The 237906-nt window shown below is 40.0% G+C and overlaps 5 protein-coding genes across 26 annotated transcripts; 2 read left to right on the plus strand and 3 right to left on the minus strand.

Annotated features, from left to right (window-relative positions):
• Positions 1-12246: 12246 nt before the first annotated feature.
• On the minus strand, positions 12247-77331 carry LOC131129242 (ephrin type-B receptor 1-like). Its single transcript, XM_058072551.2, has 20 exons — positions 77095-77331; positions 54728-54792; positions 53920-54210; positions 53150-53368; positions 52882-53062; positions 46547-46702; positions 44346-44608; positions 40025-40100; positions 38242-38366; positions 33175-33340; positions 32830-32935; positions 31823-31884; positions 31339-31536; positions 27894-28141; positions 22483-22550; positions 21909-22056; positions 20727-20876; positions 16846-17042; positions 16598-16756; positions 12247-13734 (listed from the first exon to the last, which is right to left on the minus strand). Exons 1-20 carry the CDS (start codon positions 77186-77188, stop codon positions 13623-13625), a joined length of 3084 nt encoding a protein of 1027 aa, XP_057928534.1. The 5' UTR covers positions 77189-77331; the 3' UTR covers positions 12247-13622.
• A 1320-nt stretch (positions 77332-78651) lies between these two features.
• On the minus strand, positions 78652-105339 carry LOC131129506 (glypican-1-like). The gene is made up of 10 exons (XM_058073142.2): positions 104762-105339; positions 88399-88557; positions 86691-86908; positions 85104-85277; positions 84571-84736; positions 84374-84504; positions 82863-83003; positions 82489-82619; positions 80965-81140; positions 78652-79807 (listed from the first exon to the last, which is right to left on the minus strand). Exons 1-10 carry the CDS (start codon positions 104901-104903, stop codon positions 79626-79628), a joined length of 1620 nt encoding a protein of 539 aa, XP_057929125.2. The 5' UTR covers positions 104904-105339; the 3' UTR covers positions 78652-79625.
• A 5687-nt stretch (positions 105340-111026) lies between these two features.
• Positions 111027-142850, minus strand: LOC131129835 (glypican-5-like). Of its 2 annotated transcripts, XM_058073730.2 has the most exons (11): positions 141681-142850; positions 138043-138204; positions 133953-134503; positions 132427-132609; positions 130329-130507; positions 130207-130266; positions 130003-130125; positions 125866-125986; positions 121823-121952; positions 113010-113110; positions 111028-112277 (listed from the first exon to the last, which is right to left on the minus strand). In XM_058073730.2, the coding sequence occupies exons 1-11, from the start codon at positions 141856-141858 to the stop codon at positions 112191-112193; spliced, it is 1875 nt and encodes a 624-aa protein (XP_057929713.2). In that variant the 5' UTR covers positions 141859-142850; the 3' UTR covers positions 111028-112190. The 2 variants fall into 2 exon arrangements, 1 of the variants encoding a protein (XP_057929713.2); XR_009129900.2 differs by lacking the exon at positions 125866-125986 and having other exon boundaries at positions 111027-112277.
• Positions 142851-143408: 558 nt separating this feature from the next.
• Positions 143409-149019, plus strand: nasp (nuclear autoantigenic sperm protein (histone-binding)). 3 transcript variants are annotated; one of them, XM_058073733.2, is made up of 14 exons: positions 143409-143576; positions 143954-143998; positions 144068-144184; positions 145195-145275; positions 145509-145618; positions 146320-146378; positions 146445-146515; positions 147206-147279; positions 147380-147568; positions 147678-147850; positions 147921-147989; positions 148058-148126; positions 148497-148622; positions 148864-149019. In XM_058073733.2, exons 1-14 carry the CDS (start codon positions 143539-143541, stop codon positions 148885-148887), a joined length of 1245 nt encoding a protein of 414 aa, XP_057929716.2. In that variant the 5' UTR covers positions 143409-143538; the 3' UTR covers positions 148888-149019. The 3 variants fall into 3 exon arrangements, with proteins under 3 accessions (XP_057929716.2, XP_057929717.2, XP_057929718.2); XM_058073734.2 differs by having other exon boundaries at positions 144071-144184; XM_058073735.2 differs by lacking the exon at positions 148497-148622.
• A 1336-nt stretch (positions 149020-150355) lies between these two features.
• lrrc7 (leucine rich repeat containing 7) lies at positions 150356-234671 on the plus strand. Of its 19 annotated transcripts, none has more exons than XM_058072556.2 (34): positions 150356-150745; positions 158066-158344; positions 196727-196929; positions 199353-199470; positions 200710-200788; positions 201157-201246; positions 202467-202523; positions 203863-203926; positions 204289-204363; positions 204441-204585; positions 206485-206557; positions 206732-206749; positions 209684-209813; positions 209914-210029; positions 210212-210281; positions 211618-211717; positions 212802-212926; positions 214015-214233; positions 214370-214492; positions 214813-214924; positions 216048-216261; positions 217676-218182; positions 218607-218831; positions 218909-219137; positions 219241-219591; positions 220620-220883; positions 222007-222219; positions 222841-223008; positions 224709-224828; positions 224905-225112; positions 225231-225499; positions 225627-225719; positions 229373-229447; positions 231935-234671. In XM_058072556.2, exons 3-34 carry the CDS (start codon positions 196741-196743, stop codon positions 232043-232045), a joined length of 4950 nt encoding a protein of 1649 aa, XP_057928539.2. In that variant the 5' UTR covers positions 150356-150745; positions 158066-158344; positions 196727-196740; the 3' UTR covers positions 232046-234671. The 19 variants fall into 19 exon arrangements, 16 of the variants coding, with proteins under 16 accessions (XP_057928539.2, XP_078646118.1, XP_078646116.1 ...); XR_013627253.1 differs by lacking the exons at positions 150356-150745; positions 158066-158344 and adding exons at positions 167462-168093; positions 226730-226778 and having other exon boundaries at positions 231777-234671; XR_013627254.1 differs by lacking the exons at positions 150356-150745; positions 158066-158344 and adding exons at positions 167462-168093; positions 226730-226778 and having other exon boundaries at positions 231935-232033.
• Positions 234672-237906: the final 3235 nt, after the last annotated feature.

Here is a 237906-nt window from a genome sequence, read left to right on the forward strand (position 1 = left end):
TCATTCTCCTTCAGGATTTTTTGGTAAACAGCAAAACTTATGGGTCCATTCACACTACCACCACCATATTTTACTGTTGGTATGCTGTGCTTTTTCTGAAATGTGGCGTTACTTTTACGGCAGGTGTAATGGGACACACATCTTCCAAGAGTTTGATCTTTTGTCTCATCAGACCACAGATCATGGATCACTTTTTCCATATCGGGTCATGTAGGTTACGAGTTTTGTCTCGCTTAATAAAAGGTTAAAAATGTTGATGTTGTGTTTCGGTATTTATTCATTCATTATCTACCGCTTATCCTCACAAGGGTCGTGGGGATGCTGGAGCCTATCCCAGCTGTCTTCAGGCGAGAGGCTGGGTACACCCTGGACTGGTCGCCAGACAATCACAGGGCACATATAGACAAACAACCATTCACACTCACATTCATACCTATGGACAATTTGGAGTCACCAATTAACCTAGCATGTTTTTGGAATGTGGGAGGAAACCGGAGTACCCGGAGAAAACCCACGCATGCACGGGGAGAACATGCAAACTCCGCACAGAGAAGGCCGTGGGTGGAATTGAACTCGGGTCTCCTGCGTGCTAACCACTCAACCTCTGTGCAGCCGTGTTTCAGTATTCAATTTTGACATTTGTTTGATGATTTTGAACACTAAAGTGTGACAAAAAAACAACTTCCACTATATGAGGCAACAATCCCCCCCCCCCCCCCCCCACACACACACACCCTCAGGAAGGCACCCTATACTGCTGAGACACATTGTCCCATATGATGCCAGTAAAATAGGCATTGGCAGCACAGTGGAATAGTGGTTAGCACATGTGCCTCAGAATCTCAGTTGGAACCTTTTTGTGTGGACTTGGCATGTTCTCCCCATGCTCGGTTTCCTCCCACATCCCCAAAATATGCATGTTAGGATAAGTGGAGACTCCAAGTAGCCCATAGGTGTGAAATGAAGACAATCAGTAGGGAAAATGGATGGATAGATGGATGGACAATAAGGAGTAGGTAGAAGGTAAACAGCAGATCCACTTATCTGCATATACATTATATGATGCTTTTAAAGCAAAGACCACTTCACTGTGGAGTCTAATTTCTCAGTCGTGCAACTTCAGTCAGGACAATGCCTATATGAATATAACTGATCCATTACTCAGCTCCACCTTGATCCGTAAAGCTTATAGCAGCTCATTTAGAATGATACTATATAGCTCTAATGCAGTACTTTAGTAACTTCTGCTCTCCTCAGGTGCAGTCATTGGACATAGCCTAGCAACATACTTGGAAGTTCATTTGAATATGAAATAAGTGGTACCTGTACTACATTTCCCACTGCTACACTGCACAGAATTAAGAGCTTATCCCCTCTTGTAAAAGTTAATCCTTATCTCAGTGTTGCAGTGTGGATTATTTTGCCAGTGATTTGGAGGCCCTAGTGGGAGAGAAGCCTAAGTGCTGTAATGAAAGCCGTCAAATGGAAAACGAACAGACACCTTCTATATCATCATATCCTCCTTGGGTAGATGCAGTTATGGTGGGAAACCAGTCGTTTTGTGTGGAAGTCAATTCATTGCTGTGGTATCATAGTACAGCCCACAGTGTTCTACAAATTGGCAAACCATGGAAAACTGATAAATATATTTTTTAACCTTTCCCATGTGCTTGTCTGTTGTTTGTGTGTCTCTGTGTTTCTGGAGTAATATTTGAATCCCAAATGATGCCATTATTTCCCACTTCCAAGCTCTCATCTTAGAATGAGTGCAGGGGCATTTGTATAATTCAGTGTGTGTGTGTGTGTGTGTGTGTTTCAGCATGTAAGCAGGAGTGTGTAGTGCACTGAGGTAGGGAAGCTAACACAAAGTTGAGCTGAGAGGTCAATAATCCGTTCTAGGGCACTGCTTTTTTTTTTTTCTTGCATAGCATAATAGAAATGGAAATATTGAAAATAAGATGTGATTAATTATATATACAATACTTTACACATTGTAAAGTGACGTTAACTACTTTGAAAACACATGACACAGCCCTGGATGCATTTCCTCAACTTTGATTGTGAGTTACAATGCGCATTAAATGAAACTTACTGCTGCTTACATCATGTATCATGTAATCTACTATTAAATCTCTGCAACATCAAAGATGCATCACTATTTAGAGTATCATTTTCCCTCTTTTCTAAGAGAAAGGTGTGAATTCAGCATGTGACATAGCTATCTTTGTTATGTGGCATGTTATCAGCTGAGGGCTCATATGATGGAGAGTGGGATGGAAGAAAGAAGATAATGTGATCAATTACCGCAGCAAAAAAAAAAAAAACCTTACAGAAGTTGTAAAAGACCTATTTCCAAGTACATTACTTGGATAAAAGCAGCCAAACGCGAGGGGAGTACTCCATGCAGTGCCTCAGACCACCCTTGTGTTCAGAACCATGGACAGCAACCTGCTCATTGCACTGTAGTCTGAACTCTGATTTCAAATATAAACTTTTCCCCAGCCATTTCATATCATTCCAACATCAGAATGTTCAGCTCACGCAAGACATGTAGACCAGTTATCAGGACTTTTCTAAAAAGATCGAGCAATTTACATATTTCAGTATTTTCAGTGATATTCTCTAAAATTTGAGCAGTCCTGTTTGAAAAAGAAGGCCAACATTAAGCAAAATGTGCCGGACTTAGCAGCGCATCACCAATAAGTAGAGATTTTGGCTTTTTTGCCAAATACTGACATAACAATATTGTACAACTCTCAATTTCCAATACCAATATCAGCTGATACCGATACCAATATGTTTTAACATGACATATCCCCTGTGATGGAATGAACACATATGTGTTGAATACCGCATTTTTCATTTTTTGCATTTTCAGTACCCGGAGAAAACCCACGCATGCACGGGGAGAACATGCAAACTCCACACAGAGATGGCGGAATTGAGGGTGGAATTGAACTCGGGTTCAAATTATTGGAACTCACACAGAATAAGAACATGTAGCAGAAGGGATCAGTATTCAAACCCATCTATGTTGTCTTTTTTTTTAATTATGTAAAGCAACAAATCGAGCAACATCTGATATGATATTTTCATATAACTGTCTGAGCAAATTGAGGGTGGAATTGAACTCGGGTTCAAATTATTGGAACTCACGCAGAATAAGAACATGTAGCAGAAGGGATCAGTATTCAAACCCATCTATGTTGTCTTTTTTGAAAAAAATTATGTAACGCAACAAATTGAGCAGGGGCGGCACGGCGGTCTAGTGGTTAGCGCACAGATCTCACAGCTAGGAGGACCAGGGTTCAATTCCCACCCTCGGCCATCTCTGTGTGGAGTTTGCATGTTCTCCCGTGCATGCGTGGGTTTTCTCCGGGTACTCCGGTTTCCTCCCACATTCCAAAAACATGCTAGGTTAATTGGCCGCTCCAAATTGTCAAATTGTATGAATGTGAGTGTGAATGGTTGTTTGTCTATATGTGCGATGTGATTGGCTGGCGACCAGTCCAGGGTGTACCCCGCCTCTCGCCCAAAGACAGCTGGGATAGGCTCCAGCACCCCCTGCGACCCTTGTGAGGAAAAGCGGTAGAAAATGAATGAATGAATGAACAAATCCAGCAACGTCTGATATAATATTTTCATATAGCTAATATGAAAAAAAAGAAACGGCCACTCGCAGCCCGATAGACGCATAATTATGAATGTGTATTCAATAATTTAACCAAAAGACATTGTAATAACTTATAAAAGCAATCATTAAGAGGTTAAGATGGAGATCCTCATATCCATCTAAATAATACATTTTAAGTTAGTATGAAAAATTAGCGTACATTCTGGAATATGTACTCGAACTGAGGTAACATTTTGGTGTAAATTTTCTGAAAAACTGAAGAAAAAAACCCCAAAGCCCTATGCTAACCAAGTTTATTATTGTAACATTATGTTGCATACATTGAGATGTAAATAAACATGTTGTTAGAAAGAACCACATTTGTATAAGTCCCCTTCTCAGGGAATTCTAATAACAATGATATATGAATCTGTCATTTTTTAATGCATATCTCATATTATGTGTAGGACCTTTGAACCTTACTTTAGCATTGAGGTCAAACATCCCTGGAGTCCTCATTATACTGCATTGAAAGATGAGAATTAGGAATAATTCACTGAATAATTTGGGCGCCAGTGGATTTTTGTAGTTAAACTGTGCAGACTCACTTCACAATAGACTCGCATATGGTTTTGATAAAACTACACCATACAACTAAGCTAAGCTAAAGGCATCATAACTCATGGTAAATAGCAGCGGGTTTGCTTTGGTTATTACCTAACCAGAATGTGTGCTATTTATTCAATCACTCACATTCACAGCTATGGACATTTTTTTCTCTCCCGTGAACTTAACATGCATGTTTTTGGTCTGTGGCAGCAAGCCAGCGTACTTATGTAATGCAGTTCAATCTCGAACTGGCGTCCACAAATCCCCCTGAATGAGAATTAGATTGCAAAGCACAACGGAAAAAGCTAAAAAGCCTGAGCCGTCGACTCATTGTCCAGAGCAGCTCTTAAGGCATCGGAGAGTCCTTATCGCATAGCCACACTAGCTGGCATCTGTCATACTGTGGATGGAAAAGAACCCACCCAAGCCCCTGGGTCCAACCAAGATTCAAACCTTCATGCTGTGAGACTACAACGCCAACCGCCGTCTATCTACTCTCTATGTAAGTAGATTGTGCATTTGTCACAGCAAGCAGCCAAACCATTTTGGTAGACCCAGATCTGTAGTCTTGTGGCATCCAGCACATCAGGAAATATATATACATGTACTTCACGTACTATATATTCACGTATAAGGATATTTGGAGCTGGAGGTTAAATGAGGTGAAGACTTTCTTTTCAGGCGTACGCTCTGCCTTGTGACCATGTGAAATATGAACAATATCTTGGACTGAAAAACACCAACTAATATTTATACTGGCTCTTTATTCCAAAACAAGCTCTGACTGTATCATTGCTTCACATTGATGTTGATAGTTGGAGTAAAAATTCACTATATATAACAGTATAACAGTCTGACTTACTGTGTCATCAACATTAAACTCACCACACAGCAACTTAAGACTGAAAAGTTATATCTGAGAAATATACAAACATGTATCAATATGAGTTTTAAAACAAAAACTCTTTTCATGTTTTTCCATAATGTATTGTGTCTGAACATCACATTCATGGGGGTGCTGCAATGATGTCAGCCTCCCTCTGGCTCTAATGGACAGAGTCAGCATTGCATCTTGTCCTCCAATTAAATGCTTTCCTCAGCCATAATACATTATAGGAAAACTCGTATTGGTACGTACATGTTTGTATATATATCGAGTATGTCTTTTGGAGGTTAAGTTACTGTGTGATGATTTTAGTGTTCTTTGTAACATGGCACTGTGAATCTAACTGTTATGCTGAGTATATTTCATCCTGCAATTTCCAATAGGTTGACAGGGTTGTTGTGAGTTTTTTTTTTTCATAGCTCATGATTGATTCCTGTCAAATAAAGAGCCGCCTGGTCTTCAAGAATTTGTGCACGCCACAATATACCATTTTATGAAGTCGACATGTCCAGTTGCCTTATATTTGCATAAAAAAAGACCTGAATTAGTGACAAACCTGCTGTCAGGAAAGCGATATGTAACTATCGTATATTTGTAGATGAGAAGCAAAGACTATTTACATATAATCTTTTATGTAAATAGCAATGTTGTGTAAATAAGTCATTGGTGACATCATTGACCAACACACTAAGTACACATGCAGGCAATGTTGTACTGAGTTGTATCATCATGTATCTGAAGATTCTCGCGTACGGAAAAAACATACGAAACTACATCCTGCCAACTCTGAGGGCACCAAAGGACGACAACACAAGCACAAGTCCCTCCAGAAAAAAACACCTGCTAAATATAGACTTCAGAGACTTCTATAGAGAAAGAACAATAGTAGGAAGGAAAGTGAGGGGGGGTGGCAGTTTATAGTGTGAAGAGTCAATGAGGTGGGAGGAAGGGCTTGCCGGAGGTGTGAAAATGCAGATGAGGGAAAGATCGCAGAGGAATACTTTGACCTCTGACACCTCAAAGATTGGGTTAGCCATACGATTAAAGATACATCACTTGTGTCTAACCTATTAACATTTTTTAAAGCAGGCTACTCGTATCTCACTGATTGGAAGGGCTGGTTCAATCATAACGACTTTCTGCTTATCATGCAACTTTAATTATTCAGCCGTGTGATCTCAGTTGGATTTACGCTGCCGCATATCTCTCAGCAGTGAAAATTCTTGGCCTTTGTAGATTCACTTGGTGCCCAAATAATTTTTTTAAAGTGTTTATAGTAAATAAGTGATGTATATATACATATATACTAAGGTAGCATTCCATTTATCAGTTGTAGTCGTTAACTGTAAATTTGCAGAGTGCAAGGTTCTGTTAAGATGCGTTCAAGTCTCTCCAGTACCGTGTCATATTTATTTTACCAGCGGTTGCTGACTGCCGCTCAATAATTGATAACAGCTCGTTGCCTCAGCGTTCAAGCTCGCCTGCAGAGAGTTGTGTGGGGACAAGAGAGGTAAAGGCAGTGACACACAAAAGAGAAAGTAAGACCGAGAGAATCCTCCTCTTCACCAGTAACGATGCCCAGAAAGACAAATGCTTTACACCAGTAGACACGACCGTCAGAAGAAGCAAGATCGTTAATTATTTATCTGGGGATTTGGTGGGGGGGAAGAGTGGATGGACAAACGTGTGGATAGAAAAGGTTGCGTTGTAATGACTCACTCGGTGTGACAAACACACAAGTATGACCGTATTCCCCTTTCTTCTTTCACGGACTATTTCTGCTTGTGATGAGGTCATGCACCATGTTGTTCTCCGCACAAACACGCCTGTCTGACTTTTTACCACGCTGGCCAATTAAACCTTGAGCAAAGTGCAGACATGACACACACATTCATCTATTAGAAATGAGGGCAATTTACCTCATCTGACCTGTTGTTCCAGTAAAAAAAAGTACGGTAAACAATCTGGATGTCTGAGGAAAAATCAACAAAAAAAGATCGGTTCATATAGGTTTCATATTTTTCTGCCATTAATGATATTGTAGTCTGAGTGATGACAACAGTAACAAGCTCGGTACTTCAGTAGAGTCATCACTCGCTATTTTGCAGCATCCTTTGACCAATATATTTACTATCTCTCCTCTGGACATGTCCGAATCGTCTCAGTCTGGCCTCTCTCTTCTGCTGATGTACTCGTTCCTGATCCTATCCATCCTGGTCACTCCCAATGAGAACCTCAGCATCCTCATCTCTGCTACTTGCAGTTCTGCTTCCTGTTAAAGTATTTTAATAATGATAAAAGGCTGAGAAAAAGGTTATGCTCCAACACAAAGAGAGGCTACGAGCTGACCTAAATAAAGCAAATGCAAATTAGCAGAAGATGAAGTTATGACGGCTTTATATCACACCTGATATGTACTTATGGCATTCGTTAGCAATTTACAATAGTTCCTTAACTATTAATGTGATCTACTTAACGTGAATTAATGAGAGTTGCCTTCGTTTGACACTTTTAAGTTTTTAAATTTGACTCCATTCGTCTTGCATTTTTGATTTTGGGGCTTCTGACATTTTCTTCAGTCCTCCGTTGCTCGCAGGACAGCAACTACAACGATTTGTTGAATCATCGCCACATTTCTGCAAACTTTGCCATTAATCCAGTAAGTGAGTGAAAACCCCATCGAAGCACTGCCATCATGAATAATTCAGTCTGCAGGCATAGAAACAGAACTCATTATAGAGCTTTATTGCATCTTTCATTACTTTTCACAATGAATTTGTCTTTTGGAATTTTACAGAGGAACTTAGCGTCCAATCGAATAACACCTCACAGGCTTTAGCCAATATTAGGCTGACTGGATGTATTTGAATTCCCTGTTGTCGTTAGGGACAATACGGCCGACTTAGAGTTGCTTTCAGACATTTCATCATGGGCAGGAATACCCTTAATAATTCATCTAAACTGTACTTTTTTCCAGGATGGAATGATTATAAATGATGTATGATGATATAATGATATATGTATATTATAATGATAATTCCTCAATGATTTCTGGAATGTATTTTAAGTCAAACGCTATGAACTTCGTGTTAGTTACCATGACGGAACCTTTAGAAAAAGAATAACTCTTGTTTCGGTGTCTTTCTTGCAAACATGACTTCAACAAGGATTTTCCCAGCTTATTAGCTCGAGTGACTTTATTGACCAACAGTGCATTGGAAATGTACAATTCAAAAAGTTAACAACTACAAACCTGCACACTCACCATATACAAACATTTTTTTTTTCAAGTACACTGGACAGCACACATACGATATAATACACACCCACATGTCAATAATTTACAGGCATACACACATTATTATAGTACAGTGGTATTATACATTACAGTGGATGCTTTAACCGATCGATCAGTACTTAAAACAGTATTGCAGGTAAACTTAAGACAGACCACAGCGCTTGTGAAGCTGTTTTTTTTTTCTTTTGAACTACAAACCAAAAGTGCATCCTTAAAAAGATTGACGGCTAACAACTAGAATTAAGACATACCATAGGGGAGTGCATCTTTTAAAAAGGCAAAAACCTTCTTTGCACATCCAGAAAGCATTTGAATTATACTGTTAGTTTATTTTTTTTAACACTGAAATAAAAGACTTGGCCAGTCTACTGTATATACTGGGATGGATATTACTGTTAAAACAGATACTGAACACATGACACTTGCTGAAATATGTATTAAGTGATGCAAAACCGTAATTATTTGGGCAGGAGCCAAGAGCTCCGGCCAGATTTGGAACAGGAAGTTCTCAGATTGAGTCCCACCGTGAAAAAGACACGGCAACTACAGATTCCTGCACATGCTAAAATATTTTCATAATACAGCTAATTTGGTGTGTAACACTGACTCTATGAACCCAATCAACTCTGCCTGGCAACACAGAAAAAAAAAAAAACCTTTGACTGGCTTCTCATTAAGAGGTAGCTTTTCACTTGAATTATTATTAATAATTTGTCCTCAAGCACCAGAAATCCCAGCATTTTTTCCAGAAAATTCTGAAAATCGTACATTTTTTGCAGAACATGACAAGAGCATCTGTTGACCAAAACACTGCATAGGCTGTTTTCATAAAAATGCAGTAGGATGCCATACAAAAGTGTACAGTGTACTGTATTTTCATAGAATCATTATAACATATATCATAACTATGTGAGAAAGCATATTATAATGTATTACAATGTTATACACTAAGTCTTTGAAAGGATGCCCAAATGTTTTCCTGTCCAAATGTGTTGACAATACTATTGTTTATGTATGATGACAATAATATTACAACATAATGAAGAATATGGGGGATACTCGAAGGCTCTAAGATCTAAGCAATGTCCACAAGCAACAAATATGGCCCTCTAATGGAGGTTATATTCCATATAAGACAGATACTGTATGTCCATCAGAAGTCCTTATCCTATACCTCCCTTCGCCGAGGGCGGTGATTTTATGCTATGTGCTGGGTAATTGCTGAGGCGGTAATTCCAGAATAGTGTGCTGCGGCAGCTGATTGTACACTCACCGCTTAGAACAATATCTGTTTTCCCTTTAATGTAAAATCTCCCTACTACATCAGGAAAAGCCTTTACATTTGCCGCTAGTCACCAAAATGATTTGGAAAGTGTCCAAATTTAGTGAGAAAATTGCATTTAGTACATGTGATGGGAAGCCATCACAGATAGAGAATATATGTAAGAAACTTAAAGAAATTAAAAAATAAACAGGAACTTATTCAGAATATTAAATAGAATAGAAACCAATAGAATGACAACTGATGAGAATTCTGCCCAGTGCTCACAGCTAGGAGACCCCAGTTCAATTCCACCCTCGGGCATCTCTGTGTGGAGTTTGCATGTTCTCCCCGTGCATGCGTGGGTTTTCTCCGGGTACTCCGGTTTCCTCCCACATTCCAAAAACATGCTAGGTTAATTAGCGACTCCAAATTGTCCATAGGTATGAATGTGAGTGTGAATGGTTGTTTGTCTATATGTGCCCTGTGATTGGCTGGCGACCAGTCCAAGGGTGTACCCCGCCTGCCTCTCGCCCGAAGACAGCTGGGATAGGCTCCAGCACCCCCGTGACCCTCGTGAGGATAAGCGGTAATGAATGAATGAATATAAACAGTGTAATGGTTCTTTCAATGGTAAAGGTTGCCGACCCCAGCGGTCGAAGTCTTCAAGGTACTGAAAGTTTCATCAAGAAATAATGTTGAAATTTTTGTACGATTTCCAACCAAATGTTTGTGAAACAGAAAAGAGATAAACCATCTATAAACAGGCTGGTAATAACTTGCAAAACATAAAAAAATATACATTCAGCAATTGTGTTTGGTGTTAATTCAAGACTGAAAATAAGGTAAAAACCTAAATTCCCATTTTGTAGTGAAGAGTTTAGGTGGTTTTACATTCCACATAAAACAATGGTTATAAAAACATGTTCTCAAAGACAATCGGACTAATAAATATCTGAGTTATATATTAATGACATGAGTTAGTAAATGAAGATGACATTTATCCAGCCTTGTCAACATAAATCCCATCCATCATATTCCTGAGATATTCTTCCACTTCCTTGTTTTGGTGTCTTACGTGAGTTTATTGATGCTGTTCTTACTAAACCTTTGAACCAGCAAAGAAACGCTTCCTCCAGAGGTGCAACTCACACTCTCTCCCACTTCTTCTCAACAAATTCCAGACTCAAATTTTGAACATTCTCAGGTTGCCAGGCAACGCATGCAGATCTGTTAACACCCGTGGAGCTTTTGTGAGGAGTGGAAAATGGTGTGTTTAAAATATTTGCGAGGTCATGAAGAAATAACAAAAAAGCTGTGAAGCTCTTGATGAACGACGGTGTTAGACCAAACACGGATTTTCAGAACCTACTTACAGTATGTCTGTAAATTCTCATTTACTCATTGTATTGAATCAATCACACAATGATGTGTTCAGGTTGTCTTGGATAGGACGGCTGTAGCTGAGAAAAACCTATGAAATGTAAGTCATTAAGAACTTTGATGCAGATTATCTGGGTCAAAAATGATAATTTTGGGCTATATTCATCTGTGAAGTGTTATTTTCTAAACATGACATCTAATTGGAGAACTAAAACACAAGAATTTAGTCTACAAGCTTCTTCTTTGTCCATTCATCCATTAGAGGGATCTAAAGATCTTCCACCCCAAACTCATTAAAGCGTGCCTTGCTTTGAAGGTAATTTAGTGCAAGTTTATGGACATAGTATTTGTCCATAAACCTTAGGGTTCGAGTGTCTCCTGATTGATTGACTAACAGTGTCCTATTGGGTTAGTGAGTAGGAAGAACTGATTGATGCAAAGACCTCCTCCTGCTTGGTGCAAAATGATCATCGCCCTTTGGATGACGGCCGCACAAATGGGATTCGACAGCTGATACGCATGTTCAAGTGAGGTATTAGTGACTGACTTGCTGTGGCCCCCGTGGGAAAAAGTGATTGCCCCCTGAATCGAATAACTAGTTGGGCCACGCTTAGACGTAACAACTGCAATCAACGGCAACTTGCAATGAGTCTCTTACGGCACTGTAGAGGAATTTTGGTTCACTCATCTTTGCAGAATTGTTGTAATTCAGTCACACTGGAGGGTTTTTTCAGCATGAACCACCTTTTTAAGGTCATGCCACAGCATCTCAATTGGGTTCAGGTCAGGACTTTGACTAGACCACTCCAAAGTCTTCATTTTGTTTTTCTTCAGCCATTCAGAGGTGGACTTGCTGGTGTGTTTTGGATCATTGTCCTGCTGCAGAACCCAAGTGGGTTTCAGTTTGAGGTCACCAGACATTCTCCGTCAGGTTTTTTTTTTTTGGGTCAGAATTCATGGTTCCATTTATCACAGAAAGTCTTCAAGGTCATGAAGCAGCAAAACAGCCCCAGACCATCACACTACCACCACCATATTTTACTGTTGGTGTGATGTCACTTTCTTAAAATGACATGTAATGGGAGACACACCTTCCAAAAAGAGTATTTTCTCAAAGGTCATGTGGTTCATCAAGATGTTTTTTGGCAAAATTGAGATGAGCGTTAATGTTGTTTTTTTGCCTCAGAACTCTGCTATGAAGGCCGGTTTTGCTCAGTGTCTTTCTTATGGTGGAATCATGAACACAGACCTTAACTGAGGTTAATTCATGCCTGCAGATTTTTGGATGTTGTTGTGGGGTCTTTTGTGACTCTTGAGGTAATTTTGGTTGGCCAGCCACTCCTGGGAAGATTCACCATGTTTTTGCCATTTGTGGATAATGGCTCTCGCTGTGGTTTGCTGGAGTCCCAAATCTTTAGAAATGGCTTTATAACCTTTTCCAGACTGATCGATCCACTGACATGTACGTTTGGATTTTTTTTCCCCCAATAATAAAACATTTCATTTTAAAAGGTGAGTTTGTCATTGAGTAATATTTAAATGTGTTAGATGATCTGAAACATTGAAGTATGACAGGCAGAAAAAAAAAAATCAGGAAGGAGTCAAACACTTTTTACTCAATTCCATCACATCCTTGATTTTCTTTTCCTTCCTTCCAACCTGCTGTGACCTTCCAGTTGCAGTGTTTTTTTCTTTTAACATGCCTCAGGGTTTTTATAGTTTCCTTCCTCTTTCTGTTCAATAATCACCTCCACTTCAATACAAATTGTGCTAATTTAAAAAGTCACTTATTTTAAGTCCTGTGAATTAGTCATCTGAGTAGGCTAAGCATTGCAAGCTCTTTGCATGGAAGAGGTGATTGTAAGCGTACCGAGAAAAATAATCCTTTTTGACTTTGTTTCATCAAAAGCGAAGAATCAACATTAGGAAGATACCAAGTGCAATACCGATAAACACAATACATGAAATATTGTAGGAAATAAACATCCCATATGATATGTACAGACTCTTCAATATGAAGATAGATTGACACAGTCCCTTTTAACTGTGGGTTCTTCTGTATTTCAATTGTGGCAGTTGTCACACAGACAACAGAGTAGTCTTTTTTATCGACACAGGAAACACCTAACAGGCTTTTTGACCTGTTTTTGTTGTTCACACAATTGTTCATTCAGGACACTCTCCCCTTCCTGGTATGTTGGTACAATTGCTGCATAAGGAGGAGAAGCAGGCCACGATGCCCTTGAATCAAAACTGTCAAGTTGTAAAAATTGCTTTGTGGATGGAAATGGGCTTTTATGATTGTAGTTTTTTTCAGGTCAGATCACATCAGGTTTTGTAAAGAGCACATACTTGTCCTTATTCCTTGACTTAAAGAGCATGCTGACCTTACATTGGCTCTTGTAAATGTGCATTTAATCACTTCCAAAGTTGAAAAGTATCTCTGCTTCTGAAAAGATGAGCAGCGAATAGAAGTCCGACCGGGGATTGTAAAAGGAAATTGAACATGTGCGCAAAGGTGAAGCACTCCTCTTGCATGAAGACGTTAAACCAACCGGTTTGAAGATGCTGATTACACAGATTCAGTAGGAGACTGGTCATCGATGTGGTGTCTCATTGACTGAACGCTTGAGAGAATTTTCTTCTGGTGTCCAGCAAGAGACACTCCGATCCTCTGGAGGTCTCTGAGAATAAATAGAATAAAAGACAGATATGAGGTTACATTCATTCTGGAGAAAAAGCTGATTGCAGCTAATTTCCTTTTTCTAGGTTTGTGTTGGAAAATAAAATTGAATCAAATAAAGTCATAGCAAAGCATGGGTTGGCAGCTCCTAACAGAACTTCTAGTAGTACAGTTATCCCTCGTTTATTGAGGTTAATTGGTTCCAGATCCGACCGTGATAAGTACATTTCTGTGAAGTAGGAGTTTTTATTTATAAATGCAATATTTTGGTAGCTAGACCATATAAAACAACCTTCTAAATCCAGGTTTAAACATTATTAGAGCCCTATAGACATGAAATAACACCACAGTAGACACATTTATGCTGATAAAACCACATACAGCAGACAGAATGAGGGTATACATAAGCCAATTAAGACATAAATACGAGTTGAGTTTTAGCTTTGCATGGATGACGGCTGCAAAATTAACATTTTGTTTTATTCAAAATTATTGGGTCTGTGCGATAATTCAAACCTTCGATAAAAGCCTGTCCTGTGTTACAGTAACACTACTGACACCTAGTGACCAGTATTGAATACTACATTCAGCATCTTTGAGATTTGTATTTTAGTTCATTTAGTCATTGTTATGCTTGAAAATGCAGGCAATATATATGTAATATTTTCTGAAATATACATGTTTGTAATAATAATTGGTCATATTCATCCACAAAACAGCATGATTTAATAAGTAATATATTTTTGAAATCCAGAGACAGACTATTACCGTGTATTTTCTCCTTCTTGTACATAAGGCAACCATTGTCCTGGGCCCCGTTTCACGAAGCAGGTTTAGTGAAAACTCTGAGTATGTTAACCCTGAAATGAGGGAAACTCTGAGTTTTCCGTTTCACAAAGGGAGGTAAGTCAAACCAGAGACAGAGGAGTAACTCCAGCCTGTTTCACAGAGAGAGGTAACTTAACCTCGGTGTCAGTTACTATGGCAACAGACTCTGTGAACATAACCTGGTCGGGACCGGGTTTTCTTCAATGAACCTCGAGTTTCATAATAAGAGATTGGACACGCTATCATTTCCAGATAATTTTCTTTTCGAACGGTACCGCTTCACTTCACCATCCATCACCTTAGTACATCCATAATCTCATCCGTCAGGACATTCAAAACATCACCAACCGTGGACGTCCACTGTCATCCACCCAGATTCTGTGTGTTGCTCTTCGGTTTTCGGAAGTTTTTTATATAACATAGGTGATGCAGAAAACATTAGCAAGGCCACCGTCTGCAGAGCTGTGAGAAAAGTGTCCCTAGCACTAAAAAGACAAATCAACTCCTCCGTTGTGTTCCCGGGACATAAACCCGTGGGGGTCATCAAGGAGGAATTCCACAGAATTGCAGGTGAATGTAGAAATCAGTTAAAATGTATGATTATAAATCATATTCAGTTCATGACATGGTGCTGCAACCTCACACTGGGATTTGTCATTTTAATTTCTTTTAGGATTCCCTGGTGTGATAGGGTGCATCGATGGGACGCACATTCCCATCGTTGCTCCTTCAGAAAATGAAGGAGACTATGTGAACAGAAAATCCATTCACAGCATCAATGTGCAGGTAGATTGAATGTCAGACTGCATCAAACTGCAAAAAGTCAAAATCATACCAACTATATTTCTTATTTCTCGTCAAAATGTCTAATTTCTGATCAAAACGAATCACACCTAAAAGTAAATTGTTTTTAGACAAAAAATAATTTGAAAAATCTGTCAGTGGAGCAAGTTTGTTATTTCAATTGAAAATGTGCGTGAAACAAGTGAAAATTGCCTGAAAACCAGTTACTTTTTATGTGGTGTCTTAAGTGTAAGGACATTTGATGAGAAATGTAGACCAACTACATGGTCACCCATGGTGAATCGAGGGAACGGGGCTCCATTGATGAGGGCTTTTTAAAGTCGTGGTGCACGCGCTTAACTCAGAGTGAACAAACTTGAACCAAATGAAATCACCTGTTCTGAAACCCGTAACTCAGAGTTTCCTGTCTCAGAGTAGATCAACTCAGAGTTCAGGGTTAGACTCAGAGTTGGTTGAACCTGCTTCGTGAAACGGGGCCCTGGTCTCCTATTGAGAGGGTGTTTATATAAAATGTCCTATTGTGAAATGAAAATCTGCCGTTAGCTTTAAAATAGATACAAAATTAAATAAGCTCTTTGTGAATAACAAGAGGCATAATTTAATAAAACGTGGTGACAGAGACGTCGAAGGGCATAGTTACATAACTACACACCCAAGGCTATTTGAATCAGGTGATAAGCATGTGGAGGACTTGTTTCGGAGACAAAACGCCTGTAGCCTCGAGCAGAGTGATTATAGCAAGTCAGTACGACAATGTGTATCTTATATGCATACATATGTATATGTATGCATATATAATTGTCATATGGAATAAAAGAGACAAAACGTTTCAGTGCAATAACAAACCATATTTTCCTGACCTACTAAGAGGTGACAATTAGTAACAGAAGAAGCAGCAGCATGAAAGCACATAAAAGATGGAACCTATATTACAGACAATAGCACTGCTGGCAGCACAATGAATAATCATTATTTTGAAATTAGAGCAATTCATCGCGAGCGATGGCGGTTACACGATGATAACGGAAGGGAGCGGGAATGGACGCTCGTAGACAGCCAGGGGGGGATGGCTCAGAATGGCAGACAGATGCACACATGGACCAGCCAACCAGCCGTCCAGCCAGATCTCCTACTAACAAGATGCACACTTGGCAGGGGAACAGTGTGAAAGGCACGCAGTGAGAGGCAGGCAGAGTGGGGGGAAAAAAAGAGACGCTTAAAAGAGGACCTACTCTGCTGTGATTTGAGTGACGAGCGGCAAGGAGGTGAAGCCCGATCCCAGAAAGGAGTCTCTATACTGGGTCATCTTCAGTGCAGCCAGCCAGTCCTCTACAGAGCTCACCCTGCTCAAATCTGGAGCGCCACGATCTAACAAAGGATGATGGGATGGACTGGCAGAGGAGAGATGGAGGAGGTCGAAAAAAAGAAATATTTAACATTCAGTGGATGTTTTTCAGTCTTCTTTTCCATCTCCTCTCACCCTGGAGCAACATTGTTGGTGCCTGCTTTCAGGGATGCTGGGTTGCGTATCATTTTGTCCAGCATGTTGACAACATCCGGGAACTTTGGCCGTGCGTTCCTGTCTTTTTGCCAGCAGTCCAGCATCAGCTGGTGAAGCACTGTTGGACAGTCCATGGGAGCTGGCAGCCGGAAGTCCTGCTCAATGGCGTTGATTACCTGGAACATGAATTAAGAGTATGTTCAAGTACAAATTTATATGCATTGTTTTTCATACATTCATTATTTATTTGGGCCCCCATAATTCAATTTGGACCGCAACAGATAGATTTGCCTCTACCTGTTTGGGTCAAGGCGGCCGAATGGTTAGCGTGCAGGCCTCACAGCTAGGAGACCAGAGCTCAATTCCCACCTCGGTCATCTCTGTATGGAGTTTGCATGTTATCCCCGTGCATGCGTGGGTTTTCTCCGGGCATTCCGGTTTCCTCCCACATTCCAAAAACATGCTAGGTTAATTGGCGACTCCAAATTGTATTAGTAATAGGTATGAATGTGAATGTGAATGGTTGTTTGTAGATATGTGCCCTGTCGACTCTCGCCCGAAGACAGCTGGGATAGGCTCCAGCACCCCCCGTGACCCTCGTGAGGATAAGCGGTAGAAAATGAATGAATGAATGTTTGGGTCAAAGCAAAAATGCTATCCATTTTTAACGTTATTCAACACAAGATGGCAAAAATCTAATATTTCCGCACACAGTCCTGTACTTTTTTAGTAAACAAAAAGTAGGCAAGTTAGCCATAGGTCAAATCAGTAAATCAATCAATCTATTCTTCTGTGTAACTTGTGTTTATTTCCTTGTGATAGTGTGACTATATTTGCTTATCTATAAAGGTTATACTACTATCACTATCCCCTGATTTCATTTATATTCAAGGATTTTTCCTGCAATCAATTTGTGTTCATTTAATAAAACCTCCAAAATGTCATCTGTGGCAATGTTTCATCCATTTGAATAGCACAAGTGTTAATACAGGGTCAAATTATAAACTTGGAGAGAATTTTCTGGCAGAGTAGCAATTTTGGGGATAAAAAAAAATCATCTTACTTGGACATTAATAAGGGATTGTAAATTTAATCCAGTAGATTCGTCACTCGCAGACTTGTGGTTTGAATTTAGTAAATCATGTGATTTTTAGACTCGATCTCCAGAACAACAGGCTTTTATTGCAGGTTTGAATTCTCTCACAACAGGCACAATAATCCCTAATATGGCAATAGTGAAATATCACTTCCTGTCTGCTTCTTTTCAGATCGTGTAGGGAAAATATTTATAGTAACGTCCACACATGTTTGACTCTGACTGATGTCTTACTAAATGGCTTATTTGCTATTATATCGACACTATTGGGTGTAAAGGTGATTATAGGGCTGTTATTTCATGTCTAGAGGGATCCCACTTTGAGTGGAGCTCAACTGGGGTTCTTCAAGAGGGTATGTTCTCCTTTTGTTTTATTTTTATAAGGAAAAAAAAATTAGAAACCACAAACCGAAGTATTTCTTTTACATTTCACAGCTGGCACTGCTTGCAATCACGCAGGAAATCAAACTATTCATCTGCAAGTGGCTGTGGTGCCTGCTGCTGGCTGTGGTGAAGAGGAAGTAGTTTTGGACTACAAGCTTTGCATTTCATGAGTATTTACAGTAGTAAAGGTCATATAAGGTTTTGTGTGAACACATAGCTAACAAGTTTTCCTGTTTTATAGTTTGACCTCTGTGTGTTTGTTGACTGTCGTTTTCTTGTTAGATTATTGACCTGGAAAACCTTGATTTATCTCCGCCTACTCCGCCTCTCAGTCGAGCAGCCAAACCTTCGCAGTCTTTCCTTTTTAAGCTTTGAGCCGCTGTTCACAAAGTAGAAGTGAAAGTCCTTGAAATCCCACTTCATGTTTTTTTTTTTTTTTTACTAGTCAAATGTAAACTTGCAAGCCCCCCATCCGTATACTTGTAAGCCCATTGTGTGGGACATTAAGGGACAACCACACTGCTCAGGCTGTAAATGCTGCAGCGGGGATTTGTCTGTGCACTCAATGAACTCTTCTCGACCCTGACACATTTCTCTGACTTTCTGCTGCAAAGCGATGCCTTCTAAGCGTCACTGCCAATCAAAATAGCAGCAAGTGTAGTGAAACATCACAGGTATCTGTCATGATTAATTCATGTCCAACACAGCACCGGCGGTAGCCCCACTGACAATTTCATCGTTCCCCTCGTCTTTGAAATATTTTGGGTGTTAGAACTGGATATGTGTGCGAGTGGTGCAGCTATGTGTGAGGTTCATGCATACTTAATACACCACCAGACCCTTGTTAGCTGCAGTGCTGCCGCATACTTTCCTCATTATTATACACTCTTTGCCATTATAAAAATGTCTCTATCACTATACTGACTCCGTCAGGGCTCTGCTGCATCGGCTGCTTCTCTTGCTCCAGGGCAGCCGTTGGGGAATAAGAGGTGAGGCTGCAAGAGAGCTCGAGTGCAAGAGTGTGCAAAAGAGGTGACTGGTGAAACATGGGGGAAGTGTATCTTTATGTAGTTAAACAAGCAAAGATTGTGATGCAGTGTTTGGCTTAGTTGAATTAGCAGTAACCAGGGAAAGCAATTATTGCCTTCCTTTTTTGAAAAAACATCAAATATCAGTGTATAATACAACCTTTATAAACCTGCCTCGGGGGGTTTGTCTTATGTTCTCACCTTGCGTGAGATTGGTGGAAAATGACAAAGTGTTGTGTAGGTGTGGCGAGAAGGCAGAGAAATGTGCAGGTTGCTGATGTTGGAAATGAGCACTGCTGTCAAGTGTTAAGGTCAGAATAAAGTTTAAAAAACGTCAGATTCTGTCGGGACACTGATGATGTGATGTTCATGAATGCACCTTGTGTGAGATTGGTAGAGAATGGAGAAGTGTTGTGTGGAGAGAATGCAGAGAAATGTGCAGGTTGGGGATGTTGGAAATGAGCAGTACTGTCAAGTGTTAAGGTCAGAATAAAGTTTAAAAAGAACGTCAGATTCTGTCGGGACACTGATGATGTGATGTTCATGAATGCACCTTGTGTGAGATTGGTAGAGAATGGAGAAGTGTTGTGTGGGGAGAATGCAGAGAAATGTGCAGGTTGGGGATGTTGGAAATGAGCACTGCTGTCAAGTGTTAAGGTCGTTAAGGTCAGAATAAAGTTTAAAAAGAGCGCCAGACTCTGTCGGGACACTAATGGTAAAGCCTTTATATATTGAGATATAAGCTGCACCGGACTGTGAGCCACACATGTCTGAATCCTAAAAATACATATTGTGGCATACACAAGTCTGTGAGGACCAGGCAGCTTTTTATTTGACAGGAGCCAATCATGAGCAGACGAGTTCATTGGCCAACGGTAGCCATAGTGGAACCAGAGGGAGCTCATGAGCTCAGGGGGTACTTTTCTTGTATACTTCTTGGGTATACCTTCGGAGTGTTAAGTTACTGTGTGATGAACATCTCAACTCTGCATGATGAAACTACAAAAAATGAATTAGATTTTTCTAACAAATTTCAAATGGATTCAGATTGACAGATTGTGTTTGACTATGGAAGAGTCAACTGTTATAAGTTTGAAAATGTACTCTTTACATTTTCTGCTGTATGACACTTCAATTTATGTCCTTATTTTCTGTGTTGAGCAGACAGGCGGATCCCCTGTTGGAGCAAATCCAAAGGAAAAAACAAGCACACTCACAATTCAAACACATGGATTTGCAAAACAACCATGAAAGGATGGCAGGGGTGATATAAATGTCACCAGTAGGAGTGAGAACATGCACCACAGAAGTCAGAGGTTCTTTGTTTCTACTGAATCATGCATGTGACTTACATCTTGGTTACTCATGTCCCAGTAAGGCCTTTCGCCGTATGACATCACCTCCCAGGTGACGATCCCATAGCTCCAAACATCTGAGGCCGATGTGAACTTCCTATAAGCGATTGCCTCTGGGGCCGTCCACCGCACTGGGATTTTCCCACCCTGACGAGAGGGAAGAGGAGTATCGATCGATGAGGCCAGGGTCTACTTCATAAAACCCACTTCCACGTCAAAACCAAAGGCTAAGCAGAACTGCAGTGTTGGATGCAGAGATTGTCACACATAATAACATTGCCTCCCAGCCACAGAGGACATCACAGCAGAGGATTCATTTCATATTTGAGCTTTCAAACCAAGGATGAAGTCTATAATGTTTTGACTTCAGGGCTAATCCCGGATTCTTCGCTCCATCCGATGTAGAAATATGATGTGTCTACGTGTGCTAAACATGCTTTTACTCCTCATATGGCTTCTCAGTTGCTACCTTACAGGGCCTGTCATGTCAAGACTGCTATTACATATTTATCATGAAACAGAACAGCATCCCTGGCAACACCGGCTGCACTGGGGGGGATTTTGACTGAAGCATAGACATGTTATTTATACACCCAGGAATGGTTTTGATAGGTAAAAAAACTGCATAATATTTCCCCTTTAAATGTCACCAGGTGACCTTATGGGATACTTAGCATACCGTATGTGCGAAAAGTGTGATTTGCTGTCACTCCCTACATTTGTCCGCACTCTGTGCTTGTGTGTAATGAATTTTGTAGGCCAAATTCCCAATTAAGCTGTTCATGTTTTTTTTGTTGATGTCAGAAACGACATGAAATACTGTAGTGACCAGAAATGTACTTCATTGACTATATGGAATTACCTCCAAGTCATTTGCAAGTGCTATCGGTTTAATACGTAATTGGTAATGTTTTGTAGCAAGTAACTATAATCCTTCTGAAAACACTGAAAAGAACAAACATTATTGGGTTTCACTTTATAATAAAGGTATACAAAAATACAGTAGATACTGCGGAACTAATAAGTAATGTTAAGGGTTACGTAGGTTCATTCCTCATTCACTACTGTTATTTCATGTAGCTCATTGTAAAGTGTTAACAAAATATGATATGAGATAATATTTCTAGCATAGAATCAAGCAATCACTCATGAGTGCAGATTGTGTGTGTCTGTGCTCACCAGTGAGCTGGTGTAAGTAGGGTCAGACGTATCCTCCTCCAAATAACGAGACAAGCCAAAGTCAGACACCTTACACACCAAGTTACTGTTAACCAGGATGTTGCGAGCAGCCAGGTCTCTGTGAACGTAACTCATCTCTGCCAGGTACCTGGAACGTCAACATGATTTATTGTGTGAACGTTTGTGTTATCTACTGCCAGCTACCTGGGCCAGTGGAAGATGGTAATGGGATTTGGTGTGTCTGTGAGTTATCGTTGCTTGAAACAGTAATGGGATTTAAGGCTTGTGAACCTGTACATAGTTACATGTATGTGTTGAGTGTGTGACAACAAGTAAATAAAGATAGAGAATGTTTTTGAACATCCACAGCAGGCTGGAGCTGCATATCTGAGGCTGTTGTTCTTCGTTTGATGTGGCTGAGCGAATTACTTTGGAAATCTAATTTCACATAATGACCATAATATTCATAGAAATGAAAAAGTTTTTTTCTTCATCTTGATGATGAATAGATTTCTTCAGCAGAAATGAGCTCATGTATTTGTGTGTGTGTGTGTGTGTGTGTGTGTGTATGTACCTCATTCCAGACGCAATGCCTCTCAGCATACCAACCAGCTGGATCACGGGGAACTGCCCGTCATTTTGCTGCAAAAGCAGAAGCAAGACATGAATATTTGTATTTTCTATTATCAGACGTTTTCATCTAGCAGAAAGGGGTGAAACGATGACAGTGAGACATTTATCATACCTAACAAGCATTTAGAGAAAAAGTAAGCAGGGTGCAGAACAGCTGGCTGGTACAGAAAACATTAATCATTTCATCACTTTCAGTAATCTGCAGACTGATGCAAAATGCACTTTGCATGTTCGAGTGGCCCATTTTATTGCACAATGAACAATTAGCACTACTTTACCATCAAGCATAACTGTCAATTATACAAAACCTGCGTTGGAAAGTGTCATCTGCCACAGGAAGTGCAGGGTTTTGTGTAAGACGGCAACTATACTTCTGGTACATATTTCATTTCTGTCATGTATTGTAAAATTGTAAATACAGCTTAGTGTGATGTCTGAGCCATAGGGAGACGTCATGTTACAACCCCCCCAAAACAATTTTGCTTTGAAATGTCAGAAAGCAAGGGTGCAATGTGATTTATTTATAAATAGTCATAAATATATTGGTGATTGGAATAAGTAAAAAAAAAAAGCATCTTAAAATGCACAAAACTTCAGTCAACTTCACTGAAAATGTCAGCAGACCTCACAGAACTCTATTCAGTGAGCATGAAATTGCAAATTTGTACAATTTTTACTCATTATCAACATTAAGGTACTGACTGTTTTAGTTTTATTTGCTATGAATAACTTGACATTTAAGAAATTGCACGTCATAATAATTAAAGTACTTTTGTTTTTATGTTTTATGAACTTGTGTTGCAAAAGAAACTATGTTCAAGATCAACGATTCCAATGGATAGAACTCTCAATCACAACTAAGAGAAGTGCGTTGAGTGACAGCATGATATGACACATTGGTGTGACATCATGTCGTGTGGAGTGTGGAGACAGCAGAGGAAAACAATTAGCATCTCGCCAGAGACCGTGATGAGACCATGTGATGCTCGGAGGAAGTGATGACAGCAGTGTCATTTCATGTATAGTCAATTACACAAACACAAAAATTAAAGCAAGGAGGTGAGAATTATTTTTTAAATAATGAGGAAATCCTCATTATTTAAAAAATAATTCTTGACGAAAACTGTCAATTTTTACGATCTTAAAATTTTATGCAGAAAACACATCACATTTATTGTAAGTGTGTAATACATATGTGATAATATTTTTTCGGTGGTCCTTGAACACATCTGTTCTCTACGAAATGCAAAGGTTTGACGGGAAAATTGGCTGCAAAAGCTTGCAGAGAAATGAATTATCATTCATTGGGCGTGAGTACTGATACATATTATACTTTATATATTGAAAACATATTACGGACTTAAAGGGAACTGCAATTTTTATGGGGAATTTTGCCCATCATTTACAATTGTTACATGAAACATGAACACATATGTCTTTCACTTTTCTGTGCATTATAACTCCAGAAAACAAGTTAATATGAGCTATCTAACAAGGCACATGTTCTTGACAACATATTACATACTTATTTTGATGATTTAAAACATGACCAGAATGTCTTAATTGTTAAAGGGGTGGGTCTGATGCGGAACCTAATCTAATAACTACATTAGTCATTTTTAATGCAAATACAGGTGGTCCTCATGTTACGTAGAAGTTTTGTTCCGAGTCGAGTTTTGGTGCAAATTCAATCTAACAACTACACTGATTTCCAGTGTATAAGGTACTACCTTTTTCTCACATTTTAGGCTGGACTACTGCGTGATGGAGAGAATAGCTCAACCAAAAGGGGTAATTTGACAATGACAGAGAGAGAGTGGCAGACAAAGTGTGTGATGAAGGAATTATGTGGCTGCTCAAATGTGATGCTGAAGAAGACAACGTTTCCACAGGAGGAGGAGGAGGACAGGGATGAATAATGTTTCTAGCCATTTTACATGCACTGTAAAATCTTTTTGTGTATTTAATATCTCATGCTAAGATGTGGACACTTGCTGCTTATAGACAGGTATGTGTGTGCAGAAAGGACAATTTTTGCTGTTGCTGGGATCTATTTATCTATCTACTAGTTAAACAGATATTGTAGTTCCAAGTTTAACTATTATATTTGTAGGATGCAAGTAAATGATGAGCCAAACAAAACAAATATTAAAAAATAATATTGATAATACAACTTGTATGATACAGTCAACATGTAATAATGTTAACCTAGCACTGTTTTTCGTTTCGTATGTATTTGTTGCAACATGCCTCTCGTTGTGGCACGGCAGTGTGGCACTACAGGGGTTCTCCAAATCCAGGATGTTCTCCAAAACAGGGCGCTTAACCTTTTGTTGGACACTCTACAAAGTGCTCATGAAAATATGTTGCCTATTTTCAGTTGAGGTGTGTGCATGTGTGTGCCTTCCAATTCACTTTGTGCATCATGTTGCGTCTTGGATGCTCCTTTGGCTTAATGCTCTGTCGGCACAACCTGCTGCCACATGGTTTGGTTCTCTCCAGGATGGTCATACTATGAGCACAGCATCGCTAATCTTGATCATTGTGTGTATTTCAGCATATATGTATGTGTGTGTGTGTGTGTGTGTGTGTGTGTGAATGGATGATTACTCAGTCAAAGGAGGTCACACTCTGAGAAGTGAACATCAAACAGTTTCTCTTTCTGTTTTTAGCGGTGCCTAGAAAGGAAGCCAGGATCAAACGGATGGACTGACGGACAGACGGAGCATCTAGCAGGGCGAGGAAGAAAGAGCACAGGAAGAGACAAGGTAAGGGGGAAAAAAAAAGAGCAGGACGTTGTTCCTTTCTTTGTGTCTCTTTCAGGAAAAGCTGCTGAGCCCTACACTGTCCATCTGTTTCTCAGTGGGAGTATATTTCCTTGCGCCCATTTTTCTAAAATAAAATTAATAAAACAACTAATTGTTTTCCGAACCCATCTTATCACACAGGATTATGTGATAATATGTGGCGTGAAACTAAAATTAAACAAAAATTCAAAAGTGAGAACAGACACTAACAGGATCACACCTAACTCAATCTGCTAATGATGTTACATAAAAATAAAATTGCAGTTTTTTTTCACCTTTGAAAGATACAAGATACTAGGAGCAGAGAAGCCCCTAACTTAAAATGTTAAACCTGGATACACTATGTTCATTCATTCATTTTCTACCACTTATCCTCGCGAGGGTCACGTGGGGCGCTGGAGCCTATCCCAGCTGTCTTTGCGCGAGGAGCGGGGTACACCCCGGAATGGTCGCCAGCCAATCACAGGGCACATATAGACAAACAACCATTCACACTCACATTCATACCTATGGACAATTTGGAGTCGCCAATTAACCTAGCATGTTTTTGGAATGTGGGAGGAAACCGGAGTACCTTGAAAAAACCATGCATGCACAGGGAGAACATGCAAACTCCACATAGAGATGGCAGAGCATGGAATTGAACTCGGGTCTCCTAGCTGTGAGGCATGCGCGCTAACCGAGAAATTGTTTACATTAAACAATTTACACACACAACTAGTGTTTTGAAGACAAGACATAATTTTTATAATAAGACAGCAAGACAATAATAACAACCCCAAAAGGGGTTGGTCATCATTTCTATTATAGCTTATGACTTCTTGTCGTTCCATGTGAGTTCCCCGTGTTAACGCTGCTTCAATTGCGTGATGAGTTTGGTGTTATTACTTCCCCGGTTATATGCCATCACAGGAAACTTGTGCATGACAAGTTTTGCACTACTGCAATGTATTTAAGAGAAAATACGCACAGCCGACATCACTCCTAGTCCATTCTCAACACGTTGTTGTTGACAACGCTGTTGTTGTGACCACTTGGGCTCTATCCAGCTGTGGGTGGATACACGTGCTGGAGTGTCTGGGAGTCTTGAATCAATACTTCTTGTGTGCCGTGTAAACGCACAATAGGCATAAGAAATGCAAAAATTCAAACCGCTGACCCGCCTATCTGGTATTTCCTTTTACACAGACTCTTCCACCTCTGTTTTGACTCTGATAGTGGCTCTGAATATTGCTGGGACAACTTTGTCCTTTTATTCGGTGTCGGTGTTTGTATAAAACAGCGACCCAAGAAAAAAAGCCCCCCAAATCCTGGCTTAATCTGGCTGTTTAAAAGGGCCAGCTGTCTCATAGTCAGGCATGCAGGGTCTATTTTGGAGACTCGTTTAAATGCCCAAATAAGATTTGGGAGCCTGCGCAGCATGCACCTAATGAATTACATATTGGAATGTTTATGGCTTCACGCTGAGGTGGTGATTTGCACGACTGCCTCACTCTCTGGAGATTTGGGTTAAAATCTCCATTGTAGCATCTCTGCATGGAGATGGCATGTTCTTCCTGTGTGTGCGTGGGTTTTTCTTGGGTACTCCAGCTTCCTCTCACATCTCAAAAACATGTATTTTACGTTTGTTAGAGACTTGTCCATGGTTGTTTGTGTATATGTGCCCCGCGATTGAATAGTGACCAATCCAAAGTCAGCTGGGATAGGCTCCACTAATGATATCAACTGGTACAGAAAATGGCTTGGAATGGGGACTTTGATACAAATACACAATTTATACAATTCCTGATGAAAATGTCAAGAAAGTCCAAGTCTAAGTCTAAAAAATAAACTGAAACCCTCCTAAAAGTAATAGAGTAGCTGCACCATTTTGGTGCATCCAGGAGCCTGGTGGGAATATGGCTGAGGATGGTACGTGTCCACTGTCTGGAATTGAGGTCCATTTTTGTAAAATTCCCTTGTCATCCATCCTCAAATATTCTCAATTGGAAAGTCCAAAAAACTCTGAGGGCATTGTGTACTGCAGCATTGTCCTGTTGAACCCCCCTCCAGACTTCAGTCATGCCCCCTGCAACATCTCCACATAGCCAGTTGCTATTTGACGCTCCTGCACAACCTGAAGCTCCATTGTTCCATTGAAAGAAAAGCAGCCCAGCTCATGATGAAACCCCGCCCCTGTGCTGTATGGATCCCAGGTGAGATCTCCTTGTCATGCCACTAATGCAAGTACCATTAGCAAGTACCTTAACAATCCAAATGCATTCAAAGAGAGAAAGCTATTTGCCTTTGTCATCATACCTGACAGAAAATTACACAGAATCCACATTTTTGTGAAGGTTTTTAAAATGGTCTTGATGGACTGATGAACAGACTACTAATTTAATTTTCAGTTTGTTTTTTGTCTCAGTCCCATTTCTTCTTTTTGCATTTTGAAGCTCTACTTCAACAGTGTAAATTCTTGCAGTGTTTCACCTCTTGCACAGATGACTGGACAGCAACATTACTCTTGCAAAAAGTGTGAGTGATAAAAGAATGTGTAACTTACCCTTAAAAACGAGTCAAGAGCTCCATTTTCCATGAATTCCGTGATGATCATTGTGGGCCTGCTCTTTGTCACCACACCCTCCAGCCTGATGATGTTTGGTTGGTCAAACTGTCCCATGATTGACGCCTCAGCCAGGAAGTCCCGACGCTGCCTCTCAGAATAGCCTACCTTCAGAGTCTTGATGGCGATGGGAATTTCTCTTTTCCCCACAGGCTTCAGGCGGCCTTTGTACACCTCTCCAAACTCACCTGGAAAAGAAAATCCAAAACTGATTCCACTGAAGGTAACCAACATGCTTTGAGCTAGCTGAATTGTTCAGAGCTGTACTATAGAGGGATGCTATGGTATAAAACACCCAAAAAAAACAACGGTATGTGGTTTGACTTCCAATGATAAAATGATCATGTACACAGTTTCTTTTCAGAAAGATAACATGAAGTTGTACGACATCCCCCATCAGCAGTGTAGTACATCAACTGTGACTTACCCCCTAACCCTACCCTGCACTTGGTCCTGTGAATCCAGTTCTGGTCGAATGTAGTTCTGCTTAGTTGCGGAAAGAACAATATGCTTTCAAAAGAGTAATACATTTGCATCACAACGTTTTTTGCCTGTTCATTATTGGGTATATGATGAAGACACTTGCATCTGGTTCCACGATGAAGCGCCACAACCATCTTGTTTGTTTATGTGTGTGTTCCACAGTGGAAAAATGTGCTCTTATGCAAATGTGCTCTCCTGTTTTGAAAAGCCAAACTCTTTACTTAAGTGGCCCCAGCAACTAAGCGGAACTATATTCCTCTTCAAGGAAATCCGACCAGAACTGGACTGGAGGTAAGTCACCATTGATGTACTACACTGCTAATGGGGATGTCCTACAACTTCTTGTCAAGAAATCCAAACTCTCCCTTTAAAATTGGATCTCAGAAGGTGCAGGTGTGCGATAATCTGGTTTTGTAGTGCACATAAAAAAAAACATTATTTTTTTTGTTTGTTCTTTGCTAGTTATGACAACATGCATCACTGCCAGGGTGACAGAACATCAAACATCCACAATAAGCTAACTTATAGTGGACACTCATGTCTTCTGTCAAAATAAATGCAGCCTCCCCCTTTTTTTTTTATTGGTAGATGAAAAAGTGAATATCACTTCAAAACTAAAGCCCAGAGGCCAGAGATATGTGTGTGTGTGAATAATGGATGAATGATGGGAATTAGATGACAGGTTCTCTCACTGTGATCTCTGTGTCCCATCTCAATGCTCGTTAAGTGCTACTGTTACTGCTGGAAATGTAAAAAGGACAGACTAGGAACGACAGAAAGAATGGTGTGGTCAGTTGATAAAATCGTCAAGGTCTATCTGATGAAATGGCTTTTTGACTTTGCCGAAAAATTTCAGAAATGGCCTTTAAACTAAGCAGTACTTTCAGACAGATTTATTTTTATACAGGTGGTGGTGGTTATAAGGTAAAAGCAAAATACTGTACTTTGAAAGACATTGTGAAGAGGGAATGAGGAGAGATATTTTTATGATGTCCTCAGGGTGTTTCTTCTTTTATCTTCTCTCCACAATCAGTTGTTCTGCCTTCCCTCCCTTTGTTCTGTTTTAGCATTTCTCAAAAGGCAAACAATCTCTAATACTTCAGTGGGGCTGAACCACCAGGATAGATGGAGAGAGGGAGAAGAATTAAATAAAGTAGAAAAGCAATTTCTGTTGTCAGATCATCAAAGCTCATATTTCTTGCCACTCTCCAAGGGTTTCATGCTGCTGTCACCTTTGGCTGAGGTGAGAAACCTGGCCCCAGGAGAAATAAAGCTTGAAACATAGATTATGGGCTGATGTTGAGAGTAGCTCAACAGACCACAGCACATCCTTTTGAGTGTGGAGGTTCTGAATCTGGTTCATGACGTCTCAGTCAGAAATCCATTTCAATGTTGGTGAGACTGAGTGAAAAATCCCCAAATGCTGAAACTCAACCTGGAGTTCATCTCCGGGTTGGCCACACAGCAAGGGGTTTCAAATACCCGCTCGGGCATCTGTGTGTGGAGTTTGCATGTTCTCCCTGTTTGTGGGGTTTTCTCCGGGTACTTCGGTTTCCTCCCACATTCCAAAAACTAATTAGGCTAATTGGCAACTCCATCGGTATGAATGTGAATATGGTATTAGGGTGAGGGTTGTTTGTCTATATGTGCCCTGTGATTGGCTGGCGACCAGTCCAGGGTGTACCCTGCCTCTTTCCCGAAGATCCTGCTGGGATAGGCTCCGCCATGCCCGCGACCCTCGTGACGTTAAGCGGTACAGAAAATGGATGGATGGATGATCCAGCCTGGTGTTTGTGTCTTACCTAACATTACAGTAAGATTACTGACACCTAATGACCAGTGTACAATAATACATAGCATTCACAGCATCTTTGAATGCATTTTCAGAATGCCTTAAATTTGTATTTTGGTTAATTTAGCCATTTTTATGCTTGGAAATGCACTTACTTTAGGCAAAAATATGCTTTCATGGAATCGAACTCGGGTCTCCTAGCTGTGAGGCCTGTGCACTAAACACTTTTTCTCCCTGTGCAGCCCCAAATGTAACATGACAGAAGTAATCATTCTTGCCCAAATTATTTTGATATATTTTGATGTTAGAATACAAAACTCCAATTGTAACAAACAACACTGTACATTGCAATAGCTGGATCGACACAACTATTATATTTCCTGTGGATGTTTACACATAAATAAAAGCAAATTTTTCTCAACTTCAAAGCATCCAATAATACTTGCAATGGCTTGTTCCCAGCTATGCTCACCGACACATAAAATTGGTTTATTAAGTTTACCGTTATCGTCTGTTTCAAGTGACAAGCTGCCTCCTGGAAGAAGCCAACAAGGCTTTTGAAAACATTGTGAAGAAAATACAGTGGAACAGTCTTTAAACCCCCTTATCTTTCATGACAAATATGGAAGGTAAAATAAAACTTCCATCACTGTTGCACCTCATGCAGGTCATTTCATCGCGTCACCCCCATCTTGCGGCAGCTCCACTGGCTACCCATCAATTTCAGAAGAGCATTCAAAATCCTGCTGAACACAAAGAAGGCCATCCACCATCTTGCCCCCTATATCTCTTATCTCTCTGATCTCCTCAACATTGCTACCTCCTCCATACACCTCATCATCCCATCCATTTTCCATGCCGCTTATCCTCACGAGAGTAACAGGGGTATGCTGGAGTCTATCCCAGCTGAGTTCAGGTTGAGAGGTGGGGTACACCCTGGACTGGTTGCCAGCCAATTGCAGGGCATAAATAAAATGCATTATTAATATTAGTATCAAAAGGATCAATCACAAAAACAACAAAAAATCATTGATAACTATTGATAGTGAGTCAGTAAGTGGCAAAAAGGTAAAAGATGAAGTACAGAATATATTTAAAAAAAATGTTTACCTGAGCCAATGACTTCCTCTATTTTGACACATGAGGGGTCAATTTCCTTGGCAAACTCCCGGACAGCCTCATTGGGGTCTTCGTAGGTGAAAGGGTCGATGTATATCTTGACCCCTGGTGAACTGTGACCATCCGACATGGTGGGGAAGGTCACCGTGGGGGTGGGACCACTAAACATGTCAGGTCTTAATGTTACCTCTGAGGGAAAATAGCAATAATTAGTTTAAAAATATGTTATGATTGTATTGATATACATTGTGTGGACAAAACTATTGACAAACATCTCTTAATCAATGAATCAGTAAATCATTTTTAAGGTCATTTCTTAGCTTATTTCAATATGTTACACATATACGTATAATACACATGCTTTTAGGGAGCACAAGCAAAGTATGGTTGATGAGCTTGGTGTGGAAGAACTTGAGAACCCTGACCTCAACCTGATCCCGTAGTGTGTGGATGTGAATCTAGCAATGAATCATACCTCCTCCTGCATTGTACTGCTGCAGCTTGTCTCCATACACACTCTCTTTCAACTGTCTTCTCCTGCATAAAAGAAACCCACAAATCCAAAGATTTTAGAAAAAAATGTAAGTAGATAGACAGCTAGAGACACACAGATAGAAGGAAAGCTAATTGGTTCCCTTCCTGTCAGCTGAAGTCTTTTGGAATGTCAAAAATATCAACAGAAAGAAAAAAAAGGAATTCAGGATTTTATTAATAGTTGCTGGCTGTTATTTTTTTGTCAACTCTTGCTTACATCTGAAAGAAGAGCGTGCCTGGGCTAGACTGTGACTCAGAATCCATCTGTTCTCCTCATGATCATCTTTCAATATCATGCATTACTGTGTACATTTTAATAATAATGGATTGGATGTTACATATGTAAACGGGAAATCGACTATCACTTATATACTGTAGCGCTTTTCTACCTTTAATGTACTGAAAGTGCTTTGGCACTGTTAGCACATTTACCTACTGATGACGCAGCATCAGGACCAACTGGGGGTTCAATATGCTTGCCCAAGGATACTTCAACATGGCCATGGGAGGACTTTTTGGGGGTTTAAAAATACATATTTTCATGTTATAAGTGACATTATATTAATCATAATTTGTTTTTAATAATAATTATTATTATATTGTTTTATTTTGTTTATTTATATGTATTCATATAACATTTTATTATATAATTTTATTTTTGCAATATTTAAATAATATTTACTATAATATTTAATAATAATAACAGATATGTTTTAATAATAATAATAATAATAATAATAATAATAATAATAATAATAATAATAATAATAATAATAATAATAATAATAATAATAATAAAGAAAAACCTACCTAATATTATAATTGCAGAAATTCAAACTCCTACACAATTACATTTTTTTTAGAAAAAAAAAATTTTAATAGGAAATGCTGCTATAAAATATTAACTACTACTATTAACTACCAACATGTGTGTTTTGGGTGCATTACCTGGTACAAATGATGGCAATGGCAACCAACGAGACAACACACACCCCGCCTACTAATGAGCCTGCGATCATGGAGAGTTGCTGCCCCAACTCTGACTTAAACTCATCTGCAGAAACACACCAAAAGTGAACAGTATAGATTATTTCAGTCGAATCGACATGAATTGTTAAAAACCCACACATAAATTTTCATTTCTGAAACCCACATGCACGTTAATTTACTCTGCAGTCAGATTTCCAATTGAGTTTAACCTCTTATATAACCTCCGTTGATTGTGGATGCAGCTCCCACACACATACAGTACACACACCTCCACACACTCCAGCTGCACACCCACATACTTACCATCAGTGAGTGTTTGGAAGAGCATCTCCTTGCTGTAGGCTCCATAGCCAGCCACTGTGCGGGCCCTCACCTGAACCACATAGCCAGTCCCGGGTCTCAGTCCCTCCAGAATCACACCAGGGGTCTCGCTCTGAACCACTGAGCTGTTCAAAACTGATGACTGAGACTGCGGGGAAGGTACAGAGAGATAAACATGTCTGAGAGTGAGACTACTGACCCAAAGCTGAACTTTTCACATAAAAAAAAAACAATAACCTTCATCTCTTTCATGGGTGTCATGATATGGAACATACTGTATCTCCCAAGAGCAGAGACTCTGTGTGACAAATTGGTAAATGGTAGTCTGGTTGGTGAGTCAAACACATGAACCCATGGAGCTGATAACTTATGACAACACTGCCCGTTGCACACTTTGTACTTCATCATTCTGCTTTATAAAATAATGAATACAAATGGCCTGATCATTATTTAATGCTCATTTTCTTGTACTGTTTTACTTCCCAACATGATAAGTATATTTTGTCATTCTCATTTTACACAAATAAAACATGTCATGTCTCAATTAGTTGTTGGTGTGATGCGCCCTTGAGCAAATAAATTCCTCTCTCCAGATAGATGCATCCTCTTTGTCCCCCCCCCCCCTCTTTGGGGTAAAAAAAATAAATAACAGGTGGTGCCACGGTGTAGCTGTCATTACCTTTGCTGTAGTCACGTAAAACATGGTATTAAATCGGCGAAACACTGTCTGATTCAGCTACCTGTTATGATTAGCTACTATTCTGCCCAAGGTTACCTCAGGATTCCAGCATTTGGTGCTTTATAGCAAATTTTAGAGTTATTTTTGCAAAATAACAAAGAAGGGCTAGGAGGTACAACTCGGGCTAACATAAAACCATGGAAAACGGAAACAAGGATGTGCCTGAGCCAAAGAATAACACCAGGGAATAAGAAAAATGCAACAGAATGCATCCATCACACAGGTGACAGGAGTACAAAGAAAGAAGAACCACAAGTTTTGAAAACAACAGCAACAAATAGAAGCCCCCAGCTGAGTTAGACAGGAAACTAACTAATGAAATACATCTACAGAATAGGAAATAATGTCAGAACACAGAAAATGCAGTTACAGCAATTACACACACAAAAAAAAACAAAGTTCTGAGAAATTTCTAAAAAACCGTCTTCTTCCCTCATTTTAATAATGGATCCAAACTACCAGCCGTATCTTTTCAACCCAAGGCTGCTTCATTTTAACCCAATTATTCCACACCCTTCCTTTCACCAGCTTCTTTTTTGGATAAAAAAGGTTGTACTGTTGCTAAATAAAAAATGGAGGGGGAGAAAGATGATAGCGATGGTGTCAAGATGGCATGAAAGACGGGGGAGGGAATCTTGCTGGGAGGGTGGAACACAGAGGAGATAAAGCCATGGAGACGATGACATTGAGGCAGAGACCACAAGGGAAAAGAGAGCCTGAACAATAATGATGGCTAGAGTTAATTATTATTAATATGATTACAGGATTCTTATTTTCAGCTTTAAATATTCAGTTAACATCCTGCATCGGGGTACATGCATTCTTCATTACTGTCAATTTACTATTTAACCGAGACCAAGTAATCTCATGGTTGTAGTAGAAGAAGAAAACAGAAAATGTAGAAAATTACAGCATATGCTTCAATCGGAGAGGGAATACCAATTAAAAGCAGAAGTGACCACAGAAAGGTTTAAAGTGAGAGTGGTGGAGGGGCTTGTTGCTTGCCACAATGGGAGGTTCAGGGGCCAGACCATCTGGGAAGGCCTGGTTGCTAGAGATAAGCAGGAAGGAAAAAATCCTACCACCCTGTACCATATTAAATTTACTAAATTCAAACCTCATTATCTGCAAGAGTGAGGGCAATGGATGAAGAAGTCAGGAGGGTTTCAGTAGATGGAAATGAAGAAGAGATGACAGCAGGGTTGTCACGAGACATCCAGCTGCAAAACGAGACTATGTACGAGATTGGGTCCACAAGAAGGAGACAAGATGAGATTTCATCCCATAGAGACAAAGCGACTGTATGACTGACAAGAGGTCTAACTCTGTTTGCCATTGTTCTATGAAACGCCTCTTAGTGAACTCGCTTCCTACCTGTTTGGAGGCGAGAGACGAGAAAAACAGACACTGATGACTTGCTGATCCAAAGTCTTTAGTCTTGATGAAAGTCGAATGAGTGCAATTCTAAACTTTTACATTGTTTACAAAAACAAAAGCACTACACGCCCACAAGCTACAACCACAATAAAAAGCAAAATGACAAAAAAATATCACTAGTAGTGTCAATCAAGACTGAGCATGTGTTGTATTGAGCTCACTGGTCCTCATTAGCTACACTAACATGCCTGATTGCTGTGTTGAAAGGGTGTAGTTGCAATTAAATACATTTTTGGAGACATTTTGGCAATATGCAAATGTTTGGTTGCCCACACAGAGCAGTCAAGCAATTTTTGCTCGTCACACAAAAATGTGCTAAATAATGAGCCGATTACAGGCGAATAAACTGTTGGTGACTCACCCGACCACTCACGTCTCCACATCGGGACCCAAACAACAGGGGTTGTTATACATGTATTAAATATTAAAAGAAAAGCATATCTTTGCCTAAACTTGATACAATGCATTTTGTATCAACCCTAGCAAACACCACTGGAGACAAATAGTTCTCAGTGAATAGATCAATGGAGTAAGAATCCATCATCAGTCATCATCATCATTTCAAAGCATGACATTTTGCCTACCAAGAATGTCCAGTCTTCACATTATCAAACATTTTACTAAGAAATAATGCTTTTCTCCTCAGTGTAAGCAGAGGCTTACCTGCTTTGTATTACATTTCTGGCTTTCTGGCAGCACATTGTGATAATGACATGCATGCACTTTGGACGAGTGATGGGGTTTAGAGTACATTCAATGGGCTTTTCAACAAAATTATCATGAAAAGCAAAATCTAGAATGCACAGCAGCTATATCTCAGACTCACTGTTTCTTAGTCTGGCTTCTTCTTTCTCTTTCGGCTTTTCCTTTCAGGGGTCGCCACAGCAAATCAATCTCCTCTGCATCCGTCTCTCTCACACCAACTACCCTCATGTCCTCCGTCACTACATCCATAAACCTCCTCTTTGGTCTTCCTCTACGCCTCCTACCCGGCAGCTTTAAACGCAGCATCCTTCTACCAATATATTCACTATCTCTCCTATGGACATGTCCGAACCATCTCAGTCTGGTCTCTCTGACTTGATCTACAAGGCCTATAACATGTAATGTCCCCCTGATGTATTCGTTCCTGATCCTATCCATCCGGGTCACTCCCAATGAGAACCTCTAGACCAAACAACATTAGACTTGGCTGACTCTGTGAGGAATTGAATTTTTGTTCATATTTCTGGGTGTCCTGTTTATCATCTTTTGGACAGGATTACTGGTGAAAACCTTGGTTCCTCTGTATAAATCAATGTTTGAGCACTTGGGCAATGAAGAATAGCCTGACAGAAAGTTTATGACAAAATAATCAATATTACAGCAACAACAATAAAGGACACAAGTGCATGTTTGTTGTCATTCTACTGCATAACAAAATGATGGAAAATTGTAGTCTCTAAGGAAGTATGGAGTGTCGGACAAGGGTCGAAAAGTATGTAGCTTGGTTTATATTTCAGAGTGAGAGTTACTGAAACACCAACTCACTGACAGTTTGTATTAAAAATGTGCACAGCGACTGGCATCTCTTCCCCCGTCTGCTTAAAAAAATGCAAAACAATATTTTCTTCAGTTTGTTGGGAAGATAAAAAGATGTCAGGAAGAAAAAAGGGGGCTGGGTAGGTGGTGTGGTGTCTATGGTGTCACCTACAGTCCCTTGTGACGCTCTGCTCGTTCCTATGCATTGGCAACAAAAATCTATATTAAGCCTGTTTGTGTAGCATGTTTTTGAACGTACAGACAAAAATGGCCATACTGTTCACCATATCTACCTTTCCTTGTGGGTCTGCACTGATATTAACTTTGCTACTGTCATTGAAATACATAATAATAAGCATAATAATAAAATAATATCAAATAATGAACTTTATCAACTCTAATGATATTTTCAGTATATTGTATATATTCTTAGGATCGTGTTGCATTGATACTCGAAACAAAAAAGGAGACCAAATCAAATAAAAGTGCTCCATCACATGCATGCTTTTATATGCAATACATCAACAAGCCTTCCGTGACCCCACCCTCTTTGATGGGATTATATTGACGCTTGAAAATGGAGACTTGACACATCGTTATCTCTAGAGCCTTCATGAAAAATGCAGAGGCGATCTACAATCAATCCTGCTTATTAGTAACTGATAATGTACTAAATATGATGTAGTGACATCTACAGAAATAAGAGCCACATAATTGCCAGGGACGATCAATCTAACAGATGTGTTAGCAGGTCTCTGCCCTCAATGAATGAATCATCGTGGGCTTTCTCTGAGTATCAGCTTTCAATAACAAAACTGATTAACATTTTTTTCAATTATGGATTTGTGCCAACACTAATAGTCATGTCTAAAAAAAAAACAGCAAACACCACATCTATGCTTGTGTGGGCTCTCTTTTGGTAGAAAACTGAATACTCTAAACTCTTTAATTTCCCATCAGAATGAATGTGAGTGTGAATTGTAATGCACCATGCGTATGGTTTCAAGTCCACAATTAAAGATGGTGACTTTATGCTCTCTGACCGGAACCCCTGACTGGTCAGTAATTCCATGCACCAGTTAATAGTCACCACAACCTGTTAGCCCTCCTCATAAACACATTATAATGGCACTCAATGTTTGTAATGTATGATGACTGTTATTTATTTCAGCAGTAAACACTGATTTAATATAAGCTAACAGTGACAACACTGCTGCTTCAGCTGTCTTGATAATAGATGTTGCTGTCATTGATTTGCTTATTTTATTGACTTTAATAAATTACCGGCAGTGAAATCTACAAAAAAAAAGCACACAGGAACACACAAACACACATGAATCATCCAACTGTACCTGATCGTAGTATCGTATCTCATAGTCAAGGATTATTCCATTAGGATGTTCAGGGGGCGGCCATGACAATGAGAAACTGCGTCTTGTTGAGCTCACTTGGTGCATTATGGGAACCACTGAAGGAGCTGTTAAAATGCACATAAAAATACAGGTTCTCACAGTTAGCATAATATTGCAATAATTATGTAAATATGGAAAGACAATGATTTACACCCAATGAAGAAAAATGTTCCCCCCTCATGAAAACGAATTAAGTGTGCTTGTCATTAATGGAGCAGCAAAAGTTATGTCTCGAATGCATTTTACACAGAGATCTCAGGGGAAACTAAACTTGAAACTACTATTATGTTGATCATGTTAGGATGCTGCCGACTCCAAATTGTCCATAGGTATGAATGTGAGTGTGAATGGTTGTTTGTCTATATATGTGCTCTGTGATTGTCTGGCGACCAGTCCAGGGTGTACCCCGCCTCTCGCCTGAAGACAGCTGGGATAGGCTCCAGCACCCACTGCGACCCCCGTGAGGATAAGCGGTAGAAAATGAATGAATGAATGAATGTTAGGATGCAGCACCTATAACATAATAGATGTATCAGTGCATGCAGTAGGTTGATCATGCATTATCAAGGGTACCCAAAGAGGGGGCCAGGGGAAACGTTCACTGCCTGAAGCTTGTTTTTTTTAATTGGCCCGCGGCATATTCTAGAAATAACACTAAATATACCCCAAATTCCTCAAAAATGGCTGACTACCTGTGCATCTTACAACGTACGTCTTTTCATGAGTTTTGTGAATTTCATGAGTTTCAGGTCAATGTGTGTATTGAATTTCATATCAATGGGATATTTTCCTACTCTCCTGGGATGTTTTTAGGCACTTTCTATACATATATTATATACATATAATGATACACATACTCTCAAGATTTGGCTCGCACTACCTTCAATTTTTCTGTATGTGGCCCTTGAGGACTTTGCAGAACTGCATTAATGCTCAGATTAAACTGAATCAATGAAACTGCAGCATGATTAAACTGAAACAGAAAAAGCCCAGACCCTTTAGTAAGACGTTTGCATCTGGTATTTTGCTTCAGTTAGAAATACCTCCCCAAGGGGGATGCTTTAGAATGAGTACATGATTTTATAAATCCTACTCCAACCAGCTAAAATGGAACTTGCTTTTTTATTGAATAATAAAAGATTTTAGGGATGGGGAGGTTTGCATCTGGCAGCAGTTTTTGGATCTGCGCAGAAGGGTTTTTTTATGTGGGGGGGGGGATATGGCATGAATGTGCCTTGGTTGGCATAGATTGTGCAAATTACGTATTTTCCATCAGCAAAGGAACATTTGGGTTTAGATTTGTGTAGAAATTTCACTTGAGTCTGTCCCTATAAAGTATTGATGGAGCAGTAATTTGTCTGACTTTATAGTCTATGAAAATTATACTGTCAAAGACTGGAGGAAGGACAGGGACAGTTGAAGGCAAGAAAAGGAGACCTTAGAGAAAGGCAGGGGAAAGAATGACGGCGTGATGAAAGCTGCAGGAACAATATAAGGGTGACGGGGGTGTAGAGAAAGGAGACAGAGGGAAAGAGATGACAAGCTGAGAACATGTTTTATGAATTAAAAGGCCGCAGCTCAATTTCCTTTATCCCCCCCAGCCATGCCTCACTCACATAATCCACCGTGCCCCAGGGTACGATTACAGAACCACCACCCCCCCCCCTCCCCAATATGGTCGAACTCACATGCAGTCACTCACACATAATGTGTTTGTACTCACCAGCTTGGTTGGTTGTAATGTTGATTGACAATTGCTGGGCAGGATAAGGACTCTTGTTGGAGACGCCGTTGACTGCCTTTAGACAAAAAACAAACAAAAATACGATAAATACCATTTTATATACATAAACTATTATCTGGTTTTCTAACATTAATGTGTGTAGATATGACGAAAAAAACTATAAAACCTTCACTTGTATTATACCACATTGTTATACTGCCTTATCATTTTCCCATGAATTTTAAAAATGGCAAGAGCAAATGTATTTCAATTGATGTGACAGAGAGGAGTAAAATAAAATAAGATTTGTTTCTTGTTTGTTTATATGTGCCCTGCGATTGGCTTGCAACCAGTCCAGGGGGTACACCGCCTCTCGTCTGAAAACAGCTGGGATAGGCTCCAGCATAACCGTGGCATAGAAAATAGATGGATGGAATTGTTTCTTCCTACTGCCTTTGGTCATCGGAACTGTGAATTGTATGGGATGTATTCCAATTTAACTTGCATGCATGTTCAAAATAAATTAAACCATTACCATTACAATAATATGTAGTATTCTTCACTGGTCACTAGTTGTCAATAATGGTACACTGATGAGACAGTCTGTTAGGGCTTACTTATTTGTAATATTTACTCTTATGTATACTATATATGAGTAATATGTGTGTAAAGGTGACTATAGGGGTGTTATTTCATGTTTCAAGGGCTCTAATGATGTTCAAAAAATGTATTGAGAAGGTTGTAAACAGTTTATTTATGCTCAAACTACAAAAATATTCAATTTATAAACAAGAATTATGACGATTGGGTCTGGAAGCAACTAACTGTGATAAACGAGGGATTACTGTAATACAATAATTATAATAGTATATAATTATTATTAGGAAGATTTTTTGATACGACTCTTGTATTGGCTTTCTTTAGATTGTGGGTGCGTTACTAACAAAGGGACCAACAATAAGCTTCAGAAAACAAGCTTTCTATTCATAGCAGGCAAGCTTCAACCCTCAATTTACTGGCTGACATTGTAGCAGATTTCATCATCTGTAGCTTGTGAGCTAATTAAGTGGAAAGTTACTTCCATGAGTTGCTGGGAATGCACTCTTCAGCTGACTCATTTGAAAATGAACACAGTGTAAATATGTGCTTCATACCAGCAGGAGGTTTTTTTTTATAGGCTCTGTGCAGAATCTTCAGTGTAGGTTCCAAGAAAAAAAATATAGATTTGTTTCAGGCCTCATCAACTCCATTTTTTATTACCACATCTCAATGTGAGTAAGTGCATTATTACAATGATTAGCTCTGTCTTATAGTTGTATAGTATAGCAGAGCATAGTAGGTGGACAAAAAAAAAAAATCAAATTTTCTTCAGTGAGCATATCAGATCAAAATCAATACCGCTATATTCCTCAATTTAATAATGAGGTAATTTATCTTTACTCATTATGGATCCACCCACTAAACACATGAACAGATTCTCACAAAAGTGAGTACCCCCATTTCATTTCAGCAACTATTGCAGTGCATCTTGTCGAGGGACAATACTATAGAAAATTGTCTTTTCAGTAGTCAGTTTACAGCTTGTAAAGCAGTATCTTCTTCTGTTGACCCAATAGAGGCAAACCGGTTAGATAGATGGGCATTTATCTGTCAGGCAGTTGTACAAGTTCTGGTCCACAAATGGGGCAAGATCACTATCACAATCAGTATTGATTTACCAGAAAATGGCTCAACACACAGGCGATATTGTCAAAATAACTGTGCAACACAAGTAAATCAAGCGTGTCTTGGTTTGGAGGAAGCGGCATGACAATGACCCCTACCACCCTTCCAAGATGGGAGGAAGGTGAGAGTGCACCATTGTGCACCTTTTGGGCATTCTTAGGAGGAAAGTGGCGGAGTAAAAGGGATCTAACATCCACTAGCTACGTGACTTCATCATGGAGCAGAAGATTCCAGTAACAACCATGCCAAAGATTAGACAGTACTCATTTGTGTTGCAAACAATAATGGCTGCATATAAACTCTAATTTACATCCATGTTTCTAGTATCACTCCATGTGCAGTTATAATAATGATAATAATAATGTAATAAAATGGCTTCCAAAATGTGAGGAGCATATTCACTTTTATGAAATACTCAAAGTGTATATTCAAATATAGAGGATTATTGAAGACGAAATTAAAAAAATATATACTGCATGTCTTAAAACCTGATCAAGATATAGCGGTAGCATTGAAGACGCCGCTTCAAAACCTCACACTGCAACATCAATGACAGCGAAGTGACAGTTAGAAGGCAGGTAACCTTGAATAACGTACTCAGGCCTGATGGTGGTTGGCTCATGATCAAAGATACGGGGTTAAACTCTGTCAGGTCTGTACCGTGGTAATGATTCCTCCATCAGATACACAGTAATGTGCAGAAAAATAGCATCTAGTACTTGAAGTATATTGCATAAGTACCTGGGTGTCCCTCTGAACCATAAACTGGACTGAGAGTAGAATCTATCAGAAAGAAGCTGGACAGATTGATAAAGAAGGCTCTGTATTGGGATGTCCTCTGGACCAAGTGGAGGATGACAGCCAAGCTGTCCTCCATGATGAACAAAGTCTCCCACCCACTCCCACACAATTAACCATGCAATAAGCCGTGCAATAAACCTGCGACTTGGTTAACATGTGTATATAACCTCTGATTTGTATTACCCTGATTTTTCACTTTATTTGCTCTTGTGTGCTTTGTACTACACTCTTTGTGTGTTATCCAATATAGTACATACAGCTTTCTTGACAGCGTACTTCCTATGGTTGTCTCATCAGTGTAATGTAATGGAGACCTTAAATGGCTTTATACTCATTCATTTTCTACCGCTTATCCTCACGAGAGTCGCAGGGGTGCTGGAGCCTATCCCAGCTGTCTTTGGGCGGGAGGTGGGGTACACCCTGGACTGGTGCCCAGCCAATATACATATAGACCAGGGGTCAGCAACCTGCGGCTCCAGAGCCGCATGTGGCTCTTCAGACTCTTTATTGTGGCTCCCTTTGCGATGCTTGAATATTTTTAACACCCGAGTGGGGAAAATGCACGTCTTTTGTAATGAGTTTTAAAAAATCCAACTTTGTCTGAGACCATGAATGCATCCTGAGTGAGTTCTGACTGCTATCCAGTTCAGTACATGAAGAAAAACAGGTAATACTTACCTACAAATCTAAAAAATAAATTCGAGATAATTTAAAAACAGCGGCATGGGAACTTGTTTTTACGTTTACAGTAGTTTACACATACATTTATGTAAGTTTATCTCCAAAACTAGCAAGAGTACTCCAACTCGTCTTTTCTTATCTGAACTACTTTGATACCCCCAAATTCCCTCCAATGTTGTTTTAAACATACTATATGTTTTGCGGCTCCAGGCTATTTTTCTTCAGTGGGCATTGGGTAAAATGGCTCTTTTCATAGTAAAGGTTGCCGACCCCTGATATAGACAAACAACCATTCACACTCACATTCATACCTATGGACAATTTGGAGTCGCCAATCAACCTAGCATGTTTTTGGAAACCGGAGTACCCGAAGAAAACCCACACATGCACGGGGAGAACATGCAAACTCCACACACGAATGGCCGAGGGTGGAATCAAACTCGATTCTCCTAGCTGTGTGGCCTGCGTGCTAACCACTCATTCACCATGCAGCCCTATTACCTATTAAAAGTAAGCCCTTTAAGACGTAATTAAACTCCTGCTCATGTGTGTCACAATAAATGTGTTCCCCAGTGGAGGGGGGCGTGGTGAGTGGAGGACAGGAAGTGACATTGGAGGTTCAAAGCTGACTTTTAGCTTTGGTTTGGCCTGTGTTATTATTATTAGGATTATTATGTTATTATTAGTGCCTGTTATTATTAGATTACAATTACAATGCATCATGCAGAATATTTAAAAGAGAAGATCTTTAAAAAAAATGATGCACCTGCTATTTTGTAGAGATTAAACATGCAAATCAGCAATTTAAAAAGCGGATTATGTTGTCGGATGGTTTCTTGCTGATTTTATATATACACTTCACAGGTTGGCTCCGCCTACACAGGATATGCATTGCAACTTACCGTGAGCTATAACTCAACATTTTAGATCTGTTGTGAGCTGATAAAATACAGGTCAACATGACCGGAAATAAATGAGAAATAAGTGATCTTGATTTAAGATTTCCTCAAGAAGGTTAAAAAAATACATTACTGACAAAGTCGTAGTAATATAGTGGAACAATGTATTCATGAAATGACACTTGAAAGAGATGCTTACATGTCATGGAACAAACCTGTATATCGAAGGTATATGATGTGTGGGCACGCAACTTGCTGATTTCCACCCTGGTTTGCTTTAACCCCCTTCTGCCTGGAACATAGGCCACATTGTCGTCACATGGCTGACATGCCCGTCGCTCACTGCTGTGACACCGGTGACACAACACGTTATAGGAAAGGTCTCCACGGTGCCCGATGTCACGTGGCGGGTGCCACTCCAGCAGCAATGATGTTTGGTTGACAATTGAGACCAAATTACGAGGAGCTGAAGGGACATCTGGAGAAGGAAAATAAAGAAGCATAAAATCGAATAAATGTTAGTTAACTTCTTGCAGTGTTGACAAATTCATTGTGTCATGTGCCATTAGAAGATACTTTAACTGTAAATATGGCCTGAGTATGAATCATTTTGGCTTTAACAGCTAGGCAATTCTCGACACTGCACTCACCCATCTATTTCCCACCTTGTGTGTATTTTTCTCCAAATAAAAACATTAAATCATTTATGATATGTCCTGCAGTATTAAGACACTGTAATATAATTTTTTTTAAAGCAAGCAGAGTTGTTCCTTATTTTTCTTTTCTTAATTTTTTCAAAAAGTCAGACAAAAACTGAAACAAACAAAAACCTATGCAATTTTTCCCTTAGGAAATAAGTAGCATACACCAAAAAATATTAACAAAAATACACATGCGAAAAACATTGCAACGTATTTATAAATAACAAATGGATAGAACGCCTTGTTGCAGATTTATCAGCTTATTTATCAAATTGCTAGCACTCGTACCTTTCTTTGGCCCCATGGAAGATTATTTAGCAATTACACTCAATAAGAAATCCAATAACAGTGAGTCAGGAACACGGTTTTGATGTACAATACAGTATAAAGGCGATTGGACTAGTTTACTAGTTGCAATAGTTTACTAAAACCAAGGCAACATTTTGGCAAAAAAAAACAGAAACTGACGTTTGACTGTATCATTTTTTCCATTATTCCTTGTATTGTGATGTAGTATGCATTAAGCAGCTTGACACCTGAGACCTTTTCACAATGAAAAGTTGATTTTTCCTCCCTCAGCATCAATTTGAGAGTGCGCTGCCACTGTTGTGGTGAGATGCGTTAAATGTGCTTTCACTGTTGTCGGAATGAGTTAGCGCAGAAGTGTTTTGCTCAACACTCGGGCCAATAATCATTTGTAATATTCCTACCAAGAGATGATTGGGGTGACACAAAAGCAGCACGTGGTCCCAATTATTTAGAGTTTTCAAGTGAAAGATGAAAATGCATGAGCTGCATTCTTTATAGTAATAACATGCCGCCCTGTGAGAACACTCAAATGCCACTGGTGGGAAGATGTAAATAAAAGTCTGTGATAAAGGTCATCTCAAGTCGGATGTCAAGGCGGTGTATGAGTTTGTCATTTACATGCTGATATAAATAATTAGCATATCTGTAAGTCACACTTGGGCAAGCTCACAGCACAGTCGAGGATAATTTCTTACTTACTGTCAAAGTGAGGTAAATGTTGTTGTTTTTTTAACATGGGTATTGATTTATGCAGTGAAATTAAACATATGAACTGTGCATGAACCAGCTTTTCATTTCCCCCAAAAAATATTAATTCAAGTTCTATCTAGGTCAGCATGGACATGTCATTATACTTTTTATGCCAAACGCTACAATTTGCATGTATGCAGAATCCTATGATGCACATTAGTTACAACCTTCCACTATTCCAGCCCGCAGGAGGGAATGTTAATTCCTTAGATCAGAGGACACATACATGTACACACACACAAACTGACTCTACCTCCAGACAGTCTAAAATGATTCATGTCTCATCCTACTTCTGCCGTCTCAGTGGAGCTGAGAGTGAGGGTGTTTCCAAGCCCGCTCCTGGTCTTGCATAGCAATGCAGCCCCTTCATCACTCTGAACACATATTCACTTCAATAAAAAGCAAGTGGAACGTGGCGGAGGCAAAGCTGGGAACTTTGCTGCAGCGCAGTCACTTGAATTTGTTTCCAGTTGAAATGACCAATTTTGCAAAACATTTGACTGACAGTGTTATTCAAATTTTTTTAACATCCCTTGCAACCTGCTCAACTACAGTATGTGATCATTTTGGATTATGGGATTGCTGTGTTTGTTGGTAGATGCTAAAAGTTCGTTTTTGAATGATTGAATGTGCTTTTGAGAAAGAGAGCCACTCACTTGTGCACAGGTCCTCCGGTTTATCCATGTCACCACGATAGTAACCATTGCGGCATCCACAAAGGGTGGCAGCCTCAATAGTAGACCGACTGTTAAGTGGACATTGCTGACATAATCCGGGCCCCTGGGTTGATTTAAAGGTGCCCTGTGGACATGCTGTGAAGAAACAAAGAAATTATTCAAGTATTTTAACTGTTTTGTATCATTTTAATCTGTTTTCTGTTTCCTGATTTTCTTTGCAATAGATTATGGTCTTGTTATCTGGGTCAGAGTGTTTCGTATCTACGAAATCACACAATTTACCCTTTTGAAACACATATGAATATTTAAACAGAGTGCACCCCCGTTTTCAGTTTTTTCATCATTCAGGAGCACCTATTCTGAGCAGGAAGTACTTTCTTTTATTCAGCTTGCAGACATGTTTCGTTATTTGCTATCCGCCAGAGATAAGACCGGCTTTGTATTGAAAGACAGCGTCACTGTGGATTGGATTCTTACACAGGGTACTTTTGGGTTCTGGTTTAAATTCAAGGGGATCTAAAACTGGTATTTACAGTTTCTGAAAGACTGGTGAAGGTCCTTCTTACACCTTCAACCTTCCAGTCTTATTTTGTTAAAAACATGAAACAATGCAAACTTGTACAACAACACACAAGGTAGTTACACTGCCAAATTATATCAGGTCCTCTAGTCTTTTGTTTTTCACATTTTAAAACTACTAACAAACTAATACAATGCTCTTATAAATTAAGGAAAATTACAAGGTCTGAAAAAGAAATACTGCAAACTTAAAACTTTAAAATTATTATAAATTATTAGATACTATTTAAGTCTGTCAAATGATTATTTTTTTCAGTTTCAAATTAACGAATCATGATTAACCACCACTTGCCTGCATAAAACAAACACACATTTAGGCTGCATGGTGGAAGAGTGGTTAGTGTGCATGTTCAATTCACCGCTCGGGCATTTCTGTGTGGCGTTTGCATGTTCTCCCCGCCGTGCATGCGTAGGTTTGCTCCGGGTACTCCGGTTTCCTCCCACATTCCAAAAACATAGGTAATTGGCGACTCCAAATTGTCCATAGGTATGAATGGTAATGGTTTTATTTCATTTGAACATGCATCAGATTACAATTGAATGCATCCCATAATCAGTTCACAGTTCCACATGTCCAAAAGGAGTAGGAAGAAGCAAAGCTTATTAAATCCTACCCCTCCATCTGGTACTTTTACAATCAGTAACTGTTACATTTGTTCACTTCCTGCTTTCCATAATACATCTTAAGTTTTTTTTTTGGTTTTGTTTTTTTTTTTAATAATGCACCTCGTACCGAAGTACGAGGTGATATGACCATATAATGACATAATGGGTATCATAGTAACTGTGAATGTGAGTGTGAATGGTTGTTTGTCTATATGTGCCCTGTGATTGGCTGGCGACCAGTCCAGGGTGTACCCCGCCTCTCGTCTGAAGATAACTGGGATAGGCTCCAGCATGCCCGCGACACTCCGGAGGATAAGCGGTACAGAAAATGGATGGATGGATGGACAAAGAATTACAATTACCCATGAGTCCCATTAATGTGTTTTTTAATTTCTTGTCTGCCGACACATAGTAAGTGTCGGCAGTCGGGTTACAATAAAGCACTACAGCTTTTTCAATTACATGTTTCCAAACTCTTTGAACAGTTCAACCCATCAAAAGAACCACTTTGTGAAGAAAGCTATCAGCCTGGCACCAAAACGTCTAGTTGCGTGACTGACTTCATACTGGTACTTTAGTGCAATTTCTCAGTTCATGCTCTGTCCCCACTCCAACAATTTGTTAAAGCTCCTCTGTCTTCTTCACACGCCCCTCCCTAAATGCCCACTTTTGTCTGAAGGAGCCTGCAGAGAAGCAGAGCATTATCATGTCTGTTGTTGTGCTTTGCCTGGAGCATGTCGTCCTATGAAGACATCAGTGTCGAACGACAATCACTGATGAGAATCACTGCACTGTAATTTGCATGTTTCCCGATCAAATACAGGGCAGAAACCCAAGATGAGGCTACCGCAAGCTTTGTGAGTTTGAGTTGGATCATGGCGTCTGCCGGTTTTTGTCAGCATGTCACCAATAATATCATGTTACAGAAAGATTTATTAAACACCGTCATTTTCTACAGCCTTTAAATTCAAAAGGGCTCAGTGACAATTGTTTATATGGATGACCGAATAGACATTTACAGTGTGAGACAGTCAGTAACTGGAAAATATTGACCTTAACAATATCTACATGGACCAAAGTCATTGAACTGGTGACTGAGTACGGGAGCAGTCAGGTCACAAGCACGGCTCCTGTGTTTTTTCACGCTAAATCTGTCACAAAGTGGCCAATTATTTCCTGTTTCCCCCAAAACATCATTCACCACGGCATGTTACTTCCTCCTACCTTTCCAACACACATACGCACACGCACACACAAACTGTCACCCTCCTTGTGTCGTCATAATTGCGAGTCTGACTTCCTTTGAAGCTCAGGACTGTGTGTTGTGTGTGTTGTGTGTGTGTGTTTATGTTTGTCTTTTGAATGGGCTGACAGACATCTGGCTTGCCAAGGTCATTTATTCAACAACCTGCTGGTACACATGGGGTGTGTCACCATGGCAACATGTCCCGCTAGTTCTCTATACATCTATACACATCTTTGTGAACTTATCTGTCTTTCCGAGCTCAGCCTGTCAAAGACTTCTAATAACATTGCGTAGTATGGCAAACGTTGTTTCTGATTGTCACCCCTTTTTTCATACAGTCGCCGCCTGGTTCTGTGACTTATAGTGTGGTGCGACTTCGATATGAAAATATACGGGTATATAATTTAACTTGCGCTGCCTTCAAATGGGACCTCCTATGATTCTTCTATTTTCTGACCAGTAAATGTTGTATTCTCCTGTTAATCGATGCTAATGTGTCAGATAATGAGGTTTGCACATTTGGAAGTGAGCCCTAGAAGCGGTTTTGGATGGCTCTGCATGCTGTGTTTTACAGAGTCATTTTTTAAACACAGCGTTCTACTATGGGATGCAGATTGCCAGCATTCAGTAAACACGGACCTAGGTTTCCAGAAGTTCTCCGGAGAGCTTCGGAGTGTGAACAATTACAGTGGAGTGGGCTCAGCAGGAGCAGGATGGAGTGAATTACAGAGACTGTTTAGGCAGGAGATTCAAGAAAACACTGGAAGGGGCGCAGAGTCTGGAAGATCTAGATAGCTTTGTGTATGGGTTATCGTGTGTAACTGCTCTATAGGAGTCCAGAACACAGTACAAATCCCGAAAATGAGTATAATTGGTCCCCTTTAAATTGTCCCCTAGTGACCAAAATAATTAATTGAGTTGAACCTATGATACAATTAGGGACAGAGCATACAAAATGTTTTTTTTTTGTGACAAAATACTTTTTAATACATTTCTGTCTTGCTGACTGTGTCTGTAATTAATGTGCCACTATAATTACAGTGCTGTCCTGACCTGAATCCTATTGCGATTTTGTGGCATGACCTTGATAAGGTGGTTTATGCTCAAAAACCCGCCAACGTGCGGCTGAATTCCAATAATTCTGCAAAGATGAGTGGGCCCAAATTCCTCCACAGTGCTGTAAGAGACTCATTGCAAGTTATCACAAACACTTGATTGCAGTTGTTGCTGCTTAGGGTGGCCCAACCAGCAGGAAGTGAACCAAATGTAACAGTTACTGATTGTAAAAGTACCATATGGAGGGGTAGGATTTAATAAGCTTTGCTTCTTCCTACTCCTTTTGGACATGTGGAACTGTGAACTGATTATGTGATGCACTCAATTGTAATCTGATGCATGTTCAAATGAAATAAAACCATTACCATTACCAGTTATTAAGTTAAAAGAGTGATAACTTTTTCCTCCCTATATAATAAAAACTTTCGTTCAGGTTGTGTTGTCACTGACTAATACATCAATTTGATGATTTGAAACATTTAAATTTGACAAACATATAAAAAAAGCAAGAAATCAGGAAGGGTGCACACACTTTTTCACACCACTGTATCCAGATATATACTACAAATATATACTAAATACACACAGACAGTCGAGCACACACATACACACACAATGGATGGGAGTCTCCAGAGAAAATAAGAAATGAGAGGAACTACTTCAGAGAGGAAATGGGGAAAGAGGGCAGATAAAAAGGGAAGGTAAATGAGCAACATTGAAAGATGAGGACTATTTCTGTGCTATCTTCACCCAAGTCTGCTTCTGCTGCAGGCTGCTCCCTTGAGCAGAAATACATCTGAGAACGTTTCTGTGCTTGTGATTATTCATTCATAATAAGTTCTGCTGAATTTACACCATTCAGATTGAAATGACTCAGCCCACAGAGGAACATCATTGAGGATGTTAAATGTACCAAGCCATGACTTGAAAAGGCAGATAAATACCGTTGTGTTATTAAGTTTACATATACAGTCGTCCCTGGCAACATCGCTGTTCGATTCATCGCTCAATTCTCCCCATCCAAACCCTCTTGCGTAACATGACCTATAGCTAAAAAAAAAACAACCTCAAACTTAAGGTCGGTTGTGATTGGTTGGCTTTTAATATATTATTTCCTGTGTGTATTTGATTCATTCAGAGGGCGTACAACCCCGCTTCGGAGAAACCTTCTCTTTCGGAACATAATTTGCATTACAAGCGATCGACGTTACACATCAATTAGTTCCAGCTGGAATAACACTCCGTCTTTTTTTTAACTGCTGTTATTCACTACTGTGGAAGCAAGCTAACAAGCTAAATATATGACAAGTGTCATGCTTTTGGTAAAGGTGTGCAAATGCAAATTAATTACTTAATTAATGGATTTAATACGGCGCCCGAGTATATAATTGTGTCCAATATGATTTTTCTTGGGCGGCACGGCGTTCTAGTGGTTAGCACGGAGGCCTCACAGCTAGGAGACCCGAGTTCAATTCCACACTCGGCCATCTCTGTGTGGAGTTTGCATGTTCTCCTGGTGCATGCGTGGGTTTTCTCCATGTACTCCGGTTTCCTCCCACATTCCAAAAAGATGCTAGGTTAATTGCCGACTCCAAATTGTCCATAGGTATGAATGTGAGTGTGAATGGTTGTTTGTCTATATGTGCCTTGTGATTGGCTGGCCACCCTGTACCCTGCCTCTCGCCTGAAGACAGCTGGGATAGGCTCCAATACCCCCCGCGACCCTTGTGAGAATAAGCGCTACAAAATGAATGAATGAATTTAATCCACACATGAAGTGAAATTATTAGAATTTCTGTTTTTCAACTTTCTGTACATGGGCCAGTCAAAGACAAGTAAAGAGTACTTTACCCACGTCTGGGCTTCTGTAGATGGTAGAAAATGGATACATTGTTATTATTGTGTTATGTAATCGAAAAAGGCTGACATGGCTCCTTGTACTGTCAATTACTTTTTACTGCTCATTACCATCACCACTGGGAAGGGAGTGAAATAATATCAAGAAGGCTTGGTCAGTGCATTCAATTTTTTTTCACTCCTACTCAAATGAAGCTTTAAAGGGACTTATTACACTCCTTTTCGGCCCTTTGTATCGAGCTGTGGACTCCTATAGAGCAGTTATACGCAGTAACTGACTCAGAAAGCTTTGTAGATCTTCCAGATTCTGTATCCCTTTCTGCTGCGTTTCCATGAATGCCGTGCTTCCAGCTCAAACGGTCTGTTGAATTGACCTACTGGCCTACTGCTTGGACCCGGGCATGCCCATATAAGGAAATATAGCTCAAAGCGACATCACTAAACGGCAATGCCACCCAAACCTTCTTTCAGGGCTAATTTCCGTCATTATCTGATGCTTTGGCATCGTTTAACATGACAATACAACACTGTAACAACACTTATAGGTCAGGAAAGTGGAAAAGCATAATAGGTCCCCTTTAAATCTAAAATGTAACTATTTGTGAGCTGTGTTTGGCTGGAATAAATAACAAATGGGTATGCTCAGTAGTGTGTGTCTGGATATAAGTGAACATACAATACAAGAGACTTTCTGGTGTGTCATTTTATGAAGGCGGTCCCATGATGAAGGTGTCATGCATTCTCTCATTCTGTTTATTGTACAGCCTTTACTCATCCATGTCTTTGTGGGGCACAAGGGGACTAATTATAAATTTACATAAACATTTATAAATATATAAATGAAAATATATGATATTTTACAGTTAAATTAACATATTCACACACAGTCCTGCCTGCTAACGACTGATTTTAATTGAATATTGATTTGCTGTTTTTTATTTTGGTAAGCCTCATTACTAAAAAGATTTACCTCTGCACAAGTTGCCATTGTCTGGTTCGTAACCAGGCTTACAGCTGCAGCTGCCAATGGGTACCATCCACTCTCCATCGCCGTTACAGTAAAGTTTTATGGGCACATCCACTTCCTCTGCATTGGGGATGCAACTTCCTCTAGAAATTACCAGTGATGTGGACTCAGCTCCAGTGAGTGTCTGAAAAACAAAACCCAGACATTTAAAAAACAATTTCTATGCACAAAATTCAAACAAAACAGCAGATAAATTGTATACATTCCGTACCTCTGGGAAGTAAGCAAAGTTCTGAACAATGCTGGGGCATTTTTTGTAGAATACTCTAACAGCAAGAAGGGACATACAGGCTCCCAGGTCCTGGAAGGCCAGATGGAACCCTTTTCCTTTGGAGAGTGGGCCAAAACTACGCACTTCTGTGTTGACTTTCATCAGTCTTCCGCCAAAATCTACTTGGGAAAAACTCTCATCTGCTGCAATGGTGTCCACCTATTGCAAAGGAAAAAATAAAGTGTATGAGAAACAGTGTTCTTGGTTCAAAAAAGATAAAGTCACCCCTTGCTACATCACGTTACGAACAAGGCTCCCTCATTCTATTGAGCTTTTTCCTAAATAAATTCAATGTACTATTTTAGTAAAAAATTACCTTCACACTGTATGGAGTCAACCACGGCATGTCCAACATGATAGAGTGATTTTTTTTTCTCCCATTAAGTGTGGAAGTGGTAAGATCTTCTTACTTTGTCCAGCCTCCTCTCTCCCTTTGAAACACTTTAGTTTAGAGTAAGTACAATTTAGAGGCTAATAAGTTCGCTCAGTGGCGGTGGCAGTGCAGTGACAACAGGAATAATATAGGGGTGTTTATCCTATATAAACGGGGGCTACGGGGCTCTAATAATGGATGTGCTATCAAAAATTTACCACTAGAGTAACTCATCTGTATTTCCGGTAAACAAACCCAGTATTCTATGCTAACCCTGACAAGCAAACATTATGGCAACATAAGAGCAAAACTCATGGGTGTAGCATGGTGTAGTTACCTTAAGGAAGGGTGCATTTGCCCAATACTCCACCCCTCTGATGCCCTCTGACACAGCCCTATCTGTTTCCAGGTAGTAAAGATTGAATGTCTCTTTGCAGGAGCCAAGGACACTGGGGATGGAAGCGCAGTCTCGTACAGTGAAGCGTATTTCCACGTAGATACGCAGCGCCGCCCTTCTGTCAATGTACGTGGTGAGGAGCCAGTTGTTCTGGCTGGGCTCAAACACGTTGCACACTTGGTACGTCCTGATGGTGTTGAGGTTCTCATCATAGCCGCTCACCTCCTCCCACTGAGTAAAAATCATGTGAAACAAACAGGCAGGGAGTGGGGGGGGGGAGTGGGGAGAGAAGATATGAGAAGCTAAATGATTAATGGGTTTACCAAACCTTGACTCAGATTAAAGGTTTTTTTTTCCCCCTCACATTTTGTTTCCTCCCGACCTCAGGGAAAAAAATGGTAGGCAGTGCACCGAAAGCAGACAAGCATAATTCCTTGTTGCCAGGGTTCAATCATACTGTATGCACCCCGTAAGCCAATGAAAACAATGATAGTAGCAAACTGTGAATCACACTTCTGGAAAGAGGTAAAAGAAAAATAACTATAATGTGGATCTGAATGGGTCCTATCCTAATACTGTATTACTACTAATATACTTGATTTTCAATACAGTATACATATAGCAGTTTATCGGTGTTAAAATGCAGCTGTAATAACAAATTTGACACATGTTCATAAATCACCATGAAGCATATTATAACACGCACTCACTCATACACCAACCTCACATAGAATAGCATTGTTCTTACTCCATTTGCAGGGAATGATATCCAGCCTAGCTCAGCCGTTGCTGTCCTTGTATCCATCACTGTTTCTGTAACACAAAGGAAAGGAAAAAATGTCATGAGAGAGTAGTGTGCAGGCAACAGATATGTTTTTTTTTGTCGAAATATACAGTATATAACTTTTTTTGCATAGATACATGTGTTGGTTTACAAAATATCAAAGTGTTCCCTGCATCCTGTGTAGTATAGTAGTATGCATTGTTAATGTATCATACTAATGCGTCAACTGCATAGCTACGGAAATATACATTGTGCTCAGCAGTATACATTACAAATAGTAATGGACTTAAGTCAGCTGACAGCCCAGTTTATCCAGTTTAACACAAATCCATAGCTGGAATTTTCCATGAAAAATAGCAATGTCAAGAAATGTAACATCCCACTGAAGAACCTGAGGATTTTCTGTAGTTTCTGACTGCGTTCATTAGAATTTCAAAAGGGAACCTGAGCACAGATTAGGACTAATTCTTAAGCCTGGTAATTACCAATGTAACACATTTTATTATACAATCCTCATATTCCAGAAGCCTGACAATACAATTGTATTTTTTAGACAGATTAGTAGAGGATTACATGTGATGTTTAATCCTTGTAATTTACGATATGGTTGGGAAGGTTGACTATGATGACAGTTCCATTTATCCATTCATGTTTCATGAGTCGCAGGGGAAGGAATCTCAGTAGGAAAGTCCAGACTTCCAAGTCTCTGACAACCTCTTTCAGTTCCACCGGGGTAACACTGAAGCATTCCCAGGCTGGCTGCAACACATAACCCGTCTTCCGTGTCCAGGATCCAGGAGGCTTCTGGACTAGATGCTACAGGACTAGAAGGTACAGTGGCTATATACTGAGCTCACCCGAGATATGTGTGTTTTCAACCCACAGCCCACACTTTAGTCAGTTGAGGCTGCAGCTCAACAGTGACCCTTATGAGGACAAAATGTGTAGAAAATTAATGAAAATAATAAAATTCATGAAAACCGAAGGGCAAGGATTAGCGATCTTGTCAAATCTGTCTGCATGGCTTGTGTGTGAACTTAATACATGCACAATTAACACATCAATGATAAGGCTGACATAAGTTGCACAGCATGCTGACACACACCGTGACTCACAAAAACACAGTGTAGAAATGAAGCAACATCACACTGCGAGCCAAGCCCCTTGATTCTCTTCCTCTTGTATTCACCCGTGCTGTCACCCTGCTTCTTATTATCTCCATACCTCTTCACACCCTCCCTACCTTCAACCCCCCCTTCACTCTTCCTCTCGTTTTTATCCGCCCCTTCACTTTTTTTGTCAGCAAAGCTTCCCTAATTACAACAGAGCCCACTTTCTAAGCCCTCCCTTGAGAATGAAGGTCGTTTGGGGGAATAAAATGCTTGTCACGCGAAATGTATTCGACTACCAAAAATCACAGACCAAAGCTTATTCAAACGGTAAAAATTGTCCCTATCCAATTTGTAGCTTCAGTGCGTTCAGTGTCGTCTTGTCAACAAACATTCTGGGAAAAAAAAAAAATCCACAGTCAAAAATATAGTGCTAGTTCATCCTTCTTTGTATTCATTCTATTCTGCTATGCTCATTCAAAAGTCTTTGTATTCTGTGTACAAAAGTTCCACTTCTTCTTTTTCTTCTTCTTCTTCGGCTTCTCAGCAGCCATGATTCAGAAGAACACCGTGTAATGTGGGAAGGGCGTGGCAAGGGGTGGAGTTTTTTTTTTTTTTTTTAATATATTTTTGTCCGTATGCGTATTTTGAGTGTCTGGCACAGTTTTATAAATGAGGGCTCTGGGCTTTCTGACACAGGAACCCATGTCACGTAAACATGATTAGCAAGGGGGTTGTTCTGTTAACCAATCAGATTTCAGATTCACCTCACAGGACCAGCTCGCCGGCATATAATAATGTTATCATTTTCCGTCCTCTGATTGTTTGATCTGAGCAATGTTTTGCTCTATTCTGTTTATACCGTATTTTCTGGAATATGAGTCGCTGCAGAGTATAAGTCGCACAAGGTCAAAAATGCAAGGTAGAAAAAAAAACATAAAAGTCACACTGGAGTATGAGTCGCATTTTTTGCGGGTAATTTATTTTACAAACTACTTGACCAAAACAGACATTACGTCATCTTGTAAGGCAAGTTCTAACAATAAAAGAATAGAGAACCGGCTGAATAGGTGTAAGTTATGCTAACACAATATACACGAAAAACAAACATGAACAGAAAAGGTGTCCAGTGTTTATGTAAAATAACAGTTTTAAGTACAGTAACTGTTTTGTTTTCTTCATGGCAGTAAAAGTAGCCTCTGCTTAAACTTTCTCTCTGCTGCTCGATTACTGTTTTTAGCTGCTAATTTCACTACTTGCAGCTTGCAATTTATTTTCTTTTGTGGGGCATTTGTGTTCTGTCGTTCTCAGTTCTCAGTTGTCTATGCTAATGTCTATTTTTTTAATATTGAATTGTTAAGTCCAGAGTGCCCTCTTATGGCTGTCTGTGAAATTATATGTACTATATTTTCATTTATGAGTCGCAGGAACAGCCAACCTATGAAAAAAAGTGTGACGTATAGTCCGGAAAATACAGTATTTACATTTCCGAGCAAACACCCCGTGAGCCTTGGCTGTCAAGACAAAGGCTCTGCTGCATCCCCAGCAATATAACCCCCCCCCCCAGTTAGGAACACTGAAAAGGTTGTGTTTCAGGTGCGCGTACAAGTTGGTCATGTTCCCTTTTTTCCTCGTCACTACTTCCGAAGAAATGCAACATCGGTTTGTTTATGTCCTCACCTTCTTCATTCTGTTTAAAACTAAAATATTGATTGACAAAATTGAAAATTGATTACAATACATGTGAGAAGTTTTGAATAAAAACACATAGCACATCAAAGTTTCTACTGTAATTAGCTGTATTACAATTATTATTATTTAACCAAGCCATTTACAACTTCAGGCAACCATTATGTAGGGAATTCATGGTTAAAGGAAAGAAGGTCTAATGAGAATAAAATGTAGCCTTGATTGTCTGTGCTCGGCTTATTAGAGTGTAACTGCACATCATTCTAATTAACGGCACACACCTTTTTGTGCATAACAGGGAATACTCTGTGATCAGCCTAATTACTTTTGACGTATCGGAGACTGTGGTCGCACCCATCCCCACACCTCCTGAGTCAATGCTGGACTACAGAATAAAACCCAAAGCATTTAATAGCGTAAGGAACAGTAGGCAAATTTGTACGGCGCTATAGCACTTACACTGGCTGTTAAATGCTTTTTGAGGACCACAAGGGAGACATCAAGCTACTTCCATCACAGCTGTTTAATTTTATTATTATATTTCACTGCATGTGATCTGGAAGTGCTGCTGATCAAATGGCAAGTGAGGTCTGACCACTGTATGCTTATTAGACTAGCATCCCCCCCCCAGCAAATGACTCTTCTGTCCAAAGAGCTCCAATTAGCCATGATGTATATTTGAGTGAATGTGTGTGTGCGTTATACAGTATATTCTGTGTGTGTCGTGCCACTAACAGTCTTAAAGGATTTGTGGATGAAGAGTACCATCAAGGGCATGCACGTTCACAAGGTAAACATGCTGAAAGCCCTCCTGGAGTGCTAGACGTCATCGTGCCCACAGAGATGTTTGTTGACAAATCAGTCATTCAAGTGGAATGACACAGTATCACGAAAGCATTTACAAACAGATGTAGTTCAAGTGCAGAAGCCAATGGTGTGAAATGAGGCTGGAACTAATGACTACTTTGATAGTCACCTATTTGTCAACTATGGAAACGATGAATCGAACGGTCGTCATGGATTGCAAAAAAATGTTCCATATTTGTTCCATATTAATTTAATTTAATTATGTTTTTTGGCTTATAGTAATAAGGACACTTTCATTGATTCAAAAATAGACAATTTATTTAACAGGATAAGTTTGTTGGGCTTATTTGGCATAATCTGGCCATGACACATATTGCAAATATGAATAAAATAAGATAAAATAGTATGTTTTAGCATTTTCAGTTAATTTGGATCTATTGATATAAAGTATATAATTGTGTCCGATATGATTTTTCTTGGGCGGCACGGCAGTCTAGTGGTTAGCGCGCAGACCTCACAGCTAGGAGACCAGGGTTCAATTCCAAAATAGCTATTTTAAAAATTAAATAAAATGCAAAAATGATAATTGTAAAAATAAACATTAAAAGTACTAATCTAAAAAATCATATATTATGACAAAAGTAAATTAAATAAGAATTTAATGTCTTTTCTAACTTGTTAATATGTAGGTAATATGTTCAAATAAATAAATACAATAAATACACTGGGGTTCAATTCCACCCTAGGCCATCTCTGTGTGCATGTTCTCCCCGTGCATGCGTGGGTTTTCTCCGGGTACTCCGGTTTCCTCCCACATTCCAAAAACATGCTCGGTTAATTGACCACTCCAAATTGTCCATAGGTATGAATGTGAGTGTGAATGGTTGTTTGTCTATATGTGCCCTGTGACAGGCTGGCGACCAGTCCAGGGTGTACCCCGCCTCTCGCCCCAAGACAGCTGGGATAGGCTCCAGCACCCCCGCAACCCTTGTGAGGAAAAAGCGGTAGAAAATGAATGAATGAATGATTTTTCTTCATGTCAATAAAATACAGTGAAAATTTCTGGCAAAATATAAGTTAATTGGAATTTTCTTGACAGCCCTAATATAATTGTTTCTTAAACAGATACATTCTAACTATGTAGTATTTACTCTGGACTGTACACAGGCACCTCATCCAATCATTGTTGCATTCTACATAAAACTGAATAACTGGCTAAAATGTTCACCTCGATTCCTCTAAAGTGTCTGTTCAGCAGTTTCAAAAAATGTTGCATCAGCAACTTGAAAACACCAGTGTATATCAAAATACACAAGAGTACAACTGTGATACATAATTCATAAACAATTTTGAAAGTTGAATTGATGTGGGTTTTTTTTTGGTATACCAGATTGTGGATGTTGTAATACAATGTTTACTGTTTACTTTAAAGTTTGTGAAATAAATACATAGAAATAGATTGGATATATTCTCAATACCCTGTATACTGTATGAAAGTAAATACAGTTAGATTAAATTAATTAGCAATAATTGTGTTGACCAATAGATTAGACATACTGTAGATGCATTTCAGGGCTATGCCGCTACTCACAATCATAATAATAAATGTATACATTCAAAAAGCAGCATTATTAATGTTGTAAAAGCAGAATTGTTGATGCAGCTGTTTAATTGGATTTTATTCGATTTTGCACATTTTCTGTACCGAATGTGGTGTCTTGTCGGTGAACATGCCCAATTGGAAATGAACAGTGCTAATTGGTTTCATCCTACCTCAGTTCAACAAGGAGGACACTCTACAATGTTTTGTTCATTTTCAGGTTTAGTTGATATTCAGTTGTGGCTCTTTCACGTGTCCATGACAACAAAGCTATTCTTTCAATTCCACTTGTATGTGTGGAAAAAGCCAATTTCCATTTCATTATTTCCTGACCTTGCTTGTATTATGTTTCTCCAATGTACAGATTATAGTACAAAAAAATATTTGGAAATTAGATTTTTTGTGCTTTTCTGTGCTTTTAAATGATGAATGATGCATTCTTCACAAAAATGATTGGAGATGCACAGATCCACATTGTTTCCCTTCTGATCCAATCCCTGAATCTGCCGATACCAATACATGTCTGTTACCAGGGGTGTTTACTTGAATGTGCAACCAAGACAAAATAATATCAGCAAGAATATCAATGAATGTAGCCGTCTCCACACAGCTCTCCACAGCCAATTTCATCCTCAGCATATTGATCTCTGTGAGAAGCTGAAACTTGGTTTGTCCGTCAATAGTCTTCTTGGTCACTAGTCAACATTGCAAATTAAAGAAAGGAGGGACATTATTGCAGCTGAATCAAATCTGCACATCCATCCATTTTCTTCTTCTTATGTGAGTCTAGGCCACTGGGGCAGCAGTCTAAGTAGGGAAGTCCAGACTTCCCGGTCCCTGGCTAACTCTTCCAGTTCTACCGGGAGGACCCAAAGACGTTCCCAGGCCAGCTGTGAGACATAATCCCTCTAGCATGTCCTAGGTCTGCCCCCGGGACCTTCTCCCAGCTGGGCATGCCCAGAAAACCTGACCAGTGGGGTGTCAGGAAGGCATCCGGACTAGTAGATGAATGAGCTACCTCAACTAGCTTCTCTGAATGTGAAGGTGCAGCGGTTGTACTCTGAGTAGCTCCTGCATGACAGAGCCCCTCAATGGAGGAAACTCATTTTTGCCACTTGTATATGCAATCTCGTTCTTTCGGTCACAACCCAAAGCTCATGACCATAGATGAGGGTGGGAACATAGATCGATCGGTAAATTTAGGGTTTTACCTTCCAGAGTCAGGTCTCTGTTCACCACAACAGTCCGGTTGTTGACTGTTGTTTCTCCAGGCTCTGCCAATCTGGCTATCGACCCCACGATCTAACCTTCACTCACTCGTGAAGAAGACAATGAGATACTTGAACTCTTCCGCCTTAGGCAAGACCTCACTCCCAACCCGGAGGATGCAATCCACCTTTTTCCGACTGGGAAACATGGCCTCAGATTTAGAGGTGCTGAGTCTCATCCCAGCTGCTTCACACGAACCGTTCCAGTAAATGGTGCAGTGAAGCAAATATAATAACAGTCAATTTTATTGCAAATGTTCATCATAGATCACAAAAGAAGTCCTCAAACTAGCAAGAGGATTTGGAGGGTGAGGATTGAGATAGCGTACGATGGCACCTACATACACAGACAAAGTCCAGGCTTAATTAGAGTGTCAAAAACAGACATTTTATAGGCTTCAGCTCGCATTTATTTTCTATTTGCTGGTGGCCTCGGAAAATAGTAGGAATACTCCACTATATCATAGAATGTAAACTGATTAATTGAAAAAAGAAGCACACATGGTTTTACTTCAGTGGTCTTAGGATGTAAGGTTGAGGATCCGATGTGTCATGTTGCCACATGTTGGTTTTCTCCACGAGAATGACAGAATGTGATGACAATGTGGGCAGAGATGTAACACTTGTCTCTGTTTCAAAGAACAACTGAGCCGTCACACCTGAGCACCTTTCTCTGTCACATCCTTGTATTGTACAAGCATCCCACACCAGCAGTCAATCGCAGAGCTCTCTGGTTGTTTTAGCGCAGACTTGCTGATGGCACTATCTCACACTCTGATTTCACCTCAACTCTCAGTCTCCTATCTGCTTGAAAAAAAAGCCATGACCTAGAAAATGTGTGGTGTCAGGAGTTCATTTGAAAAAAAGAGGCCATGCCCCTGAAGTAGCAGCTTGAGTTTTGTCTTACTAAAACTGCATTTTTCTAATATAAAGTGCTAGTTCTCCTTGTCACAATGAAGGCTACCGGCTACTGGTGTTGATTGCAGTCCAATGGTATCATGGCTCAAGACCAAGTGAGAATAGGAACGTAGAATGATCAGTATATTGAGAGCTTTACCTTTCGGCTTAGCTCCCTCTTCATCACAACAGATCGGTGCAGAATCCACATCACTGCAGATGCCGAACAAATGGTCATGAGTGTTGGGTAGTGACCAAAACGACAAGATTGTGAGTAAAGGCAGCTGAAATGAGTTTTCGCTGGGCTCTCCCTTACAGATAAGGTGAGGAGCACTGTCATCGGGGAGAAAGTCAAAGTAGAACCGCTGATCCTTTGCATTGAGAGGAGCCAGATCAGGTGGCTCGGGCAACTGGTGAAGATGCCTTCCAGGCTCATCCTTGGAGAGGGAGGGAGACCAGGATATTTTGGAGAAACCATCCCTCTCAACATGACTGGGAAGAACTTGGGATGTGGCAAGTCTGGGCATCCCTACTTAGGCTGCTGCCCTCTGGACCCAACCTCGGATAAGAGGAAGAAGATGGATGGCTGGATGGTCCTGATGGCTTCCAACATTATGACACGACAGCGAGATCCCATCTGGGATATCGCTAAATTGGAGGGGTGTTGGCGATGTGGAGACGTTGCAATGGGCATGCCTTGTGTGTGTCTTTCAACAGGACAACACTATCCTTTACAATGCCGTATGTGAGACGTTCCCACATAGTACACATTTTGTCAAGCAGCAGTTTTTGGTTATTGGAGCTCCCAGTCAAAAACGGAACATAAGATGAGGGGATGGAAAAGCACGAGCCAGAACCGTGAGCCGTCTTGGAAGTAAATGACTCCTCACAAAAGTAATAATTGGACATAAATGTATTAGCTAGTTAGTTATTTCTGCATTTTTCATTGCACCTTTAAGAAATACATTTCAACAGAACTTACGCATGGTCCATATATACATTTAATATAAATCATTCAATTTATTTGATGACAGGACTCATCATTGCAGAGTGCGAAGGGCAATTTGCTGCTTCACTTGTCATTGCAAAGCAGCCACTAAAGAGCTGGCACTTAAAAATATTAGCAGATGCTAAAATTCCCTGAACCAGAAGTTATGGCAACTGCTGGGGGCAGTTTCTGAAGCTGGCCGGATGCAACAGTCTATAAAAGCTGCCCCACAGGGGAGTGATGTCACTTGCCCATAGATAAACGGGGATCCCAATATTGTCCCTTGACTCTAATATACTGAACAGCTTCCACAATTTTCACATCTGAGAGTCCCTTTGCAATCAACATACACACAATTGGTGTGCTGCAAAAGCGAGCTGCACAGTCAAGCATAAGATGTTTTTTGAAGCTAAGGTTACATTTTTTGTACGGAGATGCATGTGGTTTGGTATCTGTCATCAGTAATCACTGTACATTGTGAATGTGATGACTACAGCATCCTTACAAAGAAGACAAGGGCACCAGTGACCAAAGTGACCAAATGCCTCAAGTGAACAGCCACAGCTGGGAGTACAGTGCAGAAGAAACACAAAGAGACTAGGTCTTCTTTCATCGGTGACAAAGAAAATAAAATACAAAAAAAAAATCACATTGGAGAGGATAATCGGTTACTCATCGATTCACAGAATACGGAACCAGAAATTACGGCTGAGCGAGTGGTTAGCACGAAGGCCTCACAGCTAGGAGACCCTAGTTCAATTCCACCCTCGACCATCTCTGTGTGGAGTTTGCATGTTCTCCCTGTGCATGTGTGGGTTTTCTCCGGGGACTCCGGTTTCCTCCCACATTCCAAAAACATGCTAGGTTAAATGGCGACTCCAAATTGTCCGTAGGTATAAATTTGAGTGTGAATGGTTGTTTGTCTATATGTGCAGTCCAGTACAGGGTGTACCCCGCCTCTCGCCCGAAGACAGCTGGGATAGGCTCCAGCACCTCAGCGACCCTCGTTAGGATAAGCGGTAGAAAATGAATGAATAAAATTACGAGTGGTCTTTCTGAAGGATGTTCATCCATCCATTTTCTATACCACTTATCCTCATCAGGGTCCCTGGGGTATGCTGGAGCCTATTCCAGCCAACTTCGGGTGAGAAGGTAGGTACACCCTTGACACGACAAGATAGTCATTTACATGAAATACGGTAAGAAATACGTTCTTGAAACATTTCACTTTGAATATTAACAAATGTGCATATAAGTTCACAGCCATTGTGAGCGACTAACATAAGCCCTGCAGGGAAAATACAAATGATAAATACTTCAAAAATAGGTTTCTCATAATCCTCTTTGTATTCTATAAAGGCAGACATTAGTCATTGATCTGTTTATCACGTGTCAGCATGGGTCTCTGTTCGTCTCCCTAGAGACAGATAGAGGAGGACGGACATGAATAAACACCAAATGAGAGAGATAACAACTCCACACATGCCACCATGCATCTTCTGCATCGCCCCTGACAGCCTCTATCTATCAGAGGGTCAATCTGTTGACAGATGTTCCACCGACACCAGTCTTGGTGGCATCCGGCAGCTCAATGAGACACTATGCTCATCCCAGAGGGTGCAACACGGGACGCAGGGACACACATGCTTGCACAGTATGAAGCTTGGTCATGTCAATGCGGAGCCAGATACACTGCAGGGCGACATACTGTACTATTGCAGGAGCTGCAAGTATGGCTAAAAGGGAGGCCACGCACACTGTAAATGTACATTTAGCTTTTTGTTCATGTCAAAAGATAAGGTTTCATCAGAACAAAACATGGTCCAGAGTGTGCAATGCATCCTAACCTGAGAAAACAGTATTGAACGCATCACAGAAGCAAATTAGGGAGGAAAACTCAGACTAGTGAACAGAAACAGAAACACCCTGCATACGTATAAAAATAGAACATTTCTACAGCGCACTTGGCGAACACTGCTGGATAAGCCAACTTTCTTCTTAGTGTTGACCTAGTTTGGAAATAGGAGGGGTAATGATGGATTTTTAACAATGTGAACAAGCTATTCTAGATGGACTGCAAAGCTAGAAATGTGTGGTTTGTCCTTGTTTGAATTATCTTTCAAGAACCTAAAAACATATATTTATGCGTCCTCTTAAACTAGTCAGGTGAAACCAAAATGACTCAACACAATTTGAATGAAGCTCATGTTGTTGCTGTATAATAAGTCCTCTTCTACCTGTATTTTTTTTTTTTAGTTTAACAATGGACTATTTTGGTAACACATTTATTCAACGCTGACAGCCTTCTTATGATTTATCCAGCATTTTTTTTCTACCTACCATATTTCTGTCACTTTCTGTCACCGCTTTTGTTATGGATGCCACTCCTGTAAGTGTAGTGATGCTGTTCAAAAGCAACACCGTAGCCTGCATTACTCCTCCTTTGATATCATTTTTTGGCAACACTGTCATAGGGAAAATTTGCTTTTCATCTATAGTGTAAGGCTGAGCCTTCTTTCAGAAATATATTGTCATTATTCCAGACGTGATCCACCACTGGAAAGTATTTGTCCCCTTAGTAAAATAGTATTTGTATGAACTTCGGACAGGTACACTGGCAGCAAGTGAAAGGCATTGGCTCGTTGGTTTATGTGTATAGTACAAACCAGGGGTGTGGCCCTGTTAAAATATTGAAAACAAAAGTTGTAATCTATCAAAAAAAGTCAATTTTACAACAATAACATCATAATATTACAAGTCGTATATTAATAATCAAATCTTCTGTGCCACAAATCCAATCTTGTGGGAGTAGCACGTTAAGAAGCTTTAATATAATCCAGAACAAACACTTGATGGAGTATAGTGAGTTTTCGAGGCTCATGGTGCGTTTTCGGGAAAAAAGAGCATACTAATAATACGCTTTTTCACTTATATAACATAGCTGAGAAGCATTTTTTTTGGTTTAATATTTACAGTCGTCCCTCATTCATTGCTATATGTCACAATGCACAGACTGCAGTATCACTGCAGGGGCATGACAGATGGCGGCCATTAGTATAGCAGCTACCGAGCTAGCTAGTTAGCCTCTCCAATTGATGTATTCCAAAGCTAAGAAAAGTCAAGAAAGTGTCAAAGAAGGACAAAGAAGCAAAAAAAAAAAAATTACCACTTCCACACTGAATTAGAGGAGAACTTTTTTCCGGTAGCCAGTCTCCATGCAGTGTGACGGGTAACCATGCCTCATGACAATACTGATGACTAGTGACCAGAATACTAAATATAACCTGTCTTTCAATATTTTTTGACTAATAATAGGCTGTAGGCTGTAGTAGGCTGATGACCTTTTCTTAAGAAAGAAAAGCCGCCTTATATTTGAGGCAATATGATACATTAAATGTTGACTGTCACTTCCTCCCTAACCTATTTTCTTCTGCTGCTTATGATGAAAACTTGCCATTCTAACTTTTATGCTGAGAGGAACTGTCAAAATCAAATGTTCTAGTCTGACTCCCCTGACTGTGTTGCTCTGCTTTTGTTTTCCATTGTACGTTTTTTTTACTTTGTGCAAACAAGAAAAGGGGGACAGCGCAAATTAGTCGCACATCTGTCCTAAAATAACAATTCTAAAATAGGTTTACTGTTCCATTGGATTCTATTTACATAGCGCACACCATATGCATGCTTTTTGCATCACTTTTAAATATTTTATGTGTACTGTCTCACCCATTTAGTCCTCGATTCCATTTTTCTTTTGTTGACACTGGCATCATGATCCAGCATGGCTCTCTGTGAGACCATATGCCCAAAACAGAAGTTCTAAAGAGGTTGGCAATGGACCCACTCAGAAGCAAATAAATAACGGGCCATTATTGTGAATCCTTTATTGCGTTATAAAGATCTCATGTGCAACATAGTGTGTGACTATATATTTGTGATTTACCACCCATAGTATACCGAAGATATGGTTTCTATTAACTTATTCAATTAAGATTAAGAGATTAAGATTAAGATATGCCTTTATTCGTCCCTCAGTGGGGAAATTTGTATTGCACAGCAGCAAGAGTACAGAGTCAGTTAAGCAGTACAAAAATACACAATATAGAAAAATAAACAATATAAACAACCCAAGTATTAACAAAATCAACAGTTTTTCCCAGAGTTATATACAATACAGTATGTAGATAATATGAAACAAGATGAGATATATGACCAGTCTATACACTGAGATCCTGTTAGAGAGTTAATATGAGGCATTATGGAAATACTTCACATAGAACTTAGTATATTGCATTAGAGCCCATAATATTGCACATGGAGGTTTATCAGATATTGTACAGTGAATGGGGTCTGGAGTAACTATACTGACTAAAAGCAAGTATTACACAGATGTACATAGCAGTGTAGAAGTCTATTGTGAGCGGTGCTGGTTGTACAGCCTGACAGCTGCAGGAAGAAAAGACCTGCGATATCGCTCCTTCACACACTTGGGGTGAAGCAGTCTATCGCTGAAGGAGCTCTCAAGTGCTGTCAAAGTGTCCTGCAGGGGGTGGGAGTCGTTCTCCAACATGGATGATAGCTTAGCCAACATCCTCCTCTCTCCCACCACCTCCACTGGGTCAAGAGGGCAACCCAGTGCAGAGCTGGCCTTCCTGATGATCTTATCCAGTCTCTTCCTATCCGCAGCCGAAATGCTGCTGCCCCAGCAGACCACTCCCTGGAAAATGGCTGAAGCCACAACAGAGTCATAGAACGTCTTGAGGAGTGCCCCTTGCACTCCAAAAGACCTCAGTCTCCTGAGCAGATAGAGTCTGCTCATGCCCTTCCTGTAAAGTGCTTCCGTGTGATGAGTCCAGTCCAGTCTATTGTTGAGATGAACACCCAGGTACTTGTAAGATGTCACCATCTCAATGTCGATTCCCTGAATGTTCACTGGTGTTGGAGGAGAGTGGATGCGCCTGCGGAAATCCACCACCAGCTCTCTGGTTTTCCCCGTGTTGATCTGGAGGCAGTTTCGCTGGCACCAATCCACAAAGTCCTGTGTCAGTCCTCTGTACTCCAAGTCGTCCCCATCTGTGATTCCAGACATTTTTCAAATAACAACCCCTTTGGTTATTTTGATTTTAGACAATTTTGACTGATTATTCAGGGCACACGGAATATTATGTTCTATTGCGATATAAACATGATGTAACTGACCAAAAGAAAGTTTAGACTCTCATTTTCATTAGGAAAAAGGGTTGTTTTTACCTTTCTCCGTTCACCGTTCTAATAAATAGCAGTAGGACATACGTACGCTAGTTTCAGGAAAATATAAAAATATCAAAAGATCCATGCCGAGCTGCCATTTATATGGCCGAACATTGACCTCTGTTAGCATGCAGTTGCATCATCACCTCTTTCTGCCTCTCACAAAAGAAAAAACTCATTTTTTTGGCCCTTTGTATTGAGTTGTGGACTCCTATAAAGCAGCTTCACACAATAACCAGCACAGAAACCTTTGTAGATCTTCCAGATTTGCACTTATTCCAGTTGTATTTCTTGGATTCTGTGCTTCCTGCAAAAACGTCTGTTTTAATTTATTCCACCCACGATCCGCCTCCAGGTACGCCCACTCCACTGTGGTTGGTCACACTCGCTAGTGCTCAGGAGGACTTCCGGATAGCTGCTGAACCCAACTTTATAGGAGTTGATAAACGGTAAATGAATAGATAATAAACAGCGATTTTTCTTTTTAAAATGTCCGCTTTTAACATACAGCCATATGTGTTGGATTCTGAATACCAAGGAAGTAGAGACTGGATTTATGTCTAATATGTCTTATTTTCTATTTTATTTACATGTTTGGAGGGGTCAAATTATAGTATATTATGGGATAGGTTGTACAATGGACAGACAGTTAAAACTATCACACAAATACAATAATTACTGCACATCTGGCAACAATGATTCTGCTATTTTGACCAAAATTAGCATATGAAAGTGAAATGCATTTAGATTTTTTTTAACCAGTTAGTAGGATGCCAGAGAAAGGTTTGGAGTAAACACCAATTTGGGTTTGTTTTGTGGGTAAAGCATGGCAATTATTTTGCCTTTGCCAGGAACAAAGGGCAACTGATGCTATCGCTTACCTTGCATGTTGAAAAACGGAATCAATATGGAGTCCAGAAGAGGACAAGGAGTAAGCCATTGCTTTCTGTCTAACATAGTGAGGTATTGATGGGACTCTTTGAGCTGCAAATTAGTTGAAGTGACAGAATAATGGGCAAGAATTAAACAAAAGGGAGAATTTTCTGCAAAAAACAAAAGGTTTCTTTCATTCTTTTTCATGCCCAGCGGGGCTTTGTTCTGGTATCAATTTTAGTTTCATATCAGGAAAATATAATCTATTTGGACTGTTTTGTTATGCAAATAACTTGAGGAGTTAAAGTGGGGGAAGTGTTTTTATAATGTACAAGCCTCCTGTTTCTCTTTGCAGCTTAAATCAATGTCAGCTTCTTTAAACATGTCAGCAGTGTCCGCCGTGTGGGGGAAACACTGACTGTGGCAAAATGTCTCTAATGAAGGTAAAATGAATGTGTATTGAGGTTACAAAATCATAATGGCTTGCTAAAAAAAACTTTCAGGGGCCAGAGTTGCAGTTACACAGAAGCTAGTCGAAGTTGATGATGTTTAAAATTATCATTCATGACAATATGTCATGGTTGCACGGCGGATGAGTGGTTAGTGTGCAGGCTTCACAGCTAGAAAACCCGAGTTCAATTCCACCCTCGGCCATCTCTGTGTTTGGGAGTTTGCATGTTCTGCATGTGAGTGTGAATGGTTGTTTGTCTATATGTGCCCTGTGATTGGCTGGCAACCGAAGACAGCTGGGAAGGCTCCAGCACCCCTGCGACCCTCGTGAGGATAAGCGGTTGAAAATGAATGAATGAATGGCTGCACGGCGGAAAGTGGTTAGCACGCAGGCTTCACAGATAGGAGACCCGAGTTCAATTCCACCCTTGACAATTTCTGTGTGGAGTTTGCATGTTCGACCCGTGCATGCATGGGTTTTCCTCCCTCAGGTGCAGAGTGAGTCGATAACAGGGACCTTGGCGGGGACCTCAGCCGCGTGAGTGAAGTGAGCTCTTGGTACGTGGTGTGTTCATGTGCACTTGAAAAAAAAAATGTCCCGGTCGCAATCTCAGTTCTAAGCAAGAAAATCAAGATTCACGTTTTTTTTTTTGTGCACCCTGAACCACAGCCATGAATGGGTGCAATGATGGAAATGCACAGGATGGAGGGATGTTTTGCCATCCATCCTTTTTCTATGCCGCTTATCCTCATTAGAGTAGCGGGGGTGTGCTGGAGTCTATCCCAGCTGACTTCAGGCGAGAGGCGGGGTACAACCAGACCACTTTTTCCATGTTTGCTATTTTAGACCATAATATGACCATAATTCTGCTGTATCATACATCAACACATCAACTCGGGCTTATTCTGCTCACTTTGGCTGATTGATGTGCACAAACGAAGAAGAACAGTGATATTAGAGGGTCAAACTTTCTCTTCTCCTGAAAATTAGTTCCCATGAAGCTCAAATTAAAACCCTGACCCTCAAAATGTTTTAAGTGTGCTATATGGTCTCTAAAATCTCAGATATCAATGCACCAATACAAACAGACCATTCCAGACTCTACTCCTACACTGCAATAGCACCCAGTGTGATCACTCGGTGATCACACTTAAAAAGCACTTCAATCTGACTGCAATCACACATAAAGCATCACTATAAATATCAAGACCATCACCAAATGTCATATACTGTACATATAACTACAGGGGAATAAGTTGGTGATTTAATTTCTGAAAATGTGCAATAACCGACATGAATCATCAGTTGTACAGTGCCATAAAAAAGTTGTTGAGTTGTGTGAAAAATCACAGCTAAGATGTGAAGATTCATTGTTAAGAAAATATTTTCACACAACTAGAACTCCGAAATCCCTTCCGAGTTAACATTGGATATGTCTTATAGGAAACACGTCATAAAAGTAGCAAAAAGAAGTTTAGAGTTGACAAATGTTGATTCCCAGTTCGATGCCACACTAAAGCAAAGCACTTCAAGTACGTAAGCAAAAAGTAAACAGTCCCTCAGGGTCTTAAGTACCTGAAGGTAGAAGACAAACATATTTACTCAAAATGTTGAGAGTAAATACATATTTAATACAGGTTTGGCCTCAGAAAACACAGGACGGGGACTCGGAGGAATAAAAGCCTCGGGGCTCGTGTGAAGGATCTTTCAAGCTACCACTTTTCCCCGGTTCAACTATCTGTCTGTCACATTGATAACGTGTCGCCACATGAATATAGAAACGGCATCTTTAAAACATGAGCTGGCAAAGCGAGCTGCACAGTATGCAGTATGTAGGAGCAGCATGCATGTGTCGTGCGGCTACGTATCACAATATGGAGCTAAGTTCCCCTCAGGATATCATTGCTTTATTACAGTGTTTATTACCAATCACAAGTACACATTACAGCTTGATAGAAAAAGCATGTATGGATATGTACCTTCGGTAAAATGCCCAAAATACATTTTATTTGTTAAATAAACACAGGGAAATAGCAATTCCAACACCGTACATGTATATGTATCTCTAACCTGCTCCAATCCGTGAACAGGCCTCATCCTCGGATCAACATTCCCAATTGTCAATACAAGACTGCGAAGTGCATTCATGGAGACTCCGACAATCATAATGTTCATATCGTTTTTTTTTATGCAAGACAAATAAAAACAAGTGCATTTGGGGGAAATCCCCTCAAAAAACTTCCACAACATGAATTACATGGTGTCTTTGAATGCACCCCCTCATTTCTCATAATATAAGTGTGATTAACATTAACTATTCACACATGAATGGTATCTGTTAGCTTGATTTAGATTTTCAGTTTATTTGTTTTCATTTAATACACACAAATACAAATTATCCAAGTGTGTCGATTATGTTTGTGTTAAAAAATTACAGAAAAAATCGCTATTTATATGCCATAATACACCAAATATTATCATTGTATGACTGAAAAAAAATATTGTTGAAAATAATACTGTTTATCAGCAATCTGTACGACAATTATCATCCAGCAAATTATTTTTTTTCAGACTCATTTTTCGACCCTTTGTATTGAGTTGTGGCCTTCTATAGAGCAGCTACACACAATAACCCGCACAGAAATTTAGATTTTGCAGAATCTGCACCTATTCCAGCTATTCCGCCTCCGGGCATGCCCACTCTGATGTAAAGTGCTTCCTACCTATGAACCATATAAGGAAGTCCTCCCCAACACGCCTTTTGAAACAGAGCGTTTTGAGCCATCCCAAACTTATTTCAGGGCTCACTTCCGAACCGGCAAACCTAATTTTCTGAAACTTTGGCATCGGTTAACACGAGAATACAACATTTAAACTACATTTATAGGTCAGAAAAGTGGAAAAAGCATTTAAGGAAAGCAATTAAACACATGAGCACACTTATTCCACCATGAAATAAGTAAATACTATTCACCGGCAATGTGTCTTTCACACATTTTTTAATTATACATCAGTGATCCCTGAGGGGAAATGTATTTTATACTCAGAGGAAAGATGTCACAGTGAGGGGGCTGTGACGAGCGCAGAGCAGATGGGGGTTGTTCAGGAAGCAAACTGGCCTCTCTCCAGCAACTGACACATTAGTAATCAGGAGCAAGTCTTGAACCTACAACCCTCAAGTTCCCAAAGCAACAGCCTTTACAGACGCCCCCCATTTGTCACAAATAAAAAGCAACACATTTTTAAAACAGAGAAAATAACTTTGCTTAGGACCTTCCAGCAACACAGTCTCATCAAATCTGAGAGGACACCTGTTCTCATTTTTGGAACAGAACCAACAATCTGGTTTCTCTGTGAGGCTGCCAGTGTTACTTCCAACAGGACAAACACGAATCATAATGAATGAATCTCAAGAAAGAGGATAAATGTTCCAGTTTTATCCACAAAATTGCCAAATGTAGTGAAAGAAGGGACGGAATCCATTCAGGAGACCATTATCATGTGAAATGGCTTGGGGAAAAGACCAGATGTCAACATACATGAGTAGGACATTCAAGAAGAAAATCAATAGAGGAAATAAATGTGGTCCAGTCAAGTCAGGTCAAGTCAGCTCCAGTCAAGCCAACTCAAGTCAAATCAGCTCCAGTCAAGTCAATTCAAGACAAGTCAGGGCAGGTCAAGTCAAGTCAACTCGGGTCCAGTCAAGTCAGGTCAAGTCAGCTTTAGTCAAGTCAAGTCAAGACAAGTCAGGTCAGGCCAGGTCAGGTCAAGCCAAGTCAACTCAGGTCAAGTCAAGCCAAGTTACTGCAAGTCAACTCAGGTCAAGTCAAGTCAGCCGGTCAAGTCAACTGAGGTCAAGTCAGCTCCAGTCAACCCAAGTCAAGTCAAGTCAGCTCCAGTCAAGTCAATTCAAGACAAGTCAGGCCAGGTCAGGTCAGGTCAAGTCCAGTCAACTCAGGTCAAGTCAGGTCCAGTCAAGCCAAGTCACTGCAAGTTAAGCCAAGCCCAGTCAAGCCAAGCCAAGCCAAGCCAAGCCCAGCCCATTCAAGTCAAGTCAAGTCAAGCCAAGCCAAGCCATGCCCAGTCAAATTTATTTATATATCCCTTAATCACAAAAGAGCCTCAAAGGGCTACAAGCTGGCAACAATCGACGACAATGGATGAGATCCCCTGATCTAGTGAGGATATAAAGCATAGAAGACGGATAGATGGACGGCTATCATACAAGTAGATTGATTGGTATGGCACCATAATTCCCTCATATGGGCCCGATAATTATCGTATACCCCTAATGTTGAACTTTATTAAGGCTTTTACAAAGTTTTAAAAATACATATGCCCCTGCATCTATTGTGGATAAAGTTTGGACACCCATACACTGGACACTAACTAATCTGTGATCAGTCCCAAAAATCCTGACCGAAAGTCAGCTAAAAATTGTTCAGCTCCAAATAAATCATTTTTAACAAGGCCCTAGAGAAGATCCTCCAGTTCACAGTCTTGCCTTGTTAAAAGGCGAATGAAATAATTTACTGGGAGCTTAACAATGTGCAGACCTATTATTTCTGCCCTGCAGCTTGTAATGAATCATCTTTGGTAAAGTGACACATTTTGAGGCAGAGGTGCATATCCCGACATCTAAACCTGAGGCTCGGTGATATTGTTGCTCATTTATCGTTACTTATTTATCCTTACTATTATTCTATAGTAGCGTCTTGTTACAGGTACACATCAGTGGTCTATTTCATACTAACGTTCAGTTACAAAACCTGACTTTATTAGGCAGCTACTTAACATGAAACGGCCAGAAGAAGCCACCACCTACACGGCACCTATCCATCTGTAGCCGTCTCTCCCACACACATAAGCCCAATGCTCTGTTTAACAAAAATAAACCTGCCCTGCAACACATTTACATCTCTCCTAATGGGGTAGCCCTGCTGCGGAGTCTGTCATTACGCACGCTATTAGAACACCACTGCAATGAACAAATCCCACACTTCTATATAAGACAACAGCAATACCAGCAGGAGGAGAAACTGGGGGAGTCTGCACAGTCAGGTTTGATCATGATCGAAAAGTGCCAATAAAGTACAGTAGAAGAGATGTTTGAAGAGTGGTGCAGGCAACATTAAGACTTTGGAGGGGTGGAGAAGACGGAGTTGAAGGAAGCAAAGTTAAAGGGACAGGGTTCTACTGCAGATGGTGGCATTTGAGAAGGACAAATACTCTAAGTTATGTTGGAGGGTATGTACTGTATAATGCAGGGTCAGGCAAAATGATCTGACACATTTGTAGGTTAAATAAAAGGCAAATAAAGTAAAGACACAAAAACATGTTTGTTTTTTTTAAAGTACATATAATGCAATTTTTTTTCATATAATGCAATTTTGCTTTGTTTCTTTATAATGCCATTGTTTCTCATTTCTTTTTCAGTTGCTGCCATGAATTGGACTGGTGAGCATCACGCTTTCATTGTGGAAACGTTTATCAAAACAAACAAAACTGTAACTGCAACACAACAAACGTTCCGTTTACACTTCAATCTTGGTCAACATGATCCTGTACCAGCTCGAAAACACCATCTTGTTATGGGTTACCAACTTCAGAGCTACTAGATCTGCATTAAAACGAAAATCAACCGGTCGAACTCACACCGCCAGAACTGAATTAATTTTTAAAACATAATGAAACAGAATAGCATCATGTGTACTTTTTGAAAATAAAAACACTTTTTTGTTTCTTTACTTTATTTGCCTTTTATTTAACCTACAAATGTGTCAGATCATTTTGCCTGACGATGTATATACAGCAGGGGTCTCAAACTCAATTTACTTGGGGGCCACTGGAGCTCGAATCTGGGTGAGACTGGGCCACATCAGGTTTTCCACACAAAAAAAAAAACGCACTTATTAAAAACAATTTTTTTTTTAAAACTTCGCTTTGGTTCAAATTTTCTACAAGAAAAGCTCTGATAAAACATTCCACTGTTCTCATATATCTTACTTTTTATTTTTCTGCACAAAATAAGATGAAAAATAAATCAAGAACAAATCAAGAATAAAGAAAATCAATCAATCAATAATAAATAAATATAATAATAATAATAATATGGCAAATAATAAAAACTTAGGAAACCACATATAGTTGATGGGTAGACAAATTATTTTTTTTCAGATTAAAATTAACAAAGCATTATTAGAACCCTGTAGACATGACAAAACACGACTATAGTCACATTTATACTCTTTTTATTTACAACATATTGCGCAACTGCAGGGTCTTGAGACACATGCTAACTCGCAAACTAGAGAGCTAGCGACCTAAACGGTAGCCTTCAAGTTATTTCCTTTAAACTTAAATAGCCAAAAACTTACCACTTCCACACGGATAGGGAGGATAACTATTAATAGTTATTTAACCTTTAACATGAACATTATTAAAACATAATAATTTTTTTCTGGGTACATGATACAATACAGCATCCATAACAAACTTGCGCGGGCAAGTCAAGGCAGGGGCCTCAAACTAGTGTCCTGCGGGCCACATTTGGCCCGAGGGCCGCATGTTTGAGACCCCTGATATACAGTATATATAAAGGTTTATTCCCAGAAATCCATAAATCAGACTTATATACTGCAGATGTGTGGATTATTCACAAATTTGATGACGACTTGAAACTTGACTGGGACTTTGACATCAATGACTCCAAACCTGACTCGGACTTGACTCGAGAACAAGCGAGGGAGCAGTACAGAGACAATGAGACTATGTTCCAAATCACACTCTTCCATAAGTGAAGTGTATCTATCTGTGCATCCAACAACACTGCAGCTATACTTACATTTGGCTGGTAGTGGATCTGTGAAGCCAACACGGGAAAAGAAAACAGAGGCTCTTCCACACCATTGGCAGTGAAACTCATTGTGAGGGCGGTCTTATGTAAATTAGCCCTGTTATGCTCTGCATTAGGGCAAACAATCTCAAGTAGCAGATGGCTGGAAATACACCCCAGTGACCCAAATTGATATGTGTATACAAACAATTAAAAAGTCAGGTTTTCAATAATACGTGTTCAAATGTATCCACTACATAATCACACATTTTAAATAAATACACAACCTAACAACACCCACATGTACGTACATTGGACTTTCCGTTGGACTGAATGGAAAAATTCACAATGCAAAGAAAGGAAGTATTAGCATTCCCTCAGTAATTATGCTAAGTCCTCGCCAAAAGACAACTTATTGGAAATATTTTTTTGTGAAACAACTTCACTTTCATTTTGCACTGTTATACATAATGATGGAATCATGTTATGACTTAAGTATCTTATATGAAGAACATGTTATTGTCATTTAAGCAGTAATTGATTACAGAGATGTTCTTGTGATCTTACCTTCCACTGCACACACGGAAGTGGTCGCGTACAGAAGAACCGCAGTTAAAGTGGTCAGCATGGTCACAGTCAGCGTCCGTTTGTCCGCATCCATTATCCGGCTGACACAAAACCAAATCCCACTGAAACACAAGTCAGGATTCCGCTGTCAAACACTCACATCCCCCATTGTGATTGTGGGACCCAGCAGCAAGCAAGCAGACCGGCCTCAGAAACAAAACACAGTACTGGTTCACACTTCGCTTCTCCCTCTCCTCTCATTACCGCCTCTCGGCACCTTTCTGACCAATTAGAAGAGAGGGTGGAGGATCATTAACCAATCACCTGCTATTTGACGCCTGATGCACAGTCAATGCTCAACGGACAGGTCCTGCATGGGTTGTCTTTCGGGAAGGCGACATCTAGTGGCTAATCGTTAAAACAGCAACAAATGACAATGACGTCTGTGAACAGAAAAGCCAATAATGACCCACGACTGCCACCTAGTGTGTTGCTCTTATAAATACATATGGGGCTAAATATTAAGAGATTAAGATATTTATTCGCATTATTGTTATCCACAACTATATTTGACAAGTACATTAAACCCTTGGGAATTCAGATTAGGATTTGGCGGTTTTGTATATATATTTTTATTTTTTTATTCCTGATTTTTTTTTTCACTGTAAAAATGAAAATCATAAGTTAGATGCAAATGTTACATGTATAATTCAAAGACTGGTGGTGTCATGGTTCAGCTGCTACCTTTAAAGGCAGAAGGTGCAGCTCGATCCCCGCTCTGAGCTTCTTCTTTTTCACTCCAAATGCTCTGCCATCATTATATTTATAGAAACACTCATTAGTGACAAAATTGACTGATACAATCAGAGTTTAATGTGTGAGATATGTGATTTGTAACATAAAAAACACACACATGTCACTTTAACTCCATGTGTATGACAGGGGAATCACAGTATTGAGTCCTATGGACTGAAATAAAGCAAGGCCTATAGTACAGATTTTCTGTATTTTGTGCCATGAAAACAATCAACATTCTGCAGAAAAAAACATGTTTTTTTTCTGTGTACTGCGTCATATTTGAAACCAGGGCAGCACAGTGGAGCTTGTGGTTACCAAATCTGCATCACAGCAAGCTCAGACCTCTTCTATGTGGAGTCTGCATGTACTCGCTGTGTTCATGTGGAGTTTGCAGGCTTTTCCTCATGTTTGGGTGTGTGGTTTTCCACCCACAGTCCAAAACCATGCATGTTATGGTAATAGGAGACTTTCAATTATCGATAGATGTGATTGTGTGTGAATGGTTATTTGTCTCAATGTGCCTTTTGACTGACAGGGAGACTGGGATAGGCTCCAGCATACCCCTACAACCCTAGTAAGGACAAGCGGCATTGACAATGAATGACAGGTTTCATTATACTTTTGTTCCTTTGCTTTCACTTGGCCCTGTATAGTATGATCAACATTTTGCTGCATTACGGTACGATATTTTCAAATGATAGTTTTTAGATTGAATTTCTTATGATATTCTTTTATTTGCTGTTAAAAATATTCAAAATAATCAGGGTAGTATATTCAGTCTAGTGTTTAAAAAAGTAAGAAATGCTTTGGTTTGCCTTTATCCCCTGCTAATTCTCTTGTGTTGCTTCTGAAAACGTCATATGGATCAGTGGATAAATGTAGGCGTGAAGTCAATCCCTTAGAGTTTTTGTTGAGTGTGTTCAGACATGCTTTATCAGTAGTGTTTTTTTTCTTTTTTGTCCATCATAGCAAGATAAAATCATTGATTCCGTGAAATTGCTTGTCTGTGCTTTGCCTATAAGTGCTTTGATGACATCTTGAAATCTGTGGATGAACTGTAAAATTTGCAGTCATATCTCATACATTTAAAGAAGGTGATTATTTTTCTGCAGCAATGCAAATAAATCCTATACCACACACACACACACACACACGCACACACACAAACCACAACATCTTGACAGTTACATCACAGGTAATGGGGGGTTCATTCCCAATACAGTTTTCAACAATATGCACTGTACATCCATGGCTTATTATGGTGCCAGTCTGGTAGCCGATGTATGCAAAGATACTTAGAGTGAATGTAAGACACACATTTACACCTTACACAGTTTTGTTCACAGGTAGAAAAATAAAATGACATGGAAAAAAGCCTTGATGAACACATGACATAAAGGGCCGACACAGCATTTGTCACTGAGCTCAGTCCCTATTAACAGGACCTTGTAGGAAGTCCATAACTCATTACCCACATTCCATTCTTCATCATCAGTTGTCAGTCTTGTCATTGTCTTCATGATTCCCTTCCTGGAAATTCCTTGAAACCAGCTCAACAAAAGGACGGAATCAAACTATAATAGAATGGAGAAAAACAGGAGCCAGTGTTTGCCATTCCAATCATTTTTTTTTCTGTAAAGTTGCAATTCTATCTTCATTCCACTGAACTCAGTTGACCCATCCCGCGGTCCAGTCCTTTTTCTGGACTTCAGGGTCAGGCAGGCAGTAGCGCGTCATCGACAAAGTAACAGGACGGCCAGTAGGAGCAGTGGTAGGCGGTGACACAGTCGGCTTTGGCACGTGGCTGCACCAATGACTTGGTTGTTGTCTGCAGGATAGGCGTACAATCCCGGTCTACTTCGAGGACATTGGCCACTTAGGCACATACCGCTTCCTGAGCCGCTGATGTCATCACCTAGGCAAAAGCAACAAAAGAATATTTGGAGGATATATCGAGGAAATTCATTTATCGTGGTCAGGTCTGGAACCAAGTAATTGCTATAACCAAGGGACGACTGTAAATGAATGAGATTAAATTAGGTAGAATTGGATCATTTTAAAGATTTAAAGGGGACCTCCATCCATCCATCCATCCATTTTCTATAGACGGTCATGGGGGTATGCTGGAGCCTATCCCAGCTGTCTTTGAGCTACAGGCAGGGTACACCCTGGACTGGTGGCCAGCCAATCACAGGGCACATATAGACAAACAACCATTCACACTCACATTCATACCTATGGACAATTTTGAGTCGCCAATTAACCTAGCATGTTTTTGGAATGACATTCAAAATTAAAGGGGACCTATTATGCTCATTTTTCGACTGTTTGTATTGAGTTGTGGTCTCCTATAGAGCAGCTACACACAAAACTTTTTAGATTTTCCAGAATCTGCACCCATTCCTTTGATTTGTGCTTCCTGACAAAACGGTCTGTTTTATTTTATTCCACTCACGGCCCGCCTCTAGGCGCTGTGATTGGTCACATGCCCAAAGTGCTTCCAAACTATGAACCATATAAGTCCGCCCCTCTGTGACATCACAAAGGGGGAGTTTTACCACGCCTTTTGAAACCGAGCGTTTTGAGCCATCTCAAATTTCCTTAAGGGCTCACACAAACCTCATTATCTGAAACCTTGGCCTTGTTTAACACAACAATCCTACATTCTAACTACATTTATAGGCCAGAAAAGTGTAAAAAAAATTAATTATTTGTATCTTTAATTATTTGTATCTATCTATTTTGAGACAGACCGTTCCAAGCACATACCAGTACATTATTATATTATAACAGTGCTGTATCAGTGTCTATTTAACTGGGACAACTGTGATATTGGATCATCTCATTCCAACTGCTAGAAGATAAGAAGATAAGAACACCAGATCAGTAAAGGAATTAACATACTCTCTCATGTCAATTTCCAACTGTGAATAAGTTGTGTGTAAACAAGCAAAGCAGCTTTATGCCGGGCTGCACATTATGTAAATTTTGTGCAATCCCTCTGCAAAAAAACAGAAAGCTACAGTATGGATTCAGTAGCTTCTTACAAAAAAAAAACAAAAAACGACTCACTTGTATCCTGGAAATCCACATCATTGCCATCCAGAGCATTTTTTAATCTGTTGCTGGTAATTTTTAGTTGCATGATCTGTTGACGGATTGTCATATCTGGCTTAGTGATGTCAAGTTCCACCTCTGGATTGTTGATCTGGTTGGCTAAGCCGTCACCCATCACTTCAGGTAGGTACCTTCATTAGGAAGAACAAATAAACGGGAAATGAATGTGTGTGTTTGCGTGTGTGTCAAGACAAAACAATTTCTCACACTGCATAATTTGCCACACAGAGTCAACAAAGCATTGAACATTTCTTCTGGACTTGAGCTTTGCTTTTGTTTGGTTTGTCCTTTGTGTTCTGCAAGGATGCATTTAGGCATCTGTATAAGCGCTGCGTCTACTCCCAAAAAATGGGAGCAAAAGCAAGTGTGTGTATTTTTTTGTTGAGTATCCAACCCCGGTTGGCTTTTGTGTTAAATAACTTACATCCTCAATGTGCTGCCTTGTTGGTGAACCATCGTCAACATTATGTGAGTGAATTTTATTAGGATATATCGCAGGGACAGCACTGACATCAGCAGAATTGTGATTCGACGTGAATTAGTGTGCGATAATATAGGCTGAGGCGGCCAAAAAATGAAACACACACAGGGATTTGACAAGGAAACGCATATGGCCATGTAAAGTCAAAGAAACATCTACAGCAGGGGTCTCAAACTTGTGGCCCGCGAGCCAAATGCGGCCCGCGAGACGCTAGTTTGAGGCCCCCACCTTGATACCAAAGTTTAATGTTGAAATGACAGCTTAAAGCTGTGTGCACACCGGACACAATTAACATGATTTTGCCCCGCCCATACTGTTACCCCGCCCTGTTTTGCTTTGGATTAGCAATGAAGCTAAAGGCTTATACCGCTGGGTACAAATAAATGCAGGAAATGATTTGGAATAAAATGGAAAATACACATTAAGATAAAGCATCTCATCAAACATGTTGTTAAAGTTACTACGCTGCTCCCAGATGGAGCTAACTTGCGATGCTAACTTGCTAATTGGGTAAAATTATTAAGTTTCATTAATGTTCATGTTAAAGGTTAAGTAACTGTTAGTACTGTACATTTGAATCTGAAAAAAATAATTTCTCTACCGACTGTATGTGGTTTCTTACGTTTTTCTTTTATTATTATTTTACTTATTTATTACTGATTGATTGATTTATTGTCTTTATTCTTAATTTGTTTTTGTTTTTTATCTTATTTTGTGTATAGAAGAATAAAAATTAAGATATTTGAGAACAGTGGAATGTTTTATCAGATATTTTGGTGTGGAAAACCGGAACCAAAGTACTGAAAAAGTGTACGGTATAGCAGAAACAAAAGCATTGAAGATATTTTTTTATTTATTTTTTTCCAGTTTTTAATAAAAACCTGATGCGGCCCGGCTTCACCCAGAACCTAGCTCCGGTGGCCCCCGAGTAAATTGAGTTTGAGACCCCTGATCTACAGTATACACTCAGACTACAAAAAGGTAATTGTCTTTCTCACCTGGCTTTGGTCATGCCATTCCAACATTTATCCTGATTGTTGCCGCCTGCTGCCAACTTACTGCAAAGTGCTACAGGGAGTTGGAGCCAATACTGCCTCATCTCCCTTAATTTACTGGAGAGTTCGGACACCTGAGGATGACACCGTATTGCAACATTTGTAACATGAGCAATGCCAAAACATAACAAGCTCTATCTGTTCAAACATAAATCAAATGGAAGACATTGATGTGTTTGGAATGTGGGGGAAAAAGAAATGCTAATTAATATCACAGTGGTCTAAATTGGATTCTCAGAACTACCCATCTGCAAGGCACAACCACCAGCTCCAAGCTGCTGAGAGTGTTTGAGAATAAATTCATCATATTCACGCACCTGCATCTCGAGTCTGAGGCCTGCAGTGGGAGAGGGTTTGTATTCCGAGGCTGTCAGAGAGCCGCTCTTTTTTTTCTTTGGCTCGTGAAGTGGAGGACTTCCTGTGCCAGTTTCACCTGGACTTCCACATGTTTGGTACACCTAAACATTACAAACAACAGACATACAAATCACTTGTACAGAACACTTGTTCTTTCATCTATCTGGGATTAGCAGCCATTGACGTACCCGGGATGAGCCACTAGATGTCGCCATATATACATTTAAAATAGTCACTTTCTTGGGCTGCACGCTGCCCAGTGGTTAGTACACAGGCCTCACAAATCGCCCGAAGACAGCTGGGATAGGCTCCAGCACCCCCCACGACCCTCGTGAGGAAAAAGCGGTAGAAAATGAATGAATGAATGAATTACAATGTAGCCAAAATTTATCTCTCCCATTTCTGACAATTTCTGCTGCTTGGTTCCAATGCAATATATTCATCAACTGGCATGATTCTCCAAATACTACTGGACTTGATGTAGTGTATAAACAGACATGTGACACAAATAACTTGTCCAAAATCTCAAGTTAAGCCAAAGGTTGTTTCTTGGCCAAGAAAAGGCAAGTCCAATCTCTGAAATGAGGCGCGTCCAAGCCATGTCTGCCACGCCAAAATAAAGATTTTGTACTAAACTCGTGAGAGTCACGGTGATCCATGTCTTTGCATGAATACCCAGAGAATAGGAATTGCACATTTTCTTGTAATGACAAATTCTCACTACTATCTACACTGATTTCCATCTATCCATTTTCTATCCTGCTTATCCTCATGAGGGTCGTGGGCATGCTGGAGCCTATCCCAGCTGTCTACCTAATTTGGAGTCTAACCTAGTGACCTAATTTTTGGAATGTGAGATGAAACCGGAGTACCCGGAGAAAACACACGCACGTAGAGGGAGCACATGCAAACTCCACACAAAGATGCCCGAGCGAGGAATCGAACCCGGGTCTCCTAGCTGTGTGGCCTGCGTGTGCTAACTACAGTACACTGATTTAAAACATTAATTCATTTTCTACCGCTTATCCTTATGAGGGTCACGGGCATGCTGGAGCCTATCCCAGGCGGGGTACACCCTGGACTGGTGGCCAGCCAATCACAGGGCACATATAGCCAAACAACCATTCACACTCACATTCATACCTATGATACCTATACCTAATTTGGAGTCGCCAATTAACCTAGTAACCTAATTTTATGAATGTGGGAGGAAACCGGAGTACCCGGAGAAAACACACGCACGTGCAAACTCCACACAGAGATGTCCGAGCGGGGAATCAAACTCGGGTCTCCTAGCTGTGTGGCCTGCGTGCTAACCACAGTACACTGATTTAAAACATTTAAAGTTAAATAATTGAAGGAGAATTGAAGACGACACTAGGTTAAGATTGGAATCAAACTGAATCAAGTATCTAATCGGAGATGAAATATTCCAAGGGAAACATCTGACTGAGCAAAGCAAGCAACTGACTTTGGCTGTGAATGTGTCAATGTTGTCCTGTAGTAGGTGGACAGCCTCAAAGATCTGAGCAGGAATGGTGGATAGAACCACATCCAGGCTGGGCTCTGTGCTGAAACTGGATGCCACCTGGATCATGGTATCTGAGGAGAGGAGAACATCTAACAACTGCGTTTGTCCACCATACGGTGGATTCTGTTGACTTTTACCGATAAGATTCTGCCACTCAGGATTCAGATCAGCTTGGTTAGCCAGGCAGCCCTTCATGACGTTGGAGCAGTAGTTGGCACATGGTTTGACCGAGGCGAGGCCACGACAATGTGGACAGTAAACCAGCTTCATCAAGGCCTTCACGCATTCTGGACTCAGAGGAACCTGTGTGAAAATGTGGGGACAGTTAGCATCCAAGACCTCAGGGGCATCAATATCACTGAATTGCTTCACCAGTAGAGGGCAACGTTGCATCAGTACACAGTGAAAGGTCGAGCAATACAGCAGAAGTACTTTTTAATTTGTAGGTTATTTGTAGGTTTACTCCAAGCTAGTAGAGATGAATATATGCAAGTTATTTTGAAATACAGCCTCACGACCAACTGTAAATCTTAACCCGAATATTAAAGTCAACAAATAAATCTTGCACTTCATACTGTATTTACCACTACAAGGTAAAGTCTGTCAGCCGGTATCTTAAAAAAGTGATACAAAAACGCATGCACACACACACACACACACACACACTCACCTGTGAGACCTTTCGGACGACCTCCCCACTGACGATCAGCCCCTGGACAAATGACCTGGCTGTGACAAAAGCCCGTATGACCTTTGCTTTCATGTCCCGTGGGACATTTCCAAATGGTTGCAAAGTCTCCTGTTGCTTAGCAACACACTCAAGGTAGTCTTCTGACAGGGTGACCTGCAAAAGCAGTGATAGCGGCGCATACAATAATCATTTTTATTTTCTAAGGGAATATTACAAAAACATTTTACTGAAACAGTAAATTGGATTTAGATGACAAACAAAGTCAGTCAGTCTTCCAAAATTGTGTTTATACTGGCTAAATAGTTCAAATCCGCTTCAAGATGGACTGTACGTCAACATTTATATAGATGCAATACTTTTTTTGCTCCCATCTTTCATGAGCTATAGACCTTTTTCTATGTGCGCAAAACCATTCTCTCCCAAAAAGCAATCGCCCTTTCACTGACCCAACGTTGTACCCCATTGAGTTCATTCTTGGGGTAATTTTGGTTGGCCAGCCACTCCTGAGAAGGTTCACCATGCATTCCATGTTTTTCCATTTGTGGATAATGGTGGCTCTCACTGTGGTTAGCTGGAGTCCCAAAGCTTCAGAAATGGCTTCATAATCTTTTGCGGAATAATAGATCTCAATTAGTCTATGTTATGTTTTAACAGGAGGGGCAATCACTTTGGGATTGTAGGTTTGGATTTTTTTTTTTCTCCCTTAATAATAAAACGTTTCATGTAAAAACTGCATTTTGTGTTCATTTGTGTTGTCATTGACTAATATTTTTAAATTTTCTAAAAAAAAATTGTTAAATAAATGTGTTTGATTGAAGAGTAAGAAATACGCTAAATATGCAAAAAATAAATAAATCAGGAATTATTAATTAATTAATATAATGACTGTTATATAAATTATTTATAGCTTCAAAAGAGCTATAAAAAGGAGAGGGAGTAATTTTACCAGGAATAGTTTTTAATTTTTATTTGGTCCAGAATTTGGACTTTTTTTTCTGTGGGAGTGAGATGGCACAGGAGTGAAAATCCACTCCCGTGTCACCCTCCACTTTTCCCTGGACGGTGAAAATCAGGATTCATCCATGAAGAAAACACCTCTCCAAAAAGCCAGACACCATCACATATAAGCATTTATCCACTCCATTTTTTTTTTTAGCTCTGGTGAACATTCCTGCCGTCGACACATCGATTGCACACTCCCTCACAACTTGCAACATCTGTGGCAATTATCTGCACATTTTGGAGCGGCCTTTTATTATAGCCAGCCTCAGGTACACCTGTACAATGATAATGCTGTCTGATGAGTATATTTATATGCCACACCAGTATCTCGGTGTAGTAGATCTGTGTTGTGTTGCATTTATATTTTTGTTGAATATATACTTTATTTAGTTTATATCAACTTTAAGCATAACCGAGTTGAGCCTGATTGTTCTTTGCCTGGCTTTTTTTTTTCCACCAGTCTCAGTCATACAAAAATAACTCCACTGCTTAATTCTGTATGACTACACTATTGTGTTGTCTATCTTAAATAATGTATACACAGTAGCTCGAGTCCTTACTCACATCTCTGGGGGTTGAGCTCTTGAAGGTGCGCTCCAGAAGGTGTGACCAGAATTCTGTCAACGTCTCATCCAAGTTAAGAGCAGAACCACGGTAGTACTGTCTCAAGTCGGAGTACAAATCCCCGTAGAGTCTTGTATTCTGAGAGTATAGGGGGCCAAGGGGAGATAGAGCCTCCTGGAGGGAGCGTTCGGAACGACTGTGAAGTTCAGTAAAATACGCTGGTTGTGGGAGAAAAGAGAAAATAAATGAATTATTGCTAGGTATTATTTGAAATATTAACACAACTTATTTTCTATAATACATACAATGACTGTAACTCAGGGGTGTCCAAAGTGCGGCACAGAGTCTTTTTTATTGGCCAATTAGCAGTCTTTTACAATAATCATTTAGTCAATTTAGTAGAATTAAGTTGAAATTTTAAAGAAAAAAGACATTATTTTAATAAAGTCATAATATTATGAGAAACAAACAAAAGATTTTTTGGGAAAATTTGGGTTACAGTATGTAAAGTCAAAATATTATAGGAATAAAGTTATAATTATGAGAAGGAAATTTGCAAAAGGAAGGTTGAAATAGAAAAACAGAAATGAAAAAAAAATATTTTAAGAGTAAAGTCAATATATGAAAAGAAAAAGATTGCATTTGAACAAAAAAAGGATTTTGTAAAAGATGTACAAGAATAAATCTGTTAAATGTCATTTTAGTAGCATAAAGTTGAAATATTAGCAAAAAATGTTTTTTTGTTTTAATATTGAAAACAAAATGTTGTCATTTTTATATTAAAGTTGTAGAAAAGTCAAAATATTATGGAAATAATGCAACAAATAATTAATCATATTAAAAATTATATTTAGGGTGTATATTTAAGAATAAAGTTAAAATAGTTATTATTATTAAGTTGAAATAGTACATTTTAATTTACAAAAACTGCAAAAAAAATAATAAAAATATGCTTTTTCACAATCACAAAACTGAGATTTAGTTTTTTCTTGTGCTATATTATCATTCATACTAATTTATAGCATTTAAATTATGTGTTGGATTACAAAATATCAAAGTCCCCCTTGCATCCTTTCATTTTTCAGGATGCGGCCGTCTGTGGAAAGGTTTGGACATACCTGACTAACTCAATAAAACATTTTTCATGCAAAATGCTAAACAGATAAACAACATTTAAATTAAGGGGTCAACGTTGGGATGACTCCTGGGTTCTATAAAAAGTAGTGAGCAGGCTCCAGACTGATACACTCTGTTTTCTGTTATTTTTTTGGTTCATCTTGACTCTCACATTCCTAATGACACTTTTGACTATTATTTATTTTTGTTTGCAGTCATCTGTCTTCTTTTGCTCATCCTCCTCCTTTCCTGTCTTCATTCTTTTATTTCTCTGATCTACAGACTCGCCTCCTCAGTGGGTCAACTGCTCATTAGCTGAACCAGCAACTGCCCCTGGGGACACCCGTCTGTTGGTGTGTGTGTGTGTGTGTGTGTGTGCCTTTCCAGATCAGGGAATCGGCTTATCATGTTTCATTGTGTCTGCCTGACTCTGCCCTCATTATAGCACCCAGTCAGGGGTCCTCTTGACGCACTTGACATCGACATCCCCCCCCCCCACACATGCACCATTACTACTGAAGTTGCGGTTGGGAGCAAAGCACAGCCAGAGCTTGTAACAAACACCCGGTAATGAGAGTCAGATCGTACTTACTGTCAAAGCTTCTGTAGAGAGTATTGAAGGAGGCCTGCAGCGATCTGCCGGCCTCCCTGATCAAAGCTTCAGTCTCTCGTGCGCTCAGACCCTCAAGGTTTTCCTCCATGCTGTTGGTACAACAAGTCGGACCCTGTGGACACGTCCTCAGGTGTTCACCTGGTGCAGCAGAGAAAATAAGTAAAACATTTATCAAGATGCAGAAATGTTTTTTTTTTGTTTTGATTCACGTACATGTTTGTTGTTAACAATAGTGGTTAAAATCATCACCTAAGACCCGAATACTTTGGCTCTCGTATATATTTGTTATACTCTTTGGGGTATTGTATAGCTTGGAGGATGCAATAGATGTACAAACATAACACCAATTCCGGCAGACAGCCTACAACATCAGTCTGTTGGCGTGTGTTCATGTGTGCCAGTGCGCCCACGTCTGGGAAGGAAGCCTAAAGCTTTGTGCATCATCGGCGCTTCCAGCCTAAGATCTTGGGTCAGTATGTGCTACTTTCTTTTAAAGACGCCTCAAGCTTCGTGCATCACTCATTGTTTAGGTCAGAATGCGCTACATTCTTTGGGTTATGCATTTGAGTGGGTGGGGTTAAAAAAAATGTCCAACTGGATAAGTCGAGCAGAAGATGAGATGCCTTCATCATTGTTGCTGCATCAATCTTTCATGGAGGCTTTGACACACACTCCCTGGAACTCCTTTGGAACCTGAATCACTGTATAGCACCTACTTTTGTGATATGAGTACCAGTAGACATAAACCAGTGAACACATACTTGAACCAAAACAATAAAGATCCATCCAGAAACTCATGGAACCAGACCCCAGTTGTCATGTTACATTGAGCTAGACTGCAGCATTAAATATTCGTTATTTTATTTCAGAAAAACATTTGTAAACCGCAGTGTTTAGCAAGTATGGATACTGAACTTCTGTGTCGGTAGTCATTAACAGTCCACGTTATGACACATTCACAGTCCACATTGCAGTCCGTCCAACATCTATGCTGCTTACCCTCATCAGGGTTGTCGGGGTATGTTGGAGCCTATCCCAGCTGACTCTGGGTGAGACTGGTCGCCAACCAATCACAAGGCACATACGTATAGACAAACAACCATTCACACTCACATTCATACCTATGGACAATTTGGAGTCGCCAAGCATGTTTTTGGAATGTGGGAGGAAACCGGAGTACCCGGAGAAAACCCACGCATGCACGGGGAGAACATGCAAACTCCACACAGAGATGCGCAAAGGGGGATTCAAACCTGTATCTCCTCGCTCCAGGCGGCACGGCGGTCTAGTGGTTAGCGCGCAGACCTCACAGCTAGGAGACCAGGGTTCAATTCCCACCCTCGGCCATCTCTGTGGAGTTTGCACGTTCTCCCCGTGCATGCGTGGGTTTTCTCCGGGTACTCCGGTTTCCTCCCACATTCCAAAAACATGCTAGGTTAATTAGCGACCCCAAATTGTCCATAGTACCCTGCCTCTCACCCGAAGACAGCTGGGATAGGCTCCAGACAGCTGGGATAGGCTCCAGCACCCCCCGTGACCCTCGTGAGGAAAAGCGGTAGAAAATGAATGAATGAATGAATCTCCTTGCTCCTAACCGTGCAGCCCTCAAATCTAACCAGTTTGAAAAATGACAAAGCTTTGACAACAGACAAGGGTTGATCAATCTGACATCTGTAAAACCATCATCACATTAACTTTGACCAAGTCACTTAAATGGATGGCCAAAATGGCCCAAAATTCCCACATATGCATTGATGCTGTACTGCATTCTAGTTTTGCTGGATCATTGAAGAAGTGACTTTAATACCATCAAGCACAGAGGACAAAGCATAAAAAAATTAGACAATAAAAAAAACATTTGATGATGCTGGAGACAAGGACAAGGGGTGTTTGTTGTTACGTGGTTACAAATAAATCAAAATGTTTGAAATGTTGCCTGTCTTTTAATCACAGCTCTTCAGTGGAATCTGAGAACAGAGAAAAAAATAATAATGAAAGAGGACCCACTTTCTGACCTATAAATGTTGTTGCATTGTTGTATTCTCCTGTTAAATGATGCCAAAGCATCAGATAATGAGGTTTGTGCATTGGAAGTGAGCCCTGAGAGAAGTTTTGAAGTTTTTTTTCTAACTCTGAATTTTACTGACATCAATTTCAGATTGCCCGCACTCCATAAAGGCAGACCTACGTATCCAGAAGTCCTCGGGAACGCTTGGGAGTATGACCAATCACAGCGGACCAGGGGGTGTAATAATTCAAACAGACCTGCGGAAAGAGGTGCAGCATCTGGAAGATCTAGAAATCCTTCTGTGCGGGTCATTGTGTGTAGCCGCTCTATAGAAGCCTACAACTCAATACAAAGCAAACCTTTAAGGTGTGAAGGGAGAGGACTTAGGTCAAATTAAATCAGTTGTTCAGATTCTATTGCTCATATAGTTTTTGCCCTCAAGCATTCAATTCGGTCCACAACCAAAGGGGCACAAATACACTTGCAGGGACTCCCGTTCGCATAATCGATTCTCTTGTACCTCAGGCCTTGCTGAGACCTGAAGAAAAATCATTGTGCTCCTAAGAGGGGTAGCTAAAAATAAGCAGCTCGTCTAGTTAGGTAACAAAATGACTATACTATAATCTTAGCATCTGCAGTCAATTGAAGTGTATAGCTAATAACTGGTGGTATAAATCTACTTTTTCAATAGAATAGCTTTCATGCGGAAAGGTTTCTTGCGGAAAGGTTTCGTGCGGTGCTCTAATGACCTCACTTAATCCTTACCATCACTCCGATTCTGATTTATGTTTGTAAAAATAGAGCTAATGGGGATTAAAATATTTAAGTATGTCTGTATCCAGTAAAGGTCTCTTAAGAGTTCTTGCATCAACCCATTAAAATCATGCAACACATAATACAATCAGCATCCCAATTATTTTGAGTCCTCTACTATTTTTAGGCATAATGTTACTTTTTTTTTATGCCTGAACTGCTTGGGGGTTTAAAATAATAAGCTTCTGGCTTCAATCAGGTTTGGGAACCTTTTAATCAAAGGTCAAGGATGATGATATTGGTTATAATTATTAAAATTGCTTATTTACCTCTTATAATCAGAATGAATTGAATGAATTGTTCCATTGTCGCTATCAGTTTTAATTAAATGTTATTGGTAAGAAAAGCAGTGATCACAGCATGAGATGACAGCCTTCCTGAAGCTTTGTGCTGTACTTAATGTCTTACTTTGAAAGCACGTTGGTTTCTGTCAGATGTACCAAAATTACACTTGCCAGCCATGCAGACCACATCAACACACCAATGCTTAGTTTTTCATTCCCTTTTCCCATCAAAAGGATGTGGCTCTCATTGACTTTAATGTGTCCCACCCTGCCGCCATGTCTCACTTTTTCCACCTATATTGCGGCATGAGCATACCTTTGTTCGCCTCGACAAGTGAACCATACTCGTTTACGACTGCAACTCTACTCTGCTACTCATGAGACGAGACAATACGCACAATTGAGTACATGAGAATGAGACGAGACGAGATATTAACGCTCATTTTAAGAAAAGCACAATGAAAAATCATGATAGGACAAACCGAGTCACAAAACAATGTACCTAAACCTATACACCAGGGTTCTCAAACTCAATTTACCTGGGGGCCACTGGAGCTAGGGTCTGGGTGAGACTGGGCCGCATCAGGTTTTCAAAAAAAAAAAAAAAACGCATTTATTAAAAACAGAAAAATGAATAAACTTTGCTTTGAATAAAGAAAATTAATCAATCAGTCATAAATAAATATAATAATAATAATAAAACGGCAAATAATAAAAACTTAGGAAACCACATATAGTTGGTGGGTAGACAAATTATTTTTTTTCTGATTAAAATGAACAAAGTATTATTAAAGCCCTGTAGACATGACAAAACACAACTATAGTCACATTTATACTCTTTTTATTTACAACATATTGCACAACTGCAGGGTCTTGAGACACATGCTAACTTGCAAACTAGAGAGCTAGCGACCTAAACGGTAGCCTTCAAGTTATTTCCTTTAAACTTAAATAGCCAAAAACATACCACTTCCACACGGATTGGGAGGATAACTATTAACAGTTATTTAACCTTTAACATGAACATTAATCAAACGTAATAATTTTTCTAGGTACATGATACCATACAGCATCCATATCAAACTTGCGCGGGCCGCACTAACATTAAACTTTCATATCAAGGCGGGTGCCTCAAACTAGTGTCCTGCGGGCCATATTTGGCCTGTGGGCCGCGTGTTTGAGACCCCTGCTATACACAATATGTACGTAAGAATGTTTCTATCTATCTGTCTGTCTGGCACTGTCGGATGTCCAATTATATTTACAATTCCAACACATTAAACACATGTTTTTGAATAAAGTGAGTTCTCTCCGGCCCTCTAAGGTTTTAACAATAGGTTGCAAAAATACTAAGACTAATTGAGGCTGTTGGCATCTTGCTCATTAAAACATACAACAGCAAGCAGATCTTGTATTCACCTTCCCATGAACCTCTTTGTTCTTCTACAAAGTTAATTGGGCCGTACCCTCGGTAAGGAACTTGTTTATTTATTATCTTATTATGTAAAAGTAAAAAGTAAAAAATGGGGATCTTTTCTCAGACTTCCGTATATCGATTAAAAGCAGTTATTATCTTAAGCAGAGCATCCGTAATGTTCAAGCCTCTTCAGAGCAGTGCAAATATCCTTGTTTTAAGAGGACAAGGTAACAAGAGTTCTATCATTGATCAAAAGACAGTCACTCAGTCCTTAAGGACTTAACCGGATTTCAGGGACAATGGTTCAAACTCTGCACAAGGCTAAATACAGAAAAAATACTTAAAAACAAGCTCAAATCCAACTCAGTTCTCTACAAATAATTGTAAATTTAACTATACAATAGATTCAATACATTTGCAGAAGGAACACATTGATTTCTTATCAGATTAAATCCAAGATGCAGTAGATACTGTACATTGGATCACAGATTTACGAGTATTTTTTTTCTCACTGCTAATCAGTGATACTTTGTGAGACTTACTAACTGTGATGAGGCACACTACAATGAAACAGCTCTACAATTAATCCGAACCCACCCTTCCTTTTGTGGCCTTGATTAGGTGGATCAAGGTCACCAGACATATAATTCAAAAGATCAGGTCACTGCTGTTCATAACACACATGCACACGGTTTGGGTAAATTGTATGGAAACTTTAATCCCTCTATACACTCAGAACACCAGAAATCTCTAATACCCTAAAACGGCTGTAGGTTAAGCCAAATGGAATTGACATCATACATTATTGATGTATGATAAAACATTACAACAGCTGCAGAATATATTTGATGGAATATGTAATATTGATCATAATAAATTACTAGATTGGGTGAGCTTTGTTGAGCTACTTAAATATCTTAATGTTTATTTTGCTTTGATCAATACAGGAACCATTTCATTGAATTGTGCACAATATCTAACCAGTATGAGAGATTGTTGAGGCATCAAGTAAGTTCAGTGAAACGTGTAAATCCAATTACATTTCTTGCCACAGTGAAAGTTTATCGTCACGCATCTAAATCTTTCTTTACAGGTCAGACAGTTCACACAGCAGCTGAATCAGCAATTGATAAACCATCACCTAAATCTGTTATATCATCTTCTTCTCGCTACTGTGGCAAAAGAACTTCATGGTCAGGTTGAGTCCAGTAGGTTTTCATCCAAGATCGTATGGTAGATAGATTGTGTTGACCCATAATAATACCGTAATTTTTGTCTTGTGGCTTACACAAATGTATGACCATGTTCTAATCTTGTGACATCTCCTCTACTTCAGAACTACAACTAATCATTTAAATTCTGTGCTGCTCGGGAATCAGTCTTTCTTATATAATATAAGGGCGCTCACAACGAGCCTGTTGGAAATTGCACAACACCATTACTAAATCGTGGTGTCATCCTAGAAAGAAGGCTAAAATCATCACACAGTAACTTAACACTCAAAGGGTAACTAAGAAATATACAAGTACCAATACGATATAATATTATTCCCAACAGAGCAGTTCATTGGCCGGTGGCTCCCATGGTACCAAAGGGAGCTCCCTGCTGAGATGAAAGCGTTTCACATAGGAAGTAACCTACCGCTTTAAACAGTTTGCCTTATCGTAACTACACTGACCTCTGACTCCAGTAAGAAGTGACATAAACAGTTTCAGGTGTTAACTACAGTGCTCTCAGCCCATAGTTCATCTTTTATTGTCCTGTGGCATATTCTAAAAATTAAATAACTTCATTATTCATGATATTTGGGCTATCGTTGTCATTGTGTTTTCATTGTTGAATCTGATTCGTTCGATGTTATCCATAGTTGACTAATCTGTTTCAGTGAATGCAATCCCTTACATCTTTATTACTGGGGACCCTCTTTGTAAAATTGTATGCTCGGTATTCTTCGTGAAGTCATAATGGTACAATCTTGATCACATGATTTTTATACAATTCAGGATTGATGGCAAGATTGATTGTCCAGGGTGTACCCCACCTCTCGCCCTAAGTCAGCTGGGATAGACTCCAGCATACCCTAGTGTAGAGTGAGTATATGAGAAATGTGAAATCCAAAAGTATAAGTCACTTCCATACTAGCACTCATTCTGATTGCCTGGGTCTGGGCTGGCTCAGATCGCCACATCAAAGCAGCTTATTGCTGAGCAGTAAAAGTGGCACAGTGTTTTGAATTTAGTCCCTTCAGTCAGACGTTTATGCTTCCCTTTCTTAATGAGCGCTTTACAATAACCCTGTCACTTACAACGGCAAATTACTACTACCTAAATGAGAGACTGCTGGTAAGCCTCTGCCTGTCTTTCCATCCTGCGCTTTCTGCAGCGTTTATAGGCAACTGTATGTGATTTACCGTCCCATACGACCTTCATTCAAACCTTTACCATGCACCAAAAGAGGGAAATGAGTCAGAGAAAAGAGGGACAGCGTAGTAATGAAAAAGGAAGAGAGCGATGGAGGTATGACAAGGCAATAAAATGGAAATGAAGTAAGGTGACAAAGATCATCGCTGCTAGACAGAAGCAGAGGCACAAGCAGAAAAGGGTGAAACGGAGTACATTATAAAGCTGTTATCCGCTCCATAAGTGTCTCATAAATCTGTGGTGGTGTTGTCCTATGATTTATTTTTCTCTGTTTTATTTTTACAATTAAAAAATATTAAATGGCCCAATAAAAAAAATAATAATAATTTTCAAATAAAAGCAAATACATATCATTTGTCCCAAGTTTTTCTATATGAGACAGGTGTGTTGATCTGTTTTACTTCATCTCTTTAACAATTTATATACTGCAGTTTCCAGTGATAAGCCACTAACTTTTCTCTCATGGTTTGAAGGTTTATACTGTGTATACTACAGTGCATCCGGAAAGTATTCACAGCGCTTCACTTTTTCACAATTTTTTTGTTTTTTATTTTTAATAAATTCAAAACCAGTCAAAAAAACCTTTTTTCACATTGTCATAATGGAGTATTTTGTGTAGAATTTTGAGGTAAGAGATTAATTTAATTCAGTTTGGAATGAGGCTGTAACATGACAAAATGTAGAAAAAGTGAAGCGCTGTGAATACTTTCCGGATGCACTTTATGTGTACTGTGTCTTTCTACTGTGTCAAAAATCCACCATCACAAACAGGTTCTCGAGAGGCTGGAATAGTTTAGCTCAGCTCAAGTTTAAGGGCTAATTTGCCTTAAGACGAAAGTGACACAAGAGCAACAACAAAAGAGAGAGACAGACAAAGTGTGTGATGAAGGAATGATGACGCTGTTCAATTCTGGAGCTGAAGTTGCTTTAGTTCCTCGGAGGAGAATGAAGACGACAATGAATGAATGGTTTAACTAGTCGTATTACACACACTGTTTGGATCAGAAGTTTAAAAAAATATTTTTGTGTAATCTGTTTATGTACTAAATATCCCATGTTATGATGTGGACACCTGTGGCTTATAAACTGGTGCAGCCTATGTACATGCAAATGTTTTTTTTCTCTTTAAATTTAAATTTCTTACATACCGGTGCACTCTATTGTCGGAAATTTGGTAATACAGCATGACTTTCTGGCGCATGGTTACTGTATATACTGTACAGTGATGTACAATTGCAGGAAGCAGGTGAGACAAAGCCTCACACAAATAATAAAATGAATTTTCCATTGAGTTGTATTGGAAATGTATTTTCTGTATGATTCCAATTGGGTTTAGTTTTACATTATCTTCAGTGATATTGCTAAATTTGCACATTTCCAGATCAAATGCAAATCAGAAACTAAGATGACACTGCTCTGAGTGCCTCAATTCTGCCCAACGTCTGAGTGCCCTACCTCAGTGAATACACATGGTTGGATCATAGCGTCTGCAAGTTTCTGTTTGTAAGTGTCATTTCATTATTCTAGCTAATGAAGAGGGTCTTGCAGCACCTCCGGAATTGTCAGTAGAATTCCCGATGACAAAAATCTCCAACAGCTGCAGCCCTTCTTGTGCCCTCAGCTTGTTGCCACCAGATAGTGATATCCATACCCAACGACCAAGTCTATAATCAGATTATTCTGTTCCAATCCGACTGTTTCTCACACACTTGCTGTGTTAGACAGTCATGTATTAACCAGTATTAAAGTCCATTCTTTGTCTACAGTCTTGAATGGATTAGATGAATGGAGCGACCCTAAAGTAACCCTGATGGCAGCGCATTTCATCTTATTAATAGCCTCACGCGGAAGTATCAATCCATTCATTTTCTACTATTCGTCTTGTTCAGGGTCATGCAGAGCTGCAGCCTATGCCAACTGACTTTGGGCACCAGTCACATATACAGAGACAGACAACCAGTCACATTCACATGAAATCAAGTATAATTTATTAATTTGCTATAATGTCTAATTTGCAGGGTGCAAAACTTACAGTATATCACTCTCATAAAGACAGGAATCCCACACATGGCAGACATAGTTGTTTTGAATGATGCAGTGGAGGAGGTGCTGACCGACGTTTGAAAGCAAGTATTGGCCCTTATCGATACTTTTTCACTGATATCGGCCGATCATCAGACGATTATTATATATATATAGTCATACAAGTATAAACAAGTATAAATATAAACACATAGCAAGACAGACAGGAAGGTGCTTGTGGGTTTGTGTGAAACATTACCAGACTAAAAATACTTGATCATAGACCAGCCCTGTCTGCTGCCCACGTGTGTGTGTGTGTGTGTGTGTGTATGTGATGTGTGTGTGTGCTCACATTGCACCAACCTCACGTATAATGCTATAATTTGGGGTAATTTCTGGGAATAGTTAAATGCGCTATCTGTTATTTTGCTTCATTTCACTGTAAAACAGCACATGTGCCCGCTGCTGCTGCATGTCCCACACCGAGGAAGGCATCTGACTGTGCAATTATGTGTTGGTGGATACGTCAGAATGGGGCACAGGTCACGGCAGCTATCTGCTATTTTTGCCGTCTATATTTAGCATGTATTAACAGCAAACTATAACCAGCCTTTTGTATTTTTGTTGATAGACATCTTAAAACATACAGAATCACTGCTCATTTGCACTGCATCATTTTAGGACTGGGTATCAACAAAAAAGCCACAAACTAGTGAGCATGTATGTTGTGTTGCAAGGTCAGCATGTGTTAGATGCCAGGGCTGTGAGCTAAGAGCTGCTCACACATAGATTAACTGATCAGGCTTAGCAGAGATTAGACATCAGTCCTTAATCCAACAACACTGTAATGGTGCTGGGTGATGGGAAGGTGGCAAATAAAGGTGGGTATACGGGTGTTCATAAGCGTGTGTTTATATATGTGCACGTGAGTGTGTCACTGAACGAGAGGTTTAGTATTGGGTTGTGTATGTGAGGCCAGATTCCTCATTGCTGTTCGTTCACGGTAGGGGGGCTTCAAATCTTTTTGGATGGGTGGAACATTAGGTCACAGCCTGAGGTGAGTGGTTTCCCGGTCAGGTCTTCAATTTAGAACAGAGAAACTCAGTGAAAGTGAAATCCACGTTGACTGAAGGTTTGTGACTGATGTATAAGTAAATCAACCTCTAGTGCAAGAATACTCACAGAAAACCCACACATGCAGAGGGAAAACATGCAAACTGTGCACAGTGGGCTTTGGACGTTTGACTGTAGTATGAATGATGCACACTTACAGTGAACAATGAGAGCAGCTCCGCACTGGCTTGAGGGAGTGCAAAAGTTAGTGAAATGGAAATCAGGACAGAGTGAAGATTCCATGTACACTCTCTAATTCGAGGGCAACCACTGAGGAGATATTCCGTGTACCCTTGCGTTGAAACTACTAACCACAGTGCATGACATTTAATATGAAGTCGACCGAAATGAAGGATGAGCGTATTTCACGGAGAGTACCTGTCTTATCCCACTGTGATGGTGCAACGTAACTTGATCAGAATTAAAGGTAGCTCAACCGGCCAATACAGAGATTGAGAAGATGCAATTAGAAAATGTGATGTTTTGAAGTAAATCAATGGTCATTTAACTTCATTAGCTGTACAGGCACTACATTTACTGTCATACAAGTACTGTATAAGCAGCATGTGCAGTTAACCTGTAACTATACAGTGGTGTGACAAAGATCAGATCATCAAACAAATGTAAATATTAGTCAATGGCAACACAACTTAACACAAACTGCAGTTTTTAAATGAAACTTTTAATATTAAGGGAGAAAAAGCAAATCCAAACCTATCTTAAAACAAAACTTAACAAAAACATTTCTAAAGCTTTGAGACTCTAGTGAATTACTGTGACAAATGTGGTGAACGTTCCCAACCAAAATTACCCTAAGTGTGCAGCGATGATTCACCCAAGAGGTCACAAAAGACCCCGCAACAACATCCAAAGGAGTGCAGGCCTCACTTGCCTCATCAAGGTCAGTGTTCAGTCTTACATAGATGTAATGTTTTGTACTTGGTACAAATATTTGGCTATTAAGCCTAGGTTGTAGATGCAAAAAAACATAAGAAATGCATGGAAGGCGCATGTGACATGCTGATTTTCCAGCCGTAGACCGGCCGCAGAGGTTCTTTGTTATATCAAACTATATGGGTGCTTGTGGGTTTTTTTCCGGTTGCAAGACAAACTTGTGCATTTTGTACATCTTCATGCATCATCCATTCAGTCAAGGTTTGGGCAAAATGTCATTTTGTCAAATGTCGCACTTGTGTTGTGCACCAAACGTGAACTCCACATATGTAAGAAGTGTGGCCAAAGCCTTCATGTACATCGGGATCTTAGTCCTTCATGGTGATGTTCTGCACAAACAAAAAAAACGCAGCAATTTAGGTAATGGTAAGAATCGCAGGGCCAAAAAATGGACTGTCCATTGTCCAAATGGACTACCCTCTGTTCTATGGAAAGTATATAAGGGTGGTTGCAGGAATCTTCATCATACATTGCGTGTCTGCAGTTCATGCCGCAATGTTATGATCCAAACTGGTTGTCTAGTTGTCTCATCCATCAAGTCTGTCCATTCATTGCATCCAGTGCCATAACATCACTGCATGACTTGTGCAAGATTAGGGTGAAGCTCAGATGGGAGGATAACCATCAAGACTGAACCACTGCCTTTCTGCTCTTTCTTTTTGGCAAATCCACTGCATTTTCAGAGGCTGAATCAAGCATTTATGAATGAATTCAGAATCATTTACATGCAAGAAAGTGGTTTCTCTCGACCCTACTCTTGACACACATCACAAGCTCAAAATCAGCCAGATTATTTTATGTGTCACATGAATATAATGATGATAAATTAAATGTCAAACTCTATTAAATGAATTGACATTCGTCAATAAAACAAAATTCAATAAACACACCACAATTCTGTGGCAAAAGCCTCAGTAAGCCAAACAATATGGTCTGATCTTGTTTCTGAGAGTTATTTGATCACATGGGTGTGTGCTTCTATGCAAGATCGTGCATTTGTGAATGTAGCTGTCAACTTTGGAGGTGTTGGCTTTCACTTCCCCCTCCCTTTCCTGCCCCCCCCCCCCACCCACCCACCCACACACACACTAAGGATGAGCTTGACTCTAACATTGGACAGGTGAAGGCTACAATGTGTGTGAGTTAAAAACGCTTGCAGGCATAAAGACAAACTGGCAGACAGCAGGAAAGACGACTTCCATTCATATGGCATTAAACCTGGGGGATAATAGATATGTGAGCAGGGAGTGAGAAGAATAGAGCTCCTTTTAACTCTCAGGGTTGGAATTTAGAGCGTCTACTTGTCATGTTACACTCTTCTTACTTTCTTGTGGTGACTACAACCGAGGTTCCACACCTTGTTTGTCCCTGACAACCACCATGTGCATTACTTTTAGGGCTGCACCAGAAAAAAATATACAGTAAAGTCTCGTTATATCCATATTGTCGGGAATCGGAAAAAATACCGATATAACCGGACTATCCATATATCCGATCCTGCGCCAAACTGCATTAAAAGTGAGCAATAATGCACTCGACATTGTTCTATAGTATAGAACAATGTCGAGCAGCTTAAATCAATCTTTGCTTAAGGATTTCAATACCAAAAAAGAACACGGCGAACGGCTGCTTCCAGTCAACTTTATTTTTCACACTTCCACCACCAGAGCGCAGCACACACACCGATTCCCGCACTTCCTGGTTCACAGGTCATGCTCAACCCGCCCCACATAGCTGGCCAAACACATGCCTGCAACAGAAGAACCAACTGACAGAGCATACACACCTATTCCAACGAAGACACAAGCGTACAAATACATATATTTAGTTGTGTTGTATTCAGATATCTTTTTATCGCTTGCAATAATCACTGTTTTTCATATGTACATGCTGGTGTTCGTTGGTTCTTCTGTTGCAGGCATGTGTTTGGCCAGCTATGTGGGGCGGGTTGAGCATGACCTGTGAACCAGGAAGTGCGGGAATCGGTGTGTGTGCTGCGCTCTGGTGGTGGAAGTGTGAAAAGTAAACTTGACTGGAAGCAGCCGTTCGCCGTGTTCTTTTTTGTTATTGAAATCCTTAAGCAAAGATTGATTTAAGCTGCTTTTGTATCGATATAAGCAGACCAAATTGGCTGGCGGGAGATGAAAAGGGCATCGTAGTAACCGGATTATCATAATAACCGGGTATCGTACTAACGGAACTAATTATATCATAAAAGACTAGAAATTTGCCGGGAAATGAAAATAGTATCGTAATAAGTAGTAATTCGTTATAACCGATATCGATATAACGAGACTTTACTGTATATATGTTTTATTTTGCTTTACAAGCAGCATCACAAACAAACATACTCAAGAACTTAGGCTGCACTGTTGTTGCTGTGATGTCCATCCCCAACCAGCCTTGCCGGCCAGGGTGAGTTGGCTCTGCTGCCCTAGTCCTACGCAGGGTCCTATAATTTCAGAGTTAACAAAATTGCAGCCAATAAAAATACAAGGTTAAATGCAAACATTGAAAAAAATTGACATAATATGATGAAAAACTATCATCTTAAAGATCTTGTTGGGCTCACATAGTTTAGCAGAGCATGCTAGTGCTGCTGTGTATATGTGACTCGGGAGATGACTTTTTGAAATATATTTTCTACATCGCTTATCCTCACAAGGGTCACAGGGGTATGCTGGAGTTTATCCCAGCTATTCGACTCGACTTTAGGCGAGAGGCAGGGTACACCTGCTAGTTGACTGTAAATGACCTGTAAAAATAATTGAATTCTCAACAAAGAAATTGTTCCCAGCTGTTTTAATTGCACCTTTGTATTTACACGCGTCCGTTGGATTGAAATGTCAGGTTCACCCACTAGTGAAATTTATGTTTGAAAACCATACAAAGAAAGAGTTTCGGAGAACAGGAATGCCTGGCAACAGATGGAGCCTGTCCCAAACCATTAGGAGGCTGCTTATGCCTATAAACACATGAGATGCTATACCACACACAGGAAGGCCACAGGGCCGCAACATCTGTGCATGTGTTTACTGCTTTGACTGATTAGACATTTTAAAAGGAAGAATGGCACTTTGGGAAAACACAGACACCGAAACGGCCGCACGGTGGCCTTATGATTACTTTCTTCAGACTGGCCCTTGCATATAGGCATGCCTGTGGACACGTTACTGTCAGCCCCCTCCTATGACATTCAAACAGTCATGTGGGCGGGACTTCCCTTTGTGGCAGTTATGATTGAGCCTGATGAATTCTGCCTGGTAACAAGTGACCGGGAATTGATCTAGAAATAAATTCATTCATTCATTTTCTACTGCTTTTCCTCACGAGGGTCGCAGGGGGTGCTGGAGCCTATCCCAGCTGTATTCGGGCGAGAGGCAGGGTACACCCTGGACTGGTCGCCAGCCAATCACAGGGCACATGTAGACAAACAACCATTCACACTCACATTCATACCTATGGACAATTTGGAGTCGCCAATTAACCTAGCATGTTTTTGGAATGTGGGAGGAAACCGGAGTACCCGGAGAAAACCCACGCATGCACGGGGAGAACATGCAAACTCCACAAAGAGATGGCCGAGGGTGGAATTGAACCCTGGTCTCCTAGCTGTGAGGTCTGCGTGCTAATCACTCGACCGCCGTGCCGCCACAATGCCTCAATTAATGTAAAAAACTAAAAAAAATTCACATTTTATTCACTGACATAAAAAGCACACAGGCTGCACGGCGGACGAGTGATTAGTGCGCAGACCTCACAGCTAGGAGACCAGGGTTCAATTCCAATGGAGTTTGCATGTTCTCCCTGTGCATGCGTGGGTTTTCTCCAGGTACTCCGGTTTCCTCCCACATTCCAAAAACATGCTAGGTTAATTGCCCCCTCCTTTGACATTCAAACAGTCATGTGGGCGGGACTTCCCTTTGTGGCAGTTATGATTGAGCCTGATGAATTCTGCCTGGTAACAAGTGACCAGGAATTGATCTAGAAATAAATTAGATTTTTAAAAATGGTAGCAGTTGGTGCAAAGTACCCACTGGTTCTTACATACAATACTGAGTTAAATATTGATTTTCTGTACAGATTAATGATAAGATGTGCAGACACGTTATTCGTATTATATTATAACAAGAGTGCTGGTGTCCTTCCATAGTCAACAAATCCTGATAAGTGACACAGACACACTGAAGCAACTATTCCCTGAGCACAAAAGCTAAATTTACCAAAAATGAAAAAGGCCGTCTTCAGGGAAATTTTACTTCCTGCCCTATCTCGCTGTCAGTTTCAATTATTTCTGTGGAAGCAGAACTCTTGCTCAAAGAAGTAGAGCAGATCAAGGTCCAACAGACTGAGGCATTGTGTTCTTCATCTGTCAATAAAAGATGAGTTTTTAATGGACAGGCAGGGAGCCAGTCATGCTTGGGCTCCTCCTCGGCCATCCCCAAAACACCAGCAAAGACCTTGAATGACTCACTTTCTCTCTCCCTCTCTCTGTGTAACCTCTCTTTCATTCCTGCCTCCTCCTGCCTGGGATTTACTCCCACAGTCTGTATTTATTCACCTCCTTCTTGTCTATGTGTTGGCATCTTTCTTTATCAATCCCCCACTCATGTGGAATGACCTTCAGGATCGTGCACAGTGTACATAAAAGCACAACACAGTGTTTGTGTACTTCTTTCCTGGATGCTGCTGCTGTCTATTATAAATTGGTCAAATAGTGAAAAAACATGTTATTCTCACAGTTTAATCAGAATTATAGGGTCTTTCAATGTGTGCTGTCTGGTTGACTGACAGGTTCACGGACCGGTTCTCGGTGTGATTGATTATCCGACTTACAGGGTAATTGAATGGTTGATTAAATGTGCGATTATCGGACTGACAAGATAATAGAACAGAATGTTTGCATTGCCCTACCAATTCATTCAGCACAACTTTGTCGGGCAACAGCGTAAGCATTTTAGTTAACTAGTTTAAGCAATATTCACTTCAAAGCAAAACTGTTGCAATTCCATAAATGGAAGTAAAGCATGTTTTACATAATTTCTTAGTCTGTTTTATTTATTTACATTTGCTTGCAGCCACTGACAGAACATCTTGGTTATGGTTCCTAGCTAATAATGAAAATAATATAAAGTGGATGTGCAGCATCATGAGTAAACACCTCAGGGTGATCCCACACAAGACAATAACTAAATATAAATTATTTAAAAAATAATTATTTCTTATTTATAGGCGAAATGGCAAAGAAAACACAGTCAACATCTTGGAGTATACAAACATTAATAATGTTGGCAGAATTATCAGAACTCACCGGAGGTCTCCGTTTGAGGTACCCCGGCCAGGGTGAAGCCTTTCCCGGTGTAGAACTGGCGCAAGTCGGAGCAGCTCCTGTCCGCTGCCGGGGCCGCTGCTTCGGTCATGCCCCCCAGCAGGGTAAGCACCATAAGAAGCATCTTCTTAGTGTAGTCCAGTGAAATTCGTAAGAGGAAAAAAAAAAAAGATATATTTCTGTTCGAGTTCCTAAAAAGCACTTCTTCAGTTGCAGTTCTGCCGTTCAGTCATCAAGGTGCTCCGGTGTAACTACGGGGGTGTTTGTGTTTCTACCACACAGGAGCGAAGATGTGCGGCTGGAGGTCTCAGGTACACCCTTCTCCTCCTTCCTCTCCTCCCCCTCTTCTTCTTCTTCGACGCTGGAGATACCCGAGACAAAGGAAGAGGGCGAGGTAAGCAGGTGGAGCTCCTTTAAAACTATGAAGAAACCTGTCGATTTAGAGATGAAAAAACATTGTTTTGAATAACGTTCTATGGTTGAGAGAGACTGTTCTATTCAACGAATGCGTGTATGGGGCCGTGGAGATGTGAGGCGTTCATGCCGGTTTCTCCTCTCACTTTCTCCATCGCTCTCTCACGCTTCCGTTTAAACAGCGCCCTCTGCAGGTTGTATCGATTTGGAAGGCGAAATTAATGCGCATTTGAGTCTGCATTTTTTTGACAATATCTGGAAATACCTCGAGGAAGTCAAGTCAAGATTATTTATATTGCACTTAATCACAAAATAGTCTCAGTGGGCTTTATAAAATAAATAAATGCTCATATCTGTTCCAGTATAACATAAATATCCCATTCAGAAATATAATATATAAGACCTTCACTGAACATTCATTCATTCATTCATTTTCTGCAGGGGTGCTGGAGCCTATCCCAGCTGTCTTCCGGCGAGAGGCGGTTTACACCCTGGACTGGTCGCCAGCCAATCACAGGGCACATATAGACAAACAACCATTCACACTCACATTCATACCACAATTTGGACAATTAACCTAGCATGTTTTTGGAATGTGGGAGGAATACCCGGAGAAAACCCACGCATGCACAGGGAGAACATTCAAACTCCACACGGAGATGGCCGAGAGTGGAATTGAACCCTAGTCTAGCTGTGAGGTCTGCACGCTAACCACTCGACCGCTGTGCAGCCCCTCCTTTCACTAAACAACCAACAAAAAAATAATTATTGCCAATATTAAGTAACCTAGACGAGTCACTCTTATCCTTTTTAGTGATATATTTTATGTATTGTATTTTTGAATAATGTTTTTTTTTCACTTTTTTTCTATCGCCACAACAGTATGTGCTAATTATGCAAAAACATCAACAGAATTAGTGAAATATTTTAGCGACAGCCCTAAAAAAAATATATATATGCATATATTGCAATCTATTAATTTCATTTCTACTACCTTACCTTACATTGGTCTTCACTGTGTGTATGCTAGCGGCCCCGCCTCCACCACTGTTGTTCACGCACAGAGTGAACTCTATTAAGTTAATTTTCATTAATTGTTTAAATAATCAATTTATTTATTATCATGTCACACCTATAGTGCCCACAAGTTTTTTTCTGGATGAGAAAATATATTTTACAATACAATATATTTTTTTACCTTGTAGTTTACTTGAGCTTACAACATGCTAGCAGTTGTCTTTCATACTGTATTTTACCCCTCATGTAGCCAAATGATGCGGAGCAGTTCTATATATAGCAAATCACTGACAATTAAACATGTTTAAATTGAGTGTATAATGTATTATATAATGTATAACCAAATGAAGAACACTTGCATCTCAGCAAGGGGGTTCACTACCGGGGGGGGTTAATACCCGCTCCATCTCATTCTGGTAGCACTGGTGGACATGATGGATGAGCTGTCTGACACCCAGCAGTCGTTCTCCACATTCTACATCCTTCCAGCGGCACAGCCTGGAAAGGTCACTGGCAAACCTGAGGACTGACTGACACCTGAAAAATGAAACAGAAACCAAACACAATCTGCTGATATTAGTGAAGCAGCTTGAGGTTTAGATATGTTATGGTTTCACATCAGCGGCTCATGAGATGAAAAGTATTTGGAAGTCTTTAGCTGATTCGGTACAGAACTGAGGTGTCATTACAGCAGTGGTGTGCAGTCAGGGCCAGCAAAGTCTTCTTTGCTGGCCTAAGCACATCAGATGACGTACATTTATAGTTTCAATTGTCCATGGAATTGTATGAATTTATTCCAACAGTCAATTATCTTCATTTTGTAATGTGTTTCTTGACGCATTGCATCCAATAGTGTATGTTGGATTGTTGGATTGTCCAGTCATATCAATGAAATCTTCCAAGGGCCTTCAGAATCAGGAGTGCAGGCCTATGTCACATACACGCTATTAGCAATGAGGCTGTTTTTGTTATTTTTAACCGATCTCATTTCAGATTTGCCTCTCAGGGCCCACAGGAACGTCAACATTTTACTGTCCTCTGATTGGCTGATCAGAACAAAATTGTTAGACAAGCCAATGACTGACTAAGGAAAATAATTTGACATCTCTGGTGATCAGATGTAGTTTACATTTATATTTTTGTCATGCTATTAGATAAATATTGATTCTGAACTGGTCCAGATGATGATTTAGCATAGATGTTTGAGTCCTTAATCACCGAATCGTTACATTTGGCTGAGCACTAGCGCTGCCGATCACCAATGGAAATTAGTTACTTAGGGAATGTTAGGGACTATTATTACAGTATTAAGTCCACATTGAAAGCCCAGGTACCAAGTACACCTCCTACCACTTCTTTATAGCAAACTAATTACTGTCTTTTCTAACATATACCTCTCTTTGGTAAGAAGAATGCACTCTTCAAATCCACTGTGCAGTAACGGTATTGAGGACACATATTTTCTTTCTTTTTGGTCTGTGCTGCAAGGGATCACACATGCACTGAACCGGGATATATTCTGAAGCCGCAAATCAAAAAGCTGGAAAGCAGGCGAGAACAAGGTCATAATGATGGTGATCCAGGTGAGAGAAGAATATCCTGTTTCCTTTCACTGAGAAAGAGCGTGAACGTGTGAATGCCAAACAGACTGGAAAGACGGTTTTGAACCCGGAATGTTCTTTTTGTGAGATAGATGTGCTAACCACATGCACAACTCCTTTGATCAAGCTCTGAGTTACAGCATCTGTTTTGTTTTTATATTTTTTGTTTTGTTTGGAAACTTTGACGTAACAGCAAATAAGAGGGGTCAATTCATTGATCTTTAGCCCCAACTTTAAAAAATAATCTGTGAGTTTGGATTTTACTGTGAACTGTGAACCGGCTGCACGGCGACCAAGTGGTTTTCTCCGAGTACTCCAGTTTCCTCCCACATTCCAAATACATGCTAGGTTAATTAGCGACTCCAAATTGTCCATAGGTATGAATGTGAGTGTGAATGGTTGTTTGTCTATATGTGCCCTGTGATTGGCTGGCAACCAGTCCAAGGTGTACCCCGCTCTGAAGACAGCTGGGATAGGCTCCAGCAAGCCCACACCCTCGTGAGTATAAGTAGTAGAAAATGAATGAATGAATAACTGTGACCATTTCAGCAAATACAGTCAACCCGTACACTAAAGTCTGAGTAAACACGACTCAGTCATTCTCAGTGCCTCAGTATAAAAGTCAGTGTTTTCTGAATAACCCAATAAATGTCATTTTAGCGTTATCCAAAGGTCACCTTGTACATTTTAAAACAAAAATTACACAATGCTTCACAATGCCGGTAGTGTTCACATGAGTTGCTCATCCAGATTACATAAAAAATGTAATTTAATCCAGCAACCTCAGGTTGGCTGTTGGCTGTTGAGTTGGCCGTGTTTGTCACCAATAGAAACTCAATATGAGCCCTATGTATCATCAGAGGGACAGAAACCGCAATACAAATGCCTTGCAACTTGCCAGTATTCATGTAATGAAGGCTATGTTCACACTGCAGGGTAAGATGGCCAATAAAATACATTTTTGTCAATGTGAACGCAAAGCATCCGGGAAGTGATGTGCATGCACCAAAGCACAATGTCAAATGTATTTCTGTGTGTTTATTCCAGTATGTGTGCTGTCCTTGGTGCTTTTGTGTTAATTTCAAGGTTTTTGTGCAACAGAAGTCAATATTTTCTTAACCAAATGATCCTGTGAAGTACATTAAGAAGGGGGCAAGAATTTTGGCTACGGCAGCGTGTGGAGAACTTGCTGCAACGTCTGTTGCAATAGAGCCATCCACCCACACACGTTGGTGCTGGAACATTGCCGTGAGCCACTTCACTGACACTTTTTTAAACTAACTTTGGAATGACGAGAAGAGCTTTTGCCTATCTTTTGTGTACATTTATGCAAGTCTCGGTCAGCACTGCAAAATACAACTTTTGATGACGTTTTGGTCGGATGTATGCGACCGATGGTTCATACTGCAGTAGCATTGTGTACATATCTGACTTGTATCTTGTGCAAATCAGAAAGAGGTCACATGTGAGCAAGAAAATATCGGAATTAACCTGCATTGTGAACTTAGCCGATGAGGAGGAGTCCCAACTGTCATCATCAGACGAGTTCTGACGAATCCAGATGAATTTTGCTTGTAAAGCACCCGAGCATGAAGATGAAAAGGAATAATCAGAAACAAAGCCGGGAAACCTGCTAGAATTTGCATTATGTTGACCTGTAAGCTTCTCTGTCGTCAAATTGACAAATATTTCCTTCACAGCAGACAAACTCATTCATTACTCCTTTTCAGGAGCATCTGACATACAGTAGGTAAAAGAAAGGGTAAACATCAATATGCTATTCCCTGCAGAAGCTGCTTGCAGATCATCATTGGCTGGAATATACTGCACACACACCTATAAACAATAAATCACAGAAATGATGAAAGCGTGTCTCTTTTAATAGCTTACCTGCCACTCCTCGTCAAAACTATCTGCCACTCAAGATAAAATCACTGAGCCACTGCCAATAAACATTGACATAATAGCATGGGAGTGAATTACTGGCTGGCGTCCAGGCCAACACAAACTGGCTTCAACTTGAAAAAGCTCCGTTTAATGCAGCTGGTTACACTGTACTCAATTATTGTTAATGTGGGAAAGAGGTGTCAAAAAAGGGTGTGCACGCTTTCAGTCATACCGGGATACTAAGATAGGATGATTGAAGTCTATAAATATGATTGATGGAAATTTATTAAATGACCTTCTTGCAAAATGGAACCCCTCATCAGTGCCACCCCTCCCTATACTGACAACATGCACTGTGCACAGGCCCCCACCATCTGGGCAAAATGCGCAAAGGATGTGTAATCTGACACTGTGCTTGTTGCCACAATGATTGACAGCACACAGAATCAGAGAGTAAAATGGCAAATTTTACTTGTTGTTGGTGGTGTAATGGTACAGCTGCTACCTTTTTAAGTTGAGTCTAGACCAGGGGTCGGCAACCTTTACTATGAAAAGAGCCATTTTACCCAATGCCCACTGAAGAAAAATAGCCTGGAGCCGCAAAACATATATTATGTTTAAAACAACATTGGAGGGAATTTGGGGGTATCAAAGTAGTTCAGATAAGAAAAGACGAGTTGGAGTACTCTTGCTAGTTTTGGAGATAAACTTACATAAATGTATGTGTAAACTACTGTAAACGTAAAAACAAGTTCCCATGCCGCTGTTTTTAAATTATCTCGAATTTATTTTTTAGATTTGTAGGTAAGTATTACTTGTTTTTCTTCATGTACTGAACTGGATAGCAGTCAGAACTCACTCAGGATGCATTCATGGTCTCAGACAAAGTTGGATTTTTTAAAACTCATTACAAAAGACGTGCATTTTCCCCACTCGGGTGTTAAAAATATTCAAGCATCGCAAAGGGAGCCACAATAAAGAGGCTGAAGAGCCACATGCGGCTCTGGAGCCGCAGGTTGCTGACCCCTGGTCTAGACCAAGACTATTAAAAAAAAAATTCTACCAAAAAAAGTATTAATTTAACAATTTATTTCCTATGTATTTGGATTACTGTGAAATGTTTGTTTCTTTCAGCTTTTTCCTGATTACGGAGTCACAAAGCGGATTTTTGACCTTCCTGACGAATACCATTGATGCTTACTAGTGGAGATTGGAACCCGAGGCGTGGGCTCCAAAGTCCAGAATGTGAAACACTTCACCACGGCGGGCTCTATTATTGTGAAATATAAAACTAATTTAATTCAGGGTTAATTCAAATGCAATAGAACCCCAAACAAATGTCCCGGTTAGTATGTTTTCCAGTTTACATTTAAAAAGTTACACAAAAATTTTGCATAGGTTCATGAGTATTATGACATGCCTCTCACCCTCTGATGAAGATTGTATAGTTTTTTTCCAGGAAAAAACTTCCAAAAGTTGAACAATACAAGAATACATCACCATACCACCTAACCTCAGCATACGTACCTCAATTCATTGAACATTTGAAGACTGCATTTCTTGCTTTTTGTACCTTTTTCTCAAAAACGTATTGCAAATGACAAGAATGTGAGAGCAGAAGCTATGCAACAAATGATAAATATTTGGAAATGAAATCATGATGCAAACAAGTCTCAAATTAACATCAGAGACAACACAGAACAGTTATACAGACACTTGATTGTTTCTTTCATAATTTGACTGCGTCCAATGAAAGGATATGCATTCAGATGCACAAGTTTATTACTAATGTTAATATTCACAATTTTGAGTCTTATTCTACATGTCAAATGAATACATGCCAGGCCAAAACATGTAGTCTTGCTCTTAGAACCATGTTGGGGTTATCCCTGGAAGTTAATACATGCATAACAGTGTGGCACATTTAAGAAGAAAGTCAGTCATCCACTGACAGATATGCAAAGCGTCCTTCAGCTGGTTAATTTGCACACTTTTGAATATATTCATCAGTATTCCTCTTGTCTACCTTGTTGCAGTGCACAGTTTGGGGAGTGGCAGGGAACTCAACAAAGAGCCAAGAGAGTGGGATGATCTGTGAGCTATACATTCAGATTCAGCATTGCTTTAATTACTGTCTATCATCCTTTGACATCTACGGTATGTTATTTTACACAACAATCTACATAACGACTTTATATAAATATATAATATATAGATTTGTATTTACACCTCTTGAAAAAAAGTAGTGCATTCTATGCTATGAAAGTTAAATACAAGTGAGCACACAGAGGTCAGTACAGGTGAAATATAAAAATACTCACAGCTCACATGCATGGACCAACAGTTCATTTTCACCATCCACAAAGTAACAGAGTGGCCGAACTGTGCTTTGAAACATTTTAAATACCAAACAACAACCACATCCACATAAAGAATGTGGCTGTTTGACAGTTTGTGGATCTGACACCCAAGACTCAGCAGGGTTCCCCGCTTCATGATGACAGCAACAGCATGACGGTCAGCAGGGTCAAATGTAGTCGTTCAACAGTCAGCGTGTTGGCTGTACCTTTGATAGGCACCTGATGGAGCAGATGAACAGGAGACAAGATAGAAAGAATATAATAATAGTTGTGAATAATAGCATCAAATGCAGATACACACAATACCAATTATACGCCAGCAATGTATTATTATTTTAGTGACCCTAAAAAATTGGAATGACACCTGACTTGCAATAACCAAATGTTTCTAAAGCCTAGTTGAAATTGAACACAATTTGACACACGATGCCGCATGCCATGCAATATGCATGCAAGTGTAAACGCCGCTTCAGAACACAGGTCATGATGTACTTATAGGTTATCACATGGTTTGTCTGGTATCAGGCCAGGTATCATGCCCCCAAGGGCTGATACTGGCATGCGGGGACATGATACTGGGCCTAATACCAGACAAACCATGTGATGATCTTATTACCACATACTATTTAATCATGAGCTTATTGTCACGTACTATTTAATCAAAAGACCATTTTGTTTCCAGAAAACTTGTGCGCTGTTCTCTGATTGGTTGTTCCACGGGCACGATACCAGAACAGCGCGCTCTGAGTGGACAGCTACGGGGGCTGATACTGGACATGGTTAAAGTCTATATTTTATCAGTATCACTGCCCTGGGCTTTGACACAGTATCATTTCGGCCTTTTCCCGTATCATTCATGGGCGGTTTCTAGGGTACAAGGCCAATAAATACTGTAGTATGTGATAAAGTTGCATATTGCCTATTATGATGGCATCTGGAGGGATGGCCTACCAGTGGTGGAGAACTGAAATGAGGAGGAATGCGGTGCTGAGGAGGAGCCTTGACATCTGTCACTGGACTATGACCGCTGGACAAATCATCTGTGTCAGCACCTGAGCACAACAATAAGAAATAGGCAACTTATGATTAACGGTCACAACCCACCATGCGTGTTTTTAGTTTGTATGTTTTTGGTTTTTTTTGCTACGACCACGGCTGCCATGTTTTCAGGAAAGCATATACTTTTCTGACTATACTGCAGAAATCAATGTAAGTGCGGAGCATGTGATTAGTTGGTACGATCGACAAGCGTTCTGTGTACTCATTGGATAATTGAACTGTGGATGTGCTGAGCAAGCATGGACAACACCCTTATCACATAGTACCACTTGGTACCTCATTAGGGTCAAGGGTGAGCTGAAGCCTATCCCATCTGACTTCGGGAGCGAGGTCGGGGGTCAGTCCCAGGGCACACCAATTCACACCACCAATTAGTCTCGTTGGCAACTTTCCAGGCTCATCTCAAATGAGCTTGTGCCCCCAACATACACACACACACACACACATAAACACACACACACACTTCATATTTGCCATAGCCAATGTTGTCGTTTTCAACCAAGTATTTCAACCAAGTAATATGCTCCATCAAATCATTCATTTTCTACCGCTTATACTCACGAGTGTCACAGGGGTGCTGGAGCCTATCCCAGCTGTCTTCGGGCGAGAGGCAGGGTACACCCTGGACTGGTCGCCAGCCAATCACAGGGCACATATAGACAAACAACCATTCACACTCACATTCATACCTATGGACAATTTGGAGTCGCCAATTAACCGAGCACACATAATGTCATTGTATGGTCATATCACCTCGTACTTCAATACGGGACAAAAAAATTACAAAATTAAAAGAAAAAAATCAAAAAACCCAAAAACCTTACACTGTATTATGAAAAGCAGGAAGTGAACAAATGTAACAGTTACTGATTGTAAAAGTACCAAATGGAGGGGTAGGATTTCATAAGCTTTGCTTCTTCCTACTCCTTTTGGACATGTGGAACTGTGAACTGATTATGTGATGCATTCAATTGTAATCTGATGCATGTTCAAATGAAATAAAACCATTACCAACATGCAAACTCCACACAGAGATGGCAAAGGGTGGAGTCTCCTCGCCTGTGAAGCCTGCGTGCTAACCACTTGGTCGCCGTGCAGCCCTTTATCAAACCATTTATATTAAAATCACCATACAGCAGTTTCATAAAATACTACTCCTATATTTTCCCAATTACTTCCTACTGTATATACCCTCCCCCACCTAATAGCCTTGTGTAATTTATGAGGAGTAAAGTTTGGCATTCAAGTGAACCTTCTGATTTTAAGAACACTTTCCCAACACTATTATTTATTCTATCTTCAGAAAGCAGAAACAGATACCTCAGTTAACAATTCATTTTTTTGGTTAACATCCAAAATCTTTGCTAAACTTTTGCCTTGGCTTGAGTTTGACCTCTTGTCAGCCAATCACAGGGCACATATAAACAAACAACCATTCACACTCACATTCATATCTATGGACAATTTAAACACAATTTGTGTTAACATTTTTGAGTATATGGAACAGATTAATTAGATTTACATTATTTTCTATTGGAAAAATTGCTTTCATTAGAGTTTTGGTTTGAGTTGGACCTTCTGGAACGGGTTAATGACGCTAACCAATGCACCACTGTATATTAGAAGCTCCAAAACGATACCGAGCAAGTCACATAACCCCACCCACCTCAGTTCAGGGGGAAGTCTGCTATATTACACAGTACATCCATGCAGTAGAGTGTATTAGATGCAGATGCAAGGAGCGCTACGCCTTTAACCTTATTTAGTATGACCTATTAATATTCACATCAACCCCTACCCTCTTTTCAGCTTGCCTCCAGCTGGTTGCTTGATAGTTCACCTTGGACTAAGCACAGTGACATTCACTATTTTTTTTTGTTTTGATTGCTTTTATATGCTAAATAATGGGAGGTAATAATTTCTCTACATTTGAACTACAAAGTGAAGGATGAGACAAGGAGAATGCACCATGACGTCAATTTAAATGTCCCCGTACTTAACATTGAAATCTAACTTATTGTGTGAAGACTGTGGTGTATTATAATTGAAGCCACGATCAGCACCACCTTGTTAAGACAGAATAATGCAGGAATGTTAAAATACCGCCCCACTGAGTCAATTCCTGGTGTCACATTCCTCCTTGAAAAGGAACCTTGCTGAGCCTTTGTGCAGGTCTGCACATTGCTAGGTGACATTGTAGTTACAGTGGAACTTTGGTTAGTGTTAACGTTGAAATTTATACCACAATTTTGCCTCGGTTTGCATGCTTTCTATTGTAGTTTTACATGCATTAAACTTCTTAAAGGACGAAAAAAGAAGACAAAGGTTTATTTGTTCATTGTGGGTGTTCTATGAACAAATACACCACACACTCACAGACACATGATTAAGATGTTAGAAATTTCCCTAGGCGTAATCTGTCCATAGTGACCCAAATACCACTATACAGTGTTGACAGAGACCATAGAATGATACGTGGGCAAACAGATTTAGTCGCCCACTTTGGCCATATGATAACCAAGACGAAAAAATTTGGACAATAACTTTCGTTGATAAATGAACCCTATGAAAACTGCAGTGTTTTTTACATTAATTAAGGCATTGGGGCGGCACGGCGGTCGAGTGATTAGCGCGCAGACACCTCACAGCTCGGAGACCAGGGTTCAATTCCACCATCGGCCATCTCTGTGTGGAGTTTGCATGTTCTCCCCGTGCATGCGTGGGTTTCCGGTTTCCTCCCACATTCCAAATTGTCCATAGGTATGAATGTGAGTGTGAATGGTTGTTTGTCTACATGTGCCCTGTGATTGGCTGGCGACCACTCCAGGGTGTCTCTCGCCCAAAGACTGGGATAGGCTCCAGCACCCCCGTGACCCTTGTGAGGAAAAAGCGGTGAATGAATGAATGAATGATTTTCTACCGCTTTTTTCCAATCACAGGGCACATATAGACAAACAACCATTCACACTCACATTCATACCTATGGACAATTTGGAGTCGCCAATTAACCTAGCATGTTTTTGGAATGTGGGAGGAAACCGGAGTACCCGGAGAAAACCCACACATGCACGGGGAGAACATGCAAACTCCACACAGAGATGGCCGAGGGTGCAATTGAACCCTGGTCTCCTAGCTGTGAGGTCTGCGGGCTAACCACTCAACTGCCGTGCCGCCAATACAGGCTATTATTAGTCAAAAAATATGCGTGTGCAAGCAAATTTTTGGCCTAAATGAAGCATTTTAAGCATAAAAATGACTAAAACTAAAATACAAATGTAAGAAATCGAAGATTGAAAGACATGGTGATATGTAGTATTCTACACTGGTAACAAGGTGTCAGTAATGTTACTCTGACGACCTATTGATGTCAATTCTGATGTCCCTGAACACACCTCCATTGCTATTATTGTTATTGGTAGATAAAGAGGAAGTATTGAAGGAGAAAGCGCAAGGAGGAGACAAGTGTGTGAACTGAACTACAGTTCTGTATTAAAGTCTTGGCTTTAAGGTTGGCAATAAAACAACAACAAAATAAAAAAAACCCATCAGATTCAGTGTGACTCAATTAGAAAGAATAAGAAACTATCAACGCTAACATTTGTGAGTCTGCATTTATACAAATGTAAAGGTGGCTGTAGTGGTGTTATTTCATGTCTAGAGGACTCTGATAGTGTTAACAACCATACTTGGGTCGTTCCCTATGCTCTATGAAAATATTCCATTTATTAATAAGGACCCAATTAACTGCAATAAACAAGGGAAGACTATTTTATTTAAAGACTGCAGTTTTTAAGTTGGTTTTCGTTCAGGTCAGCCAAAAGTTACCTCAAATAGTAGTGAACACCTCTTTCCAGCACAGTTGGTATCCCCAGAGGAGCTGACATGAAGGTTCAAATGAAGGACACCGGTACTTTCTATCTACTCTATTCGGGCTGAAGAGGACAGATGGTGGCTACATGGAAACAACAATACTTGAACTTCTACTTTCCAAACAAATTAAACTCTATTGTTCACTAGTGATTTCTAATTAAGATTGCTTCTGAAATAATACTATATAAAAAAAAGAAAAAGAAGCTATTACCCAAGGGTGAATGAGGTGAGTTAGGCTCCCAGGCAGGTGGAGCATTGCTATAAATCATAACTTTAGTGACCCACATGGAATATGCTGATTGCTATCAGAGATTTTTTTTTATCTTTCTCGCATTCAACCACACAATACACACAGTTCAAAGATTTAGTCTCGAGAAATATACCTTATAGCTGGTTAATTAAGGGGCTCGGGTATGATGTTTTTCACATTTTAGCCTAGAAAAATACTTCAATCCATCCATTTTCTAGGATTAAGTATAAAAATGACTTGCAGAGACAGAGGATACAAATTTCAATATTTGCATACTGTGCCATAAAAACATTTCCATCGGAACAACATCGCATTTACTTGAAAATAGCATAATCAGTTGTATAATGAAATAATTCTCACAAAATTTTGACCTGCAATCTTATTTTTAGTCATCTTCACGTGAAATGGATAGTGTGGCCTGATGCAGACAATTTTTCTTGGACGGACATTTGGCGAATAAGGATGCTATATATAAGTATTAAGCGGTGACATCAGGTTCCTGTCACAGTAGTTTGTAAATACTGTAGAGTTTGAAAACATGTTTAGAAACATCCTTTTATACTCCCACTGTAATTTCCACTCTAGCATTTCAAAATGAGGTATTTTCCCCTCTTAATTTCTTTGCGAATAATGCATAAATCTTAATGACAGGCAAGTGGAAGATGTGGGCATCTACAGTATGAATATTTACTATTTGGTATTTATCCAAATTAGCAGAGACCAAAGCTATACTGGGTGTCATTTTAGTTGACAGATTGATCAGTGGACGTCAGCTAAACACAATCTACAATCGACACACTGCTACTGTGTAATTGTGTGTAATGTACACGTGTGTGTGTGTGTGATTTGAAGGCAAAAGATATGCAAGAGTCGATTAATGTTGGATATCAAATGAATGTGCCGTTTTGTACAGAACTGTCAAATGAGGCCTAATTATGTCAAATCTCAATTTGCCTCAATCAGGCATTGTCTCTCTGCTACGCACACACACACGCACACACACAAAAGATGACCTTCAAAGGTTTCTGGATAGGATAGCATATGGGTTTCTCAGTGTGTGTGCCTGTGTGTGCAATTGTGCTTGTGTAGGTGTGTAAATGTATCCCCAGTATTTCTAGATGAATCAGTAATGAGCATTTCATTACTTCAGCCTCAGTTCCCATGATAAGACGCGCGCACACACACATGCACACACACGCAGTGCAAGAGGTTGCTGCAAAGGATAACGCAGCTCAAGAACTTCAGTGGACAGAATCAAATGATAAAGGTCAATTTAAGAAAGAGCAAAGAACAACCAACGATTAATGTATTTTATGCATTGTAAACTGTCAAACTACTCAGATATTAGACAGCTTTTCAAGTGGACCTTTTATGCTCATTTTTCGGCCCTTTGTATTGAGTTGTGGACTCCGAAAGAACAGCTCCACACAATAACCAGCACAGAAAGCGTTCTAGTTCTTCCAGAATCTGCACCTATTCAGCCATATTTCTTTGGAAATACGTTTGTTTTAATATATTCCACCCACGGCCCGCCTCCATCTCATATGCATAGAAAAACTTCCGGTTTGTGCCGCTAACTGTATAGGAGTTATTAAATGGTACAGTTTTATGTAGGTGTGGGAAAGATCCGTTCAAATAAGTTTGCCCCTGATGATTTTTTTTGTGTAGCAATTTCTGGTAACAGGCTTTATTGCTATTGCTCATCTTCTGGAGACCATAACGCATGCTAATGTTTGGCGTTACAACGGCAATGCACTTGATGGTACCACGCAAGGTTAAACACAGCCTCCAGTTGTGTGGCACTGTGTGGGCTGATTGGTTGAAGGTTATACATCAACACAAACCAGCTGGGATGTTCTAAGCGCTTTGTGGAAATGCCCATCTAAACATACAGGGAGTGTAGAATCGTGGTTCAGGCAGAATGTGCATGGGAAAGAGACCTCTTTAAAGCTATGCCTGATTAAACTCACTCAGGTGTTTAGACAAGCAGGCAGACGGATAGAGCAGGGAAAAGGGCAAAGAGGAGAGAGCAACATAACAAAGGATGTTCGTAGCTTGCATGTAGAGTACAAAGTGCATATTGGGCAGCAGGAAGCCGAGTTGTGTGGAATGAGCAGCATCGTTGGTAGACTGAGCGGGATGAAGCATAAACGCTTGTAATGATGAGACAGTTAGTACATCACATGTTGTTCATATGCTGCCGTTTTTGGTTCTGAGTATGAAACACAGCTGGTGTAATTAACAACATTGTGGACCTGTAAGGTAGTATGATGACGTTGTTTGCAAACAGTGACTTTCAGTTTGATCACCTCGTGGTGAGCGTGGATATCAACCGCCATCTTGGAAAACTTTCTAGATCTTCCAGAATCTGCACCTATTCCTGCTGTATTTTTTTTGTCCGTTTTAATTTATCCCACGCATGACTGTGATTGGTCACACTCCAAGACAAAACAGTGAAGCAGATCGGGGGAGCGTTATTATAAAAAACTCTGATGTTCAAAGCCATCCCAAACGTCTTTCAATGCTCACTTCCAACGGCTCAAACCTCATTATCTGAAATTTTGGCATTCTTTAACACAATAATATAACATTCTAACAATATGTATAGGTCAGAAAAGTGGAAAAAGCATAATAGGTCTCCTTTAATTCCAATATTATTTCCTTCAGTAGAATAAAAAATACCCAAATTCCCAAATTTGCACTTTACTGCAAGTGTTTAAAACAGGAATTACATTGTTTTGTCTGTATTTACGTGTTACCAGTGTATTACCTTATTAAATAGTCAATGCATTGTATCTGATAAGCTTTGACACAGACAAAAATAGAGAAAAAAAATCCTTTAGCACATATGCCTACATACATGTTGGGTATCTTGAAAGAGCTTTACTCTATGATCATACTGATTTCATTCAGAGCACGTTTTCAACCCCAGTATCAGAGAGGGTATGGATTACACAAAAAGGTTGTTTCATTTTATTGCACTGATGAAGCTGAACGAAAGGCTGTCTCTAGTAACTAAGGAAGATTAGAAGCCTACATTATTATTTATTTCCCATTTAAGCAGCCAAGGAAAAACTGTCGTTACCGTCGGAGTTCATTAGCTTGCATTATTACACAATGCAATACACAGAAACAGTGTATTGATTTCCTTATGAATCGTATAAGCAAACAAATGACAACAAAATAAACAAATAAATATCACATTACTCAGAAAGTAACAAAATCTGCCTTTCTTTGTTTCCCTCACATCTCCTCTGTTTTCATTGTCATCAAATAAGTACCCATGGGAGGGAAGACCACCTGGTAACCATGGTTACGGTGATTGAGTGCCCCATGTGAAAACATTCAACCCTTTTTACACACACAAACATGTCTTTTGGAAGATACAGACATATCAGTGTTGTGAACATACACCAGAACATTACTGACAAAGGCTCGCCAGCCGCTGCTTTCACAAGGCAAAGTGATGATCATTTTCCTGGATACACCCTCATTAACGGCTGTAATGTGATTCAGTGATGTCGATGTAACATTTGTTACAACATAATGGTTTGTGGCTACACGCATGAGAGAGAGAGGAGAGGGAAAGCTGTGATTACATTTACATTATTGACGTTATAGAACATGTCTCGGGAGGCAGGAGGATTGAAGGACTGTGCTGGTTTGAGGAGGGGAAAAAAAATCAATCATTTTAATCTCTGTGAATTCCTGAAGTGAGGGAAATGAGAAATGACAAAATGAAGTGAGAAGGATAGTGAAAGATACTTCTTTGCATATAACCCCGGCACTGTGTCTGTGTGTAATACCTACTTTGACATCCTCATGTCATCATGACGCCAAATAAAGTAGACCCTGACAAGTAGGAATCGGGAATCTGACACATAAGAAGTAAGGTATAGAACAGAAAGACACTGGGAGGGCAGAGCTCCCCTCCAGGTAAGAATAAAAACCCTGCTGTGTTAATAGAATTCAGCCCTTCCTCAGCTCATGATGCTCACTACGGAATTAAGTTATGTGCAACACTAAAAAAAAAACAACATTATGCTGTTTCACTTGTCGTTTTCATAGAAGCAGATGCTTCAGCTTGCTCAAGGATACTGCAGCAATTTGGCTGTTGTTAAATAGGTTTGTGATTTCCGACTGGCCCTGAATGTGACAGGCTTCTCACTCGGCGTGCGTGGGATGAGGGTGGCTGTGTGCTGAGTTTGCTTTGTGATAGACAGTCTGTTTTATATTTGCAATAAAGAGATTGACCACCTCTTCGTCATCCTTACAACACAATATTTATCCTTAATTTTGGTCTTGTCCAGTCCAGTGTTGAGTGGGAGTCTCACATCTAGAGACCAACTTTTCAATTCATTTATGAGTGCATACGTAACAACCAAATATTGTAACATTGATTAGCTATTTTATTTTGCATATTTTTTCGAGATGCCGAAACGACACCTTTCTTGAGGTGGACAAAACCCACCACACATTAATCAGCGGTCCCGGTATGACCCCAAAAAAAGCAAAAAAAAAAATCACACTTTTCCAACGGGTCGATTTTCGCATGTTTTTTCAGGTCCGCGGCTCACCAACTCACCAGATCCATCACAGCCGTCTTCATCATCACAATCATCTCCGCTCCCTGTGTAAGTTTCTGCACTCCCGCCTTCCTCGTCATTGCCCTTTCTCCTGGCTTTGCTTCCCCAGCCAAGTTCCAATCGAAGTTCCTGAATGAAGCACATACAAGTACCAATGCACATTACAAATTTTTATATTATTGGATTAAGCAAATTGATTGCACTGAATGATTTTGTACCATCAACTGTATTCATATCCAAGCTGCGTATAGTTAGAAGTTATATATGTTGAAATCCAAGGCTCAACTGATGCCATATACTGTAAGCCAAAATCATGGTAAGCTTTCCAATAACACTATATTAATGTGTATGGAAATATGTATATGGGAAGATATTTGCTATCCAAAATTACCAGTCATAAATAGCATATCTATTGTACAGTATAGCTACAATTCTTAGTATGCAAAAACTGACTGACATAGTACATCATTAAGGAACATGCAACAGAAGAAGAAGACATCTGGCCTCCCCATACTGTGACAGGGTGGGACATTCGGGTGTAAGGTTATTTTATGACAGCATGTCCGAGGGGATTGGTGACAAACTATAGAGTATGTGATGATTCACCACTGTGTCATCAGACTGCAAATTAGGGCAGATATGCACCACAATGTTTTTTTTCACCAGGACATGTCATGTGGAATGTAAAACAATAAAATATCGAATTATGTATTGTATGTAGGCGTGAAACTCATCCAACAAGAAAAACATTATGTGGAGAACAATAGTTTTTTCCCCACCTATTGTCAGTTCATTTTTGCATGGGATTTTTTAAATGTGAATGTCACATATGGACACAAGTATAACGATTAAAAAAAAAAATTAAGTGAAAATACAATTATCCAGTATCTCCTTGTCTGTCTGAGAATTCAGCATCACTGCCAGTATAAGCGCCTTTGATATGAAAATTTAGCCGGACAGTATACAGCGTATTCTTGCCATTTGTCAGTCGCATCCCCCATGTGTAAAGACCTTTGCACCCAATACAAATTTAATGTGTGAGGAGACGGGGTTAGACTTCTAATGAAGCTATCACTAGCCATGTTGTCATCTGATGTCATCTAAGTGAAAAGATGGATGCAGAGTGGTGAGGCTGCTGACCTTTTCTATGTAGGAGTGGTTCTCACAAGGTTGATTAGACCCGTCCTGATTGGTTGAGCATGTACACGCAAATTTTAATTGCAAGGATAACGAGTGACTAAGCTAACTGAATCCCATTAGATGTGAAAGCTTGCATGAAACAGGGCACAGTGCTCCAAAGGTCTAATTAACACCTACTACAGAATAGGACCATTGGAAGACAAGACAAGAGGGAAGCAAAGACGGAGGAAATGACACACCCCTGAAACAATGTTGATACCATAATTAATATTCCAAGGATGTGTCTCTGTTATATTTAGTTCCTCTTCTCATCCTGGCAATATGGGTGTGTGAACAGCAGAAATGACAGTCATGAATAATAATTAATTAAAGGTTTGAATTAATGTCTCTCCAATTTGGGTAGGACTTAGTTTCAAAGGTGACCTTACAGCTCACTTTCGTTTTGTCAGTTTATCGAAACAAGGAAACACAAAGAGCATAATTTCCACCAAAAAACAATTAGTATCGAATATAAGCTGACTTCACGCTTTGAATCATCTCATGGCCTGTTAGCATTTACCATCAACAGTGTCTTGAGCATGTAATTATACTTTGTAATCTTCATAGTGTTTTGAGTTTTACTTTAGGGTATTTGGTTAGAAGCGCATTCATTATATTTTCTCACACACAAATATGAGGTTACATGTAATTAATAGGCCGGAAAAGTTAAACTCATACATAAATAATTACAAGGGGGTATGTGTGGTGAGGAGAGGCTGACTCTGCATTTCCTGCATGCAAATGCAGCATGATTAATGGAGCCACCACCAAAATTGCACAGAAAGACCTTTAACATGAATATGAGAAAAATAAACCCAGCATGTCGCAGTAGGATTTTGCCATGAATAGTCCATTACACTAATAGCGCTTGGGGAGAACAGAATTCATAAGGTTGCTTTGAAAATGAAGCACATAGTTGGCCTGAGCTACTAAGATCCCAAACAACAAAGGCTAAATTGCGTGAGCAAAGAATTGCCGTACTATTTCTGAGCCATTTTAAAGAGGTGAAAAAGTGGTATTTAAATGTGGATAGTGCATGGAGAATTTAAGGCAGAGTTGCCTTCAGATGTGATGGCGGAGGATGCAAATAAGGAAACTGCTCAACTCCGGTAGAGACATCACATCATCATAATAATGATATATTAGTTTCATTTTAATTTGCACTGCACTAATTTTACAATGTAACATATTAAACCATCGATTTCCAACTGCCGGGTCATGACCCAAAAGTGGTTCGCATTTTCAGTTTTTCATGGGTCTTTGACTGGGCAAAAACAGAATGCATCTTGAATGCCATTCCATGAATGCATCTTGCATTCTTTTCTGTGCCGTCACAAAGCGCGTGCTATCTTTATTAGCGACTTTGTTAAGCTTTAATGACAAAAAAATAATAATATGTCATCCATGCAGCACACAGTTGCAGATATCCGCTGGAGAAGAGCGTGCCTTAAATATACTTTACGATATCTGAAAAGTCGAAAAAACTTCCACAATTTGGGTGATGCAGTCAAACCAGTAGAGGACCACACTTTACACTTTATTAGGTTATGATAGGGCTGCACGGCGGACGAGTGGTTAGCGCTCAGGCCACACAGTGATGAGACCAGGGTTCAATTCTACCCTCGGGCATCTCTGTGTGGAGTTTGCATGTTTTTCCCGTGCATGTGTGGGTTTCCTCCGGGTACTCCGTTTTCCTCCCACATTCCAAAAACATGCTAGGTTAATTAGCGACTCCAAATTGTCCATAGGTATGAATGTGAGTGTGAATGGTTGTTTGTCTATATGTGCCCTGTGATTGGCTGGCGACCAGCCCAGGGTGTACCCTGCTCTATGCCAGTTAGCACATTAGCACGTTAACATGTTACCCTCACTCTTTTATGCTCTTTCTCTATTTGTTCATCTGACAGCCTCGCTCGCTGTCAATTAAAGCTTTTGAACACAACCAACATCATTGCAAATGACCTTGATGGATGATATGAAGAATCACTGCAATTCCTGTCAGCATATTACCATCCTGTCAAGAGCTTTGAGAGTGCTGCATAAATCTGTTGTAATTGCTGAATTAATGCATTACTGAACATTATTATCAACATATGCTTGGAATGGTGACATTTAAATGTATTGCATTAAGCAGCACTTCACTCGAGTGGTGATAAGATATGATTGAAAGCCAAATGAGGGTGAAGATACATTAAACTCACAGACACATACATTTGTCCTTCTAAAGTTGTCAGGACTAATGTATTCAGAAATAAAGGATGATTTACAAGTCTTCCAAAATAAATCCAAGAAATCTATGAGGTGCATGGGTAAAGGAAATGCTCTACTTGTGGAAAGTGGTGCCATAAAGATTGGAGTACCTGCGTGGAGGTGTACATTTTATGTGTTAGATTCAAGTTCTTCCTGAAGATGTAAAAATAATAATAACGTTGTTCCGTTCGTCCTGTCCCTCAATTTGAATCAATACCAATCTGATCACCTTAACGTTTTGTCATCAGTTAGCTATTCGGAAGTATTTTTACGAGATGGGAATTCTATTCCCCGTGCATGCGTGGGTTTTCTCCGGGTACTCCGGTTTTCTCCCACATTCCATGCTAGGTTAATTGGCGACTCCAAATTGTCCATAGGTATGAATGTGAGTGTGAATAGTTGTTTGTCTATATGTGCCCTGTGATTGGCTGGCGACCAGTCCAGGGTGTACCCCGCCTCTCGCCCGAAGACAGCTGGGATAGGCTCCAGCACCCCCGTGACCCACTTGAGCATAAGCGGTAGAAAATGAATGAATGAATGAATGAATGAATGAATGAATGAATGAATGAATGCTATGTTCACTTGTCTTGTGTTGCAGGGATCTTGTGTTTACCTGTGTTAGCTGCTCCAGACTATGTTTCGCCCCCTTCAGAACAGGATCAACATGACGGACAGTCATCTCTGGGTTCTCCCTTTGGCCTCTTAAAGTGCTTCCAACCACACGACCTGCATAACTAGAACATAAGAGATATATGTATAAATAAAAATGATGACACGTCATATCCAAAGTGTATGATAAATATGGAAGACATAAATGCTTCACTATATGAACATGAATGTTGGTATTGGTTAGTTAGTGTGAATTTACAAAAACAAACTCAAAATACAGTGGCGGAGATGGTAAAGGATGTAACACGGGCCAAGGACACATACTGTATGAGTTGAAATATGGCAATTTATTTCAAAGAAGGAACCACATGAACTGTGTAGAACTGTGACTAAGCACACAATAACATAATTATGGTTAAAATTTGATTTATAAAGGCTGCATCTGTGGTGCACAAATATTTACAGCTGACATGGCCTTTGGTGCCCTTGTGTAATACAAAAAAATGCACTTATGGTTAAAGTAGTAACATTCCTCTCAAGGACTTTCACACAGAAACATTCATCAGTTATGTTATTAGTCAGTAAATTTTACACGGTGCAGAAATTTGACCAGTAAGTGCAGACAAGAGTCATCAGTATGAACACATTAAAGACCTACAAAGCCACCAGTGGGCTCTGGAAACACTAAAAGACGAGAAGGGCTTATTAACTCAAATGAGTGTGTGATACAACACCTCTGGCTGTCATCTTACTGAGAACACTATATTCATCACACAGTAACTTCAGACTGTATACCTCCGAAATATACAAACATGGACCAATACAAGTTAAAAAAAACAACATTTTAAAGTTTTTCCATGAAACATTGTGTCTGAGCAACACATTAATTGGACCGCTCCAATTACGTCAGCCTCCCTCTGGGTTCTGTGCTCAGGGCTCCTATGGCTCTCTCTAGTGGACAGAGGCAGCATTTCGGGACCAGCCATCTATGTCGCTTGTCTTCCAATAAAATTCTCTAATGGCGGTAATGCATTATGGGTAGATGTAAACATAGCTTCTGTTTGCCATTTTAAACTCATATTGGTCCATGTAATGTATGTTTCCTTGGTACATTTTGAGTGTTAAGTTGCTGTGTGATGAATTTAATGGGGTTTGTAAGATTACACCCTGAGCCAGACTTTTATATTGAGTAAGTGAGTATAATGAGTTGGCAAGCTCGCTGTGATTTTTTTTTTTCATGCCAGTGGAATGTTCCATTGTATATTATTCATGATAACATAAAAATATTATTATGTACTGTGAATTTGAGTGTAAGAAAAATCTATGGCTTTGCAGTTATAATAATGAAGCTGTTAATGAAGCCTAATAAGGAAGAGATTAAAGAAAAGCCAGACAATGTCAGACAAACAAGCTTTATATTCCGCCGTCGTCCAGTTCCGAGAACATTAGCTAAGCCCCTTGTAACAAACATGTACGGAAATGAGTTATGATAGTTGTCAGCTAATGATAGCAATTGGGCAAAGTTTAGCTACTACTAATTGAAAGTTATTGAATGTGTAATTTTTGGTCATTTTGTTTTTTTAAACCACTAATGATAACACAGACTAGCTGGAATGAAGCGCTGACTGGATAAAATATGTGGCTCTATTCAAAGTGATTGTCCAGAAAAATCCAAGATAAATTACAATAACCATCACACTCTGTCAGTGGGACAAATAGGTCTGGAGGTTTTATAGACAACCTGTCTGAAGAAAGCAGAAAAACAACACTGCAAAAAAATTCCATTCGATATACTTTTAATGCATGAGGCACAACTTTTTAATGTCTAAACTGTTATTGGTACTATAATCAAACCATGGAAGACAAAGGTATAGTGGTCAAGGTGGGCATAAGATTGGCTCTAAAATGAAACAGCCATGCAGTGTTTTAAAAGGAATGCCTTCAGCTATTATTGATTAGCAATTGAGTGAAAGTGACAGGTAGGGCAGACAGAAAATTGGACGGTAGTTATTAGGGTCATTGCAATCTGTACTTTAAAGCTGAGGAACTACAATAATTTTTCATAGTGAAACTATGAAAAATGTAATGAAAATATCAATTATTTATGTACCCCCAGTCAGAAAAAAGTACAAATCCAAACTGTCCTCACTTTGGCTGTAAGGACCTTGAGGAAATCTCCAAAATGAAAAGCTAAATGGTGAAGCAGGTTTGACTTAGAACGATGCTCTTGTTTGCAGGAGTGGACAGATTTGAGCAAAATGTCTTCGGAACGCTTAGTAGATTACACTGGTTTCTCACTGCAGTTGGCCAGTTTGTGCAGTGAGAAAAGGACACACACTACAACTTGCAGAAATGCAGTCTTGCATCCAATTATCTGGTGTGTGCTGAAGGCATCCCAATGTTACTCAGTGAATAATCAATGGTCAATTTCCTGAAATAACCTTACTTACATTATTTCAGACTATGGGGGGAAGCTGGATGAATAGATGGATAGCACAGTGAAAACACTCAAACTCCAAAAAGGGAGCTTGAACATTAACTATGTAAAAACTACTTGAATTACAGTACTATTAATTCATCTGGAATAAATACAGCAACATTTGATTGCATGTAGTTTCTATTGTGCATGGCGTTGTCTGTCTTGCCAGGACATGTGAAACATGTCCTCCTGGAACAGTGCCACTGTTGTGAATGAGCTACTGCCAAGATTACAGAATATCCGATCATTTTATCTGTATGATGACAGGTGATAATATTGCCGAGAGACTGGCAAGGCAATATGTGACTGTGAGTGATACCCGATAAGACCTCAAGAATGACAGAAATATATCACTTTCAAAATAATGACTTTCAGCTACATTGCTTGGCCTTCAGTTTCTGCACTGTTGCCAAAGGTAACACACACACACACATACACACACAAAGAACCATTCTTCTCATCTCCTCTCATCCCCTGTAGCAAACATCTAACATGTTGGTAATGTGCACAGGCAGATTAAAAAGACACAAAAGCAAACACAAGCATCTTTATACAGAACAAGCAAAATTATTACATCTAAGATAGAGATCTGCTCTGAGGGAGGTGATTACGAGAATCTAATGACACACAACACCTGAGGGAAGCAGTGCTGTGATTACAACAACAAAAACTTGTGAAATCCTTGGGTGTGGCACAAGCCCAGCAGCAAAACAATGTTAATGAGGTGTTCAAATCAAAAGCAAGAGGCTTCCCTCTTGTGGACGACATTTGCCATTACACTTTACAGCTGCACAGGACTGAGGGAGCTCTTACACAACCAAATCAACCAATCCTGTATGCTGGTTTATAACTTAGATAATTAAGTGAGTTAAAACTCTACTCAATGATAACATTCCCTCACACGCTTTCCCATTGATATGTCAATGTCATAGTTATTTTATTCTCACTATGCTCACTGAGACCCCTGACATTTGTAAGTAAATTGGGTCAGAGGCTGCAAGAGATGAATGGAGGTCTGAATAGATGAATGGGTAGTTGGATCCTTGGATGAATGGATGGATGGAGGGATGAAAAAGCGACGATGTAAAGAGGTCAGAGAGACACTAACTGGACTGATCCCCAGAACTCCCTGGTAAATGAGTCTAAAACACACTTGCAGAGGCAGATGACTGGATTGTTTTCTTGTTTTTGTTCAGAAACGTCACAGAAATCTGTCCCATGTGAAGATGGAAGCTGCAAGACTTGCAATATAATTATGAGAAATTAAAAAAAAAATGAAGAGTGTGTATGAAGTACAGCTTCTCGCCAGGCATGACACAGGTACAGAGAGATCCGATACAGATTCATTGTTGTCATGGTAGGTATTTAGCATTGCAGTTAGACTGGACTGTGATAAATGAATTTCCGCAAAGCATGATTCCTTATTTATAACTGAAATATTGTCAGAGCGTAAAAAACCTGGTTATAACTAAATAATCTAAATGCAGCTTTTAACATTATTAGAGCCCTCTAGACATGAAACAACAGCCCTATAGTCACCTTTACACTCGTATTAACAAATATAGTAGATATAATCAGAGAAAATAAGCCATTTAATACATAAATATGACTTGTGATTGTGTGTGTTGAATGAAAGACACAAACACCTGAACATATGCTCACCTCTCCACGACATCTTGACCACTCCAACACGTGTGCTGCTCAACCTCCATTTCACTTTCACAAAGCATCTCGGGTAGCTCTGAGAAAAACCACTGGTACCGCTGAATAGAACCTTCAAATTCCCTGAAACAGTTTGATTTGATTTTCATGTCAATGTTTGCAAAAGGGAGGGATTGTCATTGTTTCATTATCTAATTAATTTACCTTGAGAGTTTTTTCAAACTACGGCTCTTGTCACTTCTGGATCCTTTGAGAGGGAAAAACCTGCAGAGACGCACATGTGCATACATAAAACAATACAATTACCTGTATTGTATGTACCTCACCTTTGTGTTTGGAGCTGCAGATGTGGATGAGCACCAGATCCCATTGAGGGAAAAGTCATGGACGTCCTCTTTGAGGTTATTTGTGTCACAGAGGCAGCAGGGGTTGGAGCGTGTGAGATGTTGGGATGTCCGCTTATCATCACAAGACCACCTGCCTGGGGTCCACACACCTTCTCTACCTGATAAGAACAACGTTTGAAAAGTGGTGACGTGGTGGTTGAAGGCCTTGGGAGACCCTAAACATACAGCAGCTGTGAGGATCACTCAGGCACTCGAACTCCTCCACCACAATTGGGTGGTGATGCACGGAGGAGCCGTTTAATTGTCATTTTGGAATATGGTGCTGGCCATTAAAAACACAGCTGCAGGACACAAATGGCCCACAGGCCACACTTTTCCACTTTCTTTGCCACATACGTTTAAAAAGAATAAAATTGATTGTTTGATTTCGTGTGAGATAAGGTAATCTAAGAAAAAAAGGCTGAATGTTAGTTTTGGCTTGATGTGTAATGAATGACAGGACTAATCAACATTTAATGAAGTGATATTCTCTTAATAGCATGATTAAGTTTGTGTGTTTGTTTACTTCCCAGGAATCTACTCCAGTGAATCCAAAGTGTTCTCTGAAAAGTTGGCGGGCCACTCAATATCTTCTTCCAACAGTGTGTGCGTGTTATTTGTGTGTCGTCTGTTTGTCCAGAGATTAGCCACAGAAACATTCTCATCACTCAGAACCAAGCAGCATTCTGGGTATGGGGTTGTCCTGCCAACCAGATCCTTTGTCTGACATTGGATTTGTATTCACACGCACAGTCACACAAAGACTGAGGGAAAGCCCAGATTCTCTAAAGAGTGAATCTGTTTTTAGCCCAACTAGGTGTGAGGCTTTTGTGAGGAGGTCCAATTGACAAGCTGAAAGAAACCCACAGCCTTCGTGACTGCGTCCTAAATTCTAATGAGTGGATTTTATATGGAAGTAAGCATGATTAAGCGATGTGGTATTCATTCCAATTTACAAATACACACTGTTGACCATGCAAGGGTCTTTTCATAATGCAAACCGAAATGAATTCTATCCATCCATTTTGTATACCGGTTATCCTCACTATATGTCGCGGGGGTATGCTGGAGCCTATCCCAGCTGACTTTGGCCAAAAGGCGGGGTACACCCTGGACTGGTCACCAGCCAATCACAGGGCACATATAGACAAAAAAACATTCACACTCACATTCATACCTATGGACAATTTGGAGTCGCCAATTAACCTAGCATGTTTTTGGAATGTGGGAGAAAACCGGAGAAAACCCACGCATGCACGGGGATTCTAACCCTGATTTCCTGACTTTGCCGTAATGAATTCCATTTTTTTTACGTCAGTCAGTTAAGTAAATTATGTTTTCTTATTATGTTTTTTCATTGTAAAGTCCGAGTCAAGTCCCGAGTCATGCATGTCAAATTCCAAGTCGAGTTTCAAGTCTTTGCTGAAATTGTGAAGTCAAATCCAAAGTCATTACAATTGTGCATTTTGTGTGAATCACGTCCACACCTCAATGATTTAAAACTTGAACAACTTCAGTGAAACTGTCAAAACAGATTCAATCTGGAATTAATTTGAATTTAACCCCGCTTAATAAAGTTGTATGTGTTAATTTATATGTCTTTGACATCTCATCAGATCACCTTCAATTGTTTGAACTGCCAATATGATTTAACCAGTGACAAATGAGTGGCCACACAGGTAGGAGACCTGGGTTTGATTCCACCCTCGGCCATCTCTGCGTGGGTTTTCTCCGGCTACTCCGGTTTCCTCCCACATTCCAAAAACATCCTAGGTTAATTGGCGACTCCAAATTGTCCATAGGTATGAATGTGAGTGTGAATGGTTGTTTGTCTATATGTGCCCTGTGATTGGCTGGCGACCAGTCCAGGGTGTACCCCGCCTCTCGCCCCAAAGACAGCTGGGATAGGCTCCAGCCCGCCCGCGAACCTTGTGAGGATAAGCGGTAGAAAATTAATGAATGAATGAAAGTAACAAATGAGTGCTTTTCTTTTAAATTCGATTCCCCTTGCACCCTTTGGCATTGTGATTAGACTTACTATTGCTGTGATCCGCGGCCCATGCAGCTGTGCGTGCAGGATGGCGTCATTCACATGGTTCCTGACCGCCAGTAGTGCTAGCTCCATGCTATTGTGGTTGCTGCTGGTTGCTAAAGTAGCTGCTAACTGTTGGAGCAATACAACCAAACTCCTCCAGGGGGCAGCAAGCTCTGATATCCCCACCTAAAATAAAGGGTGAAAATAACATAATGTGTAAACATCTGAATGGAAGCTATTACTCACTTAGTCACGAGCCAATCACATTAGCGCTACCATTGCTGCTACATTTGTAGGGGGAGGATTATGCAATGAATATAGTTAGAAATGACCCCTGATATGTATCAGAGACACTCCTCTATGTTCATTGGACTAAGATAAAGACTGTCCTGTTTGTCGCTCAATCACCCATTTATCACTGCACTCTATTTTTCAATCTCAACCCAACTGGTAGAGACAGACAGCCGCCCCACAACACCTGGGTTGTGTTCAAGGTTTCAAGAGCTTTGCCTCTGTCGCCAAGTGTTTACTCATGCGGGGTTTCAGTTGGTTCTCTGTTTTCATTTATGAGTGTGACCTTCATGTTTAAAGTGCCATAAGGTAACTGTTGTTGTGATTTAGCGCTAAATAAATTGAACTGAAGCGCCTTAACGCAGAAGCATGCTTGATTTTAGGGATTTAACACATGCAAACGTTGCCCCTGGCACTGTACAAACGTACACATTTTGATCAGTGCTTAGCATTTCATTTCAGCTCATCCTCAGGCTATTGATGCTGTGGCTGTGTAAAGATACTGTAAATACTATCTAGTGTAATTGATGCAAGCTGCTGTGGTTGTGCAAAAGTACTTAGCAAATGTCACTTCCTGACACCAGAAAGGCCGTGAAGATGAGTAGACAGCTCAGGCTGTCAAGCTCATCGGCTAGCGCAGCTCAACTCTTATTTAGTGGTGATCAGGGTTCGAGCCCCAATGGGTACACGGCCGGATTGAGTGGATGATCACCACTGGCAGGTTCCATTTCGATTATGTACATTTTTTTACTATTGTTTTGAGTCATTTTAATTGAATACATATTTTATGTGCTTATTTTACATTGCTTAATTATCCAATTTACTACCAGTCACAGGGATATAATTGATATGAGGAATAATTTACTTGGCCACCATGGTGGCTACCATGAACATTCGGTAAAGCAAGGCATGTTTTACTGTGCTGTTCTTGGCTCTCACATACCATTTACTTTGAATACACTATCAGGTAAGATTAGCACTGTCATTTTTCTTTGCCAAAATATCTCTATTGTGAGACCTATTTTGTTTAATGTTTATAAGATGCTGTCAACTGTCTGGATTTTACAAACCCCAGATTACATTTATTGGCAAAGTTGAGAAACCTCTAGTTCACAATAAACCATATAATACGTAGCTCAACACAACTAATTTTAGAAATGGTCATTCAGGATCAGGATAGAAATACAAGATCATTATAGAAATTTAGGTATAAAGTATGTACAAATGTAAAGACTTACCAGGCATCCTCTCATAACATTAACACACAGTCCAGTACAGGGCCTTATCAGCGTCAGACCTCTGCAATGGGAACAGTACTGCATCCTTACTAAGCCCCGCCCACACTCTCTAGATAACGTTGCCTTTTCTGTTGCATCCACAACGTCCCCCGCCAATCTTAGCAGTCGGCTCAGTGCTCGGCCAATTCCAAGTGCACGGGAAAGGCTGGAGACCAGAAGTCGAGGATGGGGCCCAAATGGACTGATATCCTGTTGCGTCATCCGCAGGCAGTCTTCATTAGTGGGTGAGGAGGGAGAGGAAAAAGTTTGGGCTAACATATGGCCAATACCAGGGTTAAGAAGTCGGCGATAAACCAATGGGAAGAGATCGTTATAGAAACGCCGCACAGCGTGTTCCAATGAGGAGTTAGGGTCTCCTGAAAGATGGCGTTTAACGTCACTGAAAAGCTGATGTACAAGGGGACGACAGTCTGATGCAAGGCTGGCGTAGGCGCTGTCGAACAGGGTGTTGGTCAAATTAGATGTAAAGGACACTAGCGAATCAAAGGTATCTAAAGAAAAAGGACAAGAAAAGGACAGAGGAAAAGGTCATTATTCACTGTTATAAAATTCACTGTATATACTGTAGGTAGACCTGAGGTTCTGTCAAATGTTGTGATGTTATGATGAGATCGGAACCTTAAAAGCAGCTGCAGTAAAGTTTTTGACTGTATTCATAAGGCTCTGCATGTTGTTGACACGTCTCTTCAACAATGCATGTACATCAGGAACAGTATCTCCGGATTGGCAGATCGGGATTTTGGTCCCCTTTTTCAAGAAGGCTGCCTGAGAAAGGTACAACCCTTAGTGGAACCTGGCCTTCAAGAGGTGCAAGGAGGTTCTTGTCCTGGTCACGGAACACTGGTAGATAAAACCTTCTTTCTATCTGCAATTCATTTTCATTCATTACCTGTGGACATCATGCGATTAACAGCGAAAAATATTTCCATTGATTAATACCTTAATTCCATCACTTTGATTGATCAAGATTTTGTTTACATTAAAAAAAAAAATTACACTTCCTGTATCATTCTTCCAAAACCTGCATATTAGCATTCCTGACTAACCTTGAGTCGCTTTATCCAAATGGCTACAAACTAAAATAGCACAAACGTATGCATCCTGTTACTTACTTTCACTACCCTGTTATCTATAGACAGGTGATTATGAGCCCAATCTCATGATCTACTTTGTTTATTATGCCTGACAGGATCTAATACAGTGCACTGTTCCCTTCCATCCACAGTGACTATATGCCAGTGGTGCGTGTCTATGTTTGAAACTTGCCATTTGAACATGGTGATGTCAATCTAATGGCATCCTGACACACACACACACACACACACACACACAGACAACTGGGTGCAAGGGAGAGAGACACCTATTTATCCGTGACTTTCACCACCTCATAGGCCAGTTAACGTACATGCTTGTATGCAACAACTTCATACAGCTGCAGACACCTGGCTAGCTACACAACACACATAACATTCACAGTTGTTTTTTTATAGTGTCATTGTGTTAATTAATCTACCAGAATCAGCTGATTATTTGGGGTTATCTCAAAAGAAGCAGCTATTCATGTAGACAAAACTGCGACTGCAGGGGTGGGGATCAAATGGCCTAAGTACTGGGTGTGAAGGTCTGGCCTTTATATGTTTGCATGCCCCTTTCCTGGCAGGAGCTGCTTCAACACAAACAGCATCAAGTGACAAGGATAAGTCTCTTCTGGTCATGTGACCTTTGCTTCAGTCTCTGTGATTGGGTGACAGCTGTGATGTGGAAAGTAGAGCAATAGGGTCTTCCAGTGCTAGATGAAACACATGGAGACAGCATATTCACAAGCGCACACACACATGCACACATACTATAGGGTGTAAACAGAGCCTGGCTACAATGGCTGTGGCATGTCTCAGTTACTCCAGTGGCCTATAATGAGTGTGTTTAGCAGAGGGGATCCTTTGAGAGTCAGCTAATCAGTTGAAGAACACTGGTGTCGCTCCAATTTAACTGAATCCAATAGGCCAAAATGATGTTATCATCTGCAATCAATTTGACACGATCAAACTTGTGAAAGCTTAAGAGTTTCACTCCCCATTATCATATATACATTATACATTATATATTACACATTATATATGTTATACGGCTGCACGGCAGACACGAGGTTAGCGCGCAGACGTCACAGCTAGGAGACCCGAGTTCAATCCCACCCTCGGTCATCTCTGTGTGGAGTTTGCATGTTCTCCCTGTGCATGTGTGGGTTTTCTCCGGGTACTCCGGTTTCCTCCCACATTCCAAAAACATGCTAGGTTAATTGGTGACATCAAATTGTCCATAGGTATGAATGTGAGTATGAATGGTTGTTTGTCTATATGTGCCCTGTGGTTGGCTGGCGACCAAGCCAGGGTGTACCCCGCCTCTCACCCTTGTGAGAATAAGTGGTAGAAAATGAAGAATGAATATATGTTATAAATTATATTATATATATTTGGCCAGTTCAGGGTGTACCCCGCCTCTCGCTCCAAGTCAACTGGGATAAGCTCCAACATACCACCGCGACCCTATTGAGGATAGGAGGCATAGAAAAAGAATGGATGGTGTTATATATTATATATATATTATATTATTACAGCTATCAAATCATCAAATTAATTAATAAATATTATACACCATTTGCAACTATGCCTGAAATATGCCCATTGTCACTGTCATACCATGAATAGAGGTACTGATAGGTCATGTTATATACTCATTCAGGACACTAATTATTAATGAATGAATGATTTGTTTTCCTATGAACCGAGTGGTTAGCGCAGGCCACACAGCTTGGAGACCCGAGTTCGATTCCACCCTCGGGCATCTCTGTGTGGAGTTTGCATGTTCTTCCCGTGCGGGTACTCGGGTTTCCTCTCACATTCCAAAAACATGCATGTCAGGTTAATTGGCGGCATAGTTATGAATGCGAGTGTGAATGGTTGTTTGTCTATATGTGCCCTGTGATTGCTGGTGACCAGTCCAGGGTGAAGACAGCTGGGATAGGCTCCAGCACACCCAGCACGCGACCCTTGTGAAGACAAGTGGTAGAAAATGAATGAATTAATTAAAGGTACAATGTTTTTCACTTTGTGTGTCATCATAGTAGTAATTTCTGGCATAGAAAACATTAATGATTTGCGCTTTTGTCAATAATGAATGTAAAAAAAACAGTGTGAAACATACAGTGAACATGCTCATTACTGCATCTTGTGTGTTTTCCATGTATGGTCTAGTACACGTTTAGGATGTCTGAATAACAGCTGAAACTAAGTTAGAGAACATTTACATTTAGCAGGCAAAAAAAGAGTCAGAAAAAAGCCATGTTTGCTATGTCTGTCTGGGTCTCATCAATTCTAACCTTCTTAGAATGTGTGCACTCCAAGCACACACACACACATGCTGTATCTCTCTCTCTCTCTCACACACACACACACACACACTCACACTGATGAATAGTGTTGAGAGACAAGTGGACAAGCAGAGTATTCTTCCTCCTATTCAAAGCAGGCCGTTAGAGACCGGCTGTTGCCCATGACAACAACACTTTGGTGGGGATACGTACTGAATGTAAACATTCTTCGTCCCTTGCTCCCTCATTGGTCAAGAACAAAACCTGATTATTGTAGCCTCCGACATAGATGGACATGGAAAGCAAATAGAAAGTTGTAACAAAGTTTTCCACTTTCCTTCTCCCTGAGAGTTTGCTCTCTCAAAGGCCATTGGACATCAGTTGTTTGTTTGGCGAGCCACTGCGGCGCCTCACTAAATAAACTGGCCTCACACCATAAACCTGACACAAACTAGCTATATCATGATAAACACACAAAGTGTGAATGACAAAGGTCCGACAAGCACTCGACAGAATTGTTAAAACATTATAATGAGGTCTCAGTATTTGTCAGTTATCTTCAATTTATCGAACCATTACATTTGGTACTAACCAAATGTCTAATAAGACTAAATAGTAGTAGTAATACTACTGTATATACTGTGTAATAATTTAGTAACAAACCTTGGTAGGATTTACTGTGTCCATCGATCAGGTATTTGAGCTCAAAGCTGTAGGATCGCATCTTCTGCTGCGTCTCGCTGCGTACAGCAGCCATGTAACCATCCTCCATCTTACTGGTACAGCAACCAGGACCGGAGTGGACACACACCCGGAGAGAGTCATCTGAATGAACATGAAAATAGATTCAATCAAACATGTTGTGTGAGCAAGATAACAAACTGTACATGGATTTTTGTGGATTTTCGTGTATCATGAACCAAGAAAGGAAGCCCCCCCCAAAAAATACCCAAAGATATTATATTGCTTTTCTGAGATGGTTGGGACATGTCCAGAGGAGAGATAGTGAATATATTGGTAGAAGGATGCTGCGTTTAGAGCTGCCAGGTAGGAGGCGTAGAGGAAGACCAAAGAGGAGGTTTATGGATGTAGTGAAGGAGGACATGAGGGTAGTTGGTAGGAGAGAGACAGATGCAGAAGACAGAGATCGATTTGCTGTGGCGGCCCCTGAAGTGAAAGTTTTTTAAAGTCAAAATTGTCAAATATTTGGTACACAATGCTCTTTTTTGCTTTCCAAATGTGGTTCATTCATTCATTCATTTTCTACCGCTTTTTCCTCATGAGGGTCGCGGGGGTGCTGGAGCCTATCCCAGCTGTCTTTGGGCGAGAGGACTGGACCCTGGACTGGTCGCCAGCCATCACAGGGCACATATACACAAACAACCATTCACACTCACATTCATACCTATGGACAATTTGGAGTGGCCAATTAACCTAGCATGTTTTTGGAATGCGGGAGGAAACCGGAGTACCCAGAGAACGAACATGCAAACTCCACACAGAGATGGCCGAGGGTGGAATTGAACCCTTGTCTCCTAGCTGTGAAGTCTGCGCACTGACCACTCAACCACCGTGCCGCCCTCCAAATGTGCTTTTGGATATAAAATATGTGTGACAAACCTTTTCTGTTAGTGTATTTACAAAGTAAAGTGTTGAAGGAGTGTCCAAAGGCATTACATACACCTGACAACAAGGCCTCACGAAAATAATTTTCAAACAAGCCAGTTGGGACCCAATGTGATGCCTTGCATGCATTACATACATGACTTGCATTGTGATGACATAAAGCTGTTAACACAGTCACATTATTGGGGGTCCGTTTGGGGATGCAAGTTGTTGACCCCATTCCTTGGTGAAGAGATAAAAGTTAGTATGTTACAATAGGCTTAGGTTACAGTTATAGTCAAGGGAGGTCTGCAGGAAATTACTGTAAATGCAATGTCCTTTGTGGTGATGGAAACAGAACTGGTTCTCTGTGTGTGTGTGGAAGCGTGTGTGCGAGCTTGTGTTTGTTTTATGTGTATGTGTGTGCCAAACTGTCAAGCAGCTGACCGAGATCAAGGGAGAGAGGGATGAGAGGAATGGACTGTTCACCAGTGTGTGACCTGACACACACACACACGCACACACACACATTTGTTCAGCTATTCAGTGACATACGCCTTCGATATCCTTGGCTTCATAACACAATGAAGACCCTTTGGATGTTTATCTTTTTTTTCATGTCTTCTATTGACACATAAACAATTCATAGGTGGGCCAGTTTACACACACACCTCATTATCACTGACCAGTCAATATTATATTTTAGACTTTAATATTACAATTTAGTGTCACTAATTAACCTAACTTGTGGGAGGAAACCTGAATACCCGAAGAAAACCCACACACGCACGGGAAGAACACACAAGCGGAGAATCAAACCCAGGTCTTCCCTATCTCCTGACTGTGTGGCCTACATGCTGACCACTCGAGGACCGTGCAGCCCTTTTCAAAAATAATTATTATTGAAAAATGAATAATTGGGCCCAAAATCCCTGGCTGCACCCTTGCTATTAATTATATGATTTGAAAAAATGTTTCTGGGGCGGCACGGCGGTCTAGTGGTTAGTGCACAGACCTCACAGCTAGGAGACCAGGGCCCTCGGCCATCTCTGTGTGGAGTTTGCATGTTCTCCCCGTGCATGCGTGGGTTTTCTCCGGGTACGCCGGTTTCCTCCCACATTCCAAAAACATGCTAGGTTAATTGGTGACTCCAAATTGTCCATAGGTATGAATGTGAGTGTGAATGGTTGTTTGTCTATATGTGCCTTGTGACTGGCTGGCGACCAGTCCAGGGTGTACCCCGCCTCTCGCCCGAAGACAGCTGGGATAGGCTCCAGCACCCCCCGTGACCCTCGTGAGGAAAAAGCGGTAGAAAATGAATGAATGAAAAAATGTTTCTGTTCATTACAGTAAAATTTGGCATATTTCAGACATGGTTGCTAATGGTGATTAATTACCATTATAATTAATCTTGATTAATTAATTTAAAATGACAGCCGTACCTATATGGGTTATTTACTCTTATTGTGTCTACTATATTGGATAAGATGGCTGCATGGTGATCAAAGTGGTTAGAGCGCAGGCCACACAGCTAGGAGACCTGGGTTTGATTCCCTGCCCGGGCGTCTCTTTGTGGAGTTTGCATGTTCTCCTCATGCATGCGTGGGGTTTCCTCCCATTTTCCTACCACAAGACTGCTGCCCAGCATGCCCGTGACCCGAAGTGAGGATAAACGGTATAGAAAACGGATTGATGGATATTGGGTAAGATTAATGTGAGGGTGACTATAGGGGTGTTATTTCTTCTGTAGGAAACTCTAATATTGTTAAAAAAAACAGCATTTACAAGGTCATAAACTGCTTTTTTATGCTCTAACCACAAAAATACTCCATTTATAAATAAGGAATTCTACTATGTGGACATTCACTTATAACAGTCAGGTATGGACCCAATTAATCGTGATTAATGAGTGATTACTGTAAATTAATTTGTTGTTACATAAGGTTTAAAAATCTGAGATATTTCTTTTGACACAAATCAAAAACCACACTTTTACCGTCCACACACAACAACTGAGTGATAAAAAATGCAGCCATATTCAGTCACTATAATTATTACACCCTGTGAGTGCAGACAAGGAAAGGAAGGCAAATTAACAGTGTACGTTTACCTGCTGATATCTGACTTTTAATTGGATCACTATTAGAACATTCTAATTCAGACTGACACTACTCAACAGTTATCAAAGAAATGAATCTAAAATGAGAAGGATGGTATGCTGATTAAGAAGTAAATAAAACACTTACAAATTGGGATCGCAACCACTTTAACACAGCCACACAGCAACATGTATCCTGTCTATATGTCCCAGGCTATTTATGTTCATTTTCAACAGAAATAGCCTCTCGCTGTGAGGTGCTGGCCTACCAGCACAGTGATGATAGCCTCAATTCGGAATTTGGCCTTGTGTTACAGCAGTTAGGGGTCTAAACATTGGGTGGGTGTTAAATATTAGTTTGCAAGATTAGTTTAACTATGGATGGCGTTTTACTACCGCATACATTTTTGCAAAACATATCAACCGTTCAACCATTATTCAAGTGACTGTCTGCACAGTACTCTTTCAGTAATTGTATTACATTTTATTTGTAGAAAATGGGATGACATGAATTGTAGTATTAATATTATTTTTTTTTATATTTTGCAAATTCTTCAAGGTATGATATCCAACAATGCTGAATAAGTGACTCACTGACCTGTTAGGGGTCTGTCTGGCACCATCTCCACCTGGCCTATTTGGCGCATCATGTATGCTGTCTTCACCTCATGACAGCTGTCTGCATAGGCTGATCTGCAGCCAGCTTCCGGTGCAAAAACAAAATATAACAAAATCACCCGACACAAATCCACGTTTTGCAAGACGGCACGGAACATTGCAACATCTCAGTGAGAAGGAGAAGAAAGACGATAAGAGAAAGATTAGAACTGGATGGTAAATATGACTCCTGAAAAGTTCCACTGTGCACACTGTGAGTGAAAACTGCATATGAAGCCTGAGCCTGCCTGGATCCCACTAGCCTCAGTGCCCCCACTCCTCTCTCTCTCTCTTATGCTCTTGCTCTTTCTCACTGGCCTCTCTCTTGAACTTCCTCACTATACTTGATTGCATAATTGACATGTACATTGCAGATATTACTGCGTTTGAAAGCAAGGACCATTATCCATTCTATTATATCATGAGGAAATTACAGTTTCCATTTGTATGATTCCCTGCAACGGCTGATCTTCACCTCAGATTTCATTCAACCAGTCGAGAAGTGTTAAGTAGGTGTTAGTATCGATACCAGGGGTAGTCTCAGTCTGTTTTCAAAAGTATATATTTTCTATTTTCGTACTGTTGATATTGTTACATTAATATAATATTTATATATTATTTGGTGGCAAAAACTCATTCAGGCAATACGTCCTTGAACACAAATAGGGCTTAGTGGACAATAAGCCAAAGGATATGAATGAGTGACAGCAATGAGTACTATGGTTGTTTAGCTTTTTTGCAGTTATTATTGTATGTAATGAATACTGGAATATATTTAATAGTTTGCAGGCACTGTTATATTGTCAAGATGGCCTTTGTGCATGAAAATAGGGCAGTATTTATCAGTAAACAGTATTTTTCAGTACTACAGTGAAAATGAGATGAAATGTGAATGTTTACTTTGCAAGTGTGGAAGTGTTAATTTGGGGGCCATGTGCTCAGAGTAAAATAAAGTTAGTCTGGATCCCTGAATTGTGTGTCCTTTATTCTAATTACAATAATGATAGACAAATTAACGCTAATGATCTTGAAAAATGGGTAAGCTATCGGTATCGGAGGTTACGGCTCTGGGTTCACTTGGAATCGGATTGATATTACATTTTACAGTATCGCCCACACCAAGTGAAAACCCGTTTGAGATTAAAAAAAAGAGTTTGGGCACCGCCTGCTGGTCATTTTGGGAATAAACTTTTTGGGGGAAACTTAAAACTTGTACTTGTGGCATAACTGTGACATTTTAACGGTACTAACGGTACCTTTATGTGTTTGCTATTTGCTAGGTGCTTGTCACAACTATTTTCTCTTAGGTGACGACCCACACTATTGACTAATAAACATTCTTGTGAAATTCAATATGTTATATTTAAAAAAACGTGGTGCTGTTTTAAATTACTAAATCACAACTAAATATGTACAAAAATGCAAAATGCAGATTTTAATTAGCTGTGTCTCCTCATACACACATTAAATCCACCAACCTTGACTCCTACTACTTGAATTCGTTTCCGTCTTTTCTTTCTTTTTTCGCCCCTCTTTTTCTTCTTCGGTTTGATGGCGGGTTGCATCCATGATTTTACATGTTCATACCGCCTTCTTCTGTATCGGAGTATGTAATGCAGCCCGTGAAATCCATTGCGAGCTGTGCTGCGGCCCCTTTAAAGACAATCTCCCGCGTTCGGAGTCGAGCGGAAATAGAAAGCCCGATTTTCCTCTATTTAAGCGCGCCAACAAAGACCTCCACACGGGTCTTGAAACTGTAGCTCAAGTGCGACACTGCCCTGCTTCCAATCCTTGAGAAGATGCCAGAGGAAACATCCGTAGCGTCAAGCTCTGAGAGGTAAAAGCTGTTAATTTGGCACTTTAACGTTCGAAGGGCACACGACCCTTGTTAGCCACTCGATTGATGTTTGCTAACGTTGACCGTGTCATGTTATTGCCGTTATAGCATGTAGTAGTGGTGTCTGTAGATGTGTGGACTTTCTGGAACCACTTAGCAACTGTTATGCACTCTGTGCTCATTAACGCACACACCAATGTTGCTAGTATGGTAGCACAAACTAGCAAGCTGTCAAGCTAACAACAACACAGCTAGGCTACAGTGCCATGTCTTAACGGACGGTTACGTTATCTGTCAAATGGACGCGTTCAAGTTGAGTGTATTTCGGCGTTTTCATGAGTTCTGACTGAACTTGTGTTGCTTGTGTTTCACCGCAGCGTGGACGAGAAGCCATGCTCGTCGGCAGCAGCTGCGATGGACAGGTGAGTATGGCTTCGCCCTGCACGGAGTCAACTGTTGACGTTGTTTTGACATGCATGTCTGCATTCCAACAGTTCTGTAGACGTCATGGAGGAGGCAAATAAGATGATCGGCACAGGAAACAGACATCTAGTGATGGGTGACGTCGTCTCGGCGGTCAGTGTCTTTCAGGACGCATGTGGCATGTTGTAAGTATATGTGGAGAAGCTTTATAGAACAGTCTACACTGTTAAAGAAGACCTATTATACATTTTCCACTTTTCTGACTTAGAAATTATGTTAGAATGCTGTATTAAACAATGCCAGAGTTTCAATGAGGTTTGCACATTTTAAAGTATAGTACAGTTATCTCTGTCTGAAAGAAGTTTGGGATGGTTCTGAATGTTCGTTTTCAGATTTTTTTTTAAACACTGACATCACAAAGAGACAGGCTTTTTTTATGAGCATACACTGTAGACCAGTCTCTAGGACTACCCTCCCCACAGCTCTGCTTCAGTTCGTTTACAGCTGTCGGCTCTGGCTCCCAGGAAAACTTTCTACGAGGTAAGCTCAGGCAGAAGTGGTTGTAGCTGGTGATCCCCAGCAAAGGAAATATTTTCATCAACTGAATTTGTAAATATGAATGTGACCTTCGCCAAACTGTTGCTGAAGCCAGAAGTGGCATGCAGTTCCTGCGAAGTGCAGTGAACACACCATGTCGGCATAGTGGACACACTATGCCGACATGGTGTGTCCACTGTGTTTGCTGTCACAAAGGCAAGAGCGTTTGCTGGGAGAAGCCGCCTACTCTTGTCTGGAAAGGTGCATTAATGTCGGACACACTATGCCACTATTTCAATTGGTTCATAAAAGGCTTCATTTATCAACTCCTATCCCCACTAAATTAGAAAGTGGGGTTCGGCAGTAGTCTGGAAGTACTTGGGAGTGTGGTCAATCACAAAAAAAAAACTGACCAGCTTTGAAAATGCAGCTAGAATAGGTGCACATTCTGGAAGATCAACAAAGTTTTCTCTACGGGTTATTGTGTGTAGCTACCCTAAGAGTTTAGAACTCAATACAAAGGGCTGAAAAATGAGCATAATGGGTCCCCTTTCAGTTCACTTCCCCCCACCAAGCATGTAACTTTGTTCAATTGACCAAAAAAAATGTTGAACTGCTTCCATCAGCTTTGTGCTATGTTACTTGCATCTCTCTGCAGAGCTGCCAGGTATGGGGACACTGCAGATGAGTGTGGTGAGGCCTTTTTCCTGTGTGGGAAGTCCCTGCTGGAGCTTGCCAGGTACTGAGGGCCAATTGAGTGGGAATTTTCAAGTTGTGGTTGCTGTAAATAGGACTATAGAGCTGCAGGCTGAAAATGGCCTCCAGTCTGCAGTTTGTACATTTTGCTGTTGTACATATTTTAATTTGACTGAGGAGCAAGTAATTAAACAGTGTTTCTGTCCTATGTTGGCACTAAATGGTCGGCTCCTAGGTACATTGATTTATTTATTTTTATTTTTTTTATTTCCTTAGGATGGAGAACACAGTCCTTGGAAATGCCCTGGAGGGAGTCCCAGAAGAATCTGAAGATGAGGAGGAGCAACCTAGTAACTCGAATATAGAGAGTGCCAAGAACCTTGATGGTAAAAGTTTCATATTTAGTGTTGCTAAATGAGATTGGTCTGAAAATAACAATGTAATGCTCTACATTAGATTAAAATAAATCTAGACTGTCAAAGGGAATTTTGGGGGAAATGAGACAAATGACAATCTAAAACTGATTTCCTACCTGCCACTCTGGTGCAGAAAACACTCGCGATGATCTACGAAAACAAGTGTATGATGCCATGGCTGAGAAGCCTGAGGCAGTAGAAACAAAGCTGGAGTCGGAGGATGTGAAAAGCACCATTGAGGTGAAGTGCGAACATGACAGTACGAAGTCTCCAATCAAACAAGTCGACAATGAGTCTGGAAAGGCCTGTGCTCCTGACGTGACCGGAGAAATGTCGACTCTGGTTGATGACGCACAAGTGAATGGACTTGAGAAAAGCTCTAGTTCTGTGACCGATGCTACGGAGAGTCTGACTGCGAAAGGAAAGATGGAAGAGAATGGTGAGAAGACTGCGGTGGACCAAGAAGATGGCAACTCTGTATCTGAAGACGGATCGGAGGGCAGGCAGATCTTAAATATAAACACATGCATGATGGGTGCAACACTAAATGGGGGTGTTTAGATTTGTGTGTTTGTACACGTCACATTGGTGTAATGGAAATCCACTAGAAAATATACTTTTTTTTTTTGCTTGTGTGCCAACTCTATCACGATAAATTATTTCCCCCTCAGATGATGACGATGACGACGACGACGATGATGACGAGGCTGGAGAGAAAAATGGTGAAAAGGTAAGCTGCCTCTCAATGTATTGAGGAAATGTATACGTATTTTTTTAAATAACTTGTCTCTGTCAGGAAGAGGATGAGGTTGGAAATCTACAATTGGCTTGGGAAATGCTGGAAGTGGCAAAGGTCATCTACAAGAGGTGAGGACAAGATGATGGAGTTAAGGGCAGATGCACATCAGGCCAGTTGCTCCGTGCTCCTAGTGGGAAAAGCCAAGTGTACGGCCCTGACACGCCACTCTCCCCTCCTTTTGGGATAATTGGAATAGGTTGACCATGGAACAGAAAGATTACATGCGCATTTGCAACATACAGTAGTCTAATGCAATGGCTATTAATAACTGATGTTTTAATTGATTAAACCTCTCGCAAGTAATGACAACCACTACCTTGCACAAAGAATCTACAAAGTCACAGACTGCAGCATGTAAGTGATGGGACAACCTAGCGGGCTGAAGCATGAATGGCTCCGCACAATTTTTTAAAAATTGCAACTTTTTTTTTCTATTAGCACTTAAATGTATTATGACTTGGCTGCACGATGGATGAGTGGTTAGTGCACAGTCCACACAGCTAGCAGACTCGAGGTTAATTGGTGACTCCAAATTGATGTGAGTGTGAATGGTTGTTTGTCTATATGTGACCTGTGATTGGCTGGTGACCAGTCCAGGGTGTACCCCGCCTCTTGCCTGAAGACAGCTGGGATAGGCTCCAGCACGCTCATGTCCCTCGTGATGATAAGCGGTAGAAAATGTAAAAAAAAATGACTGCTTTGGTCACTTGTTTTCTTGCCAATTTATTTAACTTTGTTTGCTGTCATCTTTCCTTCAGAAAGGAAAGCAAAGAAGACCAGCTCATGGCAGCCCAGGCTTTCTTAAAACTTGGTGAAGTCAGTGCCGAGTCGGGTATGTTTAATTAAATGTAATATTTTGGGTAGGATGCTTGAATTTGAACGATTTTAAAGTTTTTCCTTTACTCTTCTGACTCCTGTGCTTCCTTGTAAAGGCAACTATCCCCAGGCCCTAGATGATTTCCAGGAGTGTTTAGCGTTGCAGCTCAAGCACCTTCCTCCTCACAGTCGTCTGCTGGCCGAGACCCATTACCATGTTGCCACAACACTTTGTTACATGGATCAGTACAGCCAGGCCATCCAGCACTACAACAGCTCCATAAAAGTAATAGAGACCCGCCTGGGTGAGGCAACGTTCTGAGACATATGCTCATTTAACACGTGCATTAAATTAAGTTGAACACAGTTGGGTGACCTAGTTTTGTTCCTAAATTGTGTTTTTTTTGTCTGTAGGCATGTTGCAGGAGGTCATAGATGCTGCAGAGGGCACAGAAAGTGCTGCAGATGAGAAGACTGAGATGGAAGAACTGAAACAGCTTCTGCCTGACATCAAGGAAAAAGTAGAAGATGCCAAAGAGAGCCAGACGACAGCCAGTGCTGCCTCCCAGGCCATCCAACAGACTCTTGTAGGTTCACAAACAAGATTCTCTTAATTTGTGAAATGTTAATGCTGATGGTACATTCCTTATCTTACAGGGTGGCGCATCATCAGCTGCATGTTTTAGTGAAAACGGTGGCCCATCAGCCTTTGCTGCCCCTTCCCAGGTAAGAATCCATATCCAGCGCCAATTGTGGAAAATAACTAATATAATATAATCCCCCACCCCCCCAAGATCCAAGTAAAACCAACTGAATCGTCTTCCAAAGTGGCCTCAGACATCTCTCATCTGGTCAGGAAAAAGGTGAGGCTTTCAACCTTTGGCATATTTTTGTTTTTTTGGCAAACCCGTGTGGTGGTGGGGGGGCTTGCTTTTGCTTCTCCAAATATAACAAACTTTAATGACGTTAAGATGTTCAAAAGGCACATTTTGAGGCATCAGGTTTCTGATCTATCTTCCCTATTCTGTAGCTTGTGACATATTTGGAGTGACTTGTTTTGGACAGATGTGTTTTAATGTCTGCCTAGTTGTACCGCTTGTCTTGTGTGGGCTATATGCATGATGCATTAATTGGTGGTCTTGTCCATATTTTGGTTTTTCTCCCCCTAAATCAACATGGCTTACAGTTTGAGGTATTGTCTTCACTCCCCCCACCTTCTATATTTCTACACAGAGGAAACCAGAGGAGGAGAGCCCAGTAAAGGATGCTGATGCTAAGCAGGCAAAACAGGAAGCCACAGTTAATGGCAGTGGGGACTCTAGTACCAGCAACGGAGTTGAAAAGGAAAAGTCACAGGAGGCGAGTGTTAGGCTTGTATTGTACCGAAATAAGTCAAGGTAGCACCGCTAATCTACTGTAGCTAGTACCTCCGACATTGGCGCTACTTGGGTGGAATTAGGTTGCGCTTCAATTTGGCACTTCAGCTCTTTAACTGCCTGATCAATGAAGAGGGTCTCATTTGGCCACATGAGCAAAGCCTTTCTAAATGATGAAATGCCAACATGTTCGGCTTAACTTTTACTAATTCTTTCCCTTTTAGGCTCCTGTGCAGTCTTCAGCGTGATGAGCCTCTTCTTGAAAGAGCACAGCATGTCCTCCCAACCACCAGTCAAAGTCTTTGTTGTAAATAAGATCCATTTTCATAAATTTGTCTGTCCGGTTTTGTATACTTGCAGTAAATGAATTTGCAGATGCACATTATGGCTTTTTTTTGGTTGACACATTAATGCCCTCTAGTGGTGAAGAACAGCGAGTACACATCTTATGGAAGCTTGTTTTCTAAACAAAATGCAATTTAAAACTGGTTGTTACCTTTCCGTAATTTCCAGTACAACTTCTGTTGGAAAACGTTTGGTGGCACACCTGCATCAAAAGGACACTACAGGCCAAAAGTTTGGCCACCACATAAGTGACGGTACCAACTATATGAAGTTAAGAAATCCTGGTTGCGTTCGTCTGCAATATTGTAGTCTAGACTACTGTGCCAGATTAGGTTGCGACTATATTGCAAGGAGACAAATTCACTTCAATGTACACAAAATGACCATATGTCTCTTACATTCCTTCTATTTTGCATTAATGTGCCTTACAAGTTTTGTTCTATTTTCTTTTAGCTTAAATTTTGCAGTTGATAACCCATAATTATTGATATTGGCTACTAGTAACGTTTATGCTACACTTGCGAACTTAAATGTAGTTTTCAGCCCTGCTAGATGCTTTAGTGATGTTCTGTATTTTAATAATCGTGGGTTTGGGGTGGACTATTCACATTTGTTACATATGGGCTGTCAAAAATAGTGGGTTAACAACGGTAACTTTATTTCATTAACGATGTTGAATGTCATTAACGCATGTTGACGGCATGTCAGCCACTCGTAACTATTCTGACATGAACACACCAACATCATATACGTACGTATCTCCAATTCATAAACACTTCTCTAGTCAGTTTGACCTGGGAACAACATTTTCATGCGATGACGGCAAGATGCATTCACTGACACTCTGAACATCCCAACCTCATCTTAATTATCCGTGGTTGTGTGGTCTAAAACGGACAACAAAAATAAGTATGTGGAGGATTTACCTCTCACTTAGTATCGCTTACTGTGGAAGTATAATTTGCTTCATTTAAGGACATTACACTCAAAACGTGAATTCAACTTAAGTTGCGCCCTCCGTATACATTCCTTACTAGCGTTTGTCCTGCTATTTGTCAGCCCAATTGAGCAGCGTCAAAGTGATAAATATGAGTAGACATACTGCATTGGATCGTACTGTCAAGAGACTATTGTTGCTGTTACAGAGCAGATAAGGATGTGCACTCTGAAGTAACAAGCTGCTGCAGAGAACTAAAATATTCAACACACCTCTACAGAGGGAAAGAGAGTTAAGGACTTGAACTCCCACTTCTCCCCTGCCTGGTAAAGTATATGTGCACATGCCTGTTTGTTGCTAGGCAACTATCAAATTAAAAGCTTCTGAAGTCAGAGAGGAGAAAGAGAGACCGAGAATTCACAAGTACTGCAATACCAAACTGTTTGTTTTGGATGCACACATGATCCCGTCACAGCTTTCAGAATGCATCTGTGGATCCGTTTGGACTTGTGACTTCTGCTCTGCCTTTGGTCAACCAATCAGGACAGACTAGAGGCGGGCCGGCTGGTTTCCAAGGTTACCCATGTGATTGACATGCAGCCTCCTGCAGCGGAGCGCGCAGCAGTGTACCACTGATGCTCCTGCTTCCCTCCAGAGACTGGGGAGAAATCTGGAGAGGAGTGCGAGGGATAGAGGAAGAAGGACAAGGATGCCTATGGTCTGAAGTATTCCCGTGATTGCTGGTTCTTTTAGGAAAAGATGAACGGAAGAAGACTGGGAAGAGCCGGTTGAGGTGAAAAGAGACGGAGAAGGACAATTTGTTGGTGAGAAAGCTCTGCAATACTTTTCTGTTTACATTGGATTGCTTTATCGTTCCATTGTTCATGTTCTGTTATGAATTATGGGATTAAGGCTTTGACAGTTCTGCATGCGTAGGAGTGAGAGAAAGACAGGCTCCGTGTGGCTGTTGAAGCCTTGTGTACAGTATCAGTCATGTAAAGGCTACAAGGAAATATAGGGGAGACAAAAACTAAATACATAACAATATGTGAGTCATATTGGACACAGGCTTTTCAACTATCTACAGGAGGAGGAGGAGGAGCATGAATTACATAATCTTTTTATGCCATCATGGAGTTAACTATGCAACACTCATGTTATCTTTATCTTTCCCTGGATATCAGTGACATGTTTCATTGCATGTTCTAAAGTTCAGTATAAGACAATGACAAAACATGAGGTGCTCCACTACCAAACTCTCCAAAGACTTCATTGGTCCCTTCAGTTTATACATATTAGCACTGTAATGCTTTGCATTTGATATGTGGATTTGAAGTGCAAGTGCATAGTATGCATTCTACTAGGCTTCCCTAAAACTGGAAGTGACCTCGGGTAAGATGACAGCTGCTTCCTCCATGCCCTTAGCACTCAGTTTTGCACCATCAGGGACTTTCTGCTTTAATGCTTTCCCCACTGGGAGTCCTTTTCATTACCATCTGAGGACACTGAACTGTTTTCTTTCAGGTGTGTTAAATGTTAAAAAATGTAATAGTAACAGAGATCGGAGACTTAATCAGGTATTTCTTAAGCTTTTCAGTCTCATAGCTGTGTGTCTTAATTCCTGTACAAGTACTATCTGACAGCGTAGGAGGAAACAACACATCTTCACAGCTCTGTCTACTGCAGATACAGCAGATACAGTATCTGGGCTTCTTTTCTGCTTCAGTAAACAGTATGCAGAGCAGTGGCATAGCAAAGAGATGAAACAGGAGTCTCAATTTGCAGTATCTTGCAGTCAATTTTTATCTAAAATATGAGTACAGTGTTTTCCAGGGTATTAAAATGATAGTTGGCACAAGTAAAAATTAACATGCCTGAAGTCTTATAATTCAATGGTGTAACGAGGGCATCAAAAACAAGTATCAACATGTGGCACCTTTATAGGAAAACTTTTTTCCCCCATTTCAAACTTGTATCGGCACATGTTTGTATAGTTCTATGGTATATCTTGAGCGTTAAGTTGCTGTGTGGTGAATTTAGAGCTGTTGGTAAGATGACACCATCAGATTATGTTGTTATGCAGTATATAATGACACTTCTGATTCCAATGGCTTGACAGTTTCATTGTAAGTGCACTGACGGCTCGTGATTGGCTCCTGACTCCTGAGGGGAAATTTTTAGAATTTATCCTTCAATATTTCATCTTCTTTGTACAAAACAGCCCCAGATCATGATGTTTCTACCACCATGTTTGAAGTTGCTACAGCATTCTTAGTTTTGAAAGCCTCTAAGTTCTCTATAGTTCTTGTCATGTGATCGGCAGTATAAGTAGAACACAAATAACACTTTACCTTTCGAGGTGAGCTCGATGGCGGAGGAGGAGGACAGAGTTTGACAGACGGCAGAAATCATCCATAGGTTTATGTAACTTAAAATTGCCTTCACCTGTTTAGGACCCATGGTTATGGGCCATGACAGCGTGACATGACATCGCTGAGGATTCTTGGAGATAACTAAAAAAAAGCCTTCATGTGATTCTACCAAATGAATTCTGGGAGGACCATTGCACTTTTCGAACGGCACTTTGGAATTCTGGTTTTGTATTTTGAATGTTTTTTCGTGAAATGGGACGGAAATTCTTTGAAACCTGTTGCGCATTCTGAATTTTTTTATAATGAGGTTTTAATGTAGTGTGTATGTCACATGGGCCAGCACTCTTGATTCTGAAGGCCCTGGGAAAATTACATTTATATGACAATACATAGAGGCTGACAAAAAATGTAGCATACAGTATTGGAAGCACTGCAACCAAGACACAGGCTACGAAATGAAGATAATAGACTGTTGGGAAGAAATGTATGTAATTTAATGGGACCAATATTACAATGGTTAGGCCAGCAGAAAAAGCCCCTGACTGCATGCCACTGATGACCACCAACGGGAGGTTAATAGGGCTTGACCTATACAAGTTTAAAAAACATACTGAAACCTTTAACTAGTTTTTATAGTATTTACAACCAGAGAATTCTAGGAAGAACGTCTTGATTGGCATGGACAGAATACAAATTTATTCTGTCTTTCAACTCCTAGTGAGCTCTCCGTTTGCAAAGACAGTCCGGTTTTGCAGGTGTTTATTACGGTGGGTGTTTTGAATTCACAAATGTGCATGTTGTGTAGGAATGAACTGAAAGTAAAGTAAGATCTGATTTATATAATATAGTATAAGTACCCTGGATGTGAAGGCAGTTGAGTGTGTGTCTGTGTATAGTTACGGTATGGTTGCATCACTCTTGGATTATGAAATGGTGAGCAATAAGCAAGGATGTGAAAAGGGAGCAAACAGAAGGAATGGACTGGAAAAGACATATGAGAAAAACAAACATGCCGATTTTCATTCGATTTGAGATTTTGATCATTGATGAGGATTGAATCAGAAAACAGTGTAGTTATGTACACTACCGCTATGTGCTTCAGATGTGCAAAATCATTAGATGGACCACACTTTTTTTTTTTTTTTTGCAGCCCTCTCGGTGGGCATAAGCCATGAACATGAACAAAAACTGTTAACAAAAATTGTTACATTATTTCACAGTGACAGGTCACACTTTTCCACAAACCTCGGATTCGGATTAGGATGAATAATACAGGACGTTACAAAGTATTTCCACATAGTTAGGAACAGTATGAGGGACAAATGTAGTGTTTACTGTGGTATACCTTAAAACTAGTAACCGGCCCAGGCCTAATGAAAATGAGTCTTGTTTATGTCTTAAATGGCTTATTTAAAATTATTCTACCATATTGGGTAATATATAAAGGTAACTATAGGGGTGTTAGTTCATGCATAGAGGCCTCTAATAATGTTTAAAAACAGTATTTAGATGGTTGTGACCAGGTTTTCTATTCTCTAATGATGAAAATTTTGACATATAAATAAGAAATCTTACTTTACGGAAATTCAATCATCATGGTCAAGTCTGGAACTAATTAACTGCAATAAACAAGGGATTAATTTTAAATGTATTTTTGGCAATAAATCAATTTAAACCAGCAACACTAAAAGAAATGGGATTGCTGGCAGATCCTGTTTTAACACCCATCTATTTTTATGCCGCTTATACTAACTAGGGTTGTGGGTATGCTGGAGCCTATCACAGCTGTCTTTGGGCGAGAGACAGGGTACACCCTGGACTGGTCGTCCTGGTTTAACAGTAGATGGCATATTATTTGACATTTACCGAAAAGTCCAGGGTGTGTTTTACCATTTTCCCACAATCAGCTGGGATAGGCTCAAGCTTAAATTCCAGCATAGTTGATGGACGGATGGTCTCCCCTTTACCCTTGGAAACATTCTCCTTGGAGAATAAGAAGCCCGACCCTTCTTATGTTCACCCACCCATTCCAAACATAGGTAAATTCACTTTTTCCCCCCAATTAAACATGAAGTTAATTATTATAGGTTGATTGCATTGTTCACAAGTAAATTGCCTGCCAGCATAAACAGCCCGGGGACACTTGATCCGATTGATCACACCGATCGAGAGTCTGACTCATTCTCTCTGTAAGACTGCGAAAAAGGTGCAGCGACTCAGATGAGTGCAGCAAGTGTGTTGTTAAAGAGTACAAAACGTGTTAATTGTGTGTGGAAGATAAAGTCCAGCGACAGTGAGTTTGAAGCATCGCGAACGTCATCATGCATGACAGTAGTTTATCTTGTCTTGTTTCCTCTTATGTGGCTTGTAAGTTTCCATAGCACTGGAAAGAGAGAATCATCCCACACAGTTTGTCCTCTACCCATTGCTTTTCTGTTTGTTATAGTCAGCTGTGATCTTGCTCTTCCCAGTTTTCCTTCATGCATGCTGGAGTGTCCATCATTGCGTGACATTGCTGTCTTCCAACTGTGTTAATACAGTATCTTATTGAAAATTTGCGTATGTGTGCAATTTTGCATTAGTTGATTCGTTGAATATGCACTGCAATTGGCTGGCGACCAGTCCAGGGTGTACGCTTCCTCTTGGCCAAAGTCTAGTCTAGTGGGATAGGCTCCAGCGACCCTATAGTAAGAATAAGCGGCATAGAAAATGGATGGATGGATGATTAGTTGAGTATGAATATGCAGATATGTTCTGTTCAACATGACAACTCTGATCACTGTCCACCCACACACAGGATGCCCGACACACACACACACACGGAAGCAAACACCCTCTGATTGACTCTTCAGACCTTTACAAGTTGTTGATAATTTTTACATAATGTGTGATGTCCTCTGTGATTGTTTAATAAATTTGTTTTGCAATGACAAATTAACGGAATGAAAAAAAACCCCAAACTGTTCAGGGATGAGATCATCCTTTAAAGGCAGCAGCTGTATCATTACACCACCAGGGACTGACAGATAAGTAGGTGAATTCTGCCATTTCATTCTCTTATTCTGTTGCCTCCTGTCAATCAATCATCGCGGCAATGAGTGCAGGATCGGATTACTCATCTCTTTTTTTCACGCTCCTGCTTTGGACTGTTTTGGTGCGCTATGCTTCATGGCAGTAATGCACACCATTTGGACATTATTGATTTATAATATTTAACTACATTCTAATAGATTTAATGAAGACTAAACATTGTTGTGTTTCACTGTTAATTCACTAACAGTAACTTCATAAAAAATAGCAATGATGGTGAAGTCCGGGCAATAATCATAAAAATCAGTCTGTGCAACTTATAATGAATATAACAAAAAGACAATGTCATTTGTTGGATAAACAGTAATTCTTTCTGGATCAATTCATTCAGAAAACCTGGGTACGATGCAGTCCTAAATGAAAAACAAACACGCTAACCGAGGTGTACACTCATCATTCGAGGAATGACAGACTGACACAACTCCTACCCAGTACTGTTCATGTATAAACACATTATCTTTTCATTTTGATGATGACAATTCACAAGCCTTATCCTGCATTGCATCTCTCCTTCTCACTCCTCTCCCCACTGTGCTAATTAGTATCCATGGTAACAGAGTGTTGCTGAGCTGATTGTCAGCCTGCCCACTCAGCCTCATGCATAACCCCACACAAATATGTATGTAGACACACACAAATATTCGTTAGACACCACACAATGTGGTTTCCAATTCATTCTGCCCTCCAGCTTCCCCGCCCATATGCCATATATCCATACTATAGTGTGGTTCTTTCTTTTTTAATAACCGTACATTCAGTAGCCAAGGCATTTAGTAGTATCGCAAAAATATACAACAGACTAAAAGAAACTCCAGAAACACACAAAACTCAATCCATGATGTGTATGAAGAAGCTATCCCACTCAGGGCAGTGTAGAGACAAAGACAGAAACAGAAATACCAAAGTAGGTTAGAGCAAAGCATTCTGGGAACACAGGATACCCCCTGGGCCTTTGCAAGACACACTCTTCTTTTTTTTTCTTCACATTGCTTCAAGATTTGATTCTTTCTTTCACCGTTTCCTCCTACATTCCCTTTGTTGCACAATTATCTGATTTTTATTACTATCTCATGTGATGGAGTGACATTCTTATGAGTGAGGAAATGAAAAAAAAATCAGGTGATTTGTCTTCAGATTCTGCTTGTGTCGAAAATTCTGCTGCCATTGTATTTAATGCTTTCGTCCTTGTCCTGGCATAGAAACGTTCACTGTGTATACTCATGCTGTTCCACTTGGAGGCACTATGTGGTGTCTGTGTCCACTCCATCCATAAGTATGAACGGGAGTGTGAATGCATGTTTGTCGATATGTGTCCTGTGATTGGCTGGCCACTAGTCTAGGGTGTACCCCGCCTCTAGCCTGAAGACAGCTGGGATAGGCTCCAGCACCCCCACAACCCTCATGAGGATAAGCGGTATAAAATGAATGAATGAATGAACATTATAAGAAACAAAATTATGAATAAAGTTGTTGCAAGATGAAACTCTATAAGACAAAAGTTTAAATATTTGGGAAATCTAAAAAAAAAAACAACAGCAACTATGTACTTTTTTTTTTTTTTTTTAAATGGACATTATTCTAAGATTTGATGAGGTAATCCCTTTTCTTTTGGGACCATAACTGGAGTGGAGCACCATTGTGGATTCCCCTGGGCACCAACTCCTCACTTGGCAATGCTACCCTTCCTGTTCTTCCTCCTTCCTTCTCCTCTGGGTCCTCCTCCATTCGTCCCTCTCCTCATGTACCTTCTACTGTCATCTCTACAGGCATGCTCATGATGGGATGTATGGATTGCGCTCCCTCACTGCCCCTCTTCTCCTCAGTAATGCACACAAAGGATGCAAGTGGCTCTTTCAGCATGCAAGCCGTTCATTTGTGTATGCGTTTTATGTATATTCTTGTGTGTGTGTGTGTGTGTGTGTGTGTGTATGCTGAGTCTTTTCACTGTGTGACCGTCCCAGAAAGGCACACCTCAGGGAGTTGTGTTCCACTTTAACTCTTTTATTAATTCACCCATCAGTGTCACAGTGTTTGGTTGGATGGATTGGACGAAGGGCAGCAACACAAAACCGAGACAGACAGCTTATAAACAGTCTGAAGTGAAAGTATTTTTAAAAAGGTATCATTTTTTTCATGCACTATTTTTTTGTCGTATTAAATTTAAGACATTCAGAAGATGCTGCGAATGATGCAATGTTCTACACTGGTGTCAGTAATGTTGTGGCACTATAATCCCTGATAAAAATCCCAAATAAAAACATGGGCGGCTGTTACTGCAATAACCTACACCAAGCTACAGCTCAAGTCTGAACACCCGACATCTAGGGATCACATTTATAACAACATGCACAAGTTTGAGTTTTAGTCATACTATATTGGGTAATATGAGTGTAAAAATGACTATAGGGGTGTTGTTTTGTGACTAAAGGGCTCTAATAATGTTAAAACCCACATTTAGAAGGTTGTAAACCATTCACTGGGATTGTGTGGTCATAGGATCAAACCCAGGCAGTATGCTGGGCTGTAATGCACTGGATGACCACTATTATATAAATGTGCAAGTAGAATAATAAACCTGGGAGATTTTTGACCACCGCTTCTTCCGTCAAATTGATACGGATCAAAATTGTCTGATTTGTGCTTAGATACTCTGAGCCTGAACTGTGTGTTCTTTTCACACAGGACATATATACATATATGACGTCAGCAGGAAGAAGCGCCAAGAAGACTGCTGCCTGTAGGAAACTCAAAAGAACCAGAGACCAAAAACTCAACATTCAACATGTTTGCAAGAGTTTGGTACCCATAAGGCCTGGCCTGGGTGGAGTCATAAGGAGGGCGAGATGAATCCGACCAACCAAAGGCTGTCACCTGGAGATATAGACTCCACCCATCATTGATCTCCAGGGTGACAGCAGGATCGCGTCGCCTACACCAGCATCTCATTGGCCAACAGCACAGGTAGGTGATAATGAGGAGAGCTTTCTTTTCTTCAGGATCTGGTGTGTTAGAATCAGCACCTTTTTGTTTAACAGCTTTACTGATGGGAGGGGGGATGAAGTGGGGAGTGCGATGATGAAGCTGATACTGAATGTGTGATAGACATTGTAGAAACTGCAGGTAGAACATGCACTTTTTTGCAGTTTTTTCATTGTACCCCTCTTTTTTCCAGATAAAAGTATAATTTTTTTTTGCATTAGTTACATGCTCTCCAAATTATCCATAGGCATGAATTTGAGTATGAATGGTTGTATGTATATATGTGCCCTGTGATTGGCTGTTGACCAGCCAAGGGTGTACCCCGCCTCTCACTCAAAGACAGCTGGGATAGGCTCCACGCCCGCGACCCTCGTGAGGATAAGCTGTAGAAAATGAATGAATGACTTACATGCTTGTCATTAGGCAGTGATGTGTCCCTCTTGGTAGGGGTCCCAGGAGGCGAACCTGGTGAGGATAAGCATAAAAAAAAAAAACAGATGAATATTTTACATACATTGGCCCCTAGTCAGCTGCACGCTGCCGTGCACTTTGTGGTTAGTGCGCAAGCCACACAGCTAAGAGACCCGAGTTCGAGTCCACCCTCGGCCATACAAAAACATGCATGTTAGGTTAATTGCCGACTCCAAATTGTCCATAGGTATGAATGTGAGTGTGAATGGTTGTTTGTCTATATGTGCCCTGTGATTGGCTGGCGACCAGTCCAGGGTGTACCCCGCCTCTTGCCCAAAGACAGCTGGGATAGGCTCCGGCACCCCCTGCAACCCTTTGAGGATAAGCAGTAGAAAATGAATGAATGAATGAACGGCCCTTAGTGCAGGGATAGTCACATGCAAATTTCCACATGTGTCTTAATACGGTTATATTAAAACAAAACGTGTTTTTCATTCAAAACATCAACACAAATATACCAATCCCTGCTTTTCACAAGTGTCCAAGGTCCACCAGTGAATGGTCAATACAGATATATAACCCCGTAGCATATTTACATGTGTTGCTTTAAAAAATATCCAAGTGGCACTTGCACACTAGAATTTTTCAGTATGTCGAAAAGAAGCTAATTATATTGATCTTTAACACTTTGTTTACTTTATTAATAAGGTTCTGGTATTAGTAACACCATGAAGTGTGATTTTAGTATGTTTGTGTATATAGTGTGAATAAGTGGTTTCCATTGTGTAGGTTTATTCTCCTCATGCCCTTCTTCTCTCCTCTCTTGTTCATTATCTGTTGTTGCCATGGTAACCCTCCCTAATCATGCCCATTCTCTGAGTCAGTAAAAGGAACTTGAATGATCCAATCACTATCACTAGGTGGCATCTCAGAGCTATTTACCAAAGAGAATAGAATGTATTGTTGTTCCTCTCACTCTTATAGTTGTGCTGCTAACAGATTATTTCTGCAACATTTACAATTTATGCTGCGGGCTGCCTCTTTAAATAACTCCTTCTGTGAGTGGAGTTTGTTGTAATGATTTTTCTCACTAGAAGACTGAAGATAGTTGGGCAAGTTCATGGTAGCTGACAAACTTGCAAATGATTCCTTGTGACTGCATCTTCAGTCTATGGTGCATTAATGGCTTTTATGGGAGGGAGAAAAACATGTGAGAATGACTCCTGGGACCCCATTACAAGAACATCCAAATGAGAAAATCCTGTCTTAATCCCACTTTAAGGAAGCAATTTTGAGCTGTCCCAGACCTGAGTACTGTTGAAGAATCCAATCAGTGTTGTCAATTGTGCTGGAAAATAACAATCTGCAAATTACCTTCAGTCCACTGCCAGTGTATGTGAAATGGTTGAATATGGTAGTGTGTGGTTCATGATTGACTCCGGCTGGGTTGCCCATGTAACTCATGAAATATTCCTTGCAGATGCTATGAATTAGCAAAATTGATTGACATTCATGAAATGTGTTACCTCATCAGAAGGAGCTATATACAGCTGCTATACAACTCCCATCCCTAAACTGTGATGTAACATGAATTTTACTGTGAACTTGTACCCAAATCACCCTGTACGCCTTCTTTAAATATACTGTCCCAGGATAACCTCCTTGTTTACACCAACAAGGATACAAATTAAAGCTACCGAAGCTGAAATAAGTCATAATAGAGCGGTCGTTAACGTAACTCATTTATTTCATTAACTAGTGTAATTAGCGCATGCGCATCATGTCAAGACACATCTCTGTGACGACGGCAAACAGAGACATAGTTTAGCGTCCCAACACAATATGCCCAACACAATATATTACTAACTTTATTCTGACCTGAACACACCAACAACAGTGGAATTCCAACACCTACAACCCACTAAAAGGTCACTCGTCCTCCTGGGAACGACACTTCCTTGTTGTCATTCGACCACCGTTAGGTGCGTTCAATGACACCCCGAAAATCACAATAATAACGTCATTATACATCTGGGATAGGCCGCCCAATGTGGATAAGCGGCATAGAACATAAATAATAACAATAATGGGATATTCTTATCGCTCAGCTGCCTTTATGAATGGTCGGAAATCTCATGTGAATTCAACTGTTATCCTTTTGCCCCAATATGCCAGATTCAGGTTAATGTATACAGTTGAAAAAAACTGGTGAAACTAATTTATAAAAAAGTATGTGTTGACTTTAGCCTGAGGATGAAATTTGGCTAAAAAAGAAACTGTGTTAAAATGAGTGTGAAACCCCAAGTTGTGAAAGAAAATGAGACAAATCATGTGTTCATGTGTCGAGCCATTTTGTAAAAGAACACAGTCTATCAAGACTGGTCAACATGACAAAATCACATCGTGGAGTGTCATTTTCAGTGTGTGTGCTTGTTACGCTGTCTTGTCGTCCTCTCCTCAGGTATTCTTTCCATCCTTGGTGATGGCAGTAACAGTCGCCATAGCAACAGCCTACAGATAAGTGAGAGAAATAAAAGACAAGGAAATAGATAAAGAGCTGGAAAGAAGGAAAACTTTAAAGGTGAACATGTTTTGTGTCTCTATCCAAATGTTCCTTTTCTTTTTTCTTATGGGTTTTGGTCTCCTAAAGCTTCTCCTGTGGCACATGTCAGTCCATTTCTCAGGTGTTATTACCATTGCTTCATTTGTCTTCTGTCCTGAATTCGAGCCCCAATTATATCTTCTGTGTTTTATGAGACTTAGATCAGCTTAGTGTGTGTTCAGCAAATACCTTCTGAAAACGCTCCTATAGTTTAGGCTCACATGTTACAATTGACAGCATACTTCCTGCGTCCATCAATGTAACGTTACTGACACCTAGTGACCAGTGGTGAATACGACTGCAATGGTGCTCTTTGTTGTTAAGGAAAAAAAATCACGATGCACTTGAAAGGCTTTATTAACAAGGAGAGAACATATATGCAGTGAACATTCACACAGGAGCTGCTGTCGACTACAACTCACTGCTCTCTCCACACTGCTAACCAAAGACTCAGCTAAACACAGTAAATTCGAGCGAGCTGATGTCTCCCACTCGTCTTTTTCCAGGCCTTCATTTAGGACAAGAATGTGTACAATCGGCTTAAATCTGAAATTAATTGTTTCCATGGTACCCCCTTGCAATTTGGTTATCTACCACTAGGGGAACTCTGCCCTAGGGTACACATTTATAGTAACATGCACAAGTCTTATTTGTGTCTTAAATAGTTTATTTAGACAACTGTATTGGGTATAACCAGTGTAAACGTGACTATACGGGGTCACTAGATGGATCTAATAATGTTAAAATATATACTTAGAAGATTGTAAACAAGTTTTCTTTGTTCTTGCTGTGGAAATATTCAATTTATGAAGTTGTAGTTTGTATGTAATGCACATCTTATTTCATTCATTCATCAATTTTCTATATCCTCACGTGCTGGAGCCTATCCCAGCTGTCCTCGAGCGAGAGGTGGGGTACACCCTGGACTGGTCCCCAGCCAATCACAGGGCACATAGACAAACAACCATTCACACTCACATTCATACCTATGGACAATTTGGAGTCGCCAATTAACTTAACTAACCTAACCTAAGCGCATGGAAGATAATACAAGATGGTGTCTGATTATGTAGTAATATATAAGCTACGTGTGGGGGAAAACAGAGAGTGAGTATGTGTGTTTTTCTGTTGTAGTCTCATTCATATATTCATCAGCAGACAGAAGTTGCTGACGCAAGTGAGAGGGAGAGGAGGCATGGAAGTGAGAGGCAGAATGTGCAAGTTACATTGCAAGAAGGGAAAGACAGATATGTAACCTTCTCCCCATCCAGAGTACTAATGTGATATTGAGCATACATTAAACATAAAGCAGCTTCTCCGCATGAATATTGAATCCATGGCACGGCAAAAGAGATGCTTAAAAATGATGGAGGCTGTCAGTTGCAAGAAAAGAGGATGGAAATAATTGACCATGGTGCACGGAAGTTGTAAATCCTTCTTTATCAATATAATTTGTCATAGATAGATAGATACAGTAGCTATCGTAATTGTTTCCTCCAACAGCCTGAAGACCAGATACATTTCTGCTGCCCAGTTACCTAGCAACTCCAATTCACAAAATGCTGTATACATGCATCTATAAGGCCTATACATAGCCACGGAGGCTTGGAATATTCTCAGATAAAAAAAAAAGCAGGTTAGGAGCGTGTGGCTTTTCATAGAGGGCGTATGTAGTTATCTATGGGGCTGTGAGAGAATCCTTAGAAATAGATGAATACGAGCCAATCTATTATGATTAAAACTAGGGTGACCATATTTTGATGAGCGAGAACACTTGGCAAGGCAATAAGATACTCAGATGATACTCGAAGTTTACTGAATGATGCTTAAAATGTCAATACATTTAAAGTAAACTGTTAGGAAATAGTACTGATAACCAAAGAGACAAGTTTTTCAGAGGTTACTGGACATGTTTTCATTCATTCATTTTTTACCGCTTATCTGCTGGAGCCTATCCCAGCTGTCTTGGTCCCCAGCCAATCACAGGGCACATATAGACAAACAACCATTCACACTCACATTCATACCTATGGACAATTTGGCGTCGCCAATTAACCTAGCATGTTTTTGGAATGTGGGAGGAAACCGGAGTACCCGGAGAAAACCCACTCATGCAAGGGGAGAACATGCAAACTCCACACAGAGATGGCCGAGGGTGGAATTGAACTTGGGTCTCCTAGCTGTGGGACCTGCGCGCTAACCACTCAAGTCTCAGCATGTTTTATGATGACTAAAGTAATATCTCTTTGATACGTTTCAATAGTGCAATTGGTTTGAATGATAGAAATATTGTCTCTTCTTCTTAAGACATGAAATTTTAGCAAATCCAGTCCTAATACTTCTTTTATGCATCAACTCTTTGAATATTTAATGGATCAGTCCATCAAATAATCATCATCGCAGAAATGCCACCTGACATTAAAAAGTACGCAGAGCAGATCGTCAGCCGAATGCGATCCGCTGGCCGCCATTTGACATTGGCTGATGTTGAGTATATCTCTGAGATTGTCAGGTAACCATTCCAGGGGGAAGTCTTTCTCCCTTTGATTCAGCTGGGGGTATAAGCTCCATCTCCGTGTGACCTTGAGTAGGACAAGTGGTGCTGAAAATGAATGTATCTATCAAGCTTTTAATCATCAGTATGTATACGCATCCAAAGATGTTGCAGTTTCTTCCCAAGTTGTTGGTGAAAGTAACTCAAAAGCAAAGTAAAAGCATGTTGCAGTTCAAAGACAGTAGTACTGCATGTGACCACAGTCATTTGGATGTGCGTATGTCCCTCGGTGTTTCTCCTTAATCCATTTTCAGTGAGTTGGTCAGCAATGCCAACTCATGCGCCAGCCAATTAGTAATCTCAATGGGAGCAGACCAACTCAGGCTCTTCCTACACCTAATACCTAACAGATCTGAAGGCTTTAAATTCAGACAGAAATGGCTCTGTGCACGAGGCAGATTTATACACTGCAGCTTGTGGGACAGAAAATATTTAAACCTTAGAACTATGTTTCCATGGAAACCATAGATATTTCAAGACAGTAAAATCGCCTGCTGTTCTGTGCTGCTCTTCTTGTCTAGTTCGTAGATCATTGTGGTATCGCACTTGATGAATGACTCTGTTGATAATATACTAAATGTAGTGAATTATGTAATAATGTTAAAAACTAAACTTACATAGTGGTACTACCCAGGCTCACATATGCTGCTGTCAGCTGGCTGCAATAGAACAATAAAATGGCTGCAGGCAAAGCTTCATTTGTTTATTAGCATTTATTAACAAAGCATTAACAGCGGTCGCAATTATACAGACTGGCTCTTGTTAGCTAATGTGTTTTCTAATGAAGTCTTTTCATTTAGTTTACCTTTTTGATTTATGGTCTTTGCACATTTACTTATTAAAACAGTCCACATGTTATTTATTACTTGTTGTTCAGGGATTTGATGTGTTTTTTTTAATACTCTAAAATGCATCATAGAGCAGCCAACGGTATGATAACATTTTTGCAATATCATCTTAATATATTATTTTTATAGTATTAAATCAAGCATATGTGATTGGCTGATGACCAGGATGCACAGATAATCACACATCATTACATCACCAAACAAGAGCTTCGAATGCTGCTCCCAGGATATGAAGTCTGGACTGTCTTGACTTCAGGGCTAATCCCCTTCTTTTTCTCGGGTGTACAAGTGGAGGGAGAAGGTGTAAAGTGCACAAACTCAGGCTGTGCTTTACTGGGTGAAGCTTTTATTGCATCATGCGCCTTCTTTTTAGTCTGGGCCACTCCGCCACTCAGTAGCTCACCCTTTCCAGGGCTTGCACACATGCTTGAGCACCCTGTGTCAATACAAAAGTGTACCCATACCATCAATATCAACTGTCTGTGGCAAAAATACAGATGAGGCATCTGTAAGTATTGATGCGCAGAGTTGATGTGCAGTAAGGCTATGAAGATGTAATACATTGTTTATTGCGCTTTGTGTTTTTTTCTGATGACACCCCTTCTGGCTTTTCCCTTCAGCAAATCAATCTCCTCCATCCAACCCTGTCTTCTGCATCTGTCTCTCTCACACCAACTACCCTCATGTCCTCCTTCACTACATCCATAAACCTCCTCTTTGGTCTTTTTCTACGCCTCCTATCTGACAGCTGAAAACACAGCATCCTTCTACCATCATGTCCCAATCATCTCAGTTTGGCCTTTCAGACTTTATCTCCAAGGCCTCTAACATGTAGTATACTTTTTCCTGATCCTATCCATCCTGGTCACTCCCAATGAGAACCTCTTTCTGATGACACCCCTATCCTCACCTTTGTTTGTACTCATATTATCTAACATAGTATGAATGATCAGACATGATAACTCACATTAGCATTAGGAAAGTTCATTGTTGTTGTAATATCTATTGTGAGTTGATCGCATGGCATATCTATTAACTTATTATCAATTCTTATGCCCGGGTTATGGCATCTTTACAGGGATACAAGAGACGGCCACCGCTTTAAGCATTACCAAGCTGCAGAGCCAAGTAGTTAGATACTCATTTATTTATTCTAACCTTATGAAAGGGTTTGAAACTGAGCGCGGAAGATGTCAAAAATAAGATGTACCGCTTTTCACTCTGCATAGATTTAAGTAAGCTAATGTCTTTGTGTCTTTTTCTTGTTTTTCAACATTTTTTGACTCATAACAGGCTATAGTCAACCACAAAACGAATTGTGCTATGTGTTTGTTCAAAAGTGTTGTGGACTTGATGGAAATATCCCAGTTTAGGCATTGAGACATCTCTTGAGCCAATTTGGGAATTAGAGACATGTACATTTAAGAGGAATTGGACATCATATAGGATAAATGTCATGAACAGTGAGAGCGCTGCTACTGCTCATTTCATGTCATGCAGGATTTAAAGCTGTCAGATTTAAAGCTGTGCATTGACAATACTGCTATTTTTGTGACTTGAAGGAGTTTTGACCCTAAGATGACCGTTATACTGTCTTCTCTTATGATGTCATTTTCAGTTCATTACAGTGTTTGGTATTTACTTTATAATCTTGTCAGGTCATTTTAAATCTTTAAGTCTTTTTTTGTCGTTAGAACATAAAAAAACCTGTTTATGACCTTCTAAATGCAGTTTTAACATTATTAGAGCCCTCTACCCATGAACTAACAACCCTATAGTCACATTTACACATGCATTACCTAAAATAGTAGCCATAATAAGAGAAAATAAGCCATTTACAACATGAACAACACTTCTGCTTTTGTGTGTTGCTACAAATATGCTCTGGCAGGTGGACAGGAAGTGACGTCAAGGGTTCAGATTTGAGTTTCAGCTTGGCGTGGGTTACTGCAATAACAGTATTCCATTTTATTTATTTAGTTTTTTTAAGAGATTATCGTGATATAGGGCTGCACGGCGGTCGAGTGGTTAGCACGCAGGCCTCACAGCTAGGAGACCAGGGTTCAATTCCACGCTCGGCCATCTCTGTGTGGAGTTTGCATGTTCTCCCCGTGCATGCGTGGGCTTTTCTCCGGGTTCTCCGGTTTCCTCCCACATTCCAAAAACATGCTAGGTTAATTGGCGACTCCAAATTGTCCATAGGTATGAATGTGAGTGTGAATGGTTGTTTGTCTATATGTACCCTGTGATTGGCTGGCGACCAGTCCAGGGTGTACCCCGCCTCTCGCCTGAAGACAGCTGGGATAGGCTCCAGCACCCCCGCAACCCTTTTGAGGATAAACGGTAGAAAATGAATGAATGAATGAATGAATCATGATATTGTTCACACCTGCAATAAAAGCCTGCCGTTCTGGCAATCGTATAGCGCCTGTATGTCTCCTTTTGGCTAGTGTAGTATACTACATAACATTCACAACATCTTAGAAATGCTCAATTTACTAAAATATGCATATTTTGTTTCATTTTATTACCGTGACTCCAATAAAAAAAAAAATTAGCAGCAGGCTGCAAATGGCCCGTGAGCCGCAATGTGGTGACACCAGCTGTAGGCTTATAAATTCCGATACCTTTGCATGCATATAAACCATAACTAAAAAAAAAAAACCAGTAAGTCTTAAAATGTCAGGTTCTACCCCAGTTGCTCTTCATGTGAGACGAGCCCCCATCAATCGACGTCCTTATCACAAACAGTTGCTGAAAGAGTGCGCGTCAGAGAGGAGGGGTGCGTCCGTCTCTCTTGCCTAAGCACACACACATACGTCCTGCGTCCTCGTTCCATCTTCGTCCATCGCCCTCCTCCTCCTTTCATTGGGAGATAGATGGGAGGAGACGCTCCTGCTGAATGCAGAAGGTAACGCAGAAGAAGGACGGTCGTTTCCCCGCCACGTTGATACATCCGCCTGTTGTAGTTTTTTTTTTCATCTTCATCACTTCTTCGTTGCATCTTGTATTGCTTTACATGGACGCGCAGCAGGAGCCGTGTGGTTTATTTAGTGGAGACATCTGACTGTTGGCACAGGTTGGATTTAAACCACTTGCCGGACTGATGAGCTCATCTCCGTTTTCTGGCTACGGGGGCGTTAAGGATGCGGCTGGTGGACTGGGTCAAGGTACCTGTCTTCGACTCATATCGGCTTGGTTCGTCTGACTGATCCTATCCATAGGGACCACTATACTGCTTTTTTTTTCTTCTTCCTCTGCAAATCGGATCCGCCACCTGCAGCTTAAAGGATGGATAACTATTCTACTTTGCAATGTAAGGAAGCACATACAGTATACTGCTGCATGCATAATGAAAAATTGCCTTCAAAATGTGCACCCAAGGCCTTTTTGAAGCATTACTGCAGGAAGAGTGTTTGTGAGGAGGTGTTATGTGTTGCAGTGTCATTTACTCTCCTGTCTTAAAACATAAGCAACAACCTCTTTATCCCCCCCACACACCAATTAAATGTAAAAAAATAATACATTTAGAGTTTATTGCACCTGTTCAAGTTCAATGCATCCATACTGTTCAGGTATTGCTATGTCTGTTTTAGTGCTGCAGTTTTGTTGCCTGGTGACATACACTATACAGTATGTGTGCAGCTCTCATTGCTCAAATGCAGTATATCTCTTTGACTTGCACGCCATTAAAGCAACAAGCACAAAAGCGTCCTTCTAATCAAAGGGAATATTTCATTACCATCTTCATTGCAACACATTTCAAAGCCCCTCTGTCTGCTCCGCCTGGTAGATAGTCTATTAATACATATTTCCAGCCGGGCTTCACTTCTAACAGGCTCATTTTGTATCATTTTGAAAACTGCCCGTTATTCTATTTTTGGGATGCTTTCTTTGGTTTCTGTGTGCGTCTTATCTATTTTCTCACATAGACTAAAACGGTTGTCTCAGTCCACTTGTTAGTTGATTCTTTCTACTGTACATATATATCATTTGCAGCGTTATTAGGGTTGAGATGCACATAAGCCCATTGTTAGTCAGTCTACCCTATTTGTCATCAATTTTGGAGGCTTTGGGTATTTATTTAATAGTGGCCTGTATGCATTATCGCTTAGAATAACACTTGCTGCCATTACAGCAATGGCATACAGTAAATGTGGCTTGAGCTTTTGGCTGACTTAATCATACTAACATGGTTCCGGTGCTTGTGCTAAAACGACTACGCTGGAAACGCAGTAAACATACAGTAAGACTTCCCGAGTGTGACATTATCGGTATTCCGTTTTGCATGCTGTAAATGTTTTTAACTATAGAAAGCAATTGGGTTTAAATTAATCTGCGGGTTGACTATATAAGAAGATTGCATTGAAAAGACATAATAAACATATTAATAGCTCATCCTCCAGAGCGAGGCTGGATCGAGCTCTCTACTGCTCCTTTTAGAGCTTTGATAGCACAGCGCTACTGCTGCTGATGATGATGCTGCTGCTGGTTGCCTAGTGACTGCATCCACGAAACCGGCTCCCATCGTCATGGTGATGGGCTAAGGGAAGAAGGAGACCCAGAGAATGAAGGGGGACACATACAGTATATCAGTGATTCTGCAGCACAGCGATGCTGCAGGGTTGGGATTTTATGAAGGAGGTTGATGATGATGATGGTGAAGTGATGACAACGATGCAAAGGAATCTTACAGTGATTTATATGATAGCATAGACAAGTTGGATACATTTTATGTGTAATTTATCATCATTTATGATTCATTTCTCAACCATATCATAATTGTTTTGGAATCTAAAACCATGACAGTCATTTCATTAACTCAACCCACCCAAAAAAATCCATGCACAGTATCTTGGAAGATCTCTACCAGTTCTAGAGGAGGCGTTCAGGACCACGAGGAAAGTACAGAACTATTATTTTCTTTTGTTACAGCACACATTGTAATGGCGGTGCACAAGCTGCATGAAACTGCTCTAAATTGGTCTCTTCTCCTACAATGCATTCATTATCCTTATTGGTTGTCATTTAAAGGCTGTAATGAGCTCTTTCCAATCACATCTAAATACTGTAGTGGTTAATGTTACTGAGAATATATCGTTTTGAATTAACCTCTATGTCAGACGTGGGTAGACTATGGCCTGTTAAGCTTCTCAATACATCCGGAAAGTTCAGAATATTTTTTTTTACAAACCTTTAACATCCATGTTATAGCCAGCAATAGGATTTGCACTGCTATTAGTGAAAAACTCTTATATGTCAATTTTAGTGATATATGGGTCATTGCATTAATCATAGGGAGTACGTTATAGCTTACTTATTTCAGAGAAAGGAGAATGCATAGTGGTCTGTGTGATGGGGGAAGGTCAGAGAAGCATTCCGTCAAGTTGTTCTTCAAATCCGGTATTAAATTAAATTGGGCAAACATTCAAATCATTTTGTTCCTGAGGATGGATACAACAGCTTAAGATTCTACATTTCTCTCTTACGAAAACCTAAAGTGAAGCTATTCTTTATGCCGTCTCGGCCACCTCTGTGCCTAATATTAAATGCAATTACTCATTATGACATGAAAAAGTCTGCATAACTGTGGCCCATGTATGCAGATTTGATAGTGGTATTCATTTTTCTAAACAAACATCCAGTGTAACATCAACAAGAGCAGTATAAAGGTAACTTTCTGTGACAAGGCAGAAGTCAAGCATGGGTCTTGCTGCCAGAATATGTCAGTTGTGAACGTGTCTTTTTAAAGCAGAAGGAAAATAGGACAGTTGCCGGGGCCCATCTGAGCCCCATTGCAGCTGCTTAGACCATAAAATGAATAGGATTTTATATGTTCATCGTCAGCAATTGCAGTGTATGTGCATGGATGTGATGACCGGAGGTGACCCGTGAAGTCATTAAATGACCTGGCAGGGAAGTAGCAAGGTGTTTCACACTAAGGAGTGGTGACTGTGTGTGTGTGTGTGTGTGTGTGTGTGTGTACGTGTTAGCCCAGTCTTTCACATGCTAACATCTAATCTATAGTGTAGTCTGGTGTTCCAGAAAACGACATGATTTGAACACTTTTATGTGCTTCCATGTTTAAAGTCAGCATAAGTCAGCATTTTTGTCCTCATTTTCCACTTCATATTTCCATCTACATATTTGAATGTTTGGGTATTACCATAGTAATACGGTGTAATAATATATGCATTCATAATCTCATTTTTTATCAGTACAAATACGTGCCAATTTTCCACATAGTGTGGGGCAGGAACTGTACCTCAGGTTATGTAGAGCATCTACAGTATCAGTATCTACAATATCCAAGCCAGAGCCTGGAGACCCTCTTCTTGTTGTTAAAAGTATTGTGCTTAGAAATACGAAAAAAGACAAAGACGTGGACAAAACTAGTAGAATGTATACTTGAGAAATATACAAAACTGTACCAATACCAATGTACCAAAAAACAACAACTTGGTTTTCCCATATTGCAACTGAGAAATGCATTCATTGGGGTGCTGCAGTGACGTCAGCCTCCCTCTGGGCTCCTGTGGTGTACTGAGATAGCACTGCACTGCCATCCACCATTTTCTATGCTGCTTGTCCACATGGGCATGTGCGACTTCTATAACAGTGTAGCTCAGATGTGTGAAAATGAATTTTAACTTTAGTGGCTGGGACTTATACAACAGAATTTACAGTATTTGCTTTTATCTTTTAATTTTTTTTTTAAATGACCTCCCAGCATGTTGCAGATTTTTAATGTTTAATTTTTGTTTACACAAAAGCTAAGAGGTTTTATGTTTTGTATTTTGTTCCCTCACTGTACCATAAAAAAAGCCAAACTGTGACCTTAAAACTGATGCATGTACCAAACTGTAATAATGTTGTCAAAAACACATCACTGCAGCCCAAAGTTCTTGCTGTTCTCAAATGATTTCACTGGTGCTAATATTTCAACCCCGAAAAACCTGTAAATAATCATCACTGATCTGTAGTGGTGTTCCTACCAACAACCAAAGGTTGTCAGTGAAACACATCTTGGCTGCCATAATGCTGATAAGAAATCCCTTACATTTTTAATAACTGAGCTATCGGTGACAGGTTACACACTGTGTCAAAATTGATCATGTGATTCCTTGTGAGGAGATTCAATATGTGGCACTATGCCAGGCGATGGAGGGAAGGAGGAGAGTCTACAACCGTTAGTGGTTGGTCCATGTGTTGCCGTGGGCAACCCAAGCTGCTCTCTAATGGGACAAAGACCCAGGCAGCCTCTGGTCAGAGCTCTCAGAGGACATCACAGTGTTTCAATATGAGTGCTGTAGTGGGTCTTTTAAAATCCCTGTATGCATTACAGATTCACCACTTTGAACCCTTTGGGTCTATTAATAAACTCACTTTGAGTGTCATGAATATACTGTAACTACACTCTCTGTTACCGATAGGCAGCCAATGTGAAGATTCAAAACCAATAGGACTCTTGTTGATACTGCCATCATATTTTCTACAACAGTGGAATTGTGTAAAGGATGGAAAAAAGACAGATGGGTGGGAAGTGGGAGTTATTCCACTAAACATCTGCCTAGTGTCCTGTCGGGTCTGTTTCAGCTCATCTGTCATTGACTATTAGATAGGAAATGACTGATATGATATGAGATATGATCATATGATCATCATGATTTGATGGCCATTCTTAAAGATTGAGTAAAATTAAATGATTTTTTTTTGTTTGCTTTGACTCTACATCAGGGGTCTCAAACACGCGGCCCGTGGGCCAAATGTGGCCTGCAGGACACTAGTTTAAGGCCCCCGCCTTGATATGAAAGTTTAAAGTTAGTGAGGCCCGCGCTAGTTTGATATGGATGCTGTATGGTATCATGTACCCAGAAAAAAATTATTACGTTTGATTAATGTTCATGTTAAAGGTTAAATAACTGTTAATAGTTATCCTCCCTGTCCGTGTGGAAGTGGTAATTTTTGGGCTATTTAAGTTTAAAGGAAATAACTTGAAGGCTACCGTTTAGGTCGCTAGCTCTCTAGTTTGCGTGTGTCTCAAGACCCTGCAGTTGCGCAATATGTTGTAAATAAAAAAAGTATAAATGTGACGATAGTTGTGTTTTGTCATGTCTACAGGGCTCTAATAATGCTTTGTTCATTTTAATCTGAAAAAAATTTGTTTACCCACCAACTATATGTGGTTTAAGTTTTTATTATTTACCGTATTATTATTATATTTATTTATTACTGATTGATTTTCTTTATTCTTGATTTGTTTATTTATTTTTCATCTTATGTTGTGCAGAAAAATAAAAATTAAGATATTTGAGAACAGTGGAATGTTTTATCAGAGCTTTTATTGTAGAAAATCGGAACCAAAGCACTGAAAAAGTTTGTATATTTTTCTGTTATAATAAATGCGTTTAATAAATGCGTTTTTTTTTTTTTTTTTTGGAAAACCTGATGTGGCCATGTTAACAAAGCCATGTGTATTTTTCACTAGCATGGTAAGCAGGCAGGGTTAAAGAGTAATTACTAACTAAGGCAAACTAGGGTGTAATGTGGGTGTAGAAATTCCAAGTCGTTTTATATTCCACCTTCTTTTAGCCTGAGAGGAAGGAGAATGTCATCTGTTGTCCCTGTAGAATTATTCATTCCAATAGCTTTAAATCTTTAACGGCAAAAAAAAAAGCTGTGGTCACTTGTTCTAATGGATATTGAGAATAATACCACTTACCCTCTGCAATAAAAGGAACACATGACTCACAAGTATTGCCAAAGGCAAATAGCAGTGATTGATAAAGACCAAAAATAGAGCAAGGAGAGTGCAGCACATGAATTAAATAGACATAAACACAGTGCTTGATTGCTAGTAAGTAAGCTGTGGAATTCTGAAAACAGAAAGCATATAGCTGGGGTAAATTATAGATATTGCTGTGTATCGTCTTGTTACTGCCAATGTCACATATTCAAGTACTGTATAGGTATTTGTTCTGTGGATGAAAGTTTTTCAATATTGTGCATCCTATCTTAAGAAATGTACTGAATTCTTAACAAGTGACTGCTCTGTGACTCCATGTTTGCTCATTTTGTTGTGCTGGTTAATTGGACCATTTTTGTTCTAAGCTGATGGATACACAGAAAACCTTTTATGACTTGATCCGGGCTGTGATGAACAAGGAGGGGTTCATTTTGTGATGGATGCACATGGAGTAAAATTATGCATGAGACTATTTGTCAGGGTTCTTCAATGGGCCAGCCAAAGTTTTTGCTTTCAAATCTCCTCTACTTCATCTTGTTTGTCCACTAGGTTGGGTTTAACTCACTCTGTATCGTGAAGGTATTGTATTAGAGTATGTCAGTAATACTGTGGAATATGACAAGAGGCCAGCTGGTGGGTCTAGTTTGCCGCTCTGACTTTATCAAGATCCACCTTTGTTGCCACTGTAGTCAACAATAACTGTTTTTTTTTGTGTCTTCCTGAGTGCTCACATCTGCAACCTTTTGTAGTTATCGCATAAAGATGACATTCTTGTTCTTCTTGGGCGTGAGCGAAGCTTGTGGTGTCCTGAGTAAATGCAAACTTAGAAGAAAAGACAAACAACCATTCACACTCACATTCATACCTATGGACAATTTGGAGTCGCCAATTAACCTAGCATGTTTTTGGAATGTGGGAGGAAATCGGAGTACCCGGAGAAAATCCATGCATGCACGGGGAGAACATGCAAACTCCACACAGAGATGGCCGAGGGTGGAATTGAACCCTGGTCTCCTCGTTGTGAGGGCTGCGCGCTAACCATTCGACCGCCGTGCCTCCCCAAATATGGCTCTATCAACTTTTAAAAAAGGAAATTGTACTTTTAATGACTAGACTTGCATGATGGGCAAGTGGTTAGCAGACCCGAGTTCAATTCCATCCTCGGCCATCTCTGTGTGGAGTTTGCTGCATGTTCTTGTGGGTTTTCTCCGGGTATTCCGGTTTCCTCCCACATTCCAAAAACATGCTAGGTTAATTGGCGACTCCAAATTGTCCATAGGTATGAATGTGAGTGTGAATGGTTGTTTGTCTATATGTGCCCTGTGATTGGCTGGCCACCCTGTACCCTGCCTCTCGCCTGAAGACAGCTGGGATAGGCTCCAGCACCCCCGAGACCCTAGCGAGGATAAGTGGTAGAAAATGAATGAATGAATGAATGACTGGACTAGAAAATATACACTTCCTAACCCAAAACACATCAATAAAACACAAAATACTCCCACTGATTCACATGGCTTCCATAGCGCCACATTGTTAAACAATTTTAGTGTTACAAAAACAGTTTAACAATGTACTTCCTTAGCCGTACCGTATATCATTCTGGTGTTCGCTTACACCGACATCCCACATGTGCCTGTGCTACACAAGCATACAGGGAACAGATGTATTGATTGTTGTTTTAAACATGTTTGCAAACACTATCCCCCAAACATCACAGACAGCACCAGCAAGTCGATTCACAGAGCAGCTGGTACGAAACTAAATACAGTACATACTGTAGAGTAGTGCTTCTCAACTGGTGGGTCGTGGATCCATTCTGTGTGGATCAGAGATAGCGAGTCAGAAATGTGTAATATATTACCGATGTTCGAGAAATTTATTCTAAAAGCAATATTTGAGTCATTTTACTTTATAATATATATTCATTCCATAGTTATACATGAAATATGTGATTTTGTGGTGTTATTTAGTGCAATTTTGATATTATAGCAGGACCCATTGTTTGTTGAGAAGAGCGATACATTGCTAGATTTGTTAGTAGTCACTTTTTTTTTTCAAGAAGATCTCTTGCTACATCTTCTTATTCTCTGACTGACCAAGCGCATATGAGGTGTGTGAAGAAGCAGAATTACAGTTAGGGGTGTCCCAATCCAATATTGATATCGGAATTTGGTGTGATATCAGCAAAATATTATTATTCAACGCTAACAACAACATGTATAATTTGTGCTGAAATCGAATCGGTATGGACATACATTGAAGGCTGCAATATCGGTATCGTATTGGAAGTGAAAAAGTTGTGTCATGACAACCCTAGTTACATACCCCAATTATAATGACAAGTCCCATTATAATGTGTTCATGAGGGCAACCAGGTAGTGCCAAATCTATTTTTTTGCGGTGCAAATTGAATGTATGATAGCGAGTCAGAAATGTGTAATTTATAACCGATGTTTGAGAAATTTATTCTAAAAGCAATATTAATAATATATATTCATTCCACACTTTTACATGAAATATGTGATTTTGTAGTGTTATTTAGTGCAATTTTGATATAATAGCAGGACCGACTGTTTGTTGAGAAGAGCGATACATTGCTAGATTTGTTAGTAGGCACTTTTTTTTTCAAGAAGATCTCTTGCTACATCTTCTTATTCTCTGACTGACCAAGCGCATATGAGGTGTGTGAAGAAGCAGAATTACAGTTAGGGGTGTCCCAATCCAATATTGATATCGGATTTTGGTGTGATATCAGCAAAATATTATTATTCAACGCTAACAACAACATGTATAATTTGTGCTGAAATCGAATCGGTATGGACATACATTGAAGGCTGCAATATCGGTATCGTATTGGAAGTGAAAAAGTTGTGTCATGACAACCCTAGTTACATACCCCAATTATAATGACAAGTCCCATTATAATGTGTTCATGAGGGCAACCAGGTAGTGCCAAATCTATTTTTTTGCGGTGCAAATTGAATGTATGATAGCGAGTCAGAAATGTGTAATTTATAACCGATGTTTGAGAAATTTATTCTAAAAGCAATATTAATAATATATATTCATTCCACACTTTTACATGAAATATGTGATTTTGTAGTGTTATTTAGTGCAATTTTGATATAATAGCAGGACCGACTGTTTGTTGAGAAGAGCGATACATTGCTAGATTTGTTAGTAGGCACTTTTTTTTTCAAGAAGATCTCTTGCTACATCTTCTTATTCTCTGACTGACCAAGCGTATATGAGGTGTGTGAAGAAGCAGAATTACAGTCAGGGGTGTCCCAATCCAATATTGATATCGGATTTTGGTGTGATATCAGCAAAATATTATTATTCAACGCTAACAACAACATGTATAATTTGTGCTGAAATCGAATCGGTATAGACATACATTGAAGGCTGCAATATCGGTATCGTATTGGAAGTGAAAAAGTTGTGTCATGACAACCCTAGTTACATACCCCAATTATAATGACAAGTCCCATTATAATGTGTTCATGAGGGCAAACAGGTAGTGCCAAATCTATTTTTTTGCGGTGAAAATTGAATGTATGATAGCGAGTCAGAAATGTGTAATTTATAACCGATGTTTGAGAAATTTATTCTAAAAGCAATATTAATAATATATATTCATTCCACACTTATACATGAAATATGTGATTTTGTAGTGTTATTTAGTGCAATTTTGATATAATAGCAGGACCGACTGTTTGTTGAGAAGAGCGATACATTGCTGGATTTGTTAGTAGTCACTTTTTTTTTAAAGAAGATCTCCTGCTACATCTTCTTATTCTCTGGCTGACCAATCGCATTTGAGGTGTGTTAAGAAGCAGAATTACAGTTAGGGGTGTCCCAATCCAATATTGATATCGGATATTGGTGTGATATCAGCAAAATATTATTATTCTACGCTAACAAAAATATGTATAATTTGTGCTGATATTGAATCGGTATGGACATAGTGAAAAAGTTGTCATGACAACTCTAGTTACAATACCACAATTATAATGACAAGTCCCATTATAATGTGTTTATGAGGGCAACCAGGTAGTGCCAAATCTATTTTTCTGCAGTCCAAATTGAATGTATGTGAGACACTGCTTACTGCTACCTTGTGTCAGCATGAAAGTTATCACTAGCAGGTAGCGACAGATGTTATTAAATTGCACCTCAAAACTTTCCAGTCAAATGTAAACAAAAGAAAAAACTTTGGTTGAAGACCTTGACTGCATTGAGTTGACGTGTCTCCATTCCAGAGGTTCACGCCACATGAACATATTTGCGTATGGGCAGGATGTTCACGTGAAACTTAAAAATGAGAATATGAGAATATTTAGCCCCGTTGACATAATCTTGTTCTCTCGCTTTCTTCTCATGCACCACCGTTCATTCAATCAGAATGATTTCTCTCACCCGTAATCCAAGATGCTCAATCAGCTAGAAAAGCTGCTGATAAGAGCCCACCGGTGCCAACGTTCACTTAAAATGAGGGCCACAGACGCTGATCGAGGGACACAAACTGACAAATATCCGATTCTCCGATTTTAATTGAACTGGGATGTTGTTGGTCATCAACGAGCCAAAACTGGATCACAACAATAAAGAACATTTGCAGTCAATGGGGACGTCTGTGTAGAACGGTTCTTGAAGTGATGTCATTTTCTTCTTCTTACAGTCTTTTTCCAGAGACTGCTTTCAGTGACTAAAAGCGAAATTAAAAGAATTTTTTTCATAAATTGCCACACCTTCGTTTCGTTAACAGTGATGATGCTACCGTCTTTAATGAATGTCTGTATGTCACCTCATAAGATCACTTTGCTTGACATTGCGTTCTCCTTTTATGTGGGCAGCATCCTCAGGCTCATTGTAATGGAGGCACCAACGTGTGAAGAATGATTAAGACCATCACGATACACGTGACAGAGTGAATACCTCAGCATGTGTATGTGCATGTGTGCAGGATACTGCGTCAATGTGTTTTGTTTTTTTTCAGCACGTGTATCTTAAGTGTACTGGTTGGTGTGGTTGGGTGTCAAAGAGATGAGGTCTATGAATTTCGCAGCGAGACATCTCATCTGTGCGTTTTTCTCTTGATGCTTAATGCTTCACTGCATACTCTTTTCTTTATTCATTCTCTTCTTGTTGACTGGATGTCTGAGTGTAGTGTTCCAGTACATTCTATAGATGTCCAGATGTTGCAATATGTGTCTTTGTAATGGGATATGATATATAGGAGAATGCAATAATGTCTATTTGCATATAGTATCATATAAAAAGTGAGTATGCCACACATTTCAGAATGTGGAAACTAGTATAAATTTACTGTCCAGTAACAACACAGGTTGTTCCTGGAATCCTCTTCCACTTCTCTGTGATGTCATCTGTAGCTGGTGGATGTTCCTCCACAGATGCTCAATGAATTCAGGTCAAACTGTACTTGACTACTTCCATCACATTCACTTGTGCTGTTGGAGGTTGTTTGGGATCATCACCATGAAGGAATGTGGTGGCTGAGTTTCAGAATGTCGCACTATTGGCTCTAATTTTGTGGCGCAGCGCAAGGTGGTGCAGCCCACACAGTGGTAATTTGGTCCGGCGCACCACTATGCGCAGCCAATTTGGTAAACTGGACTGAGCTGTAATGGGCGTGGCGGCGCACCAACTGAGGTGTTCACATTTTCAGCTTGGTGCAGTTACAATTTTGTGACAAAACAGTGCGCCAGCTCGGACCTGGTCTATTCTTGGCGCAGGCAAAGCTCACCCACAGTGGTAAATTGGCTGACAGGTGCACAGACACGTCACCAAAACCTCACAGGCAGGTTTTTTTTTGAGTTTCAGGCACACTTTAACGCAAACAGTAACCACTATTTAAGGTAGGGGTCTCAAACTCAATTTACTTGGGGGCCACTGGAGCTCGGGTCTGGGTGAGACTGGGCCGCATCAGGTTTTCCAAAAAAAAAAACTCCAAAAAATGCATTTATTAAAAACAAAAAAAATTTAAAAACTTCGCTTCGGTTCCAATTTTCTACAAGAAAAGCTCTGATAAAACATTCCACTGTTCTCAAATATCTTACTTTTGATTTTTCTACACAAAATAAGATGAAAAATAAACATGACAAAACACAACTATAGTCACATTTATACTTTTTTTATTTACAACATATTGCGCAACTGCAGGGTCTTGAGACACATGCTAACTCGCAAACTAGAGAGCTAGCGACCTAAACGGTAGCCTTCAAGTTATTTCCTTTAAACTTAAATAGCCAAAACCTTACCACTTCCACACGAATAGGGAGGATAACTATTAACAGTTTTAACCTTTAACATGAACATTAATCAAACGTAATAATTTTTTCTGGGTACATGATACCATACAGTATCCATATCAAACTTGCGCGGGCCGCACTAACATTAAACTTTCATATCAAGGCGGCCAAATGTGGCCCGCAGGACACGAGTTTGAGACCCCTGATTTAAGGTAACCGTCTGAACCAGCAGGTACATTTTGTATTAATTTTCCCATCACATCTGATGTCAGATCAAAGAAAGATTACACTCGGCTGTGTTGAACTCTCACACCTTCTATAATCCCTCTTCAGAGGCGTGGGTGCGCACCGCTGCGCCAGACTGTGCTGCTCACAAAAATTGCAAAGTATGCTAGCCACACCCCACAGCTTGAAACGCATGTTTTCCGAGCAGCACTCATGCAGCCCCAGACCATGACGCTACCACCACCATGCTTGACTGTCGGCAAGACACAATTATTTTGGTCCTCACTTGTGGAACCAGCTATTTGGACAGTAATGGCTGTGTGTAATGGCTGAGTCATTTCCAGTGTATAGTAAATCAATGCTGCTATACAGTTTAGTAAATAGTAATAGTAAAGTATATACAACTTTCATTTCTATAATATTATCCCTTTTGAGGATATACTGTAACTAAAATGGCTTCAGAAATGTGATGGATGTAATCACATTTGTGAGATCCATAGAAATAGAATAAATAGAGTAATGTTAAATTTTCATGGCTATCACAGGGTGTCGCAAGATTAAAATGTGGTGATATTTCTTGTTTAGAGAAAAGCTGTCTCACAGGAAGACGGCAGCCAGACGTATATCAAACTGTCAACTATAGCATCGCTACTGTGAATGATAATGCATGTAATATGGAAGTGGCAGTGTGCAAGGCAGGACTGGAACGCACACTATAAACCTTGCAATCCAACCTGTACCCGGCGTTCCCAGCGTTTCTTACTTGCAATGTATGGCTACCAAGCAGAAGATATAGTAAGAAGTGGCAGTGTGCAAGGCAGGACTGGAACGCACACTATAAACCTTGCAATCCAACCTGTACCAGGCGTTCCCAGCGTTTCTTACTCGCAATGTATGGCTACCAAGCAGAAGATGTAGTAAGAAGTGGCAGTGTGCAAGGCAGGACTGGAACGCACACTATAAACCTTGCAATCCAACCTGTACCCGGCGTTCCCAGCGTTTCTTACTCGCAATGTATGGCTACCAAGCAGAAGATGTAGTAAGAAGTGGCAGTGTGCAAGGCAGGACTGGAACGCACACTATAAACCTTGCAATCCAACCTGTACCCGGCGTTCCCAGCGTTTCTTACTCGCAATGTATGGCTACCAAGCAGAAGATGTAGTAAGAAGTGGCAGTGTGCAAGGCAGGACTGGAACGCACACTATAAACCTTGCAATCCAACCTGTACCCGGCGTTCCCAGCGTTTCTTACTCGCAATGTATGGCTACCAAGCAGAAGATGTAGTAATTCCACATTTGATCAAAGTTACTTAAGAGTTGTCAGATCAAAACACAATGTGTGATAATAGAGTGTAAGTCGTAAATTCACCACTTCTTGGTGTGCGCACTCATGTACGCCTCATGGGAACTGTAGTTCTTTTAGCGTAATCAAAAAGCTAATCTACTGCAGTCAGCAGTCTTTATATATCAACACACCTCATTGTGTTAGCGCTACCATCATTTTCATCTGCAGCTTCTTTATCATTTTTGACAAAGCTACCTACTATTATTTAATAACGGGACCACACACCCCCAATAAAACATCATGATTCCAAAATAATTTGTCAAAATGTAGAAATAATATCTCTGACAAATAGTCTTAGTTACTTAAGATGAATGTATGATGTTTTTTAAGGTAGAATAATGAATAGCTATGTAAATGGCCGCCACATAGGCCTGGCTGCTTCAGATGATTTAGTGGATGTTGCTGCAGTAATATTTATCTGGTGACCGTGGACCTTTTAGTTCAATGTTATGTGCAAATGTGATATCTTATATTACGTTACAAGATTTTTATGACCTTATAGATCTTTTGAAATAATATATATATAGTTACCTAGCAGTAATATTTGCACATGGACTGTTCTGCTTTACTCTTCTTTCCTCAAGCGGGTGAGTCAGAGGTGCTGTAGATGTCTGGGGAGCAACAAATAACAAGTACAGACTGTCTGAAGTACACCGGGGCATTTTTATAGGGAATTATGTATTATATGTAGCTGCTTTCTACAAGATAAAAATTTGAATCAGAGGAATAACGTTTCTGTTGGTATATTTTTTGCTATTCCTGGAATGTTCTACAAAGAACAAAGTAAACTATTTATACAAATGTTCCTTCTGAACTATCTGAATCGTGATGATGAAGTTTGACAGTGCACACAGGTATGTGGGAGTGCAACGTCTCACCCTTGACTGAGTGTCCTGTTTTTTGCCTTGTTGATGCCCACGTCGCCGTGGCGGTGGCATCGTGTTGAAACATTTTCCTAAGCGGCTTTGTGTCGTGACTAGTGGGCTTCACAGCAGTTGTATTCACACTGCGCTTCCTCCTCACTGTCACTGCACACCTCCTATGTCTGGCCATGTACACACGGGACGGTGACTGAGAGAGTTGTAGCCGTGTGCAACCATTTCAGCGTATTGTTTAAAAATATTATATATTTTTATCTTTAATGCTTAACCGTATGTCATTTGTATGAAATGCAAATGAAATATGCAGCTGTCCCATACGATAAGACTTGACTTGAGGTTTTTTTGATGGGGAAAAGAACTGTGAGTGTCAATGAAATTGAACATGATGTAACAAATTGGAACGTGTGAAGGAATGCAGTCATTTCCTCAAGATTCTAAAATTAACTATGGCCTATAATGCCGGTTTCTGCATCTTAGCATGTCATAGCAATGCCTAGAAACCATGCAAATATACCCTCAGAGCACTAAAGGGGACGGCATCCGAGCAATTGGACTGGACACTTTGTAAGATGATAGCATATCTTCATTATTCATCCATCCATCAATTCATTTTATATCCCGCTTATTCTGTTCAGGCTGATGAGTGAGCTTAAGTGAGTGAACATTTTGTACATAGTTTTTTTTTACAAAATGGTAGGAAACCAGAGTGTCTATACACTAACTTTGTATTCCGTCCACACTGTTTTTGGGTGTACTGTACTGTATTGTCAATTGCCAGTCAATTTTCCTCACCTGGGGGAATGCTTTAGCAGCATTGTGTATATAGAGCTTGTCAAATGGGGCTTTCAGCCAAGGCTTTTTAATTAGTGTTTTATGGTAAATTGGGGGGAATTTAGTCACTGTTACCATAGAAACTGCTCACTATTCAATTTCCGTGGCCTGTTAAATAAAACTTTAGGACTACAACTTAACAAAAGCTGTTTATGCAAATGCATGCTTTCATGCAGGTTGTGGAATTCTTGAAAGACATTCTGCTAAGGTCTTGGGTTCAACTCCCTGCAACAGTGTGTGTGTCACTAGTATTGTATTGAAAGCAGTGATATCTTGAACCGAGTCGTGGTTCCACCAGATGGCCCAAATTATGGAGGCAGAGATGCAATAAAGTTTTAATGCTTCAGTATATTGTCACTTTTTCACTAAAATGTAAGAGGCAAGGGAAGAGGAAAAAGAGGAATGATGGCAGCAGCAGGTGATAGATGGAGTGAACGCATGAATAGAGATCCCGGCAGTCATGCACCACTATCAGCTGGCAGTAAAAAAGAGAGATTGACTCCCAGCCAGAGAGAGGCACAGAGAAAGAAATAGAGCAGGATGACAGAAAGATAGAATGTTTGTTCCAGATAGCAGCAGGTTTCACCGTGTGACAGAGGGAGTGAAGGTGAGCTCTCTTTAGTTTGTGTGTAGGGAAACTAAACCAGTCATCTTGGCATTTGAAAATATAAAAATTACCACTTATGGATTCACATTTTGTTACACTAAAGCTTCAAGGAATGAAAAAAATTGAGTGTAGGATAAAGTCGTGTTTGTGAGTAAGGTAATTGTCGAGAGAGAGGATGTCTGCACATATATATTAAAGACTTTCCTGATTTTAAAAAGGGCTTATGATGATCGAATCCAGCATTTCAATTGAACCAAACCGGATCCACTTCAGATCTTGTTTCAAGAATTTGTGAGTCAAGCGCCTACTCAAGTGACAATATGCTTGATGAAGTCAACTTTAGCCTTTTTGGGCCAGTCACAGATGAATAATGACAGTTAATGCCAACCGACTCATCTTGCCTTGGATCCACTAACTCAGGGGTGTCCAAAGTGGCCCACAGCGCATTCTAAAAAAAAAATTAACAAAGAAAACCAAAAAAAATCAGTAATTTTACAAGATTATAGCCAAAATATTGAGAAAAAAAGTTGTCATCTAATGAAGAAAATGTCACAATATATGGGAATAACAATATTATGAGGAAAAATAGCATTATTTTAGTTGCATAAAGAAAAAGTATTTTTTTTAAATAGTAGTACTATTATGACAACAAACAAAACAACAAATATGGTTGAAATTTTTAGGACATCATTCATTCATTTTCCACCGCTTGTCCTCACAAGGGTCGCGGGGGTGCTGGAGCCTATCCCAGCTGTCTTTGGGTGGGTACACCATGGACTGGTCGCCAGCCAATCACAGGACACATATAGACAAACAACCATTCACACTCACATTCATACCTATGGACAATTTGGAGTCGCCAATTAACCTAGCATGTTTTTGGAATGTGGGAGGAAACCGGAGTACCCGGAGAAAACCCAAGCATGCACGGGGAGAACATGCAAACTCCACACAGAGGTGGCCGAGGGTGGGATTGAACTCAGCTCTCCTAGCTGTGAGGTCTGTGCGCTAACCACTCGTCCGCCGCGCAGTCGTAGGAAATAATATTGCGGAAAAATTTAATTTTACGAGACTAAAGTCAAAATTTTAATACAGAATGTTCTATTCTAACAAGAAAAACTCAAGAATAAACTCTGTATATTATAAGGAAAAGTAAACAAAGCAAACAAAACAAAATTAAGTTGTAATTTCTGGAAAATTAAATTATGATTATTTTTTTTACACATATTTACACATGGGTCGCTGCCTTCCCACTTCCAAACTCTCCTGCTAGCTGGCGTTGACATTCTCCAACAATTTCGGATCAACATTTGCAATAAGAATGACCGTTGGAGTTGATTGATCCCCAGAATCCTCCCCTGTCTTGCTTTAATATTCCCCATATTCTTATTAAAACCATTTTAAATTATAACATGTATACAATAGATGCTCAGCACCAATTAATTATGATCAATGAACTGATGGAATCAGAATCATGGAGTTGTATTGAAGTTGTACAAAAAAATATATATCCTGTATGTGAAGAAATATTTTTTATTAGAAATTTGCGAATTTACAGGTAGGGATGTCCCAATGTGATGTTGATATCAGATATGGTGCCAATATCAGCCAAAACAAAGCTGAACATCGGATTATATCAATCTGCATCTTAATTCTCTTAAACTGGCCCTCTTATACAAGCAGTCCATTTATCAATCCAGCAGCGATCGGATACGCCCAACAACAGCATGTGCTAATGTTTCCCGTGGTTGCACAGAACTAGGGAAGTTTAACACGACCGACCTCGTTGCAGATATGAAGCAGCATCACACAGGAAGCTCCCACGGGATGACAAAAAGTCATTAGCTATGACAGAAAAGAGCAATGTCGGGTTTAAACGCCCCATTGAGCCCCTCCAACCTCCCTACATTATACTTGCTGCTACTACATTGTACATAAAACTATACCCCACATGCATAAAGAAGTAAATTGGTAAGTTTTTCCTCATAGCTACTGTTGGGAACTATTGTTCTTTGTTTGAATAATACCACTTGATCAAGCCTTTTTTGAACATCTCATACTACAATTCAAGTCATAAAAGTACATATGGTTTGTGCTGATATCGGATAAATATTACTTCTGAATGGGACGTTCAATACGGTGTCTTGCAGTTTCCACTGTGGAAAACTGACAGCCCTGCAGAGCCAGTAAGGTACAGTGGAAAGGTGATTCAGATTCAGTTCCCAAATAGTCAATAACGTCATATTGGATGAGACATTTTGAACTCATCAATTCCCCAAGTGGTTTTATCCACTTCACATTAACATTGTACAGGTACTACGTACCGGTGCACCACATATCATTCCTCAAAGACAAAAGACAAAATGATGAACTAAATTAACCTAAAACTTAATGTGCCATCCTGTTCCTAGCATAATCTATGAATAGTTCAATGCTACTAGGTCAACCGTATGAAGCTGTAAGACATGATGCTGTAATAGCAATGTGTGTGTGTATGTGTCTCGCCTCCATCTGGCTCTGAGTACTGGGCAAGCTGCTGGGACACCAGCATGGCAAGGTGACCTCATAAGTCAAGACAGTAAAAAAAAAAAACACATGCCCACATACCGTTTTTTCCCCTTGCTTAGGGGTAGTACAAAAACATAGATGCAGTCATTAAATTCTAGTTGGATGATTCAACACGAAACAGCAATCTCTCTATCTTTAGCTTTTAGCTAGTATCGATCTATGGAGAGCAGTGGTCGGCAACCCGCGGCTCTTTTGTCTCCTTGTTGTGGCGTCTCCGACACCGAACATGAATACGTCCCTAAAAAAGACAAAACATCAAGGGGAAGCCGTTCATAAAAATATCACAGAAATTATAATATATGTATAGTATATATAGGGGGCGGCACGGCGGTCGAGTGGTTAGCGCGCAGACCTCACAGCTAGGAGACCAGGTTTCAATTCCACCCTTGGTCATCTCTGTTTGTAGTTTGCATGTTCTCCCCGTGCATGCGTGGGTTTTCTCCGGGTACTCCGGTTTCCTCCCACATTCCAATTGGCGACTCCAAATTGTCCATAGGTATGAATGTGAGTGTGAATGGTTGTTTGTCTAAATGTGCCCTGTGATTGGCTGGCGACCAGTCCAGGGTGTACCCCGCCTCTCGTCTAAAGACAGCTGGGATAGACTCCAGCACCCCTCGCGACCCTCCTGAGGAAAAGTAGAAAATGAACGAGTGAATGAATATATATACGTAGGTGGCACAGCGACGGAGTGGTTAGTGTGCAGACCTCACAGCTAGGAGACCCGAGTTCAATTCCACCCTTGGCCATGTCTGTATGGAGTTTGCATGTTCTCCCGTGAGTTTTCTCCGGGTACTCCGGTTTCCTCCCACATTCCAAAAACATGCTAGGTTAATTGGTAACTCCAAATTGTCCATAGGTATGAATGTGAGTGTGAATGGTTGTTTGTCTATATGTGCCCTGTGACTGGCTGGCGACCAGTCCAGGGTGTAACTTGCCTCAGACAGCTGGGATAGGCTCCAGCACCCTCGCGACCCTCGCGAGGATAAGCGGTAGAAAATGAATGAATGAGTGTATGTATATAATATATAGTACAGGACCAATAGAATGGCAACAAACATCACAAATTGGTAAATGATGATAATACATGATTTGTGATGAGTCAAGTCCTGTGATAATGGGTTGTTTTACGTATGCTAAATTTGGCTTCGGGAATGACTAAAAAAAAGCCTAGTTATTTCAAAATAGGCCTACACGTGTACTGTGTACTTTTAGTACAGTACCATTAGTTGAAGTCTGTTGCTGCAACAGGTAACACTTTAAAAAATAATGAAAAAGTTTCTATGCTGTGTCAAGTTTTGTGGCTCCGGAGCTAAAGGTCGCCAACACCTGATCTATAAGACACCTCGCTCTAGACACAGAATGATGGTTTCCATAGCGTGTAAGCCAAGTAACCGTTATTTATACACTCAATAGCAATAGTCCGAAGTCATTCAACTCTTGCCCAAATCAAGTTACACATTTTCAGATAAAAATCCAAGTCAAGTCTCAAGTCGTTTACACTCGTAATGAGCCCGCTGACAACTGACCCAGAACGTCCTGAGACATTTCAATAAGCAACTTTTTTTGGTTGGACCTCGACGTAGCTCTTTGTAGCCGAACGTGATCATGAATGACACCACCTACCTGCCTGTCAGTGAAGGGAAAGCTGAGAGGATGGGAAAAGGAAGGAAGAGAGACAATGATGAGTCACGGATGGCGAGTCCAAGTTGAGTGAAAAGAGGCAAATGTGCAGCAATATCTAAATGTTAGTTATGTATACTCGGATTGATCGGCCACCTAGCATTATCGTCCAATTTCCACGAAAAGCATGTGATTGACATATTCCGATAAGTGCCTTTCAATGTCGATCACAAAGCTGATCACTCGCTGTGGTTTGTACTATTACACTGTTTTTGGTTTTTGGATCATTCATTCATTCATTCATTTTCTGCTGCTTTTTCCTTACGAGGGTCGCGGGGGTGCTGGAGCCTATCCCAGCTGTCTTCCGGCGAGAGGCAGGGTACACCCTGGACTGGTTGCCAGCCAATCACAGGGCACATATAGACAAACAACCATTCACACTCACATTCATACCTATGGACAATTTGGAGTCGCCAATTAACCTAGCATGTTTTTGGAATGTGGGAGAAAACCCACGCATGCACGGGGAGAACATGCAAACTCCGCACAGAGATGCCCAAGGGTGGAATTGAACCCTGGTCTGTGCTGTGCTGTGAGGTCTGCGCACTAACCACTCATCCGCCGTGCCGCCCGTTTTTGGATCATTTATGCATTTATTTATGTGTTTGGATGTTGCCGTATAAACTGTACGAACATCTTTTGTTTCATATTTGCTTCATCTTCAATGAATGAATGAATTATTTGCTGTAACTGCCACACATCAGGATGCCTTTATTACTTCGATGCTGCTAACGGTTTTGAAAGCACAGCTGCACAGCAATGAAGTGAGGGCAATCCGCAAACAGTGACACAGATGCTTGTTTGTCAAAGAGGATCAAACAAGCATTCAATGAAGGCCGGATTCATACTTTTAATACGTGCTCGTTGCAGGTAGATACATTTTTTTTTTATCAAAGCTGCCGTGTTCTGTTGTGAAGTATCTCAGCAGGTTGTACCCTTTGACGGCTGTGCACTTACCGCAGGGCAGATGTCAGTTTTGTTTACCTAAATTATGTTTGCTCTGCAATGAGTAACAACGTGTTATGGGTGATAGAGTCACTTAAACAGTTTTTGGAATACTTTTAATAACAGCAGTGTGCAAAGACACATTTTCACCATCAAATATCCAGAGGTGTGATGAATCGATCCGCAAACATACAGTGAAGCTCAGCTCCAGTGCAGAAATGGTGATCAAACAATGTCTGTGTGACAAGAGCAAAAAACATCCAATAGTTTTTTGCAATCCTTTTTTAATTATGTATTTAATTTCATAGTTTGAGCATAAAAAAAACCTGCTCACGAGCTTCTAAATGTGGTTTTAACATTATTAGAGCTCTCCAAACATGAACTAACACCTCTATAGTCACCTTAACTCTCATGTTACACAATATAGTAGACATAATAAATAAGTAAATAAGCTATTTGAAACAAAGAATCTGAGTGGCGGGTGGGTTATAGCCTGTGTGTATTTTGCTGTGAGATAATTCCAACCTGCAATAAAAGCCTGTTGTTCTGACAATCACGTCTGGTGCGTGTGTGTCAGTAACAGCAACATGTGTCAACAACATTTTTTGAAACCACAAATATTCATTCATTCATTCATTTTGTACCGCTTATCCTCACAAGGGTCGCGGGGGGTGCTGGAGCCTATCCCAGCTGTCTTCGGGCGAGAGGCGGGGTACACCCTGAACTGGTTGCCAGCCAATCACAGGTCACTTATAGACAAACAACCATTCACACTCACATTCATACCTATGGACAATTTGGAGTTGCCAATTAACCTAGCATGATTGTGGGAGGAAACTGGAGTACCCGGAGAAAACCCACGCATGCACGGGGAGAACATGCAAACTCCACACAGAGATGGCCGAGGGTGGAATTGAACCCTGGTCTCCTAGCAGTGAGTTCTGCGCGCTAACCACTCAACCACCATGCAGCCCAACCACAAATATGATGATGTATAATAATGAGATATTCTTACTGTCTGTCAAACATTGGCAGCATTTCCTGAACTGTTGGCTTTTCAACTGTTTTAAACAGCAGCATTTCTTTTGGGATATAGCAAAGTACATTTTCTCTGAATGCATACTATTATACCTTGCTCCGTTTTTACTTTCCTGATCAAACATCACAGTGAGTACTGATTGTGAGTACTGGATGTGTTGTTTTTACCCAGATAGGAAAAGTAAATCCATCAGTCCGTCCGTGTTGATGGGCTCACCTTGCTCATTCGGTTTGAAGCTGGAATATTTTGTGGTATTTTGCTTTGCAATCATCTGCTAATTTCTACTATGTTATCTTGCATGGCTCCTCATAAGACGTACTCGCTGTACTGTTAACTGAGACGTCTTTCACTCCCAAGGTTTTATTTTCTCAGGAACCAAACGTCTCCATATTCCAATAGAGGTTTACCTGTTTGGTTTTGCATTCAATGTATAGTATAACAATATTTGATATTCTGAACCAGCTAAGGCTGCACGGAGGGTGAGTGGTCAGCATGCAGGCCTCACAGCTAGGAGACCCGAGTTCAATTCCACCTTCGGCCATCTTTGTGCGGAGTTTGCATGTTCTCCCCGGTACTCCGGTTTCCTCCCACATTCCAAAAACATGCTAGGTTAATTGGCGACTCCAAATTGTCCATAGGTATGAATGTGAGTGTGAATGGTTGTTTGTCTATATGTGCCCTGTGATTGGCTGGGTGTACCCCGCCTCTCGCCCGGAGACAGTTGGGATAGGCTCCAGCACCTCCCCGACCCTCGTGAGGATAAGCGGCATAGAAAATTGATGGATGGATGGATATCTTGTATCTTTATAATACAGTCTTCAATGTCTTTTTATACATTTACAATTACTGTAATGTGGTACACATTGCTATAATCAATTATTATTTTTTTCAATACAAACCAATTGGATGTTGACTTATCTCCAGGAATGGTTTGTGTTTGACCTTAGAGATTTACAAAGATGATACAATAATGAATTTTCTTCCAGTTATCATACATATAGAGAAAATGAATGAAAGAATGAACAATGTAAAAATGGTGCATGTTATTTTTCCCTGGTTTAGTTGCAGAAGTCTGTGTTCGAGACCTCTTTAAATCTAAAATAAGTGAGTGTAATGATAATTTCAACAGGCGGTTCTTCGGGTTGTCTTCTCCCAAAAGAAATTACCATGCAAAACCGCCTCCTATAATAACATACCAAATTAATAAAAGGGAACGTGTTTGATTTTGAATGGCTTCATTTAAAGGTACATGGCATATAGGAGCACTGATAAATACTGAGATGCTGAGGGAGAGGACAGGAAGAAGGGATGTGCTGGGGCGTCTCAGGCAGAACTGGGCCACTGAGCACAACCCTGGAAAAAATACATGACTGGCCTGGAAACAAGCGCGCCAGAGAAAGTGAGACTCGGCAGAAGGAGACACTCAAATAAAGTGATTTAACTGTGAGCCACATCGAAACAAAGGGACAGTTGGCTGACTATAACCTTAAGATGAGAAAAAAAGACAAATATTTCAGTCTGGAAATGTTTGCGAAACTGTTGAGTGTTTATTCATTATGATCATTTCATCATTAAAATGAGACTGTCCTCATTAAAATGATGTCTCACTTCTATTGTGTTGATGGTCGTTAATAAGTAAGCACACAAAGTTTGATCGAGTACGGTTCATGTCTCGTTAATAACATGGAGCCAGAGTGGGTCTGTTTGTGTGACATTGTGGTTCCTGTTGGCTTTTTTGCTCTGATGCACACCTGTGTTGAATCGGGTCACTGCCTTGATTGTCATGTCAATTTACGTCAACACAATTCGTGTCGTGATGAGCTCTTACGTGTTAATGAAACATGGCACTCGACAAATGCGGTTTGTTTTGATGGCATGACATTTCACTCAGGTCGTGATCGTATTTTTTACAGTAGGTTTTTTCTGTTTTATCTAAAAGAAAAAATAAATAAATCAACCCTCATTTGTAGAAAAAAAAGACTTTCTTTTACATTATCACAGCTTTTTTTGTTGTCCCTTAATTAACTTTTTTTCTTTTTGCTTTCTTTTTTAGCTTTGTCACCAAGCACCACCTTGACATTGATCTTATAGGGGTCTCGACCCTATGGTTATATAACACTGATTCAGACTGTAAAATGTCACATGCCATGAAACCATTGCAGGTTCAGACCTGGGCCCATGGGCACGTCACTCACATAAAAAGCAAAACATTTTTAACAATATTATCACATATTTAGCAAATATATCGTCTTAGAGTGAATGAGATGAGTGGGAATCATTCATTCATTTATTTTATACTGCTTGTCCTCACGAGGGTCACGGGGGTGCTGGAGCCTATCCCAGCTGTCTTTGGGGGAGAGGCGGGGTACACCCTGGACTGGTCGCCAGCCAATCACAGGGCACATATAGACAAACAACCATTCACACTCACATTCATACCTATGGACAATTTGGAGTCGCCAATTAACCTAGCATGTTTTTGGAATGTGGGAGGAAACCGGAGTACCCGGAGAAATAAAGCCTTTCTAGAAACTGATAATTCAGAATTGTATGTTTTTGGTATCTGGAAGTTCGAATGTATTAGTTCCCATCTTTTCCGTCAATTTTCCCATCCATCCATGTATCCATTTTCTACAGCTTATCCTGCTCAGGGTTGCCAAGGAGTCTATCTCAGCTGTCATGTAGAGACAATCATTCTCACGGTAGTCTAAACAAAATTTTACGATGATATGTTCCAATAACAGTGAATTGTCCAGTCGCATGAAGTCATCCTCTTGTGACCACATGTTGTGTATTTGAAGGGAAGCTGAGTCAGTCTGAGTTAGTCTTTTTTCATGATTCCATCCACTTTGTGCAATGTTAGCCAGAACATGATGCAACCATCAACCTGTTCAACAGCTGTTAATGTTTACTGTTGCCAAATGTTGTTTTTCTGACAACAGACGTTATTCAGAAGGAATTGTCTTCCTGTATGTGGTCAGCTCTAAACTTCAGTCGAGCATAAAGTTGTTTGGGTGAGGGCTTTTTGTCCTCAAAGCTTGGTCATATTGACTGAAAGAGCCAAATTATCATTATATCAATATAAGCAAAATACATTCCTAATTGCTTTGGGTCTCAGGACTCTACATTAAAAACCAAAATGACTTGCCCATAGGGAATCCTTAAGGTGAGAACTACTTGCCCGAGCTTGCCCCATGTGAAATGAAAAGACTGCCATAATGATATCATCTATTTTTTGTGGCTTTATTTGAGAATCTCAAATAAAGATTAAATGATTATCATTTCTTGTGGTTGTTTTCCGACATAGATCATGACGTTGCATGGAAATCTGGATTGTCAAGAGACTTCTAGGCACTTTGCCTTGATAAATAAAAGTACATTCATGATTGGATAAACATTGTGCTTATTAAATAATAAATGACAACACAAGTTATTGGGTAATGTGATTGTTTCATCAGTTTCAAGATTTGCAAGGATTGGTTTGCAAATTACCACCGGAATTACGCAGTCCGTGTTTTACCAACACCCAACAAGAACCGCTTTTTAAAAAAAACTCTTGGCAGTATGGCATGCCAAAGTGCACTTGCCCGACGGGAATATATCTGATTGGATTTACTTGCCCCAATTTTGTTTTAACTTGCCCCGGGCCATCGGTACATCGTTATTGTCGAGCCCTGGGTCTTGGGAAAGCCTTCCCAACCATCAAGTGCAAAACATACACAATCAAGTCATTTGATTTTTAGCTGTTTAGAGTCCAAAAAATGTCTCAACAAGTCGTTCCAATTATGGATGGATTGCGATGTAGCAATCCAGAACCATTATCATGTCCCAAACAGATGTGCACGTGTCGGCACATATCATTACATCACCACCCAGTCTGATGGGGATCCAGGCTTTGGTTATCAGTGTAGTGCGGCCCTTGGAAAGATTCGGGCTGTCTTTTTATGGGTGAGTCAGCAAAATCAGGAAGTGAACATAGCAGGGTGAGATAGGGAGCCAATGACAACAATTCAACTACTCAACAGGAAGGTGTTTGACCCCTGCTCCAGGCTGTGTTTCGGGATGTCATTTCCAATTTTTAGCTCTTCACTGAAAAAGACAGACTAGGAAAAAAGAAGTTTCTTCTGCAGGTATTTTAAAGGTGTCAGATATACTTGAGTTTATGTAAAGCATCGACAAATGTGGAGCGATCGCCCACTGAGAGCAGCATGTTCTGTTTTATGACAGAGAGAAAGAGTAAAAATACACCCAGCTTCTGGGAGACCGTCGCTATGGCAGCGGTTACTATGGAGATAGCAGGGCTGCACGTGAAGTGATGGCTGTCATGGGACCCTGAGGGTTTTCACCCTCTCGTGCTGTTCGAGATCTCCACACATGCACGTTCAAGTCCAGAACAGCTGCAAGAGACAACTTGAGATGGAATGCAGAAGATTGATGACGTGATGGCGGTTAGCTCGTCGTGTGTATGCGTGTTTAACATGCGTGTGGCATGTGGGCGGGTGGGTGTTTGCATGTGCTGTCTGTTCTTGCTAAATGTCTCACCACATCTTTGCTTTTTATGATTTCATATTGCTTTGAAATGAATGCGGGGATGTGTTTGCACATCCACATGTAGCTCTGCTTCTGCAGCGTCAGTCTGCTCTGTCATGCTGTTGCCATAGCAGCAGCAAAAAGGCAACACAGCCAACCATGCTCACTTCCCAATTTCACTCTATTGGTGCTGACTTTTTCTTTGTCTGTGGACTTTTTCCACTGCTGTGGTTTGACTCTTTCTGACTGGGTCAACCATTTATTGCGTGAAACACTCATTTGATCTTTTTTGCATATAGAACTCACAATGTAGACCAAATCAAGGACAGATAATGTTGATAAATTTCCAAATACTTTATAAAGATGGATTTTTTATTTACCCTTTTTGATGATAATATATATTTTTTTTGCGAGATGTGGGTTTGTACCTCCCTTCTCTGGATGTATCTGTACCATGAAGGTGACCATTCTCTCCCATTCACTCCCTATATATTTGTCATTAGACCTGACATTGTAATACTATGTCAGGTATGTAATACTACCTTTTGACTTGAAAAGAAGCTGTTGACATTTAGATGCCACAGCATCAGTACAATGTACAGTCATCAAGCAGCAGTAGCTAATAAAATGTATTATTTCCGTAGATACATATTTAATAACTGTAGTTATAATTATCGCTAAAGGGATGGTAGCAGTTAATTTACCTTGGACCACTATTACATTTCTTAATATAAGGTAGTAATTAATAAAGATATGCTTCATTACTGAGCTGTTCACTCAGACTAATGTCATTTAATGAACACATCACACATATTCTGTTAGATGCATTTCACAATTAAACAGAACATATTTGGTACTATTATGGTTTTCTGTTTCCTCTTTGGTGCAATGTTCAGCTGCTTTGCGGTCACTGGAAGGTGCATGCAGCAGTACCTGTTTGTCATTTGTCGCTACTATTCAGGTGAAGAACAAAATCTAACACATTACAGTCATTGGAAACTGCATATTTGCAATCTGAAGGCAAAACTTGGTTGTTCTGTGTAGTACTGTGTAGTACACCGATATCATTTTTAACAATACCGATATGATCTGATGTCTCATTTTCATTGCAATATTGGGTGAATACATCAGTCAGGGCTGCACGGTGGTTGAGTGGTTAGCGTCCATGCCACGAAGCTATTAGACCCTCACCCTGTGTGGAGTTTGCATGTTCTCCCAGCGCATGCATGGGTTTTCTCCGGGTACTCCGGTTTCCTCCCATATTCCAAAAACATGCTAGGTTAATTGGCGACTCCAAATTGTCCATAGGTATGAATGTGAGTGTGAATGGTTGTTTGTCTATATGTGCCCTGTGATTGGCTGGGTGTACCCCGCCTCTTGCCTGAAGACATCTAGGATAGGCTCCAGCAATGAATGAATGAATGAATGAAAATAAGAATGAACCGACTGCTTAACTGGTTTAGTTTATGGACATAAAATACGCTCAAAACATGTGAATTCAACCTTCCAACAATGTAAGTAAGATGAGTGGAGGGTGTGAGCGCCACTGAAAACAACTGACAGCTTTGTTTACAGACGTGTGGACAAACTATAAATCCTTGTCCTCCTCATTATGTGTGCTTTCAGCATGACTGTGGAAAAAAAAGATCTATTGATTATTAATGGAGCAGCTCTTTTAAGATAAACACTCCTGCCTGATCTGTAGTCTTTTTATCTTATTTAACCAGACGTACGGCCAACGAACACCCTCTCACAGCTCAAGATCATTTGTCTATCACCTCAATTCATCTGTATTTGGACATGAGTGTGTTAACAGATAATGCTGCAGGTTTTTATTGCGGAATCCCTCTTCATTTGGCTCCACTCTGATGTCTGTTTTGGATTTGCAATGCAATAAAGTCATCTCTGTTCTCTTCCTCATCATGGTCATTGTTATTGTCTCCAGATTTAACAGGAAACGGAGTTAGCTGTGGTCAAAACTCATTTTTGTTTTTGAGTAACGGCTGGTCTGGAATTTTAATTTGATAAGATAAAGCAAAACAATATGTCTCAATAACATGCATTTTAGGCTACTTGGTCCCCAGGTACTGTATGAATATGAGTGTGAATGGTTGTTTGTGGCCTACAATTGCCGATCGGCTCTGATAATGGCGGTTTCAAATCAATGAGTGTGGAAATGATGGAAGCATGATTCAACATGGATATGAATGGACATGAATACGTATACATATTATAGAACTTCTCAACAAGAGCGTTTTTTTCTTCTCTTTTGCCTCTATAGTACAGTGTCTGGAAATGACCACAAAACGGAAGCTGATTGGTCGGCTGGTGCCATGCCGGTGTTTTCGAGGGGAGGAAGAAGTGATCTCGGTGTTAGACTACTCTCACTGCAGCCTGCAGCAGGTCCCCAAGGAAATATTCAGCTTTGAGAGAACTCTGGAGGAGCTCTACCTGGACGCCAACCAGATTGAGGAACTACCCAAGGTAAATGGGAAGTTAAAAATTCATGACTGAAATTTTTGACCTTGGCATGATCGTTTTAGTTCTGCTTTGTGGTTTCCAGGCTCCATTAGTTTCTCCGCTGAGGCTGTTTCATGCTAAACTGACCCAGTGTTTAGTTCTTAAACTACAAAGAGGCTTTCACTCAAACAGACTGCACCCATATAGGTGTATAAGTTACACACTCTAGACCAGGGGCCTCAAACTCAATTTACCTGGGGGCCACTGGAGCTAGGGTCTGGGCAAATTATTTTTTTCAGATTAAAATGAACAAAGCATTATTAGAGCCCTGTAGACATGACAAAACACAACTATAGTCACATTTATACTTTTTTATTTACAACATATTGTGCAACTGTAGGGTCTTGAGACACATGCTAACTCGCAAACTAGAGAGCTAGCGACTTAAACGGTAGCCTTCAAGTTATTTTCTTTAAACTTAAATAGCCAAAAACTTACCACTTCCACACGGATAGGGAGGATAACTATTAACAGTTATTTAACCTTTAACATGAACATTAATCAAACGTAATAATTTTTTTCTGGGTACATGATACCATACAGCATCCATATCAAACTTGCGCGGGCCGCACTAACATTAAACTTTCATATCAAGGCGGGGGCCTCAAACTAGTGTCCTGTGGGCCACATTTGGCCCGCGGGCCGCGTGTTTGAGACCCCTGCTCTAGACACACTCACACTCTAAGGAAAATGACTGGTTTTGCCCATAACACTTCACTCCTCAATCACACACTGGTGGTTAACTACATCTGTAGCGACAAGTATCTTTCCCATGGACTCAACAACAGTGACTGGGTGGAGCAAGGATCAAACTATCAACCATTCAATTTCAGGACCACCTACTCTACCTCCTAAGCCACTACCACTCCTGTACAGAACTCTTTTACCTGAGTGGATTGAGAAATGCTATTTTAGGCAGTAATGTTGTTTAATTAGGACACTAATTATGTCTAGCCAGGAGATTGTAGTTGTTGAGTCAGCCACGGAGTACATAAATACAGACGTATGATTTTAATGTATTTGTAAATCCAAAAATGAAGTTTTAAAATAGGCTGTTTGATACAATTATACAAAGGCGTCATGTCACGTATTAAAAGTGTTTATACGTTTTTACAATCCCAAATGCCTTATTTACCGTATTTTCCAGACTATAAGTCACAATTTTTTTCATAGGTTGGCTGTTCCTGCGACTTATACTCCAGAGCGACTTATGAATAAAAAAACTGTTTATGTTACATAAACGCTGGACACCTTTTCTGTTATAACCATTGTGTTAGCATATTTTCAGCCTGTTTTATTGTTAGAACTTGCCTTCCAAGAGGACGTAGTGTCTGTTTTGGTCAAGTAGTTTGTAAAATAAATTACCTGCAAAAAATGCGACTTATACTCAGGAGCGACTTATATGTTTTTTTTTTTAACCTAATTATACATTTTTGGCCTTGTGCGACTTACTATGCTCTGGAGCGACTTATAGTCCAAAAAATACGGTATATGTTTTTTTTGTCTAAGAAGCAAAAAGAGGTGATGATGCAACTCTCCACTAATGCATTAACACCTAACAATACCGGACTGATTTATACTGATTTATCCTGAAAATACAGTACATTGAAAAGGTTTTAGATTTTTGAGTTCAGCACATAAAAATGTGAACAGAAACGTTGTTTTTATGGAGTGTCCGTTAAGGAAGGTAAGGCCGTCCCCTTAAATAAACTATTTACCATTGTACTGCAACCTAGTAGAATTCTGTTGTTTAAGTTATAAATAATGGATTTTCTGTTTTTCATTAATATCAAACATAAAATAACATTAAAAACAAACAAGTAGCAACAATGTTTATTTTTGTCATTTCTGTCCGTTTATCCTCAAACGTTAAAATGAAGGTAATGACGAATGACCAAGGAGCAGCAGTGGTTCATGCCGCCCATATAGTATTGCCTCTCTGACTGACCATGTACTTGAAATTCAGTACCTCATTGTACATGATATTAATTATTTTTGCCAGTGGAGGGGTATAGTAAATAGAATTTGTGTTGAGCCAGGTAAGGACCTTGCAGCCGAAAAGTGGCATTGAAACAGTACCGTGGGAGAAAAGACCAAAATGACAGATGGTTATTCATTTATGTGTATGCTAATGTAATCTCAGTTCAGAGAAGAGAAATAATGTTGAAGACACGTAGAGATTAAACTCTTATTGGGCCACATCCTGATCTGCCAGAGAAATACATATTTTAATATACGAACACAACGCAGCCCATAGACACGTTGGATTTGTTGATTTTTACTATTTGATGACTTCTTGATGATGATTTCTTAGTCAAAGTCAATTTTGTTTTATTTAATAACAATATTATATAATATTCTCTTTTATTTGCTTTGTGTTTCCATAGCAACTCTTCAACTGCCAGTCCTTGAAGAAGCTGAGCATGCCTGATAACGATCTGTCCAACCTGCCGACCACCATTGCCAGCCTGGTCAACCTAAAAGAGCTGGACATTAGTAAAAATGGTAAAAAAAAATGATTTAAATAATTTTATTTAATTCATTCATTTTCTACCGCTTATCCCAGGGGTGGGCAAACTTTTTGACTCGCAGGCCGCATTGATATGACAAAATTTACGGGGGGGGGGCAGACTATATATTTTACATGTAACAGTCCACCTGGTATTATTGTATCTGTAAAATTGTCATGCAATCTGCTATTATTATTTATTATTTTATATTTATATTTAAATATTTGAAAAATAATAAAATATTATAATAATTACAATAAAATTAAAATAATAATTATTATATTATTATTATGTAAAATATGCAAATATAACAATAATATTATATATAATTAATATAATAATTATAATAATCATAATAGTTCTAATAATAATTATAATAATCTAATAATAATAATAATTATTATTATTATGTGCTTGTGTCCCTTTTTTCAGGAGCACTTTGTAAACAACAGACCATGTCAAAAAACGAAATTGATAAAACCATCAAAAGGTTGGCTCAGGCCATGATGCCAGGTTGTATGTTGAGTTTAAATGAAATACTTTGGAAAGATTGGGCGGGCCGCATTCAAACACTTGGCGGGCCGGATGTGGCCCCCGGGCCGTAGTTTGCCCACCCCTGCTTTAGAGTGACGGGCCTTCCTCCTTCTAGTCTCCGACAGGAAATATGCCTTTCAAAGTTAAAAAAAAAATGAACATGTTTTGGTGTCATGAATACTTGAATAATAATTTTATATTAAAATATTCACTTCAAAATGATGATCTCTATAGGAGACCACAACTCAATACAAATAGGTCTCCTTTGAGAAGGTGGAAATACAATAAGGATAAAAGTACAGAATTGTTCTCCTATTATTAGTGTATTATACTGTATGCCCTTCATTTGTTCTGTATGCAGTGTGAAGTTCATTTAGGTACCAGTTCTGACACAAAACTCATTTGTAACCCAAAAGACCACTTGCATATGATATTTTGAGAGGCAATATGTTACGAAGGTAAATTACTAATTTTCACTCTGAAAACTGGGGAGGTCCAGGAGTAAAACAGACATTTCTTACTTCATCTTTAAAGATGATGATGATCACTTCTGCCATTATGATCTCATTTAGAAGACAAAGGAAATCATTTACGGTAATTATATAGACAATCCAATTAAACATCATAATGATAGTAATTTCAAACTAAAAAGCTACACAGAAATATGTGACACTTCTTTTTTTCTTCCCTTTTGTGACAGGTATCCAAGAGTTTCCAGACAATATCAAATGCTGTAAAGGCCTGTCAGTGGTAGAGGCTAGTGTCAACCCCATCACCAAGTAAGACACTGGGAGCAAAGCATACACTGGAACTGTCCTCCTGTTATCTTCACTGTCATGTTTAGTCCAGTGGTTTTCAAAGTGGGAGGCAGGCAAGACTTGTAGCGGCAACTTGAGACACAACAAATAAAGAAAAAAGATTGTTAAAGGCAGAATTAACTTGCTTTTAGTTACTTTGGTGAGAGAGGAAACAAGCTGTTCACTTTGAAAATCCCAGATTTTGCCTATTTTGTCAATGTTATTTTGTCAAATTGTATACATATTTGTTAAATAAGCGATATCTACAACGGAGATTAAAAAAAAGAGACCATAGAATGAAAATAGTCAAGTTCTTTTTTCTTCATTGTACTATATTTTTTGTCTTGCAGGCTCCCTGATGGTTTTACACAACTCCTGAATCTGACTCAGCTCTTTTTAAACGATGCCTTCCTGGAGTATTTGCCGGCGAACTTTGGCAGGTAATTCTATGCATTTTGAATGTCTGTTATTGGAATTGGAATTTTTCACTATTAATACTAATATTTTTTCTTTTCTCAAGTGTTTTTTTTTGTGATTTTTACAAAGTAAATGCAGGGACACAAAGGGATTTGACCCACACAATTAAAGACCTGCCAACATGTACACATTTTTTGTACACAGTGTGCGTTTTGACCCTAGAAAACGCATGTATGCTTGGCTGCTCCCGTTGAATTTTGCCTGTTTCAGTTTCCTTACCCAGAATTACGTGCCCCTCCCGAAGAAATCCTTGAGCTGCTGCAACGCTGGCTGGGTCTACTACCTGTTGTTACGCATCCATGACTTCCAGCTGCACTAATGCTCCCCTTCTCTTTAATTACCATGATTTAGGGAGGCAACTGATGATCTGGAAGCTAACTTGTCAATGAGAGTTGTGGTTTCTCATCACAGAGTTGATGTCCCGTCACACGCTCAACTCTGACAAGGAGTACAATCGGGGCTTTACGGTCCGTTGTACATTGTAGAAGTAACATAACCAAAACAAAAAAAACACAACATCAAAAATGAGGGTAAAGCCTAATATAAAATTATAAAAACACTGATTAGTCGATATTATTATCACAAAGCTTCCTCTTTAAATATGGATCACTGTTTTGTAAGCCTTTTTACATTTTCAAGTAATGTCCCTTTATTGTGCAAGTTGGACTGATTTTAAGAGTGAAGACCAAAATTATTTTAAGATTTTAAATAATACCAAAGATTACAAATGAGGTTATAAAAAGAATCATGATTTTTCGGTAACGTTCAACTGACTTTTATTTCTGCAACACAGTAGTGGACCCACAGGGACTATACACTATTTTCTGAGACAATGTTCGACAATAACTTTTTTTTTTATTATGCCTTGGTGGTATCCAATTGACTGCGATTGGCTGGTCCAGGGTGTACCCCGTCTCTCGCTTGAAGTCAGCTGGGATAGGCTCCAGCATACAACCCAATGAGGATAAGCGGTATAGAAAATGGATGGATGGTATCCAGTTGAGGAAAAACAAAAGTGTTGCATTACATTCAATTTTTAAATAAATAAATGAGCCCTTATGACAATGAGATGATTTAATTTCGGTCATTTTGGGTGGATTACAATCCTATGCTCCATAGGTAATACTAAAACTCTTAAGGAGGCTGGTGTGAATGAAATCTACATTTGTTTGCATTTGTTCAGACTTTCCAAACTTCGGATCCTGGAGCTGAGGGAGAACCACCTGAAAACCATGCCAAAGTAAGATAGTGTCTTACTTTTTCAGCTCCACTGATTATTATTGTTATTATACTACACATTAGTTTGCTTTCCAAGATGTGTGAATTAAAGCTACATTCCTTCCTGACTGGTATGACTTGAATATATAATATATATCAAGATGAAGAAAACAGTTTTGAAGGCCTCTATGTATAAAATTACAAAGTGCTTCACAAGCACAAAAAGTACCGAACAGCAGCGACTTTGACAGGGGTGTCCAAAGTGCGTCCCATTTGCAGACCGCAGTTTTTTTTTTTTTACTGGTGCTCAGCACAATCTTTATATTTAAGAACTAAAAAACAAAAAAAAACAGCAAAAATTGAAAAATCTGTAGTAATTTTTAAAGAATAAATTCAAAATGTCATTATTTTCATAATATTTTGAAATCAGAATTTTTTAAAAAATCAGAATTTCATGACAATATCATCCTCCAGAGTTAAAAGATGTTTATTTTTTATAATAATTTTACAATAATTTATGAGAACCAAAATAACAAAATAAAGATAAAATAGCTTAAAAAACAGCTCCATAAACTGAAAAAGCAGCTGTAATTTTATGACAATAAAGTCAAAACATTAAGAGAAAAAGAAATATGAAATACATATAAAAGCTTAGCATATGTACATGTGTTGGTTTACAACACATGCATTTTTTCATTTTTCAGTATGTGATCCTGAGTGGAAAAAGGTTTGAATACCTCTGAACTAGAGACACTCGGAGAAAAAAGCGCCATGAAAAAAACAGAAAAGGACTACATAGAAAAACGTTGCTATGCCAAAATATGGAAAGAAATGTCATTGTATGGTCATATCACCTCGTACTTTGGTACGTGACAAAAATAAAATGTAAAAAAAAAAAATTAAACTATATTATGAAAGCAGGAAGTGAACAAATGTAACAGTTACTGATTGTAAAAGTACCAGATGGAGGGGTAGGATTTAATAAGCTTAGCTTCTTCCTACTTCTTTTGGACATGTGGAACTGTGAACTGATTATGGGATGCATTCATTTGTAATGATGCATGTTCAAATGAAATAAAACCATTACCATTACCAAAATGGCGGCTGGGATGTAACAACGAGGAAAACAACAAGCCATAATAAGAAGGACATGCTAAAACTAAACTGCGGCACCAAAAAACGCTGGAGGGGAACAATGAACACCGGAAGCAAGGTTATCTGAGTGGATAGTGCGAGGAACCAATATAAAAGGAATCAAAACGTAAAATATGTTACACAACTTTGAATTTAACCACCGTTTGTTTACTGTGAATATTCCCAATTTGTTGTAACAATAAGTGTTTTGCATTCCCTCGTTTCAGGTCCATCCATCGACTAACACAGTTGGAGAGGTTGGATCTGGGAAGCAATGAATTTTCTGAAGTGGTGAGAATGTTTTTTTTTTTTTTTTGGATGTATGTTATCTTAATCTGATGAGAGGGAGAAGGTGGTATGTTCCATTTTGGGGGTCAACCTCCTCGGAAGTTTCACATTTCAAAAGCCATTGCACAATATTACAAATCCTCTGGTGACCTCATCTCATTAAGGCGTGAGGCAAGGGTTCAGCTGGACCATGAAATGGGACACAGTGCTTTGAGGGAGCTGAGGGAGAGAATGCAGGATGGAAGCTGACAAGATGTTATAGCAGGGTCAGAGAGCAAGTTCAATGTGTGGTCTCACCCGATATTATATATGTTCTATACATTTTAGTGAATTTTATTGACTTATTTGTCCCGTTTGCATACTAGCCAGAGGTGTTGGAGCAGATCCACAACCTAAAGGAACTGTGGATGGATAACAACTCTCTCCAGTCCATACCAGGGGTAAGCGTGCCTTCGTCTCATGCGCTCTACATCTTAACTTTCAATTAATTGCTTCCTTTATTTCCCTTACTCTGCAGTCATTAGGAAAACTTCGCCAGTTGCGCTACTTAGACTTAGCTAAGAATCGTATTGAGAATTTGGACACAGATGTTTCAGGATGTGAGGCCTTAGAAGATCTTTTGCTATCCTCCAACATGCTTCAGCACCTCCCTGACTCGATAGGTAGGTCATCAGATGCACACATCACTAGAATATAAATAAACAGTAAGGGGGGCATGAGTGAATGCTTGTTTGTCTGTACTGTATGTGCCCTGCAATTGGCTGGGAATCAGTCCAGGGTGTACCCCGCCCCTCCAGCATACCCCCACGACTCTAATTAGGATAACCGTCATAGAACATGGAAGGATGATACTATCATAACATTAGTGGTTTATTTGGTCCGCAAAAATGTAGACAATAATATTGTTTAGCGCAGGGGTCTCAAACTCAATTTACTTGGGGGCCACTGGAGCTCGGGTCTGGGTGGGACTGGGCCGCATCAGGTTTTCCAAAAAAAAACAAAACGCATTTATTAAAAACAAAAAACTTCGCTTTGGTTCCAATTTTCTACAAGAAAAGCTCTGATAAAAACATTCCACTGTTCTCAAATATCTTACTTTTTATTTTTCTACACAAAATAAGATGAAAAATAAATAAACAAATCAAGAATAAAGAAAATAAATTAATCAGTAATAAATAAATAAATATAATAATAATAATAATAAAACGGCAAATAATAAAAACTTAAGAAACCACATATAGTTGGTGGGTAGACAAATTATTTTTTTCAGATTAAAATGAACAAAGCATTATTAGAGCCCTGTAGACATGACAAAACACGACTATAGTCACATTTATACTCTTTTTATTTACAACATATTGCGCAACTGCAGGGTCTTGAGACACATGCTAACTCGCAAACTAGAGAGCTAGCGACCTAAACGACAGCCTTCAAGTTATTTCCTTTAAACTTAAATAGCCAAAAACTTACCACTTCCGCACGGATAGGGAGGATAACTATTAACAGTTATTTAACCTTTAACATGACCATTAATCAAACGTAATAATTTTTCTGGGTACATGATACCATACAGCATCCATATCAAACTTGCGCGGGCCGCACTAACATTAAACTTTCATATCAAGGCTGGGGCCTCAAACTAGTGTCCTGCGGGCCACATTTGGCCCACGGGCCGCGTGTTTGAGACCCTTGGTTTAGCGGCAATTTGTGGGACAATAAACATTTCAAAACACACCTGCATTAAAAAAATGAATATTAAAATGTCATCTCTTGTTCCCATGGACCCAATCTTGTGCATCATCTCATCTCATGAGTGTGGTGTGAATGCTTGTTTTTCTATATGTGCCCTGTGATTGGCTGGCGACCAGTCCCCACCTCTCGCCCAAAGACAGCTGGGATAGGCTCCAGCATCCCCGCGACCCTCGTGAGGATAAGCAGTGTAGAAAATGAATGAATGAATGACACCTTGTAGTACCTGTTTTGTTGTAATCGTTTACAATCTTCTATGTACATTATTAGAGCCTTCCAGACATAAAATAACACCCCTATAGTCACCTTTACACGCGTATTACCCAATATAGTTGACATTATTTTTAATTATTCTGTTTGTTTGGACACAAGAATGTGTACAAGAATAATAGAATTACTATATATGCAAATGTGAATTACTAAATAAATTTGCAAAAAAAAATAAATATATATCTACACTATCTATCCCCTGTGTTTCATGAGCTGAACTCAAACATGACAAACTTTTTATATGTACACATAAGGCCTATTTCTCCAAAATAATATTCACAAATATGTCTAAATCAGCCACTTCTCCTTTGCCAGGATAATCCATCCATCTCCAGTGATTATTGTCTATGTGTGCATCAGGCTGGCCACAATAAAAGGCCAAAATGTACAGTTTTATGTGTGCACATATAGACACATATAAATGCATATACTATGCATTAATGCTCATTATAGTAGTTGACAAGCACATAGTGATATAGCATAGTAATTATGTATGTGTGCATTTCTTGTCAACAAAAATGATGTATTTGCATGTTTAACAGGAATGTTAAAGAAGCTGACGACACTGAAGGTGGATGACAACCAGTTGACCTCACTACCAGGCACCATCGGGAGGTAAGAAAGTACCCCCCCCACACGCAAGTCATAAAGGCCAATTAAAGTGACATAGATATGTTCTTTGGAGGTTTTTTTTTCATTTTCCTTGTGTACTACTCTTCCTTTGTCATTGTGCTGGCTGATAATGTGGGGGGATTCTGTGTGTTGCTTGCTGCGTTGCTGTGGCATTAGCGCGAAGCCCAAGCAAGGGTGAGTAACATTAGCAACATTAGTTTGTGGCTCCAGGGATGCGTTCAGAGACAGAGAGCTGTTCAGCTTTGTCACAGATACAAACACACTGTGTGAAATGTCTTTAAGGCATTAAGATTTCATGCAAACTCAACTTTAATTTGGTTTCAGTGCACAAAATGTTTCCACATGATTACCTCCCTAAACTGTGTTTTATTGTCAGGACTTCCATTCAAAATGATGTCAACTGAAGATGAACCGAAGCCTACTGAAAAAGAAAGTCAAAGGACGTCAATATCAATATGTTTACTTTCTATCAAAGTTTAGAAAATCAAATATGAGAATTCATGTGGAGATATTTTAAATTAAATCCAATCTGATCAGAGCACATCATTATGTAGCACGATGGAGACAACAAATACAAGCCAGAAACCATTTCAGCACTGATATTATTTTTATTATTATAACTTATTCAGTTAAGCATATTCTGAATGCACTCACAAACAATTCTGTTTTTCTGAACGAATCCCTGGCTATAGATTCAATAAGTAGACCTGTGGATCCAATATTTCCCCTCTGATAAAACCATAAAGACCTTAACATGTCCCTTGCTTACTCCTTCAGTTATGACAGTGACCTCCAGTAATTATTCCCATGTTTTCGCTGCCTATTTTTCATATTAATCAACTCATACTTGGATGCTAATATTTACATTTATACATACAGTGGATCCCTGCAATTCTCAGATTTTTTTTTTTTTAATCTGTGGGTAAGCCCACCATTTTGTGCTCGTGCTGTCCATATTTAGATTGTTTATTCGTTTATTGGGTTGCATAGAAAGTAGTCTTGTTCTTTTGGGGACCCCCTCGAAAAGGGGGGGCTATATTACTGACACATCACAAACCACCAAAATACACAATGTAACTTCACCACATGGACTATGCAGGTATCAAAGTAGATGCTAACATGCTAATATTCATGCAAAGCAATTTTTGGGAAGCCCACACATACGCTGAAAGTGAAAGTTACCCAATATGCCTATGCGGGTTATGAATTACAATAAAATGGTATTGCTTTCCATATGCATTAGTGTGTAATCTTTTATTTTTATACCACATAGTCCATGGTGCAGTTACGTTGTGTAGTCCACATTTGTTACTTGTACTATTTTTTTGGTTGCACAGTGAGCAAGTTGAGTGAACATTTTTTACAAGCGTCTTAATTATTCACGTTTTTGCAACCCCCTGCGAATAGCGGGGATCTACTGTATTTGTTTACATATATTCGAGTGGAAGTTTAGATGCTAATTGAGCTAAGTTCTTGAGCACCGATGTCTTGCATCATGTCATGCATGAAGGCCAGGTCCAAGTCCATTCATTGGAATAAGCATTGCAGCAAAAAGCCAAATAATAAGCAAAACATTGCTGAATTAAGGCACCATGAGGTGTCACGCGTCCTGGTGACAGCTCACAATGACATTATGCAGGCATCGAGCGGTGTGTTTTTTTTCCGGCTCAGATCCACTATAATGACGTAACTAAACTGGTGTTTCAGAACATTTATAATGGTGGCAGATGTTTTATTTCTGTTTAATTAGGAATCATCTACATGAACAAAACATTTACCGGTGAACCACAAATATATAGAAAATTAAATACATTTTCCATGCAATGTATCAGATAATAAAATACTTTATTTACACCATGTACTGTACAACTATTTAACTCATCCGCTGTATATCTGCTCATTTAGATGATGCTCTCAGCCATATACCGGTACATTAGCAAATAAACATCTGTTTTTAATGAGAGGCTAGATCAGGGGTGGGCAAACTTTTTGACTCGTGGGCCGCATTGATATGACAAAATTTACGGGGGGGGGGGGGGGCGGCAGGCTATATATTTTACACATAACAGTCCACCTGGTATTATTGTATCTGTAAAATTGTCATGCAATCTGCTATTATTATTTATTATTTTATATTTATATTTAAATATTTGAAAAATAATAAAATATTATAATAATTACAATAAAAGTAAAATAATAATTATTATATTATTATTATGTAAAATATGCAAATATAACAATAATATTATATATAATTAATATAATAATTGGCATTAATATAATAATCATAATAATCATAATAGTTCTAATATTAATTATAATAATCTAATAATAATAATAATTATTATTATTATTATTATTATTATGTGCTTGTGTCCCTTTTTTCAAAAAACGAAATTGATAAAACCATCAAAAGGTTGGCTCAGGCCATGATGCCAGGTTGTATGTTGAGTTTAAATGAAATACTTTGGAAAGATTGGGCGGGCCGTATTCAAACACTTGGCGGGCCGGATGTGGCCCCCGGGCCGTAGTTTGCCCACCCCTGGGCTAGATCTAGACTAGAGACTAGACTAGATTGGAGGGCCTTCTTGCTTCAAGTGTGACACCTGGCAATGCTTTAAGGATTTCTGTGCTGGGCTGGTAAGACATCTAAATAAAGGATAAGAAACTCCCCTCCTCTTCTCTCTCCTCCGACCGTATGGTGGCCCAGATGGTCCAGGCTGGTGGGAATTATAAAGGCTGACTCTTCCAATGTTAACAATGACAGTAAATTGTTGTCTCATTAGCATTGGTCTTCTGTTGGGCAGGCCACTGATTGTAGACAAAGGGGTCAAAAGGCCCTGTTGAGGGCCTGACATGGATGGTACTGGGAGTAAATTCAGCTCCGCATTGAAGAACATGATTGAGGGTTAAAAAAATAACCTCGGCATTGTATTGTAATGAATACATGACTTTTGATTCATTCCATACCAATATGATCCAGTATATCATTTTCATGCCTCAATTGGCTGATAAAACCGTCATGTTCAATCACAGTAAGGCTCCTGCAGAATGATTTGCTTTATTTCTTTGCCGTTTTCTCTGTTTCTCACCATGTCTTCCACTCAGTCTCTGTTTGCTGGAGGAACTGGACTGTAGTTGTAATGAGCTGGAGTCACTGCCTCCTACTATTGGCTACCTGCACAGTCTGCGTACCTTTGCTGCTGATGAGAACTTTCTCACAGAACTTCCAAGAGAGGTGACTGCTTACCCGCGTTTCTTAAGGGAGAGACTTCCTCCATGCTGGGATGTTGCGATGTTGCATGACCTGATAAACTATTTTTTGTATCTGTGTTAAGATCGGTAACTGTAAGAATGTGACAGTGATGTCGCTACGCTCCAACAAACTTGAGTTCCTTCCCGATGAGATCGGACAGATGACCAAACTACGAGTCCTAAACCTTAGTGATAACAGGTACACACACACACACCTATAGGGAACTTTTATCAATGATTGTCTAGTTGCTCTTATTGCCAGCAGTTCCCATGGCAACAAGAGAGTGTGTTGCTATGGTTACATGCTCTGCGGGCTGTACAGTACGTGGGCACAGGAAACATCTTTCTCTCCCATTCCCCTCCCTTGTCTCTCATTGTCAGGTTAAAGAATCTACCGTTCACCTTTACTAAGCTGAAGGACCTGGCAGCTCTCTGGCTTTCTGACAATCAGGTAGCGCTTCCTTCCTCCACGGAACTCTCCTAGCTGTTACATGTATGTAATACAAAATGAATCAGCTAGCAACACAGGTGTGGACTCGAGTGACGCGACTTGGACTCAAGTCATAATTTTGATGACAATGAACTGGCCTTGACAAAATCATCTAATACTTGCAACTCCACTTGGGCTATGACATCAATGACTCACGACTCGACTTGGACTTTAGTCTGATGACTTGGAAAAATACTTGATATTTTGAGTAAATGTGTTCAGAGTATTCAACTAATGTGATTTTTTCTTTCGGCTTTTTCCTTACGGAGTCGCCACATCAGATCATTTTGATCTGCATATGGGTTTTTGGCTTGGGGCCTTTATTTTGCCCTTCCTGACGAATACCGTCAGTGGAGATTCAAACATATAATTCCACAGAATCTGTCATTGAATGCATCTATTAATATAAAGTCACATGTAAAAACAAACAATGATGATGTGGATTACATTTCTGTTTACTGACTATGTCAGAACTAAATAAAACTATTTGCAATAAGTGCAATATAAATACAATTCAGATTTAATAGATTGTTACATTTGGCATTTTTTTTTGGGGGGGGGGGGGCAATAGTTCTTATGACTTGTAAATACTCAAAAATGTTTTTAGACTTCACTTGACCTGGCTGGCCTATCTTGACTTGAGACTTCATTTAGACTTGCACGTCTTTACTTAACTCATTCAATCCCAGACATTTTCATCAACAGACAATTTTGACTTGATCTTTGAAAGCACACAAAATATTATGTTCTATGGCTGTATAAATATGAAAATAAGAACGATTAGACTCATATCTTTCATCAGAAAAAAAAGTTTGTTTCTACCTTTTTCCGTTCTTTAGTAATCAGCAGTAGAATATAAGTAAGTTTCAGGAAAATTTCAGTTCCCAACTATAAAAAGCTTTTGTGAAAAAAGATACATTTCACATATTTTTTGCTTTTGTGACAGCTAAAATATCAATTAATATGCGAACATAAAGAACACAAATATGCAAATGTACAAATATAACACCATGAACTATTTCATCCCTCCTGTCATGTGTGATTCTTCTATTGTCATGATCGCTGGCAAGCACTTACCAAATACACTTCTGCCACCCTTTTTATGGCATCAAAGTGCTCTGAAATGGTCATCTTTATTAACTTTTGCGCCTCTCACTGAAAAAAATATGTAAGTAAAATGTTGGAATCAGATGTTGATGTTGATGATATCATGTGTATTTTGTCCAGATTATATATCTGTAAACGAGATTTGAATTGAAAATGTAATTCTGACACAATCATACGTCTGTCTTTACAGTCCAAGGCTCTGATCCCCTTGCAGACAGAAGCCCACCCTGAAACCAAACAGAAGGTTTTGACCAACTACATGTTTCCTCAGCAACCTCGACATGATGAGGGTACAAGATGTGTGTGCGCAGAGTGTGTGCGTGTTGGGGTGCATTTGATTTAGCAGGAGTTCACACGAAAAATGTTTAAAAATAAATGATTACAATACAGCGGACCATTGTTAGCATCACTAATTTATTCCAGAAGGTCAGACTCCAAAATCAATAAGAACTATTGTAAATCCAATAAATCCATTACATATAAACACATATAAATGATAAATGAAAGGGATAAACGATAATTGAAGATTACTTTTACCTTAATTCAAGATTCTTGATGTGACTGTTCTCACAAACACAATGTGGCAGCAAGATCAACACGGACACCACCTTCCTGTTTTGCCATGAGTTATTTCTTGAACTCACGAGTGTTTGTCATCTCAGTAACCCAAAATGGAGTCAATTTAAATACCAGCATTTTGATAAAGACGGTGAGAAACGCTATCCCAAAATGGAGTCAATTTAAGTACCAGCATTTTGATAAAGACGTGAGAAACACTATTGAAGTAACTCATGATAAAACAGGAAGGTGGTGTTAAAGAGAAAGGTGTTGATCCTCCTGGGACTTTGTGGTATTATGAATTTCATGCATGTCAAATTATAATCCAAACTATAAATATGTGTTTTGTGTTAATTTTAAGAATGAACCGCTGATGACATAGTTGGGCGACCTGCTGTAGCTGACTTCCTGTTCTGGTTGCCATTTTGTTAGCAAGCTAAGGATGCAAACAGAATGTTCACAGAACACATATGGACTCACCCAGTGTGTTAACAGGACAAGACGCATGTCATATGCTATGCTAACTAAAAAATGTACGCAAACCAAAGTAAAACACGCTAACTGAGGTTCCACTGTATTGAAATAATGACAATGTGGATAAACATATTCCCCTAACTACTTACAATTTAAGATCATAATGTAGTGTTTAAACATTACACATGGAACTATCTGAAGTGTGTTACTGCAGGACTGACTATTTATAATCACAAGCACAGCACTGATGGATAGCTGTCCTACTAAATTCTCTTGAAAATTCATTGCCAGTTTTACATTTTTTCCCCTCTAGTTGATGCTCTTTTGTGTGTGTGTGTGCAGATTATCAGTCAGACAGTGACAGCTTTAATCCGACTCTGTGGGAGGAGCAGAGACAGCAGAGAATGACAGTGGCCTTCGATTTTGAGGACAAAAAAGAAGAGGAAGACAACTCCGGGAAGGTCAAGGTCCGCCCTTATCTCTCTGTTTTGTCTGTCCGTATATCTATGTACGTCTGTGTTTGTGTATGAGTGATGATTGCTGTGCAGTATCCCTGTAGTCTACTTCTGTTTGTTAGCATGTCAAATTGTGGTTATCAATACACAGTGTTGACTTCCTGGCTTGCACATTAACTTTACTAAATGTATTCTATTGGACAAACTGCTGGATGGAATCTTTACATAGAAAATATAAATATTTGCACCACAAATCTGCAAATTTGAAGGGTTGTAATGGTAATGGTAATGGTTTTATTTCATTTGAACATGCATCAAATTACAATTGAGTGCATCACATAATCAGTTCACAGTTCCACATGTCCAAAAGGAGTAGGAAGAAGCAAAACTTATTAAATCCTACCCCTCCATCTGGTACTTTTACAATCAGTAACTGTTACATTTGTTCACTTCCTGCTTTCCATAATACAGTTTTTTGTTTTTTTTTTATTTTATAATTTTTTGTCCCGTACCGAAGTACGAGGTGATATGAGCATCCAATGACATAATGGGTACCATAGTAAGTGTCAATATAGTGATATATATAGCACATCATGACTGGTTCAAGACTCTTCATCCTTGTATTTAGCAAACATCAACTGCTTGTATTGTTTCTTGAATTGGCTCAGTGTTGTGCATTGTTTGAGGGCCTTACTCAAAGCTTGATTCCACATACTGAAATGCTATAGCTTTTTAATGTAGTCCTAGCATATAAGTGTTTCAAATTTAGTTCTTCCCTGTGATCATATTTCTCCTCTCTTGTAGAGAAGAATTGGATGTTTTTGGTTGTTTTTTGCCTCATTCATTATTTTAGCTGTTTGAAGATGAACTATATCAGCAAGTTTAAGTATTTGTGATTTTAGAAATAAGGAGTTAGTATGTTCTCTGTAGGGTTCTGAATGCTCAATCGGCAATAAAATTGTGTTGCTGTTTATGCATTTCCCATTAGAATGTCTCCTGAATGCAGAAATGTCAGTGATTCAGTTTAAATGTCATGACAACAAAATAGTGTGTATACTTGGTTCGTGTGTGTGTGATGTGGGATTCGTCTTTTTAAATAGGTGGAGATAAACCTCAAACGATATCCAACACCCTACCCCGAGGACCTGAAGAACATGGTCAAGTCAGTGCAAAGCCTTGTGGGTAAAAATGTTCACACCGGACATGGGCACCAGCATCATCTTAGCACGGGCACTGCCACCTCAGCAGGAACGAACATGGAACTTACGCACCACAGCAATGAACCATACGAACCACCGTGGCCCCTGCCTCCTAAAGAGGTAGAAAACATACACTCCCAATCACACACTCAAAAAATTTTATTGTAATTAGAAATTAAAAATAATCTGATGTATACTCTCTGTTTGTGTTTGTTTATTTGAGCCAAAATGAATGCGTTGTTTTTGTGTTCATCAGGTAACGGACAGAGAGATGCAGGACTTCTCTCAGACTCAGTTGATGGATCAGGGACCAATGCATAATTCTGGCATTGACATCCCAAAAAGGAAGGAGAAAGAGGACCTGACAGAGAGCTCAGAGGTTTGTACCTTCATCACACACACAAACCATCAGATCAGATTGCAGTTGAACGTCTTGAAATGTCTTTCATTTGGGAGGTCTAAATGAATTTGAAGAATTTTGGAGTTGGTTCTTCATGATTCCATCCACATGCAGTAAACCAGTACCACTGACAGCAGAACACCCATACAGAACAACCAGTTTGTATAGTATTTTTATATTTGAAAGCCGCAACTTAGGACTAATCCTTTACACAAATGTTTTCTATCCAAAACCACAATTGCTGTGCAGTGATGCTTTACCCTAACTAACCAGCGTGTGTTATGTATTCCTTTCCACAGGACTCAATGGGAGGCTCACCCAATGACATCCGCATATCTGACATGAGGCCCACCCTGGTAGAGCCACCAATTTACAAACCAAAGGTGGTGCTACTTGGCAAGGACAAGAAAGGTGCCGTATTACATTGAAACATAGAGTCATACAGGCTTAACCACATTTAATCTGGTCCTATTATAAAGTGCTTCCAGCTTGTTGTAATAGTGTCCATTAATTAGTCATGGTGCTACTCGGATTAATTTCAGCACTAAATGCTGAGAGTGAGGGAATACTATAATGCTGCATTCAATGTACTTATTTGATCCCTGATGATTACCCCCTTAGAAAGACAAGAAGAGTCCATGATTTTGATGGTACTTATACAGAGACAGAATTCATTCATTCATTCATTTATTCATTTTCTACAGCTTATCCTCACTAGGGTTGCAGGGGTGCTGGAGCCTATCCCAGCTGTCTTCGGGCGAGAGGCGGGGTACACCCTGGACTGGTGGCCAGCCAATCACAAGGCACATATAGACAAACAACCATTCACACTCACATTCATACCTATGGACAATTTGGAGTCGCCAATTAACCTAGCATGTTTTTGGAATGTGGGAGGAAACCGGAGTACCCGGAGAAAACCCACGCATGCACGGGGAGAACATGCAAACTCCACACAGAGATGCACGAGGGTGGAATCGAACTCGGGTCTCCTAGCTATGAGACTTGCGTACTAACCACTCGTTGGCCATGCAGCCCCAGAGACAAAATATCAATTTTAAAAAATTTATAAAAAATAAACAAATAAATCAACTAGTCCAGGGTGTACCCCGCCTGTTGCCTGAAGTCAGCTGGGATAGGCTCCAGCATACCCATGACCCTACTAAAGACAAGCGGCATAGGAAATGTATGTATGGATGGATAAAAATAAATATAATTAGGTAGTCAGGTACTCCGACTTCCTCACACATTCTAGAAATATACATTGGAGATTAACTGGAGGCTCTAAATTGTCTGAATGGTTGCCAATGCGTGAATGCCTGGCAACCAGTCCAGGGTGTACTCCGCCTCTCACCCAAAGACAGCTGGGATAGGCTCCAGCACCCCCGCGAAACTCGTGAGGAAAAAGCGGTAGAAAATGAATGTATTAAATTAAATTTGTTTTCCAAGTAAATGTGTCTACAGCAAAGGATTGTCAGCAGTGTTTGTTATTTTTACTCAACCGAGCTAAGCTGTTTCTGTCCTCTGTCGATAGAGTCTACAGATGAAGAGGTGGATAAGCTCCACTGTCTGAACCACAGTGGCTCCTCAGCCACCTACTCTGACTACTCTCCCTCGCAGGGCTCCTCTGGCTCCTCCAACCCACCCGCTAATGCACACTCACACGCTCACTCTCATGCACACCAACACAACCCTGCCCTACCAGCACCCAACAAGGATCAGGCTCTTCAAACACACTGGACCAACAGGTACACCAAACTAAACAATAATAGTGCATATTCAATGTCACCTCTGTCTCTCGCTCTGTCTCTTATTTACAACTATCCATCATGTCCTCTTTTTATTCAACACCACCCCCTCCAGTTCAATCTCCCTCATCTATCATCCTCATCTATCTCCCATCTCATTGCTCTGCTCTATCCATCCTATTTAACTCCCTCCACCCTGCATCCCTCTCTGTCTTTCCCATTCCTTTGCTTGCTCTGTCAAGGTCAGAGAAGCTCATTGGGATGCTACAGACTTGTCACGATTCACTCTCTCATCCTTCTCCTCCCCCGCTTGAAAGCTGACCAGTACAAACATCAGGATGTGTTTAGAGGTTATTACCACTAAACATAAAGCCCGCAGTAAGAGCTGTAATTAAGTGTGAAAGGTTCAACATGCACGCCATTTAAAACCTATGAGTAGTGGGCAGTTTTGAGGCTCAAAACTGTAATATATGGTTGGATTTAAATTACATGCCATAATAAGGGGCAATTGTTGATGTAGTGTTGAAAACCACACCATATGTTTTTTGGGTTACTGGCAGGTGGTCGGCACATTTTAACACTAAATCAGAGCACGTAAAAAAGCATGTAAACAGTAACCAGCTTATACAGTCGGCCCTTTTTCATTGTGGTTAATTAGCTCCAGACCTGACCGTGATAAATTAATTTCTTAATTATAGGCTTCAATAAATAGAATATTTTGTGGTTAGGGCATAGAAAAACTGTTTATGACTTTCTAAATATGTTTTTTTAAATTAATGGAGCCAGAGACATGACATAACACACATAAAGTCACCTTTACATTCATTGTTTACGCCACATTGCAGAACTCTTATGCTGCTCATGACTGTCGCTAGTTAGCGAAATAAACAGTTATCCTCGATTCTCGATTTTATTTCTTCTACCACTTCCACATGAAATGGGAGGGTATCTTTTTTTACTGTATCATGTTGGACCTGCCATGACCGCCTATATATATCACTTGTATTTCAATATGATAATCAAATTGCGGTATTGTGAGGTGTGCTTTCAGTTGGCTTGGTTACAATAAAAGGCCACTTCAAAAACTTTTTTTGGGGGGATCCCGAAAACCAGTCAGTATACCAATACGGTTTAAACTGCACATTTTGGAGTGGCCTTCTACGTGTTATTGTGGCCAATGAAAGGTACAGCAATGTTTATATTTTTGTTGAGTTCATGTATATTTATAACATTTTTGGACATTGCATTGATTTAATAATCGGAGCCAATCATAATGTCTTCCCAGTGTCATAGAAGGTGGTGTGGTCCAATATTAGCTCTGTTTGGTTTCAGTAATGTAGTTGGTTGTCATAATATGGTTTAAGAGAAGATAAACTTAATATAATTTAAGATGTACATTCCTCTCTTACCTTAGGCTGGCCCATTCTTTCCCCAAACCTATCGACTCCAAGCCCTTGCTATCGCAAAGAGAAACTCCTCCATCAGGGACCCTGCAGCAACGTGGTGATAGACGTCCTTTAAGTGAGCCTTTTGAGTGGTCTGAGGCTCCTCACTATGACAACACTGGGTTTGATGCTGAGGAGTCTCCCCTAGACCATTCATCCTCAGCTACGAGCCAGGGAAACCCACCGCTGGGTTCCAAACCTCGGAGCCAGTCGTCACATGGCCGCCGTCCTCTCCTGAGGCAAGAGCGAATAGTAGGCGTCCCACTAGAGCTGGACACACAGACGCTTCCCTTTCACAGTAACCAACGCTCCGCCCATGACAATGAAAACCAAGCCTCTGCACAACCTTCCCAGAATCCTTGGCAGAATTGGACCCGTACCCCAAGCCCATTGGAAGACAGGACAGCTTTTCCCTCCAAATTGGACCTTACACCAACCTCAAGCCCCAATCCAGACCGCAAGGTGGCGGATACAAGGTAAATGAAGCAAGAGATCATCAATTTCACTCTTCGGTAGCCTGTCACTTACTTTCTCATGCATTTTTGCCAGATAATATTGTTGCATTGGCATTAACAGTGCAGAGACAAATGTGCGAATCCATAGAGAAAAGCATGCCATTGTTCTACAGATTCAAAATGAAGTACCAAAACACCATCAGTTCTGAGATATTGGAAAAAGGTCAGATTAGGGAATAAAATGCAGTGATGTGATAATTAACTGGGTATCACCTTGCTGCATATATTCAATGTCCAAACAAGTCACTGCTCACAGCACTTAAGGCATATTTCAATGGTGTCTATTCTTTTTCCACGACACTACGAGTTTGTTGTTGACTTTTGGCTGGCCAAAGCTACTTATTAGAAAACATTACTTGACTAGAACTTGTGTTTTTGCTGGAAGGCGGGAGCAAGCAGCAGGTCCTCTGCCTGGTAGCTGGTCCTACCACAACAATCAGGGGGAGCAGAACAGAAAGGACCAGCTCACTGTCACCGGAGGCAACAAGGTAACTGTGGTAATGAGTAAAAGCTCTGACCGACTGTCACCTATGATGAAGGAGACAAGGTCCAAGTTTAAGAAATCCCAGAGCATCGATGAGATCGACATAGGCTCCTATAAAGTATACAGGTAGATTTGGTTTTTAACAATATATCCACTTTGAGTCAGACATGTACAGCATATTTCCCATGTCTGTTCTTCTGCAGTATTCCCGTGGACACCTACAGTTCATCTATTGAGCAGCAGAGTAGTTTGGACCGACAAGAGCTGCCGGGTTCCATGGAGCAGACCAACATGGCCCGGTCCCAGTCTGCACCTATGTTAGATGAGGAACTTGCATTCCAAGCGCATGGAAACCAGAACCAGCAGGGACACAGCCAAAAACCTGCAGTTCCACAGAAGGCCTACCACTTTGACCAAAACTATAACCCCCAGGTTAGCAACACACGTTCTTATGGATTTTTACAAATGTATTGTTCATTAGAGTCGAAATATGTAAATCCATCAATACTCACAATCCACAATTCTAACCAATCAGGTGACCATGGACCGCCGGGCCCCTCCCCCTTTCCCCAATACACCAGATTATGTCAACCACTCATCAAAAGCATTAGAGTATATCAATCAACCTGGAAAGACATTACCCAAGGAGTTGGTGAGCCCTCGGTACCGTGCTTACCCACCACTGGAGATGTTCTCCTTCCCCCAATCTCCAATCAATCAGGATGGTTCCACCAGCCAGCAGCAGCAACCAGTCCCCTCACAACGTTCCAGGCCAGGGTTTTTGAGGAGAGCAGACTCCCTGGTTAGCTCAACTGAACTTGCATTGTTCCGCCGAGTTCATGAAGCCCAGCAGGAGGCCCTGCAGGAAGCTCAGTATCGACAGCAGGTATGACACTTGTTGTCTGCAGAATTATTCACACTTTAAAAAGAAAGCTATTTATCATATGATCAAAGGCAAATCATTTAAACCAGGGGTCTCAAACTCAATTTACCTGGGGGCCACTGAAGCTAGGGTCTGGGTGAGATTGGGCCGCATCAGGTTTTCCAAAAAAAAAAACAAAAACGCATTTATTGAATAAATGAATAAACTTTGCTTTGGTTCCGATTTTCTACAAGAAAAGCTCTGATAAAACATTCCACTGTTCTCAAATATCTTACTTTTTATTTTTCTACACAAAATAAGATGAAAAATAAATAAACAAATCAAGAATAAAGAAAATCAATCAATCAGTAATAAAGAAATATAATAATAATAATAATAATAAAACAGCAAATAATAAAAACTTAAGAAACCACATATAGTTGGTGGGTAGACAAATTATTTTTTTTCAGATTAAAATGAACAAAGCATTATTAGAGCCCTGTAGACATGACAAAACACAACTATAGTCACATTTATACTCTTTTTATTTACAACATATTGCACAACTGCAGGGTCTTGAGACACATGCTAACTCGCAAACTAGAGAGCTAGCGACCTAAACGGTAGCCTTCAAGTTATTTCCTTTAAACTTAAATAGCCAAAAACTTACCACTTCCACACAAATAGGGAGGATAACTATTAACAGTTATTTAACATTTAACATGAACATTAATCAAACGTAATAATTTTTTCTGGGTACATGATACCATACAGCATCCATATCAAACTTGCGCGGGCTGCACTAACATTAAACTTTAATATCAAGGCGGGGGCCTCAAACTAGTGTCCCGCGGGCCGTGTGTTTGAGACCCCTGATTTAAATGCCTTCTATTTATAAAATGACTTCTAGTTTCCAACATAGCAATAGTGAGTAGCATATTTCTTGGAAAATGTGCCTACGTTTAAAAATATATCTAGACCCTATTGGTTTATTTGTTATGTCACATGTTATGTTTACTGTTCTGTGGATTCATACGCGTCCCTTCTTGCAGCAGGGGGACCCTCCACTTTACAGTCGCGCTCTTGCTTACTCGAGCCCCATGGATCATTCTGCCAACATGGTGGACAGCCAGAGTCAAATGATGCACAACAAGAGAAATGGCCGCTATGATGACGATTACCCCACCTACCAGGAACAGAAGAAGCCAATGATTGGTTATCCAACTAAGAGCTTGACTCAACGTCGCCCCCTGTCTGCTAGAAGTTACAGCACTGAGACCTATGGAGCATCTCAGGTCTGTCACACGACAAATAACGTGAGCATAACGCCTACAACTAATTTTTTGATGCATGATGCCGTCTCATTAACATGTTTTTTGTTGGACTACTATGAACTCATTAGAACACAGCATATATTCCTGGTAAATGTAAAGGCCTGACAATTTACCATTGCTGTCAAAGGTAAAACCTTATGTTTTCCATTATATTCATTTATCTACTGTCATGCTTTTTGCCATACTATGAATGTATTTCTGAGCTAGTTCCAGTTGAAGGTACCAATGATAAAGCCTTGGTTTGTCACACAGGGTTTCCCCAAGTCCACATTTAATTTCCTCACTTTTGTTCTGCATAGCCCCAAGTCAGACGTTTCCCGAAATAGCCACAGATAGGTGTAGGGCAGCATACTAATGATTGCGCTGGCTCCTTTCAGCATTAAAGAGGATGACACAGTGAGGAAGCTCATCTGAGACACAAACATGGAGGACTTGTGCCTGCTGTCTTATTCTTTTAAATATTTCAGAGTACTGTATACACCAAATTTTATCAGTGATGTCGAGAAGCATGACATTAGATTATATTACATTTCACACCTCATGGTCATGGAGATGGGCTACTGAGCCCAGCCGACATACCATGGTTGAGATCAAGTAAAAAAAAAAAAAAAAGTTCTCCTCTCATTCTGTGTGGAAGTGGTAAGTTTTTGTCTTTGTTCGTCTTGGTTTTGTTGACACTGTGAGTGAGGTAGGTGTCTGTGTTGTTGGATTAGTGCTTTCAAATAAAGAGCACTTCTTTAAGTGGGTTTCAAATAGCGTTATTTGAGAATCACTGATGAAGAGAATCATTGAAAGTGTCACCTTATTGAAAATTAGGGCGAAACCGAATAATTATTTTCTTCGTCAATTAATCTGAAGTGTGTTGTTTCGAGGACCAAATCAATATGGAGCAACACTTTTTTTTCTCCACAGTTTGTGGTGTGGTCATAAAAAAATACATCACAAACAAGGCAAAGGATTTGATCACAAATATTTATATAAAACGGAAAGATAATATGTGTGCTTTCATGGGTGACTAAGGAAACATACAAATATATTCACATTGGAGAACATGTTTAACCTGTTTAACAGTCATAAGTATAATTGATTATTGTTTAACCCTCAGGCTCGCCCAGTGTCAGCTCGTCCCACCATGGCTGCCCTACTGGAAAAAATGCCTCCTGACTATACTCTGGCGACCTGCCCGGAGAAGCCTTCAGATGACACCATCAAAGTAAGACCCGTGGTACCGCAGAAGCCTGAAGACATCACGTCCAAGATGCCTGCCGATTGGAGGCAACAGCTGCTGAGGCACATAGAGGCCAAACGTCTTGACAGGGTACGTTGAAAGCATGTACATACGAGGGAGGTCACACTCACATGCACATACAGCATATACAACACAACCTTGTCTGTATCTATGTGCGTTGTTTGTATTATAGACTTGACCAGATACGTGTCCGGCTGCATGTGTGTGTCCACTCCACACTGTCACTTCCTGTCAGCCCAACCTACTGCACACTCACTACTGTGATCATGTGCAGAAACCACATGTTGTAATGTATGAAGCCCAATGCAAATTATATAGACATTATGAAAAGTAATGTAATTTGGTACCACTTTACATTCAGGATAGGCATATTCAGAATTTAGTGTGATATTATAGTTATTATGGTTATAACACTTGAGTGTTCAAAGTGACTTCAGGTTGAGCAAACTAATGTTGGAATGACATTATTCACCAACCGTTGCTTGTATGACACAATATTCACTGTGCGTATGACTGAACACTAGCTAACATTTTTCTGTGCTTTCAGCAACTCTGCACTATTTCTGTGTTTCTTATCAGTGTTGATGTTTTGTGGAGCTCAGTGTGTCCTCACCCTGCTGCAGCTTGCTCTGCGCCCCATCTCTCTCTCTCCATTCACCCATGTCATGTGATGTTGTCTTCTCCAATCAGAGTGGTGTCCTAAAGCACAATACTCTCACGCTGGGCATGCTCTGTCAGGGCGGGGGTCACGGCCAGGGGCGCAGCAGCACTTTGAACTTTAACGTTTACAATAACACTAAGCATGAGCCTCCTGCTGGCCGCTGGCTGCCACTACCTCCTCCTCCATCTGCCATTGCTGTGAGTATCTCAATCAGAACAGCGAGCCCTTGGTACTTTACTGTATGAATGCATATATAAAGCTTTTAAGCTTGCTAAAACAACTAATATTTCCAGTATTCTTTTCCAAACCACATCTCACAAAAGGAAGGTGATGTCGCTTTACACTCTCATTGCAAAATTATGTCATAGTCACCGAGAATTACTAAGTAAACACAAATGGGACAAGGGAAATAGATGTAGTGTACTGATGACTGCAAATTTAAGGGTGCATTCACACTTGAATTGAAAAAAGGTATTTGTTACGCATTTTGGTGATGTTAGTGTTCACAGTGAACGAAATGATGCTAAGCTAAGCACATCCTCAATTGGACCGTGTACGTGACATGAAACACTCCTGATCAAAACGTTAAGACCCCAACCACACAAAGGCAAAACTATTGGAGTAAATTTGGATTCATTATCATTTTCTGTCAGGTATTCATATCATGCTGCCTTGATGACAAAGGCAAACAAGCTTTCTTTCTTTGACCATGGTTGGATTATTGAGGTAAGGCCTCTCGGCCTGCTGAGGTTGGACGCAGTAAGACAGTGTCTGTCTGTCCGTCAAGACATGGGATGATCCTCATCCTCAATGAAGGTTGTTGCTCGTGCTGAGTGCAGTCCAATAACCATCAGACAGCATCACTAGGCCTCATCTCCTTCAACACCACAAAATTGCCCGTTTGGGAATTGCGCGAGAGCATCAAACATGGGACATTGAGGGGTGGAAGAAACCGTTTCAGAAACTGTTTCTTTAAATCTTGAACAATACTAAAGAAATGAAACTTGGGTATAAGTTAGAGTAGTCAAGCATACAGCTTCAAAAGTAACAGAGGTGTGGACTTGAGTCACAAGTTTGATGACTTTAAACTTGACTTGACAATATCATCAATGACTTGCAAGTCGACTTGGACTTTGACACTGACATCAATGACTTGAGACATGACTTGACTTGTTCCAATCTCCGCTCGGGCATCTCTGTGTGGAGGTTGCATGTCTTCCCTGTGCGTGCTTTTCCGAGTACTCCGGTTTTCTTCGACATTCCAAAAACATGCTAGGTTAATTGGCGACTCCAAATTGTCCATAGGTATGAATGTGAGTGTGAATGGTTGTTTGTCTATATGTGCCTTGTGATTGGCCTGTAATCGACCAGTCCACGCCCAAAGTGAGCTGGGATAGACTCCAGCATACCCCTATGACCCTAATGAGAATAAACGGCATAGGAAATGGATGGATAGATGGATGACTCATTCCAAGTATTGAACTGACTTGATCGTTATTGTCATTTTCAGCAAGATTTTCCCACTTAATAACAAACAACGGGGGCGTGGATTGCATTTTTGTGCATTGACAAAAACCTGAGCACCAATTCAGCACATTTTCCAATGACTTAGTCTTGTTAAAAAAATAAAACAATTCAAAATACATCCATTGTGTAGTGTGTTACATTGTTAAAATGATCATTTAATTTGTTCATGTTGACACACCTTGCACTCCTTCACCTTCAGCATTATACAGTCTGTACACAACTACTCCAAAGAATATTCAAGTTTCATTTTTGTACTATTGTCCTTAGAGAACATATAATAAAATAGTTGGTGAAATATGAGGAATGTGCTCACTTTTGTGAAATACATACATACATTTTCATAATTGAATTCCCTTTTCCTGTCTTTTAGACCCCCTCCCAGCAAGCCGCCATGCTGGATAATGACCAAGAGGTTGTTTCAGGGAGCAATCAATGGGTTCCTTACTCACTTGGAAGGAGGGACGTCCCACCTGACAACCTCATGAAAAAGGTAAAAGCTGACAAGGTGGGAGAAAATAAACATGTGAGCATTTATGTTTACCAAAATACCCTGCATATTTCCACAGGCCAGTCACTCTCACAACCCTTCTCATCAATCACACAACGCCATGATCGTCACTTCTTCGTCCTCTTCGTCGGCCGCAACCCCTCATCGCATGGTTGGCCAACAGGGTTATGATGGCGGAATGATGAACAAGGGGAGCCAATACCAGCCGGGAATGCCCTTATCCATTGTTCCCTCCGGGGGGCAGTATCAAGGCAACATGCCTCAAGGTAGTAGTCATTTGGAAACAGGGATTTATTCAGGAAGTCTCTTATTCAGGGACTCTGAAAACCCCTGATTTAGATTTAACAGTTCACACATTTGTGTGTCTTTATTCTTTCCATTCAGCCCATAACACCCCTGGCCAGGTCTACCCAGGTGCCGGCATGCCCATGGCCTTGTCGTCATCCGGGAACCAAACCCAGTACAACCCACATATCTCCCACACATCCCATCAGCCTCAGCTCGCACACAACAACCCTCAGTACCACAGTAACCAGGGAATGGTCCACAGCAACCAGGTTGTTGTGACCACTCACACCACCCCACGGCCTCAGAGCGCTCGTTGCCTTCTGCAGACGAAAGGCCAGAAGAGCACGGATGGTTTCCAGGAACAGGTACATGTTTCTGCCCAACGGTCTAAAGAATTACGGAATTACGTTTTAGTAATGACATGAAAGTATCATCATTCAGTCAATTTGAAGTGTTTGCTTTCACTTTTGTATGTTCTTACTCTCTTTCTAGTTATGTGTAAGAATAGAGAAGAACCCCGGTCTTGGTTTTAGTATCTCTGGTGGCATCAGCGGCCAGGGGAACCCCTTCAAACCCTCCGACATGGTACGACCCTGCCAGGCAACTGGAGCAGCTGTCGGCTTTGCTAAGTTGAAGTCTCTATAGCTGCAATTGCACCTTAAACACTGACCAATCACAATTGTGGTTGTCATACATAAAATGGTTAAGGACCATCAAGTGTAAGTGTAAGCTTTCAACTGCCTTATTTTTTTAAATCTCATTTACATATCTGGGTTTTTCATAGAGTATATATCAAAACTGCACTTCCGGGAAAAACTAACAAGCCATGTTTACATGAGTCAAGTGCTATAAAAGATCAACACATTAAATATCAATAAGTTATTGGTATTTTTATTGTGTTATCTTATTCTTCATGCTTACATGCATACATAGTGTCATATTGAAGCATATTCCAAGCTATTTTATTTTTTCTACTTTGCACTTGCCTGTCTTCCTCAGGCACATGCTGCCACCCGCAGGCACATGAAGTGTGGTCGCTTGTTGAGCTCTCAAAGCTATTTTAGGAAGGCTGCCTGGTTCTGGGACACTGTGAGGGCTTTTACATCTTCAACTCTTCAGTCTGTGGACTCCAATTCTGACAGATTCAGCTGCAGTTTATTGAGATGTTGAATAATGGAGAAACAGCTCATACTTGGAGAGTTCTTGAAACACTCATGGTGGAATATATATAGAAGTCACTGTGAATGAAGTCATTATGCGTCATCCATCTTATTGCAGGTTTTAGAAAAGGTCGGTTTTCTGACGCAAGTATGTTTATGCACACAATAAAACTATATTTTAAAAAACAATTCAAATTTTAAATAGAACTATCAGAATTTTGGATTGACAGTAACTATATTCAAAATGTGATTTCTGGTATTTTCTGGTCCAAATTGACATTATGTCAGTTATCTTCAAACAAATGCATTTCAGAGTCTCAAATTGATGTTTGGAATTTGACATTCCTTGTTTGGGTTATCAAACTGTTACTTTGGGAAATAATTATGTTCTTTGTATGTCTGAATAATTATTTTTCGTTATTTTTATGTTGTCAGTGTTACCAAGGAATTCACCTTGTTGAATATACAGTATATACATGCTTGGGTATGCTTTCCAGGGGTGTCCAAAGTGCGGTCCGAGGGCCATTTGTGGACCACAGCTGTTTTTTTTTTTTTAATTGACCCAATACACATTGTAAATATAACAAGACAACTAAAAAAAAAACAGAAAAACAATACAAAAAAATAAAAAAAATCAATAGTAATTTTACAATAATAAAGTCAAAATATTAAAAGGGAAAAAAGTTGTAAAGACTAATGTTGTAATATTTTGAAGCTGATATATTAAATAATTAAATATTATAATATTATGAAAAACAAACAAAATGATGAATGAAGTTGTATTTTTTGGAAATAAGTCAAAATATAGGCCAAAAGTCATATCAAATGGAATAATACAGCAGTAATATATATATATACTATATATATGTTTTTTGTCATATTATGAGAAGCAAACCAAATAAAGTTCTAATTTGGGAAAATTTGATTGGGAAAACAGATCTTTTTTTTCCTAAATAGGGTCATATTACAAAAAGAACATTTCCAAAGATTATTTAAGAAGAAAGTTGAAATATTTATAAAATTGAAACAAAACAGCAAAAATGGGGAAGAAAGACCAGAGTGACGTTCATACTAATAAAACACAAACCTGCTTTTTTTTTAACTTCTTAACATGTCTACATGTGTTGGTTTACAAAATATCAAAGCCCTTAAATCCTATTAATTTTTTTCAGTATGTGGCCCTCGGTGGAAAAAGTTTGGACACCCCTGCCTTATGCCTTCTGTGCCATATACGTATATGTGACTGTTGTGAACGCTTTCACCTGCTAACAAGCCCTCTCGTAGTTGTACGGTACAGTGAGCTCCATATGACAACACAAGGAAGGGTCAAGTTTCCTCACACTAATGTCATTTAGCATAAATATCAATTAAGAAATACAAATAATATAAAAATGTATGAAGCTCACTGTATAAATGCCAGTGTTATAATTGAACTAACACCTCCCCAACCCGCCCTCCTTTTTGTGCGATATATCTGTACGTCTTAACTATTCACTCCGTGTGCATTACTATGGAGTTGAGTTCTTTATTAACTGGCATCCCTCCTATGTGGCCCATCTCTTAGCCATGCCTTCAACAAGTCACAACCTGTTGAAACATGTTGAGCTGATACAGCCACATTGTCCCACGCTGTCTTCAAAAGCATCTTTCACCACACTGTGAAAAGATGTTGGTGTTTTTATAATCTCTGCCTTGGGGTCTTTTATTGACAATATGGGGGATTATTTTTTTTAGTCTTCTGCCCTCCTGACAACCTTATTCTTTCCCCTATACACAGTACTCATTCCATACCTACTGTTCTTACCCCGTTTTATATTTTCTGTATCTATATATATTTACATCTCCACAGGAGCAAGTCTTTCTCTGAGCAATCAGAAAAAATATTTTGGTGCTTTTAGACCATAGTTAAGGATATAACCTCTGTATTTTAGAACAGAGAGTAAAAGTAGTTTAGTGTAAGAACTTAAAATAATTACAGTGCCCTCCAAAAATACTGGAATAGTGAGGCTGATGTAATTATTTTTGTGTAGATTGAAAACATTTGAGTTTGTCTATGAGAAGATGAATATGAGACCAGAGAGCAACATTTCCGCATTTACTCTTCCGGGTACTTACATCTGGATCGGATAGCACCTTTTACTAGAACCCACCCCATTTTTCATGGAAGCAAAAGTATTGGAACATGTGACTGGTTTGATGCCTGCATGTGTGCTGTTATTCAATCAATAAATAGCACACAATTTCAGATTAGGAAGGATAGGTTTTGCCTGTGAAGACTGCATTTAGAGGTGAAAACAACATGAAAACCAGAGAGCTGTTTATGGGTGAAAAACAGGTAATTATGAATCCAAAAGTATTGAAACATGTGACTGGTTTGATGCCCTCGTGTGTCCTGTTATTCAATCAATAAATAGCACAAAATGTCTATGCTAAATTTCAGATTACGAATGATAGGTTTTGTCTGTGAAGACTGCATTTAGAGGTGAAAACAACATGAAAACCCGAGAGCTGTTTATGGGTGAAAAACAGGTAATTATGAATCTCAGATGGCATCCTGAAGAAGAAAGAAACCTCTTGTGTACTAATTAACAGATGAACAGGGCCATGGGCAGTTGATGACACCATTGTGAGAGCTGAAAAGTAGTAGGTAGGAGTGAAGGTCTCACTATCAACTATTCATAGAAGACTCCATGGAGAAAAATACAATGGCTTCAGTAGGCGATGCAAACCACTCTTTATCAAGAAGAATAGCAAGGCCAAAGAAGTACAGAAAAGACCCCCAAAAAATCTCATTAAAACTCTTCTTGTTCCGATCCAGATGTAAATATCTGCAATAAAAACTGAAATCTTGCTCTCCGGTCTCATATTCATCATCTGATGGCAAACTCAAATTTTTGTATGGCATTGTAAATACTTTGAATAAATTGATTGTATTTGCATGCACTTTTAGAATTCGAATGGATGCCCTTGTATATTTTGGCAGAGGGGGGTGGATATTAAGATGAGAATGAGAAAGGCAAAGATTCTAAACCATCGTGTCCCTGTGTTGTCCTAACCTTGTATCATTTTGACTTATAGGGTATCTTTGTTACTAGGGTACAGCATGACGGGCCCGCCGCATCCGCCCTGCAGCCTGGAGACAAGATACTGCAGGTAACAACCTCACACATCATCAGATGAACCAGTAACAACCATGTTCTCCTTTCCTCTCCAAAACCTCCCTTCCCCGTTCCAATCTGGTAAACGAGACAGATTATGTTTAGAGAAGTAGACATTGTTTTTTATTGCAAAGGTACAAATAAAAAGTACTCCAAATCTGTCATATTGAGAGGAGTTCTCTGATGCACAGTCGTCTTCAGGTCAGGCGGTATGATTTGGGGATCGTTTGTGTGCACGTGCCAGTCTCCATGGCGGGGTGTAACCCGGAATTAATTGTGGCCTCGTGGGTCATGATTGATTGTGTCAACATTGATAAATGTTATATGCACAGTGCTAGTGGATGATCAAGTCAGTGTGTCAATGTTCAGTGGTTGTTGCTTGGAGGTAATATTAATATATGTAATATTTAACATAAGTGACAAAAACTAATAAATATGTCTACCTGTACCAACATACAGTAATTTGAATGGAGGATACCGAACGATCGTACTTTGTGATGTAAAAAAGTAGCCATCTGTATTGCTTCTGTGCAAATTATTATTACTAAGATGCTTGACATAAATTGGGGCAACAGTTGTGCCTGGTAGGTACTTTTTTCACAAAATCTCTTCAGCAGAGACATAATAAAAATTCCGGATCATGAACATTGAAATGGTCAGAGGTCAACTAGAAAAGGCAAACTTTTACCCACACTGAAAGGAGCACAAGTGCCATCTAGTGTTTTGGGAGACACGGTACATGGCCAATAATAGCAGTGGAAATAGTGTGACTGATTTAGTGCATGGGGTGTGGTGTTTATGGCCCAGAATTGTTTTAAATGAATTTGCAGGAGCATGTTTGTCACTATGAAACGCCATAACGATCATCTGGTGTATAGAATGGTCCAGCCAGACCACCACTGGATATCTGGAGTCACCTAAAGAGGGCAGTGCAAAAGAGATGTCCCCACAATCTGCATGACATCAGAATGTAAATCACCGCAAATTCAATTCTTGTGTCCCAGCTTCGATCAGTTCATGCTCAAAGAACTAGGTGGGACACACACCAGTTAGACTGTAGACTGGTCTAGAGTCTAGACTAGAGCTGTCCTATCAAGACTAGAGTCTAGACTAGAGCTGTCCTACTAAGTCAAACTAGAGCTGTCCTATCAAGTCTTGAGTCTTGACTAGAGCTGTCCTATTAAGTCTAGAGTCTTGAATAAGGCTGTCCTACTGAGTCTAGACTAGAGCTGTCCTATCAAGTCTAGAGTCTTGACTGGAGCTGTTCTACTGAGTCTAGACTAGAGCTGTCCTATCAAGTACTAAGGCTGTCCTACTGAGTTGAGACTAGAGCTGTCCTATCAAGTCTAGAGTCTTGACTGGAGCTGTTCTATTGAGTCTAGACTAGAGCTGTCCTATCAAGTACTAAGGCTGTCCTACTGAGTCTAGACTAGAGCTGTCCTATCAAGTCTAGAGTCTATACTAGAACTGTCCTATCAAGTCTAGACTCTTGACTGGAGCTGTACTACTGAGTCTAGACTAGAGCTGTCCTATCAAGTACTAAGGGTGTCCTACTGAGTCTAGACTAGAGCTGTCCTATCAAGTCTAGAGTCTAGACTAGAGCTGCCCTATCAAGTCTAGATCTTGACTAGAGCCGTCCTACTGAGTCTAGACCAGTGCAGTCCTATCAAGTCTAGAGTCTAGACTAGAGCTGTCCTACTAAGTCTAGACTAGAGCTGTCATTTCAAGTCTAGTGTCTTGACTAGAGCTGTCCTACTGAGTGTAGACCAGGGCTGTCCCATCAAGTCTAGAGCCTTGATTAGAGCTGTCCTACTGAGTCTAGACCAATGCTGTCCTATCAAGTCTAGAGTTTTGACTAGAGCTGTCCTACTGAGTCTAGACTAGACTTGTCCTGTCACGTCTAGATTCTTGACTAGTGCTGTCCTACAGAGTGTTGAGTAGAGCTGTCCTATCAAGCCTAGAGTCTCAACTAGAGCTGTCCTATCGAGTCTGACTGTGTCCCACCTAGTCTTTGAGCATGAACTCCCAAAGCCTGCTCAGATGAGAGGCGAAACAGTCCAGTTCCGATCGATGGAATGCCCTGAGAATACAATGACCTGCAGGAATGAGAATATTTACAAGCATTTGAGTAACTATCAATATTGTTTTAACAAGATTAGAAAATATCCAAAAACAATAGCTAGCATCCAATCCTCCTTTTCCTGTTCCATTCCTCCCACCTCCACGATTGTTGAATTCATCTTCAATGTCCTTTATTGTCTTTACCCCTTCTCTTTCAACAGCATGTGTATAGCTCCTCCACTTTTCTCTCTTTTCCCCAACAGTGATGTGTTACTGAGCTAATGATGGCAGTGACCCTCCATCCTTCCACAAACACACAAATAGACATAAGGGAAAAAAAAAAAAACAAACTGCAACGTACATATCTATAGATGCATGCGCACACACATGCTGCTGACTGTGCTGCGTGTTTGCCTTGCAGGCGAATGGACATAATTTTTTACACATGGAGCACGAGACAGCCGTCTCTCTGCTGAAGAGTTTCCAAAGGATGGTGGACTTGGTGGTTCTGAGAGACAGCACCACTCCCTAGAAATACCTTTATAAGAATAAACAAACACATCCTCACTTCTGTGCTAGTCACCATCCCTCACCACACCACCTGCCCTCTGCTGGAGGCTGGTGGAAGTGAAAAAAATGAGCCTCTTTTTTTAAAAAAAAAAGAACTTTTTAGGGGAATGCAGACTTTTTTTGCCTATTGCTGGATCATAGGCAAATTCTCGTGCCAAATGTAACATAGGAAACATATCGTCTATCTGTCTACCGGCGAGGGGGCCTGATTAACGGCCTGAAGGACCCCCAAAAGACTACAACTTGAGTCACCACAGGGCTGCTCCAGTTTGGATTTTGTGTTTGGGTTGTTATTTAGGCATCTAATCTAAACGTATCCAGTTTCTTTTTTGGGGGAGGGGGGCGGTTTAGTTTGGTATCTAGACATGTATGAGGGTTGTTTTGATTAGCTTTTCTTGGTATTTGTTATTGTTTTTAAACACATAGTTCACCTTCTATGTTCTTCACTTGTTGTCCTTTTACTTTCAGTACCGTAAATCTGTTCTACAGTATTCCTTTTTACGGATTGATTTCACATGATTTCTATTGTAATGCTGTCTTGTTCTGACGTCTGCCTCTAGTGTACAGAAATGAACATTTTAAAAAAACTTCTGCCTTGTGTACATACATTGAGCTGCAGCTTTGGAGAGCTGCCTTAGGGGCCTGAACTAGTCTTGTTTCATATTGTTTTTGAAAGTTTAGTTCAGTTATGTCTTGTGACTATACAGTGATAATTTCCACAAAGGGCAGGTTTTTTTTTCTTTTTATGGGTTGAATAAGCATTTTCGGTTCAAGTCCCATCAACACTGTTTATATTCTGTTTAGAAAACTGCCTGCTATACAGCTGTGCTACAAAAAGAGCGAAAGCAATATTGATATATTGAAGCTGCGTGTCCTATAGTGCCATCTAATGAGAAACTCATGTTTACACACGTACAAGTATACACAACATACTTCATATGCAATGCTGCCCTCCAACTGTATTCCATATTACGCTCTCTCAAACACAATATGCACTCTGTAATATCATTCACAATGTTTGTGCCACATTTTGAACATGTCACTTTGTTTTTACCGGTTGTATTATAAACACACAGAATGCAACCATGTCTATTGTGGACATAGAGCTGGAGTCCATTGGTGAGGATGATGGTCTATATTTGGTCCCATATGAAGCCTTTCATCCTCCCAAGTGATATTTACACAAGCCCAAAATACCAGAACTTACATTTTTGCGGCCCACATCTGGTCTGCCCACAGTGCCACAGCCTGCATGGCTTCAGTGAGTGAGTAGTTGGAAAAACCAAGGCTCTGTTATGCTTAAAGAACCAGTATGCAGGATTTCAAGGGCTTTATTAGAATAACCTATTATTCAAATGTGGTATATGGCACTAAATTAGTCCATGTTGTTGTTTTGTGACCATTTAATGAACTGCGTTTAGAAAAAAACATGACGAAATCCGACGTACCGGTTCTTCAAAACAGTTTACAGGACTACAACTACTCTGCGACTCCATACTCAACATTTTCTTGTCGTAATACGATGGCATTAACTACAGATTTGTTCATGTGGAATAGCACATTTCATGCGTGTAAACAGGTTGTGTTGTTTATTTTTGTCTTTTCCCCTTTCTCCAGCAAAGTTAGTGGCACTAAACTATACAGTCAAATTATTTGGGTGTGACCACAGCTTCCAACTCAATCTAATGTCAAATCTCAAACCATGAAAGGTATTATGATGCGAAGAAAGAAAAAGGTTTGATAATATAATTATTTTTACTACATTTTTCAGGTAATTCTTTCTAAATATATTGCTATACCTTGCGTTGCTAAAAAGTTGTGATATTTTATAATGACTCTTCTAATAATGTTATAGATGGAGGTACGCACAGTGTGACTTGGAAACCGAAACATGTACCATCCAAAACTGTACAAAATGTATTTCTACTGTAATTGTAATTTGTGTTATACAAATATATATATATATATGTATATGGTCATAAAAAAATCATTTTCTATGTGATAAGCTGCATAAGAGCTGAGACAGTTTCACTGTACAATAGCTGTGAAAGAAATTCAATTTAAAATGACTCCTACTAATTGTGAATGTACTCATGCTTTCTGCAGTATACACTTACTCGACTTGAATGCTGCTTCTTCTGTTGTGTGACATAAAATTACTTTGACCTCCAACGCGAGGGGGAATTTTTAGTGACGGTTTACAGCAACTATTTTGTTTTGTTTATTTATGGAATTATTTATTTATTTATTTGCAAATGCAAGTTGAAATCCTTCCAGTTTTAATTTTGAATATTTATGAAAAAGAAATGTAACTGCCGAAGAATATATAATATATATCATGTGTTTAGAATGCATTTTGCAGATGCTGTCTGTACATACTATTTAAGATACAGTTTTTACAACAACAAAAAATATATGTATAAAATTGAAAAAATGCTGTGCAGCAATTATACTGAAGCCATTTTGGGCTTTGGAACGTACAATTTTTTCAGTATATAAGAAGTGTTTTGAATAATGTATTAAAGTCTCTATTGTACAAATAATAAAAATGTCACTATTGGTAATCTGTTTTTTCTGGTGTACGTTGTTTCACTCCACCTGTGGAGGTCATTTATTGTCCATCCATCTAGTTTCAATACCACTTATCAGGATTTATCCAAGATTATGCTAGAGCCTATCCCAGCTTATTTTGGGAGAGAGGCGGGGTACACCCCTGGACTGGTGGCCAGCCAATCACAGGGCCCATATAGACAAACAACCATTCACACTCACATTCAATGTGAATACCTATGGACAATTTGGACTCACCAATTAACCTAGCATGTTTTTGGAATGTGGGAGGGAACCGGAGTACCCGGAGAAAACCCACACAAGGAGAACATGCAAACAATGCCCCAAGCAGAGATTCAAAACCAGATATTCCCAATCTTCGAACTGTCTGGCCAACATGCTAACCACTCGTCCACCGTGTGTGGCCCACCAAGGAGCTTTGAGTGCCAACTGCAAAATCTGCATCAAGTTAAATGGAGAAGCAGAAGAATCCAAAGTGCATTTGTTTAAAGACATCAAAGAACTGGTCAAATAATATTTATATAATTTTGACTACAAATACGTAAAAGGGGTCTGCACGGTGGAGGAGTGGTTAGCACGCAGGCCTCACAGCTCGGAGACCCGTGTTCAATTCCACATTCGGCCATCTCTGTGTGAAGTTTGCATGTTCTCCCCGTACATGCGTGGGTTTTCTCCGTGTACTCCGGTTTCCTCCCACATTCCAAAAACATGCTAGGTTAATTGGCGACTCCAAATTGTCCATAGGTATGAATGTGAGTGTGAATGGTTGTTTGTCTATTTGTGCCCTGTGATTGGCTGGCGACCAGTCCAGGGAGTACCTGTATAAAAACACAACATCGGTACACTAATTTAAAATGTATGTCAACTTCAACAATATCATGCATATTTAATTGATTGATTTGGTTTAAACAAGTGTAAAGAAACACAAGCCCCTTTCAGCACGTCCGAACCAACCAGTGACCATGAGCTTACATAAAGCAAAGAAAAAATAAGGATTATGCAGACTTTTCCTTGATGGATTGAAGTTATTTCCTTTCATCTTCCCGACAGATGCTTCTTTGTCTGTTTCCTGTTTTCCATTAATGTAACAGCTTCATCCTGACCTTTATTTATTTATCTATGAGCTGAGCTAGCTGAGCTTTGTACCACAAGACAGGCATGGACCGGTATGTTATTCTGGCGATGACAACCATGGGCAAAAATATCACGCTTTGACGGTTTCATTTTCGTGTCATATGATTGTTGTTAGCAACTGAGACGTTGTTGCTTGTTCAGTGGAGAGTAAACACTTTACACCACTTATCCTCCACTCCTGCCTCCTTCTCAATCACATCTCCACATTTGGTGACCCTCGACACAAGTAATATGTCAACCAACAACAGCACGGCCATATTGGCGCCACTCAGCGCTAAAGAGGCAGCTACAGTAACAACGCCTGTGCTATCTATGCCGAACGTATGGCAACACAGCACACACCTGTGGTTTCAACACATGGAGGACCAGTTTCGACAGCGAGGAATAACACAACAGGTTTTAATGTGATTGTAGAAATGTATTTCTCTGGAGGATCTGTTCAAATTGCATGAACATGCGGGCATGGTTTTGGTATCCATTACCATGGTAGATTATATTTATTCCCTATTCTCTGGCAACTCTTTGTGAGACCAACAATCAACAATAGACACACACCCACACTGAAAATACTGAATGCTTTGTTCCCCTTTCCTCTGTCTTTTCATGGACAAAATGTTACTTTTGTGTCCTAACTGGCCATCCCACTTTTGAACAATCCTGCATAAATTTCTTTGCACACAAATGCACAGTATGTGTGTGTAGTGTAAGCCCCCAAATCCGACAAAAGCAGTCAATATCCTCTAGTGACCTGATCAATGACAATGCCACAGCCTATGCCCGTGACCTGCATTCAGCTGATGTGTGTGTGTGTGTGTGCGTGTGTGTGTGTGTGATTCCCTACAGTCACTCCAGTGTCTACAACCAGACAGACTGAGAGAGTAGCCTATACTGTGTGCAACACGCCGCACAGATGTGTGACTTACTGTAATTTTGCATGCATTAACTGACAAATGACACAATGGAAATAGGAAATACATATGACTTTGCAAAGACAGTGTCGTAATATTGCCTGGTTGTGTGCGATCACTGGAATTAGTGGGAACAGTGTGATCATTTTACATGGAGGAGTCAAACTCTAAATATGCTTTTTTGTTATGTAATGGACCGTGTTGCGACCAACTTCACCCTCTAACCTTACTGTAAAAAGCCAACAACCTGGCTAAGACATACAGACAGCCATACATACAAACATACAGATAATATAACATAGTATTTATCTGTATTCTTACAAATGTTTTCTCCCATGCATCAAAAATAAATGTTTGCGGTCTGTCTAAAAAAGACTACTGTAGGCTACAACCATGGGTGTGGTTTAAATGTTAGAAAAGTAAGACGCGCCTGCAAATTTGTAAACAATGACAGCCCTGAAGAGGCGAGTGTGGATGCTGTTTGACTATGTCAGTGTACACCAGATCCACTTTACTGGGCCAGTATTTTAGTGGTTGACAATGTGATAACCATGAGTCTTCCTGGTGGGGTTCTGGCTCAGCTCATAACAACAATAAAAAAAAAGTGCAGTTCCCTTTTAAAGGGCCATAAAATGATAACAAAGTGCCTCAGCCGCCATGCTAACACGAGGAACAGAGACAGGAGTGGATAACAACTCTACGTTGTGTAGTTTGCAATGTAGAAGTCAACTAATCTGATAACACCATCCTCTCCCTGTCTGATGTCTGATGACCCACAGTATATTTAAATGAGGATCAAAGATGGGAACCAGCACAAGTTCAACACAGTGGACTAATGTGAGTACCCCTAAATAATATTTGTAGCGCCTCATGTGGGTTGTGCTGGAAATGACTTAGAAGGCATGCAACCACACATGTAAAACATATATCTTCAAACTTTGTGATCATTAGACAAAGTCAATCACTCATGGGTAATTATTCACTAAATCCAGCGTGTGCTCCTGGATATATGTTTTTCAACCAATCTTGCTCAAATTTTACAGACATCTGCTTGCCAGTACCCTAATGGTGTGTTCTAGATTCTAAACCAGAGTTACATCACATATATCCAGACTGAGGGATGGGAGAAAAGCATCGGACAGTGCAGCTTTAATCCTATCAAATCCTATCCTCTATTCCATGACAATAAAACTGAACAGGCATGTGATTC

This window comes from Doryrhamphus excisus, linkage group LG4 (assembly GCF_037039965.1).
Source record: "Doryrhamphus excisus strain RoL-2023G ecotype Guam linkage group LG4, RoL_Dexc_Guam_v1.1, whole genome shotgun sequence".
Classification (NCBI taxonomy): Eukaryota; Metazoa; Chordata; class Actinopteri; order Syngnathiformes; family Syngnathidae; genus Doryrhamphus; species Doryrhamphus excisus.

Excerpts from the sequence above, each read along its gene's own strand:
- LOC131129242 (XM_058072551.2), bottom strand. The coding sequence starts at position 77,188 with ATGGATGCGGACAAACGGACGCTGACTGTGACCATGCTGACCACTTTA. Across the intron at positions 32,936-33,174 it reads CTTCCAAACACTCACTGATG|ATGAGTTTAAGTCAGAGTTG; the intron begins GTAAGTATGTGG and ends GTGTTTCTGCAG. Across the intron at positions 31,537-31,822 it reads GCAGTACAATGCAGGAGGAG|AGGTAACATTAAGACCTGAC; the intron begins GTATGATTCATT and ends ATTTTCCCTCAG.
- LOC131129506 (XM_058073142.2), bottom strand. The coding sequence starts at position 104,903 with ATGCTTCTTATGGTGCTTACCCTGCTGGGGGGCATGACCGAAGCAGCG. Across the intron at positions 86,909-88,398 it reads TCTCTACAGAAGCTTTGACA|CGTATTTTACTGAACTTCAC; the intron begins GTAAGTACGATC and ends TCCCACAACCAG. Across the intron at positions 83,004-84,373 it reads TTGACACATTCACAGCCAAA|GTGTACCAAACATGTGGAAG; the intron begins GTCAGTTGCTTG and ends TGTAATGTTTAG.
- LOC131129835 (XM_058073730.2), bottom strand. The coding sequence starts at position 141,858 with ATGTTCCGTGCCGTCTTGCAAAACGTGGATTTGTGTCGGGTGATTTTG. Across the intron at positions 121,953-125,865 it reads GTCTGGAGCAGCTAACACAG|GAACTTCGATTGGAACTTGG; the intron begins GTAAACACAAGA and ends TGCTTCATTCAG. Across the intron at positions 112,278-113,009 it reads ATTTCAGTTCTCCACCACTG|GTGCCTATCAAAGGTACAGC; the intron begins GTAGGCCATCCC and ends CTGCTCCATCAG.
- nasp (XM_058073733.2), top strand. The coding sequence starts at position 143,539 with ATGCCAGAGGAAACATCCGTAGCGTCAAGCTCTGAGAG. Across the intron at positions 145,619-146,319 it reads GAGTGCCAAGAACCTTGATG|ATGATGACGATGACGACGAC; the intron begins GTAAAAGTTTCA and ends TTTCCCCCTCAG. Across the intron at positions 148,127-148,496 it reads CTCATCTGGTCAGGAAAAAG|AGGAAACCAGAGGAGGAGAG; the intron begins GTGAGGCTTTCA and ends ATTTCTACACAG.
- lrrc7 (XM_058072552.2), top strand. The coding sequence starts at position 168,069 with ATGGATAACTATTCTACTTTGCAAT. Across the intron at positions 211,718-212,801 it reads GCAACCTCGACATGATGAGG|ATTATCAGTCAGACAGTGAC; the intron begins GTACAAGATGTG and ends GTGTGTGTGCAG. Across the intron at positions 214,234-214,369 it reads GGCCCCTGCCTCCTAAAGAG|GTAACGGACAGAGAGATGCA; the intron begins GTAGAAAACATA and ends TGTGTTCATCAG.